This window comes from Tachypleus tridentatus, chromosome 10, assembly GCF_004210375.1.
Source record: "Tachypleus tridentatus isolate NWPU-2018 chromosome 10, ASM421037v1, whole genome shotgun sequence".
Lineage (NCBI taxonomy): Eukaryota > Metazoa > Arthropoda > Merostomata > Xiphosura > Limulidae > Tachypleus > Tachypleus tridentatus.
The window spans coordinates 20,704,396-20,992,753 of NC_134834.1; the positions used below are offsets into that span (position 1 = coordinate 20,704,396).

Below are 288,358 nucleotides of genomic sequence, written 5' to 3' on the forward strand. Positions count from 1 at the left end.
ATCTGCAGAAGTTGTGTTGTACCACCTGGTTTGTAGTGGATATAAGATAATAAACCATCCTAATCTTTGTTATTTATGGAACTGAACTCAACCAATAAATATACATCTTAATCTTCCACTTTACTTCAAAATCAAATATCTTATTAAAATAAAAATTAACTCGTGGGTATAGACGAAATCTATCGTAAATACAAATTTACAAATACAAGTTACAAATGGCTGACTAGTATGCCACGTAGATTTTGTGCTCAATGTAAAATTTATATTAAAGTTGGTGATAAAGCCCTTCATTGCTCTGGTGAGTGTCAAAAATGGTATCATTTAAGATGTAAGAACTTAACTGAACAGGATTTGGAATATTTAAATGAAATTGGGAAAAGTTATGAATGTGATTTTTGTATGAGAAAAAAGAAAGTTAAGCCTAAATAGTGAAACTCCATTAAGAAGGACTGTGTCCATTTCGTTAGAGGGGGAGACAGTTAATCTTGTTGAGAATAGTGAGCTTGATTTAAATATGGGGGGAGGCAGATATGAAGTGGCTTAAGACAAAAGTTACTGAAATTTTGTCAAGACTTGATGACTTTCACTTAATTAAAGTAAAGGTCGAAGAATTAGTGACTTCCTTTCAATATTATTCAGAGAAGGTAGAAACTATGAGTGAGGATATCACAACTTTGAGAGCTGAAGTTAAGGAGTGTAAACAGGAAAATAAAACATTAAAGCATGAAAATGAAGAATTGTGGAAGGAGATGGCAAGTTTTCGGAGGAAGATGTGTGAAGCGGAACAATATTCTTATAACTATAATGTTTTGATTGGAGGTATTCAGAGAAGCCTAATGAGAATTTGCAAGAAGTTGTTGAGAAGATTACAACTACTTTTGGGGTTGACTGTGCTCCTACAGATATTGACACTGTTCATCGTATAGGAAAGAAAACAACTGAAAATAAGAGTCCGAGACAGATTGTTGTTAAGTTTTGTCGTAAGCAAATTAAATTTGATCTGCTTAAACTTAAGAAAACTAAATTTCAGCTCTCTTAATACTAATGATATTAAGGTCTGTAATGAATCTTATCCAGTTTATGTTAACGAACATCTCTCCCCATATTATCGTGATATTTTCATGCAAGCAAAACGAAAACAGAAAGATCTTGGCTATAAATTTCTTTGGGTATCGAATGGTAATATTCTTATTAGGAAATCAGAAACTACTCAGCCCATTGTTTTACGCTGCTTGATTGATCTTAATAATTTATAAATACTGCAATGGCTGATGATTTTGATGATATTGTTGGTGTTACACCAACTTTGTCTTCTCTTTCTGATTTACCAAATGTTTTTTCTGTTGGTCATTTAAATTTAATACATGTTAATATTCGAAGTCTTACATAAAATTTTGACCAATTTCTTGTTTTTTTACAATCAAGCGTTGTTAAATTTCATATAATAGCTTTTTCTGAAACTTGGTTTGTTGAGGATGGATTTGTTTCCTTTTCGATTCCAGGTTACTCCTTTTATTCTTCATCTTCTGGTCTAAATAAGGCTAGTGGGTGGCAGTTTTGTTAAATTTGAGATACTGACTATGATAAAAGAAGTGCAGTACATTAAGTCTGATGCTTTAATTTTATTTTGTATGATTCAAAATAAGAAATTTAATCTCTTTGTTGTTTATCGATCTCCTAGATTGCCTGTATTGAAATTTATTGATGAGCTTTCATTAGAATTGAATTTATACAAATATGATATTAATATACTTGTTGGTGATTTTAATATAGATGTTTTGGCATTTGATGATGTTTGTTATAAAAATGCATATTTTAAGTTTTTGTCTGAGAACAATCTTAATTATTATTATTTCTTCTCCTACACGGATAACCAATGTTACTAATTCTTGTATTGATCATTTTTAATTAGTGGAAATACTATTAAAATTGTTATTCTTATATTGTTGAGAGTTTTTTGACCGATCATTTTCCAATTGTTTTATGTATAGACATTTTATCGGATCTAGAACATGTCTCAAATGTTCAAAAGATTAAGTTTAATGAATTGAGTTCTTGTTTGAATTTTTCAGATTGGTCCTGTGTTATGAATTGTTCTGATGTTAATGTTGCTTATGATAATTTTGCTGAAGTGTTAACTGATTGTATTCAAAGTTGTACTACTACTGTTTCTGTGTCACGAAAGTTTAGAAAAATTAAGCCATGGATTACCAGTGAATTGGTTTTGTTAATGATTAAAAGAGATAAGTTAAAAAGAAAGTACATCAATTTCCTGATGATATTTATCTAAAGATTAGATTTAAGTGTTTAAGGAATTATGTTGTTAGCTGAAAACTATTAAACAGAATTGGAATATTGTTAACTCTATTATTGTATTATTTTTTTGTTAATGTTGCTAAATCTTATTGCTCCGATCCTAAATTTTGTTCTCAGGGCATGCCTCCTGCTCCTTCTTCTTCTTGTTACATATATCCTGTTACTGTATCTGAAACTCCCGGTCATTCCTATTTATAAATCTGGTAATATTTCTGATTTTACTTATAGACCTATTTCCTTATTAATACATTTCTCTAAACTATTTGTAGAATTTTATCAGTTTTGTCTCCTTCTCAATTTGGCTTTTTCGGCCTGGGCTTGGAACGGAGGTTGCTGTTGCTAAACTTGTGGGAAGTATTACAGGTATAAAATATTGTTAAATAAATTATCTTATTATGGTTTTAGAGGCATTGTTTTTTGATTGGTTTTTTCTTACTTTCACAATAGAAAGCAATCAGTTTGTAATTATAGTGATTGGCTTACAATTAATGTTGGAGTACCACAAGGTTCTGTTCTGGGCCCTTTATTATTTCTCATTTATATAAATGATATTCTCTTTTCTGTAATGACTTATCCTTAAATATATCTAAATCTTTTCTTCTTCAGTTTAACCTTTATGGTGTCATTCCAGCTTTATACTTACCCTAATTGTAAGTGTCCCAAATTGACTCAAGTTTCCTCTGTTAAATATTTAGGAATTATTTTAGATCGAAAATTAAATTGGCAAATAAATTAAAATATAGTTCTATGCTAATTTTTGAACTTAGTCGTTAAGTGTATATTATGCTCTCTTTCAATCTTTCTTACAATATTGTATTTCAATTTGGGGTGGCTAAACTCAGCGGTTTTCTCTCTTATTTTTACTCATAGGCTTGATACCGTCCCCCCTCGGTGGGCTCAGCAGATAGCACTTCGGCATGTGGATTTGCTACTTAAAACAATGGAGAAAATATTCTGGGAACATATATACCTAAACGAGTTATGTTGAATATATATTTGATTTTTTGTGTCTTTTTTAATAGATCAAAACTATATGTTTCCGGATTTACAACGTTAAAGGTAAAACAGGAGAAACACATCAACCTATTTAAAAGTTAAAGGTAAAATCTTCGCTAGGGGTCACTGTTTATGTTAATTCTGGCCAGTAAGATTGGCCTAGTTTAATGTAGAGGTCATTATCCTTTAATTCTGAAAAGATCAGTTACCTTGAGATCTATGTTTTGATCAAAACTGGGAACTATTTAGATGCTACGTTAAGCAGTTAGAACCACGAAAGTTGTGTGACAACATTGAAAATATGTAGAAACTAAACATTTTGTTTTTACAAATATTAACATGGTCAACATGAAGATACTAACATTTTATCCACACAGAACGACATTAACAACGATTCCTCGACATGAATGGCACAGTAAAATTGGTTTCGACACCCGTAGTGGGCAAAGCACAGATAGCCCATTGTACTTAATTTCAAACAAACAAGGAATGATTCGTACATGATCAGTTTATGTAACGTTCTATTGTACATTTTGTTAGTGTTAGTCTTAGGTCATGGATCATTGCTATTGTGGAGATGAGTACGATTTTGGTTTTGTATCAATACAAAGTCTGTGTTTTGAACTATATGAACATCACGTGCTCTACTTTACAAACAACAGATAAATAAAGACGGTGACAACCATCAAGTGAAATCGATAAGACTTCATCTTATTACAGACAAGTCAGATTTTATTACGAACGTTTCAATTATAACCTCTAACCTATAAAATTAATATCAGGTTGTTTTATAACGGTACTGCAACGTGGTGTCAGTAAGACGTGTTATTCGGTTTTATTGAAGTCTATACATATATATATATTTTACAATGAAGCGCAGAAATGTTGGTGTTAATATTTGGTATTAAGCACAAATCTATACAAAATGGCTATTGGTGTTCTACCCACCACGGGTATCGAAACTCTGTTTCTATCAAAATAAGTCCGCAGACATACCACTGTTATACTCTAGACGTTGTATAAATACACCAAGACAGGTGACACTTTTATTACATAATTATCTCTTAAATTTTAAAGTAAGTTTGTCTTTTCTTTCATTAGATAATTTGAAACAGAAGGACATTTTTGAAATCCAGTATGAATGAACTAAAGCTATAATAGTCCTAAAATAATACAATGTATTGCCTTTGTCCCCAAGGTATCTAGCTTGATTTTTCATAAACATACAAACAAATTTGGATACGGTCTTGTTCTTACAACAACAAGTTTATTTTTATTAAAACATTCTAATTACTTTCGTTCCTTCTCTACGATGTAGCCTGTATAAGGTGTGAGGATCAGATATTTTCATTTATCTTGTGATTAGTTTTTATTGGGCGTCTATATAAATTGCATATTATTAAGCCCGATTGGTGTTAGAAGCTTGGTTTGATCAGAAGTTGTTAATAACCAGATTAGTTACAAACATATTCATTCAAATAATCTTTCCCAAGTATGATCCACCTTACAAGAAATCAATGTACTTTTAATAACTGTCGATATAAATGTAGGTAGAGACCAGTTAGTTCGTGTTGCACAACAACTCCTGTTTATGTTAAAAACAGTGTTCTCTCTAAAAAATGGCCCTAGTAGCACAAAGCTACACAATGTGCTACATGTCCTTTACCCATTGCACACGCACAAACACCTGATATACATTAATTTCCTATCAGAAAACACCGCGATTAGAGAAAACGACAGAATCTAAAAACATATCATAATGCTACACAGTTATATGAAAAGCACGTGATTCAACAGTCTGGTCTTGAGTTTGAACTCTAGCTGACCTCAACTTTCGGCGTTGCGGAAGTGAATCTCAAAATTACCCCGTTTAGTCCAGTATATAAACCAGAGTTTTGACCGCTGTTACTGAACAGCCCGACCGAGCCCGTGGTCGTCAGATAACGATTTTCATCCCTAAAGAAAGACTCGAAAATCATTTCTTCTTGACGTCTGTTAGTATGTTAGGTAAGTTGAAAATTAATTACAGTCAAAGCGTTAGTAATATAGCATTCTTTTCAGAAATCCACAGACCGATAAATGTGATCGTTTTTCAGGTCAGTTGTATACCACACTTGGTCATTCCACATTTTCGTGTTAAATATTTTATGTTTTAAGTCGCTCATCTTACTATTTGTGGTTGATGAAATACAGAGAAAGAATACTGAGATGAAATTTTTGTAACCCACAGGTTTGAAAATGAGACAGACTACTTTCTTTTATGTTGGATTATGTCTGCTTCTGCACGTCTGCTTTGGTGATCCAGAAGTCGCTCAGAGCAAAAAAAGTATGTTTCCCGCCATTTTCTAACCCTATAAATACTATACGGTCTTCGTCGTAACTTTAGAATACATAATAACTTCTTCACATTGTGCATATTATACAGAATAGCTCACTTACACTGTATTATATACATTCTAAATGCATTAGTTGTGCGAGATATACTGGTATTCGTTGTTAATTATCTATAATTAAAACTTTCTTTTTTATCTTTCAGTTTTCTCTGATATTTTTGGATCGACGAAGTTCTTTAACACCAGGTGTCAGACAGATGACCAGCGGGACGGTACCTGTTACGCTGAAAACGAATGTACACGTTTAGGAGGAAAACCTAACGGTGCTTGTGCTTCCAAATATGGTGTTTGTTGTGTCTGTAAGTCTTTTAAAATGGCTGTCTTACTTGTACGAGTTGTATTTATATATAAACATGAGTAAAGGTTAAGGTTAATTAATGATGCTTTGTAAATTTAATATGATTTTAAAATAATTAAAATGTGAAATAGAATTCCTTCTGATCATAAAAAGTACCGACCGGGTCATTATTTATATTTTCTACCTATTTTATAACCTTATTATGACCTTATCTGTGTTATGACAGATTCAATTTCTTCAGCTGTCCAATTCCTACAATACTTTCTTGTTGTCATTGGTGAAAGTTAATATAACAATATGCCCCCTAGTGGCACAGTGGTATGTCTGCGGACTTACACACTGAAAACCAGGTTTCGATACCCGTGGTGGGCAGAGCATAGATTGCCCATTGTGTAGCTTTGTGCATAATTCAAAACAAACAATATAACTTATCTAATTACCTCATCAATTATTTAATGTAACAATGTAGCTTATCTAAACTAATTCCCTGAGTTATTATTTACCATAACAATGTAACTGTTCGTCCCAGTTAGCACTTCCGCACTGTATTAAACTGCTTTACGTCATCCGTTCTGCAACAGTAAAATATGAAACATTCTCACAATTGCATTGTTACACATGACACTATTATAACTCATGAATATCTCAATAATAAAACCTTTTTTTCTATATTTGTTTTACACAAGTTTCGTGAAGAATGTATGCATATACTGCACAGTTATCATTTTCACAACTTTAAAGACCCCCAGTGGCTCAACGGTATGTCTGCGGACTTACAACGCTACAAAATAGGTTTCGGTACCTGTGGTGGGCAGAACGCAGATAGTCCTTTGTGTAGCTTTGTGCGTTATTCAAAACTAGGTTTCGATACACGTGGCTGGCAGAGCGCAGTTAGTCCTTTCTGTAGCTTTGTGCTTTATTCAAAACTGGGTTTCGATACCCGTGGTTGGGAGAGCGCAGATAGTCCTTTGTGTAGCTTTGTGCTTTATTCAAAACTGGGTTTCGATACCCGTGATTGGCAGAGCGCAGATAGTCCGTTGTGTAGCTTTGTGCTTTATTCAAAACTGGGTTTCGACACCCGTGGTTGGCAGAACACAGATAGTCCTTTGTGTTCTGTAACACAACTGTAAAATTATTCTTTGAACTTGAGCCTAATGTAAGATGGTTGTATGAAGTAATTAAACTCCAAACTGTAGTAAGACAAACCTAAAAATATTTTAAGTTTTTTGTTTTAATAATTGGTTTAGTTTGTTTATGTACGTTATAATTCACATAGTGATCACGAAATTTTGATACAACGTATATTAACTATACGACTTTTCGTCTTCTGCAGTTGACGCAACTTGCGGTGGAGTGGTCCGTGAGAACAACGCATTCATCTTAAGTCCTAACTACCCTTACACATTTACTGACAGTCGAAAGTGTGAAGTTATTATTCAGAGAAAACCTAACACTTGTCAGGTTCGATTGGATTTTATCGAGATGACCCTCGCCCAGCCTGATAACACAATATGTGTAAAAGACAGGTTTTCGGTTTATGGAAATCAAAACGTTCCCGTTATCTGTGGCGAAAACAGGAATCAACACAGTAAGCACATGTTACGTTAGATTAGTTTTGATAGCACGAGGGTAACTAATATCAGTAGACATTTTCTTTTTTGAATGAAATGTTTATTACAATCTGATTTGTGTATAAGTTTTATAAAATAAACTTTCTGTGATTTTCAGTGTACGTTGATTTTGGGGAAAACGACAACCTACTCGTAAATGTTGTAACATCTGGTGTTTCAGTGGAACGGAAGTGGAAAATTAAGGTTACATACCTAGAATGTAACAGTCCTGAAACCGGTAAGCATTAGTAACTTTACTTGTAGTTATGGTATTAATTGGGAAATATAAATGTACCGAGAGAGGTTGAAACATCTTAGTGTTTCAAAACTGATTTATTAGTTTATTAATTCTCTTAACACAGATATTTACTCCATAATTGTGATAACTGTGTTAGCTATAGGTACATTATAAGTAAATATTGTGAGGAAAACTGTATTATAATATAAAAATTGATAACATAATTAGGTATTTTTCGGACCGTTTCGTGGAAGTCCAAGGTTCCGCAAAGAGTCATCAGGGGCTCCTACAGATGATATACAATCACTTTTTTGTTTTGTTTTATTTTTAATAGAGAATTAATTTGTTAATTAATTAATTTGACCAAAAGTATTTGTACCCATTTCTGGAAGTAATGTTTATCTGTTTTTTTCTAAATATGAAGATATTTCTTAAGTTTAAACGTCACGTGAATGTTCCAAGTGGTTAATAAATAATTTTCAACATCAGTTTCGTATTTAAAATTACAAACACAGATGTGTCTATGAATGTTATAGCAATTGGATGAAAGAGTTTCAAACTTCGTTTCAAACCACCTGCTTCATCTACAGGCACAGCGGGATTTCTGTAGAAACCGGGTTTTGATACCCGTAATGGGCTGAGCTATAATAGTATATTGTGTAGTTTTGTGCGTAACTATAAATGGCTTGATAGGACCACTGTCTAGTGCGTTCGACCCGAAATATGAAGGTTATGGTATAAATCTAACTTCCACCAAACAGCCGTGTTAGCGTTATAAAGTGATGGTCAATCTCCAGAAAAGAGTAGCCTAAGAGTTGGCGGTGGGTGGTTACTAGCGGTCGTCACTCTAGTCTTTCACTGCTAAATTATGTACGACTATCGCAGATAGCCCTTGAATAGTTTTACATGAAAATTAAAACAAACAAAGTATTAACAACATAAAATCACTTAACGTGATTTCATAGAACTACATTTCAACAAACTGTTGCTGGAAGTACGGAACTAAGTAAAACTTATATCAAATAATTCAGAAATTCTGTGTTTGTAAATACATGGAAAATAATTAACCGTTTGTCTAAAAGTCGTCATTGGAAGAATTTTGTTTAGGGAAAATTTACATTTAAAATAGATTAAATACAATATGAACATAATACACTAACAGACGAGTTCTTTAACGTTGTACGTCTTAGTTATGTATACATATTTACTGATGTGAGATAGTGGATATTCAGAGAACACAGTAGTATAGAGTGTGTTCTTAAAATTTGTTTATTTATTCGAACTGCAAATTAGTCAAAACTATTTTGTTTTTCTCAGTGTCAGTAATTCACAGTTGTTCAGTGACAATTATGAGGACTTATAATGTACAAAATTGATTTCTATAATCGTGGTGGGTACAGCACGGATAGCTTTAATTAATAAATAAAGGGAACAAATAATAGGGTAAAAAATACACCGAAAGTTTAGAGATTACATGATTTTCACCTGTGTGTATGTTTCGAGATTATTAAAAGTTTTTTTAAAATATATAACGAGACTAGAGGTTGGAGTATCGACTCTCATCCATAATCCCCAATCTTAAGTTTCTCTAATAAGACCGCGCTCCATTAAATGTAATATTGCTTATAAGAATTATCAGTACAATCTAATTTCTATTATAGCTCCTGTTGGATGTCTGCAGTATTACAAAGAACCGACAGGTCATGTCTCAAGTTTCAACTTCGAGTCTACAAACAACAACATTCCTCGCCACCTCGGTAATCTGAACTATCTCATTTGTGTTAAACAGAAAGCTGGATTTTGTAGGATCCGCTGGACAGCAGAAACCTTCGAAATAAGTGGATCCCAGAATAAGGCACGACGAGGAGCTTCTAGTTGCAAGTATGACTATGTGGTCATTCCAAATGCCTTCGGTGAAATGGACACAACGAGTTATGATAGGTTCTGTGGGAAGCGCTTGAATACTATAAACTACGCACCACAAAGTGTTCCGTTGACAAGTGAGTTTTTTTAGAACGAAGTGAACTTCGAGATATTTTCATTCTAGATTTCACTTCCTGCTTTGTTATATTTGTATTTACAATAGTATCAGTTAGCCCTGAACTACCAGTTTTAAATTTTCAAGCGCATAAATAATCGTGTTCAATAACTGACAGTATTTTTATTTTAATTTCTTGACACTTGCCCGGCATTGCCAAGTGTGTTAAGGTGTTCGACCCGTAATCTGAGGGTCGCGGGTTTAAATCCCGGTCGCAACAAACATGCTCGCCCTTTCAGCCGTAGGGGCGTTATAATATGACGGCAATCCCACTATTCGTTGGTAAAAGAATAGCCCAAAAGTTGGCGGTGGGTGGTGATGACTAGCTGCCTTCCCTCTAGTCTTACATTGCTAAATTAGGGACGGTTAGCGCAGATAGCCATCGAGTAGCGTTGAGTGTAATTCAAAAACAAACAATCCTTGATACTTGTGTACCATTCAATGTTTAAAAACAATTATTTTAAAAGAATACTTATTTAATAGATAATTATAAAATAGTCTTATAAGTACGATAAAATACCACAACTTACTATACAACATTAAGATGTTGTCAGTAAATGGTATGAAATTCTTTGACACGTAAATTCATCCACTGGTAATTGTATAAATATATGATATAATATATTCAAAACATTACACTCTTGTAGATGGCGCAGTGATAACTGACAAAATTGTTTGACTGAATATTCGATTTACGTTAATTCTGTGACGTCAGCTAAAGTCACATGAAGATGTTGTTTTGTTTTTCCAGTAGAATGTGTTTTCTGGTTGTTTACTAAGATTACTAAATAAGATAAATGTTTACTTTTTAGGTCATACATTCCCATTCCTATTAGGGTTTGTAACAAACAATCAGGAAACTGAAGCAAACAAAAACAGAGGATTTAAAATGCAATATGAACAGCTACCCTGTGTGTATTAGAAATACAAGGTAAGAACACATGGTTTTCACTCCAGGTTCTCCCTGAAAATAAAACAACATGTGTTATTGTAATATAAATGATGCTGAAAATACAAACCAAACATTACCGTAATTTTATTTAACTGTTTATCATCCTGAGACAGACGTTTCATAATAATCAATTCATTAAGAAGGTTTAACTCATGATAACTTTGGGAAGAAGACAAAAGCCACCTTCATAACATTTCCATTTGTGACAAATTAGAACTAATTTTTACTTGTAGATTTTGTGCGTTCTTAGAAGTTATTTTTATTTAGTCATAATATCCTTATATAAAATAACTATTTTTGTATTTTACTAAGAACCCAAGACGGATGTTCGAGACGGAGAAGAAAGTGGTTCGAAGATGTATAGTTCAAGCTACGATGTTCAACATGTACAAATAGCCCGTCTTAAATGGTTTAAATGACCACGAGTATTATTTTAACATTGTCACTCACTGATGTGATATTGTACTATTTAAAACTGTATTGTCTTCCTTCACAAACATCTTACTATTTATAGAACTTGGAAAATGATTTATGTTTTGTGTAAGTTGTGATGAATTAAAATTAATATTTTAGTTTTAATTTTCTGTGGTTATTTGTAAATTAATTACACTGACTATAGAATATTTTATTTATTTAGTTGAACTGATTACTTCATTACACTTTCGTACTTTGGTTTTGGTTTCAGTTTTAGTAAAATATCCAGTACATCCGTTCCTTCAACTTCATAAATACTTCCTTTGTACACTGCACAAGAAACATTAACCATGAATATTTAGACAGTATAAGTTGTAATATCTACATTGTACTGATATATCTACAAGAAAGGTATCTATCGTTCTTAATTAAAGCAGGAAAAAGCACCAGTTGTTGTTAATCTGTTGATTGAATGTCTTATTGAAACGTCCCCTGGTGGAACAGCAGCATTTTGCAAACATACAAAAGTACAAGCCCTGTTTCGATACCCGTTTTAGGTAAAGCACAGATAATCCATTAAGTAGCTTTTTTTTTAACTTGACACATTTACTGAAAAGCCCGGCATGACCATGTGGGTTAAAGCGTTCGACTCGTAATCTGACGGTCGCGGGTTTTAATCTTTGTCACACCAAACATGCTCGCCCTTTCAGCCGTGGGTGCTATATAATGTGAAGGTCAATCCCATTCGTTGGTAAAAGAGTAGCCCAAGAGTTGGTGGTGGGTGGTGATGACTAGCTACCTTCCCTCTAGTCTTACACTACTAAATTAGGGACTGCTAGCGCAGATAGCTCTTGAGCAGCTTTGCGCACAATTCGAAAAACAAACAACCTTTACTGAAGCGTCCTCTGTTGTTAAAACTATTAAACGTCAATGAGATGAATGTTGTGGCACATTTTTCTTTCAACTTTGGTAAAATTACTAATTTTTCTTTAGTGGTTTGTTATTATTAACTAACATTAAATTTCAATATGTTAAATGTAGTTAATTATCAGTTGGTTTTTATGAAATATGTTATTTTAACCAGAGTGTGATGATGCCTTTTGTAAGAAACGTATTTTTAAACTCACTATCAGAGAATGAGCAGTTTATATTTAATCTTACTGGATGGGAACTGTGAATCTTTCAGAGCATGCTTTAAAACACAATTTTCCTGAAGGGGGAGGGGGAGCCACAGCACAATCTGAGGGCTGCTAAAAGAATTTTAAATTCAGATAAACAATATAGAAATAGTAATTAATTTTAATCAATAAATTAAAGCATGTGGAAAGGAGATGTTATTGTGTTTACCAAGGCACTGGTTTTCACCATACTAAGTAGTTGGTATGAGGAGGCATTTGAATATCACGTTTTAAATTATTTTTATAAGTTGGGGCCTTAAACGTTTTTATTCACATTCAGAGAGCTACTTAGTAAAATAACTTGGAACCATTGTCCTAAGGACAATTTGGATACTTGTATTTGGTTTTCAACAACAAAACATGAGAATGTTGTAGTCTGCATCAGTCAAGATGTCCAAACTGACGTCACTCACATGGTACAATTTAAGTTTTCAAATACTCATCAGGTAGAAAAGCACTTGTGACCAGTTGCGATAGATATTATAATCTAATATTCAAACGTTTTGGGACATACATGTGACACAATATATATATATATATATATATATATCTTAGAGTCAGTAATACATAAGATATACACATCCCACCATTAGCAAATCAGTAATGCATAAAATTAGTATTTCATATATAATTATGATACATTGTTTACAATATATATTTCAAGTTAATGTGACAGTTAACGCAACGAAATAAATACAAGTATAATACAGTATAAATATAAAAAATAATGATAGTTCATATGGTCTCTGGTCATGATAAATTATAGGAATGCAATGGATATTAACAGACTTTATCTCATAAACAATTACTTGTTAGATGAACCCGATACCACAATTCTGAGGTTACAAATAATTTGAAGGGTAAAGCAATTCCATCAGATATTCTAAGATCTTGTTAAAAAGGCTTAGTAATAGATTTAGTTTAAATGAATTCAGTTTGAGACTCTTGAATCGTTTGTAGACACCTTCAGTTACAGAACAGTATTTCAGAAAGACATGAAAACAAGTTACGTATCTTTTACTATAAAGTAGAAATAAATATTGCTCCAGCAATAAAAGTGGATGCTATTTTCGTCAGACTGTGTGGTATATTTAACTATGTGTACAACAGTGACGTCGAGAAAACCCAATTGTGGACAAAAATATATACAGGTTCACGATGACCGAAGAAGGTCGAAACATTGTTCGCTCCTCTACGTAAAATATTTTATCAACCCAAACGAGCCGTTTTACATATGTACAACAGGTTTACAGTTATATCACTTCTGATAATAAACAGAATTTGTACACAAAAGCTATCTCTCTGATGCTAAAAATTATCCAAATGATGATTGAATATTATACGTAAAATGTCACTAGGGATTTAGGGTTGGACGGTAATGAAGAGCAACAGTTTATTTGAATTCTATTTTGGAAACCAGAATCCTTTCTTAAAACAGAAATGTACTGCTCGCTTCATATTTTTACGAATAAGATGGCGTATTATAATTCTAGAATTATCTCACCAAATTCGTGTTAGAATATATCGACAGGTATGGGAGCGAAAATGAATGCCATTTTCGGTTTCTAAAGAAGAGGAACCAGTATAGTTGTCAAGTATCTGATGTAATAATACTATGAGTTTTATAATGAAGCTGATGAGCACTGCCATCTAGTGATAGTGAAATGTAAGATATTTATTTATAAACATTCGTTAGTGCTGTCTGGTGCAAAACTGACGTAAGAAATCCTTACTTACAACTCGAATTGTGACGGCGGTAAGTCTTCGGATTTACAACTCTAAAATCAGGGGTTCGATTCTCCTTGATGAACACAGCAAATTGCCCGATGGGGCTTTTTTTATGAGAAAACACACACAAACAACTAGAGGAAGTGATGCCATTAGTTAATGTTCATTGATAAATGAAGTGATGTCATTACGTAATATTCACTGGCGAAGGAACTGATGTCATTGTTTTGTGTCGATAGCTACAGGACGTGATGTCAGTACTTAACGTTCAATGGTAAAGGACACTTCCTTTAGTGTTAGGAATTACAGGAAGTGATGTCGTTACTTAATATTCAGGACTAGAGGAAGTGATGTCATTGGTTAGAGGTTCTGAAGCGAGATTAATAATTTGGAAATATAAATGACACCTAAAATATTGGCTTATTTCTACAAGTTAGTATTTTAATTGAAAAACAAGCTACAATAATGTGAAATAGCTTGTTAGTATTCTTCTGGGCTACGATATAGATCTTAAACCTAATCGTTAAATGGTTTGTTTTGAATTTCGCGCAAAGCTACACGAAGGCTATCTGCGCTAGCCGTTCCTAATTTAGCAGCTTTAAACTGGAGGAAAGGCAACTAGTCATCACCACTCACTGCCAACTCTTGGGCTACTCTTTTACCAACGGATAGCGGGATTTACCGTCACATTATAAGGCCCTCATAATTGAAAGGGCGAGCAGGATTCAAACCCACGATCCTCGAATTACGAGTGGAATGCCTTAACCGCCTGACCCCGCCGGGCCTCGTTAGTTGGTTTTAGAGAGATTAGCACAGTAAATTTAAGATAATATATGACCTCTGTATAATACCATACGTTAAGTAGTCTTACAGATATATTGTTCATTAACATTTCCAACATATATTGGTATATACAAATGCCTGTGAAGTGTTAACCAGAACAGTTTATATAGGGTTTTATTACGTATATGTTTCATATACCATTCGGTTACAGATGGTTCAGTACATTATGTTGAAACTATTTTAATATGCAAATCAGTCAGTCACGTGACAATCACGGTCACTATAATGTCGCAGTGGAAGGACATTTATGAGAAATACATTTTGATATTGTTTGGCAGCGTTACTTAGACAGTTTGATGCTGCCTAAAAGTAAGTAAATGTCTTTGAAAATAGGAGGGGGTAACGGCCCTTTTTATGTAAAATGATTCATATATTCATGTAATAAACCTGTGCTCAGATCGAGAGTTTAGAAGTTTCAACACTGGAATAGTTCCCACACTTAATGACATTGGAAGCGAATGGAATATGGATCAATGTAGAGTAACAGGACAATTCAGAAAAAGACCTATAACAAGTCGTAGATTAACCATGGCAAGAAAAGTATGGTGTCTTACAAAAAGGGGGAATTAATTAGCACAAATGTTACTGACAAATAATACAACAGTACACAGTATGACCAGATGGATGTCTATCTGGAAACGAGGTTAACATAGTGTCTGATAAGACTTCCAATCATACCACCTCCATCAGCGTTTAACCATCACATAGTTCAAATACCTGGAGAATGAAATGGGTATTCATGGTATTTTGTACAAAGAAATACTGATGAAGTTGTAAGACAAGATACAGTACTCATGTATTTCTATACAATCGATCTGTGGAAAAGGGGGCAAAGAAACCTTATTGTAGTACACTAAATGGATTATGGAAAGAATGCAGAGTGTAATGGTGTGATTTACAGGAAAATATTTCTTAAGACTGCTGCCAATATAAATATGTCGAAAGACAGATAGAGGAAGTCTGGATATAGTTTTAACGAATTAGGTATAAGGCAAAAAAAAAACCTCGCCTCGTCGACGCTGGAAATGGTATAGATAATATAGTGGATATTTTATTATGTACATTTTTTAGTTTTTCTCATAGTTTTTATTAATAATTACTTTAATACTATACTACGTATATTTAATTTTATTTTACATCAACATTGTACCACGTATTTACATTATAACATACTTTATCATATTACATTCAACCTGCATTGATATAAAATGTTCTATCACGAGGTAGGCTCATTATTTATTGATTATGGAATATTGCGAAGCCCGTTAATTTGATAGTCGCAGGTTTGAACCCCCGTCGCACTAAACATGCTCGCCCTTTCAGCCGCGGGGACGTTATAATGTGACGGTCAATCCCACTATTCGTTGGTAAAAGAGTAGCCCAAGAGTTGGCGTTTGGTGGTGATGACTAGCTGCCTTCCCTATAGTCTTACACTGCTAAATTAGGGACGGCTAGCGCAGATAGCCCTCGTGTAGCTTTGCGCGAAATTCCAAAACAAACAAACAAATCTTATATTGCTCTCGTATTCTACTTATTATAGGAAATTTTCAAACGCTGCGTTATTGTTATGTTATGACAAGCTCGTTCTAACAAACAAACAAAACCGAACTATAACTCATGTTAATATATATATATATATTTTACCAATTAAAGCAGCGAAAAAGTCCAGTGACAACGAAGTATTTGAACTATGACTGAGCGCAACTAAAGCAGGTGAGTTCTTTCACTAAGGCCCGGCATGGCCAGGTGGGTTAAACCGTGTTGCTCGTAATCTGAGGGTCGCAGGTTCGCATCTCCGTCGCACCAAAACATGCTCGCCCTTTCAGTCGTGGGGGTGTTACAATGTAACGGTCAATCCCACTATTCGTTGGTAAAAGAGTAGCCCAAGAGTTGGCGGATTGTGGTGATGACTAGCTGCCTTCCCTCTAGTCTTACACTGCTAAATTAGGGTTAGCGCAGATAGCCATCGTGTAGCTTTGTGCGAAATTCAAAAACAAATACTTGCTCCCTTTTGTTATTTGACAAAACATGATAAATGACCACATTCGTTTGTATTCGTATGTAGCGCCATCTACTGCCTAAATATAGAGTGACTGTTTCACAAATTATCCCAAGGATCAAATATTTGTATTTTTAGCATTTTATTCAAGAAAACTAAAATAAATATGAAGCCCAAGTTACTACATTGAAATTTATTTCTGTCCACGTCAGGTTACGTATAGTCATTAAAATTGATGCGTAAATATATTTTTGTTTTTGTTTTTCATGTACATAAAAATGTTTACATTATTTACTTTATTAAGATGTGTATTTATATATATATAATTCTACTGAAAATAATTTCCAATAGAGACAGATGCTTATTGGATTATCATACACTAAACAGCTAAGTTTACTCTTGATGTTTGGGTAAAATAAAATAGCTTTAGCCACTTGAGAAAAAGTGAAACAAGTTTAAAGTTATCGATTTAAAAACAAAACAAATTTTTGTTTCCACGTGACAGCGACCCGGCATTTCCAAATGGTTAGAGCACTCCACTCGTAATCTGAAGGTCGCGGGTTCGAGACTCGTCACACAAAACATGTTCGTGGGGGCGTTATAATATCGGTCAATTCCACTATTCTTTGGTAAAAGAATAGCCCAAGAGTTGGCGGTCGGTGGTAATGACCAGCTGCCTTTCTTCTAGTCTTACACTGTCAAATTAGGGACGGCTATCGCAGATAGCCCTCATGTAGCTTTGCGCGAAATTAAAAAAAACACAAACAGAAGAAAACAAACTACCGCAGATAGTTTCTTGTAGTTTTCACGAAATTTAAAAAACAAACAAACAACTTTCCAAATAAAAAACGAACACGTGGTTGTGGTTGCACTGTGGAGAGTCAAATGATTGTGTAACTGATGTGATTAATCCTACGCTGAATTACATTAAAACGACAGGTGCTTAGCGAGTACAAACAAGGTGTCATTAATTAACTGTCCATCCTTTAATTTCACTGACGATTATTTCTATAACGAACGGTTAAAGGTGTTGAATTGTAGACCAGAAATTGGAGAAAAAAAACACTCACAAACTAAACGGTTTTAAACAAATTCCATAATGACAGGCTTGAGGAATTTTCCAGAGGATTAAAAAACTGGAGAATAATGTTTTTCGCTCTATTATATATGATGTACAGTCATGTGAAAAAGTTAGGACACCCTATGAAAGCCTGTGTATTTTTGTAACATTTTTGGATATATAGATATTTAATATTAAATTTAACAATACTGAGAGATTATAGAAATACAACTAAACAATTACAAATGAAGAAAAGACTTTTCAAGATCTTCTTAAAATGTAATGCTACAAAAATTCATATTCTAACTGAGGAAAAAGTTAGGACACCCCCACATTTATTCCCACTTAAAATGGCTCAACTCTCACACAGGTGTATGACACCAGGTGCACATGATTAGAAGATCGTTATTCAGCATTTTGAATGAGGCTTGCTCTATTTAAACTCCAAACATTTAGCTTGGTGTGTTCCTAACTGTTGAAGTGAGAGTGAGCACCATGGTGAGAATAAAAGAGCTGTCTAAGGCATTCAGAAAGAAAATTGTAGCAGCTTATGAATCTGGTAAGGGATTTAAAAAGATCCCAAAATATTTTGAAATCATCCATTCCACTGTCCGGAAAATAGTCAACAAGTGGAGGGCTTTCAAAACAACTGCCAACATGCCCAGGTCTGGTCGTCCAAGCAAGTTCATCTCGAGAGCAGACCGCAAGTTGCTAAAAGAGGTCTCCAAACACCCTAACATGTCACCACGGAACTTACAGCAGGTTCTGGCTACTGTTGATGTGAAAGTGCATGCCTCTACAATCAAAAAGAGACTGCACAAGTTTAACTTGCATGGGAGGTGTGCAAAGAGGAAATCTTTGCTCTCCAAGAGAAACATCAAGGCTAGACTGAAGTTTGCCGGAGAGAATGCAGACAAAGACCAGGACTTCTGGAATAATGTTCTTTGGACAGATGAGTCCAAAATTGAATTATTTGGACACCAGAACAGAGGACATGTTTTGCGTAAACCAAATACAGCATTCCAGGAAAAGAACCTCATACCAACTGTGAAGCGTGGAGGTGGAAGTGTCATGGTTTGGGGCTGCTTTGCTGCATCAGGACGTGGACAGCTCACAATCATAGAATCTACCATGAATTCTCTGTGTATCAGAGGGTGCTTGAGGATCATGTGAGACCATCTGTAAGAAAATTAAAGCTGAAGCGGAACTGGACCCTGCAACACGACAATGACCTAAAACATACCAGTAAATCCACGAAGGACTGGCTGAAAACGTAGAAATAGAGAATCCTGGAATGGCCGAGTCAAAGCCCAGATCTTAATCCCATTGAGATGCTTTGAGGTGACTTGAAATGGGCTGTACATGCAAGAAACCCCTCAAACATCTCACAGCTGACAGAATTCTGTATTGAGGAATGGGGCAAACTTTCTTCAGACTGATGACAGAGACTGATAGATGGCTACAAGAAGCATCTCACTGCAGTTATTTCAGCCAAAGGGGGTAACACTAGCTATTAGGGGGTAGGGTGTTCTAACTTTTTCCTCAGTTAGAATATGCATTTTTGTAGCATTACATTTACCGAAGATCTTGAAAAGTCTTTTCTTCAGTTTTAATTGTTTAGTTATATTCCTATAATCTCTCAGTATTGTTGAAATTGATATTAAATATCTATATATACAAAAATGTTATAAAAATACACAGGCTTTCATAGGGTGTCCTAATTTTTTCACATGACTGTAGCTGAAGATACTGATGTGAATATTGCTTTCAAAACCACACATTAACTTGACATAATACTGGCAGGGATAAATCTGATCCATGGATCGCAATCTTTGATTAGAATATTACACCTGAACCACATCTACCTAACATCGTATTTGTAGGAAGAAATCTGGTACAGAAATTAGTTTGTTTGTGATTTCGCACAAAGCTACACAAGGGTTATGTGCCCCCACTTTACCAGTGAAAGACTAGAGGGAAGGCATCTAGTCATCACCGTCCACCACTCACTCTTGGGCTACTATTCTACCAGCGAATAGTGGGATTGACCGTCACATTATAACGCCCCCACGGCTGAAAGTGTGAGCATGTTTGGCGTGACGAGGATTCGAAGTTCGTGATTCGACTCACGACCTTCAGATTGTAAATCGAATGTCTTGACCATACCGGGCCCACACTTTATATGTTGATATTAATATCACTCTTGAAACCATATGGCATCGTTTTAACAGCAAGAAATATTGTCCAAGGATTTACCAATCGAAGATGGTCTGAAGAGAACAGAGATATAACATTCTTTTTCCAACCATAATTAAATGAGGGACAATAAACATATCAAAGAAAAACAAAGAAAGAAAAGTATCTTAACAGAATTTTACCGCATGGAGGGAAAACTGCTCAAGTTTAATAATCTACCTCTTACGAGTGATAAAGAAGATAAAGTTTAATATATATTAAGTTTATATGCAAAAACGGCTCGTTTGGGCTGAGAAAACACTTTACATAGAAGAGCGAACAACGTTTCGACCTTCTTCGGTCATCGTCAGGTTCACAAGTGGGTTTCTCGTCATCACTGATATATTAAGTTTGTTTGTCTTGTTTTTAAATTTCGCACAAAGCTACTCGAGGGCTATTTGCGCTAGCCGTCCCTAATTTAGCAGTGTAAGACTAGAGGGAAGGCAGCTAGTCATCACCACCCACCGCCAGCTCTTGGGCTACTCTTTTACCAACGAATAGTGTGATTGACTGTCACATTATAACGCTCCCACGGCTGAAAGGACGAGCATGTTTGGCGCAACGGGGTGCGAACCCGCGATCCTCAGATTACGAGTCGCACGCCTTAATACGCTTGGCCATGCCGGGCCAATATATGTTAAGAGCAGTAGAAAATACACGTGATCTATTGAAGGCCCACGTTAGTACAACGATAAATTCGAATGCTTAAAACCGGATATCAATACATATGGTGGACACGTTAATCCATTGTGTGGCTTTACACCCAGTTTTTAATGTCACAAGGGTTAACAGTCAAATAAAAGAGGTAGTTTTCAAACCCGATATCTGTAGATGTTATAGAAAGATTGTCCTTACCTTTAACCATATTTACTACTATAACCAACTGATATTACACAACGTGTTTAAATAATATGTTCCTAATTCAAGTATGTAAATATACAAATGTTACACCAAAACTTTCGCGACTTGTTCGTGCATGACGACATATGGGCCGAATTTCAGCGATTAATAAGTTATCCATTTTTTCTTCAAATGGTACACAAAAGTATATCAAACTACTTCTCGAGATTTTCTGATGTTCGAATCAAACATACAAGGTCGTTGAGGTTGAATTATTGCTATCTTCAATTAAGCGCCACCTAGTGTAATTTTTTCTAGGCTTGTTTGTTTATTTTGAATTTTGCGCAAAGCTATACGAGGGCTATCTGGGCTAGCCGTCCCTGATTTAGCAGTGTAAGGCTAGAGGGAAGGGAGCTGGTCATCACCACCCACCGCCAACTCTTGAGCTACTGACGAAGAGTGGGATTGACTGCCATATTATAACGCCCCCACGACTGAAGGAGCGAGCATGTTTGGTATGACGGGGATTTGAACCCGCGACCCTCGGATTGCGAGTCGAGTGTCTTATCCAACTGGCCATACCGGGCTATTTTTTTTCTTCACAATATATATATATATATATATTTATAAACAGTAATTAAATTATAACAGAACCAGATACATTTAGGTCGACTATCATTAAGCCCGAGCCCTTTAGGTAAACCTAATCCATTCATGTAAACTGTCAGTAAATCTTACCTCTTTAGATAAATTGAAAGTAAAGCTGATCCCTTAAAAAAAACTGTCAGTGAACCTACTTAATTCAGGTAAACTGTCAGTTAATCTGACCTCTTTAGGTAAACTGTAAGGAAACTCTGGTGAAAAACTTTGAATTTCGATTTGTACAGAATCAAATTAACTATCAGCTTAAAAATCTTTGTTTTATATTTACAATCAAAAATAGTTAAAAAAAAACATGCAACACGTTTACATTCAAAACGGTTTGTATTTTCATGGTACGATTTTGGAAATTTTTAAAGATTAATACCTGTAAGTTAACGTAGCAAATTTATAAATGTATTTGAGCTAAATATTTTATTATTTTATATATCTTTGTTGTTGAATTTAACATATTCTCTAACAATAGTTCTGAAGGTGGGTGGATAAGAAAAGACGTATGCTACTTGTGAAATTAGGCTTATGGGCTTTAAAAAAAACAAAAAAACTTTTATTACGTAAGTTTAAGGCCAGTGAAATCATGAACATTTATGTTATAATTAAACAAGTGGGGCTATGAATATAAAGGTTCATGGGCCGTGTCCTGCTATCACAGAAACTCCACATTTCGTGGTCTAGTTCATGAAATGAAAGTAAACATTTCTTTCAGTTTATCAGTTGAAAATAAGGAACCGCTAGCACAGATAGTCCTGATGCAGTTCTGAGCAAATACTCCATATACAAGGTTAACAATAAAAGCAGTTAATCAAGTATGTTGAACAATAAGTATATTGAAACAATGGCTAGTCTTAACCTCAAATCTCTGTAGCGTAAGAACCTATGAAAAACAAAACTCTGCATTGTTTTATATTTTTGCTTGGGCTTAAGTAAAAGTAATTTAAGGGAACTAGCTAGCTAGCTATGAAAATATATTTTATTTTTAATGTATACTGTTATATTTTATCTAGAATTAACAATTATATACGTTAGCGCATCTGTGATATTTTTCTATTTTGGTATGCCTATTTGGGACATCGTAGGAAAGAATGAAATCGAATATTAACGGAAAATTTGTATTATTCTAAAGTTTCCACTTATATATTCCTCTCCATAAAAAAAATAAATATTTATTTGATAAAACAAGAAAATATTTAACAAATTAATCCAAAACTAAAAATCTTCACTTGTTTAATAAAACTATTTAAATTATAAAAGGCTTAAGTTGAATAAAAACTAAAGTTCGTGAATTTAAATATTCTCTTAATGCTTGTTGAAAAAAATATTTTATTTAAGGCTGAGTATAATTAATTTGCTATATTAAAATGTAGTGTTGAAAATATATATATAGTAAACATAAAACGTATTTTAAATATTACGTTAACGCCGTTAGATGGTGCTTTTATCATAATCAGTTCAGCGCATGCGCGTTTATTATTGTTTTAGCCGTGAACTCGACACTTTAAGAGTTTGAAATATATTTTTGATTATACTTCACAATTTTAATTAATCAATATTCAACTACAAGAGTGGGTTTGTAAATATTATTTTTGTCCAGGTGGGTTTACCTGGATAATTGTAAGTATTATAAGCATAATTATATTTTTGAGAAGGACGATGAAAATAGGCGAAAGAAATATTTGAAAAGAAAAATAGTTAATACATAACTTTAATGAAAATGTTATTGAAGGTCAAGGGTCATAATTAAAAGTATGAAGAAAAATGAGAAACATTACCACCGTTACATTCGAACACAAAATAATTTTTTTCCATTGCAAGTTTGTTTTACATTCGCTGAAAATAACCAGCACGGGAAGTGTTTCAGTATTGTCTCGGTAATATTTTATTTTATAAATAAATGTATTACAGATTCATATATCACTCGTGTATGAATTCCGATACTGTCTCTCAAAATACCAACAATAGTAACTTATTTTTAAATCCCGTTACTTCTTTTAGTTGCCTGATCTTGAAATATTATCCTAATTTTGTCAGATAGCTCGTTAATATAATGCTGTAAGAGTTAACTTTCATCTGTTATAAGGCTTTTCCGAGTCTAATCCTATTGAGCCCTTTTCTCTGTTTCTTGCCTAATCAAGGGATACATTTCACTTGTTTGTCACGGAGGGATATCTGACTGATTTCACTTGTCTGATCTTGTAAGAATTTTTACCCGTTTTGTTCTTTGAAATCCGTAACTTGGCCGATGTTCCACTCTCAAACTTCCTTCTGTGTGACTTATCGTTTATCCAGTCAGTGACACTAATCCTTCTGTGTGACTTATCGTTTATCCAGTCAGTGACACTAATCCTTCTGTGTGACTTATCGTTTATCCAGTCAGTAACACTAACCCTTCTGTGTGACTTATCGTTTATCCAGTCACTAACACTAATCCTTCTGTGTGACTTATCGTTTATCCAGTCAGTAACACTAATCCTTCTGTGTGACTTATCGTTTATCCAGTCAGTAACACTAATCCTTCTGTGTGACTTATCGTTTATCCAGTCAGTGACACTAATCCTTCTGTGTGACTTATCGTTTATCCAGTCAGTAACACTAACCCTTCTGTGTGACTTATCGTTTATCCACTCAGTAATACTAATCCTTCTGTGTGACTTATCGTTTATCCACTCAGTGACACTAATTCTTCTGTGTGACTTATCGTTTATCCAGTCACTAACCCTTCTAGATCCTTCTGTGTGACTTATCGTTTATCCACTCAGTGACACTAATCCTTCTCGATCCTTCTGTGTGACTTATCGTTTATCCACTCAGTAACACTAATCCTTCTAGATCCTTCTGTGTGACTTATCGTTTATCCAGTCAGTAACACTAATCCTTCTGTGTGACTTATCGTTTATCCAGTCAGTAACACTAATCCTTCTGTGTGACTTATCGTTTATCCAGTCACTAACCCTTCTAGATCCTTCTGTGTGACTTATCGTTTATCCACTCAGTGACACTAATCCTTCTCGATCCTTCTGTGTGACTTATCGTTTATCCACTCAGTAACACTAATTCTTCTAGATACTTCTGTGTGACTTATCGTTTATCCACTCAGTGACACTAATCCTTCTAGATCCTTCTGTGTGACTTATCGTTTATCCACTCAGTAACACTAATCCTTCTAGATCCTTCTGTGTGACTTATCGTTTATCCACTCAGTAACACTAATCCTTCTGTGTGACTTATCGTTTATCCAGTCAGTAACACTAACCCTTCTGTGTGACTTATCGTTTATCCAGTCAGTAACACTAATCCTTCTGTGTGACTTATCGTTTATCCACTCAGTAACACTAATCCTTCTGTGTGACTTATCGTTTATCCACTCAGTAACACTAATCCTTCTGTGTGACTTATCGTTTATCCAGTCAGTGACATTAATCCTTCTGTGTGACTTATCGCTTATCCACTCAGTAATACTAATCCTTCTAGATCCTTCTGTGTGACTTATCGTTTATCCACTCAGTGACACTAATCCTTCTAGATCCTTCTGTGTGACTTATCGTTTATCCACTCACTAACCCTTCTAGATCCTTCTGTGTGACTTATCGTTTATCCACTCAGTGACACTAATCCTTCTAGATCCTTCTGTGTGACTTATCGTTTATCCACTCAGTAACACTAATCCTTCTAGATCCTTCTGTGTGACTTATCGTTTATCCACTCAGTAACACTAATCCTTCTAGATCCTTCTGTGTGACTTATCGTTTATCCACTCAGTGACACTAATCCTTCTAGATCCTTCTGTGTGACTTATCGTTTATCCACTCAGTAACACTAATCCTTCTAGATCCTTCTGTGTGACTTATCGTTTATCCACTCAGTGACACTAATCCTTCTAGATCCTTCTGTGTGACTTATCGCTTATCCACTCAGTAACACTAATCCTTCTAGATCCTTCTGTGTGACTTATCGTTTATCCACTCAGTAACACTAATCCTTCTAGATCCTTCTGTGTGACTTATCGTTTATCCACTCAGTGACACTAATCCTTCTAGGTCCTTCTGTGTGACTTATCGTTTATCCACTCAGTGACACTAATCCTTCTAGATCCTTCTGTGTGACTTATCGTTTATCCACTCAGTAACACTAATCCTTCTAGATCCTTCTGTGTGACTTATCGTTTATCCACTCAGTAACACTAATCCTTCTAGATCCTTCTGTGTGACTTATCGTTTATCCAGTCAGTGACATTAATCCTTCTGTGTGACTTATCGCTTATCCACTCAGTAATACTAATCCTTCTAGATCCTTCTGTGTGACTTATCGTTCATCCACTCAGTGACACTAATCCTTCCAGATCCTTCTGTGTGACTTATCGTTTATTCCCGTCACTAACACTAATCCTTCTGTGTGACTTATCGTTTATCCACTCAGTAATACTAATCCTTCTGTGTGACTTATCGTTCATCCAGTCAGTAACACTAATCCTTCTAGATCCTTCTGTGTGACTTATCGTTTATCCAGTCACTAACACTAATCCTTCTGTGTCACTTATCGTTTATCCACTCACTAACACTAATCCTTCTGTGTGACTTATCGTTTAACCAGTCACTAACACTAATCCTTCTAGAGCTCTTACTCGTTTGGTCCTTTAATCCATCGCTATTATAATCCCATAAGATTTTATTACTTACACATTTAATAGGGAGGTATAAACTATCGATATTTCTTATCAGTCTAAACATACATTAAGTGTTTAAACATCATCCGGATGTAATTAAACTTGAGAGTCCACGCTCTTATCTAATTTTGCGAAATGCGTTTCTCTCTTCGAGCCCACGAAGACTTCCTATTTAAAACATTAACAAATAATAATAATAAAAGAAAGTAAAAGAAGCTTTGGTGAAAGTCCTGCGTCTCGATGAAGCGACTGCCCTCGAAGTAGGCCACTAGGGAAGCGGGTGTTATGCGGCGTTATAGGCACGTGTTCAGAAACCCTTCTGTAACCACCACGGCATGCAGCTTACAAGGCCAAAGCTAAGGCCATTTCGAAACAGGAAGATGCAGTCACTGTTTTCTTGGGCGCTGCCTGTACAACATAGCCAGCCAAACAGGTCGGCCTTCTACGCGTAGGCATCCTGTCCGACGTGTTTATGACTACGTAAATAACGAGGCGAGGTCACAAGACCGTAACGGTGCACCACGTGGTCTCATTTCCAGAGGGGTGAACGGCTTACTGACCTAATTATTGGGGCCGGTTTCCTTCCTGATGCGATTGTTCCTTTACCTCTCTCTCTACCCTTTCCGTAGGCCATTGAACCATCTGTATGGCCTCCGATAAAACTGGTCTGTTTATATTTTAGCCTAAACAAAGTTAAAATTTTGAATTTTTTGATATCAAAGGCAGGAACCCACACACAATATGCAATTAAACTAAACTTCATAAGATTTCTCTTATGCATGTATTTCGCCACTCTCACGAACGCCCCCAAGTGGCACAGTAGAATGCCTGCGAACTTATACCGCTATAAACTGGGTTTCGATACTTGAATGGCCAGAGCACAGATAGCCCTTTAAATGGGTTTGTGCTTAGTAACAAACATTGTTTTTTTTATCAATATTCATCCATTATTCTTTGGTTTAGCGCTTTCAAGTTCTCTATTCTGACTACAGATCTTTTCACACTTTTGAGATATAAACACAATATATTAATATTATACTCAGATATTTGACAAAATTAATTAATGCAGTAATGTGTATTGAGTCTGAAATAGTACACCAATGGGCACGTGGATTTTGTTATAAGGTTTTCGTAACCGATGAATCCCGCCCACTATATATTTTTTTAAAATAAAACTCCAACAGTCCCTTTCTGGAATCAGTATGATAAGGGTATAATTGTACCTCAAATATGATTTTATGTATACTTATAGGCACGCACCACCAGTGGCTCAGTGGGACGTCAGTAGACTCATAACACTAAAAAACCAGCTTTCGATACTCGTGGTGGACACGAAACAGATAGCCCATTCTGTATCTTTGTGTTTAACAAGCAACCAATCAGAGCTGTCAGTAGAATTGGCGTGTAGATACTACCAAAAGGTAGATATAACAAGGTTTTGCATACGCTACATGAATATATGAAGATATTAAAAAGGAGTGAGCCGCGAATTAACTTCTTCAGTGTCGAAAGGAAAATTACTCCGGTGACCAACAAGGAATGATTCACCTTGTTGTTGTTTTTTCTAGCTTTACAAATCCAAGACTTATTTCAAGTCTCTTCAGTACAGGTATTCTTCACCGTTAGTATCGTCTTCACAGATTTTGTTTCACGATTATATACGGAATTTCCAGCAGTTTTAACCTTACCACTTTTTAAATCCTCTTTTATAATACGACCTTTCAGCCATAAGACCGTTATAAACCTACGGTTAATCCCACTATTTGATTAGATTAGCTCAAGAGTTGGCGGTGGGTGGTGTTTATTAGCTGCCTTCCCTCTGGTCCGTTACTTCTAAATTAGGGGCAGCTAGTTTTATTTACTTGTACTAAAGCACAAAGCTACACAGTGGGCTGTCTGTGCTCTGCCCACCTCGGGTATTCAAACCCGGTTCTGGCGTTGTAAGTTCGCAGATATGTCGCTGTGCCACTGAAGGGAGGGCAGCTAGCGCAGGTAGTTTCGGTAATTGTGCGCGAAATGCAATAAAAACGGTGTTTAAGAAAGTCTCTAAAGTTTTACAGGTTCAGACCCTTAAAAATAAAACAGAAGAAGATATCACATTATTACTTCTCGTTACTTTTATTCAAATACATATTGCCTGTTTTTATGTGAGCGCCATTCATCACGTTTAAACGAACTTTGACCCTAAATTTTCTTAGTTTATACATGTAAAAACACCCCTAAATATCACCAATTTTTCCCCTGAAATATATCCCTGTGTGTGTGTGTGTCTGTCTGTCAAGGAAATAGGCATCACGACTCTGTGCAAGTGTTACATGAAGACAAATAGTGTTTTACAGCATACTAACTTTAAATATATTGTTTGTTTTTTCGTATAGTAAAGCCACATGAAGCTATTTGCTGAGTGCACCGAGGGGAATTGAACCCCTGATTTTAGCGTTGTAATTCCGTGGACTTATTGCTGTGCCAGCGGGGAACGACTTTTAACAGACCTGAACTACGAGTACATACGCATAAATATATCGAAACGGTTAAAAGTCATAATCGACTAAAGAATTAACGTCCACGGGTTTATTAACCCTATTTTTTTCAGTCATAATGAAGAAATGGTCTAGTTTTGATTTACTGGTAATAAAACAAGAACAACAATAACAGAATATTGTAGGCGGATGAAGAAGCCAAGAAACAAAACCATTGTTTGCAGGACAAATAGCCATTCGCAGCATTTGTACTCAATATTGTTGTAAAAATATGTTGTTACATCAACCATTGTTAAGGTCAAAATTATTAGACAAAATAAGATTTGTTTGTTTGTATTACAAACTTCAGATAAAGAACTACCTCAAAGAGGTTAATGTTCCTTACAATAATTTAGTTATGATTTTCATGTGACGTAGTAGTAGTAGTTTTTCTTTGTTATTATTTGCTATTCTATTTCTTTGATTTTCATTAGAGTATTTATCAAAAACATAATAGTATACACGTTATTTAATTTCCATAGTGCATATCGGTGTATAGAGGACGTATTAATAATAGAAATAAACGACCTTGTAACAAACACCAAAGTGTTTGCTTTTACGAAATTAAATACTCAACGTTTCGCTTCACAGCTTCTTTAGTGACAGTGCAAAGCGTGATTTCGGTTTGTGTTTTAGTGAACACTCGTGAACAAAGCGTAAAGTGAAACGTTGAGTGAGTGTTCAATTAAATAAAAACAACATTTTTGCGCTAGAGAGCCATCTATTTTTATTAATAATATCAAATCAATTGTAGTTCTGTTTTAGAAACCTGCGAAAGTTAAATTCTAAACAACAACAAAAAAAAACGTTTCTGGTCACTAGGTGTAAGGCCACGTTTTCTAATGTAGTGTGTTAGAAACTTTGTGTCCAACAAGATAACTTGTCTCATACAAGGAAATAATGACTTTGAGAAAAGGCTTAAAAAAGGCTGTTATATCAGGAACAAAAAGAAAAATGTGTTATTTCTACGTAACATTTGAGAGGTTTATTTTTAATGTTTCATTATTAAACTCGTCTGGTTAGTGACTAGGTTCTGCCGACAACTTTCGGGAATTGCGAGGTCGCATTTCTCAGGTTGACTGGAGAAAACGGTCGCAGGTTTCCTGTGAGCCAGCCTAAATTCAACAAATATTTTTTTTGAAAAACAATGTTTAACAACAAACAGAGGAATTAGAATATAATCAGAATACTTGCCATCTCTGTGATCACTCATAGATATTAAGCCTTTTCTTAGTGGTCACGAGGTTTTATGTAACATCAAATTTCATTGAGGCACACGCTCGCCCAGTCGCTGAGCGCCTTTTCAAAATCTGGTCTGGACTGTTTTTTTTTTATTTTGTTTTGTTTTACACCTTGTAGATGTTGCAATGCTTCTAATCTACACCACTGCTGGCTCTAACATTTTAAACTGACACAGAATCAGACAAATGAGACATGCCAAAAGTGTCACTTTATTACACTAAGAGTTCGCAATCTCCACAACATGAACTATGCAACATCCACAAAAGAAATTATACAGTTTAAACCTGGGAAATATATATATATATATATATATATATTTGTTTGTTAAAGTGAGCCTAGACACGAGACTTTGTCACGTTTCATCCGCTGTTTCTCAGGGTCTGCCTTTACAGGAACATTATTTTCTCATCCGCACCAATTATTGCACAGAACCATACAGAGGTTTACATCTCACACTTCACACTTGGCCAGTGTGGCATCCTGTTGCCTCCATCTTGGTATAGCTGGCTAACCCAGGAGCTGACTAGTCGGGGAAGATCCCCTTTCATTTTACAGGTGTTGAGACGATAATTTGAGGTCCTCCCGTCTTTTGATGGTTGCTCCACGTGTATGCGAGTTTCAAAAACCAAACATACTGCCAGGTACCAGTCGCTATCTACTGATGCTAGTGTTAAGTATAAATGGAACGTAAAACATCTTGCTCTGGAGCAATAGTCCAGCTGCTGCATGAACTTCTGGAAGGCGAGCTAGGAGGTCATTAAATCGACTGGGTTGCTGAGGGAAACGGTGCTCGGTGAATTCGCGAAGAATTGTTAAGTAACGTTCTTGGATTACCTCGAGTTCCCGTTGACCTTGGTACTTCTCTGTGGAAGAACAGGAAATTTGAGACTGACTTTAAATGTGAAGTTCTTGCTACTGATTCGAGTAAAGATTTACTAGAAACTTTACGTAGGGAATACGAAAAAATGATTTTTTTCCCTACTTTTTAGGAGTAGAAATTTTACAAAGTTACCAACAAATGACTTACTGGATGCTTGCATAAGTTCATTGTTGATAAACACTGCACGTATAATTCTTTGTGCAAATAATTAGTAATTGAAACGACATTGAAACTGTGATAATTTCTCTCACCTTGGTTAAGCATGATGATCACCTTGAGGCAAACATACTCTTCGACACACAACTTCATCCGTCGGAATGCGGAGCTCAGCTGGGTAAGATGCTCCACCAGGGGGCCAGCTTCTAAACGTAGCTGCTCAAGCGTGATTGGGCGTCCCATCATAACAGCTAGACAGTTCTGAAGACGACAAAGGCCAGCAGCTATGTCCTGTTCAAGGCTCGTTTCAGAACCCTTGACCGGTCCGTGGATAGCCTGATAAGCACACGTGGTCAGCACCAGAAGCTCGTGCCATTTGTGGGTCAACAGCTGTGTGAGAAAGATCAAATGACAAATGAAGGCTTTAAGCGAGTTATGCTTTCACTAATTGACATATAAACATGAACGACTACAATATTCCAAAGATAGATATTTAATTTAACCATTACAACTCTTCCAAAACTCACCGTTCTAAATTACACTTTTGAGAAATACCTCAAACACTTACTTGTCGCGGCACAATAAGAGCGATTGTTGATTGTTGAAAATACCACAATTTTGACGTTCTTAATTAAGTTATTAATTAAAAATGGTGCGCTGTCAAAATGAAATCTCCGCTTTGAATTTTTTAGTTGTTACGTGTGTTTTTCTTATAGTAAAGCCACATGGGGCTATCTACTCAGCCCACCGCGGGGACTCGAACGCCTGATTTTAGCGTAGTAAATCCCGAGATATACCTCTGTAGTAGCGGGTGGCTTATAGTTGTTCCACACCATTATTCTGACGTTTTGTAAAAACACAGATTGATTAAATATAAATACAAAGTACTCGACTCGTCTTTGTAGATAAACAATGCACACGTTAAAACAAATCAATTATTTTTCTTGTTTTACTGGTTTCGTAGTTCATAACTGACGAAGTTCGATTGTCCATGGTGGACAAAGAGTAGATTGTGTAGCTTTGCAGAAGTGTTCATTTTGCTGTAATTAACCTTTCACTTGCTCTTAGTTCCCTTTTCATTGGTTTATGTTTATCTTTTATTTGGTTTTGAAGGAAAATCGCATCCCTGTTGTTCTACACCCACTCCTCTCCTGATGTCTAGACAGTAAGATTAAGGGCCCGGCACGTCCAAGTGTGTTAAGGATCCGTGATCCGAGGATCACGGGTTCGAATCCAGGTCGCACCAAAAACATGCTCGCCCTTTCAGCCGTGGGGGCTTTATTATGTGACGATCAATCCCACTATTCGTTGGTAAAAGAGTAGCCCAAGAGTTGGCGGTGAGTGGTGATGACTAACTGCCTTCCCTCTAGTCTTACACTTCTAAATTAGGGACGGCTAGCACAGATAGCCCTCGAGTAGCTTTGCGCGAAATTAAAAAAACAGTAAGGTTTATGTCTTGTAACTCTAAAATTCGGGGATCAATCCTAACTGTAGTCCCAACGCATATTGTACATATTTGCGATTAAACTAAATAAATCACTCACAGTTTATGGACAGTGGGTAGAGAGAAAACATGTAGTTATTAATTAACAAAGGATGATTTATAGTTCTGATGGAACAGCGGTAAGTTTGCCCAAGAAGGCCAGCATGACCGGGAGGTTATGGCGCTCGAATCGTAATCTGAGGGTCGCGAGTTCGAATCCCCGTCACGCCAAACATGCTCGCTCTTTCAGCCGTGGGAGCATTATAATATGACGGTCAATCTCACTATTCGTTTGTGAAAGAGTAGCCCAAGAGTTGGCGGTGGGTGGTGATGATTAATTGCCTTTCTTCTATTCTTACACTGCATACAAACTTCTCAGTTGTATTTTTATTAAACGGCTTATTACAATATGTAAAAGAAACGTACCATAACAGAGTAAGATATGTTGTTTGTTCTCTATTTTACGTATGTAAAATGGATTATGTGTCGTACTACGTATGGTTTCTAATAGCGTTTATTGGCCAAAAGGAGACACCTGAAACTCTTGTGACTTTGAAGTGTCTTAAATTACAAATACACTGTGTGACCCGGCATGGCCAGGTGGTCGGTTACACTGCTAGATTAGGGTCGGCTAGCGCAGATAGCCTGCATGTAGCTATGAGCGAAATTCAAAACAAACAAACATACAAACAAGGTTCTTGCGACGCGGGTTATTACCATATTGCGTCAGATAGGGTGACTTAGATAACAAGGTCGTTTATATTAGATTTTTTTTATTATTATTCATTTATGGTTATATGACATTGGAACTACCTTCAAACGAAGTATCCAGTTATCTTAAATAATTTTCTTCGACGTTGTGTTCCAAAACAACAATAGTTTAACATCGTGCAGAAACGCCTTGTTTCGCACAGTTTGGTAAATAGTCAGTCATGTTTGCCAACTTTTGCTTGTGAACACAGATCATTTTCATACGTCAACGATTCGGTTGAGCGTTCTTGAACCCGTTAAGTATTTATTTTAACATTCTGCGTAAAAGGTGCAGAAAACTTGCTGCACGTGTGTTTAGTAGACAAAGGTAATTGAAACGAAGAATCGGGAAGTTTGGACAGAAACTTGGGTTGTTTTGAATTGGCTCTTTGGTAGCACAGCGTCATGTCTGCAAACTTACAACGCTAGAAACCGAGTTTCGATACCCGTGATGAACAGAACACAGGAAGCCCATTGTGTTGCTTTGTGCTTAATTCAAAACAAACATAGTATTTCGAATTTCAACGAAAAACTGCTCAAGGTGTGTGTTTATAGCAAAGCCATATCAAGCTACCTGCTGTGTCCACCGACACTTAACAGACATATTAACTAGAACATTGCTTTCATCTTTTAACAGAAGAAATTACTAGTAGATTTAATCAAGTATAAGTTTATTTAATATAATTAAATTAATTTCAGACGAAAGAAAATTTTCAATAACATATTTTTTAATTATTTAAACCACTTGATATATTTTAATATGATTGAAGGCAGTTGTTTGTTTGTTTTGTTTTTTGAATGTCGCAAAAAGCTACTCGAGGGCTATCTGCGCTAGCCGTCCCTAATTTAGTAGTGTAAGACTAAAGGGAAGGCGGCTAGTCATCACCACCCACCGCCAACTCTTGGGCTATTCTTTTACCAACGAATAGTAGGATTGCCTGGCCATGCCGGGCCTCATTTGAAGGCAGTGAAACAACACAAATTGTAGAAAATAAATGAATATAGTTTTAATTAATTGAATAAGTTTATCCAGAAGTGACGTACAACATGCATTAGCAATAGTTAAGGCTGCACACATCTGCACAATATATTTTGTTTGTTTCTTTAGAAGTTTGCACAACGCTACACGAGGGATATCTGCGCTAGCTGTCCTTAATTTAGCAGTGTGAGACTGTAGTGTGTGTTTTCTTATAGCAAAGCCACATCGGGCTATTTGCTGAGCCCACCGAGGCCAATCGAGCCCCTAATTTTAGCGTTGTAAATCCGTAGACGTATCGCTGTACTAGCGGGGGGCAAAACCAGAGGGACAGCAGTTAGATAGTCATCACCACCCACAGCCAATTCTTGGGCCACTCTTTAGCCAACGACTAGTGGAATTGAGCGTCACATTATAACGCTCCACGGCTGAAAGTGCGAGCATGTTTGGTGCGAGTCGAGCGCCTAAACCACTTGATCATTTGTATGCTCTGGTTTATATTCTGTGTCTAAGGTTCCTAAGAATAACTAACATAAATGTTAGAAGAAAAAATTATATATCTTCAAATGCGATAAATATGACGTATTTATTTAATTTATTGATATATCTTAATTCATAGAAAAATTAAAAGATATCGCACGTTACTAACTATATTATTATTGACACTCAAATGCGTTTCCGTCTTTCCAGTTGTTATTGACACTCAAATCTCGTTCTCATTAGTGGTTAATGTGTTGAGCTGCACATCGATGGATGCAGGGTTAGAGTAATACCATCGCAGAACATGTTCTGCAATTTTCCTGTAGGCGTGTAATAAAAATTATAATCAGAGTTGGTGGTTGTTTTTTTTAAATAGCCAGACATAGCCCTATTGATGACGGCTGCCTTTCCTTGGGGTTTAGAATTAGAGACGGCCAAAGATGAACTCTAGAGGCTTATTAACTGGCCGACCCCCTTTTGTTTGTTTGTTTTAAATTTCGCGCAAAGCAACAAGAGGGCTATCTGCGCTAGCCGTCCCTAATTTAACAGTGTACGACTAAAGGGAAGGCAGCTAATCATCACCACCCACCGCCAACTCTTGAGCTACTCTTTCACTAACAAATAGACGGATTTACCAAAACATTATAACGCCCCCACAGCTGAAAGGACGAGCATGTTTGGTGCGACGGGGATTCGAACCGGCAACCATTTTTTTTAAGACGGATAATTATTTTTTCATATTGATATCCTTTTACATTTGAATAAACCGAATAGTATTTTCACCCAAAATTCTTAGATCAGAGTATTGGGAATTTCACTAAGCAACGGTCACTTCTATTTAATCCATTTTTCCATTACATGAAAATCAGTTGTTTGTTGTTTTAGACAAATGGGCCATCTGGGCTCTCGTCACTACGGGTATTGAAATCCAAATTTTAGCGTATAGTAATTGTTTACTCATTTCGTGTCAACGAAATTATTTTAAACTTTCGTGTTTTAAACCTAATTTGGTTTGGTGTCTCAGATAAAAATACGTGCGTGCGTCTAACTTACTTACAAATGAATTATTATGACGCATCTTATTTTAAATGTCCGCTAGTGACACATCGGTATGTCTGCAGCCTTACAACACTAGAAAACGGTTTTCGATACTTCTGATAGGCATAACACAAATATCTCAATTATTTAGTTTTGTTTTTAATTTAAAAAAAAAAACACATTAAACTTATTGTAAACTATTCTTCCTTTTGACGCAAAATCGGGGTTCGATTCCCCTCGGTAGGCTCAGCAGATAGCCTGATGTGGCTTTGCTATAAGTAAACACACGCACACACACTCCTTTTGAATAAAAAAAAAATATTTCTTATCAAACATAATTATTAGAACAGCTCTCTACTTGCCATTATAAATATTTGTGTCCAAACAACACCAGTAACTCGTATACAAAGCTTGAAGACGGTAATGATGTGTGTACGTGCGTTTGTTTCTGTGATAATTACACACCCTTATTCGGCATCACCAGGTGGTTAAAGCGCTCAACTCGTAATCTGAGGGCCGCGAGTTCAATTCCCCGTCACACCAAACGTGCTTGCGTTTTCAGCTGCAGGTGCGTTATAAGGTTACGGACAATCTCACTATCAGTAAGAAAAAAAGTAGCCTGAAATCTGGTTCTGGGTGATAATGGCAAGCTAACTTTCCTCTAGGAATGGCTAGCGCAGATAGCCCTCGTGTAATTTTGTGAAAAATTCAAAACAAACAAACACACATCCATGCCAAATTAAAAAAAAAAAAAAATCCATCTAAATATTTGAACTCCGAAATAATTTGTCATTCACAATTCTAATTTTCCTCGTGCTGGACATAGTGCAGATAACCTATGTGTAGCTTTGCACCAAAATTAACTAAAACAATTTGTATTCAGGACTGACCGGCCTGGCATGGCCAAGCGCGTAAGGCGTGCGACTCGTAATCCGAGGGTCGCGGGTTCGTGCCCGCGTCGCGCTAAACATGCTCGCCCTCCCAGCCGTGGGGGTGTATAATGTGACGGTCAATCCCACTTTTCGTTGGTAAAAGAGTAGCCCAAGAGTTGGCGGTGGGTGGTGATGACTAGCTGCCTTCCCTCTAGTCTTACACTGCTAAATTAGGGACGGCTAGCACAGATAGACCTCGAGTAGCTTTGTGCGAAATTCCAAAACAAACAATCAGGACTGACCAGAATAAAATAGCCTTTGGACAATTTCTATTAACCAATCAATCGTAGGTGTGGGAGAAATGGATTTCAAAATCTCTGATGAAACACAATACATTCAGCTCTTTTCTTGTTTTCTAGAAAGTTGTCTGAGAACTGTTTTCTACCCAAGAGAGACAGCACCCATCGGTAATGATAACTGTTAATTCGTCATCTGAGGATTGCTGTCTACACAGGAGATAGAACACACATTATTAATAGTAATTGTTAATATGCCATCTGAGGACTACTGCCTACCCGGGAGATATGGATTGTTAGTTTAATGCTTTGTTTCAATAACCCTGAAATCAAGTTACCAAAGTTGTGAAATCCATTTGTGGATAATTTATTGCAGCTATGCTAAGAACATTAAGTTGCTATATTGTAAAAATGTATGTATATATATATAAACTCTGACATAAAAATGTCAGTTATATCTATCTATAATAAACACAGAATCTTATGAATCAGTGTGAAGGTTGATACAATTATTATATTGTTTTCAGTCGCTGATTGAGCATCAGAACTGATACAATAGCATCCACTGAGTCATTTCTGGCTCAGCAGTAAGTCTCCGAACTCGTGACTATGATATTCTGGTTTCTATACATGTTGTGAACCCAGAGTAAAGTACCCATTGTGTAGCTTTGCACTTAACAAGGAAGCCATTCCTGAACCCAAAGGTTATCCGATCATCATTTCAGTATTTCTGTCCAACATTAAATAGCATCATTGTTATGGTATTCCTGAACCCAAAGGTTATCCGATCATCATTACAGTATTTCTGTCCAAATAGCATCATTGTTATGGTATTTCACGACTGTGAACAAACAACGTAACAAAAGTCTCAAAAGGTAGGAGTGGGGGTCGTTCTTTTCTTCTTGTTACATTTAATAGATATAAACAGGCCCTCTAGAGGAGGTCCTTGTGACGTCCTAGCCTGATAACGATTTTCCATGCTCTTTATACAGACAACTCGAATATTATTGCAGTTCTGAGTCTTGGCTGTAGATATATTCTTGCACCACGTATGTTCGAAAATGTCATCGTAACGTGCGATACAAATAATTACAGAAATAAAATTCCTTCTTGAGAGAACAGGGAAGAGATAACCGTATTTAAAAAAAAACAACTGCTTTCTACATTTAAATCTATGTCACAACAAATACTTCAGTCAACAGGTAAATCGTAACTGTTAACATGGACTTCAGGAACATAATAGTAAAACAATCAATTAAAAAAACAGAACTGAAGCATAAATAAAATATGTATGATAAAATTACCTGTAGAAGTGCAAACACACGTAATAATTTGCACATGCAAATAAATTATCTTAATGTGGTACAGGCTAAAGGTTTTTTTTCTGGTTAGATTCTACAGATAAGGACGTGTAAAACATTTTTGACAAGTTTATAGTAAAGATTACAAAATCTGTGAATCACATGACGAAGCTCTAATTATACCAATGTATGTTTAGCATCCTCTTCTACATGACAAAACCATACCTACACTAGTATATGTTTAGCATCCTCTTCTACATGACAAAACCATACCTACACTAGTATATGTTTAGCATCCTCTTCTACATGACAAAACCATACCTACACAAGTGTATGTTTAGCATCCTCTTCTACATGACAAAACCATACCTACACTAGTGTATGTTTAGCATCCTCTTCTACATGACAAAACCATACCTACACTAGTGTATGTTTAGCATCCTCTTCTACATGACAAAACCATACCTTCACTCGTGTATGTTTAGCATCCTCTTCTACATGACAAAACCATACCTTCACTAGTGTATGTTTAGCATCCTCTTCTACATGACAAAACCATACCTTCACTCGTGTATGTTTAGCATCCTCTTCTACATGACAAAACCATACCTTCACTAGTGTATGTTTAGCATCCTCTTCTACATGACAAAACCATACCTACACTAGTGTATGTTTAGCATCCTCATGTACATGACAAAACCATACCTACACTAGTGTACGTTTAGCATCCTCATGTACATGACAAAACCATACCTACACTAGTGTATGTTTAGCATTCTCTTCTACATGACAAAACCATACCTACACTAGTGTATGTTTAGCATCCTCTTCTACATGACAAAACCATACCTGTATTATTGTTTGTTTAGTGTCCTGTTCCACACAACAAAATTATACCTATACCAGTGTATGTTTAGTGTTCTGTTCCATATTACCAAGCTTTACCTGTACTATTGTATGTTTAGTGGCCTGTTCCACATGACAAACCATACTGGTTGGTTGGTTGATCTGGTGTTTTATGGCACAAAGCAGATAGGCTATTTGTGTCAAACATCTGGTAAAAAGTTAAAATTAAAGTAAATTTAGTAAAATTCATAAAAGGAAATTAAGGTAAAACAAAGTTTAAAACATAAATAGCATAAAACCAATGTTTACATCTAGTTTACAGCATTAAGAGAAAAAATACAGTAATACAAGTTGTAGAGGACTTTCTGTAGCGTGACTGTAATAATCATAACTCGCCAGGCAGACTAACAGGTAAGTACAAAAACCACCGTCAGTCACCTGAAGTTGACCTTTCCAGTTCTGGTTTCGAGTTATTTGACGTTATGTCCATTTTCTAATTTCAAATCGAACTAGATGGACTGTGATTCTTAAAAAGGAATCACATTAAAAAAGATCTAATACATAAATTAATTTTTTAATAGCACTGAAAAGAATAATGGTCTTGAAAAACTAAAAACATGACCAAGATTAACAGTGTCACCACCACCAATAACACTGTCTAGCGTTAAGGACAAACCTTAGGACAAACCATGTTTAAAATGGTGCCGCCGTTGAGAGTCGTAACGATGCCACGAAAGTAAAATGTGGCTTATTGTGACCTGAATGTTACACAGAGAACACGCTGATGCATCAGTTCCAGATAAAAGAAAACAATGACTTGAAAAACTGTGACCAATGCGTAGTCCAGTTAGAACAACTTCCTCTTTCCGATCCTTACGGAAGCAAGACTGCCAAAGTCCAATTTAGGGTTTTATTTGGAAAAGCTTGTTTTCGCGTTGCTCACTCCAAGTCGACTGCCAACTGGCATGGAGTCAAGCCTTGAATACAGGACCATAGTCTATGTATGAAACAGACAATGTGGTGATTGTGCCAGAGCAAATAGACTTAGCTGCGGTGTTGGCGAGCTCGTTCCCGCGAATACCAACGTGGTCCAATATCCAAATAAACTGGATAGAAGTAGATGTTATAGAAATGGGTCAGTCGGTTTTGAATATCGGCGAGAACAGGGTGTAAACGAACGTGAAGCGATTCTAGGACCAGTAGAGAACTAAGCGAGTCAGTGCAGTTTGAGTACTGCTTAGCTTCTATGTGATCCAGGGTAACAGAAATGGCGTATAGTTCAGTAGTGAACACAGAAGCTGTAGAGGGGATTCTGCATACAACCACCAAACCATGACAGAGCTCACACAGTCACCTGATGTCGAATCATCTGTATAAATAAGAATGGAAGGATGGTTCAAAAGATGTTCAGTAAATAACAGACAGTATTTCCAATCAGGAGTGTCTACTCTTCTCATATGACTTAAAGATAGGTCACATCTGAGGACTGTAAGAAACCACGGTAGGATGGGCTGACCAGTGGATACAGCAATGTTATCCAAGGACAGACCCAGTTCATCCAACTGTGCCTGGATACGAAGGCCAAAAGGGGCAATGGCAAATCGTCTATTTCTGAAAAAGAATGGTCCATTTAGGAAGGAAAACACAACCCCAGGTGGGATGCTTTGATAAGGAACGAAGTTTTGAAGCATACAGTAAAGAGAGTTGCAAATGGCTGAGGTTCAAAGAAGGTTCATGAGACTCTGTGTATAACCTCTGAATGCAGAGACTGCAATGCAGAGCCGAAGTCCTTGAGGATGAATGGGGTCCAACATATTTAAGGCCAAGGTCCTGGCAGAGCCATAGACCAGTGATTCATAGTCGTGTTTCGATCGAATAAAAGCACGATATATCTTTAGCATAGAACACTGATCTGCTCCCCAAATGGTGGAAGAGAGGTCATGGATGATGTCCAGTGCTCTTGTACATTTCACCCGTAGTTGTTTGATGTATGGTATAAAAGTCAGCTCATGGTCAAAGATAGGCCCAAGAATTTTGTCTCAGGGACCACAGGAAACACAACTTCGCCGACACGGAGTTAAGGATCAGGGTGAATACCCTGTTGACCCTAAACGTGTATGCAAACGGTTTTATAGAAGAGAGGTTAAAGCCGTTTGCCGTGGTCCACTTCAATAAACGATTGAGAGCATTCTGTAGCTGTTGCTCAATATACCTCATGTTCGACGACTGACATGAGATGTGAAAGTCGTCGACACAGAGCCTGTTTGCAACAGTTAGAGGGAGTTGTTTAGTGATGGCATTAATTTTTATACTGAAAAGTGTGGCACTCAAAACACAGCCCTGAGGAACTCCAAGTTCCTGTAGGAAAGAACGGAAAAGTGTCGAACTCGCAAGAACTTAGAATCTCCTTTCCATTAAAAAATTTTCAATAAAAATGGGCAAATGGCCACATAACTCATATATATATATAGAGAGAGAGAGGCCTCGCAAAATTCCATACCTTCATGTTGTATCACAAGCCTTTTCAATGTCAAAGAATATTGATACAAGATGTTGTCGTTTGAGAAAGGCTTCTCTGACGTTTCAAATCGAATCAAGTGGTCCACGATGTAGCGCTGCCGTCGGAACCCACACTGGGTGGGCAAGAGGAGATTGTTGATTCGAGGAACCAAATAAGACGAGCGCTGACCATCCTCTCTAAGGTCTTACAGAGACAGCTCGTCAAAGCAATTGGAAGTTAGTTTGAAGGAATCTTGGGACTCTTCCCAGGCTTAGAGAAAGGTACGACAATTGCCTGGCGCCAGGCATCAGGGAAAACATTCTTATGCCAGATCCGGTTAAAAACAATCAGAAGAATAGCAAGAGAAACAGAATATAGATGGCGTAGCATTTCATAGTGTACATCATCAGGTTTAACTGATGTACTGCCAGACCAATGAAGGGCCAGTTTGAGTTCTACCAGTGTAAAGGGATGACTATAGTCACAGAGACGATCAGCTCGAAAGGAAAGAGATGATCACTCTGCCCGAGTCTTGATGGTTAAGAAGTTGGAGGAAGAAGCAGAAGTGCTAGATACTTGACAAAAGTTTTCACCTAGAGTATCGGCAATGCTCTGGTTATCAGTTACTTCCTGGCCATCAGAAAGCAAGATCGAGAGGGCGACAGAGTGATATTGCCTACTGACCTTTCGAATCTTGTCTCAAATGACTTTGGAACTGGTGATAGAAGATATACTGGTTATGAACTTAATCCAAGATTCCTTCTGGCTTTGACATCATACCCACCGAGCATGTGCACAGGCCTGCTGAAAAGCGATGCGGTTCAAGAGCGTGGGATATCTATGGAAAGTATCCCAGGCCAGATTTTGAGTCTCATTGCCATGTGGCAGGCAGGATTCCACCATGAACGAGGATATAGTGGAAAACGTGTTGAGGTTTTAGGAATACATTGAGCAGCTGGTTGTATAATTCAGTCAGTTACTGCTGCCACACAGTCGTCTATTGATGTCTTACAGACGATGGCAGGATCGAGTTCTGCGAGAGCAGTGAAAAAGGGCCAGTTTGCTTAATCGAGCTTCCACTGGGGCACGCGGGTCGGGTGGCATCGACCACGGCCAGTCTCTCTCAAAAATATAGGAAAATGATCACTGCTTAGTGGATTATTGTCAACCCTTCATAAAAAATGGGAGAATAATGAAGGGGTGCAAATTAAGTGATCAATAGCATTAAAGGACTGGCTAGGTGCATGGAAATAAGTGGAAGAACCAGTATTGAAAAGAGAAAGGTTGTGATCAGAGAGCACACACTCTACAGAGCGACCCCTCCCACCAATATCAGCACTTCCCCAGAGTGGATGATGACACTGGAAACATCTGAGACGGTTTGGAATGTATGGACGTTACCAGCAATTAAGATAGTCTACCTTGATGGTGGCAGGCGGACGTGGTGACGTAAATGTCAGAATGAGGACATTGGTCGGCACTATAATTCCATCTTTGTGAGTGTATATACGCCTCACTGCAGAAACTCCTTGGGTGGAAAAACCAGAAATAATCTCTAACTCTGGGATGTTTTTCAAATCCCTCTCAACAATAACTCCTCGTGATAAATTCAAAGTAGCATGAGGTGTAACCTCAAAAGGTATATCCTCAATTGCCTTTGAATACAAGAGGAGTTCATTGAGTTGAGATGTGGATGTTTCCACCAATATTTCACCAGATCGGAGCTTCTTTACTGACTTTGGAGAGCCAGTAAGTCCCTCTAGTCCATTCTGAATGACAAAAGGAGATATTTTCCCTAAAGGTTTGTCTGAAAGAGAATGTAGTATAAGAAAATTAGGTTCAACAGGTGTTGAAGATTGCTGCTCAGAATCTTTAAGACGTGGTCGTATACCAATGTACTGTTTCTTCACTATTTTATTTAGGTTTTTATTTGGATGATCCATAATGAAAAAAGGAATATTTCGGTGCCCACTGACCCCACCCACCATGGAGCCCTACGAGGGAATGTACTACAATATCAAACAAGGGCACTTCAGCAATGCCAGGGTTTCGTGAGCACTATACCCAAACACCAGCATCAGATACAATGTTCCCAACACCTGTTGAAAACATCCAACACTGGTACTTGGTTGACCCTAGCCCAAGTGGACCAGTCAATTTACCCGAGGGGCCAACCCATGGCCACCCGTCAACAGGAATTCAAGGACAAAGTGGTGTGTTAGGGTCGCCACGCAAGGCAAACACATGGGTGGATGTTTAGATCCCAGAGGAGGTAAACTGAAAGAACACAACCTTCCCTGGGAGGTCCCCTCACCACGTACAGAAATCCACACTGAGGGGCAAACCACACCTGCACCAATGTATGTTTAGTGCCCTGTTCCAGACGACAAAAACCACACCTGTACCAATGTATGTTTAGTGCCCTGTTCCACACGACCAAATCATACCTGTACCAATGTACGTTTATGGTCCTTTTCTGCATGACCAAACTATACTAATATCAGTGTATGTTTAGTGTATTGTTCCACATGACCAAACCATACCTATAACAGTGTATGTTTAGTGTTCTGTACCACGTGACTAAACCATACCTATAACAGTGTATGTTTAGTGTTCTGTTCCACGTGACTAAACCATACCTATAACAGTGTATGTTTAGTGTTCTGTTCCACGTGACTAAACCATACCTATAACAGTGTATGTTTAGTGTTCTGTTCCACGTGCCCAAGCTCTACCTGTACTACTGTATTTTTAGTATCCTGTTTCACATGACCAAGCTGAACCTGTGCTACTGTATGTTTAATGACCTGTTTACCAGTGTCTGTTTAGTGTTCTGTTCCACATGTCAAATTTGTACCTATACCAGTGTCTGTTTAGTGTTCTGTTCCATATGACAAAAGTATATCTATACCAGTGTCTGTTTAGTGTTCTGTTCCATATGACAAAAGTATACCTATACCAGTGTCTGTTTAGTGTTCCGTTCCATATGACAAAAGTATACCTATACCAGTGTCTGTTTTGTATTCTGTTCCATATGACAAAAGTATACCTATACCAGTGTCTGTTTAGTGTTCTGTTCCATATGACAAAAGTATACCTATACAAGTGTTTGTTTAGTGTTCTGTTCCATATGACAAATGTATACCTATACCAGTGTCTGTTTAGTGTTCTGTTCCATATGACAAAAGTATACCTATACCAGTGTCTGTTTAGTGTTCTGTTCCATATGACAAAAGTATACCTATACAAGTGTTTGTTTAGTGTTCTGTTCCATATGACAAAAGTATACCTATACCAGTGTCTGTTTAGTGTTCTGTTCCATATGACAAAAGTATACCTATACAAGTGTTTGTTTAGTGTTCTGTTCCATATGACAAAAGTATACCTATACCAGTGTCTGTTTAGTGTTCTGTTCCATATTACAAAAGTATACCTATACCAGTGCCTGTTTAGTGTTCTGTTCCATATGACAAAAGTATACCTATACCAGTGTCTGTTTAGTGTTCTGTTCCATATGACAAAAGTATACCCATACCAGTGTCTGCTTAGTGTTCTGTTCCATATGACAAAAGTATACCTATACCAGTGTCTGTTTAGTGTTCTGTTCCATATGACAAAAGTATACCTATACCAGTGTCTGTTTAGTGTTCTGTTCCATATGACAAAAGTATACCCATACCAGTGTCTGTTTAGTGTTCTGTTCCATATGACAAAAGTATACCTATACCAGTGTCTGTTTAGTGTTCTGTTCCATATGACAAAAGTATACCTATACCAGTGTCTGTTTAGTGTTCTGTTCCATATGACAAAAGTATACCTATACCAGTGTATGTTTAGTGTTCTGTTCCATATGACAAAAGTATACCTATACCAGTGCCTGTTTAGTGTTCTGTTCCATATGACAAAAGTATACCCATACCAGTGTCTGTTTAGTGTTCTGTTCCATATTACAAAAGTATACCTATACCAGTGTCTCTTCAGTGTTCTGTTCCACATGTCAAATTTGTACCTATACCAGTGTCTGTTTAGTGTTCTGTTCCATATGACAAAAGTATATCTATACCAGTGTCTGTTTAGTGTTCTGTTCCATATGACAAAAGTATACCTATACCAGTGTCTGTTTAGTGTTCTGTTCCATATGACAAAAGTATACCTATACCAGTGTCTGTTTAGTGTTCCGTTCCATATGACAAAAGTATACCTATACCAGTGTCTGTTTAGTGTTCTGTTCCATATGACAAAAGTATACCTATACAAGTGTTTGTTTAGTGTTCTGTTCCATATGACAAATGTATACCTATACCAGTGTCTGTTTAGTGTTCTGTTCCATATGACAAAAGTATACCTATGCCAGTGTCTGTTTAGTGTTCTGTTCCATATGACAAAAGTATACCTATACAAGTGTTTGTTTAGTGTTCTGTTCCATATGACAAAAGTATACTTATACCAGTGTCTGTTTAGTGTTCTGTTCCATATGACAAAAGTATACCTATACCAGTGTCTGTTTAGTGTTCTGTTCCATATTACAAAAGTATACCTATACCAGTGCCTGTTTAGTGTTCTGTTCCATATGACAAAAGTATACCTATACCAGTGTCTGTTTAGTGTTTTGTTCCATATGACAAAAGTATACCCATACCAGTGTCTGTTTAGTGTTCTGTTCCATATGACAAAAGTATACCTTTACCAGTGTCTGTTTAGAGTTCTGTTCCATATGACAAAAGTATACCTATACCAGTGTCTGTTTAGTGTTCTGTTCCATATGACAAAAGTATACCCATACCAGTGTCTGTTTAGTGTTCTGTTCCATATGACAAAAGTATACCTATACCAGTGTCTGTTTAGTGTTCTGTTCCATATGACAAAAGTATACCTATACCAGTGTCTGTTTAGTGTTCTGTTCCATATGACAAAAGTATACCTATACCAGTGCCTGTTTAGTGTTCTGTTCCATATGACAAAAGTATACCCATACCAGTGTCTGTTTAGTGTTCTGTTCCATATTACAAAAGTATACCTATACCAGTGTCTCTTTAGTGTTTTGTTCCACATGTCAAATTTGTACCTATACCAGTGTCTGTTTAGTGTTCTGTTCCATATGACAAAAGTATATCTATACCAGTGTCTGTTTAGTGTTCTGTTCCATATGACAAAAGTATACCTATACCAGTGTCTGTTTAGTGTTCTGTTCCATATTACAAAAGTATACCTATACAAGTGTTTGTTTAGTGTTCTGTTCCATATGACAAATGTATACCTATACCAGTGTCTGTTTAGTGTTCTGTTCCATATGACAAAAGTATACCTATACCAGTGTCTGTTTAGTGTTCTGTTCCATATGACAAATGTATACCTATACCAGTGTCTGTTTATGTTCTGTTCCATATGACAAAAGTATACCTATACCAGTGTCTGTTTAGTGTTCTGTTCCATATTACAAAAGTATACCTATACCAGTGCCTGTTTAGTGTTCTGTTCCATATGACAAATGTATACCTATACCAGTGTCTGTTTAGTGTTCTGTTCCATATGACAAAAGTATACCTATACCAGTGTCTGTTTAGTGTTCTGTTCCATATGACAAAAGTATACCTATACAAGTGTTTGTTTAGTGTTCTGTTCCATATGACAAAAGTATACCTATACCAGTGTCTGTTTAGTGTTCTGTTCCATATTACAAAAGTATACCTATACCAGTGCCTGTTTAGTGTTCTGTTCCATATGACAAAAGTATACCCATACCAGTGTCTGTTTAGTGTTCTGTTCCATATGACAAAAGTATACCTATACCAGTGTCTGTTTAGTGTTCTGTTCCATATGACAAAAGTATACCTATACCAGTGTCTGTTTAGTGTTCTGTTCCATATGACAAAAGTATACCTATACCAGTGTCTGTTTAGTGTTCTGTTCCATATGACAAAAGTATACCTATACCAGTGTCTGTTTAGTGTTCTGTTCCATATGACAAAAGTATACCTATACCAGTGCCTGTTTAGTGTTCTGTTCCATATGACAAAAGTATACCTATACCAGTGTCTGTTTAGTGTTCTGTTCCATATGACAAAAGTATACCTATACCAGTGCCTGTTTAGTGTTCTGTTCCATATGACAAAAGTATACCCATATACCAGTGCCTGTTTAGTGTTCTGTTCCATATGACAAAAGTATACCTATACCAGTGTCTGTTTAGTGTTCTGTTCCATATGACAAAAGTATACCTATACCAGTGTCTGTTTAGTGTTCTGTTCCATATGACAAAAGTATACCTATTCCAGTGTCTGTTTAGTGTTCTGTTCCATATGTCAAAAGTATACCTATACCAGTGTCTGTTTAGTGTTCTGTTCCATATGACAAAAGTATACCTATACCAGTGTCTGTTTAGTGTTCTGTTCCATATGACAAAAGTATACCTATACCAGTGTCTGTTTAGTGTTCTGTTCCATATGACAAAAGTATACCTATACCAGTGTCTGTTTAGTGTTCTGTTCCATATGACAAAAGTATACCTATACCAGTGTCTGTTTAGTGTTCTGTTCCATATGACAAAAGTATACCCATACCAGTGTCTGTTTAGTGTTCTGTTCCATATGACAAAAGTATACCTATACCAGTGTCTGTTTAGTGTTCTGTTCCATATGACAAAAGTATACCTATACAAGTGTTTGTTTAGTGTTCTGTTCCATATGTCAAAAGTATACTTATACCAGTGTCTGTTTAGTGTTCTGTTCCATATGACAAAAGTATACCTATACCAGTGTCTGTTTAGTGTTCTGTTCCATATGACAAAAGTATACCTATACCAGTGTCTGTTTAGTGTTCTGTTCCATATGACAAAAGTATACCTATACAAGTGTTTGTTTAGTGTTCTGTTCCATATGTCAAAAGTATACCTATACCAGTGTCTGTTTAGTGTTCTGTTCCATATGACAAAAGTATACCTATACCAGTGTCTGTTTAGTGTTCTGTTTTATATGACAAAAGTATACCTATACCAGTGTATGTTTTGGGTAACATTTAATGTTATGTTTCCAATGATTAAGCTATTTGTATACCAGCATATATTTCATGTCGTAATTCACCATTTGTGTCATGCTTCATATGAGAATAATTCATCTATATGAGATAGCATGTTTTGTGCTGTCAACACATACACTAAATAATACTTTATTATTATTATTAATAGGAAGAGAATGAATCTCAGTTTGTATGAAACAGTTACACCTTCACTACAGGCTGATTCAGTTGATATTAGATTCAAAGCCAGTATAAGCTATACTGCTTTACCTGCCCTTGAAAGAGACCGTTAAATTACAACCTCATAATAATGAAAAATGATACAAATGGATATGTGCATATGACAGTAATAAAAGATAAGAAAATTAGTTTCAAATTTGTGTTCTATAAATAAGAGCAAGTGTGTCATTAATTTTAACTTTCAGTGCAAAAATAGTGTTGTTACTACATGTTCATTGTCATAATGTGTGCATTACATGTTGTTGTAATGCTTACTTGTAATGGATAATCACCCTTGTAGGAACAGTCGAGAATATACAGTTCAACAACTATGTTATTGTAGATCGTACGTTAACTGTTGCCTTAAAAAGAACAATTTGTAGCCTGTTATATCCTAATCATTAACACAAACCAGATCTCTCAGACACAATGAAGGCTAAAGTACTGATATGTCAACACTGAATTACTTCAACCAAAGAAGACTCTTTGTGGAAAGAAAGACTAAAATGTCTAACAGAAGCTTGAAGTGTATAGTAGGTACTCGTGTTTGCAGTGTGGTTACAACATATCACCATAATTATGTCTTTATAAACATGCAATGAAAACAAGTTTCAGACATCATGAAGACACAAATTCTTTTTTTAGACTGAAGAACAAATTTTTGTAATCCATCTTGCTAAAATGTCTGTGAAAGACATTCTCTATTTTTATGGCAAAAAACTCGCTGATTATCACAAAAATAAAGGTTTAGCAATTTCAACACAATTTGATTATAGTTGTTTGGAGACATAAAATAACATAGTTTCCATTTGTATGATCTTTTACTTACCCAAAACTTGTTTTTTTTGAAAGTGAAAACAATTACAGAAAACTGTAGTAATTATGACGTCCTACGTTCCACAGACGCTGGTTTTTGAATGTTTATAGTTGTACAGTTTGTTAATAAAACAAAACAATAAAAACATATCTACAGGAAAAGATCAGCAAAACAAAAATTACTTGACAGTAATAGATCTTGGATATGGCAAAAGCAAGAAGTTTTTGCTTGTTTGTTGGTTTTTGCAAAAGAACATTTTCCTGCTTCTAGATTCAGTGCCAAGTCGAGGTCCAGATAACAAAAAGATATTGCTTGTTTGTAATGGAAACGTTTCTTATATCTAGGTCCATTGGATGGTAAGCCAAAGAGATACTTCCCTGTGAAACAATGTTTTCTTACATCTAGGTCCAGTGTCCAGGTCAGAGAAAGAGGTGCTTCTCTGTAAAAGAACATTTTGATACATCTAGGTCCACTGCAGAAGTAAATCAAAGATTAGAATCTTTGTAAAGGAAGCTTTTCCTGGATGTAGGTTCAGTGTCAAGGTAAGACAATGAGTTAAATCTTTGAAAAAGAACATTTTGATACATCTAGGTCCACTGCAGAAGTAAATCAAAGATTAGAATATCTCTAAAGGAAGCTTTTCCTACATCTAGGACCAGTGTCAAGGCAAGACAAGAAGTTACATCTTTGATAAAAAGAACATTAACTTACATCTGGGTCCAGTGCCAACGAAAGACAAAAAGTTACTTCTATCTAAAGGAAAAACTTTCCTACATCTAGGTCCACTGCCAAAGTAAATTAAAGACTATATTCTCTGTAAAGGATAATTTTCCCACATCTAGGTCCACTGCCAAAGTAAATTAAAGACTATATTCTCTGTAAAGGATAATTTTCCCACATCTAGGTCCACTGCCAAAGTAAATTAAAGACTATATTCTCTGTAAAGGATAATTTTCCTACATCTAGGTCCACTGCCAAAGTAAATTAAAGACTATATTCTCTGTAAAGGATAATTTTCCCACATCTAGGTCCACTGCCAAAGTAAATTAAAGACTATATTCTCTGTAAAGGATAATTTTCCCACATCTAGGTCCACTGCCAAAATAAATTAAAGACTATATTCTCTGTAAAAGATAATTTTCCCACATCTAGGTCCACTGCCAAAGTAAATTAAAGACTATATTCTCTGTAAAGGATAATTTTCCTGCATCTAGGTCTAGTGTCAATGTAAGAGAAACAGAATATTTTCTACAAAGGAAGATTTTCCTACATCTTGGTCCAGTGTTAAGGTAAGACAAAATGATGATTCTCTTCAAAAGAACATTTTCCTACATCTATGTCAAGTGTCAAGGTAAGACAGAGTCGTTTCTTTGTAAGGGAAAAGTTTCTATACCTAGACTAGATCCACTGTCAATGAAAGAGAAAGGATTGCTTCTCTGTAAAGACAGATTCTCCTTCATTTAGATCCAGTGTCTTGGTAAGAAAAATAATTTCATCTCTGTAAAGTAAGAGTTTCCTACAGCTTTGTCCAATGTCAATTTAACAGATGGAGTTGCTCCTCTGTAAAGGTAGCTTTTCATACATCTACAGGGAGTGAACAAAAAATAGCTCCCTTAAAAAATGTTCTTAACTTATTATATGTTTTATTAAATAACAGAAAAACATTGTAAAATTGTAGGTTTTTGAAATGCACTCAATGAGATCTCTTCAAACGTGATCTCAAATCCTAATATTAACACTGGATGTTGTAAACACCTAATACTAACACTGGATGTTGTAAATACCTAAGGTTTTATTTTCTCATAAACAGTGTTGTACACCTGCTGTAGTCTCTTAGATCTCACTTCAATCAGCCTACAAAATGATCAAAGAAATTTCTCTACAATAATGATGTGTAAATATTAAACTCAAAGTAACACAAACCAGTTTCAGAAGTTAATATTTAGTGTGCATTCCCTTGGATATCAGTCCTACTTCACATAAATGTGGCATGCTTTCAATTAATATGTGTCGATATTCCTGAGCAAATGACAGCAATTCTTCTATGATTACTTCAAAGAGTTCATCTCCATGTTCGGCTTGCGATCTTTTGTTAATCGGTTTCACCCAGCTCAAACATTTTCAGTCAGATTCATATCAGATGGTCATTCCATAATATCAATTTTCTTATTTCTGTGATATCTTTTAACAACTCAACAACTGCATTGTTCCATTAAATTCTCTCTGTCCTTTTCACGTGTTTAATTTCTAAAACTCATCTATGTTCCACGTATTTCACAAAAAAAGGTTTATACATGCTTTGTTCAATACATCTGAGTTTATAACATTGCTCAAGGTGGAATTGAGCAGAAAATAAAATCTTAAAAAATACCTTTAGTGTTATTTAAAGTTGACAGCTTTTTATATAAATTTACGTTATTCAGTTCAACCAAAACCTGAAGTCCAAAGGAAAATTTACATGCTGTTGAGAATGGAAACTTTCGAACAGAGAAAGTTTCTTACCCTGTATCTATAGGTTACTAAAGAAACCTATTAATGAAAAACACAGTTAAACAGAATGTGATCCAATGAACGATGTGTAACTACAGCAAGATTTGTTTTTGGTTATTTTTATAAATGGTTGAAGCATATTGTTATATTAAGGATTTGAAAGTAGAGCATGGTACGGTGAAAGAGTGGATTCATTGTACGAGTTTAGGTTTCCTCTCTTGACATATATAATACAATACATAACTGCCTTTCTCAACCACCAACCTATCCTAGAGTGACAACTAGACATCGAGAAGCCCAAAGTTTTCTGGAGCTTTCTTTATCTGGTGGACTATTTGGATCGATATCAGACATTAAAGATGACACTTACCTGGGTGTGAACTGTAACCGGAAGCTCCGAATAAAACGGCAACCGCTTAGTCCATTGCACTAATTTAAACACTATATTATCTCCTATTTGGCAGAGTTTTTCAGACAGTTCAGATTTTACACTTAAAAGATCGTGCAAGTTGCTCAGTGTTGCAACGTCTTCGAAGTCATCGCATTCAATCAACTGGGTTATCATACTCAGAGCTTGTTCGACTGGCATTTGGCGGTCACGAGAACTGGTGACGCAATTTTCAAGGCGATGACGTAGGTGCATGACATCGGCAGGATTAGTGAGAGCTGTTTTGAGAATTTGGCCATTTGCCCACTGTTGTTGAGGGTAGCGGGCTGGTGGTTTTGGTTGTTCCTGTTTAACTTGACCGTTCTTCTGTCCCTTCTTGTGTTTTTTGTATTTTACCTAGCGATAGAAAAAGATAAAACATGTTTAAAAGAATCCCTTAGGGGAGGACAGCATAATTTAAATCTATGCTGTGCTTACTGCAAACTGTGTTCAATGGGACGGTAACTGGACACGTTAAGGTTTTCTGTGAACACGCTTCTTGTATGTGGGTAGTATTTGGGTATGTTTCAGCCCCAACGGTTGAAAGGGCGAGCATGTTCGATGTGACGGGGATTCGAACCTGCGGATTACGAGTCGAGTGCCTTAACCACCTGGCCATGCCGGACCTTAATGTTTGTTATTATTACTGAATTTACGTTTGATTTATCGTAGGTGTACCTTTAACTGCTAGACAATTCTTAATGATTTTTTTTAATCGATATACTGTAAAGGGTGAGTTTTATCTTATCCCACTACCAGTTTCTGTTGCTTTTATAACCACTGAATCTGCATAAGCTTTATCCACCAAGTCCAGCACTTAATCAAACTGATAGCAGTTGATCTTTTCGTTGATTGCAGAGACTTGCGAGTTAAAAACACGTTCCAATCGGTTATTCCAGCAGTTTCAAGAATTAATGCATTAATACTTATCAATAAACAACATTTAGTATGCTGCATTTAAAACCACTGGATTAAATTTTAAAATGTGATTAATTGTTTGTTTGTGAATTTCGCACAATGCTACTCGAGGGCTATCTGTGCTAGCCGTCCCTGATTTAGCAGTGTAAAACTAGAGGGAAGACAGCTAGTCATCACCATCCACCGCCAACTCTTGGGCTACTCTTTTACCAACGAATAGTGGGATTGACTGCACATTATAACGCCCCCACAGCTAAAAGGGCGAGCATGTTTGGCGCGATGGGGATGCGAACCCGCGACCCTCAGATTACGAGTCGCACGCCTTAACACGCTTGGCCATGCCGGGCCAATGTGATTAATAAGATGTTTTACTAGTCATACAAGGAGTGTGGCTAAACAAAGATTAGTATTTAGAAGCTGTGGATCAAAAGGTCCAAGGTTCGAGTTCATGATATATCGTTGAGCCCGATCTGGATTTTTACTTTTAACTGTGGGCATGTTATAAACGTAACAATCAATCCATGTAGGCATCAGATGCTGCAATTATAAATTATAGGCAGTTTGGGTCTGTGTTTTGGAGGACAGGTTGAACATACCAAATACCACCGTAGAGGATAAAACTAAGAAAACAAAGTCATTGCTGGAAATATAAAGTTGAATAGTCGTTTTTGTTACTATTATTTTTATATACGAACAAATCGTTGAAATAATTAGGTTTGGTTTCACATTTTAGGGCTGTTTCAACACAAGAACTTTTGAATGTATGTTTAATACCACCATGCCAATGTCCTGCAAGGTAGAAAACCTCAGTCATCTATGAATGCATTAACGAGTTAAAATATTCAATATCTTGGTTAAAGTACCTTGTTAAAAAGTAGATATTTGTGTACAAATAGAAAGGCGCATTATAACTATTAAGAGTCATAGGTTATCTGGGTCGTGAGTGAAAGCTGTGCTACATCAGTTAAAATTGTGAATTATTTTGTTATGTGAAGGCCGAACAAGTGCAATAACATATACTTTTTGGGTTTGGCTGTGTGTAAAACATAGACTGAAAATTATTAAATAAAACCTTTGGCTCACTGGCTATATAGAAAACAAAGATGTACCACACTATCTGAAACATCGAGGTGTCTAGTTATGTAAAACAAACAAGCATGCCAAACTATCTGAAGTCCGAGATGCCTGTAGAAAACAAAAATGTTGATATATTTGTTCATCTAGATAACAAGTCAATGAATTATCATTTTTACTATATTCATAACCTTGTATATGTACGTGTTACTATTATTCTATATTGTAATATATATAAATGCACGTATACATAACAAAAACAGTTTTCTAAAACAGTGGTTCCACTGTGTGAGTTCTATTTAGAAAAGTCTAACATGTTGATCTTGAAAGATCCTCTCAGACGAGTGAGCAATAGTTTTAAGTTGGGTAAACTTTCTCACCGGTTTTAAGTTGGGTAAACTTTCTCACCGGTTTTATGTTGAGTAAACTTTCTCACCGGTTTTAAGTTGGGTAAACTTTCTCACCGGTTTTAAGTTGGGTAAACTTTCTCACCTGTTTTATGTTGGGTAAACTTTCTCACCGGTTTTAAGTTGGGTAAACTTTCTCACCGGTTTCAAGTTGGGTAAACATTCTCACCGGTTTCAAGTTGGGTAAACATTTTCAGCGGTTTAAAGTTGGGTAAACATTCTCACCGGTTTAAAATTGGGTAAACTTTCTCACCGGTATTAAAGTTGGGTAAACTTTCTCACCGGTTTTATGTTGGGTAAACTTTCTCCCCAGCTCTATGTTGGGTAAACTTTCTCACCAATGCACTAAGTCAGGTCCATAGATTTAAGCTGCGAAAGTTTCTCTCAACAAGAATAATATATAACAATTTACACAGATGTGCAAAGTGCTTTGATACGTATAATTCCCGTTACTTTCATGTTATTACAGTTGATGTTAATTATAAAACAGTTTTTTCGTTTTGTTAAAAAAGGAAGCCATTTTACGAGTTTAGATTGTTAACTTTTGTTATGTATTGGGTAAGGTACAGATAATTACTGTTACTTGTACCGCTGGGAAACTAGGTTTCTCTCGAGGTATGCGATTGAACACATAGAGGCTTCAATCAACACATCATATTCGAGTGGTGGGTACACAGAACCAACAAATAATTTCCGATAGAAATGTAGTAGGCACTTAATTTCTATAATTAACATTCTCGGAACGATTAGTTTCGTGTGTCAACTTATAACTTTCCAAGCTGATTAGAATGTTATTAGACGTTATGCTTCGTAAGCGAAGCACCAACAATAGTAACGCAACCTAACGTAACCTCGATTGCAGCGTTCGACGAATTCGTTCACAGACACACAATTACGGAGCAAGAACAAAAGATGACATAAAATTTAAATTAAAATCCATATGAAGAAAATGTCAAATAATTCTAAAACCAATAACTTTATAATGTTTTCTTATTTTATAGGTTTTCACTTACACGTAATTCTAGAAACTTCCGTTACTATGTTAACTTATGAGCCCGAGAAATACGTTCTAGAAATCTCTAGAAACAGATTTTACTGAAATGACCCAAAACACGGTTTCTGTGAGACTTAGCGCCTATATCCAGACATGTTCTCTCTCGTTCAAATAACACATAGGAAAAATATCTACAAACTTTTTATAATAAGTCACTGTAGGGCATATTTGTATACTCAATTAAGAATATCTTGTTATCCGTGTAGACTTATTAACACTGATTAAGGTGTCCAAGCTTCCACGAGATCGATTTTATTGGCATCATAAAGAGACGGACTGTGGAGCGATTAAAGCTGGAAATGATTATCTAAAGGCGTGGATTAAGTGTTTCCATCCCTCCAAACGCTTGTAAGGAAAATACGTGGTATAAATACGTGATTTCTCGAGAACTTTCACCAGATGCTTGCGTAACCTTCTGAAAACCAAACAGGCAGTAATTTTCTGTGTTTTAGAACAGTAGTTGTGGGTGAAGGTTCGTGTTTATACCCAGATGTACACGTGCGTGACGAAAAAAAATAATTAAAGCATTATGGTATTATAATTACGTAGGACAGATCGATAGAGATATTTAAATATACATACATATAGAGATAGATTGAAGTTATATAGGTAGATAGAAAAGTGTACCGTTACACAGACACCGGAGATGTGTAGAATGAATGACACACATGTAGATCACTGGCGTCACAAAGTAGTTGAGAATTCATTTAGAACAAAGTTTTTGCTGCGATTCCTGGTACCCGTTTCTTTTACAATAAACCTGACTTTTATGGGCTGACACATGAACAGCTTCGTGAACTGAGTTAGTTGAACACGTTATTTTGTCAATTATACCGGTTTATGGAAAATGTTATGGCACAGTTTTACAACCATTGTCTTTTGTCTAAACACTTTTTCTTTGTATATCCCTGCGGATATGAAATTATTAATCCAACTAGTTGATTTTCGTAATAACTGTTAAGTGGCACGAAATTTTACTTTTACCTTTTCCATATACGTTCATGAAGCGCACTTACATATATATGTTTACATCTTTCATATAATTTATTAAGTGAATTAGCTCGTATATCGACCATGTTTCTATAACTGTCATTTCAATTATTCTTTAAAATATTCATGGATTAGTCTAGCTACCTTATAGAGATTGTACACAGCACCAGAGTTCCTTCCACCTGGCATTCTGTCTTCTCTAACAGCTGAAAAAAAAACGAAAAGTATTTTCTCTTTCAAACTGATACTACAAATTATAAGACACTGAGTCAGAAACCTTTTTAAGAAACTCGAAAATCTTTGTCTTTAGTTAAACCAGTAAAATGTTTATAGATTCTCTGTCCATTTAAAATTCGAACAAAACTAAGATAAAAACATATTTATATTGGACAGCTTTAAGTTATGTAAAGATAGCTACAGATTATTGTCGTTGCTTGAAAGCATTTTGTTCTCCAAAGATCTTGCTTTTTCTACGTCTGACTTCAATCTGACAACCTTAATTGGAAATAGCCATATTGGTTAATCCTTTGAACAGTTTCTTTGTTTTTTGAATTTCGCACAAAGCTACTCGAGGGCTATCTGTGCTAGTAGTCCCTAATTTAGCAGTGTAAGACTAGAGGGAAGGCAGCTAGTCATCACCACCCACCGCCAACTCTTGGGCTACTCTTTTACCAACGAATAGTGGGATTGACCGTCACATTATACGCCCCCACGGCTGGGAGGGCGAGCATGTTTAGCGCGACGCGGGCGCGAACCCGCGACCCTCAGATTACGAGTCGCACGCCTTACGCGCTTGGCCATGCCAGGCCCCTTTGAACAGAGATGATCCTTTGAAATACAAATAGCACATGAAAACCAGTTACATCTCCAAAAAGAATACATAACCTCTTGATCTCAAGCAGCTTCTTTAGACGAAAAAATGCTTTGATCCCAGATAGCCTCTTGCAACTAGATAATCCTTTTAGTTTGGATAACTTCTTAGAACAAAAGAACACCTCTAAGACCAGATTATTCTTTCTGTCTTCTGGGATCAGATAACCCTTTCAAATCATGTTAGCTATCGGGACTAGATAACTATTTATATTCAACTAACAATTTTAAACCAATTAATTCATTGAAATCAGATAACCTTTTTGGCCTCAATAACCTCTTTGGATCAGATAACCCTTTATGCCCAATTAACTTTGATATCTCAATTACCCACATAATGACCAGAAAACACTTTGAACCAAGTAATTATTTCACAGTAGAGGTAACCAACCCTTTGAAATGAGGTACACATTTGAATCCAAATAATTAACTCTGACTCCTTGGGGCTGGATAATTTTTTAACCTTAGTACTGTTTTCAGACCAGGACATAGTGTTATTAATAATAATAATTAACTGCTGTCTTTAACAAATATATTCACTAATAAGTTTTAATATTTATAGATGATAACAAAACACAAATAATATCTGTATCCATAAAAACCTCACTGCTAGGGACCCAACTAATAAAAATTCATGATGAAACAAACCTAAAATTGGCTGAAAAGGGCATTATGGTTCTTGCATGATCATTCTACAATTCCTGACCACTCAAAAAATATTTATCCATCTAGTATAAACCAGTTGCAGCAAGGTTTTAATGTTCTTTTAAAAGTCCTCCTCTAAATTACTCAGTCAAGCAAGCATACAGTAAGCCAAGAAAGATCCCTCCCATGATTGTAAAATGAGCTTAAAGTCATAACAACCCACCGAGTCATCATATTTTGGTGAAATACCCAGCTTTTCTTTTATTCCCCTGAGATCAACGGCAGAGGTACTTTGGATTAACAGTAGTTATTATGTAATAATCAAAAAACAAAGTTACTGCCAGAGACAGTGAGCTTAAAGTTCAAGAGATTTATTTTATTCATATCAGGGATATTTAACCTCCCCCTACAATTATTATACAATTAGTTTTCGTAATTTTTAACTTATGTTATGTTCTTCATCATTTACCAATTGTACACACACTCTAGTGTTTGTGGTTTATTTTTCATTATTTGTGTTCTCATTACGTTACTTCAAACCCAACAATCTGCTCAGTAAATATTTTTTTCTTTTTCACAGCTATTTGAACAACTTACAATTCATTATTATTATCACCCATCATGAAAGCCAAGTAAAAGTGTTTCTAGACATTTTGTAAATTTTAGATGCTTCTAATAAAATTTCCAAGAAATGAGATACCACTAATGATCCTTTTAATGAAAATATCCCTGGTCTCGAAGGGTTACTTAGGCTTAAAAGGTTGTCTGTAATGAAAGGGTAAACTGGACTTAAAGGGTTAGTTTGAATCTGGACTCAAAAGGTTATCTGTGATTGTATTGTCAGTTGGATTCAAATGATTATATGTTATAAAAGTGTTGGTTGGACTCAAAAGGTTATATGTAATGAAAGGGTAAACTGGACTCAAAAAGAAATTTCTAATGAGTAAGTTAGTCAAGCTCCTAAATTTATGTTTGATGATATGGTTAGCTGGACTCTGGACTCAAATAATTAATTGTGATCCTATGTTTAGTTGGATACTGAGTGTTATTTGCGGTTTTGGCGTGGTTAGTTGTGCTCAAGAGATTATCTGTCACTGTATGGATATTTGGACAAAAGAAAGGTCATTTGTAGTACAGAGGTTAGTTGGGTTCACAGGTTTATCTGTGGTGGTGTGTAGAGTTGGACATTAGGGTTATCTATGATCAAAGAGTTTGTTAAGCACAAAAAGCTACAATGGTTAAAGGTTTATTTCTAGTCTTCAAGGATTATCCGAGTTCCAAAAATTATTCTCTATGACTGTGTCCAGTTCTGTTCGTCATCTTGAGGTCAGGAATCAAAGTCAAAGCAACTCTAATCTTGGAGACATAAATCTAACCTAATCAGAACAGCATTGTGAAACGTGTTTTAATACTTTAATTTCTAGCATCAGTAAAAGGATGTACCGATAGGCTTCACTCAAGTCAAAATGTTCTACTAATGCACTTACGTTTTGGTCCATCATTTTATAATGTTTAATGGAAAATTAATCTTCAGTAGATTACTTTTCTACATATCAAAAAAACGTTGTTTTAATACGAGAAGCAGAAGTGTGTAAGAAAAGAGACGATTCTAAGGTATCATTGTTGGGAGAATAGGGGGGCAGGTAGGTATTTGGGGGGCTCCTGGATGCGGTAATATTTCGAATATTGCATATCATGTGTCAATTTGTGCGATAACTAAAAAGATACAAACAGCAATATACAGCCGAATCTTTACACTGCTTAATATTGGATGATTCTGTATTTTTGTGGGTTTTTTTATTTACTAGAAATTGGAGGTTCCTTGATGAAGAATTTTGCTCCACTCACTAATGCCTTCCCTGATAATAGTGGAACGGTTGGTATAACTGTCTTTCGACTGTCGCTATCACCCTTTAGGTAGAAAAATCATAACGTTGATCATAGCCAACAGAATGTGGACACCCGACCATCACACCCATATGTGCTTGTTGAATATCTCATACCAAAACCATGGGCATTAATATGGAGTTGGTCCATTCTTCGCTGCTGTAACAGCCTCCACTCTTCTGGAAAGGCTTTTCACTAGATTTTAGAACATGGCTGCGGGGATTCGATCCTATTCAACCACAAAAGCATTAAAGAGGTCGGACATTAATGTCGGGCGAGAAGGCCTAATTCGCAGTCGGCTTTCCATTTCATCCCAAAGGTGTTCTATGGGGTTGAAGTCAGAAATCTGTGCAGGTCTGTCAAGTTCTTTCGCACCAACCTTGGCAAACCGTGTCTTTATGGATCTCCCTTTGTGCAAGAGGGCATTGTTATGCTGAAACAAAAACGGTCCTTCCCCAAACTTTTGCCACACAGTGGAAGAATTCTCTAGAATGTCATTGTATGCTGTAGCATTAAGACTTCCCTTCACTGGAACTAAAGAGTCTAGCCTAAACCATGAAAAACAGCCCCAGACCATTATTCCTCCTCCACAAAATTTTACAGTTGGCACCATGCATTGAGTCAGGCAGCGATATCCTCGCACCTACCAAACCCAGATTCGTCTCAGACTGCTAGATAGTGAAGCGTGATTCATCACACCAGAGAACGCGTTTCCATTGCTCCAGAGTTCAATGGCAGTGTGCTTTACATCACTCCAGCCAAAACTTAGTATTTCACATGGTGATCTTAGGCTTGTGTGCAGTTGATCGGGCGTGGAAACCCATTTCTTGAAGCTCCCGACGAACATTTCATGTGCTGACATTGCTTCCTGAGACAGTTTGGAATAGTGAGTGTTGCAACTGTAAACAGACGATTTTTACGCGCTTCAGCACTCGGCTGTCCCGTTCTGTGAGCTTGGGTGGCCTACCGCTTCGCGGCTGAGCTGCTATTGCTCCTAGACGTTTTTACTTCACAGTAACAGCACTTACAGTTGACCGGGGCAGCTCTAGCCGGGCAGAAATTTGCCAAACTGACATGTTAGAAAAGTGGCATCCTATGACAGTGCCACGTTTATATTGTACCCATTCTGTAGCATTGATATTACAACATCTTACCGCGCGATTTTTTATTTATTAAACAAAAAGCATTCATAACATTTGCAGCTTAATTTTACAGTAAATGAACTGTTTGTTTTTTTAATGTAGCGCAAAGTCACACGAGGGTTATCTGCGCTAGCCGTCCCTAATTTTGCAGTGTAAGACTAGAGAGAAGACAGCTAGTCATCACCACCCACCGCCAACTCTTGGGCTACTCTTTTACCAACGATTGGTGGGATTAACCGTCATATTATAACGCTCCCATGGCTGAAAGGGTAAGCATGTTTGGTGTGACGGGAATTCGAACCCGCGACTCTCAGAATACGAGTCGAGTACCTTAACCACCTGGCCAGGCCGGGGCCTACAATGAATGAAAGAACGCATGAATTGTTTTATAACACTTTTTTCTTTCTTTCCTTAAGATCGTCTTTCTGGTTTCAAATAATTCCTTCTTAAACAGAAGTTGTTCAAGCGAGGTCATAAACATATTAAAGAACAAAAAAGTTATAATAAAAAGTATAGGTAATGATCGAACTTCTATTCTGTAAAACAAATAACAAATATTAATAAAAAGCTCTATTTTTGTGCACGAATAAAAAGTAGTACAGATACATAATACCACAGATTTCAACTGTATTATTTGGATATTTTGAGATGATTTAGAGACTTAATAATCTAAGTTTCACACCTAAGTAGAATCATTTTCTGGAAATTTACTTCATCCAAAAATTAGATCAAAATTCAAACAAATCTTCTGCAATTTGTTGGAGCTTTATTGTTTGAATGGTGAAATAATAGTCTGACTTAAAACACAAAATGGTCAAACACCAATAATCGCAGGATCAGTTAGTGACCTACTAGTCAATAACTGACTATTATTGGCTTCGTCAGAGAAGTATTTTCACTTCTGAGCCATCCCTCAGTGATTCTAAATCTTCAGCTTACCTGTATAATCTAACAATTTATTCCAAAAAAAAACAACTATAAAATTTATATTATCTGCATCTCCAAAATTCTACGGCGAGACGCCAAACTTCATAGAACATTTCACGTATTTGTTAAAGGTTATATTAACATATTACAACTAGCCACTTGTAACAGTTGCATAATTTTTGTGACATATTACTACACAGAAGAAATACGTTAAAAATCAATAAATATAACCAATAATGTCACTAATATTATTAGTTGTTTTTTTTTAAAACACCTTCACACGGAAGAACATTAGAAACTTTGGAGTACTTGGAGATACATCGCTTGATTTTAGGATAAAACTTCAAAATACAGTAGCTCGTTTATAAACAAATCTAAGTATGCTCACTTGTTTTTAAATGGTACAGAGTTTCCAGAATTCACTATGAAACGTAATCTAAATATTAAACATATTAATAAATGGCAAAAAAATTAAAGTAGTCGAATTATTGACATTCCTGACTATGGATCCGTGGGTCCGTGGTTTTCTTTAGTACTTATGGAAAATCCTCCTCAACGAGTAGTCGCAGGTACGTTATAAGGGTTACGGTCATTGTACCACAACACAATCAAAGTGTCTCAATATATTTGGCATTGAGTGCTGTTGACGACTTGCTTTCCCTTTCGAACTTAAGGAAAATATTGAAGATAGACTTTGCGTGGTAGCATTGCGAGCGAAAATTCTAAACGAATAGTACTAAATAAATTCAGGAAAATATTCCGTAATATTCGCTAACTTCCTACTTGTGTGCTAAGGCTCGGCGGAATAACAATGAAAAATGCAATCTTCCTTGTCAGTTTTGCGCAAATGAAGAAAGACAGCGAGTTAACATTACAATAATACTTTCTTCTCTTAACCTTGTAAGAAGACTTGAAGGAATAGCACTATTGGTGGAGCAATAGTAAAAGTGTCTCTTTGTCCAAAACTAGAAATTAAATTCATCAAATAACACAAAAAGTTATTCCAATGTTGCAACATTGAACAGACACAGCGGAATATCCCTAGAAAAATAGTTCCTGTATGCATGTCATTCAACTGACTCAGTAAAGGAGCACTATAAATAGTTCCTAATCATACACGAGTAACTAAACATAACGGATTAGCATTGACAAATAGTCCCTTCTTGTGACTCATAGTATTGACGATAAAAGTAGTTCTTTCATCACAAGAGGATCAGAACACGTCGTCTCTTAAACACAAGAAAGAGAGAAAATAAATTACTATGATACACGAATTTGTCAGGGACAAAGAAATGTATCAGTTTAGTTTGAAGGCAAAATCTCCTTTGCAATTCTGTTTATTCAAAAAATGTATCAGTTTGTTTTGGAAAGCCAATCCCCATCACAATTCTCCTTGTCCGTAAGATGTATCAGTTTGTTTTGGAAAGCCAATCCCCATCACAATTCTCCTTGTTCGTAAGATGTATCAGTTTGTTTTGGAGAGATAATCCCCATTAAAATTACCATTATTCGTAAATGTTTGTTTGTTTTGGAGAGATAATCCCCATTAAATTACCATGAATCGTAAATGTTGGTTTGTTTTGGAGACCAAATCCCCATTATAATTAACGTTATTCGTAAAAGGTTTCAATTTCTTTTGGAGAACGAACGCCCCTCAGAGTTCCAATTATTCGTAAAATGTTTCAGGTTCTTTTGGAGACCAAATCACCGTCATAATTCCTCTTATTCGTAAAATGTTTCAGTTTGATTGAGAAACCAAGCTCCCATCATAATTCCTCTTCTTCGTAAAATGTTTCAGTTTCTTTTAGAGACCAAATCCCCGTCAGAATTTCTCTTGTTCGTAAAATGTTTCAGTTTCTTTTAGAGACCAAATCCCCGTCAGAATTTCTCTTGTTCGTAAAATGTTTCAGTTTCTTTTAGTGACTAAATCCCCGTCAGAGTTCTTCTTATTGCTAAAATGTTTCAGTTTCTTTTAGTGACTAAATCCCCGTCAGAGTTCTTCTTATTGCTAAAATGTTTTAGTTTGTTTCGGAGACCGAATCCCCATCACAATTCCTCTTATTCGTAAATTTTTCAGTTTGTTTTAGAGACAAAAAAGCAACATAACTCCTCTTATTCGTAAAATGTTTGTTTGTTTTAGATACCAAATCCCCATCATAATTCCTCTTCTTCGTAAAATGTTTGAGTTTGTTTTGGAGACCAAATACCCGTCAGAATTTCTCTTATTCGTAAAAGATTTCAGTTTCTTTTAAAGACCAAATCCCCATCATAATTCCTCTTATTTGTAAAATGTTTTAGTTTGTTTTTGAGACCAAATCCACGTCAGAGTTCCTCTTATTCGTAAAATGTTTCAGTTGGTTTTAGAGACCAAATCCCCAACATAATTCCTCTTATTCGTAAAATGTTTCAGTTTTTTTTAGACCAAATCCCCATCATAATTCCTCTTATTTGTTAAATGTTTCAGTTTCTTTTACTGACCAAATCCCCATCATAATTCCTCTTATTCGTAAAATGTTTCAGTTTGTTTTGGAAACCAAATCCCATCACAATTCCTCTTATTCCTAAAATGTTTCAGTTTCTTTTAAAGACCAAATCCCATCACAATTCCTCTTATTCCTAAAATGTTTCAGATTCTTTTAGAGGCCAAATCCAGGTCAGAGTTCCGCTTATTCGTAAAATGTTTGAGTTTGTTTTCGAGGCCAAATCTCCAACATAATTCCTCTTATTCGTAAACTGTTTGAGTTTGTTTTCGAGGCCAAATCTCCAACATAATTCCTCTTATTCGTAAACTGTTTGAGTTTGTTTTCGAGGCCAAATCTCCAACATAATTCCTCTTATTCGTAAACTGTTTCAGCTTATTTTAGAGACCAAATCCACGTCATAATTTCTTTTATTCGTAAAATGTGTCAGTTTGTTTTAGAGACTAAATCCCGGTCAGAGTTCAGATTATTAGTAAAATGTTTCATTTTCTTTTAGAAACCAAAACACGGTCAGGGTTTTGCATATTTATAAAATGTTTCGGTTTCTTTTAGTGGCCAAATCCCCGTCAGAATTTCTCTTATTCGTAAAATATTTCAGTTTGTTTTAGAGACCAAATCCCCGTCAGAATCTCTCTTATTCGTAAAATGGTTCAGTTTCCTTTATTAACCAAATCCCCGTCAGAATTTCTCTTATTCGTAAAATGTTTCAGTTTCTTTTAAAGACCAAATCTCCGTCAGAGTTCCTTTTATTCGTAAAATATTTCAGTTTGTTTTAGAGACCAAATACCCATCAGAATTTCTCTTATCCGTAAAATGTTTCAGTTTCTTTTAGTGACTAAATCCCCGTCAGAGTTCCGCTTATTCGTAAAATGCTTCAGTTTGTTTTGGAGACCAAATCCCCGTCAGAATTTCTCTTGTTCCTTAAATGTATTATTCTGTTGTTGATAAAACGAAATCCCCTTCAAAATGTTCCCCATCACCCATTATCAGCTCATATTATTATATCATTAATTAAATTATTGCCTGAGTTGTGAAGCAACCGTAAAGTTGTACCTACAGGAGTGAGGAATGTTGTTTGTGATCATCGTAGAAATATTACAGATTTATATGTACAGGTAAATAAAATGGTAAAAGTTGTAAAGGTAATATTAACATGATATTTTTGAGATATAAAACATTTATGACATTCAATCAAGACCATAAAAGTAAACAAAATTATTTTGAAAACGGTTTTCATTTCGATTTCATCACACATCTGAGACCGTATTTTTCGTACACATGTCACCGGTTCTCCGTGTTCCACAAAAAACAGCTACAAGGTCACTGTGCTTGTTTTTAGTAACGAATTTATGGTTTCTTGGAAAATCGAACAACAAAAAAGACAAAGGGACAAAATGGTCGCTCAGTTTACTCTACTATACCCCAAAACAGGAAAAAAAAAATTCTCACCTGCTAAAACCATGCCCTGCCGAAGACATTTTTGGAATCGACAGTACTGACATCTGTTTCTTTGGGCTTTGGTGATTTCACAATTTCCATCCGCAACGCACGTGTAAACTCGTTTGTTTTGCACTGTTCGCTTGAAAAATCCTTTGCACCTAGGAATGACAGATAGAAAAAAATTCTTAAAATGTCACGCACTCGCTACTGAAATAGCGTACGGAAGAAAACACTTAAAAACAACAAAATTTGTAGCTTGCTAGTTTCAATACGATTTTCATATTCCTTTTGATAAGTTGTTTTTCAAAAGACGTTAGAAAGTACAGACTAAGCTAAAACGACGGCAAATGACTTTACATCCAAATTTAAACGAATAATTTCCTCAAAACCTTAGTGTTTAAAATAAACTACATTTAATCCACAAACAACGTATTTCTAATTAACTTTATCTACAAACATGTGGTATTCACAAGTACAGATGTTTTTTTTTTATTTTCTAATTCATCAGGTTGGAAAAAAAACACCTAAAAACATGATTTAATATACCAGAAAAAAAACACACTAATTATTTTTATAGTAGAATTTAAACCAAAGAGAAAGCCCAAAATAATTATATGGATAAAAAAATCAAATAAACATACAAGTATAAATACATAATGGCTATAAACACCAGATATACAATATAAAAATCAGTAAGAGTACTCATACACCACTTCCTGCGGCATGTTTGTGGACTTACACGCAGGCCCAGCATGGCCAGGTGGTTAAGGCACTAAACTCGTAATCCGAGGGTCGAGGGTTCGAATCCCCGGAGCACCAAACATGCTCCCCCTTTCAAGCGTAGGGGGTGTTATAATGTTATGGCTAATCCCACTATTCGTTGGTAAAAGAATAGCCCAAGAGTTGACAGTGGGTGGTGATGACTAGCTGCCTTCCCTCTGGTCTAACACTGCTAAATTATGGAGGGCTAGCGCAGACAGCTCTTGAACAGCTTTGCGTGAAATTTAAAATAAACAAACTTACAACGCTAGAAACCAGGTTTCGATACCCGTGGTGTGCAAAGCAGAAGAGTTTGTTTCTTGTTTATTACGACAAAGCAATATTTTCACTTTTATTATTTTACTAAAATTCCAACAAAGAAATAAAACAGGAATTTAACAGAATGTTAAGCTTTAGTCAAAGTAAAATGTAGACAGTTTTAAATCAGACTATAAAATTTAGATGGTTCATGATATTTTAAATCAGACTATATACTTTAGTTCATGTAAAATGTACACAGAGTTAAATCAGACAGAACTTCAGTGAAATTAAAATGTAGCTCTAAATCAGACATGAACTTTAGTCAAAGTAAAATACTCAGTTTTAAATCAGACTATAAACTGAGCTCAAAACTAAAATTCACAGTATTACACTGACTATAAACTTTAGCAGAAAATTCACAGTATTACACTGAACTCCATAGTCAGTAAAATGTATATTTTAAATCAGACTATAAACTTTAGCCAAAGTAAAATGTAGACAGTTTTAAATCAGACTATGAACTTTAGTCAAAGTAAAATGTAGACAGTTTTAAATCAGACTATAAACTTTAGCCAAAGTAAAATGTAGACAGTTTTAAATCAGACTATAAACTTTAGCCAAAGTGAAATGTAGTTTTAAATCAGACTATGAACTTTAGTCAAAGTAAAATGTAGACAGTTTTAAATCAGACTATTAACTTTAGATGGAATAATTTTAAATGTACAGTAAATGACTATATACCTTATAAAGTAATTTTAAATCAGATATGTGAACTATTAGGTAAACTACAGCTGAGTAAAATGTACACTGAATATGTTGTGAAGTATGGTAAACTACAAACTACAGCTACAGCTGATACTAATATTAAGTAATTGTGCAGTAAATTTAATACCATATGTTATATATGTTGTAAAGTAGGGTAAAGTACAGCTGATACTAATATTAACTAACTGTACAGTAAATTTAACACCTTATATTATAATGATATCTTGTGAAGTATGGTAAACTACAGCTGATACTAATATTAACTAACTGTACAGTAAATTTAACACCTTATGTTACAATGATATGTTGTGAAGTATGGTAAACTACAGCTGATACTAATATTAACTAACTGTACAGTAAATTTAACACCTTATATTACAATGATATGTTGTGAAGTGGGGTAAACTACAGCTGAACTAACTAGCTGACAGTAAATTTAATACTTAATATATAACTACACTGATACAATATTAACTAACTGTACAGTAAATACCTTATGTTACAATGATATGTTGTGAAGTAGGGTAAACTACAGCTGATACTAATATTAACTAACTGTACAGTAAATTTAATTAACTACCTTATGTTACAATATGTTGTGAAGTAAACTGTTACTAATATTAACTAACTGTGAAATTTAATACCTTATGTATGGTAAACTACAGCTGATATAATATTAACTAATGTACATGTTGTGAAGTATGGTAAACTACAGCTGATACTAATATTAACTAACTGTACAGTAAATTTAACACCTTATGTTACAATGATATGTTGTGAAGTAGGGTAAACTACAGCTGATACTAATATTAACTAACTGTACAGTAAATTTAACACCTTATGTTACAATGATATGTTGTGAAGTAGGGTAAACTACAGCTGATACTAATATTAACTAACTGTACAGTAAATTTAACACCTTATGTTACAATGATATGTTGTGAAGTATGGTAAACTACAGCTGATACTAATATTAACTAACTGTACAGTAAATTTAATACCTTATGTTACAATATGTTGTGAAACTACAGCTGATACTAATATTAACTAACTGTACAGTAAATTTAACACCTTATGTTACAATGATATGTTGTGAAGTATGGTAAACTACAGCTGATACTAATATTAACTAACTGTACAGTAAATTTAATACCTTATGTTACAATGATATGTTGTGAAGTAGGGTAAACTACAGCTGATACTAATATTAACTAACTGTACAGTAAATTTAATACCTTATGTTACAATGATATGTTGTGAAGTAGGGTAAACTACAGCTGATACTAATATTAACTAACTGTACAGTAAATTTAATACCTTATGTTACAATGATATGTTGTGAAGTATGGTAAACTACAGCTGATACTAATATTAACTAACTGTACAGTAAATTTAACACCTTATGTTACAATGATATGTTGTGAAGTATGGTAAACTACAGCTGATACTAATATTAACTAACTGTACAGTAAATTTAATACCTTATGTTACAATGATATGTTGTGAAGTAGGGTAAACTACAGCTGATACTAATATTAACTAACTGTACAGTAAATTTAATACCTTATGTTACAATGATATGTTGTGAAGTATGGTAAACTACAGCTGATACTAATATTAACTAACTGTACAGTAAATTTAACACCTTATGTTACAATGATATGTTGTGAAGTATGGTAAACTACAGCTGATACTAATATTAACTAACTGTACAGTAAATTTAACACCTTATGTTACAATGATATGTTGTGAAGTATGGTAAACTACAGCTGATACTAATATTAACTAACTGTACAGTAAATTTAACACCTTATGTTACAATGATATGTTGTGAAGTAGGGTAAACTACAGCTGATACTAATATTAACTAACTGTACAGTAAATTTAATACCTTATGTTACAATGATATGTTGTGAAGTATGGTAAACTACAGCTGATACTAATATTAACTAACTGTACAGTAAATTTAACACCTTATGTTACAATGATATGTTGTGAAGTAGGGTAAACTACAGCTGATACTAATATTAACTAACTGTACAGTAAATTTAACACCTTATGTTACAATGATATGTTGTGAAGTAGGGTAAACTACAGCTGATACTAATATTAACTAACTGTACAGTAAATTTAATACCTTATGTTACAATGATATGTTGTGAAGTATGGTAAACTACAGCTGATACTAATATTAACTAACTGTACAGTAAATTTAATACCTTATGTTACAATGATATGTTGTGAAGTATGGTAAACTACAGCTGATACTAATATTAACTAACTGTACAGTAAATTTAACACCTTATGTTACAATGATATGTTGTGAAGTGGGGTAAACTACAGCTGATACTAATATTAACTAACTGTACAGTAAATTTAATACCTTATGTTACAATGATATGTTGTGAAGTAGGGTAAACTACAGCTGATACTAATATTAACTAACTGTACAGTAAATTTAACACCTTATGTTACAATGATATGTTGTGAAGTATGGTAAACTACAGCTGATACTAATATTAACTAACTGTACAGTAAATTTAATACCTTATGTTACAATGATATGTTGTGAAGTAGGGTAAACTACAGCTGATACTAATATTAACTAACTGTACAGTAAATTTAATACCTTATGTTACAATGATATGTTGTGAAGTAGGGTAAACTACAGCTGATACTAATATTAACTAACTGTACAGTAAATTTAATACCTTATGTTACAATGATATGTTGTGAAGTAGGGTAAACTACAGCTGATACTAATATTAACTAACTGTACAGTAAATTTAACACCTTATGTTACAATGATATGTTGTGAAGTAGGGTAAACTACAGCTGATACTAATATTAACTAACTGTACAGTAAATTTAATACCTTATGTTACAATGATATGTTGTGAAGTATGGTAAACTACAGCTGATACTAATATTAACTAACTGTACAGTAAATTTAATACCTTATGTTACAATGATATGTTGTGAAGTAGGGTAAACTACAGCTGATACTAATATTAACTAACTGTACAGTAAATTTAACACCTTATGTTACAATGATATGTTGTGAAGTAGGGTAAACTACAGCTGATACTAATATTAACTAACTGTACAGTAAATTTAACACCTTATGTTACAATGATATGTTGTGAAGTAGGGTAAACTACAGCTGATACTAATATTAACTAACTGTACAGTAAATTTAACACCTTATGTTATGTTGTGAAGTAGGGTAAACTACAGCTGATACTAATATTAACTAACTGTACAGTAAATTTAACACCTTATGTTACAATGATATGTTGTGAAGTAGGGTAAACTACAGCTGATACTAATATTAACTAACTGTACAGTAAATTTAACACCTTATGTTACAATGATATGTTGTGAAGTAGGGTAAACTACAGCTGATACTAATATTAACTAACTGTACAGTAAATTTAACACCTTATGTTACAATGATATGTTGTGAAGTATGGTAAACTACAGCTGATACTAATATTAACTAACTGTACAGTAAATTTAACACCTTATGTTACAATGATATGTTGTGAAGTATGGTAAACTACAGCTGATACTAATATTAACTAACTGTACAGTAAATTTAACACCTTATGTTACAATGATATGTTGTGAAGTATGGTAAACTACAGCTGATACTAATATTAACTAACTGTACAGTAAATTTAATACCTTATGTTACAATGATATGTTGTGAAGTAGGGTAAACTACAGCTGATACTAATATTAACTAACTGTACAGTAAATTTAATACCTTATGTTACAATGATATGTTGTGAAGTATGGTAAACTACAGCTGATACTAATATTAACTAACTGTACAGTAAATTTAATACCTTATGTTACAATGATATGTTGTGAAGTAGGGTAAACTACAGCTGATACTAATATTAACTAACTGTACAGTAAATTTAATACCTTATGTTACAATGATATGTTGTGAAGTAGGGTAAACTACAGCTGATACTAATATTAACTAACTGTACAGTAAATTTAATACCTTATGTTACAATGATATGTTGTGAAGTAGGGTAAACTACAGCTGATACTAATATTAACTAACTGTACAGTAAATTTAACACCTTATGTTACAATGATATGTTGTGAAGTATGGTAAACTACAGCTGATACTAATATTAACTAACTGTACAGTAAATTTAACACCTTATGTTACAATGATATGTTGTGAAGTAGGGTAAACTACAGCTGATACTAATATTAACTAACTGTACAGTAAATTTAACACCTTATGTTACAATGATATGTTGTGAAGTAGGGTAAACTACAGCTGATACTAATATTAACTAACTGTACAGTAAATTTAATACCTTATGTTACAATGATATGTTGTGAAGTAGGGTAAACTACAGCTGATACTAATATTAACTAACTGTACAGTAAATTTAATACCTTATGTTACAATATGTTGTGAAGTAGGGTAAACTACAGCTGATACTAATATTAACTAACTGTACAGTAAATTTAATACCTTATGTTACAATGATATGTTGTGAAGTATGGTAAACTACAGCTGATACTAATATTAACTAACTGTACAGTAAATTTAACACCTTATGTTACAATGATATGTTGTGAAGTATGGTAAACTACAGCTGATACTAATATTAACTAACTGTACAGTAAATTTAACACCTTATGTTACAATGATATGTTGTGAAGTATGGTAAACTACAGCTGATACTAATATTAACTAACTGTACAGTAAATTTAACACCTTATGTTACAATGATATGTTGTGAAGTATGGAAAACTACAGCTGATACTAATATTAACTAACTGTACAGTAAATTTAACACCTTATGTTACAATGATATGTTGTGAAGTATGGTAAACTACAGCTGATACTAATATTAACTAACTGTACAGTAAATTTAATACCTTATGTTACAATGATATGTTGTGAAGTAGGGTAAACTACAGCTGATACTAATATTAACTAACTGTACAGTAAATTTAACACCTTATGTTACAATGATATGTTGTGAAGTAGGGTAAACTACAGCTGATACTAATATTAACTAACTGTACAGTAAATTTAATACCTTATGTTACAATGATATGTTGTGAAGTAGGGTAAACTACAGCTGATACTAATATTAACTAACTGTACAGTAAATTTAACACCTTATGTTACAATGATATGTTGTGAAGTAGGGTAAACTACAGCTGATACTAATATTAACTAACTGTACAGTAAATTTAACACCTTATGTTACAATGATATGTTGTGAAGTATGGTAAACTACAGCTGATACTAATATTAACTAACTGTACAGTAAATTTAACACCTTATGTTACAATGATATGTTGTGAAGTATGGTAAACTACAGCTGATACTAATATTAACTAACTGTACAGTAAATTTAACACCTTATGTTACAATGATATGTTGTGAAGTGGGGTAAACTACAGCTGATACTAATATTAACTAACTGTACAGTAAATTTAATACCTTATGTTACAATGATATGTTGTGAAACTACAGCTGATACTAATATTAACTAACTGTACAGGTAAACTACAGCTGATACTAATATTAACTAACTGTACAGTAAATTTAACACCTTATGTTACAATGATATGTTGTGAAGTAGGGTAAACTACAGCTGATACTAATATTAACTAACTGTACAGTAAATTTAATACCTTATGTTACAATGATATGTTGTGAAGTAGGGTAAACTACAGCTGATACTAATATTAACTAACTGTACAGTAAATTTAATACCTTATGTTACAATGATATGTTGTGAAGTATTAACTAACTGGTAAACTACAGCTGATACTAATATTAACTAACTGTACAGTAAATTTAACACCTTATGTTACAATGATATGTTGTGAAGTAGGGTAAACTACAGCTGATACTAATATTAACTAACTGTACAGTAAATTTAACACCTTATGTTACAATGATATGTTGTGAAGTATGGTAAACTACAGCTGATACTAATATTAACTAACTGTACAGTAAATTTAATACCTTATGTTACAATATGTTGTGAAGTAGGGTAAACTACAGCTGATACTAATATTAACTAACTGTACAGTAAATTTAATACCTTATGTTACAATGATATGTTGTGAAGTATTAAACTACAGCTGATACTAATATTAACTAACTGTACAGTAAATTTAATACCTTATGTTACAATAAACTACAGCTGATACTAATATTAACTAACTGTACAGTAAATTTAATACCTTATGTTACAATGATATGTTGTGAAGTATGGTAAACTACAGCTGATACTAATATTAACTAACTGTACAGTAAATTTAACACCTTATGTTACAATGATATGTTGTGAAGTATGGTAAACTACAGCTGATACTAATATTAACTAACTGTACAGTAAATTTAATACCTTATGTTAAAATGATATGTTGTGAAGTATGGTAAACTACAGCTGATACTAATATTAACTAACTGTACAGTAAATTTAACACCTTATGTTACAATGATATGTTGTGAAGTAGGGTAAACTACAGCTGATACTAATATTAACTAACTGTACAGTAAATTTAACACCTTATGTTACAATTTGTTGTGAAGTAGGGTAAACTACAGCTGATACTAATATTAACTAACTGTACAGTAAATTTAACACCTTATGTTACAATGATATGTTGTGAAGTAGGGTAAACTACAGCTGATACTAATATTAACTAACTGTACAGTAAATTTAATACCTTATGTTACAATGATATGTTGTGAAGTAGGGTAAACTACAGCTGATACTAATATTAACTAACTGTACAGTAAATTTAATACCTTATGTTACAATGATATGTTGTGAAGTATGGTAAACTACAGCTGATACTAATATTAACTAACTGTACAGTAAATTTAATACCTTATGTTACAATGATATGTTGTGAAGTATGGTAAACTACAGCTGATACTAATATTAACTAACTGTACAGTAAATTTAACACCTTATGTTACAATGATATGTTGTGAAGTAGGGTAAACTACAGCTGATACTAATATTAACTAACTGTACAGTAAATTTAATACCTTATGTTACAATGATATGTTGTGAAGTAGGGTAAACTACAGCTGATACTAATATTAACTAACTGTACAGTAAATTTAACACCTTATGTTACAATGATATGTTGTGAAGTAGGGTAAACTACAGCTGATACTAATATTAACTAACTGTACAGTAAATTTAACACCTTATGTTACAATGATATGTTGTGAAGTATGGTAAACTACAGCTGATACTAATATTAACTAACTGTACAGTAAATTTAACACCTTATGTTACAATGATATGTTGTGAAGTATGGTAAACTACAGCTGATACTAATATTAACTAACTGTACAGTAAATTTAACACCTTATGTTACAATGATATGTTGTGAAGTAGGGTAAACTACAGCTGATACTAATATTAACTAACTGTACAGTAAATTTAATACCTTATGTTACAATGATATGTTGTGAAGTAGGGTAAACTACAGCTGATACTAATATTAACTAACTGTACAGTAAATTTAACACCTTATGTTACAATGATATGTTGTGAAGTATGGTAAACTACAGCTGATACTAATATTAACTAACTGTACAGTAAATTTAACACCTTATGTTACAATGATATGTTGTGAAGTGGGGTAAACTACAGCTGATACTAATATTAACTAACTGTACAGTAAATTTAATACCTTATGTTACAATGATATGTTGTGAAGTAGGGTAAACTACAGCTGATACTAATATTAACTAACTGTACAGTAAATTTAATACCTTATGTTACAATGATATGTTGTGAAGTATGGTAAACTACAGCTGATACTAATATTAACTAACTGTACAGTAAATTTAATACCTTATGTTACAATGATATGTTGTGAAGTAGGGTAAACTACAGCTGATACTAATATTAACTAACTGTACAGTAAATTTAATACCTTATGTTACAATGATATGTTGTGAAGTAGGGTAAACTACAGCTGATACTAATATTAACTAACTGTACAGTAAATTTAATACCTTATGTTACAATGATATGTTGTGAAGTAGGGTAAACTACAGCTGATACTAATATTAACTAACTGTACAGTAAATTTAACACCTTATGTTACAATGATATGTTGTGAAGTAGGGTAAACTACAGCTGATACTAATATTAACTAACTGTACAGTAAATTTAACACCTTATGTTACAATGATATGTTGTGAAGTATGGTAAACTACAGCTGATACTAATATTAACTAACTGTACAGTAAATTTAATACCTTATGTTACAATGATATGTTGTGAAGTAGGGTAAACTACAGCTGATACTAATATTAACTAACTGTACAGTAAATTTAACACCTTATGTTACAATGATATGTTGTGAAGTAGGGTAAACTACAGCTGATACTAATATTAACTAACTGTACAGTAAATTTAATACCTTATGTTACAATGATATGTTGTGAAGTATGGTAAACTACAGCTGATACTAATATTAACTAACTGTACAGTAAATTTAACACCTTATGTTACAATGATATGTTGTGAAGTAGGGTAAACTACAGCTGATACTAATATTAACTAACTGTACAGTAAATTTAACACCTTATGTTACAATGATATGTTGTGAAGTATGGTAAACTACAGCTGATACTAATATTAACTAACTGTACAGTAAATTTAACACCTTATGTTACAATGATATGTTGTGAAGTAGGGTAAACTACAGCTGATACTAATATTAACTAACTGTACAGTAAATTTAACACCTTATGTTACAATGATATGTTGTGAAGTGGGGTAAACTACAGCTGATACTAATATTAACTAACTGTACAGTAAATTTAATACCTTATGTTACAATGATATGTTGTGAAGTAGGGTAAACTACAGCTGATACTAATATTAACTAACTGTACAGTAAATTTAATACCTTATGTTACAATGATATGTTGTGAAGTAGGGTAAACTACAGCTGATACTAATATTAACTAACTGTACAGTAAATTTAACACCTTATGTTACAATGATATGTTGTGAAGTAGGGTAAACTACAGCTGATACTAATATTAACTAACTGTACAGTAAATTTAACTTATGTTATATATGTTGTGAAGTAGGGTAAACTAATATTAACTAACTGTACAGTAAATTTAATACCTTATGTTACAATGATATGTTGTGAAGTAGGGTAAACTACAGCTGATACTAATATTAACTAACTGTACAGTAAATTTAACACCTTATGTTACAATGATATGTTGTGAAGTAGGGTAAACTACAGCTGATACTAATATTAACTACAGCTGATATATGTTGTGAAGTATGGTAAACTAATATTAACTAACTGTACAGTAAATTTAACACCTTATGTTACAATGATATGTTGTGAAGTAGGGTAAACTACAGCTGATACTAATATTAACTAACTGTACAGTAAATTTAACACCTTATGTTACAATGATATGTTGTGAAGTAGGGTAAACTACAGCTGATACTAATATTAACTAACTGTACAGTAAATTTAATACCTTATGTTACAATGATATGTTGTGAAGTAGGGTAAACTACAGCTGATACTAATATTAACTAACTGTACAGTAAATTTAACACCTTATGTTACAATGATATGTTGTGAAGTAGGGTAAACTACAGCTGATACTAATATTAACTAACTGTACAGTAAATTTAATACCTTATGTTACAATGATATGTTGTGAAAACTACAGCTGATACTAATATTAACTAACTGTACAGTAAATTTATACCTTATGTTACAATGATATGTTGTGAAGTAGGGTAAACTACAGCTGATACTAATATTAACTAACTGTACAGTAAATTTAATACCTTATGTTACAATGATATGTTGTGAAGTATGGTAAACTACAGCTGATACTAATATTAACTAACTGTACAGTAAATTTAACACCTTATGTTACAATGATATGTTGTGAAGTAGGGTAAACTACAGCTGATACTAATATTAACTAACTGTACAGTAAATTTAACACCTTATGTTACAATGATATGTTGTGAAGTATGGTAAACTACAGCTGATACTAATATTAACTAACTGTACAGTAAATTTAATACCTTATGTTACAATGATATGTTGTGAAGTAGGGTAAACTACAGCTGATACTAATATTAACTAACTGTACAGTAAATTTAACACCTTATGTTACAATGATATGTTGTGAAGTATGGTAAACTACAGCTGATACTAATATTAACTAACTGTACAGTAAATTTAATACCTTATGTTACAATGATATGTTGTGAAGTAGGGTAAACTACAGCTGATACTAATATTAACTAACTGTACAGTAAATTTAACACCTTATGTTACAATGATATGTTGTGAAGTAGGGTAAACTACAGCTGATACTAATATTAACTAACTGTACAGTAAATTTAATACCTTATGTTACAATGATATGTTGTGAAGTATGGTAAACTACAGCTGATACTAATATTAACTAACTGTACAGTAAATTTAACACCTTATGTTACAATGATATGTTGTGAAGTAGGGTAAACTACAGCTGATACTAATATTAACTAACTGTACAGTAAATTTAATACCTTATGTTACAATGATATGTTGTGAAGTAGGGTAAACTACAGCTGATACTAATATTAACTAACTGTACAGTAAATTTAACACCTTATGTTACAATGATATGTTGTGAAGTAGGGTAAACTACAGCTGATACTAATATTAACTAACTGTACAGTAAATTTAATACCTTATGTTACAATGATATGTTGTGAAGTATGGTAAACTACAGCTGATACTAATATTAACTAACTGTACAGTAAATTTAACACCTTATGTTACAATGATATGTTGTGAAGTATGGTAAACTACAGCTGATACTAATATTAACTAACTGTACAGTAAATTTAACACCTTATGTTACAATGATATGTTGTGAAGTAGGGTAAACTACAGCTGATACTAATATTAACTAACTGTACAGTAAATTTAACACCTTATGTTACAATGATATGTTGTGAAGTAGGGTAAACTACAGCTGATACTAATATTAACTAACTGTACAGTAAATTTAACACCTTATGTTACAATGATATGTTGTGAAGTAGGGTAAACTACAGCTGATACTAATATTAACTAACTGTACAGTAAATTTAATACCTTATGTTACAATGATATGTTGTGAAGTAGGGTAAACTACAGCTGATACTAATATTAACTAACTGTACAGTAAATTTAACACCTTATGTTACAATGATATGTTGTGAAGTATGGTAAACTACAGCTGATACTAATATTAACTAACTGTACAGTAAATTTAACACCTTATGTTACAATGATATGTTGTGAAGTATGGTAAACTACAGCTGATACTAATATTAACTAACTGTACAGTAAATTTAACACCTTATGTTACAATGATATGTTGTGAAGTAGGGTAAACTACAGCTGATACTAATATTAACTAACTGTACAGTAAATTTAATACCTTATGTTACAATGATATGTTGTGAAGTATGGTAAACTACAGCTGATACTAATATTAACTAACTGTACAGTAAATTTAATACCTTATGTTACAATGATATGTTGTGAAGTAGGGTAAACTACAGCTGATACTAATATTAACTAACTGTACAGTAAATTTAATACCTTATGTTACAATGATATGTTGTGAAGTAGGGTAAACTACAGCTGATACTAATATTAACTAACTGTACAGTAAATTTAATACCTTATGTTACAATGATATGTTGTGAAGTAGGGTAAACTACAGCTGATACTAATATTAACTAACTGTACAGTAAATTTAATACCTTATGTTACAATGATATGTTGTGAAGTAGGGTAAACTACAGCTGATACTAATATTAACTAACTGTACAGTAAATTTAACACCTTATGTTACAATGATATGTTGTGAAGTAGGGTAAACTACAGCTGATACTAATATTAACTAACTGTACAGTAAATTTAACACCTTATGTTACAATGATATGTTGTGAAGTATGGTAAACTACAGCTGATACTAATATTAACTAACTGTACAGTAAATTTAACACCTTATGTTACAATGATATGTTGTGAAGTATGGTAAACTACAGCTGATACTAATATTAACTAACTGTACAGTAAATTTAATACCTTATGTTACAATGATATGTTGTGAAGTAGGGTAAACTACAGCTGATACTAATATTAACTAACTGTACAGTAAATTTAATACCTTATGTTACAATGATATGTTGTGAAGTAGGGTAAACTACAGCTGATACTAATATTAACTAACTGTACAGTAAATTTAATACCTTATGTTACAATGATATGTTGTGAAGTATGGTAAACTACAGCTGATACTAATATTAACTAACTGTACAGTAAATTTAACACCTTATGTTACAATGATATGTTGTGAAGTAAACTACAGGGTAAACTACAGCTGATACTAATATTAACTAACTGTACAGTAAATTTAATACCTTATGTTATAATGATATGTTGTGAAGTATGGTAAACTACAGCTGATACTAATATTAACTAACTGTACAGTAAATTTAACACCTTATGTTACAATGATATGTTGTGAAGTAGGGTAAACTACAGCTGATACTAATATTAACTAACTGTACAGTAAATTTAATACCTTATGTTACAATGATATGTTGTGAAGTAGGGTAAACTACAGCTGATACTAATATTAACTAACTGTACAGTAAATTTAACACCTTATGTTACAATGATATGTTGTGAAGTATGGTAAACTACAGCTGATACTAATATTAACTAACTGTACAGTAAATTTAACACCTTATGTTACAATGATATGTTGTGAAGTATGGTAAACTACAGCTGATACTAATATTAACTAACTGTACAGTAAATTTAACACCTTATGTTACAATGATATGTTGTGAAGTAGGGTAAACTACAGCTGATACTAATATTAACTAACTGTACAGTAAATTTAACACCTTATGTTACAATGATATGTTGTGAAGTAGGGTAAACTACAGCTGATACTAATATTAACTAACTGTACAGTAAATTTAACACCTTATGTTACAATGATATGTTGTGAAGTATGGTAAACTACAGCTGATACTAATATTAACTAACTGTACAGTAAATTTAATACCTTATGTTACAATGATATGTTGTGAAGTAGGGTAAACTACAGCTGATACTAATATTAACTAACTGTACAGTAAATTTAACACCTTATGTTACAATGATATGTTGTGAAGTAGGGTAAACTACAGCTGATACTAATATTAACTAACTGTACAGTAAATTTAAATTTACCTTATGTTACAATGATATGTTGTGAAGTATGGTAAACTACAGCTGATACTAATATTAACTAACTGTACAGTAAATTTAACACCTTATGTTACAATGATATGTTGTGAAGTATGGTAAACTACAGCTGATACTAATATTAACTAACTGTACAGTAAATTTAATACCTTATGTTACAATGATATGTTGTGAAGTAGGGTAAACTACAGCTGATACTAATATTAACTAACTGTACAGTAAATTTAATACCTTATGTTACAATGATATGTTGTGAAGTAGGGTAAACTACAGCTGATACTAATATTAACTAACTGTACAGTAAATTTAATACCTTATGTTACAATGATATGTTGTGAAGTAGGGTAAACTACAGCTGATACTAATATTAACTAACTGTACAGTAAATTTAACACCTTATGTTACAATGATATGTTGTGAAGTAGGGTAAACTACAGCTGATACTAATATTAACTAACTGTACAGTAAATTTAACACCTTATGTTACAATGATATGTTGTGAAGTAGGGTAAACTACAGCTGATACTAATATTAACTAACTGTACAGTAAATTTAACACCTTATGTTACAATGATATGTTGTGAAGTAGGGTAAACTACAGCTGATACTAATATTAACTAACTGTACAGTAAATTTAACACCTTATGTTACAATGATATGTTGTGAAGTAGGGTAAACTACAGCTGATACTAATATTAACTAACTGTACAGTAAATTTAACACCTTATGTTACAATGATATGTTGTGAAGTATGGTAAACTACAGCTGATACTAATATTAACTAACTGTACAGTAAATTTAATACCTTATGTTACAATGATATGTTGTGAAGTAGGGTAAACTACAGCTGATACTAATATTAACTAACTGTACAGTAAATTTAATACCTTATGTTACAATGATATGTTGTGAAGTATGGTAAACTACAGCTGATACTAATATTAACTAACTGTACAGTAAATTTAATACCTTATGTTACAATGATATGTTGTGAAGTAGGGTAAACTACAGCTGATACTAATATTAACTAACTGTACAGTAAATTTAACACCTTATGTTACAATGATATGTTGTGAAGTAGGGTAAACTACAGCTGATACTAATATTAACTAACTGTACAGTAAATTTAATACCTTATGTTACAATGATATGTTGTGAAGTAGGGTAAACTACAGCTGATACTAATATTAACTAACTGTACAGTAAATTTAACACCTTATGTTACAATGATATGTTGTGAAGTAGGGTAAACTACAGCTGATACTAATATTAACTAACTGTACAGTAAATTTAACACCTTATGTTACAATGATATGTTGTGAAGTATGGTAAACTACAGCTGATACTAATATTAACTAACTGTACAGTAAATTTAACACCTTATGTTACAATGATATGTTGTGAAGTAGGGTAAACTACAGCTGATACTAATATTAACTAACTGTACAGTAAATTTAATACCTTATGTTACAATGATATGTTGTGAAGTAGGGTAAACTACAGCTGATACTAATATTAACTAACTGTACAGTAAATTTAATACCTTATGTTACAATGATATGTTGTGAAGTAGGGTAAACTACAGCTGATACTAATATTAACTAACTGTACAGTAAATTTAATACCTTATGTTACAATGATATGTTGTGAAGTATGGTAAACTACAGCTGATACTAATATTAACTAACTGTACAGTAAATTTAACACCTTATGTTACAATGATATGTTGTGAAGTATGGTAAACTACAGCTGATACTAATATTAACTAACTGTACAGTAAATTTAACACCTTATGTTACAATGATATGTTGTGAAGTAGGGTAAACTACAGCTGATACTAATATTAACTAACTGTACAGTAAATTTAACACCTTATGTTACAATGATATGTTGTGAAGTAACTGTACAGGGTAAACTACAGCTGATACTAATATTAACTAACTGTACAGTAAATTTAATACCTTATGTTACAATGATATGTTGTGAAGTAGGGTAAACTACAGCTGATACTAATATTAACTAACTGTACAGTAAATTTAATACCTTATGTTACAATGATATGTTGTGAAGTAGGGTAAACTACAGCTGATACTAATATTAACTAACTGTACAGTAAATTTAATACCTTATGTTACAATGATATGTTGTGAAGTATGGTAAACTACAGCTGATACTAATATTAACTAACTGTACAGTAAATTTAACACCTTATGTTACAATGATATGTTGTGAAGTATGGTAAACTACAGCTGATACTAATATTAACTAACTGTACAGTAAATTTAACACCTTATGTTACAATGATATGTTGTGAAGTAGGGTAAACTACAGCTGATACTAATATTAACTAACTGTACAGTAAATTTAATACCTTATGTTACAATGATATGTTGTGAAGTATGGTAAACTACAGCTGATACTAATATTAACTAACTGTACAGTAAATTTAACACCTTATGTTACAATGATATGTTGTGAAGTATGGTAAACTACAGCTGATACTAATATTAACTAACTGTACAGTAAATTTAATACCTTATGTTACAATGATATGTTGTGAAGTAGGGTAAACTACAGCTGATACTAATATTAACTAACTGTACAGTAAATTTAATACCTTATGTTACAATGATATGTTGTGAAGTATGGTAAACTACAGCTGATACTAATATTAACTAACTGTACAGTAAATTTAATACCTTATGTTACAATGATATGTTGTGAAGTAGGGTAAACTACAGCTGATACTAATATTAACTAACTGTACAGTAAATTTAATACCTTATGTTACAATGATATGTTGTGAAGTAGGGTAAACTACAGCTGATACTAATATTAACTAACTGTACAGTAAATTTAATACCTTATGTTACAATGATATGTTGTGAAGTAGGGTAAACTACAGCTGATACTAATATTAACTAACTGTACAGTAAATTTAACACCTTATGTTACAATGATATGTTGTGAAGTGGGGTAAACTACAGCTGATACTAATATTAACTAACTGTACAGTAAATTTAATACCTTATGTTATATGATATGTTGTGAAGTAGGGTAAACTACAGCTGATACTAATATTAACTAACTGTACAGTAAATTTAATACCTTATGTTACAATGATATGTTGTGAAGTAGGGTAAACTACAGCTGATACTAATATTAACTAACTGTACAGTAAATTTAATACCTTATGTTACAATGATATGTTGTGAAGTATGGTAAACTACAGCTGATACTAATATTAACTAACTGTACAGTAAATTTAACACCTTATGTTACAATGATATGTTGTGAAGTATGGTAAACTACAGCTGATACTAATATTAACTAACTGTACAGTAAATTTAACACCTTATGTTACAATGATATGTTGTGAAGTAGGGTAAACTACAGCTGATACTAATATTAACTAACTGTACAGTAAATTTAACACCTTATGTTACAATGATATGTTGTGAAGTAGGGTAAACTACAGCTGATACTAATATTAACTAACTGTACAGTAAATTTAACACCTTATGTTACAATGATATGTTGTGAAGTATGGTAAACTACAGCTGATACTAATATTAACTAACTGTACAGTAAATTTAATACCTTATGTTACAATGATATGTTGTGAAGTAGGGTAAACTACAGCTGATACTAATATTAACTAACTGTACAGTAAATTTAATACCTTATGTTACAATGATATGTTGTGAAGTAGGGTAAACTACAGCTGATACTAATATTAACTAACTGTACAGTAAATTTAACACCTTATGTTACAATGATATGTTGTGAAGTATGGTAAACTACAGCTGATACTAATATTAACTAACTGTACAGTAAATTTAACACCTTATGTTACAATGATATGTAAACTAATATTAACTAACTGGTAAACTACATGTTACTGATATGTAAGTATTAAACTACAGCTGATACAATATTAACTAACTGTAAGTAAATTTAACACCTTATGTTACAATGATATGTTGTGAAGTAGGGTAAACTACAGCTGATACTAATATTAACTAACTGTACAGTAAATTTAACACCTTATGTTACAATGATATGTTGTGAAGTAGGGTAAACTACAGCTGATACTAATATTAACTAACTGTACAGTAAATTTAATACCTTATGTTACAATGATATGTTGTGAAGTAGGGTAAACTACAGCTGATACTAATATTAACTAACTGTACAGTAAATTTAATACCTTATGTTACAATGATATGTTGTGAAGTAGGGTAAACTACAGCTGATACTAATATTAACTAACTGTACAGTAAATTTAATACCTTATGTTACAATGATATGTTGTGAAGTAGGGTAAACTACAGCTGATACTAATATTAACTAACTGTACAGTAAATTTAACACCTTATGTTACAATGATATGTTGTGAAGTACAGCTGGTAAACTACAGCTGATACTAATATTAACTAACTGTACAGTAAATTTAATACCTTATGTTACAATGATATGTTGTGAAGTAGGGTAAACTACAGCTGATACTAATATTAACTAACTGTACAGTAAATTTAATACCTTATGTTACAATGATATGTTGTGAAGTAGGGTAAACTACAGCTGATACTAATATTAACTAACTGTACAGTAAATTTAATACCTTATGTTACAATGATATGTTGTGAAGTAGGGTAAACTACAGCTGATACTAATATTAACTAACTGTACAGTAAATTTAATACCTTATGTTACAATGATATGTTGTGAAGTAGGGTAAACTACAGCTGATACTAATATTAACTAACTGTACAGTAAATTTAACACCTTATGTTACAATGATATGTTGTGAAGTATGGTAAACTACAGCTGATACTAATATTAACTAACTGTACAGTAAATTTAACACCTTATGTTACAATGATATGTTGTGAAGTAAATTTAACACCTTATGGGTAAACTACAGCTGATACTAATATTAACTAACTGTACAGTAAATTTAATACCTTATGTTACAATGATATGTTGTGAAGTAGGGTAAACTACAGCTGATACTAATATTAACTAACTGTACAGTAAATTTAACACCTTATGTTACAATGATATGTTGTGAAGTATGGTAAACTACAGCTGATACTAATATTAACTAACTGTACAGTAAATTTAACACCTTATGTTACAATGATATGTTGTGAAGTAGGGTAAACTACAGCTGATACTAATATTAACTAACTGTACAGTAAATTTAATACCTTATGTTACAATGATATGTTGTGAAGTAGGGTAAACTACAGCTGATACTAATATTAACTAACTGTACAGTAAATTTAATACCTTATGTTACAATGATATGTTGTGAAGTATGGTAAACTACAGCTGATACTAATATTAACTAACTGTACAGTAAATTTAACACCTTATGTTACAATGATATGTTGTGAAGTATGGTAAACTACAGCTGATACTAATATTAACTAACTGTACAGTAAATTTAACACCTTATGTTACAATGATATGTTGTGAAGTAGGGTAAACTACAGCTGATACTAATATTAACTAACTGTACAGTAAATTTAATACCTTATGTTACAATGATATGTTGTGAAGTATGGTAAACTACAGCTGATACTAATATTAACTAACTGTACAGTAAATTTAACACCTTATGTTACAATGATATGTTGTGAAGTATGGTAAACTACAGCTGATACTAATATTAACTAACTGTACAGTAAATTTAATACCTTATGTTACAATGATATGTTGTGAAGTAGGGTAAACTACAGCTGATACTAATATTAACTAACTGTACAGTAAATTTAATACCTTATGTTACAATGATATGTTGTGAAGTAGGGTAAACTACAGCTGATACTAATATTAACTAACTGTACAGTAAATTTAATACCTTATGTTACAATGATATGTTGTGAAGTACAGTAAATTTAATACCTTATGGTAAACTACAGCTGATACTAATATTAACTAACTGTACAGTAAATTTAACACCTTATGTTACAATGATATGTTGTGAAGTATGGTAAACTACAGCTGATACTAATATTAACTAACTGTACAGTAAATTTAACACCTTATGTTACAATGATATGTTGTGAAGTAGGGTAAACTACAGCTGATACTAATATTAACTAACTGTACAGTAAATTTAACACCTTATGTTACAATGATATGTTGTGAAGTAGGGTAAACTACAGCTGATACTAATATTAACTAACTGTACAGTAAATTTAATACCTTATGTTACAATGATATGTTGTGAAGTATGGTAAACTACAGCTGATACTAATATTAACTAACTGTACAGTAAATTTAATACCTTATGTTACAATGATATGTTGTGAAGTAGGGTAAACTACAGCTGATACTAATATTAACTAACTGTACAGTAAATTTAATACCTTATGTTACAATGATATGTTGTGAAGTAGGGTAAACTACAGCTGATACTAATATTAACTAACTGTACAGTAAATTTAACACCTTATGTTACAATGATATGTTGTGAAGTATGGTAAACTACAGCTGATACTAATATTAACTAACTGTACAGTAAATTTAACACCTTATGTTACAATGATATGTTGTGAAGTAGGGTAAACTACAGCTGATACTAATATTAACTAACTGTACAGTAAATTTAACACCTTATGTTACAATGATATGTTGTGAAGTAGGGTAAACTACAGCTGATACTAATATTAACTAACTGTACAGTAAATTTAATACCTTATGTTACAATGATATGTTGTGAAGTAGGGTAAACTACAGCTGATACTAATATTAACTAACTGTACAGTAAATTTAATACCTTATGTTACAATGATATGTTGTGAAGTAGGGTAAACTACAGCTGATACTAATATTAACTAACTGTACAGTAAATTTAATACCTTATGTTACAATGATATGTTGTGAAGTAGGGTAAACTACAGCTGATACTAATATTAACTAACTGTACAGTAAATTTAATACCTTATGTTACAATGATATGTTGTGAAGTATGGTAAACTACAGCTGATACTAATATTAACTAACTGTACAGTAAATTTAATACCTTATGTTATACTAATATTAACTAACTGTAAATGATATGTTGTGAAGTATGGTAAACTACAGCTGATACTAATATTAACTAACTGTACAGTAAATTTAACACCTTATGTTACAATGATATGTTGTGAAGTGGGGTAAACTACAGCTGATACTAATATTAACTAACTGTACAGTAAATTTAAACTACCTTATGTTACAATGATATGTTGTGAAGTGGGGTAAACTACAGCTGATACTAATATTAACTAACTGTACAGTAAATTTAACACCTTATGTTACAATGATATGTTGTGAAGTAGGGTAAACTACAGCTGATACTAATATTAACTAACTGTACCTTATGGTACAATGATATGTTGTGAAGTATGGTAAACTACAGCTGATACTAATATTAACTAACTGTACAGTAAATTTAACACCTTATGTTACAATGATATGTTGTGAAGTGGGGTAAACTACAGCTGATACTAATATTAACTAACTGTACAGTAAATTTAATACCTTATGTTACAATGATATGTTGTGAAGTAGGGTAAACTACAGCTGATACTAATATTAACTAACTGTACAGTAAATTTAATACCTTATGTTACAATGATATGTTGTGAAGTATGGTAAACTACAGCTGATACTAATATTAACTAACTGTACAGTAAATTTAATACCTTATGTTACAATGATATGTTGTGAAGTATGGTAAACTACAGCTGATACTAATATTAACTAACTGTACAGTAAATTTAATACCTTATGTTACAATGATATGTTGTGAAGTATGGTAAACTACAGCTGATACTAATATTAACTAACTGTACAGTAAATTTAACACCTTATGTTACAATGATATGTTGTGAAGTGGGGTAAACTACAGCTGATACTAATATTAACTAACTGTACAGTAAATTTAATACCTTATGTTACAATGATATGTTGTGAAGTATGGTAAACTACAGCTGATACTAATATTAACTAACTGTACAGTAAATTTAATACCTTATGTTACAATGATATGTTGTGAAGTAGGGTAAACTACAGCTGATACTAATATTAACTAACTGTACAGTAAATTTAATACCTTATGTTACAATGATATGTTGTGAAGTAGGGTAAACTACAGCTGATACTAATATTAACTAACTGTACAGTAAATTTAATACCTTATGTTACAATGATATGTTGTGAAGTATGGTAAACTACAGCTGATACTAATATTAACTAACTGTACAGTAAATTTAACACCTTATGTTACAATGATATGTTGTGAAGTATGGTAAACTACAGCTGATACTAATATTAACTAACTGTACAGTAAATTTAACACCTTATGTTACAATGATATGTTGTGAAGTAAACTACAGGGTAAACTACAGCTGATACTAATATTAACTAACTGTACAGTAAATTTAACACCTTATGTTACAATGATATGTTGTGAAGTATACTAATATTAACTAACTGGGTAAACTACAGCTGATACTAATATTAACTAACTGTACAGTAAATTTAACACCTTATGTTACAATGATATGTTGTGAAGTAGGGTAAACTACAGCTGATACTAATATTAACTAACTGTACAGTAAATTTAATACCTTATGTTACAATGATATGTTGTGAAGTAGGGTAAACTACAGCTGATACTAATATTAACTAACTGTACAGTAAATTTAATACCTTATGTTACAATGATATGTTGTGTACAGTAAATTTAATACCTTATGTTACAATGATATGTTGTGAAGTAAACTACAGCTGATACTAATATTAACTAACTGTACAGTAAATTTAATACCTTATGTTACAATGATATGTTGTGAAGTATGGTAAACTACAGCTGATACTAATATTAACTAACTGTACAGTAAATTTAACACCTTATGTTACAATGATATGTTGTGAAGTATGGTAAACTACAGCTGATACTAATATTAACTAACTGTACAGTAAATTTAACACCTTATGTTACAATGATATGTTGTGAAGTAGGGTAAACTACAGCTGATACTAATATTAACTAACTGTACAGTAAATTTAATACCTTATGTTACAATGATATGTTGTGAAGTAGGGTAAACTACAGCTGATACTAATATTAACTAACTGTACAGTAAATTTAACACCTTATGTTACAATGATATGTTGTGAAGTAGGGTAAACTACAGCTGATACTAATATTAACTAACTGTACAGTAAATTTAATACCTTATGTTACAATGATACTAATATTAAACTACAGCTGATACTAATATTAACTAACTGTACAGTAAATTTAACACCTTATGTTACAATGATATGTTGTGAAGTAGGGTAAACTACAGCTGATACTAATATTAACTAACTGTACAGTAAATTTAACACCTTATGTTACAATGATATGTTGTGAAGTGGGGTAAACTACAGCTGATACTAATATTAACTAACTGTACAGTAAATTTAATACCTTATGTTACAATGATATGTTGTGAAGTATGGTAAACTACAGCTGATACTAATATTAACTATTACAATAACAGCTAACTGTTACAGATATGTTGTGAAGTATAAACTACAGCTGATACTAATATTAACTAACTGTACAGTAAATTTAATACCTTATGTTACAATATGTTGTGAAGTAGGGTAAACTACAGCTGATACTAATATTAACTAACTGTACAGTAAATTTAATACCTTATGTTACAATGATATGTTGTGAAGTATGGTAAACTACAGCTGATACTAATATTAACTAACTGTACAGTAAATTTAACACCTTATGTTACAATGATATGTTGTGAAGTATGGTAAACTACAGCTGATACTAATATTAACTAACTGTACAGTAAATTTAATACCTTATGTTACAATGATATGTTGTGAAGTAGGGTAAACTACAGCTGATACTAATATTAACTAACTGTACAGTAAATTTAATACCTTATGTTACAATGATATGTTGTGAAGTAGGGTAAACTACAGCTGATACTAATATTAACTAACTGTACAGTAAATTTAATACCTTATGTTACAATGATATGTTGTGAAGTAGGGTAAACTACAGCTGATACTAATATTAACTAACTGTACAGTAAATTTAACACCTTATGTTACAATGATATGTTGTGAAGTATGGTAAACTACAGCTGATACTAATATTAACTAACTGTACAGTAAATTTAATACCTTATGTTACAATGATATGTTGTGAAGTAGGGTAAACTACAGCTGATACTAATATTAACTAACTGTACAGTAAATTTAATACCTTATGTTACAATGATATGTTGTGAAGTAGGGTAAACTACAGCTGATACTAATATTAACTAACTGTACAGTAAATTTAATACCTTATGTTACAATGATATGTTGTGAAGTAGGGTAAACTACAGCTGATACTAATATTAACTAACTGTACAGTAAATTTAACACCTTATGTTACAATGATATGTTGTGAAGTATGGTAAACTACAGCTGATACTAATATTAACTAACTGTACAGTAAATTTAATACCTTATGTTACAATGATATGTTGTGAAGTACAGGTTACAATGTAAACTACAGCTGATACTAATATTAACTAACTGTACAGTAAATTTAATACCTTATGTTACAATGATATGTTGTGAAGTAAATTTAATACCTTATGGGTAAACTACAGCTGATACTAATATTAACTAACTGTACAGTAAATTTAATACCTTATGTTACAATGATATGTTGTGAAGTAGGGTAAACTACAGCTGATACTAATATTAACTAACTGTACAGTAAATTTAACACCTTATGTTACAATGATATGTTGTGAAGTATGGTAAACTACAGCTGATACTAATATTAACTAACTGTACAGTAAATTTAACACCTTATGTTACAATGATATGTTGTGAAGTATGGTAAACTACAGCTGATACTAATATTAACTAACTGTACAGTAAATTTAATACCTTATGTTACAATGATATGTTGTGAAGTATGGTAAACTACAGCTGATACTAATATTAACTAACTGTACAGTAAATTTAATACCTTATGTTACAATGATATGTTGTGAAGTAAACTACAGCTGATACTAATATTAACTAACTGTAAACTACAGCTGATACTAATATTAACTAACTGTACAGTAAATTTAATACCTTATGTTACAATGATATGTTGTGAAGTATGGTAAACTACAGCTGATACTAATATTAACTAACTGTACAGTAAATTTAATACCTTATGTTACAATGATATGTTGTGAAGTAGGGTAAACTACAGCTGATACTAATATTAACTAACTGTACAGTAAATTTAACACCTTATGTTACAATGATATGTTGTGAAGTAGGGTAAACTACAGCTGATACTAATATTAACTAACTGTACAGTAAATTTAATACCTTATGTTACAATGATATGTTGTGAAGTAGGGTAAACTACAGCTGATACTAATATTAACTAACTGTACAGTAAATTTAATACCTTATGTTACAATGATATGTTGTGAAGTAGGGTAAACTACAGCTGATACTAATATTAACTAACTGTACAGTAAATTTAACACCTTATGTTACAATGATATGTTGTGAAGTAGGGTAAACTACAGCTGATACTAATATTAACTAACTGTACAGTAAATTTAATACCTTATGTTACAATGATATGTTGTGAAGTAGGGTAAACTACAGCTGATACTAATATTAACTAACTGTACAGTAAATTTAACACCTTATGTTACAATGATATGTTGTGAAGTAGGGTAAACTACAGCTGATACTAATATTAACTAACTGTACAGTAAATTTAATACCTTATGTTACAATGATATGTTGTGAAGTAGGGTAAACTACAGCTGATACTAATATTAACTAACTGTACAGTAAATTTAACACCTTATGTTACAATGATATGTTGTGAAGTATGGTAAACTACAGCTGATACTAATATTAACTAACTGTACAGTAAATTTAATACCTTATGTTACAATGATATGTTGTGAAGTAGGGTAAACTACAGCTGATACTAATATTAACTAACTGTACAGTAAATTTAATACCTTATGTTACAATATGTTGTGATAAACTGCTGATACTAATATTAACTAACTGTACAGTAAATTTAATACCTTATGTTACAATGATATGTTGTGAAGTACTACAGCTGATACTAATATTAACTAACTGTACAGTAAATTTAATACCTTATGTTACAATGATATGTTGTGAAGTATGGTAAACTACAGCTGATACTATGTTATATTAACTAAGCTGTACAGTAAATTTAATACCTTATGTTACAATGATATGTTGTGACGTATGGTAAACTATAGCTGAGTTTAATATTAACTAATTGTACAGTAAATGTAATACCTTATTTTACAATGATATGTTGTGAAGTAGTATACTAATATTAACTAACTGTACAGGTAAACTACAGCTGATACTAATATTAACTAACTGTACAGTAAATTTAACACCTTATGTTACAATGATATGTTGTGAAGTATGGTAAACTACAGCTGATACTAATATTAACTAACTGTACAGTAAATTTAATACCTTATGTTACAATGATATGTTGTGAAGTAGGGTAAACTACAGCTGATACTAATATTAACTAACTGTACAGTAAATTTAATACCTTATGTTACAATGATATGTTGTGAAGTAGGGTAAACTACAGCTGATACTAATATTAACTAACTGTACAGTAAATTTAACACCTTATGTTACAATGATATGTTGTGAAGTAGGGTAAACTACAGCTGATACTAATATTAACTAACTGTACAGTAAATTTAACACCTTATGTTACAATGATATGTATGGTGTGAAGTACAGTAAATTTAATACCTTATGGTAAACTATAGCTGATACTAATATTAACTAACTGTACAGTAAATTTAATACCTTATGTTACAATGATATGTTGTGAAGTAGGGTAAACTACAGCTGATACTAATATTAACTAACTGTACAGTAAATTTAATACCTTATGTTACAATGATATGTTGTGAAGTAGGGTAAACTACAGCTGATACTAATATTAACTAACTGTACAGTAAATTTAATACCTTATGTTACAATGATATGTTGTGAAGTACAATGATATGGTAAACTACAGCTGATACTAATATTAACTAACTGTACAGTAAATTTAACACCTTATGTTACAATGATATGTTGTGAAGTATGGTAAACTACAGCTGATACTAATATTAACTAACTGTACAGTAAATTTAATACCTTATGTTACAATGATATGTTGTGAAGTAGGGTAAACTACAGCTGATACTAATATTAACTAACTGTACAGTAAATTTAATACCTTATGTTACAATGATATGTTGTGAAGTAGGGTAAACTACAGCTGATACTAATATTAACTAACTGTACAGTAAATTTAATACCTTATGTTACAATGATATGTTGTGAAGTAGGGTAAACTACAGCTGATACTAATATTAACTAACTGTACAGTAAATTTAATACCTTATGTTACAATGATATGTTGTGAAGTATGGTAAACTACAGCTGATACTAATATTAACTAACTGTACAGTAAATTTAATACCTTATGTTACAATGATATGTTGTGAAGTATGGTAAACTACAGCTGATACTAATATTAACTAACTGTACAGTAAATTTAACACCTTATGTTACAATGATATGTTGTGAAGTAGGGTAAACTACAGCTGATACTAATATTAACTAACTGTACAGTAAATTTAACACCTTATGTTACAATGATATGTTGTGAAGTGGGGTAAACTACAGCTGATACTAATATTAACTAACTGTACAGTAAATTTAATTAACACCTTATGTTACAATGATATGTTGTGAAGTATGGTAAACTACAGCTGATACTAATATTAACTAACTGTACAGTAAATTTAATACCTTATGTTACAATGATATGTTGTGAAGTAGGGTAAACTACAGCTGATACTAATATTAACTAACTGTACAGTAAATTTAATACCTTATGTTACAATGATATGTTGTGAAGTAGGGTAAACTACAGCTGATACTAATATTAACTAACTGTACAGTAAATTTAACACCTTATGTTACAATGATATGTTGTGAAGTAGGGTAAACTACAGCTGATACTAATATTAACTAACTGTACAGTAAATTTAATACCTTATGTTACAATGATATGTTGTGAAGTAGGGTAAACTACAGCTGATACTAATATTAACTAACTGTACAGTAAATTTAATACCTTATGTTACAATGATATGTTGTGAAGTAGGGTAAACTACAGCTGATACTAATATTAACTAACTGTACAGTAAATTTAATACCTTATGTTACAATGATATGTTGTGAAGTTATAGGGTAAACTACAGCTGATACTAATATTAACTAACTGTACAGTAATTTTAACACCTTATGTTACAATGATATGTTGTGAAGTAGGGTAAACTACAGCTGATACTAATATTAACTAACTGTACAGTAAATTTAATACCTTATGTTACAATGATATGTTGTGAAGTATGGTAAACTACAGCTGATACTAATATTAACTAACTGTACAGTAAATTTAATACCTTATGTTACAATGATATGTTGTGAATGAACTATCTTGAAGTGGGTACAGTAACTACAGCTGAATGATACTAATATTAAAACTAACTGTACAGTAAATTTAACACCTTATGTTACAATGATATGTTGTGAAGTATGGTAAACTACAGCTGATACTAAACCCATACAACCAAAAATTAAACACCTGAATCTAATCACTAAAATATTAACTTTTGTATCCACTGCACTCTCTTCATCAAGTTCCCAAAAACAGTTTATCTTACATAAAATTAAATTGTGGGAATCACATTATACGTAAAGCTTTAGATTCAATATTAATATAGATTTTGCTACGTATTTGATTTTTATTGAAAGTAATCTTTCTATTACCTAACAGTTACCCACCATTCGTTATCGCTAAACTGTTCGACCCTGGCGATCACCTTGTAAGCCAAATACTATCTACCTGTTTATCTAGCTTTAAGATGTTTACACGCTTATAACGCACAAATCGTTATTTGCCTAGCATGACCTAGTTACCTAAATAAAAGAATGGGAGCTTCGAAAATACGACCAGCTTGCTTTACCTTGACTCTCATGTCACCATCATTTCTTTGACCCCCGTGCTATGACCTTATGATGTTCACAAAGTAAACAAAAATTAAACAGTTATTTTGCTAATTGATGCTTCATGTAGTTATTAATAGAAATTAAAAGCTAAAACAAAAAAGAATATTTAGAGCACACTACTAACATTTCTCGCTGGTTGTTTGTGTGTTGTGTAAGTGCAACGTGTTTGTTTTGAACTTCACGTAAAGCTACACGAGAACTGTTTGTGAGAGACGTCACTGAATTAGTACTGTAAGACTAGAGAGAAGGCAGCTAGTCATCACCACTCACCTCCAACTCTTGGGTTACTCCTTTACCAACGAACGTTGGGATTGCCCGTCACATAATAACGCTCCCATGGCTGAAAGGAAGAGTACGTTTGGTGTAACGGAGCTTCGAACCCGCAACCCTCAGATTACTAGTAAAACGCTTTAACCATCTGACCATGCCGAGTCCAAGTATAATATGAAATGTCTTGTGCTTTTTTGTCACTTATTATCTTCGAAGCAATCGCTGTCTTGTAAACTAAACTGTTATAGAATACAAACTCTGAATCAGAGAGTGTCCCAGTAGTTTAGACCCATAGGAATAATAGACATTATATTCTTAAAGTTAAACAAACACATTTCTGATGTCGGATGTAAATATCCCAGGAAAGAAAATACCCTGATGGTTCAGTGGACCAAGGATTAAGATGTGCATGGTTGTCAATAGCATTCAATTTTATTAATAAATAAATTAAGAACTAATTGTGCAATTTCCCTTATGGGTCCAGACATTTGAGACACCCTGTATTATAGCTATTAGACTCCCACTAAGCATTTGTGGGTGGCCATGAGTCTTCTTCCTGTAGTCTCTAAAAAACCTTGAAATAGGCGTAATTCAATACCTCTCTCCCTCATGACACTAACCCCAAAACGTACATTGTCATGATTACCCCAGGCAAAGTTTTCTCTACAAGATTAATTGAAATCCATTTGAACACCAATGTTGAGAATGCTAGTGCTTTACTGAAACTTTTCCAACTTACATTTCAAAATATATTTTTTGTAGATTTCAATTTTCAGCACTCTTGTTGTTATATATATATATATAAAACTATTCACGATATGTGAGTTTATTTTTTCCTTCATAGCTATTAATTCGATTCATCTTAGTAGTTCTGTAGCCCAGCCTCATATATAAAAAGGAAATAGCATTTGAAAATAAAACGATAAGTTGGTATGTTGAAACTACTCCATTTCGAAACGTATGATTTGAAATGCAGGTTTCTCGATCATCTCTCTAACGTTAACCTAATAACTTATTCATTATCTAAAAGCTACACACAACTTACCCTTCACAAGTTATGATACCGTAGTGGAGCCCCGTGGCTTTATCCTCACAGATCATACACACCATTGGCTGGTCTCTTTCCTCCTCCTCGCCTCCTGGACCACGAGATGTCGATGGTGCAGCCACCATGGTAGACAGTTCGTCTTTTCGACCATTTCCTGACACACTAAGATTTAAAGCCTGAGGGTCTGGTAACTGGGTGGGAGAAGATGGTCCTGGTTGTGGCAGTTTCTCTGACCAAGAAGCAGGACTGGTACTAACTAAACTACTGCTCCGGCTACGAAACTTTGGCAACACATCCTCTCTGGAAGTAGCCGTTGATGTTGCTGGGAATTGTAACCTTTGTAGACTTGTCCCGTACTGGAGGGTCGAGGAGGGGTAGTTTTCTTTTACGGAAAATCCATACTGTCCAACAGATGGTGCAGTAGAGGTTATTGGAGATGTAGATGTTGAGGTGTACAAAGAAAGAGGTTGGGGTCGAGTGGAAACTGGACAACCTAAAACCCCTGTTCTTTCCATACTAGATAAACTGTGACGACGACTTACAGCAGTTTCACTTGTTATCACAGTACCTGTTGTATCAATGTGCTCAGACTTAGACGTTTGTAGACCCTGAGATGGACTTTGTCCAGTCCAGATCATCGTTTTACCAGGACCAGAGCCAGGAATGTTTCCCATTACCAATGGCATTTTGTACTCCGACGCCATTCTTAACAAGGATACACCTTGCTGCTCCTTATGAGGTCGCTCCTCATGAGCAGAGAAATGACGTCTATAGGCTTGTGCGCTAGAAGGAGCCCACAAGTAGGGATTCAGATGAGGAAGCTCTTCTACGCCTCCTCTCTGTCTGGTTGGTGTACTTAGATCCAACCCCTGTTCTTCGATTCGTTCTTTGGACTCTCCAGATCGAGCTTCTGTTCTTTCTGGAACTCCTTCCTGTGTACCTCTCCCTCCACCATCGAAGACGCTGTTGTCTTGGGTGGACCGTGAACTACTGCTTAGCATTTCTTTTTCCATTTCGGAGGTAGCCGCTTGTTGATTAGGTGACTGCGCACTTTGTGTTGGCGAGCCTTTCATTGACTCCAGCTCTTCTAGCATGTTTGTGTCAGGTTGTTCGACAGGAGACCTGACAGGATCTTCAAAGTGTACTTTTTGGGATACTTCTGTTCCTTCTTCTGAACCTAAGGAGAACTCGCTTGCAAGGTGACCTAACTCTCCCTCCTTTAGAACAGGATCCAGAGTGGCTGCACTCTCTGGAGAAGAGTTACCAGGATCAGGATTGGCTTCACCGTCGCTGCTGCATCTCGAGTCTACTTTTCGACGCTTCAGTTTGATGTCGTGAAATAAGCTCATCTTACGCATCCACTCCAGGAGAAGCGGGAACATACTTCCTGAAAAAGATAAAAACCTTATCATTAGAGACAAGACTTCTGAAAACGTGTTTAATTAAAAACTATTAAAAACCAGTTTCTTTACAAACACGACTTCCAGAAACCAGTGACATTATAAATACGACTTCTAGAAACAATTATAGCTAGTTTCATTGCAAACACAATGCCTAAACAACAGTGACTTTACAAACACGACTTCTGGAAGTAATTATAACCAGTTTTATTAAAAACACGAGTTCTAAAACTCATTATAATTACGAACATGATTTTCAGAAACCAGTGACAATACAAACACGACTTCTAGAAACAATTGTAACTACAGGGTGTTCGGAAAGTCACTGTGTACTTATATATTTATTAACAGACAAAACTGCACAGTGACTTTCCGAACACCCTGTAGTTCTATCGTAAACACGACCCCTAAAACCAATTACATTACAAACACGACTTCTAAAAACAATTATAGCTAGTTTCATTGCAAACACAACGCCTAAACACCAGTTACATTGCAAACACTTCTGGAAGCAATTATAACCACTTTTATTAAAAACACGACTTTTAAAAACCAGTTTCACTGCAAACACGACTTCCTGAAACAATTAACTAGTTTCATCGTAAACACGACCCCTGAAAACCAGTGGCATACACTACTTCTGAGAACTAGTTCTATTATAAACACGACTTTTAACACCTACTGTCATTACTGTTTCCACTGTCACCTTTTAACTAAAACATGCTCTGTTAAATCTTCAACATTTTAAACTGCGTTGTTTCTTCAGACACGTGCAGTACTATGACGATTCATTGGTCAATAAATATCAGCTGATATACATGATCAAACTCTGCATAGAAACACGTGCTATTCTCTTTCTCAACTACTACCACAATATTAAACTTGAATATCACTGCATAATTGGCTATCTATTCTATGACCGCTGCAAGGATCGAACTTCGACTTTAATCCGCAGTAAGAACTTAAAAGAAAAATATATTAGGCCCAGTACTTCTGTGAAATATCGATTTTGCATTATTTTCTATTATTGATTCAATCTTGTTTCATGGGGCGTGTTTCGTGACCATTATTCCATACACTAAGACGTGGCTTCACTCACTTCAAATTCACGTTTCTTGGTTTCACACAGTCCTCATCCATTCAGCTGTATCCGTAGATATTCATATCACTCTGAGATGTGTCTCTACCATTGCCTGGCTCTCGTCCTTACCTGTTGACTTGTATTCCTTGTTTTTCGTATCCTTCTCAATCAGTATGGCTTCACCTTTAGCGATATTTGTCTTTGCTGTTCTAACTTTGTTCAACAAGGCTTGGCTTCTCATCTTCTCCTCAATTCCTTGTTGTTTTGTTTTTTTTTTTATCTTTTCATTAAAGTATGGCTTCAACATTAACAAATTACTCGGTGCGCATCAACTGAAATTTACAAACACGAACAACTGAACAGAACATACACAAAGTTAAACTCGGAATGATGTTTGATACTTACCTTCCAATGGCTTACTCAAAAGATGTTATGAAATAATTGGTTATGGTTAGGGACACGACTGGGTAAGAAATACAATTCCGTATTGCTTGGTATTATATTACATCTCAGACACCGCTATTACTGACGGCCCGGCAGGGCCAGGTGGTTAAGGTACTCGACTCGTAATCTGAGGGTCGCGGTTTCGAATACCTGTCACACCAAACATGCTCTCCCTTTCGGCCATGGGGACGTTATAATGTTACAGTCAATCCTACTATTCGTTGATAAAAGAGTAGCCCAAGAGTTGGCGGTGGATAGTGATGATTAGCTACCCACCCTCTAGTCTTACACTGCTAATTCGAAACGGCTGGAGCAGATAGCCCTCGTGTAGCTTTGCGCGAAATTAAAAAATAAAAAATCATATTTCTAATAATCACCACTAGGGCTGCTTATAACTATTGAAAGTTTACCAAAACATTTTGTAATAATCAGAAGCTGAAAATTCAAAGCGTTATAAACACTTCAAAATGTTTTCAATGTGCTTACTTCTATCTACGTGCAAATTATACTTTATATTAAAAAAATGCCCCTAATTTTGTATTTACCACACTACATTGCTTATATAATTTACAGAGCAAGTTCTGTACTTTAAAATATTTACTGTATCACAAATATCTTGTTTCAAATAACATTTATTGTTATTATCGTTTTAAAAAACTGTTATGATTTTGCTTAAACTCGTGATAAGCGACACGAGGTTTATTATCTGAGTTAAAACAGGAATTCTAGACTATTTTAGCATAGGTCACGTCTTCTTCCCCCCTAAAAAAATATTCCGAAACCTGACTGCGGTTCCCTCGGTGAATCTATAGATCCCAAGCATAGTGACAGTGTTTTGTGTATTTGTTAAGTCATCTCTGAAACCTTTCCACAACCACAAGTTTGGAAACCCATGAGTTAGATAGACTATTTGCTACGGTCTCTCTTCAGTTGGAACAGCAGTAAGTCTACGGATTTACAACGCTAAAATCAAGGGTTCGACTCCCCTCGATGTACACAGCGGATATCTCCATGTGGCTTTGCTCTAAGAAAACACACGCACTTTCCTCAGCTTTCCTGCGGCCCCCAGTGTGAGACCCCCCTAGTTTAACTATTTGTTACAGCCCACTTAACAGGATTTCTGCGGCCCTTAGTTTGGAAACCTCTAGGTTAGTCTAAATTAACAGAACTATCAATACACAGACTTCGCCGGGAAATTATTATGAATCATCTGATTCACAAAAAACGTCTGTTATTGTAGGTCAAAATAGTGTTGAATTTATAATCTTGAAGAGTCTGTAGGCTTTCTAACTTTGAAACTCTAATGTGTTTTTATTTTTTTGAATTTCGCGCAAAGCTACTCGAAGGCTATCTGTGCTAGCCGTCCCTAATTTAGCAGTGTAAGACTAGAGGGAAGGCAGCTAGTCATTACCACCCACCACCAACTCCTGGACTACTATTTTACCAACGAGAGTAGTGGGATTGTTCGTCGCTTTATAACACCCCCATGGGTGAAAGGACGAGTACATTTTGTGTGACGAGGATTCGAACCCGCGACCCTCAAATTGCAAGTCGAGAGTCCTAACCACCTGGACATCCCAGGCGCTCTACCGTGATGGCGCTTATGAGTGGATAACATTTATCTATCTAAATACAAAATCCAATAACAGTACAAAATGAAACCGTAACCTAGTCCATGTCTGCGTTCCAACCAAAATTTATTGTTTAAAACTTCAAATGCAGTGCTGTCTATTCATTAAGTCTTCATTAGCCCCTCCCTCCCCATTGGCATGTCTGTGGACTTACATCGCTAAAACCCGGGTTTCGATACCTGTTGTGGGTAGAGCACAAACAGCCCATTGTATAGCTTTGTGTTTAATTCCAGTCAACAAGTCTCCATTAACAATTAAGTTACAGCTGAAAATATAAAAAAATGTTGCTTTACCGCTCAGAAAAATTACATTACGTTTTGTAATGTCGGTTACTTTTTCCTTTTAAATGTGCCCACTTGTCGTCAAAATAATAACACGTGCATAACGTCTCCTGCTAAAGACGTAAAAAGTATTAAATTTGGCATTATGGGAGGTAAAGATGTCGAACACGTTTACATTCGTACCTCAGTTATTCCTCAGAAACTGTGACAAAGCGTAGCATAGCGACATATTTAAATGAACTCATACAAGAGTAATCTTATAAACTATTATATATCGTCAAAAGTCTGGTTAATACTCACTTTAAACTGGAATCAGAATCAAAGGAAAAAAACCTCCTGCTTACTACAAGTGACCAAAATCGTGCAAAGTGTGCCATTCTCAACCGTCAGCCCTCTAGTGGTTCAGAAATTAAACTGGACGCTTATACGCTAAAAATCGGTGTTCGATACCCGTGGTGGGCGGAGCGCAGGTATCCCATTATGTGGCTTTGCGACTAAACACAAACTCAAACGTTCATGCACTTACGTACAAGACTTCAAGTAATATGGTCATACGCTCGTAAAATAAAATACACCCACACCGATATCTTTATCAGGAACTTAATTATGACGTCATTTACCTTTTGTTTTACTTCCGACGAAATAAATTCATATGGAACACGAAAATAAATAATTTAAACCGAAAGTAATTAATTGTAATGCAAGTGCAATGAAACTTTTAACGAAACACCGCAGAAAACGTCACACCATACATGCTCTCCCTTTCAGCGGTGGGGGTATTATAATGTTTCGGTCAATCCCACTATTCGTCGGTAAAAGAGTAGCCCAAGAGTTGGCGGTGGGTAGTGGTGACTAGCTGCCTTCCTTATAGTCTTACACTGTTAAATTAGGGACAGCTATCACAGATAGCCCTTGTGTATCTTTGCGCGAAATTAAATAAAAAAAAAAACAAATGCTGGCAAGCATTTTATAAAATGCTGTTTTCGATCTAAGAAAAGGTTAGAGGATATAGTGATCTAGTTATGTGTTAATGAATCGCAAAACGGGTTTCTTCAGTTCTGGGTGTTAATATTATCTGAAAGTCATGGTGAATATTTATTTAAAACTCGTACACGAAACACAGGGATTTTTAGGTCAAAAGCTGACCTGTTTTACCGAATTTGTTTGAAATAATTACATAATATATTTCGTAAAAGTCCGAAACAAACAGAACCTAGTTAAAAGTACGTGATATGTCCTACATCTATCTGTGGCTTGAAGACTTATATCACCATCTTTTAATAACATTACTGGTATAATATAAGTTTTTAAACTATCGGTCTTTATTTGGTACGATTTTCATCTTATATATTTAAACAACTTTGAAAAACATAACCAATTTACGTACCTCCTAGAGGGCTGGGGTGAGGGTTAAGAGGCGAGTGTGTGTTTTCGATTTGTTTGTTTATTTTCGAAGTGTAGAAAACAAACGAAAGAGAAACAAATGTTTTCGCGTGTGAAATTTAAATGAAAAAGCGTCAGATTTTGAATAAACGTTTTCTTTTTAGAGATACAAAATGTGATAATAACTGAAGAATTATATTAACTCAAATTGTTCCGTATCTGAATATTAGCAGTTTGTTTGTTTGTTTTAAATTTCGCGCAAAACTATAGGAGGGCTATTTGTGCTAGCCGTCCCTAATTTAGGAGTGTAAGACTAGAGGGAAGGCAGCTAGTCATCACCACCCACCGCCAACTCTTGGGCTACTCTTTTACCAACGAATAGTGGGATTGACCGTAACATTATAACGCTCCCACGACTGCAAGGGCGAGCATGTTTGGCGCGACCGGGATGCGAACCCGCGACCCTCAGATTACGAGTCGCACGCCTTAACACGCTTGGCCGTGCCGGGCCCTTAATCGCTGGTAAAAAAGTAGCCCAAGAGTTGGCGGTGGGTGGTGACGATTAGCTGCCTTCCCTCTAGTCTTACACTGCTAAATTAGGGACGGCTAGCACAGATAGCCCTCGAGTAGCTTTGTGCGAAATTCCAAAACAAACAAACCAACGATTAATGGGATTAACTGTCACATTATAACGCCCCTATGGTTGAAAGAGCGAGCATGTTTGGTGTGACGGGGATTCGAACTCGCAACCCTCAGATTTCGAGTCAAAAACTCCAATCACATGGCCATGCTGAGCACAAAATTTGTTTCATCGCTGGAAATGGCTGAGGTGAGTTTGGGTAATATATAATATCTTCCACTCATTTTTCTCGAAATGTCTGTACCACACCACAAAGCCTACTTCGTATCCAAATGTTTAAAAGTGGGGAGGTGGCCATTTTGAATTAAATGGCTTATCTATTATACGTAATCCACGGCCGTTTTTAACAACCTAGAGGCCCGGAATGGCCAGGTGAGTTAAGGCTCCTTTTCAGCCCTTTCAGCCGTGGGGGCGTTTTAATGTGATGGCCAATCCCACTATTCGTTCGTAAAAGAGTAGCCCAAGAGTTGGCGATGGGTGGTGATGATTAGCTGTCTTCCCTCTAGTCTTGCACTGCTAAATCAGAGACGGCTAGCGCAGATAGCCTTCGTGAAGCTTTGCGCGAAAGTTAAAAAAAATACAACAAAAAGAATCTGTAATGTATCTGCGTGTAATGTATGGGCAATAGACATTTTCTTTACCGTCTGTCAATGAGTACATTTCACTTCTATTCAAGCGAGACAGTCGCAAAACCTTATAACGTCCTACCTGTAGTTTCACAACTTTCAGTCAGTTGAAGTAAAAGCGATAATATTCGACAAGAAAACTTCCCAAACTTATGTGAGTTACTTTCCTGGTAAACATTAGTTTGATTGTTAATAAATACAGAGGTGAAGTAGAATGGACTCAACTATCCATGTTGTGCCACCATGGGATTTGAAACCAAGTTGTAATTTTATAAACCATCAGACTTAACGTTGAATCACTGGAGAAGTGGGGTAAAAACTAGAACAGCTTTTCTAAAGTACTGCTTTGTAGACAAAATCGAGTATTTTAAGAGTTTAGACGGACAAAGTGGAGCACACATTAGTGGAGAGTTGGTTGTCTTTTCGTATTCGGCAGTTACACGAATCGATTTTCTACCGGAAACTATACTTGCTCGTGCCATTCAACGTCATCCTTTCTTGCACGCGAAACTGGGCCGATGAGTTCAATCACCTTATGCAACAGCTAACTTCCGGGTGGTAACTACAGAGACTGCGACATATCTCGATACGGGTTGAATTTTATCTGTTTAGTTTGTTTTTCATTCACGACAGAACACGCTAACTGAAATCGTTGTCACTCAAGAAAGCGTTAAAAGCGCCATCTTGCAAATCGACCTTCGTTTCATTTTCTTCTTTAGCCAGCGTTAATCTATGGTATGTTACCTAATATAAACTGTGCACTGTTGATTCTGACTCATAGAGAAGGTCCCTTTTACCATCACGTGACTACCAGAAATCCATGTAAATAATTCGTAAACAGAGATTGCTAATATATTTACATGTGTAATATGTTATTTATTTTATACAGTATCACCCACAAGAAAAACTCATTTCTAAACAATGACGTTTGTATCGGGTTTTAATTTGCAGTCAAGGTTCGTAATAAATCTGCTTTATTCCTGTACATTGCCATCTGTTGGAGAAATATCGAACCAGGAGAAATGAGAGGCTCTAAGGTCAATGACCGACGCGACTGCCAGCTGCTAAGTCTGCAATGCGCGAAGGTTGTGCACATTACGTGACAAGGGGGACAAAGTGTGGATGATACCGGTAGTACGCTAATTTATGACACTACGACTAAAGTTCGAAACGTATAAGATAAAACTCCAAACTAATTAATGAATATTATTTCCAAACTAATGTGATTCTTTATGAAAAACTTCAGGTGCTAAAACACTACCATCCTATCAAAAAAGTACGTTTAAGTTTCTAGGTATTAAAGTACTCAAGCAGTTTTTACAACTGCGCAGGCCTACTACGCACATGGGACTCTTTATCGCTTACTCAGACGAAGTTCAATGACCTCCTCGTATACGAGTGAAAGATTTGCAAGGAATTCTGATGTAAAATATTTATTACCATAACGCACCTGGAATGAAATATTCTATAAAAATTTGAGACTTGAAAAAGAAAACAAGCAATATATATTTCTAAAGTGATAAAACCTGGTTAAATATTTCCAGTTAAATTCTGAAACAGTTTTCTAACAGTATATTCCCAAAGTTTTATTTCGTTAAAATAGTTGACGTATTTTGTTCAAAGAAATTTGCATCAGTATCAGTCTCGCGAGTTCAAATATCCGTTTAAAAGTAACTTAAATAAGTGTATAACACTTGCGCAATTATCCTAACAGTAAGTACTCAAATAAGAGTGCATTGACCTCCGTTCTACTCGGGCATACTTTTCCAACCAAGGACATGTTAGTGAAATCGACAGAGGGCAGCACATAAGTATCGGTACAATATTTAAAAAGAAAAAAGTGCTCTCGGCTTTTCATAATAAGTGCACAAAAGTTTGGCTTTGTAAAATCAGGTCAGAGTATTATCACTCAACAAGATACAACCAGGTTCCGGAAAGTTACCGACCTTTTTCATTTCTGGATCAGTAGAAATGGTAGACTAGCAACACTGTAACAGTGTAAAGCGCCGTCGTGCGCGACCAGAGACAGGCTAAACCGGTCCTGCCGCAGGCTATAGGGCAGTGGGCCCGAAGTCACGCAGAGGCTGCGAGTTGGGTCAATGCATGAGAAGCTGGTTTAATAAGTTAACGGTTAGTAACACAGACCTAACGGCCGAGATTCGTAGTTCGTAACTAAATTGGCCATTAGAGAGAGTGTGTGCTCGTATGAAATCGGGTGAGCGTAACAAAATAAAAAAATCGCCAAACTGAAGTTACACCTTGATGTAAATTTAAAATAATCTAAGGACCAGAAATGAAAATTTGTTGAAATTTGAGAAATAATAATTTGAATTATTTCTTTTATCAATATAAAATCACAAAGAACACTGCCCCCTAGTGCCACAGCGGCAAGTCTGTAGGCTTATAACGCTAGAAACCGACTCGATACCAGTGATGGGCACAGCACATTATGTAGCATTAGGCTTAACAACAAACAAACCACTCCCAACTCTATATCGGTAACAAACATATGACTGTTACCTAAAATGACTATACGTCACCAATGACAATGATTCTTGTGTAGGACCAATAACCTTGTATGACGTAGGAAATAAACTTTGATCTAAGTAAGAAACGAAATTGCTTGGTAGGCTTAACTAAAGAAAGAACCTTGTACTTGGGTTGTTTCTGAGTGATGAACTTTTCATAAAAATAATCGTTTTCAGGTAGGTACTTTAAAGCCTGAGCCTTTGTTTAAAGTCTCTCAAACAGGAGTCCGAGAACTGGTTTCGTTACATTTTTATTTTTACAGTATTCACATATACATTATGGTAATAATAGTTTTCTAAGTAACTTTCCTCGACGGGATTTTTTCTTTCATATTTAACACATGCCTCTTTAAGTTATTTTTTCCGAATTTTATCGTTATGAGGATGCTGAACACATGATGAGAGATGAAATAGCAAACAAGGACAATTATAAAAATTAGTGCAAGAAACACAACCCAGGAATCTAGATGTACCTTGTGGAAACTTGAGTGTTTTCTCTATTTAAAAGAACAAAAAACAGCTTACCTTTAAAAACTGAAAATTCGAGAAGTTTGAGTCAGGTTTACCAGTTTAAGCACGTTATTCTTTAACATTTTACACCCACACACTCACTATAAAAACACACGGCCCGTGTACACGCGTATCCAGATCGCCATTTTACACGGTAGAGAAGTCATTGCCCTTTCACGTTCTTCCTCACAATTCTCTTGATGAGAATTTTTAATCTTTCATGACACAGTTAACTTTAAGGAAAGACTCCTTTCTTTTTATCTCTCTCTGTGTCGCTTCTCTGTTCGTAATAAAATCTGGCAGATGGATCGCTCACAAACTGCCAATCCAGACAATAGTGTATCTCGGAGCTAGCTTGGGATGCTTCCCATGGAGTTTTACTGCCAAAAGCCGCTGCTCAGAGTAAGTACTTAGTGAGCCTGGATCGGTCATTGACCCTGGTGATACAGAGTAGCGCACGTACAGTAGTAGGCAAAATAGAGCGTTCATCAGGAGAACCTTTGGATTAGAAAAAATACTGATAACAGTTAACAAGACCTTAAACTTGACATATTTAGCGCCAGAGCAAACCATAAATTCCACAAAAATTGCCATGGAAACAAACGTACTGTGAATAGTAATCGTTTGACCTACTAAGTACTAAATGTCAAGGTCATCTGATGTGATACAATAGTTTTTTTTGGGGGGGGCAGAGAACTTTACGACAGAATAGAAGCTAAGGAAAGGGGACAAGAGAGTTTAGGTTTTGTTTTTACAGTTCAGAACATATGACTAAGTTAAGAGCAGTTTTTACATTTACTTAAAAAATATATTACATAAAGTTCAGACTTTAACCTTTGCGCGAAAACTCGCTTTCTTGACAATTTGTAAAATAGAATTACAGAGACTGATCCTGTGTATAAACAATTTTGATTTCAAAGCAAATTTCACTTCATGTACACCTGGATCTAAACACCAAGCAATGATCCACATTTGATAAACACCTAGGTTCTATTAAATAGATGTAAACACGAAGCAGTGAACCATACTTCATTAACACCTAGTTTCTAGTAAATAGATCTAAACATGAACAATGATCTACACTTGAAAAATACCTAGTTTCTGTAAAATGGATCTAAACACCAAACAGTGAACCACACTCGATAAACACCTTGTTTCTAATGAATAGATTCATACCTCAAGAACCACACATGACAAATACCTAGTTTCTAATAGACACATCTGAAACTCAAGCAGTGAAACAGACTCGATAAACATCTGTCAAATATGTTTCAACAAAAAGAAATCAACTATACTTAATACATATCTGATAGATATGTCTAATGGTTAAGAAATGTGCTACGTTCAACAAACACCTGGAATCCTCGATTAGTTTATGTACTTCATTGCATGACAAAATTCCCATTGCCAGAAGTCCGGGATTTTTTTTTTCCTACTTAAATTATTTTTATGTAGGTACAGGCACCACGATCACTGCAGTAACATGGTTGTTAAACAAAGGTACATTTGACCTTTTGATTTCTACTTTTACCAACATAATGACAAATAAGTTCTCGAGGTTCTCTATTAAAATGTTCTCCTGAAATTATCGTTTAGTTTCTGTAAAACATTAAGCTATACGATGAGCCACCATGGGTATCGAAACCCGATGTTTAGCATCATAAGTCCACTGACTTAACGTTAGGTCACAGGAGATTCCTGAGATTAGGGGCAACGTAAAACAAAGTAAATTTAGTATTATGCTAGGAATATAATGTTTAGAAACATGTGTAAGTGAATATGAAGGTCAGACACATGTGGTATGTAAGTGAATACGAAGGTCAGAAACATGTGGTATGTAAGTGAATATGAAGGTCAGACACATGTGATATGTAAGTGAATATGAAGGTCAGAAACATGTGGTATGTAAGTGAATATGAAGGTCAGACACATGTGGTATGTAAGTGAATACGAAGGTCAGAAACATGTGGTATGTAAGTGAATATGAAGGTCAGAAACATGTGGTATGTAAGTGAATATGAAGGTCAGAAACATGTGGTATGTAAGTGAATATGAAGGTCAGACACAACATGTGGTATGTAAGTGAATACGAAGCCAGAAACATGTGGTATGTAAGTGAATATGAAGGCCAGAAACATGTGGTATGTAAGTGAATATGAAGGTCAGACACATGTGGTATGTAAGTGAATATGAAGGTCAGAAACATGTGGTATGTAAGTGAATATAAAAGTCAGAAACATGTGGTATGTAAGTGAATACGAAGGTCAGAAACCTGTGGTATGTAAGTGAATATGAAGGTCAGAAATATGTGGTATGTAAGTGAATATGAAGGTCACAATCATGTGGTATGTAAGTGAATATTAAGGTCAGAAACATGTGGTATGTAAGTGAATATGAAGGTGACAATCATGTGGTATGTAAGTGAATATGAAGGTCAGAATCATGTGGTATGTAAGTGAATATGAAGGTCAGAATCATGTGTAAGTGAATATGAAGGTCAGAATCATGTGGTATGTAAGTGAATATGAAGGTCAGAAACATGTGGTATGTAAGTGAATATGAAGGTCACAATCATGTGGTATGTAAGTGAATATGAAGGTCACAATCATGTGGTATGTAAGTGAATATGAAGGTCAGAAACATGTGGTATGTAAGTGGATATGAAGGTCAGAAATATGTGATGTGCAAGTGAATATGAAGACCTTAAAGATGTGATGTGTAAATTTATTTTTCGGTTAGATATTTAGCATACAAACAGAATCAGACATGTCAACTTCCACTCATATAAGATCACAGAAGAGAGTAGTTAGCTTCTAACTGATGAACTATGTCCAAACTCTACAGAACACAGTGAACTGAGGCATGTATTGTTTGCTCTTGATTTTTGTTTACAACGCACTTCTCTAGCACTTCATATAATCAAGAAAGTGATTGACTCAGCAGAGTGTCAAATAGAATGAGTCAATACAAAACGCGTTCTAGTATTATACGTGAAGGGTTGCTTGATCGCTGATCCTTCTTTAAGTTAACGTATATTAACTACAGTTGTGTCAAACGTTCCATCAAAAGAAAGAAATACTGCATGATAAAAGCACTCGTAGAAAATATGAGTGTCCTTTGTAGGATACTGTAGGAGAGTATATACACAGTATGTCACTTCCATAGGATACTGTAGGAAAGTATACACACAGTATGTCACTTCCATAGGATACTGTAGAGAAAAGTGTACACACAGTATGTCACTTCCATAGGATACTGTAGGAAAGTATACACACAGTATGTCACTTCTATTGGATACTGTAGGAAAGTATACACACAGCATGTCACTTCCATAGGATACTGAAGGAAAGTATACACACAGTATGTCACTTCCATAGGATACTGTTGGAAAGTATACACACAGTATGTCACTTCCATAGGATACTGTAGGAAAGTATACACACAGTATGTCACTTCCATAGGATACTGTAGGAAAGTATACACACAGCATGTCACTTCCATAAGATACTGAAGGAAAGTATACACACAGTATGTCACTTCCATAGGATACTGAAGGAAAGTATACACACAGTATGTCACTTCCATAGGATACTGAAGGAAAGTATACACACAGCATGTCACTTCCATAAGTCACTTCCATAGGATACTGAAGGAAAGTATACACACAGCATGTCACTTCCATAGGATACTGAAGGAAAGTATACACACAGCATGTCACTTCCATAGGATACTGTAGGAAAGTATACACACAGTATGTCACTTCCATAAAATACTATAGGACAGTGTACACACAATATATCACTTCCATAGGATACTGTAGGAAAGTGTACACACAGTATGTCACTTCTATTGGATACTGTAGGAAAGTATACACATAGTATGTCACTTCCATAAGATACTATAGAAAGTGTACACACAGCATGTCACTTCCATAAGATACTATAGAAAGTGTACACACAGTATATCACTTCCATAGGATACTGTAGGAAAGTGTACACACAGTATGTCACTTCTATTGGATACTGTAGGAAAGTATACACACAGTATGTCACTTCACAATAACTCAAGACTGGTAGAGACATCGGCTCCACATGTGTAATGTTCCATCACAAAGTTTGGTAGTAACTGGTTGTCTGACCTAAACATACTTTTGTTAACCGAATATGACAAAAAATAGCATTATTTATGTACATGCTAACAACTTCATGCGAAAACACAGAATTACATACACAATAATAACAAGACAAAGACACCAGCATTACCTACACACTAATTAATAAACAAATACACCAGCATTACCTACACAATAATCACTAGACAATGACACTAATACCTACACAATAATTAATAAACAAAAACACCAGCATTACCTACACAATAATCACTAGACACAGACTTGAACATTATGTACACAATAATCACTAGACAAAGACTTCAGGCTTAGCTTTGGTGCAGGATTATTATCAGACATGCTTAACATGAACATTACTCATGAAGAGATTTAGTTGACTAAATCATTAACTCATGCGAGCCCCGCGTAACGTTTCACGCTTACAACTCTTCGAACCAGTTTGTCTGTTTTGGAATTTCGCGCAAAGCTACACGAGGGCTATCTGCGCTAGTCGTCCCTAATTTAGCAGTGTAAGACTAGAGGGAAGGCAGCTAGTCATTACTACCCACCTTCGACTTCTGGGCTACTCTTTTACCAACGAATAGTGGGATTAATCGAAACATTATAACGCCCCCACGGCTGAAAGGCCGAGCATGTTTGGTGTGACAAGGATTTGAACCCGCGACCCTCAGATTACGAGTCAAACGCCTTAACCCACCTGCCCATGCCGGGCCAAATCCTTGGTTTATTGCTGTTATTTGCTGGTTCTTATGTCATTTAACTTCGTGGAATGAATCACTTTTAATAACTCAAACCACCTGGCTACCACGTTCCTCCTTTCTCACAAACAATGCCCATCCTTACGTCTAATTGCTCTTAGGGTCGTGGGACGACCAGTGCAATAGGCCAACACTTCTTATCATGATCCAAGTTTGTTTTTTTCCTTATATCTCGGGATCGAACCTAGTATATCTCGCACGCAAGCTGGTAAAGGTTTAATTCTCTAATAAGTGTACAAAGGCACTTTTATACTAGCACAAACAGTCGTTTATGAGTTGATAGTTAAAAACTGACCGTGATCTAGATAGAAAACAATAATTTAAGTATTGGCGACTTCTTAGCAGAAATTAGTGCTTGTTTAAATAAACATATAAATCATCAACAGTAATTGGACAAAACTCGAAAATCTTTATTTGTGTTTAATCGCTTGTAATCATTGGCTATCTATACATCGAGTCTGAAGGTCTTCACGTTTTTGGTTTCGCGCAGATAGACAGACAGACAGGCGACAAGTAACGCCGTATGCACACACACACACTACATCTCTAACAGGGTTAAACTTAATACGATCATTGTTATCGTTTTTTGTCGCACCCCCCCCCTCCCCTCCCCATGTAGCACGGCGGAAAGACTGTAGGCCTATAACAAACAAATATCATTTGTCCTATTTTATTGTGACGCCAATTTGTGTGTGTGTGTGTCCCCTTATCCCCAGGCTTTAGTTTTTTTAGAAATACCAATGCAATACGTTTATGGGAAATTGATAATACATACAAATTTACAAAGTCCAAATTTTCATGTTATGTTTTTTGTTCTTTTTATCCCGCGGTTCTTGCGAAGTTACTGTAGTTAATGTATGAACTCCGAAATGTGCTACGTCATCAGCAGTTCGAATATTTTGTTGAAATGGCGCCATTAACTGTTCTTTATATTTTATATTACGTAATTGTAACTGGATTGATGTGTCTGATTCATTCAAGTTTGTTTTTCATTAATTACACATCATGTTAAAATGTTAACTATAAAGTTACCGAATTTGCATTGTTGTTATTTTGAATTAAGCACAAAGCTATCTGTGCTCTACCCACCACGTGTATCGAAACCTGGTTTTTAGCCTTGTAAGTGAGCAGACATACCGCTGAGCCACTGGGGGGGATTACGTTGATCGATATCTCATTAGAATATTAAAAATGGATATCAGGTTTTAAATTATATACGACTGAAATAGGTGAAGGAAATTAGTTACGTTTAGTTGTTGTCGTGAGTAAAGTTACATAATTGTTGGTCAATCCCACTATTCCTTGGTAAAAGGGTAGCCCAAGAGTTGGCGGTGGGTGGTGATGACTAGCTGCCTTCCTCTAATCTTACACTGCTTAATTAGAGACGGCTAGCGCAGATAGCCCTCGTGTTGCTTTGCGCGAAATTCAAAAACAAACAAACAAACATGTAGGGTTACCGTGTTCTGCCTTCCGCGAGTATCAAAACTTGATTTTTTAATCTCGTAAAACTTACGGCTGAGCCACTGGTGGGGGAAGGGGCAGAATTTATCTAAGCCTGGCTTGGTTAAGACCAAAACTACACAATGGGCTATCCTAGCTCTGCCCGCAGACTTACCACTGAGTTTCCGGGGAGCGCAGTTTATCTACGGCTTCAGTGGATTTATTGTATAAATTTCAAACATAAACAATAGTGTTTTAATTAAATTTTTTAAACTGTTTATAAACAATTACAAACATAGAACAGAAGGACACAAGCCGTGAACACCGAAACAGGAAATGTGACGCGGTTTCCGTTCTAAAGATCTTTCTCGCCTCAAGTACTGTTATTTGATCTCTATAGCAACTTTCCACATGATCGTCCTAGGTGATAAAGCTCGGAATCTCGTCAATGTAGGCCTCTATTGGTGAAGGTGTGGCTAGGTCAAAAATAACACATTTAATAGTATTATACTATAAGTGTGTAACATCTCTGAATCGTATACAACTCAAAAAGTACCAATTTATGTTGCTTGTAAAAGTTCTTTATCTTTTCAAACATAAATCCAGTAGAAGTTCAAATGATTTCAACAAGTCTACACAAGGCATTTGCTCAGTATAAATCAGTTTTTATTGTAAATACTATCCCAATTAAAAATGAATCTGTCTTATATGTAACAAGAAAAAGTTACGTATACTTGCATTTGGATACAAGTTATAGCTGTTTGACGACATACAGTGATTGTGTTGCTGTTGAAAATGTGTTTTTTTATAGATTTTATTTAAAATGTGGCCTATATTAAACCTCCAGTATCAATGACCTTCTTCGAACATATTTGAAGTTAAGTACAAAGTTACAAAACGGGTGCTCTGTCTGCCACAGATATCGAAACCCGGTTTCTAGCGTTATAAGTCCGCAGACCTACCGCTCTACCACTAGCGTTTAAGACAATTTGATTTAGTTTGGGTTTGAATTTCGCGCAAAGTTAGCCGTCCTTAATTTTGCAGTATAAGACTAGAGGGAAGGCAGCTAGTCATCACCACCCACCGCCAATTCTTGGGCTACTCTTTTACCAACGAATAGTGGGATTGACTGTCACATTATAACACACCCACGACTGAAAGGACGACCATGTTTGGTGTGACGGAGATTCGAACCCGCGACCCTCAGATTACGAGTCGAGTGCCTTATTCATCTGGCCATGCTGGGCCTCGTTAGATGGTTTCAGAGAGATTAACCGTTTAAGACAAGCTTTATTGTAATTATGTTTCTCAAATGTCTGCTATACACTTAAAATTTTTGGAATTTTGCTTCAGATAAAAAATATATTTCAGGCCGTACTTACTTAATACCTTTTTTATATACATTCCCTTACATAGCTGTTGTCTGAAATGTTCTTTTTGTAAGTCATGGCCAGGTGGTTAGGGCCATGGGGCGTTATAATGTGACAGTCAATCACACTATTCGTTGGTAAAAGAGTAGCCCAAGAGTTGGTGGTGATGACTAGCTGTCCTTCCCTCTTGTCTTACACTGCTAAATTAGGGACGGCTAGCGCAGACAGCCCTCGTGTAGCTTTGCACGAAATTGAAAAACAAACAAACAAGCAAAATCATAAATCATACATATACTAGAAAGGGGTTTCGTCTTTACCCTTCGTAGCAAACCTTTATAATATCTTTATTATGAGAAACGAATATTTACATCTAAAAGCATCCTACTCCTTGCTGATACGAATTTCATGATGAAGGTTGCTTGAAGTCCCTCAATAGTTAGCGAGAAATGATTTAGTTATTAGCGTCCATGTTTCAAAATATGAGCGATTTAATCCTTCAATGATTTCGGATTTTATTTGTATATATTAACAGAAAATTCTTCAGTAAGTGACACTAAATAACTGTTAACGTACAGGCATTTTTTACCCGCTGTGTTTAGCAAAATGAGAACTATAAAGTCCTCCAAAATACTAAAACATGTATGTAGGTTAAAAGTAGAACATTGGTGAAAGAAGTGGGTAAGATTCTTTCAACCTATTTAACTATCATTTTGAGACGCTCCCCTTTCCTGTAAAAAAAAAAAAAAAAAGATTGCTTTATGTGCAATGGAAAACACTATATAACAATGGAAAACACTATATAACAATGGAAAACACTATATAACAATGGAAAACACTATATAAAATGGCAGTGATCTTTTCTAGTAGCAGGTCAGATGATACCTTGGGGTACATCTCCCCTTTCTTGCCGATTGGAATGACCAACATTAATGTAAGTAGTGCGATTTACTTCAACACACTTTTGCCAACGTGTAACGATGCTATTTGTGCCCCTGCTGTAGAAATCAGAGTATTCATGGTCAATGAACTCCCTGAAAGCTTCTTCTGCAGCTGCGTGATTTTGAAAGCGTTTATTGTTTAAAAACTTGTCAAAGTTCTTGAAAAAAAAAATGAAAATCTGGGGAGATAAGATGGATAAGGCAGAACCTCGATTCCTGATTCGTTCAATTTTTGGAGCATCAACCTTGACAGGTCTTATGACGCCGATTTTGTTGATCTTCAGTCAACTCATGCGGAACTCACTTATTCAACTTTTTTTTACTTTCCAATTGTACGGAGGTAATTGGCAATGCTTGGTTTGTTTGTGTATAGCTTTTCTACAAACTCACGTACTGTTGTGCGATTATCTGTCTCAACTGCTTCCCTCAATGTCTTTTCACCTAAGGATGGCTTCCTACCACGACCTTCATGGTCTTCAAGACTCTCATCTCCATGTCGAAACATTTGGAACGAACGCTGAACTGTACTTTCAGTAACAGATCCATGGTAGAATGTCTAGTTGATGTTTCGTGTAGTTTCGGTAGAGTTTCGTACAAGTTTGAAGTCGTAGAGTGAAAACCGCAGACAATTAAGACGCCTTATAAGCGACGAATGTTGAATTCAACCAACCAACGATAAATTACTCAACATTCAACTTCTAAATGTCATCGTGAGAATTCCGACGTTTATTTCTGAACAACCTAATAATATATCGGAAAGGGAAGTAAGACATTTCCAATCTAGAATAGCCAATCCAATATATTATCAGTTATAATTCGCTGCTATATAAATGAATTATATGTAACTATTGATCACATGACTCCACGCATAAACACATTGGTGGATGGCATAATTATCAGTGATCAAAGCACGACTTAAAGTTTACGTTTTTGAACAACTTTGATCTAAGAGAAATACTTTTAATATTTGATCTACGGTAAGCACTTTTGATATTTTACGACAAAGTGTATACTTTGGAGAATTTCACTTTTTTAATTTCAAAAGTGTTTAATCATAGGCGCTAGAATATGCTGTAAAATGAAACAGTTTAGTTTTACTGATTTATATAATGCATGATTGCTTTACGACGAGTGCCTTAGGTAAGTATGTGCATTTTCGTATAGCGAAGCCACATCGGGCTGTCTACTGAGTCCACCGAAGGAATCGAAGACTTAAGTAAGACAGCTTCAAATAAAAAGGGTTGTCTTGTTTGTTTGTTTGTAAGACTAGAGGAAAGGCAGCTAGTCATCACCATCACCGCCAACTCTTGGGATACTCTTTTATCAACGAATAGTGGGATTGACCGGGACATTACGACGACCCCACGGCTGAAAGGGCGAACATGTTTGGCGTGACTGGGATTCGAACCCGCTACCCTCAGTTTACGAAACGAACGCCTTAACCAATATGGCCATGCCGGGCCGGGGATCGTCTTACACTACATTAGTCTCATGCAAATATTTAAATTCAAGGTTATTTCCTCCCCTGATCAAGATAATACGTAAGTAGAAAGGTCTTCCTGGACCCTATTAATAAAGTTTAAGTGGAAGTTTAATTGATATTTAAAGTACACTTTTTATGAGGTAGTTTTAACCCTAGCCGAAGGCTAAATTTATGCAAAAGTTTAGACAAAGCAGCCCACAAATAAAAAAAACAACAATCTATTTCAGTATCTAAAAGAACGTATCTGCGCAATATATGTATTAACTCGAGAAACTCGAATCGTAATCTGAGGGTCACGGGTTCGAATCCCCGTTACACAAAACATTCTCGTTTTTTCAGTCGTGGGGCGTTATAATGTGCGATCAATCCCACTATTCGTTGATAAAAGAGTAGCCCGAGGGTTGGCGGTGGGTGTTGATGATAACTAGCTGCCTCCCTCTAGTCTTACACTGCTAAATTAGGGACGGCTAGCGCAGATAGCTCTCGTGTAGCTTTGCGCGAAATTAAAAAAACTAAACAAAAACAAAGCATTATTATCTGTTTTAGTATTTTTTAATCAGGAGACCTCGACTATCTGTGAAAGTGGCATTGCATAATTATATAAATATATATACACTGAACGTGTGTACTATCTCAGTGAAATGATCATGTTTACATTTTTAACGTAACGGAAATATTACGTACGATTGAAATGAGAATGTTGTGGCTGACGTGCAGTGTTACCAGGAAAGATCGATTCCGCAACACGCACATCCGAGAAAGCGTAGGTGTGACAGTCATAATAGAAGAAATACAAGAAAATCACCTCATATGGTATAAACATATCATACGAAGACCCGAGTATGTCGGTAACGTTGTCAGATCAATGGAAACTGAAGGAAAAAAGATGAAAAGAGCAACTTTAAAAAAAATTACAGAGGGCGTAGAAATGTGCTATTTTGAAGAGGAAGACGCCATAATGGTTAAGAACAAACTGGAGCAGAGGACTTGTGAAACAGAAACCACAATAAAATCGGACAAACTCCAAGATGGCGATAATTACTATAATGGAAATTTGGAAGGTACAGTGATACCCAGAGGTAAAAGCTGGTAGCGTCTTATCCCTAATTAGGAAGAAACCCAACCAAGGATGGGTCTCTCACTGATTGTTTGTTTTGTAGAGCAAAGTCGCATTTGGTTATCTGTTGTGCCTAACACGAGGGGTGTGTGGGAGTGGAAGTGGAATCGAACCTCGAATTTTACTGTTGTAAGCTCGTAAAGGCGATGCCGGGCCTTTTCGCCTGTAGCTAATAACATTAAAGTGTAAACTTGATAATACCACGTTTCTTCGCTCACTTTACTATTAACTAGAAAAGTCGAAACGGCTGTTGAAACATTTGTCTCCTGTAGTGACATACCATTACTGCAGGAGACAAATGTGAATTTAACTAAGTATGTGGAATGGACGTCGAGAGAATGCAGTGAGCTTAAGCACTCTCAGATTTCTACGATATGCAACAACAAAACTGAAATACGAAACATTTATGACCATTACTTTACGGTAATGAAACTGGATCAAACCTCTATCCCATCAGCGCGCCCCCTAGTGGCGCAGTCTGCGGACTTATACTTCTGGAAGCCGGGTTTCGATACCCGTGGTGAGTGTTGCTTTGCGCTTAACAACAAATACCAACATCTATCAGCCACCAGCTCGACCAATGATACAGAGGGTTATTCTAATAACCTTTATGTCTTAAAGCGATTTTTTTTCTTCATTCCACTAAGCCTAACGATCATTTTATCACTTGTTTTATGTTCATTCAAGTGTACTTGCACAGTTTGGAACATAAACCACATTCCTGGTTATACCACACAGCAAGGCTAAGGAAACGCGAGTGCTAAATTTAGACAGCTTTAAATCGTTTTTTCGTCCAGAAAGAGTTAAGAAGTGTATGAAACCAAAACCTAAACTTCAAAGACAAAAACAATGTTATTCCATTGTACTCTAAATGGAAAAATATTTTGAGTTTATTTGTTTTGGAGAATGTTGTGTGTTTCGCTGTGTTTCAGGAAATATTGTGGATTTCTCCGTGTTTTGGAAAATAATTTAGGTTTCTCCGTGTTTCGGAGAATAGTGTGTGTGAGCGTGTGTGTGTTTTCTTATAGCAAAGCCACATCTGGCTAACTGCTAAGACCACCGAGGGTAAATCGAACCCCATAGTTTTTGCGTTGTAAGTCCGTAGAATTATCGCTGTACCAAGGGGTGAGCTCTTCTGTGAGAATACTACGGGTTTCTCTATGTTTTACAAAATATTATGTGGTTCGATACGTGACTATCGTATTAATATACTGTAAGTTTGTTGTTGTGTGTTTGTTTTTTCTTATAGCAAAGCCACATCAAACTACCTGCTGTGTCCACCGAGGGGAACCAAACCCCTGATTTTAGCGTTGTAAGTCCCGTAGACTTTTCTGTTGTGGCTTTTTACTACAAGCTGTTGAAATAACGATGACAACAGTTTTCGATTCTTCTGATATTCTCAAACAAACCGTATCACTAACAACGACCCAATGACTGTAATACTTGGAGTTTTTACTTAATTCGTTCTAGTCTAAACTCCAGGAATGGCTATGAGACAAGGCTAATTAACTAAGTATGTCAGACACACGAGTAACTGATAATAAAATATATATAATATTTTGAGTATATCGTATTTCCAACTGCTGTAAAACGTGTTTAAACCAAAATAAGTAGAAATTCTTACTGAATCTTGATATTTCTACGTTTTTTATCCGAATGTTTTTTTTATGTTCGACGTAATTATCTTTTAATGACCTGGGCCCGGCATGGCCAAGCGTGTTAAGGCGTTCGACTCGTAATCCGAGGGTCGCGGGTTCGAATCCCGGCCGCACCAAACATGTTCGCCCTTTCAGCCGTGGGGGCGTTATAATGTGACGGTCAATCCCACTATTCGTTGGTAAAAGAGTAGCCCAAGAGTTGGCGGTGGATGGTGATGATTAGCTGCCTTCCCTTTAGTCTTACACTACTAAATTAGGGACGGCTAGCGCAGATAGCCCTTTAGTAGCTTTGCGAGAAATTCAAAACGAACAAATTTAATGACCTAGCGGTAGGAACGTTCAACATAACTACTGAATTATGGCCTAATAAACATATCATGTTCAACATAATGTTGACTACTGTATTAGAAGACATGTTCAACATAACTGTGAGCTAATATAGTAAAACAGGACATGTTTAACATGATTATGAGATAGTGTTGTAACACAGTTCACGATCAACATGCCTGCTAAGACTTATTGACTACTGTATTGGACGACAAGTTTAGTATTAATGTCGACCAATATCGTAATACGGTGCACATTGTACTCGCAAGGTTCAATATTACTGTGGACAACTTTCGTAATACAGTGCATGTTTAACATAACTATGCACTTTAAACCGTAGAAGAGAAACTTGTTCAACATGTCCCTTCACGGACACAGTCTCTGCTGTTACAAAACCTTTGATTTATAAGCCAATATAAGATGAGAAATTGCATTACACTGGTTCGCTTTATTGCAAGTGTAACAATCCGAATAAAATATCACTCCGGATTTCAAAACAGGATATATTTTTCAGAAATATGAGCTGTTTGTTTTTGAATTTCGCACAAAGCTACTCAAGAGCTATCTGTGCTAGCCATCCATAATTTAGCAGTATAAGACTAGAGGGAAGGCAGCTAGTCATCACCATCCACCGCCAACACTTGAGCTACCCTTTTACCAACGAAGAGTGGGATTGACCGTCACATTATAATGCCCCCACGGCTGTAAGCGTGCGCATGTTTGGTGCGACAGGGATTCGAACCCGCAACCCTCAGATTACAAGTCGAACGCCTTAACCCACTTAACCATGCCGGGTCGAAATATGGGCTGAGTGACATAAAACTGAATTTTTTTTTTTTCACGTATTCACAATCCGAAGTTAAAACACACAAAACATTTCTTAACGTATTGTTTTTGCAAATGTGATTACTGGGCATACGTTTGTTTAAGCACAAAAATATACAATGGGCTATCTGTACTGTGCCCACTACGGGTATCGAAACCAGATTTTTAGCGTCACAAACCTTCAGGTTACTAAACAAGTAGATTACTACAAAAGTTGATCATCAAATAGACCCACATAAAGGATGAGAAAAATTGCGTAGAAAGAAAATTTTGGGGTTTAAGCTGAGTTTCAGTAAAAGTGTTAAAAACAATGTTGTTTTTGTTTTTATACATAAAGTTAAACCAGATTTTAGCTTCTCAAACGTGAAGTGAGGCATGTCTGGAACGAAAGACTTTCCCATCGAAGCTTTTCAGCTGGCTTAAGTGCTAAGTGCATGTTAAGTACCGTTAAGATTATCGGTTGCATCCACTTAATGCTAAGTATATGTTAAAGTACAATTCAAGTTACTATTGCATCTACTTAATGCTAAATGCTAAGTATACGTTAAGTACAGTTAAAGTTACTATTACATCCACTTAATGCTAAATGCTAAGTATATGTTAAAGTACAGTTAAAGTTACTATTACATCCACTTAATGCTAAATGCTAAGTATATGTTAAAGTACAGTTAAAGTTACTATTACAACCACTTAATGCTAAATGCTAAGTATATGTCAAGTACAGTTAAGGTTACTGGTTGTATCTACTTACTGCTAAAAGATAAGTGTATGTCAACTACAGTTAAGGTTACTGGTTGTATCTACTTACTGCTAAAAGATAAGTGTATGTTAAGTACAGTTAAGGTTACTGGTTGTATCTACTTACTGCTAAAAGATAAGTGTATGTTAAGTACAGTTAAGGTTACTGGTTGTATCTACTTACTGCTAAAAGATAAGTGTATGTTAAGTACAGTTAAGGTTACTGGTTGTATCTACTTACTGCTAAAAGATAAGTGTATGTTAAGTACAGTTAAGGTTACTGGTTGTATCTACTTACTGCTAAAAGATAAGTGTATGTTAAGTACAGTTAAGGTTACTGGTTGTATCTACTTACTGCTAAAAGATAAGTGTATGTTAAGTACAGTTAAGGTTACTGGTTGTATCTACTTACTGCTAAAAGATAAGTGTATGTCAAGTACAGTTAAGGTTACTGGTTGTATCTACTTACTGCTAATGTTAAGTATATGTTTAGTTTCCGTAACGTTACTCATGCATTTGCTTAATGTTTATTTTTGTGTGATGCAAAATGTTTTAAAATTTCATTGAGCACTTAGAAAGTATCGATCGTTGAATCTCATGAAAGAAATCCACAGAAAGCCAGTGAATATGGAACAAAATAAAGTGAGAGACCGTTTACTGCTTTAGGAAACTTTAATCCGTTTCGCGTTCAGTCTATAAGCTACATAAAAAACAATGTTCATTCCACGAGAAAACCATGAAATGGTGCTAGTGCACAAACCCTATGTTAGAATTCAATCAGTGAAAGGAGAACGTGTGTTAGGAATTTCGCGCAAAGCTACACGAGAGCTATCCGCGATAGTCGTTCCTAATTTAGCAGTGTAAGACTAGAGGGATGGCAGCTAGTCAGTCATCACCACCCACAGCCAACTCTTGAGCTACTCTTTTACTAACAAATAATGGAATTGACCGTCACATTATAACGTCCTTACGGCTGGGAGGGCCAGCATGTTTGGTGTGACGTGGATTCGAACCCATAACTCTCAGATTACGAGTCTAGCGCTTTAGACCCGCACGAGAGAGAATTTTTTTTAAATGTGAAAATTTTTGACATTCAGTAAGAAATGCTCCCCCCCCCCCTGTCGCACCAAACATGCTCGCTCTTTTAACCGTAAGGGCGTTATACAATTACGGTCAATCGTACTATTCTTTGGTAAAATAGTAGCCCAAGAGCTGACGGTGGGTGGTGATGACTAGCTGCTTTACCTCTAGTCTTACAATGCTAAATTAGTGACGACTAGGGCGGATAACGCTCGTGTAGGTTTGCGCGAAATTTAAAAACCAAAAACCATACAAACGAAAATTCTAGCATTGTTAGGACTTATTTTATGGTTCCAGTGTGAGAAAATATATAGACTTTCCCTCGTAAAGCTTCTTATCCACTGAGAGGGCGCCAAGCTCCCGCCTAAATGTTGTGGTTGTCTTAGGTAACAATAATAATACAGCGATACTCTTCTTTTTGTTAAATTACGAATATTTCGTGTAATAAACATTTCATAAATTTTCACAGGCGTTCAAGTTATACTCAACCAATCTTCGCCTTCTTCGCATAAGACCTAATTCCGCGCAACCTAAACGAATATTTGGAAAATTAACTGAATTTAGGTTAATCTGCGGCGGAAGTGACGTCAGTGCAACACATTCATTCTGAAGATGGACCGCGCAAGTAACATAAATTGTTGAAAGATTAACATGAGTTATGCAGTGTAAAACCACACATTAAATGCCCGCCAAAGTATGATTATATGAGTATATTAAATAATGAATTTACCTTTTTTATCTGATTTTGGTTCTTTCGAAGAACAATTTGTACTTCATGGACGAAGGTATCATACACAGCTGAAAGTTGTCGCATATGATTGTTATTAAAAAGTAAAGCTGTTCAACCACGTGCTATTTTCTAGGCTAGAAGGTAATTGTTTTTACCCTGTAAAATAGTTGTTTGTTAGATATGACCACCTGCCTATTACAATGTTGTTGTTTTTTTCTTCCAGTGCCCTTACCTAACAGGTGTTCCACGTTCTTCACACAGAACGTTTCCAGTCCTTTGTAATATCCAGAACCAGTCCGTCTGTCCTTATTCCGTAATCGTTGCTAGATGACTTCTGAATACGAAACGGTAGAACCAAGCCCGCGACCCTAAAGCGGAAAATGCTGCCATGTTATATAACTGTTGTACGGAAGTCTACACAGGGTGATCCAGAGGGAGCTAAAACCAACGACTAAAAACTGAATAGAATGAAATACGTACACACACACACACACACACACAAGAAGTAAACACGTAACTGATGTTCATCAGATTGGGTTGTCTATTTAAGGCATTGTTTTTGTAAAGGAGTTTGTGCAATTTCCTTTTAAATTAGTGGATTTCAATAATGAATAAATGAAAACTTGAGACCAAAAGAAATTACTTCTCTGCATATTTCTCCGCGTCGAAAAAAATGTTTTAGTCTAAATTTTTCAGTATTAGGCTTACGTATTTTGAGAATCATATTGAAAAACAACAACTACAATTGTATGTGTCGATTAACTCGAGAAAACGAAACGTTGTATAAAAATGACATTTTGGATACTTTCTGTTTTTATTTACAGGGATTTTATATTTATAAGAATGACATTTTGGATACTTTCTGTTTTTATTTACAGGGATTTTATTTTTATAAGAATGACATTTTGGATACTTTCTGTTTTTATTTACAGGGATTTTATTTTTCTACCCATGGGGAAGGATTTTAGTTGCAATACCGAATTTGATTTTTCTAGTCTGTTTAAATCCACCGTAAATTCCGTTAAATTCCGTAAATCGTTAAAACTGGAAATGGAAAATAAAACTACTAAATATGTATAGTTTTCTTAAATGTTTATTTTAACCAATAGAGAAAAAAAACTACAGATGTAGATACACAAGTATTGATGCTTGATTATAACGCTAGGAGTCGGAGTTCGATTCTCGCGTTAGTCACATGGCACAGTTAGCCCATTGTGCAGCTTTGCGTTAAAGGAAAAAAAAAAAACACGTTTTGTTCTGTATTTCCTGTAAAACTTGTGTACCTTATTTGTGTTGATGGGTTGCTTATGAAAAAAATGTAAAAAAAAAACGCAGTGACCCTTCGTGACCTCTGCCTCGTAAAAGGAAAACATTATGTCATCACCAGTACTGCTGTGTATGTTAGATACACTAATGTGAAATATATACTGTAGTCTGGTATCTGTTTGCAAGGTACACACGCTGGTTTTGGTTTGTTTCGAATTAGTACAAAGCTGCACAATGGGCTATCTGTGCTCTGCCCACCACGAGTGTCTAAACCCAGTTTCTAGCGTTGAGAATCTTCAGACACAGTGCTGTGCCACTGGGGAGCACACGTGCTGGTATTCTTTAATTGTATCATTACTACTATAAACACCACCCACAAAGACCCTACTAGAACGAAGCAGTCAAACTAATAATAACATCATAAGATTGCTATTTGTCACTCTTTCTGTGCATATTAGAAGCCCACAAATTAAACACTGAATTTGATAAGCATTTCTGGAATCAATTGGTCGAAATTACGTTACGCAGTCATGTTATGGCAACTTTTAATACAAATGCTCGTGAAGTTCCCCTTCTACAAATTCTGACTAGTGTTAGCCTAGTTTTGTCTTATACTGGCCTACTTCAGTAAGTATTAGAACCTTCGGTTTATATTCAGGTAATTAATGGGACCTTTATTTCTACGTGGTTCCTACGCATCTATTCTGACTCTGTGATTAGACCGCTTTCTCGAATAACACTTTCATCTTATTTTAGTGCACTTCAGTTAGAGATAAAAAGACTCACTTCCGACTTGGCTCCTGTTTTGATAAAGGAACCATTTACAACTGATTCACTTCATATCTGTCTACTGTATTATATATAAATAGACCATTTACAACTAATTCACTTCTGGTTTGTCTACTCTGTTCATAAAAAAAAACATTTACAACTGATTCACTTCTGATTTGTCTACTCTGTTCATAAAGAAACCATTTGAAACTGATTCACTTTTGGTTTGTCTATTGTGTTCATAAAGAGACCATGTACAACTGATTCACTTCTGGTTTGTCTACTCTGTTCATAAAGAGACCATGTACAACTGATTCACTTCTGATTTGTCTATTGTGTTCATAAAGAGACCATGTACAACTGATTCACTTCTGGTTTGTCTACTCTGTTCATAAAGAAACCATTTACAACTGATTTTTTACTCTGTTCATAAAGAGACCATGTGCAACTAATTCACTTCTGGTTTGTCTATTGTGTTCATAAAGAAACCATTTACAACTGATTTTTTACTCTGTTCATAAAGAGACCATGTACAACTGATTCACTTCTGGTTTGTCTATTGTGTTCATAAAGAAACCATTTACAACTGATTTTTCTAATCTGTTGATAAATAGACCATTTACAACTGATTCATCTTCGACTAGTCTAGTGTGGTTAATAAAGAAAGTACTTTCGACAGATTCTCTTCAGTTGATACATATTTTTACCCCATCGGAACCCCTTTAGTTAATAGGATTTTCGCCTTGTCTAATTCACTTCATTTAATACAGAATTACCCTCACCTAATTCTCTTCAGTTATTATAAATTTTTCGCAACTTCCGTTTGTTTGTTTTTGAATTTCGCGCAAGGCTACACGAGGGCTATCTGTGCTAGCCGTCCCTAATTTAGCAATGTAAGATAAGAGGGAAGGCAGCTAGTCATCACCACCCACCGCCAACTCTTGGGCTACTCTTTTACCAACGAATAGTGGGATTGACCGTCACATTATAACGCCCCCCACGGCTGAAAAGGTGAGCATGTTTGGTCGGACGGGGATGCAAACCCGCGACTCTCAGATTACGAATCGCACGCATTAACCCACCTGGCCATGCCGGGCCCTCTTCTGGGTTAACACCGTTTTTTGTTTAGGAAGTTAGCTAAATTAAATACGAAGATATAAGTTATCCAAATGTATCAGTTAAGATACATATAAGGGAAGTGGTATTAATAGTGAATAATCGTGGATCAGAAGCCCGAGACGTTTCTTCTGTATTTTGTACAGCATACTACTAGAAATGTTTCTGAAAAATGTTTATATATATATATATGTTTTCAACACGTTCTGTTACAGATAGACACTGTGTGACCGTCATGTTGCTTTCATTCTGTTAACAAGACATTTTAAAATAATATTCCACTTGACACAACGGAAAGCATAACTTATTTCCTTTCCATCTTGATAATTGAACATTAAAAAAAAAAACACGTCATAAAACACGAACATTTATATATTGTTAGACATATGTAGGAAAGCAACAATCGAATATTTTAATATTGTTGCGTACAGGAAGGCAACAGTACGAATAATGTTGGAGTGAGGTCGTTAGCCCTAACCACATCTTGTACATCGTGCTGACCTATTTGGGCCGTTGCCAACCAGAAACCGGGTAAAAAAAAAAAAAAAGGAAAGGGTTTGATTTCACTACCGACTGGTAAGCCAACAACAATATTGCGTCATAGCTTTCGTACGTATGTGTTTGTAGACCCTCCTTGCGGCTGCCCGACTTTCTTCGTAGCAATAACCAGACGCCCCATAGGCATTTGCCAACATGTATTAACGTATCAATTTTTTTTTTTTAAATATTCTGTTTTTCAAATTAAGCCAATCACAGATCACTTTAAGAATTCCAACCAATCACAGATTGTTTTCCAAAGCAGACGCCCTGGAGCGACTTTATCATCCAATGCAGCATAAAATGCGTAAACAATGCATATATTAAGAGATAATAACCGATTTATCTTAACTTGAAACGCTCTATACGTCTTACAGTTAATCTGGAGCAAATACGTTTTCCTTGATTATAAGACTTTTAACTACATTAATAAGACGTAGTACTTACTGCCACGATAATTTGGGCTTTTCGGAATTCACGTCCTGTTTTGTACGTCAAGACCACCATGGAAAACACACACTTACGTAACTCAAGGTTATAAATAATATGAAAACAGATACGATGTATTCAGAACAATTTAGTATCCGCTCATTTGTTGAGTCCAAGATCGAACTAACTTCTCTTTTGTGTTTTGTTTCTTTAGTAAAACTAACAATTTATTTCAAGACAACTGCACCGAACCAAAACACATAAGCTAATCAGACAGTATGATAACACGAGTATGTATCGTAACGAATATAAAAATAATACATAACTGTAATGGTATAAATCCTAAAGAGTACCCTAAAATCATAAGACACAAAAATACACAAATACACAAAATATGGGAACACTAAAGACATAAGTTATAAGACAGCACTCTAAAACCATTATATACAAAGTAAATGCACAAATTTGAACACCGAATGAGAACACAAAATTCGTAAGTTATAAGATAAATACACAAATATACACAACATATAAGAACATTAAACTCGCATGTTATAAAAAAAATATACACAACATATAAGAACATTAAACTCACATGTTATAAAAAAAATATACACAACAAAGGAGACAAATACACTGACATACCAAAATGGTATAACAAAAATATACCAGTAGATATTGTTTCAGGTTGAAAGATACAGTGGTTACATAATTTATAAGCTTATAAATATACAAGTTTAAATGATGAATAGCAATATAAAGTACACATATACAAGTTTAGATAATGAATAAAAATATAAGGTATAGCTACACAAGTTTAGATAATTAATCACAATATAAAGTACACATACACAAGTTTAAATGATGAATAACAATATAAGGTACACATATACAAGTTCCAATGTTGAATGACAATATAAGGTAGATATATACAAGTTTAGATAATAAGAAATATGAAGTCCAGATATACAAGTTTAAACAATGAGAAATATAAAGTCCAGATATACAAGTTTAGCTTATGCCAGTACAAGGTACACAGATACAAGTTGAGCTAATGACAATATATAGCACAGATATTCAAGCTGGTCTGGGGTCTGGTTAAATTACAGTGTAATATATATACAAGCTAGTGTTTTTAATTTTAATACATTTTGTACGGCATGTAATTTGTATGCACGGTTTACATACTGTGCAATAATAAGCACTTAAGACGTAGCCGTGTCTAACAGTAGAGCCAATATTGTAATTGTTTTTGAAGTTTGGCGCCACTTTCTTTACGTTAAGTTTCTCACTTGTGTTTGATCCACCTTATTGGACCTACTGGTGCCTGTGTTCTATAGATTGGTGCCAAGGTCATAGTGGTTTCCGAGTGGGCGTACCGAATTGTTTGTTGGTCGTGATGAAACTTTGTTTCCACTCAGACAGTACATTGCGACGTTAACACAGGTATTTCATATTACCTGTTCCTCAGCCGAACGTAATATGACTTATCTGCTACGATAAACGCTACCTAGCGACTAGGGCTGGAAACCACTTCGATGAAAAATCTTTAGAAAGCTCAGAGAGACGTCATTATTTTGGATAAACCCTTTATCTGCAACCAACGCATTGCTCGAAACATATTGAGATGGTTTCGAAAGTTATTATAAATGCTTATTTCCATTGAGTAATTATATTCCGAAAACATGTTCAGCATTCATTATCACGGTGCTATAATTTGCGGATTAAACATTTTTTTTTAAATGCTCTATTTTAAAATGCAGTAAATGGACTAACCAGATACGTATCAAAGAAATACAATACTCCGTTATCAAAAAGAGAAAATAACCTGAGATAGTAACATGATCATGAAATCGGTTCGGACCTATGTCATCCGGGATTAACTGCTTGTTCGTTTCTAATGTAAAGCTACGCACAATGGGCCATGTGCGCTAATGAATCGAACCTTGGATCTGATAGATTTCACTTCATAGACTTACAGCTAATTCGCCAATGTACTCTGAGACATGTACATATGATCTGATATATATCATCAGAGAGAGTGTCACGTACACACAATATAACTTATATAATTCGGTATGTGGCATGTACACACAGTACGACCTGTGTCATCTAAAATGGCCCGGCATGGCCTAGCGCGTAAGGCGTGCGACTCGTAATCCGAGGGTCGCGGGTTCGCGCCCCCGTCGCGCTAAACATGCTCGCCCTCCCAGCCGTGGGGGTGTATAATGTGACGGTCAATCCCACTATTCGTTGGTAAAAGAGTAGCCCAAGAGTTGGCGGTGGGTGGTGATGACTAGCTGCCTTCCCTCTAGTCTTACACTGCTAAATTAGGGACGGCTAGCACAGATAGCCCTCGAGTAGCTTTGTGCGAAATTCCAAAACAAACAAACAAGTCATCTAAAATAGTGACACTTAATACACAATATGTCCTATATCATCTGAGAGAGTGACGCGTATACACAGTTCAACCTATATCATCTGGGACTGTGACACGCACACAAAATATGACCGATATCATCTGATACAGTGAAATATTGGGTTGAGGAATAATTCGTGAGCGTTTTTTCAAGTTAAACAAATATATTCATAAATGAAACGCTTTCGCAAAATATTTCATGTCATTTGGTAGATAATTTTTTGCTCTAATAGATGGTGTGTTTGATTTTCATATGTCTTTAATTTTTGCTTTCATTTTCAGCTCATTAAATGGAATGTCAAGTGGACAAAATCGAGCATTTTCGACACCATCTGCTTTTCGCATTTAATTTCTTGCAATTTCGTTTACAACAATGCATACTATATACCTAGGTATTACATGAAATAAAGTATCATAATAAATGTTTTGGGTGTAATGTGTTCATGCATTGAAGTATTGTATAGTCTTGCATGTAATGCTTGAATGAAATTATTTAAAAACGCTCACGATTATTCCTCAACCTAATAATATACGCACAGTACGACCCACGTCTTTTGATACAGTGATATGTACGCACAAAATGTCGTATTTCATCTGATACAGCGACATGTACACACAATATGACCTATGTCATCTGAGATAGTGACATGTTCACAAAACAGAGCTATATCTTTAAAACATATCTGAGATTTTTCAGATGAAGAACGCCTGTGATAATTCACGTGAATCTAAAGTTGTATCAGGGTACACATTATTGAAACAAACAAACAAACAAAGACAACACCAATAGTTCATCAGTATGACAGGCCTGGCATAGCCAAGCGCGTAAGGCGTGCGACTCGTAATCCGAGGGTCGCGGGTTCGCGCCCGCGTCGCGCTAAACATGCTCGCCCTCCCAGCCGTGGGGGCGTATAATGTTACGGTTAATCCCACTATTCGTTGGTAAAAGAGTAGCCCAAGAGTTGGCGGTGGGTGGTGATGACTAGCTGCCTTCCCTCTAGTCTTACACTGCTAAATTAGGGACGGCTAGCACAGATAGCCCTTGAGTAGCTTTGTGCGAAATTCCAAAAAACAAACAAACAAAACAAACATCAATATGAAATGGCTGAGTGTAGTATAACAATTAAAACTATAGACAACTTATAAGCACTAAACAAAAGTGTCGAAACCACAAGAAAGGAAAACCAGATCTACAGGAGTTTAATTTTTAAAAAAATCAAATTAAAATATATAAAAATTTCTGTTACGTCTATGCTCGTATTCTCGCTGCTCATATGTCTTGCACATTGAATACACATGTTCGACTGTATCGACTATGTAATTTACACTAGAACAACATGAAATAAAACCTATGTTATACGTGTCTTCTTGACGAAATCAAAGGTAACCAACAAATAGGCAGAAATATTGAACGTTTTTGTGACTTAAAAGAACTTAAAAGAAACTATAAACTAGAATGTTACAACAATCATTTAATATAAGAGCGTGGAAGTTAATAAGTAGAAATTCCCCGATGGTCCAGCGGTAAGTCTTCGGATTTACGATGTAAAAATCAGGGGTTCGATTACTCTCGGTGGATGCAGCAGATAGCCCGACGTGATTTTGCTATGAAAAAATAAATACACATACAAAGTAAAATGAAACTTTTTTTATGTTTTCATAGCAGGGCCCCCAGTTACTCAGCTTAAAAGTCTGCAGGGTTATAACCCTAAAAATCTGGTTCAGAAACCTACTGTGGGCAGAGCACAGATAGCAGGAAACACGGATAACTCAGAGTTAATTATATCTTGTTTACACTTGCTAATATGGCAAGGTGGCGCCCAAGTAATAGCGAAGAACTTCTTACGTTCGTATTTCTATGACACGCGAAGGAGGAACAATATAAAAACATGGAATGTAGTTTCAATGATATCTAACTGCCAATAAAATTATAAACGGGGTTTAGAAATTAATTGTAAGTTTAATTTCTACAGAACGTGTCAATGAAACTGACTACTCCGTAATTTCACGTCAGTTTCGTTTTTTCTAAAACAATGGAAACACGTGGTAACTTAAGTGACATTCCCGAAATTCATGTTCATGTATTTAATAGAATTTTGCGAGAAACTTTCAAATAAAAACATTTAAATAAGGAAGCATCTCTTTGTGATATTTCAACAATATTCTCCATTAGAAACAATCAATAAAACTTTCATATAAAATAATTCTTTTTTGTAGCACGTGAACAATATTTCCATGGAAACAAATAACAAACATTTTAACACAAATTAAAACAAGACATATATCTAGAAAAAAAAACATCGTATATATATCGATATTTAGGCACTGTCAAATATGGAGAGGATAAATTGGGAAATTCAATTTGTTTTAGAAATCTTTTTAAAGAAATAAATAACGTTTACGAAATTATTCGTTTGTTCATTGATAACAATAGAATATACATTACTCAGTTTTTCTTATTATTAATCTGAATGTAAACGAGAACTCTGGTGGCTTGTTTGTTTTGAATTTCGCGCAAATCTACACGAGGGCTATCCGCGCTAGCCGTCCCTAATTTAGCAGTGTAAGACTAGATAGAGGGAAGGCAGCTAGTCAGCACCATCCACCGCCAACTCTTGGACTACTATCTAAACAAGGAGTAGTGGGATTGACCGTCACATTATAACGCTTTCACGACTGAAAGGGCGAGCATGTTTGGTGTGACGGGGATTCGAACCCGCGACCCTCAGATTACGAGTCGCACGCCTTAACACACTTGGCCATGCCGGGCGAACTCCGATGGCAAACAGAGTAGTTAGTATCAAAGTTTATCCGGAAATGTTTTTAAATATTGCTTTGCTAAACGAATAAAGTGTGGAGAATTTAATGTACGAGAAAATGTAATGCATCCTAATTGTTGTACAATATTATACCGATAGTTAACAATATAATTAATTGTTAGACATTTAAATTATGACTATCTATTGCCACTGATTTACAATAACCTGTTACCATCGGCATCAGTGAACTTCTGTCCTTTCATTGTTTATAAGAAGAAACATTTAGTCGTTGTAATCGCATCTTATTCTCCAGACAAAGAGATGCTTGCATTGACTGAAATGTTTTTATTATTTTTAGTCAGCGTGTAGCGTTGTCTTAGACATATACACTTTATTACTGAAACATTCAATAGATGGCATTGTCTTCGGCATTCATGATAGAATGAGTTAACCATTAAAAATGTAATGTATTAGTGTTGTCTTAGAATTGAATATATAATTAGTGAAATAATGTGACAGAGCATTTCTATGTCTGATAAACAGTTTATTTTACCAATAGGTGTCTAGTCAACAACACTGCTAATCAGGAAGCGACTTGGTGAAGTGCAGCACGAACTTAAATGAATCATGAGTCAAGGATGACGACGGTACCACGTGATCCAGATGTGTCTAATATCAGAGTAAAACTCCAGAGCTTGAAATACTGAGATTTAGGCCATTTGACTAGTTTATAATTATGTGTCGATTGGTGTCGTAATCAACGGATAACCCTACTGCTCCCCACGCCTTGCACCCTACATTTGTTTCTTCTTTTTTTGCTTGTTTGATTGATTACCAGATCGTGTTTCGTATTTTCCGAAACAATCATTGTTAAGTACCAGGGAATGTCAAAACTGTGTGTATTAGGTAAGGAACAGCTTCGGTTAAAACTGTATCTAATTGTACCAGTTTGTTGTCAGAGTACAATTGTGTAATGAAGTCCAAATCCAACTCTGTTCCTGATGGTCTATTCTAAATGTTGAACAAGTCATATGACGAGAAAGTAACGTAAGCATTGGGTGTTGGTCTTATAGCAAAGCCACAAAGGGTTATCTGCTCAGCCCACCGAAGGGAATCGAACCCCTGATTTTAGCGTTGTAAATCCGGAGACATACCGCTGTACTAGCGGGGGGCGTAACGTACGAAAGTTTTCTTTTGTTTTTGTCCCAACTATTGGCGCTCAGTTTTATTGTGGTATCATTTAATTGTACATATACAAACACACACACAAACAAAATTTATGAATCGCTGAGAATCCATAATCCTTTAAACCTGTAAATTGTTTGCGGAAAATTATGAACAGAGTTATTAATAACTCGTCATCAAACTAGATGTATGACTCAAAGCTAAATATATAAACTAATTCTGTACATAGAGTGAACTTGAAACAACAGCGGTAGAAAGAATTTTTGAAATTAAACCTCAGCTGATTTCTGTCAAATCTCTTGGTTTACACGTATTTTATCCGCCACAACATACCCACTTTCAAATTTTCTGGGCCCGGCATGGCCAAGGGTGTTAAGGCGTGCGACTCGTAATCTGAGGGTCGCGGGTTCGCATCCCGGTCGCGCCAAACAAGCTCGCCCTTGCAGCCGTGGGGGCGTTATAATGTGACAGTCAATCCCACTATTCGTTGGTAAAAGAGTAGCCCAAGAGTTGGCTGTGGGTGGTGATGATTAGTTGCCTTCCCTCTAGTCTTACACTGCTAAACTGGGGACGGCTGGTGCAGATAGCCCTCGTGAAGCTTTTCTCGAAATTCAAAACAAACATATAACAGGGTGGCCCAGGTAATCGGTTCCTCGGCGTATAGCTGATAACGAAAGGACGTTTGATAAAAACTGAATATTAGAACTAATAACTTAAAAAAATATATGTAAACGGATGTAATAAAAGAATTAAAGGCAAATGCCATGGATTCGATCGCCTACGTTGAAACATGCTGTGTTGATAGAATAATGGAAGTCAAATTTCAAAGCATAAACATCATTAATTTGTTATTCTGTTGCTGAAATTCAATGTGCCTATCAGGGCCTTTTTCGGTCATCGTGGCGTGGTAGATAAAGCGTCGAATAATAACCAATCAGCCTTTTTCCACGAAGATATATTTTGTCTGGTTATTTTTAGAGTAAAACAGACGTTCGTGTTATGGCCATTATAAACACAGCGTAAACATGTTTTGTTGTTTCTATAACATGATAGCCCAAGTACTTAGAAACATTATAGTTTGTTTGTTTTTAAACACACACGGTTTTACAGATAAATACAAGAGTTATTAAGTCTTCAGAAGAACCACACTTCTCCCGAATTGTAATCTCTTCAGTACTTGTTCACACAAACGAGGTTAACTAATGTTACAACGATACATACGAAAATAACCAAACAAACCCGACAAGGTTCAATATAATTTTTATATTGTCCCTTGAATCTGAGATAAAACAATTTCTTCTTTAAAACCTTTTGTTTTAAATATTATATTACCGTGATAAATTCAGCTAAATGAGTTACCACGAGTATGTTGGCATTACTTACATGGACCAAACATCTTGGAGTGGATGGGCTGAAATAAACGGACCTGCAGCCTGAAGAACAGAATAATTTTATAGTAAAACATTTATCTCTTTGTGACACCACTGAGGGTAAGAAGAGCGAATCCTTGGACTGATACCAAACGACTATCCCACAGCACAACCCTATTCCCTGCCACGTTGTCCCTGGATTTGAGTCGTTCTCGGTCATGGCCAATAAAACTCAGAGCAACGAATACGAGAATTTCACTTTACTTTCGGAAAAGTCGCTGTCCTGATGGCCCACATTTGTAACCATCCGCGAACATTGGCTTAGTAGGAGACCAACGACCTATTTCTCTGTCTCCTGGTGCTATGGGGTCAGTCACTCTATCTCGCGCTCTCGGAGAACACTAGTTCGCGCAAGAAACCTGCTCAGGTGCGTGGTAATCTACAAAGTTGCTAACTGAGGACTTGGTAATAGTCGTTTATAACCTAAACATAGGTGTTTGAATATTCGTTCATTGGAATCTTCGTATCTGTGCCTATCTGCCGCCGGCTCTTATTAATTTAACCTGGAACGATGTCACTTTTCTATCAGTGAAACCTATCCCTAATTGTTCTCCTGGAGACTAAGTCTTTGCTCTAAACGTTAGGGTTATTTAAACGAAACAGATACTGTTCAAGACCGAACTCAGAGAAACTATTATTGGAACCTGCAGCTACGATAAACCCTGTTAAAACCCTATCAACATTCAGTCAGACATTTTGTATTATGCTTTCTACCATAGGCAGCTTCAGCATGCCAAATGGTTAAGGCGTTACACTAGCAACGTGAGGGTCGCGGGTTCGAATCCCCAACCAATCCAGCTGACCCTTTCAGCCATGCGCGCGTTATACTGTCACGGTCAATCGCACTATTCGTTGATAAGAGAGTAGCCCAAGAGTTGGCGTCAAGTGGTGAAGACTATCTTCCTTCACTCTAATCATACACTGCTAAATTAGGGACAGCTAGCGCAGATAACCCTCATGTAGATTAGCACGAAATTGAAAAAAAATAGACCCTATCGTAGTCTTAAAATTAATATGATATCGTATAATTCTGTTGTTTTTGAAGAATCAACCTTTCTGTGCACACACAATCACAGTTAGGTCATTCTGTTATCAAGCCTGTTATTTACTGAGCGGTGTATTCACTTTTTGATAAAAGTGCGAAAAGAGGTTACGCGACGTTTGTTAAAAAGTAAATGCCTGAATGAAGTGTGGACCCAGTTCTGACTGTTATGATTCTGTAGATGTAGATTGATAAAAAAACAAACAAAAACAAAAGACAAAAACGCGTCATCCTGATTGATTGGAAACAGTTTCCTGCCCAGATATATCAAAGTTCAAAGGTCAGACAGTAGCGTAAATATTTTCTCTTTGTTCGTGATGATAAGCATGTTTAAAGTTACTATGTAAGTTTCAGACAAACAGCCATTTTGTAAGAATTAAAAGTACTCTATTAATAAACACTATGCTCGGATTTATAATGTACAACAAATTAACCCTCGTCTCTGGTCATTTCTGGTAAAAAAATATGTGGGTTTTTATGGTATGGGTCACTTCATTAAGGCGTTCGACTCGTAATCCGTGGGTCGCGGGTTTGGATCCCTGTCGCACCAAACATGCTCGCCCTTTCAGCCGTGAGGACGTTATAACGTGACGGTCAATCCCGCTATTCGTTGGTAAAAGAGTAGCCCAAGAGTTGGCGGTCGGTGGTGATGACTAGCTGCCTTCCCTCTAGTCTTACACTACTAAATTAGGGACGGCTAGCGCAGATAGCCCTCGAGTAGCTTTGCGCGAAATTAAAAACAAGCAAACGAACAATCATTTCTGGTATACCTAAAAATTATTAATTTCTATATTGTAGGCCACTTTAGTTGGTTTCTGGCATACTTAAAAATGTTTTAGTTTCTAAATGGCAGGTAGAATCCGTGTGTTACACTTGTCTTTGTTTCTATCTACTTAAATGTTGTTACTTTCTACATATAAGTCACTACAATTTGGTATCAGTGTAAGCAGCCTGTGCTATTTGCTAACTGCGAACTCATTTCCGATGTCGAGCTGCTAATGGTCCTTGATGTGTGGCTTCCTTACAACGCTACTAACACTTCCTCGTGATTCTCTTCATTACAACCTGTCCTGTAGTGGCGCAGAGGTAAGTCTGCAGGTTTACGATGCTAAGTACCGAGTTTCGATACCTCTGATTGTTAGAGCACAGATAACCGTTGCGTATCTTTGTATTAAACCCAACCAAACCTTACATCGCAACATCCTAACACTTTCTGTGATTTTTGTCGTCACAGCACAACATCTTAACAGCTGATGACATCTCTCATTCCACTACTATATCCTAACGTTTCTTGGTGTTTAGTTTTCTTACAATACAACATTCTAACACATCTTGTTGATTATTTACTTTGTAACGCAACACCCGAATATCAGTGCATTTCGTGATGGTTCTCCTCGACCTAACACAATGTGCTAACACTTCCTAGTGGTTTTCTTACAATACAAAATCGTGACACTTGGTGATGATCTACGTCACAACACGACGTCATAACTATTTCTGATGATTATCGAAATCAAATCTATATCTTCATTCGTGAAAGATTTGTTCAGTGAAATTCATTTGTGTTGCATTTTATTTAAATCCGTGAACAACACACACACACAAGCACATATTTATATACATATGAATAAAACAGCAAACTTTATAGCAAGAACATGACGACGAAAAATTACATTCAAGTACTTGTTTGTTTGTCTTTTAAGTTTCGCGCGAAGCTACTCGAGGACTATCTACGCTACCCGTCCCTAATTTAGCAGTGTAAGACTAGAGGGAAGGAAGCTAGTCATCACCACTCACTGCCAATTCTTGGGCTACTCTTTTACCAACGAATAGTGGGATTGACCGTCACATTATAACACCCCCACGACTGAAAGGACGACCATGTTTGGTGCGACATGGATTCGAACCCGCGACACTCGGATTACGAGTCGAAAGCCTTAAACCCACCTGGCCATGCAGGGCCATTGCTTTTTAAAACCCACCTGGCAATGCCGAGCCACATTCCAACGAATGCTCATGACAAATTTAAAATAAAATATATTATATGTACTCATCATGCAATCGAAAGTTTGCATGTTTGTCATTATTATACACTATAAGGTAGTCATCCTGTCATTTTAGTCCATCAGGTAAAGAACCTTATAACTCTCTATCGAACTGTCTACCAGTATCTAGGTGCGAAGAGACAGTCGCAGCCTTCTGACACGTATTTACTTACCCCTGCTAGATGACAATGTTGAAGATATAGCCTGGTCATAAGATGGTTTTCAATATGATGGTTGCTTGGTCAGGACAGTATATTCATATTGTACTGAGAAATGGATGTTCAGTACGTTATGATTGTGCTAAGGATATTAGTTTAGCTGTTAACCTGAAAGTACAGATGATGGAACTTACGTCTATTTGTAGTTATCCCAATCCCCTGGCGTTACCCCTATGCCTGTCATGAATTAACATTCTTAACAACTTATTACAAATATGGTTTCCCATATTAATCACTTTCCTGGAGTTATGTTGAAAATCTGACTTTGCAAAGATATTTGTTAAAATGTAGCGACCTCTAGCGACCAGAATAACGATACTTGACATACAAGTATAATTATTTACACTTTGTTCTGTGAGAAAGACGTAAAGGTCACAGTCGATTCAGAGCATTTTATATTCTGAAGCTGCTCATCCTGCAACATGACGTTTTCGAAGATGTGAACATTTCACGGACGAAACTGTTTCACAAACTAAAATATAACATTAACGAGAACATCTGCTACACCTTGTGACCAATTACAAGAACTACTACTTTACCTTGTGACCAATTACAAGAACTACTGCTATACCTTGTGACCAATTACAAGAACTACTGCTATACCTTGTGACCAATTACAAGAACTACTGCTATACCTTGTGACCAATTACAAGAACTACTGCTATACCTTGTGACCAATTACAAGAACTACTGCTATACCTTGTGACCAATTACAAGAACTACTACTTTACCTTGTGACCAATTACAAAAACTACTACTTTACCTTGTGACCAATTACAAGAACTACTGTTTAACTTTGTGACAAATTACAAAAACTACAATTTCACCTTGTTGCAAGGAATGATCTACGGCTATATTTGTCCAAAATGGTAGTTTTGTGAAATATTCATGACTTTCACAAAATCAAAACGACTGATTATTTTGCAAAATATGTAATACTCATTTAGTACTAACATTATTTTCACCGGACAAATTAGGCTTAACATCACTTACCTAAATCAGCCTGATATAAAATAAGTAAAACATGAATGACAAAATACATTTTCTTGTAATTAATTAATTTCAAAACGTTTACAGAATATAATGTATACAAATTTGTTTTTAAACTTGAAGAACGTGGTTTGGCTCAGACATTGCCAGAAAGAAATGCTAAATTAATCATGTTTTAAAATTAAAGACTTCCAAACTTAACCTGAGTTCAAGAAGTTTGTTTTATTGAATTTTGAGCAAATCTACTGTGGCAATCTGTCTCTACTGGCCCGGTCTGGCCAGGTGGTTAAGGCACACTACTAGTAATCTGAGAGTCGCGGATTCGAATCTCTATCACACCAAACATGCTCGCCCTTTCAGCCGTGGGGGCGTTATAATGTAACAATCAATCCCACTATTCGTTGGTAAAAGAGTAGCCCAAGAGTTGGCGGTGGGTGGTGATGACTAGCTGCCTTCCCTCTAGTCTTACACTGCTGAATTAGGAACGGCTAGCGCAGATAGCTCTCGAGTGGCTTTGCGCAAAATTCAAAACAAAGAAACTGTCTCTACTTTCGTATTTCTATTCATAAGGGATACAACTAATTAACACAAGCTCTACTATCCACGCTGAGTAACTGACTGCCAGACTTATAACGCACCAGCAGCTTAAAGTGCAGAGGAATATTTTACAGTATCACATGGATTCGAACCAGGCTCATCTATTGCTCTACTACGGAGTTAACTCGTGCTCTGGACTAAAGGGAAAGCAGCTAACACCTTGACCACTACTGTCAGCTCGAAAAGCGGAATTCGACCTCCATACTTTTAAAACACCTAGGGCCTCAAGGTGCTGAGCACTGTTTTTCTTTTATTTTTGTAAATATATACAAAAGTAACGGGGCAACGACAGAAACAATGTACTGCTGTCAGCTGGAATTCAAAACGGAAGTAATGCATGTGAAGTACAAATGCTTAAAGGTTATACCGCTTATATGTTGAACAGTTTGTTCTGGTGCGAGGACTCGCTTACAAGTATTACGTTAATTCTAACGTAACTGAACAAACTGCTTTACACGTTTACATAAAGCCGCTGTTCCCAGTCAACACAAAGGCGTCACTGTTAATACTTTGGTTAAAGGCCTTAACCTTTTTGGCTGTTTGACGCTGACAATAATAACTCGTTTCTCATTCTCTCTTTGGTTTAAGGTAACTGAGCCCGTGCTACCAACTAAAAGAATGAAATTACCTAAGAAACAAAAATAGATATACGAATTTTGTAACACTTATGCCATATTACTTGTTTGTTTGTTTTTGATTTTCTCACAAAGCTACTCGAGGGCTATCTGCGCTAGCCGTTCCTAATTCAGCAGTGTAAGACTAGAGGGAAGGCAGCTAGTCATCACCACCCACCGCCAACTCTTGGGCTACTCTTTTACCAACGAATAGCGGGATTGATTATCACATTATAACGCCCCCACGGCTGAAAGGGCGAGCATGTTTGGCGCGATCGGGATGCGAACCCGCGACCCTCAGATTACAAGTCACACGCCTTAACGCGCTTGGCTATGCCGGACCGCCATATCACTCAGAATGATTTGCTTTCACACACACAAAATAGCTTAGCATAAATCAGAGCCATCGCTTTTTAAAATGTGTACTTCCTAAAATTCACTAGCGCCATCTTGGGATTACCATATGCACATGAAGTCCATCGCGTAGAACTAGGCTAACAAGTTTCACAGATGCTGAATATAACTGTCCTTTTTGTCATTACTTATTTGAAAAAACATATATACACGGATTTTTCTCGAACATTATAGTTCATTTAAATGTTTTCGTAGTCCAACTACTGTTAGTTTTGCAAGTCCATTATCACAAACGAACTTCGAACATATTCTACGAACACTTGTGCAACAGTTTAGGTTATTAAAATTGATTTAACACAATCGGGTATAATAAAAAAAATTAGGCTGATATTTTGAATGTGTGTACTTATATTACGACCTATCAGATTCATATATGTAACAGTTGACGGAAATCTATATTTACATGGTATGTTATAACATCTTTGGCTTGGGACTGACATTTTTCAACCTAACGGCCAGGTCAAAGACACTTATAAATCAGGTATGGCTGTTCGTAATTTTGAACCACTGAACAGAGGGAAAATCATTCAGCCATTATTTAGTCGCCACAAAAACTTGTGTCCGGATCTTTGAAACGAATAATTGCATTGATTGTTTGCTTTCATAATGCGTCCACAGCTGAAAGTGCTTAGCGTGGTCAGCGACATTACATTTCGAACCTTGGACCCTTCGATTCTCAACTCGACACGGTAATTCTTGTAGTTCAATACAGCAGCTTTATTATTTCTAGTATTCAGCAGGCCTTCATTATAGAACAAAGTATAATAATAAAAAAATATCAAATATCTGGGCTCCAAAGAAAACTGAAAACACCAAATAAACATAAGTGAGAGAATTTCCACTGGTAAGATTTCACATACGAAAAATTTCAAAGGGAAGAAATCCCACTGTTTCGTTATCTTATGAGACTATGACGACAGCTGGAACAGCATCGATTGGAGGAGGATCCGCCACCAAATGGTGTTTTTTTCCTGAGGCGCCAACTATATGCTAACCATGGAGTCAGTTGCACACTGCGACGTCTCGAAAAGTGACGATTGCCGTTCTATGATTGGTTCAAACTAAAATGACCTAATTTCTTGTGTGCAATATTTTTTCTTTATCATTATATAAGATGGATAATTACACGGACGTTTGTGCTCATGTCCTTTTTACTCTATTTCTGTTAGGTATGCAAAATTTATTTAAGAATATATTTACTTGTTTTAACGCAAAGCTATCTGGTAGGGTCCCTGCGTTTTGTCCAGCGCGGGGAATTGAACCGCGGATTTTAGCACGGGTTAACGGTACGTTTGCGTATTTTACAACCCTAAAATCTGGGGTTCGATTCCTGCAGATAGCTCAATGTGACTTTAGTTTAGAAATAATCAGCCAACTGCCGACTCACTGGGATGGAGTTGTGGATAACTGGGCTAGATTACATGTAGGAATTGTGTCACTATAGCATGACGTGGTTTCCTTTTCTGCAAGGTCGGATGATTTAACCGTGATTGATTATTAGTTCCACCTAAAAATAATCGCTTACTTTATTATAGTACAGTGACGTGGAATATTTGTGTACATAGAAAATCTCTTCTCGGTTGGCCCGGCTAGCGCAGATAGCCCTCGTGTAGCTTTGCGCGAAATTCAAATAACAAACAAACAAGCCTTCTCAGATAATACTGTGAGAGGCCCTTACATGGCCAGGTCGTTATGGAGCTCCACTCGTAATCTGAGCGTCGTAGGTTCAAATCCCCGTCACACCAAACATGCTCGCCCTTTCAGCCGTATGGGGATGTTATAATGTTACGGCCAATCCCACTATTCGTTGGTAAAAGAGTGACACAACAGTTGGTGGTGGGTAGGGACAGCTAGCGCAGATAGCCCTCGTATAGCTTTGCGCGAAATTCAAAACAAAGAAATAAGCTTTGCATGAAAAATTTCGAGAAAAATCAAACAAATCTTGCTGTAACACTGAATCTCAAGCTTTAGAGAAGTATCCCTATTTTATTGATTCATTTATCAAAAATAGCTTCTTTTATTTGTTTATATGTTACTAACTCAAAATAATCATGGTTACCGTTTCCATATTCATTTTACCTCACAGAGACCTTCAGTTATCTATATAACTACACTCTCTGTTGTGTGTCCATGTAGCCACTTTGCAGAAGGTGGATGAATCTTCACCTAAATTGGAGGTTAAGTGGATACTGTCTGTTGTGTGTCCATGTAACCACTTTGCAGAAGATGGATGAATCTTCACCAAAATTGGAGGTTAATTGAGTACTGTTTACTATGTGTTCGTGTAACCACTTCGCAGGAGATGGATGGATCTTCACCAAAATTGGAGGTTAATTGAGTACTGTTTACTATGTGTTCGTGAAACCACTTCGCAGGAGATGGATGAATCTTCACCAAAATTGGAGGTTAATTGAGTACTGTTTACTATGTGTTCGTGTAACCACTTCGCAGGAGATGGATGGATCTTCACCAAAATTGGAGGTTAATTGAGTACTGTTTACTATGTGTTCGTGTAACCACTTCGCAGGAGATGGATGAATCTTCACCAAAATTGGAGGTTAATTGAGTACTGTTTACTATGTGTTCGTGTAACCACTTCGAGTGGTATGGAGGTTAACTGGGTCCATGTGGAGTATATAAAATTTTCAATTTTGTATTTTGCGTATTCAGTGGTCGTTTTTACGTTTCCACCATTCCTTCGCCAAATTTGACATGAAGGTTTGCTGGGACAATGCGATAATATACGCAAAATTATGATTTCGCATTTCGTGTTTCGCAACTTATATCAATATAAATAATATTTTTTTCAGAGCTAATTTTCACATTTCCAGATAATGCACAGGAAATGTAGCAGCTGAAACGTCGTGATAAAAATTGGATATTTAAAACTTTATCAACAAATGTCAGTATAATTTCCCGAACTTAACGAAATCAATATGTGCAAAATGTGTTCCTGTCACAACCCAGTGCTTATCATTTTTATTTTTTAGTTTGAAAAAAAAACGGGGAAAAAAATGACCACCTGGTCAACGAATTAAGAAATTCACTAAAACAAAGTAAGACTTTTGAGAAACGACCGTGGAAACGTGAAGGTTTAGCTTTGTGCAAATTCATAAACTATTTGGAGCAACCTTAATTTTATAAAATCATTGGAAGTCCACAAACAGATTAAACAGATGCGACAATGAAACATGGTTTGTAATATTTCTGTAGTAAAATGTTTATAATGTTCGACAGTTTGATACAATTGCAAATTCACCTTATTGTATACATATGTGTGTATTTACACATCTAAATTCAACTGGAAACAGCATGAAACTATTATTCTATAAACTGGTGTAAAGATGAATACGTTTCAGTCAAGGCTTAGCTTATTGCTCATCATGATGGCCTGCGTATTAGAAGGTCCGAAGTTCCCACATCTTAACATGTTTCATTAATGCTTGCGGTTGTGGACGGGTTATAAGAGTGACAGTCAGTCGGTTTAAGCCTGGACGAGCCCTTGTGTTGGCAGATGCTACTTAAAGTTCTCTCTGAATTAGCAATTTAGTTCTTCACGCCAAAGCTACACCAGAGTTATCTGTACTAGCTCTTCCTAATTTTAATCTGATAGATTGTTGTTTTTTTTTGTTTTTGAACTTCGCACAAAGCTACTCGAGGGCTATCTGCGCTAGCCGTCCCTAATTTAGCAGTGTAAGACTAGAGGAAAGGCAGCTAGTCATCACCACCCACCGCCGACTCTTGGGCTACTCTTTTACCAACGAATAGTGGGATTGACCGTCAGATTATAACGCACCCACGGCAGAAAAGGCGAGCATGTTTGGCGCGACGGGGATGCGAACCCGCGACCCTCAAATTACGAGTCGCACGCCTTAACGCGCTTGGCCATGCCGGGCCATTAATCTGATAGAGACAAAACAACTGTTCAAGAACACACTCAGATAACTTCTGGGCTACTCTAAACAAAAAAGGCGGAAGTTGACTGTAACTCTTATGGCGCATCCCTATGGCCTCGAAGTGCGGAAAGCGAATTTGCAGTAACGAAATACGATCTCTGGACCCTGGGATTCACAGTTCGGCACGCTAACCCTTAGGCCCTACTCGACCCATAACGTGTAATATAAGATTTTATTTCGCAAAATGTCTACGAACCAACGACAAATGAACAGTGTTGAAATGACGAAAGGAAATAGCCGTACTTGTGTTATCATTTTGTTTTACTAATATACGTATTTAGAAACAAAACAAAAACGCATCTTACGGGTGGTTAATGTAAGCAGGTTTATTTCCATTTTTGTTCTTGTGCCCAGTCGTGGTAATTATATGCTGTGGATACTGATAATTCGAACGAGGATCGGATGTGTCGACAAAAACTAAGCAAAAACAACAACAAATAGTAGCTCGTATTATTAAAACAAACATAAATAAATCTTTCTAAATAATTTGTAAATTTTTTTTTTCCAAGCCCGTGTATCTTTGAGCGAAATTCAAAACAAACTCAAACAAATGTTATGTTCAAACAAAAAAGAAAATAATTTTTTTTTATATATATACAGCGCTTACCACTGGCACAGCGGTATGTCTGTGGACTTACAATGCTAGAATCCGGGTTTCGATACCTGTGGTGGGCACAGCACGGATAGCCCATTGTGTTGCTTTGTGATTAAGTGTATTTAGTTTGAGGTATGTCATCAACAGAAGGCTATTTGCTTTATAAGTTGTGTTTGGTTACAGTCGTACAAAATACAATTAGAGTGAAAAGTATTTGTTTGTGGCAAAATGAGTAGATACTTAAAATAACGTAACAGTTATGTTGCACATACATCGAGCTAGAGTGAAAAGTATTTGTTTGTGGCAAAATGAGTAGATACTTAAAATACCGTAACAGTTATGTTGCACATACATCGAGCTTAATATTAAAAAAAAAAAATTGAAAGGTTGTATATTAGGAAGTATGTTCGAAGAAAGATTTCACACTGTGGGAAGACCAATTAGAATTATTTGTATAAAAACAAATGAAGGAAACATGTACAGTTGAACACAAGAGGGAAGCCTCAATAACCTCGGCACTTGAAATTGTTTAAAATGGGATTGGAATAATGTAAGAGAGTTTGGGCGTGGTCAAATTCGAAAGGATTTGATGTCGTGAGTCCGAAACTGTAATTAGATCTCATATTGGTCAAGAGATGACAGAGCTATGAACTAAACGTTTGTACTTGAAAACGACAAACATAGGGCCGTTCCATGAACCCTTATGTCGCGGCTAAAATGAACCTTGGTCACATCAGTATATATGAATACATATATATAGAGAGAAAGAGAGTCGTTTATGCCTGAAATGTAATTATACTATTAGGGAAAGTTAAGCACATGGCGAACATTATAAACTTGATTAAATATTCCAAAGAACTATATTATTGTTTTGTTTTGTTTTCGGTTGTACAAAGTAAAAAAAAAAGTTTATTTCATAACAACGTTCCACCAGGTTCACCTGACATTACCAAGTGAGATGCAAGAGCTAGGTACATGTTTTTAACATCTCGTACGGGAATCAGAAAGACGTATGGTGGATTGATTCCTAGACAAAGTCTTCCGGGACTCTCACTCTTTTAACTACAGGGTGGCCCGTAAGTCCCTACCCATCCATATATCTTATGTATCCAGTGTATCTGTGTGCTGTCCCTCATTCTCGCTGCATAATATTATGCGACGCCATTTTCTGTGAGACATTTTCCTCAACATAGCAGGGGTTATTGTTCAAAATGCCGCTGTAACAGCTGCCTTTAACTCATCATTAGTATTATAACGTTGTTTAGACACAATATATGGATGGGTAGGGACTTACGGGCCACCCTGTACATTTTGAGTAGAGATTTGTACTCTTAAGACATCCGAATTCTGAATCGACCACTAGGGTTACTGGACTAGCATTAGTTTCTATATTCCCATCCAAAATTCCACACGTGCCATTTTACACATTATAAGATCCTGTTCTTCAGCACTATTAAACCATTTTCTCTGCTGTTTTCGTGAGTTTTGTCGATACAGATGGCCGAGCAAGCTTCTTACATGCAGCCGTAACGTGGTCAAGTCGGAACTCGAACATTTCTACTATTTTAACCAAGGGCAACACAGTCCAGCCGAATCCCCAAACTCCGCATCTCTGTTCCGGAACAGTGTTGAGAGGCCACTTCTTTTGGCGGTAAAATTGTTTGTTTGTTTTAGTTTAACAGATCGATTCCTTTAGTGGAGTACATTTGTTTTGGTGCTAAGTTAAGAACCGTGACACCCCTGCCCAGTCTACCTTTCTTATCGATCCGCGGATTGAGTCTCAAGGGTAAGGAGCACCTGTACTACCCATACAGTGAGACAGGGAGGGGGTTAGAATTCTAAAAATAAAAAAAATGTTAAAGGACTCGGGTCAAAATTTAAAAAAAAATACTGTACTAAGAAATGAGAGGACACACCAAACATGCTCACCCTTTCAGCCGTGGTGGCGTTATAATATGATGATCAATCCCACTACTCCTTGGTAAAAGAGTAGCCCAAGAGTGGCGGTGGGTGGTGATGACTAGCTGCTTTCCCTCTAGTCTTAGACTGCTAAATTAGGGATGGCTAACGCAGATAGTCTTCGTGTAGCTTTGAGCGAAATTAAAAAACAAACTAAGAAACGAAATTAACGTGTCCCAAGATTAAAAACAAATGTTGGCTCATATTTTTTATGCAACTAATGAACAACCTGTATTTATGATTTATAAACCACCGTCCCCCCGGTTCAGCAGGAGGCCCTATTGTTCATCGCTCTAAAAATCGGGTTTCGAGACTGTGGAGGATACAGCGCGTATATCCCATTGCAAATAATTTATAATTACGCACCAGCGTGTTTATAAACAATAACACTGGGATTGCGCTTGTCAACAAACAAATAATCTGTAATTGCACACCAGTGTGTTTACAGGATTTTATAATAATGAGATTGTGCTTGTGAACAAACAACAGACAAATAATTTATAATTATACTCCAGTCTGATTACAGGTATATTTATAACACAGGGATTGTACTGTCAACAGACGTATAATTTAAAACTTCTCACTAGTGTGTTTGTAGGTATATCTATAACACAGGGATTGTACTGTCAACAGACATATAATTTAAAACTTCTCACTAGTGTGTTTGTAGGTATATTTATAACACAGGGATTGTACTGTCAACAGACATATAATTTAAAACTTCTCACTAGTGTGTTTGTAGGTATATTTATAACACAGGGATTGTACTGTCAACAGACATATAATTTAAAACTTCTCACTAGTGTGTTTGTAGGTATATTTATAAAATATGGATTGTACTGTCAACAGACATATAATTTAAAACTTCTCACTAGTGTGTTTGTAGGTATATTTATAACACAGGGATTGTACTGTCAACAGACATATAATTTAAAACTTCTCACTAGTGTGTTTGTAGGTATATTTATAACACAGGGATTGTACTGTCAACAGACATATAATTTAAAACTTCTCACTAGTGTGTTTGTAGGTATATTTATAACACAGGGATTGTACTGTCAACAGACATATAATTTAAAACTTCTCACTAGTGTGTTTGTAGGTATATTTATAACACAGGGATTGTACTGTCAACAGACATATAATTTAAAACTTCTCACTAGTGTGTTTGTAGGTATATCTATAACACAGGGATTGTACTGTCAACAGACATATAATTTAAACCTTTTCACCGAGGTGTTTGTAGGTATATTTATAACCATCACATGTTCTGAAAATTGGATTTAATGAAACTTAAACATAGTTTCAGGTATTTCTCACATTAGAATATTTATTTATCTTTGTCAGAAAGTTTTAAAATCTTCTACTTTGTTTATTAATTCCGCGTCATGAGTCTGAACACACAGTTGCATATTTAATAGGATCAAGTGTTTTACTCTATACGTACAAATCTATATGTATATGTAATTATTAGTTTCTGATTACATATTCCTCAGAATCTATGTACGTTCGACAGTAAAACAGAATGCTAAATACGTTTGTTTTTCTCTTTGACATAGTTATTGTTCTAACATTTTCAACCATCAAATCCACAGCTTCAGAACAGGAATGGATTAATCTCAGCTCTGATTTGACCTTTGACCTGCTTATGTTTGTATATTCTGCCTTAAGGAACACGACAGTTCAATGAGACATCCAATTATTATTATTACACTTTTTAGTTCCTACTGATGTGGTTCTATTAAAGGCTCAGTGTAGCCTCGCTTCAATAACTATTTTGATGGCTCTAAAGCGTTATTGGTTTGTTTTTTCCGAGGTACGTTTTTTGATATTAATAAAAAATTAGAATGATTAAACTACAGCCAGTAGAGGTTAATACGGTAGTTATGTGACATTAAACTACAACCAGTAGAAGTTAGTACAATAGTCATGTGACATTAAACTACAGCCAGAAGAAGTTAATACAGTAATCATATGACACTAAACTACAGCCAGTAAAACTTAATACAATAGTCATGTGACATTAAACTACAGCCAGTAGAAGTTAATACAATAGTCATGTAACATTAAACTACAGCCAGTAGAAGTTAGTACAATAGTCATGTGACACGTTTAAGTAAATACACAACAGACAACAAATCAAGAAAAGTTTCTATTAATACTCCAATATTTAATTGTTATCCTTAAGTTGTTAACTGGAATTTCTTAGGCTTAGAAGACCATACTGAAATACGAATGGAAATGGTGTTCTGTGAAATTCTAAGTTTTCATAGAGCAATCGTGTGTCGTCTCATTCATGACATTCATCACACAGAAAATACGAAAACGTTCTGACTAAGTAGGGTAAACGTTTATGCTGTTTACATAAACATTCACTCTGCTGTTCGTTTTTAATCACGTTCCACCTTTTCTTTCGCGGATAAGCGAACACTTTCAGTTACGTTTAAGTTTATAATAAACAGAAGTAACGAAGACAATACTTGAAACTAACTAACCATTATGAATCGAATAGTTTAACCCTTAAATAGCGGGAAGTAACACCATCAACTGATGATGGCCACCGTTTAAGAGTTAGCATTAGAAAAAAACGCGAAATTTTTTTACATGCCGTCCAACAGAGAGACTTAAGCATTTGGATAACTACATCTGCTCGGTTTCTTTTATTAATAATAAATATTTCTTGTTATCACAGTACTAATGAGTTTCAATAACATTCACATGGGAGCACAAGGGCAGGAAGATATATCATACTTCTAATCAATTTAAGCTAAATTAAGCCATTTGCTAAAAGGTTGGTACATCAGTTAATAACCGAATAAGCCAGGAAATATCAAATAAGTATAAGTGATACATTTGTTTGTTTTTGTTTTGTTTTAATTCCACCTTATCGAAAAACAAGTGAACGTGAATGTTGGCATTGACGCATGCGCCGCCTGCATCATGCGTCAACGTTCTATAGGGTTATAAAGGTCTTGACTGCTCTGTGATGCGTATTACTTATAATAATATATGATATATGTTGTTCTACTTAAAGTTTGAATCCTTTTCACTTCAGCTTGTACTTTTTAAACCATTTCTCGTCGCACATAAATTCATACAAAACAAATACGAAAAATAATCTCGAGCACATATAATTGATAGTTCGACACCAAAATTAAAAACAAACAAACAAGTACTGTATCACTGATAGATATTGCATTGTTTATATTTCTTTACGGTGGAAGGTTCTATTTCGATAATTATAATAATATATTCAATAATTTATTGTACAAAGTACAAATATTAATTATTAATAGCGATAGAATAAAAACCCTATAAAAACTAAATAATATTTTATTACAATTTTAGCTTTTAAAATAAGAAACATTAGTTTTCAGAACAGTTTTTGACTGTAGAAACTTCATAATGGTCGTATCAGTGATCGAAATGTCGTATCTGTTCTAGAAAATAATCTTATTTACTGTGAAAGCTCTAAATTGTAACAAAATATATTTTATCAGTAAGTAATCTCAAAACTAAACAAAATAATATTTTGTTTGCATTTACCACAAAACAAGTCTCTTTAGCTTCCGAAGTAACGTTTTAGTCAATAACTTTGAAATGAGAAACGAAAGCAAATAAAAACTTTTGCGCCACAAAAAAAAAAAAAAAATTGAAACAAATTCGGCAGACGAGAGGAAAAAAAAATGTCGTTGCGCTTAAAACAACAGAAATGAGAAAGATAAAAATTAATAATTTTTTAAAACTTACACATCAGAATTATTCCCGTTGTATTTCCCGAATTACAGGTTGCTTCAATTATTTTCCCTTCGAATCAGTTATCAACAAAAATGTACATTGATACAGCTTTTATCTGTTATCTTTCAATGCTTCTTTAGGCCAGATAATTAAACGTGAAACTTATAATTTAAATATGGCTACCTTCTTCCGATTCAGAGGGACCGCTGATTATAAGAAGAATTATGATTTTAATTTAATTGCTTTATGTTTTTCGTGGATTTTTTGTTTCGTATTTGTGCCCTTTATATTTCTTACGTTATGACTTTGACATCCGACACCACAATATAGATTAAGGTATCCTATCTTAACTGCCACGTGTTACTTTATCTTGCAAACTTTTAAAAAAAACTTGCACGAGTATTGGGAAGAAACGGTAACATTCCATACGACTAGTGCTTTATGCAGTTACCGCGTGACAAGTCCGCGTTCAACTAGTTGGACTACCGACGCCATATTTGGAAAATACATTTTAAATGTTTAGGGAAAATAATCTTCCCCGATATCATTAAAATGAAGACTTATTATTTTTCGAAACATGACAAGGACTAACAAATAATAATAAAAAAAACACACCAACAATAAACTTTGGTTTTCTTGCTTAAGATACACCAGATCATATCAATGAACAAACATTCTTACATTTCATTCACAAGTACAAAACCATTTTTTAAACATCTTTGAAAGGCTTTCAGTGGATTTTGGAATTACACATTTTATTTTTTATAACAGTTAGAAAAAAAAACATAACGAAACAAATTCTTATATTTGAATAATAGATATATAGGTATTCTTTAAAATTGCCCCAATAAAATCAACTTTTTTAATAAGCCTTTGTATTCCCGTTTTATATAATAAAAACCTTCAAAACAACTTACCAAACAACTGTGTACTGACAGACAATGTTATGTTCTTTAATGGTTTTACTAAGTAAACCTATGCTTAACTAGGCGTGTCTAAAAAAAAAAATTGAACGAATAAGAGTGCATAACTAGGTTATTATTATTTGTTTCATAAATAGGCCTAAGCGCTGCATGAAATACAAACATGTAATATTTGATTTTTTACGATAACAAGGAAGAGTAGTAACACAAAGTTTTTTGTTATTATTATATTATCAGTAAATTTTTACACACTTTGGTAATTTGCGACGTATTGTATTAAATTACACCCTCACTTTTTGACAATATTCTATACAATACTACGCATTTGTTTGCTAATATTTTACATTATATCACTTGGTTGTATTTTATCTAGTATCACGTGGTTGTATTGTAATATTTTCCTAAGTATACCTTGATTGTTTGCTAATATTTTACATTCTATCACTTGGTTGTATTTTATATAGTATCACGTGGTTGTATTGTAATATTTTCCGAAGTATACCTTGATTGTTTCCTTATATTTTACTGAGTGGCACAGGAAGTCTGTCCCAAAAAAAGCGCATCAAGACTAGGAAAATTGCTCCAAGGAAAAGCAGGAGAATCCATAAATTTTAATCCAAAACCCAAGAGTTTCCAGGGCCCACATTCGCTTGGTCAAATAAAGTTTGCTCCCCCCTTTTAATGTGTTGCCTACACCACTGTAAGAACCGCATGACTGCCATATTTCACTGAGTAACACCTATTTGCTTTCTAATAGCTTGCATAGTATTATAGTTATAACAAAGTGCTTAGTATTATAGTTATAACAAAGTGCTTAGTATTATAGTTATAACGAAGTGCTGTAAAGTGAAAGTACTTTTGGAGTAAAATTTTTGGAGTTTGTAAAAATTTTGAGCGCGAATAGTTACCAACAAAACTTTAACTGGAGTACAAACATTTAGCAACGCTATCAAAATGAAACCAATTAATGCCATTGGCAATCAATGTTTTCTTTACTTTTTAACTGAAAAGACTAGGCCTAACGAATTATTTATTAAAACTTGTTGCATAAACTAGCTGTTTTGGTTAGGAATTGTAGGAACTTATCAGTAAAAGCAAAGAATAATGTGTGATAAATGGTACTTTAACCACGGTTAAACTCCCGCGTTATCCTAAGTAACGACTTTCGTCTTTAAACTTGAAGTACAAATTAAAACTATAAATAAATATTTAACACCCACAAACACTCTTGTCAAACGTAAAATTTTCGAATGGCTAAAAGTTAAGGGTATTAAAAATCCACAAGTAACATAATTATATATTCTGTTACTAAACTAATGCAAGTACGTTTATATATGTATATATATATATATGTCATAATGTAATAAACATATTAAAGCGTTTTTATGTCACTAATAGATTTATATGGAGATTATATAAGATTCTATATGAACACTTGATAGTCTTAAGTATAAACCAATGTTTTAAATTCGGATCATCTGGATGAAGTTGAAAAACCAAGACATTTTAATGTCAGATAAGTGAACTAAAATATCTACAACCATAACGGTGGTTATTCAATAGTTGTCTATTCTGTAGATTTCTTGGTAACTGCGAAGACACTGATTGAATTTTGAAAAGTTTTACTTAAAACGTTTGGCGTAAATATGTCGCAGAAATGGAACCCAGAGTCAAATGTGCGCACACGACAAATGTGATTACATTTTTTCACTGTTATTGTTTATTATTAAAATGTAAAACAGTAGAGACAATAATTTATGTCTGATACATATACTGGGAGTCTTCTGTAATTAGTCTAACCGTGTGTTACTTCCCTATTTATATATATATAATTTGTGGTTGGTATTAAACCAAATATAGGCCACTTTCAGTATATTTAATTCTAGAAGATATGAGACAAAGTGTGAAACGTACAAGAATCACTTGATTTACATAAATAGAGATTTAAAAAAAAATCCATTTAATAAGGAGGGCCAGGGGAATCAAAATTAATAAACACCTCAAAACTTGAGAGAGAGAAAAAACAGATCGAGAAATAGTTGCAAACTTAAAGCTTTAGTCAGTGTTTAAAATACACATAACTGGGGTTACCCGAATGTATAAATTAACGACAGGTGTGAAGAGAACGCACTTACCGTTCCCTCGTGAAGGGTGAAAGTGAACACATTACTCCAGTGTGGGTCCTGTGTTACACGTGACACGTGAATAAATCGCTATATTTACTTCTAATTTCTTTCACAAATATTAGTTTAAAAATTCACAGTCGGATGGCGTTGTAAGTTTAGCTTCATTATCTCTTATTCCACTAGGTAAGACATCACAGCACATTATATGTACTATCATATGGTGTCGTTGTTGTTTTTGATCTTCGATTAGATCGTGATAATTTGTAGTTAGTATTGAGACGTATCTAGTTAGAGATACTCAGGTATGAACCCTATTATCCGAATGTTAATGTCACAGATTTCTCTGGTTCCCAGCCGCACAGCGGTTTACTTCCGTAAACAAACACGACGGAAGAAAAGCGAGAGATAAACGGGAAAAATCGTTACGTTGGGAAAGGCACGAAGGAGTAGCGAGGTTCAACGTAGTTCCTTTTACCATCTTCTCGGTATCTCCCGCGCCCACCAGAAGAGGTCCCAGTTAAACGTCTTTTATCACGGAAAACAAGCAGGACGGATAGGTTTCATATTGGTAGGCACACAGCACAATGAGAGAGAACGGATAGTCCTATCCACTCACACACTATTCACTCTAGACAGGGCAATGACTTCACGTGTAGGGGTATTTTATTCCCATTTCACTTATTCCGGTAGGGAGCGCTGCATGTCTTGGCGCGATGAAGTGATACTGGCAACGCAACAAATATTGTAGTATATGTACGTGTAATTATATTTTTTTACGTGTAATTATATATGTTTTACAACATAATTACTCATATTTGGTTAATAATATTCTCTTGTGGCAACTTGATACGAAACTACAATAATTATCATAACATATTTTTTATTTATTTAATTAATTCTTTTTAAAAACAACAGGGGGAGGTAGTGAGGGGGTTACTGGGGTTGAGGATACCCCAAAATGAGCCTCAACTTCCCCTGTAGCCATAGCATGTTAACTGTTAAAATTGGTTGATAACCTAACTACTAAAGGATGAAGAACGCAGCCCCCTCGATTTTGTTTCGCTTACCCCACTAAATCCCCTCGCCAGTTCGAGGCTAGTACAGCCAAACAATAAGAGGTGCTTTGTTCTATATTTTAATTAAAAGTAAGATATATATACAGGTTTTACAAATACGGTTAAACGTGTTTTCCTGATTTTATTTTTATTGTTTGTCACTAAGTTTTAAAGGACAAGTTACTTGTAAAAAAATAAAAATATCTTATTCTACCTACAATTATAAAGACACTCATGATAAAGAGAAAGACCCGTATTGTCAACTGCGAATATTTTTAGCTGCACAAGTGGATACTGAAAAAGAACAGGTTCGTTTCTAATTTACGAAAAAAACTCAGCGGCACAGCGCTAGAAACAGGGTTTCGACACTCGTGGTGGGCAGAACACAAATAACCAATTGTGTAGCTTTGTGCTTAACTTCGAAACAAACAAACAAAACAATCATTCTTGTGGTAAAAATTTATGCAAAAAAAACTAGAAAAATTCCCATTGAACTAATGACCTTCTAAAAATAGCTAACTAGATTTTTTATGTAAAATAATAGCTGATAATTGAATGTTAATTGGTAAGTGCTTAAAAGGAGCAAGTTAAACCAATGACTTTAATGCTATTACCGGATAAGGTAACTACTATCATCCGATTCGTAGAGAGAGAATGGACAGTCGGTTTTTACTGATTACAAGTTGACAATTATATCATAGTGGTTCTCAAACATATTTGTTCATGGACCGCTTCGGAGGGACAAAAACCCATATGCCACTTATTTACTCTACCTCTCTTCAATGCTTTGTCTTGTTACTGAAAAAAAAAACATAAAACGTGGAGGTTGCGTGTCAGTTACTTACATTTTGGACCATCTGAAAGACCTTGACGAACTACAAGCGATAAGAAGACCACACTTTCAGTCACTGCTATATCGGATTCGAAGTGCCATTTTTGACATACAGTGCTCTTTACTATTATTGCTGGCTACTAAATTGTAAAAAGTAATTACTGTATGTCACTGTGTCCCCTGGAAGTGTCATCATATTTTTACAATCCATCTTCATAGCTGTATTTGTTTTAGAATATGCTGAATATAAAATGAGGTTATTTGGAAACGACCACTAATAGATTTTTTTTCTTACGTTTCTTAAGTTTGTTTTCACACAGAAATAGTAGAAAAATACAACTCATGTCACTGTAGCCTGACTTCCTAACGTTGTGACCTACAGTTCCAAACATCCTCAACTCACACTTCCTGGTGCTGACTCCTCAACTTCTTAACATTGTCGCCTCAAGTTTCTAATGTTGTCACATTACACTTTACAACATTGTCGCCTCAAGTTTCTAATGTTGTCACATTACACTTTACAACATTGTCGCCTCAAGTTTCTAATGTTGTCACATTACACTTTACAACACTGTTGCCTCAAGTTTCTAATGTTGTCCCATTACACTTTACAACATTGTCGCCTCAAGTTTCTAATGTTGTCACATTACACTTTACAACATTGTCGCCTCAAGTTTCTAATGTTGTCACATTACACTTTACAACACTGTTGCCTCAAGTTTCTAATGTTGTCCCATTACACTTTACAACACTGTTGCCTCAAGTTTCTAATGTTGTCACATTACACTTTACAACATTGTCGCCTCAAGTTTCTAATGTTGTCACATTACACTTTACAACATTGTCGCCTCAAGTTTCTAATGTTGTCACATTACACTTTACAACATTGTCGCCTCAAGTTTCTAATGTTGTCACATTACACTTTACAACACTGTCGCCTCAAGTTTCTAATGTTGTCACATTACACTTTACAACACTGTTGCCTCAAGTTTCTAATGTTGTCCCATTACACTTTACAACATTGTCGCCTCAAGTTTCTAATGTTGTCACATTACACTTTACAACACTGTTGCCTCAAGTTTCTAATGTTGTTACTTTATACTTCATAACACTGTTGCCTCAAGTTTCTAATGTTGTCACATTACACTTTACAACATTGTCGCCTCAAGTTTCTAATGTTGTCACATTACACTTTACAACACTGTCGCTTCAAGTTTCTAATGTTGTCACATTACACTTTACAACATTGTCGCCTCAAGTTTCTAATGTTGTCACATTACACTTTACAACATTGTCGCTTCAAGTTTCTAATGTTGTCACATTACACTTTACAACACTGTTGCCTCAAGTTTCTAATGTTGTTACTTTATACTTCATAACACTGTTGCCTCAAGTTTCTAATGTTGTCACATTACACTTTACAACATTGTCGCCTCAAGTTTCTAATGTTGTCACATTACACTTTACAACATTGTCGCTTCAAGTTTCTAATGTTGTCACATTACACTTTACAACATTGTCGCCTCAAATTTCTAATGTTGTTATTTTATACTTTATAACACTGTCGTCTCAAGTTTCTAATGTTGTCACATTACACTTTACAACATTGTCGCCTCAAATTTCTAATGTTGTTATTTTATACTTTATAACACTGTCGTCTCAAGTTTCTAATGTTGTTACTTTATACTTCATAACACTGTTGCCTCAAGTTTCTAATGTTGTCACATTACACTTTACAACATTGTCGCCTCAAATTTCTAATGTTGTTACTTTATACTTTATAACACTGTCGTCTCAAGTGTCTAAAGTTGTCACCCTGCACTCCACAACATTGTCATCTCGAACTTTTAGTACTCTTAACTAATACTCTTCAATATACTCACTTCAAACTTCGTAAGACCTGTCAAGGACGTAACAAGGGGGAAGTCAAAATACCACTGAACTATTTTGAAAAGTCCAAAAGGTCCACTATCTTTTACATTTAAAAAGTAAACACCTGTCTTTTACATAAATAATTTAAATTATTTGTTAGAAGAAAAGGCCCACATTTGTTTGGAAAAAGCGCCCCCTGTACTAGAGTGATATCTACCTTATTCCTTGTGGTATTCCTAGTAAAATGGTTTTCCCATATTACAGTGATTTAGGTCCACCTACTGGAAGTTGAGAGAGTGGTCAACTATGCAGTATGTTCGTCTCTTTGATCAACAGTTATGGTTAACTATATTAACTACTGTGCACCGATATAAGTAACAGAACACAATATGAATAAATATTAAAAAAAAACTGAGAGAACTTATCTAGTTGTAAAAGAGACTGAAGATATTAAAACATTCCAATCACTCTGATGTGTTAAAGTAAAAACTTCAAAGCTTAAAACATAAAAGTGAAACCTCCAAAACTTACGTTAACTAACTGAGCTAGAAAATGAGTTATGTGGAACTAAACGTTTACTTTTAAGTAAATACAAAACTCAAAAGTTAGAAAACATTGTTCACTTACTAATTGTAAAACTGGAGTTAACTTTAAGAGTTTAACTCTAGTGAAAATAATGCACACAGTTCCTAAGTTAAACAACAAAGGTAAAACGTCGTACTTGTGAGTTTTACTGTGTCAAAAAGTTAACCACAATTTTTCCAACATGAACAATAATTAATTGTGCAAAGTTAAAGCTGAGTTTTAAAGCTAAAACGACCTCTCATGTTTCGGTGGAAAATCCACCATGTTCAGAAGATAGAAGACACAAAGATTACGTTATATATCCTCCAAATATTGATGCACAACTTGTTTCCATACATGGTTGTCATTGACAACATTGACTTCAAGAATGTTTTTCTTTTGCGTCAAGACCGACATCTATATTCAAAATCATTTTGTTTTGAACGATTTTTTCACCTTTCTCTGTCACTTAATTCATTTTTCGTAGCTTTACTTCTATGTATATTTACATTCTCCTGATCAATGATATGTGAAGAGTTGGTCAAATTTTCCGTCAGGGCTGAATAACTCGTTTTTAATGTATCAAAAGCATTTTGATGTTCTTTAACTGTAATTTTCAAATTGATACTTGTCTGTCCAATACAACGTAAGCCACAACTACAACGAAGTTTATATGCAATACTTTAATTTTTTTACTTCAATTTTGTCTTTCTCATCATTCATAATAATAATTAATTTTATATGAGAAGTAAAACGTTATTTAACAACATATGTTTTTGATGAACACGTTATCTAATTTTTGTTGATCACGATGAAACATATGACAAACATATTATTCCTTTATCTTTCCCTGCAAGGAACATAGTTACATTGGTTAATTGCCAATTAGCAAACATCCTCTTGCATGTTTACAAAGTAGAAAAGGAACTCTGATAAACACATTAATGTTCAAAAATGTATGTATTAACTTTGAAGGTATCAAGCACATATTATCATACAACTCTCTCCCTTTATCTTCAGGCCAATCTCCACATCTACAAATATGTCTTTAAGTGATAAAACCCGCTTCAGCATATCCACTTGGCTACTACACTAACAACCATAAATGCAAAACGAAGAAAATTACACATTAAAAATAATCCTTTAAAATGATCACCTACCTTCTTAAGAAGTGAAAATCTTTTCAGATCCACTTCACTTTTTCCTCAAGCTTTATTGGTAGATCTCAATGTTACTTTGTTATTATAAAGTGTCCAGACTTCCAACCAACAAGCTACCTAATCCTAATATGAGAACTTTAAAATAACTGCTACCTTATTTAGCACAAGCTGTTCTCAGTCAGGAGATTTGTGAGGTGTTCACCCACTTTCAATGTTCACCTTCAAATCTATTACAAGCAGATACTGAAGATCATGTACTAGAGTAGTGTGGTGGATATGGCCACTGCCAAAACTGTAAATGAAGAATTCTGGAGTGGGGTCTACAGCGTTATCTGTACATTGGTTCTATGGACCAGGGCTTCCAGTTGAGGAAAGTCTTCATCAACCATGTTATTACTCATCACACTGAAGGTATCCACACATCTATTGCCCAACCAACCTCCAACAGAGTGCATTATGTTTTTTTCTTACTTCTATCAACAGATGTAGAACATAAAGAATGTTGCTCTTAGACCTTTCGGTCTTCTGAAGTTTTTCTTTTCGACTCCAAGAGGGGCTAGATCTGGTATTGGGACCTCTATTAAGAAGACCAGTATACTAGGCATCATAGTGCTGAATGCACACTCCCTGCTCCATGTCCAGTACTCCCAGTGATGAAGTGAGTGATGGTGTCGTAGAAATCTTCAGAGTTCAGAGAACTAAACCTGCATGTCAGACACTACATAGCCTGCATGTTAGACAATCCACAGCCTGCATGTTAGACACTCCACAGCCTGCGTGTCAGACACTCCACAGCCTGCATGTCAGACACTCCACATCCTGCATGTTAGACACTCCACAGCCTGCATGTCAGACACTCCACACCCTGCATGTTAGACACTCCACAGCCTGCATGTCAGACACTCCACAGCCTACATGTCAGACACTCCACAGCCTGCATGTTAGACACTCCACAGCCTGCATGTCACACTCCACATCCTGCATGTTAGACACTCCACAGCCTGCATGTCAGACACATTTTCATGCAGTGTTCTCATTTTACTGCCTTCAATAATATAAACACTGGACCAGCCCCACACATGAAAGGCAGTGTGATATTAGTAATTGTATACACTGGGCCAGCCCTGCACATGAAAGGCAGTATGATAATTGTAATTGTATCATGTAAAACATACACGACATCTAACATAGCCAAACATTTTCAGTCATTAGTGGTGTGGTCAAATGCCCATCCTAGTTAACACATCTAAGAGACACCTCACATTAAATTCAGAAATCTGCGACTACTCTGCATGGCTGGTCATTTTCACCAGGAAAATCATTTGAGCACTCGGAAAGCAAAAGGTAGCAATATCCATTCAGTTATTTTTTTCTAAACGAAATTAACACCCGCTATTATAGCTTATTATATCAATTACTTGATCAGGAGGTCATCATAAGCATCTTGGCCAAATATTGCATCTAAGAAGCTACCTCTCCTCATCAACCACTTGACCAAGTCATGTTCTGAGCCATGAGGATACAGCATCAGGATCTGCACTACCTGTTCGCATCACTGATATCATATACCAATTTCTTCCATCTCATGTGATGGTAATGTTTGCCCACTAATTCATGTATTTCTCCCTTAGCCAGCCCTGCCTTCAATTAGGATTGTGTTTCTCTGATTGGTGAGTATTTTGAGGTTCTGAATAGACTTTTGTATTTCGTTTCAAACATCCCCAATCATGCTATTCCAATAATATGGGCTTATTTTCAAGGGTAACGTTTTAGAGATATTTTGGGTGATCAGAATACCCCTTGCTCTCTATCCTGAAACATTGACTGCATGATAATGTATGACATGAATCTTCACAGCATTGGTAAAGATGAAAGCTCCAGAAGAGTTCCTGTGGATCCTTCAGCCTCGGCATGAAATCCACCCTCTTCCAAATTGTATACACATCTTATACTTTCTCTGGAATGTTAAATACATAGATGTTCAAACAATAGTATATTTCTTGTTGAGATTTCAAAATTCCCCCCACTTTTCTCATACCTGTTAGCTTTATTCCCACGGAGCAGTTGGTTAGACCTGCTTGTAGAATGGTAAGGAAATACTGTAACTTATTGATATCTCCAATTTACAACAGGAGTCATCTAAAGGAAAGTCCTAATACTTATAGAAGTAAAACCACACAATCACTTTTGACACAAATAATAACACAAGAGAATAAAAGAGCAGAGGCAAGACTTTAGTTGTGTGTGTCAAACTGATTAGAAAAATGTGATGCTCTTATTTCAAAGATCTTATCAGTTTGGTGTACCTTATATAAGTTAAAGTAAAGCCATAAATCTTAAAAACTAAAAATTAAACTAGAGAATGAGTTAACTAAAACTAAAAGTTTACTTGTAAACAGAAACTTAGCTCGATGGTAAAACAAAAATTGTTCAATTACTAAGATTCAAACTCTGGTTCACTTTATTTTATTTATGGTTTTTTTTACCTTAAGTAAAAATAATTATCAAATTACTACTAGAAAAGTCCAAAGTTAAACAATAAAAATAAACTAAATCTCATGGTCACGAGTTTTACAATGTTGAAGCAAAGAGGTCAAAGTTTAAATGAAACAAGTTAACACTGCATACAAATATATCTTTGCATCATTGTATGGAATTGTAGTCTAAGTCTTTCTAATTCTAAATATGTCCTACCTGACAGGAGCAAGCCTGGCTTTACACACAAACCAAAATACACAAACAAAGCCAGGTTTGCACACGAATCACACCTTACATCCAAGATTTGTATTGTTTTAGACTTAACATTTTTATCAGTAAAGCAGAGGACAACGTTTTGACCTTCTTAGGTCATCTTCTGGTTAACCTTGAAAGGTTACAGTGTTAGGTATTAGTAAAAGTTTTAATATCCATACCAGCCACCTTGAGATACATTTTTACTTCAAGTGGGTTTCTCCTTGTCACGGACTTGGAACTTAGATGGAAGATGCAGCTGTCTCTATCCTTTACCCTATTCGTCAACAGGAAAATGACTTTTACTTTCTGATACGTAACGTTTCATTTTCTCCGTAAAAAAAACACAAAAAACTGTTAATTACAAATCAATTGCATGTTCTCCAAATAAGAGAAGTTGAAGTGAGAAACTCGTGGCGTTCAAGTTAAGAACATTTTGAAAAACTTTAGATCCAAACTAAACAACAGTACCGCCCTCTAGTTAAGTTTCTTACCTCACATTTCTTCAGCTATTACCTAACACTGTAACTTCATACTTTCTAATTATCTCACACTGTGTTTTAATGGCGGTTCTATGGTACTCTATATCGTATTTTTCTTCATCGTTGTTCAAAATCACAAGAATATATTCAAAACACTTTCACAGGTACGTTAATAACTGAAATATCTACCTAGAAAATATCCAAGTACGTTTAAAGACGCGTTCATAACTCAGGATGTCAATAGTTTCATGGAATTCATGGTCTGGCATAACCAGGTGTATCAAGGCGTTCGACTCGTAATCTAAGAGTCGCGGGTTTGAATCCCCGTTGCACCAAACATGCTCGCCCTCCCAGCCGTGGGGGCGTTATAATGTGACGGTCAATACTACTATTCGTTGGTAAAAGAGTAGCCTAAGAGTTGGCGGTGAGTGATGACAACTAGCTGCCTTCCCTCTAGTCTTACACAGCTAAATTAGGGACGGCTAGCGCAGATATCCCTCGTATAGCTTTGCCCGAAATTAAAAAAACAACAACAAACAAACATAAAATTCATGAAATCTGTCAATCTTTCTACCTATTGTCTCCAACCTCTCTATCATATAACTACAAACAATATGAAAATAGCAGTGCGAACTAGCTTCAAGAAGGCAGAGTTATTAGTTGAAATCGATGTAAGGTTTTTATTTCTGACTTCCTTTAGTATGGTCATCACCTGCGCCATCATAAAATTATCATGCCCATTTTTTAAATATTTTTAATGTACTTGCAGTATATTTGTTAACGTAACAGAAAACTCTGAATGAATTTAAAGGAATAGAGTTCCTTCGTGATTTCGATTCTTTGTTCTCTCGTGTGCTGCAAGTCAAATAAACACAACATAACCATAGAGAGCACCCAAATACTAAATAAAGAAACAAACATAAACAAACGCAAAATTAAAGAAACCTTACTTATACAACAACTCAAGCCCAAAATAAACCAATACAAAGGAACACCTTTATACCTATATTAAAATAATATAATTAATAATAATAATAAAATAAATAATATAAAATTATATATTCAAACATCTAAGCACGCCCTCTACATTCCGACACTCAGTTACACAACCCCTTTCAAACATGTGGTCAGCTTCCGGTGAGTTACCTCTTTCTTTCTTTGTGAACCTGACGATGACCGAAGAAGATCGAAACGTTGTTCGCTCCTCTATGTAAAATATTTTCTCAACCCAAACGAGCTGTTTTTACATATATAGAGTCTGTTTCTATAAGTACAGCCTTTAGTTTTAAGCCTAATGTAAACGTGGTAGTGATAATAGACTTTGTCTAAACAGATTGTGAATCTCGTGTTTTTTATGTCTGCTTTTGACTGCATTACAAGAAATTCAGTTGCTTGTTTGTTTTCGAATTTCTCACAAAGCTACTCGAGGGCTATCTGTGCTAGCCGTCCCTAATTTAGCAGTGTAATGCTAGAGAGAAGGCAGCTAATCATCACCACCTACCGCCGAATCTTGAGCTACTCTTTTACCAACGAATAGTGGGATTGATCGTCACATTATAACGGCCCCACGACTGAAAGGGCGAGCATGTTTGGTGAGACTGGGATTCGACTCGCGACCCTCAGATTACGAGTCGAACGCCTTAACCCATCTGGCCATGCCGGGGCCTTGTATGTTTAAGATCGGAGGAACCCTATATTGTTTTCTTTAATTGTTGTTGCTATCAACAATAAGTTGTAGTATTTCCAAATGCAGTTTACTATAGTTAGAACGTTAACAATTGGGTGATGTTACAGACATTGTGGAAAGTAGCAGTAAACGTCATAAGTGTAGAAAGACCAGAAGTTAGACTATAATGATTGGTGAGCTCGCACGCCTTTTCCAGGTTTTAGTGTCTTTACAATTTGCAATTAAACGAGGTTTTCCGTGGCTAATTTTGAAAGCTAACGATTTTGAAAACGAAGACATTCAGGAGAGAAATTAAGATTATACGACAGATTCTAATTTTCCCACATTTAGTGGCAAACAATCATTTAATTAGTCACTCTGTATTCGCTGACACTGTTTGTTTTTTAGATTGGGTTTAGCAAACACGAGAAAAAGCTAGAACAGGAAATATGAGTGTACATATAAGACCTCCTGAGAGAGGTATTTTCTCTCAAAATAATTGATTATTAGCGGGACAATACACAAACTCTGCCCCTCGTTGGTACGGCGGTAAATCTAAGGATTTACAACGCTAAAATCGGTGGTTGGATTCCCCTTGGTGGATTCAGCAGATAGCTCGATGTGGCTTGCTGTAAGAAGACACATGCGTAAAGTCTACCAGGGGAGAGTTGGACGTAATGCCTTACAACAAAATTAGAACAAAGACAACATAGACTGCACGTATAGCTTAAGATTTTTTTGTTCTTTTTTTTAATTTCGGGCAAAGCTACACGAGGGCTATCTGTGCTAGCCGTCCCTAATTTTGCAGTGTAAGACTAGAGGGGAAGCAGATAGTCATCACCATCCACCGCCAACTCTTTGGCTAATCTTTTACTGGCAAATAGTGGGATTGACCGTCACATTATAACGCTCCAACGGCTGAAAGGACGAGCATGTTTCATGTGACGGGAATTCGAACTTGCGACCCTCAGATTACGAGTCGAGTACCTTAACCACCTGGCCATGCTTGATCTGCTTTAGACTAACAGTAACGAAGAAGAAAAAGAATGCAAGTTAGGTATAACAACGAACATTATGGATTGGCATAAAGAGTAACAACGTATGACTGGTTACATGACTGAACAAAACAAGAGGGAATTCCCAATAGCTGCGGCTGTGATTAGATCTTAAGATCAAAGATGAGGTTAAAGTTTGTATACGAAGAAAAGAAAACAACTCAGAGCCGCTGTAAGACCTGTTATGCCGAGGCTAAATAAGAGAAGAAATTACGTCTGTCACAAAGAAGACAAGAACAGTAACAAATACCATAAACATCACGATTGGTAATAATAACGAAAAAAAAAAACAGTTTTAATGTGTGCAACCGAAGACACAAAAGAAAACGGATAACTTTAATCCAAGCATTGAGCCCGAGCGACAAGTGTCTCAGTAAGGAACCATACGTATGCTTGAATGAATGTTTTATAAGTTTGAAGTTGGTGCTAGTATTGAGTATTTACCTTGGAATACCGAAACGTACCAGCTGGATTGTTACTGTTACAACAAATGAAAACTCTTACAAGACTCCTAATACCAGAAGAACTGTAACAAATTAAGTGTTATATCTTACAAAGACTTAAGACATTGGTGGACACTCCAGTTTCATTTTGGTTTACTTTTAGAATTCTGATTTCAGCTGTTATCGTTTTTTTTTTTGTGGAAAGTTTCAGTCCTCACCGTGAGTACTGTTGTGGCTCGACTTTTCTCTTGGGTGACATTTTGTACAGTTGATAAAGAAAAGATGATGAGATTCCACTGAGTGTCTGTGTTTTGCGTCCATTTGTTTTGTCGGCCCTCCTTTCACACCAGTGTTTTAGTGAATAATACACGTATAATGAATTTTTTCTCCTGTTTTACTAAGAAACATGTTCCGCTTCTAAATATTAACGTAGATACTTCCTGTGGGATTAAAAGTAAACGCTTGATATATTTGAACACGATGTACCCAGGAAATAAAAAGAGCTTTATATTGATAAAGTTGTGAACATTTTCTCTTTCTAAGGCAGATGCTAGAACATTTCTAGTCGTCTGAACAAATAACGTATAATCTTAATATTTTGAAAACATGTATATATACAGTAATATTCACACTTGTAACAAAAAGAAACTGCAATAAATGTTATCAGAAGCTCCTGTCACTCCAATAACACCTACACAAAATAAGGTGTTTTAAGAATTAGTCCATCAGTCACGTGAAATAAATGTTATCAGAAGCTCCTGTCACTCCAATAACACCTACACAAACTAAGGTGTTTTAAGAATTAGTCCATCAGTCACGTGAAATAAATGTTATCAGAAGCTCCTGTCACTCCAATAGCATCTACATGAGATAAGGTTTTTTAAGAATTAGTCCATCAGTCACGTGAAATAAATGTTATCAGAAGCTCCTGTCACTCCAATAGCATCTACATGAAATAAGTTGTTTTAAGAATTAGTCCATCAGTCACGTGAAATAAATGTTATCAGAAGCTCCTGTCACTCCAATAACACCTACACAAAATAAGGTGTTTTAAGAATTAGTCCATCAGTCACGTGAAATAAATGTTACCAGAAGCTCCTGTCACTCCAATAGCATCTACATGAAATAAGGTGTTTTAAGAATTAGTCCATCAGTCACGTGAAATAAATGTTATCAGAAGCTCCTGTCACTCCAATAACATCTACATGAAATAAGGTGTTTTAAGAATTAGTCCATCAGTCACGTGAAATAAATGTTATCAGAAACTCCTGTCACTCCAATAACACCTACATGAAATAAGGTGTTTTAAGAATTAGTCCATCAGTCACGTTAGTTCAAAAGTGCCATTTTTAATCGCAAAATATCTGCTGTAATAGCTCCTAAAAACGTTAGGGTTACAACACTTATCATACGTAAACCATAAACGTAGATGAAAAACAAGACAAGAAGCAGGAAAAATTATATTCGAACTAAGTTTCTGGGCGCCTTAACCCACAATAACCCAAAATCTGCTATCACTCGCTCTCCGAAGCCAGTTGTGGGTATGGTGGTTGACTTTAAATGAACATTAATATCGTATTAAATATTTATTAGAAAAACCATCTTTAATTTTTATATGTGTGAAACGTTGAACTTTCACCTGTAGACAATTATTACAAAATAACATGAACTATACAAAAATGCCCCCCGCTAGTAAAGCGGTATGTCTACAGATTAACAATGTTAAAATCACAGGTTCGATTCCCCTCGGTAGGCTCAGCAGATAGCCCGATGTGGCTTTGCTAAAAGAAAAACACACGCGAACTATACAAAAACTACCTAGATTGTTTATTAATAAATGAATAGCTTAGAAAATGTCAGTGAAAAAAATAGATGGTCAATTGTTATATGACCTTTGAGTTGTTTCGTGGGAACCCTGGTGGACATGTCTTATCATGTTAATTCAATAATAATATTCGATTAATTTTCAAAACGTTTCTACCAATATATATATATATATAAGTACTATGATGCAGTTCTATTTTATCGCCATCTAGTGTCAATAACTATAAGTCAGTTTTTGCCTTGCTAACCCTTAAAGCCAATGAGTCTTCAACAATTTCAAAACGGACACCAAATCAATCATGTTATCGTGAAAACTTCACGAGTAACGAGAAAAGATGTTGTTTTTTTTCACTATACTAATGTCTTATTGTACGTAAAATACCAATGGAAAAAATTCCGAAAATAAAAGCACTCCGATAAAGTTTTGAAACAAAGTTCTGATGAATCTGCCAATTTGGTTACAGATAAATATAAAGTAAAATATCACGGAAATAATACTGCACCAAGAATGTTAAATACATTTTAGTAACCTACTTAGGATGTTTAAAGAACGCTGTATCCAACCTACTTAGGATGTTTAAAGAACGCTGTATCCAACCTACTTAGGATGTTTAAAGAACGCTGTATCCAACCCACTTAGGATGTTTAAAGAACGCTGTATCCAACCTACTTAGGATGTTTAAAGAACGCTGTATCCAACCTACTTAGGATGTTTAAAGAACGCTGTATCCTAACTTTAACAGACTCACAAAAACTGATGTTTAGTTTTATTTACGGTTCACCTTTTTCTCCATTTTTAGTTTCTCACAACTTTCTAAAAAAAAAGAGGCGAATTTGCGCATAAATTTAATATGACGAGTTTTTTATTTACGAGCTTTGGCTTATCTGGAACTAATGTACATTTGTCGAAATTCAAGTTCGGATGATTCAAGATTATACCAGAGACCATTGTCCTAATTTTTCTACTGAAAGGGTATAAACAGAAGTAAGAATACTCCTTGATAGAGCACTTAAAACCAAAATTAAACCAATATAAAAGAACACCTTTATACCTATACTAAATAACAATCTAACATCCACCTGCATCGCCCCCTACGATCCTGTAACCGTTTATACTCTCGTCCCTAAGACATGTGTCCGGCAAAGGTCACCTGCAAACTCTCTCTTTCTTAACCTGAAGATGACCTAGAAGGTCGAAACGTTGTTCTCTCCTTATCAATAAAAGTGTTAATACCCGTACCAGCTGTTCTGAGATACAGACGTAATAATAATAATAATAATACCAAGTTCCTTTTCCTTGAATTTTCGAAATGATGCCAGATTTAGTGGAGATAATTTGCCCAGGAACAAGTAGTTTTGTCCAATCTTCTCATTGGTAAAGTTGCAAGACAATGTGCTATACCAAAGCGAAGTCACCGAATCCATCATTCCTCGAGTCCTCAATGTTGGAATACTCAATCACATTTAATTCACTGACAGCTTTTGACACAGTAAGGCGCATGCCAACTGAACGTAACTGTCAACATTCATTTGCTTTGTAGCTTTACCCTTAAAATTTATGACGCAGTTATTCCTCGTTGTCGTTTTTTATTTCATTCAAAAAGACAGAGCTGGAACCTTTAATGTAAACTTAAGAGATAATAAACTTCTTTAATTTGTTACTTAACTCCTGTGTCGTCTTCGCACGTAGATACAATTTTACGACTGTGTAATTTTGGTTAATTCAAACTAGACTTTGTTTATAGACTCTTTGTTTAACGGTTAATTTCTCCATTCCCAATAATTAACCTTTTTATTTTGCCTTTCATGACCACTTCCAAAGCCAATTCCATGACCAATTCCATGATTTTTTTATGTTGATTTCTTTCTACTTTTTTTTAGAAAAAAAAATCGCCAAATTAACTTCAACCTTCAAAGATGACGTTTCTTGGTTTACTTTATATTTCACGCACAATTTCAAGATTCTATGAAAAACAAAATGGCGAAGCTTTATGTTGTAGATGAATCATTCTTGGCTAACGCATGTCCACAGTTTCTGTATTTTGGATGATTTAAAATCATTTCTTTGATCCTATCCGTCCATTACACGTCGTAACCTACGGGTCAGAAATGTTTCTGTTGGTCAATACATATACAGATGATTTAAAGTCTGTAGTTGAATGGTCTTGGTTCTATGTAAGAGTCTAAATAAACTATAGAATTATTTTTGTTGGTTCCTCAATGGAACAGTGTTACATTTAGGTAACGTACCCATTTTTAACCTAACAAATATATTTCACAAAAACATTTTTGCACAACATAGATCTATTTACGTAAAAAGTTCAAACAAACATTTCCCCTTTATTTTCATAATGCATACATTAAAGGATTAAATCCTTTTCTGGAAAGTAAAGAAATCCTGTGTAGGATCATCGAATCCTAAGTGTTTAGCATATATCACAATGGCTCTCAACAGCAACACAAACACAAACGATTTATTACTTTTATGTTTGATTTATAACAACTTCTAAACCTTTACCCTATTATCGCATTGGTTATGCCCTCATGTAGCGTTTTCACTCGGCTTTGATTTTCTTTTTAAAGGTTGCTTGTCAGAGTTCTTATTTGTTCATCTAGTTACAGCTGAGTACGTTTTGTCTCTTCTTCAATGAAGAGAATTAGCGGGTATCTTGTTTCTAGGCTTACCATTATTGCGATTAGCGATAATAGTACATATATCTTTCTAACAGCACCATATACACTTTAATAATCAAATTCGTACACATTAAATGGTATCTAACACTACAACTCACGTGTTTTTTTAAAAACTTTCTTCTCAAAGAACTGTAATTGTTGAGCAGCTTTTAAAAGGAACGCAAATAAACATCTGTCCTCACCAGAATACTTGAACTCTTTAATTGCGCTACTATGACAGCGTATGTGCATATATATTTTACAAAAATGACTGTGCCCTTGAAACTAAAACGCTGTCTTATTAGGGGATCGTTTCTAAAATTTATCTTTTTTGAAATTGAAAAATAAAGCCGTCCGATGTTGATTAAAAAGGTAAACAAAATAAAATTTGGTATCGTTGAGTAAAAAACTTTAATATACATTATAAATGGAAATTCTGTAGCCGTATTAAGATGTTTTTTATCTTTAAATTTATGGTGTGGAAAAAGTTATGTAAAAACATTCGAAAACTAGTATTTAACTAGAAACAATAAACTTTTCAGAAAGCATGAAAATTCCACATTATAAAATAAAAATATAAGTTGTTTGTTTATTTGTTTTACAGCAAAGCCACAGTGGACTATTTGCTGTGTCTAGAGCGGGGAATCGAATCCCAGATTTAAACCTTGTAAGTCCGGAACTTACGCTGCTACACTAGAGAAATAATAACACAGAAGCAATGGTTATCAAGTTATGATATACTCGTAAGAAAGCTTTGTTTGAAATACCTACTAAATAATTTAGAAATCCATCTCGCGGTAAATCATATAATTCAACCGAACAATATTTCTTAAAATATTAATGGTCATTCATATTTGGATAATTAATTGTTACATTAACAGTCATTAAGCCTAAATTTTAAAATCTCTTTAAGAAGAGCGACAATAAGCAGTAGTCTTGCTTTACAAGCAGTGTATTTGAATGTAAAAGTTTGGATCCCTTCATTGTTGATTAGAATATTTACTCCTAATATGTCGTTCTCAGATGAACAAATTTATCATTCAAGAGTGACAAGATAGAATCGATATAATAACGAGAGGTTTTAACGGGTTGTATATTACTAAGTAAATACAAATTCTCTGAACTCAACTGAGCTTGAGAAAGAAAGTGTCCAAACACAATGTAACATTCGAGCAAATAATCATTATTTAACTCACAAGCACAGTAAGATTTCTATATTTGGATAGAGGGCGCATTTAAAGGAAATTGGTCTTTATCTTATTGTGTTGGGCCTGGCATGGCCAAGCGCGTAAGGCGTGCGACTCGTAATCCGAGGGTCGCGGGTTCGCGCCCTCGTCGCGCTAAACATGCTCGCCCTCCCAGACGTGGGGGGCGTATAATGTGACGGTCAATCCCACTATTCGTTGGTAAAAGAGTAGCCCAAGAGTTGGCGGTGGGTGGTGATGACTAGCTGCCTTCCCTCTAGTCTTACACTGCTAAATTACGGACGGCTAGCACAGATAGCCCTCGAGTAGCTTTGTGCGAAATTCCAAAAAAACATATTGTGTTTAAATTGAATTTATTAGACAGATACTTGTTAAAATATCTTCTAAACTGAATGAACGTAGCATTATATATACATAACAACAAATGCTTGTGATACCTACACGACTGTTGGTTATTCTTATTGAAACATAAGAACAGTTATAACATCGAGACATCACATAACCTGCCAATGGAAAAAAACAAAGTCACTCAATATTTTCACACAATATGTATGAACGTGCACAAAGTTTTCGACAGTATAACAAAGGTAATACATTAGGTCAATGGTACTAAACAATAGGTAGCTATATAAAGGGGAACTTAACAGTTTTCTTGATCAACGTGGTATATAAATTGAGTTTCAGGCATCATGGCTTCTAGAATCTGATGATCCTGTAATTTGTTTAGATTTGTAAATCTTGGAATCATTGATTTTTAAACGATTATAAAGAGACTTTAAAGTGCGGTATGCATGTTTATCAAATCTTTTATTTTTCTAGTTAGTACTGTGCATATATCAGTTCACTAAAAATTTTCATTTACACATGTTTCTAGCTGTACATGTAGTTTTAACAACTGAACTTATTTGTAAAAAAAATGTGGCAAAGTTTGTTTTGTGTTTAGTTAATTATTATTTTATGGTGTCACATAAATCTGGTATATAATAAGCAACTCTCTCAGTCTCAAGATTTATACAGTTACACAGAGTTGGACTTATCCATTAAACGTGCTGTCTTTTCTTCATTGAACTTTTGACTTTTATTTTACTTTTGAAATATAAATTGATTTTTCACTATATCACATTGTATTCAGCCTCTCTCTTACTTAAACTCAGTCATAGACAGAATGGAGGTTTAATCCATGATACGATTTTTGGGGAACATTCTGTTACTCTGGGGAACTACCAACAATGTGTACCTAAGAATACGATAACAGCTTCTTGGACAGTAGGAACCGTAGAATTACAGGCTTTCATACACACATATTATTTTCTCTCAGAGAATTCTGGGATTCCTGTTGTTCCTGATGAGCTGTCATGTTAGTCTTAGTTCAAATCAGTTAAATACTTTTTCAGTCAATATTCTGTTCTACATCTGTATTCTATCTGAGGATCACCATCCATTTTTAGTTTATATTATGCTGACCTTTGGTAATTATTTCACCATACTTACAATCCAGAGAATACGCTCTCTAAGCCTTTTCTATCTCGTTAGCTCTTTTCTGATCCATAGTGTACCAACGGACGAAATCAATCTTTTCTCATTTTTCCAAAGAATTCTTTTACAATATTGTATCAACTACGAAGTATTCTGTTGGTTCTTTAAAAGGTATTAATTGCCCTTGACGATGTGCCATCCTCCTCACAAAAAAACAAAACAAAACGTGGCGTTAAAACTCATTGTACACTTTCAACTCAAGTGGCAAGAAATGCATTCTGTGTTTTACAAACGATTTTCAAGTGTTCTGCCGAATTAAGTCATTTACTTGTTATCACAATCTTATACCTAGAAGGCAAAAGATGTGAGTTTAAATCCCGAGAAGTATTAGTTTATTTTGGGAAACACTTAGAAATATTGCCATTCATAAACTCATTTCGACAATATCAACCAAACTAACAGTAAATGTATTCTGGGATTAGAAAGCCAAAAGATGGGGTAAATAGTCTAGTTTTGAATCTGTTTTAGTCTTATTCGGCCCGAATGATTTATATCCGAAACTATGGATATAAATAAAAATACTGTTACTTTTGTAACTAAGCCAAACGATGTGAGAATTCCCGTTCCACGATCGTAACATTTTTTATAATTTCAAGCAATATCAAAATATGACCTTTCGTACTATTTCACTGTGTTGTAATTAATATCATTATTCATGGTTAACTTTGTAAAAAAAAAAAAGAAAAACATACGTCCACGCTTCTAAATTCAAAGACTCTAATATAAAACAACAAAGATAATAACCATACCAAAAAAAACACATCAAAATAACAATACAAAAATAACCATACCAAAATAACAATACCAACAAACAATTTCAACATAAGAATACCAAAATAAAATACCAAAATAAGAATACAATAATAACAATAGAAAAATATCAATACAAAGATAACCATACCAAAATAAAAATACATAAATAACCGTACCTAAATAACAGTACCGAAATAATCATACCAAAATAAAAATATCAAAATAACAATACCAAAATAACAATTAAAAATAACCATAGAAAAATAGCAATACCAAAATAACAATGCAAAAATAACCATACCAAAATAACATAATCAAAATAACCATACCCAAATAACAATACAAAAATAACCATACCAAAATAAAAATGTTTGTTTTTTGGAATTTTACACAAAGTTACTCGAGGGCTATCTCTGCTAGCCGTCCCTAATTTAGCAGTGTAAGACTAGAGGGAAGGCAGTTAGACATCACCACCCACCGCCAACTCTTGGGCTACTCTTTTACCAACGAATAGAGGGATTAACCGCAACATTATAACGCCCCCACGGCTGAAAGGGCGAGCATGTTTGGCGCGACGGGGATGCGAACCCGCAACCTTCAGATTACAAGTCGCACGTCTTAATACACTTGGCCATGCTGAGATTCAAAATAAAAATACCAAAATAACAATAGCAATAAAACAACACCAAAATAACTACACAAAATTAACAATACCAAAACAACCACACCAAAATAACAATACAAAAACAACAATACTAAAATAATTATACCAAAATAACAATACCAAAATAAAAATACGAAAATAACAATACAAAAATAACCACACCAAAATAACAATGCAAAAATATAATATCAAAATAAAAATAACCACACCAAAATAACAGTACCGAAATAACCATACCAAGATAACAATACCAAAATAACAATACCAAAATAACCATATCAAAGTAACAATACCAAAATAACAATTACAAATAACCATAGAAAAATAACAAAAATTAAATAATGATATCAAAATAACAACGAAAAAATAGCCACACCGAAATGCCCATACCAAAATAACAATATCAAAATAACAATACAAAAATAACAATAGAAAAATAACAATACAAAATTAACCATACAAAAATAACAATACCAAAATAACAGTACCGAAATAACCATATCAAAGTAAGAATACCAAAATAACATTACAAATAACCATAGAAAAATAACAAAAACTAAATAATGATATCAAAATAACAACGAAAAAATAGCCACACCGAAATGCCCATACCAAAATAACAATATCAAAATAACAATACAAAAGTAACCATACAAAAATAACAATAGAAAAATAACAATATTCAAATAACAATACAAAAATAACCATACAAAAATAACAATTCCAAAATAACAATAAAAAATAAACAATACCAAAATAAATAGAAAAATAACAATACCAAAATAACAATATCATAATAACAATACAAAAATAAAAATAAAAAACAACCATTCCATAATAACAATACAAAAATAACAATTGCAAAAGACAATACAAAAATAGCAATAGAAAAATTACCAGAGCAAACTAACAATACCAAAATAACCATACCAAAAAACAATAGAAAAATAGCAATACCAAAATAACAACATCAAAGTAACAATACCAAAATAACAACATCAAAGTAACAATACCAAAATAACAATACAAAAATAACAATACCAAAAAACAATATCAAAATAATAATAAAAATAGCAATACCAAAATAACAAATAAAAAACAACCATACCAAAAGAACAACACCAAAAAAACAATACAAAGATAACCATACCAAATTAACCATACCAAAATAAGAATACAAAAATAATCATACCGAAATAACCATACAAAAATAACAATACCAAAATAGCCATACTAAAATAACAATACAAAAATAAAAATACAAAAATAACAAACCCAAAATAATTACATAAAATTAACCATATCAAAATAACAATACAAAAATAAAAATACAAAAATAACAAACCCAAAATAATTACATAAAATTAACCATATCAAAATAACAATACAAAAATAACCATTCCAAAATAACAATACCGAAATAACCACACAAAAGTAACAATACTAAAATAACAATTCAAAAATAACCATAGAAAAATAACAATAAAAAAGTAACAATACATAAATTACCAAAATAATCAAACAAAAATAACAATACAAAATAAAAAATAACAATACAAAATAACAACACCAAAATAACAATACAAAAATAACAACACAAAAAATAGTATCAAAAAACAACACACAAATAACAATACCAAAATACCATATAAAATAACAATACCAAAATAGCAGTATGAAAATAACAATACAAAAACCACCATTCAAAAAAACAATACAAAAATAACAATACCATAATAACAATACAAAAATAGCAATACAAAAATAACCATACCAAAATAACCATACCAAAAAACAATACCCAAATAACTATACAAAAATAACAACATCAAAATAGCCAGAGAAAAATAACAATACCAAAAAAACCATACCAAAATAAAAATACGATAATAATAATACAAAAATAATCATACCAAAATAACAATACAAAAAAATATAAAAAACAATAGAAAAAACAGAGAAAAATAACAATACCAAAATAACAATACGAAAATAACCATATAAAAGTAACAATACCAAAATAACAATTAAAAATAGCCATAGAAAAAAAACAACACCTAAAAATGATATCAAAATAACAATGCAAAGATAGCCATACCGAAATACCCATACCAAAATAACCATACAAAAATAACAATACCAAAAATTACCAAAATAACAATAGAAAACAACAATATCAAAATAACAATACAAAAATAACCATAACAAAATAACAATAAATATTAACAATACCAAAAAACATACCAAAATAACAATACCAAAATAAAAACACAAAAATAGCAATACAAAATAACCATACAAAAATAATAATACAAAAAATAATATCAAAAAACAATATCAAAATAACAATAGCATAATAACAATACAATAATAAAAATAAAAAACATTCCATAATAAAAATACAAAAATAACAATTGAAAATATAATACAAAAATAACAATAGAAAAATTATCATAGCAAACTAACAATACCAAGATAACCATATAAAAAAAAACAATAGAAAAATGACAATACCAAAATACCCAACATTAAGGAACGATACCAAAAACAAAAACACCAAAATAACAATACAAAAGTAACAGTAGAAAAATAACAATACAAAAACAATCATATGAAAATAACAATACCAAAACAACGGTATGAAAGTAACAACATAATAAATATTAAAATAACAGTACCAAAATAATCAAACAAAAATAACAATACAAAAATAACAATCCAAAAATAGCAATACTAAAATAACCATACGAAAATAATAATACCAAAATATTCATACAAAAATAACAATACCAAAATACCATATAAAATAACAATACCAAAATAGCAATATGAAAATAACAATAAATAACCACCATTCCAAAAACAATACAAAAATAACAATATTATAATAACAATATAAAAATAGCAATAGAAAATTAACCATACCAAAATAACAATACCAAAATAGCCATACAAAAATAACAATACCAAAATAGCCAGAGAAAAATAACAATACCAAAAAACCATACCAAAATAGCCAGAGAAAAATAACAATACCAAAAAACCATACCAAAATAACAATACATAAAGAACAATACTAAAATACTTATACCAAAATAACAATAACAAAATAAAAATTCAAAAATAACCATAGAAAAATAACAACACCAAAATAACAATATCAAAATAACAATACCAAAATAACCATACAAAAATAACAATAGAAAAATAACAATTAAAAATAACCATAAAAATATCACAACACCAAAATAACAATATCCAAATAGCAATATTAAAATAACAATACAAAAATAACCATACCAAAATGACAATCCAAAATAACCATACCAAAATAACAACACCAACAATTATATAGGAAAATAACCATACCAAAAAACCATACAAAAATAACAAAACCAAAAAAAGGATACGAAAACAACCATACGAAAATAACAATACCAAAATAACCATGCCAAAATACCAACGCAAAAATAACAATAGGGAAATAACTATACCAAAATAACCATATCAAATTAACAATACAAATATAACCATACCAAAATAACCATATCAAAATAACAATACAAAAATAACCATACCAAAATAACAATAACAAAACAACCATACCGAAATAACCATATCAAAAAAGCAATACCGAAATAACCATATCAAATTAACAAAATCAAAATAACAATACAAAAATAACCATACAAAAGTAACAATACCAAAATAACCATAAAAAATAACAACACCAAAATAACAATATCAAATAACAGTAGAAAAATAACAATAAACAAATAACCATACAAAAGTAACAATACCAAAATAACCATAAAAAATAACACCAAAATAACAACATCAAAATACAGTAAAAAAAATAAAAATACACAAATAATCATACCAAAATAACCATACCAAAATAACATTATAAAAAATAAACATACGGAAACAACTATACCAAAAACTATACAACAATAACAATACCAAAAATAACTATACGAAAATAACCACACAAAAATAACAATACCAAAATAGCCATGCCAAAATAAGAATGCAGAAATAATCATACAGAAATAACCATACCAAAATAACCATATCAAATTAACAAGATCAAAATAACAATACAAAAATAACCATACCAAAATAACCATATCAAATTAACAAGAACAAAATAACAATACAAAAATAACCATACCAAAAGAACAATACAAAAATCCATGCCATAATAACAATACCGAAATACCCATACCAAAATAACAGTACCAAAAACAATATCAACATAAGAATACTGAAATGACAATAGAGAAAAAACAATTAATAATAACAATACAAAAATAACCATACCAAAGTAACAATGGAAAAATAACCATAGCGAAATAACTATACCAAAATAACCATACTAAAGTAATAATACCAAAATCATATTACCAAAATAACAATACCAAAAATAACAATACAAAATAACCATACCAAAATGACAGTACCAAAAACAATATCAACATAAGAATACTGAAATGACAATAGAGAAAAAACAATTAAATAATAACAATACAAAAATAACCATACCAAAATAACAATGGAAAAATAACCATAGCGAAATAACTATACCAAAATAACCATACTAAAGTAATAATACCAAAATCATATTACCAAAATAACAATACCAAAAATAACAATACAAAAATAACCATACCAAAATGACAATCCAAAATAACCATACCAAAATAACAACACCAACAATTATATAGGAAAATAACCATACCAAAAAACCATACAAAAATAACAAAACCAAAAAAAGGATACGAAAACAACCATACGAAAATAACAATACCAAAATAACCATGCCAAAATACCAACGCAAAAATAACAATAGGGAAATAACTATACCAAAATAACCATATCAAATTAACAATACAAATATAACCATACCAAAATAACCATATCAAAATAACAATACAAAAATAACCATACCAAAATAACAATAACAAAACAACCATACCGAAATAACCATATCAAAAAAGCAATACCGAAATAACCATATCAAATTAACAAAATCAAAATAACAATACAAAAATAACCATACAAAAGTAACAATACCAAAATAACCATAAAAAATAACAACACCAAAATAACAATATCAAATAACAGTAGAAAAATAACAATAAACAAATAACCATACAAAAGTAACAATACCAAAATAACCATAAAAAATAACACCAAAATAACAACATCAAAATACAGTAAAAAAAATAAAAATACACAAATAATCATACCAAAATAACCATACCAAAATAACATTATAAAAAATAAACATACGGAAACAACTATACCAAAAACTATACAACAATAACAATACCAAAAATAACTATACGAAAATAACCACACAAAAATAACAATACCAAAATAGCCATGCCAAAATAAGAATGCAGAAATAATCATACAGAAATAACCATACCAAAATAACCATATCAAATTAACAAGATCAAAATAACAATACAAAAATAACCATACCAAAATAACCATATCAAATTAACAAGAACAAAATAACAATACAAAAATAACCATACCAAAAGAACAATACAAAAATCCATGCCATAATAACAATACCGAAATACCCATACCAAAATAACAGTACCAAAAACAATATCAACATAAGAATACTGAAATGACAATAGAGAAAAAACAATTAATAATAACAATACAAAAATAACCATACCAAAGTAACAATGGAAAAATAACCATAGCGAAATAACTATACCAAAATAACCATACTAAAGTAATAATACCAAAATCATATTACCAAAATAACAATACCAAAAATAACAATACAAAATAACCATACCAAAATGACAGTACCAAAAACAATATCAACATAAGAATACTGAAATGACAATAGAGAAAAAACAATTAAATAATAACAATACAAAAATAACCATACCAAAATAACAATGGAAAAATAACCATAGCGAAATAACTATACCAAAATAACCATACTAAAGTAATAATACCAAAATCATATTACCAAAATAACAATACCAAAAATAACAATACAAAAATAACCATACCAAAATGACAGTACCAAAAACAATATCAACATAAAAATACTGAAATGACAATAGAGAAAAAAATAATTAAATAATAACAATACAAAAAATAACCATACCAAAATAACCATATCAAATTAACAAGAACAAAATAACAATACAAAAATAACCATACAAAAAGAACAATACAAAAAACTATGCCATAATAACAATACCAAAATAACAATAGAGAAATAACAATAGAAAAATAACAATACAAAATAACCATACCAAAATGACAGTACCAAAAACAATATCAACATAAGAATACTGAAATGACAATAGAGAAAAAACAATTAAATAATAACAATACAAAAATAACCATACCAAAATAACAATGGAAAAATAGCCATAGCGAAATAACTATACCAAAATAACCATACTAAAGTAATAATACCAAAATCATATTACCAAAATAACAATACCAAAAATAACAATACAAAAATAACCATACCAAAATGACAGTACCAAAAACAATATCAACATAAAAATACTGAAATGACAATAGAGAAAAAATAATTAAATAATAACAATACAAAAATAACCATACCAAAATAACCATATCAAATTAACAAGAACAAAATAACAATACAAAAATAACCATACAAAAAGAACAATACAAAAAACTATGCCATAATAACAATACCAAAATAACAATAGAGAAATAACAATAGAAAAATAACAATACAAAAATAACTACACAAAAATAACCATACCAAAAACAATACAAAAATAGCAACACCAAAATAATAATACCAAAATAACAATACAAAAGTAACAACAGAAAAAAACAATATCAAAATAACAATAAAAAATAACCATACCAAAATAACAATAGAAAAATAACCATACCAATATAACAATATAAAAATAACCATATCTAAATAAAAATACCAAAAATAAACATACGAAATTAACCATACCAAAAACCATACCAAAATAACAAAACCAAAAATAACGATACGAAAATAACCACACCAAAAAAAATCACACAAAAATAACCAAACCAAAATAATCATACAAAAATAACAATACAAATATAACCATACCATAATAACAATACCGAAATATCCGTACCAAAATAACCATATCAAATTAACAAGATCAAAATAACAATACAAAAATCACCATACCAAAATAACCATACCAAAATAACAACACCAAAATAACCATACCAAAATAACAACACCAAAATAACCATACCAAAATAACAACACCAAAATAACCATACCAAAATAACAACACCAAAATAACCATAACAACGTAACAATGGAAAAATAACCAGAGCGAAATAACTTTACCAAAATTACCATACCAAAATAACATTAACAAAAAATAACCATACAAAAATAACCACACAAAAAATAACAATACTAAAATAACCATACCAAAAAAGCAATAAAAAACCATACCATAATAACAATACCGAAATACCTATACCAAAATAACAGTACCAAAATAACCATATCAAATTTACAAGATCAAAATAACAATAGAATAATAACAATACAAAAATAACCATACCAAAATAACCATACCAAAATAACAACACCAAAATAACCATAACAACGAAACAATGGAAAAATAACCAGAGCGAAATAACTTTACCAAAATTACCATACCAAAATAACATTAACAAAAATAACCATACAAAAATAACCACACAAAAATAACAATACTAAAATAACCATACCAAAAAAACAATAAAAAACCATACCATAATAACAATACCGAAATACCCATACCAAAATAACAGTACCAAAATAACCATATCAAATTTACAAGATCAAAATAACAATAGAAAAATAACAATACAAAATCTTATACCAAAATAACCATACCAAAAAAAACAATACAAAAATAACCATACCAAAATAACCATACCAAAAACAATATCAACATAAGAATACTGAAATAACAATAGAGAAAAAACGACTAAAAAAGAACAATACCATAATAACAATCCCGAAATACCCGTACCAAAATAACCATCTCAAATTAAGAATACAAAAAAACAATACAAAAATAACAATACAAAACTAACAACAGAAAAATAACAATACCAAAATAACCATATCATAATAACAATAGAAAAATAACCATACCAATATAACAATTCAAAAATAACCATACCAAAATAAAAATACCAAAAATAACCATACGAAAATAACAAAACCAAAAAAAAAAACATACGAAAATAACAAAACCAAAAATAAGAATACGAAAAAAAACAGTTTCTCATTTGTGCACTTCGTGGAAAATTTGAATTATTTACCAGTAATAATGTGAACAATGCAAATAGGAAAATAGATCAAATAATGTGTACAATACAAGGAAGAAACTGGAACCAATAATGTGAACAATGCAAGGAGGAGACTGGAACCAATAATGTGAACAATACAAGGAAGAAACTGGAACCAATAATGTGAACAGTACAATGAAGAAACTGGAACCAATAATGTGAACAATGCAAGAAAGAAACTGGAACCAATAATGTGAACAGTACAATGAAGAAACTAGAACCAATAATGTGAACAATGCAAGGAAGAAACTGGAACCAATAATGTGAACAGTACAATGAAGAAACTGGAACCAATAAAGTGAACAATGCAAGGAAGAAACTGGAACCAATAATGTGAACAATGCAAGGAAGAACCTGGAACAAATAATGTGAACAATACAAAGAAGAAACTGGAACCAATAATGTGAACAACACAAGGAAGAAACTGGAACCAATAATGTGAACAATACAAAGAAGAAACTGGAACCAATAATGTGAACAATACAAAGAAGAAACTGGAACCAACAATGTGAACAATACAAAGAAGAAACTGGAACCAACAATGTGAACAATACAAGGAATATTAGTTATTGCAAAAAACCTACTGCTATAAAGTCATTTAGTACAAACCGTTCTCATCATATTAAAATAATAATATTTCACCATTACTTTAAGACATATCAGTTATGCAAATTATTAATGAGAGGAAAAATTTATAGAAACTAAATATTAGCTGTAGCATTATTTAAATTACAGGTTAAATTAGCAAGAAGTTTTTACTGGAGGACGTTATGTTAGTATTGTGTGTAAGGGTACTACGTCATGAGGCCGAGCGTCGCCCAGCTTGCGGTCCAGGATTGTTAATCTAAGGATTCGTGGCTCGAGGCTCAGTGTCACAAAAACACGCTTCGTATTTTGAGGTCATTGGGTCACCATAAGAGTAAAAGCCAAATTTCATTGTTCGATTAGAGAAGCGTTGCTCAAAAACTGTGTAGCGATGGAGGCCATTTAATATCCTTTAGTTTATCAGTTCAAAATTAGGCACGACAAAGTGCAATTATCTCTTTCGTTGTCAAATTCGTTTTATAATGTCTTCTTTAATCAATAGATAGCAGCACTTTACAGAAAAATGGAAAGCTCCCACGTAATATTTATGAACCTTAGATGTTTATCTTGGACTATTTATACGTTCAGGAACCTGATCACATGATTAGTATTGTGTTTGGGATGCGAAAAAGGGGAAGAATTTTGTCAACAAAGTTTCCAAGATGGCTTCGCGCAGGCGCTCATCGTTCATCGCAGCTCAAGTTTTGGAAATAATTCAGCAATACTCAGACTCAGGGAGCAACTGTTTTGAGTACGATAGCTCACAAGAAGACAGTGGTAAGAAGTAAAGCAAGGACACTGGAAGCAACTAAGGGTTAAAACCACGAGGGGGCGTTGTTCGACTACCAGGGGAAGTCAGCGAAATCACATGGAAGAACGACCACGAGATGGCGTTGTTCAACTACCAGGGGAAGTCAGCGAAATCACGTGGAAGAACGATCACGAGAGGGCGTTGTTCGACTACCAGGAGAAGTCAGCGAAATCACGTGGAAGAACGACCACGAGGGGGCGTTGTTCGACTACCAGGGAAAGTCAGCGAAATCACGTGGAAGAACGATCACGAGGGCGTTGTTCGACTACCAGGGGAAGTCAGCGAAATCACGTGGAAGAACGACCACGAGGGGGCGTTGTTCGACTACCAGGGAAAGTCAGCGAAATCACGTGGAAGAACGATCACGAGAGGGCGTTGTTCGACTACCAGGGGAAGTCAGCGAAATCACGTGGAAAAACGACCACGAGAGGGCGTTGTTTGTCTACCAGGGGTAGTCAGCGATATCACGTGGAAGAACGACCACGAGGTAGCAGTTCAGGAATTCCACCCCAGGTAGAGTTCCCATCTCCACACGAACCCGAACCATCGACTACTTCGGATCAGGTTAGCCAGTGGCAGTGGGAACCTCTGGAAGAAATGGAGGATGCTGGAACAGAACTAGCTGGCTTCTCGACGATACACGTTCCAAACAAGAGCTGAAAATTTCATGTTTATATGTTTATTTGTAATGAAGATACAAACTTTTTTATATAATGCGCCCCCTATTCAGTTCTAACAGGCAAAAACAAAGTGACAATCAACATTAGTTGAAAATAATAATTTGTTTTGAATATCGCGCAAAGCTACAGAGGGCTATTTGCGCTAACCGTCCCTAATTTAGCAGTGTAAGACTAGACGATTGACAACCAGTCATCACCACCCACTGCTAACTCTTGGGCTATTCGTTTACGAAGGAATAGTGGGATTGACCGTCACATTATAATACCCCCACGGCTGAAAGGTCAAGAATGTTTGGTGCGAAAGGGATTAGAACCCGCGATCCTCAGATTATGAGTGGAGTGCCTTAACCACCTGGTCGTGCCGGGCCCAAATAATAATTTGGCAGCGAAAGAGTTATAAAACCCAATCCTGTCTTAAAGTCGTTGTCCTACCAACTTAAGTTTATTGTTGGGCTATATTATATATTTTATATATTACGTGTCTTATAGGTAAACCAAGTGTTTACAAATTATAGGTTTTACCAGCCCATCTTCAGATTTTTTTCGTTTACATATGTTTTATCCACTTTATCCATAAACGTTGAAATCAACAAAAACACTGGTTTTAATCTCAACAACTTGGAATTTTATAAACAGTCTAAACTAAGGGTTCATAATTCACGAGCGAGCAGAATTTTCTAGAAAGTTCAGGAAACAATTTGAACAACATGAAGCTAGACATGATCAGTTGGTTAGGGTGCGTAATTCGCAATCTGAGGGTTGCGGGTTTAAATCCCCGTCCCATCAAACATGCTTGCCCTTTCAGCCGTAGGACCGTTATAGTGTGACAATCAAACCCACTATTTGTTGGTAAAAGATTATTCCCGAAATTGGCGGTGAGTTATGATAACTAACTGCTCTCCCTCTGGTTATTTGCAGCTAAACTAGAAACGGTTAGTTCAGATAGCTCTCCTGTAGCTTTGTACGAAACTCAAAATAGACAAACAATATAACAGATAAGAGCAACTAGTAGACGTTGTTAGTTGCTTTGTGAATATGTTACAATGGTAGATGGATTATTGAGTTCGAATATTTGTTGGTTTGTTTATTACTTCAAATTTGCAAATACAGAGTTTCTTTTGGCTACGAAAAAAGGATACGAGAAGTAACTCAGATAAGAGAAAATTAGTAAACGGCTAATATTGTTAGTGAAGTTAGGCCCATCGTTAATTTGTGAAATCATGTAAAGTGTAGAATTTGTAATGCAGGGAATGAAACCCTTTTGATGTTATTAATTAAGTTCATTGGACCATATGTTATTTTGTTACCGATCAGTCCAAATCATCCCGCTGGACAATAGAAAACAGTTTCAAAAATATACTACAAACAAACATAGTCAATTTACTAAGGAACTTCCTTTCTCTGAAATAATATAAGGCGCAGGAGTTTTTTTGTTATTTTTACGAATATCCTTAATTAGAATATTTATTTCATTATTTTTGCTTATTTGTTCAAAGTCCGTACAACATTCCTGATTTGTTCATGAATTATTTGTTTTGTTTTATTTGTTCTTAAGCCCAAGTTTGCCACAATGGGCTATCTCTACAGTGCACAGCACGGGCACAGAAACCTCATTTTTAGGTTTATGAGTCCGCATACTGACCACTGTGCCACTAGGTCTGCATTAGGTTTATGAGTCCGCATACTGACCACTGTGCCACTAGGTCTGCATTAGGTTTATGAGTCCGCATACTGACCACTGTGCCACTAGGTCTGCATTAGGTTTATGAGTCCGCATACTGACCACTGTGCCACTAGGTCTGCGTTAGGTTTATGAGTCCGCATACTGACCACTGTGCCACTAGGTCTGCGTTAGGTATATGAGTCCGCATACTGACCACTGTGCTACTAGGTCTGCGTTCGAGTATCAAACACAAAACTTATATTCCACACTTGTTTCTTCCTGGAACTTTTCTCAAAACCACTTGAGATATTTTTTTTGTTTGCTGTTCCTAATTTTGAAGTGATAGTGCCCTAAGAATCGGGTGATACCATTCGTACTTACATACATGAGTGCCCTAACCATCGGGTCATACCATTCGTACTTACATACATGAGTGCCCTAACCATCGGGTCATACCATTCGTACTTACATACATGAGTGCCCTAAGAATCGGGTCATACCATTCGTACTTACATACATGAGTGCCTTAACCATCGGGTCATACCATTCGTACTTACATACATGAGTGCCCTAACCATCGGGTCATACCATTCGTACTTACATACATGAGTGCCCTAACCATCAAGATCATGCCATTTGTACTTACTTACATGAGTGCCCTAACAATCGGGTCATACCATTCGTACTTACATACATGAGTGCCCTAACCATCAAGATCATGCCATTTGTACTTACTTACATGAAGTTATATTCCCACGAGAGAGAAAAAATAAATACATCTGATTTCTTGTGCTAACTTACGTAGACGACGATTTACATTTGGAAACGACAAACCAGTCTACCCTTAAGGTAGTTTTGATTAACGAAGAGTATGACTAATTATTTTCATGGAAATAGTTATCATGGGCGACAGTAGAGACCGCCACCTTACGTAATAAAAATATATGACAGCAACGTGGCCGATTTTCTTCCAGACAAAAATTACACAAAACACGTTAATGTCTTCTCTTGTTTCTTTTGATATTCTCCACAGTGGCACAGCGGCATGTCTGCTGACTCAGTACACTAAAAACCGGGTTTCGATACCCTTGGATAGCAGAGCACACACAGCTAATTGTGTAGCTTTGTGCTTAATTCTAAACAACAACAAAACATTTTGATTCCAGAAGTTGTAACTTCATATGGAAGATGAAATGATACTTGAATGCCACGTAGTTTTTATTTTAGTGATAAACCACGTCCAGCTAATTCCCGTCTCCACTGCAAAGAATCGAACCCTAAATTTTAGAGTTGTAAGTCCATAAATTTACCGCTTAACACCTGGGGGGGACACGCTATGTAATATGTGATTAGCCGTATTTTTTATTCTTCTTAGCTAGCTGAATATTAACCGTATTCTAATAATTCCATACACACACACACACACATACGGTTACATGACTTTTTATGGAAGTTCCCAATTCTGAAGAGATGTTTTCAGCCTTTCTAGTTCAGGATGTATCTGGCTAGTTGTAAAGAAAAAAAAAGTGTTTTTTCCTCGGGCAGAGATATAAATAATGAAGTAAGATTACATTCATTCCAGGGGAACTATCAGATATATTATATTTCTTCCTTTTATTTTTTAATCCATACAGTATATTCACTTTCATTGGCCATAACCAATGGAATACGGACAGACCATGCATTCCCAATCGGGAAGGCCAAGTTAAAAACAAAATGAGATTCTTCAAGCTAAGTTAAATTCTTCTAGGATGCGGAAATGTAATATTTCGATCCCTGCCAGCTTTGAGGTTTTTCTGAGTCATCCAAGTAGATTCTCAGACTCTGATGCAAGAACTTACACCAGGATCCTAATAACTAAGATGACTCTGTGAAGGCATTATGTCCCCTTAGTAGTTAGTGATGACTTTGATCTTTCCTGTAAATGTCAACACTACGCAAAGAAAGGTATAACGTTAGGTGTTTTAGGGTAAGAGAAGCTTTCTTTTTTTATAATTAACACCGTAATTAACGACGACTGTGTTTTGTTTTGATGATTTTGTTCGAACGACTGAGATAAGCTTTGCCCCTTTATTAAACTTACTACGAAAAGATGATCAGGTGGGTTAAGGCGCTCGACTCGTAATCTGAGGGTCGCAGGTTCGAATTCTTGTCACCCTAAACATGCTCGCCCTTTCAGCCGTGGGGGGCGTTATAATGTGACGGTCAATCCCACTATTCGTTGGTAAAAGAGTAGCCCAAGAGTTGGCGGTGGGTGGTGATGACTAGTTGCCTTCCCTCTAGTTTTACACTACTAAATTAGGGACGGCTAGCACAGATAGCCCTCGAGTAGCTTTGTGCGAAATTAAAAACAAACAAACAAACACACAATCCCACGAAAATAAAACATGAATGGGTTATACTGGAGAAATAAAGGAAATATATCCTCGGAAATACCTGAGAAAATTGTTAAACTAAATAACACAGGTCACAGGTATAGAAAGGAAATCTTACATAAGGATACCAAATTTTTTCGAACTAAAATACTATAGAGAATAGAATTGTCCAAATTTGTTTCAGTGGTTTCTCTCTTCACCGTTCTATTGGCACTATGGCCTCCTGGCACATTCTGGTGGTTAGGACGCTCGACTCGTTATGTGAGGGTCACGGGCTCGAATCTCCATCCTCGCACGTGTTCGCCGTTTTAGCCGTCTAGGCGTTATACTATGACGGTCAATCTCATTATTCAAGAGTTGGCGGTGGGTGGTGATGACTAGTTGACTTCTCTCTAGTCTATCACTGCAAAGTTAGGGACGGTAGTGCAGATAGCTATGCGGAAAATTCGAAAATAAACAAACCGTTGAGAGTATAATAAGGATTTACGTGTGTTATAATTTCAAGACAAAATAAAAAAAAACATTCGCTAATTAAATTAAAGTTGAATTTCAGATAACAGATGGAGCTTTATCAGTTTTTGTAATGTATTCTTGAAACGTGGACATGGTTTGGTTCTTGGAATTTCGCACAAAGCTACTCGAGGGCTATCTGTGCTAGCCGTCCCTAATTTAGCAGTGTAAGACTAGAGGGAAGGCAGCTAGTCATCACCACCCACCGCCAACTCTTGGGCTACTCTTTTACCAACGAATAGTGGGATTGACCGTCATTTTATAACGCCCCCACGGCTGGGAGGGCGAGCATGTTTGGCGCGACTCGGGCGCGAACCCGCGACCCTCAGATTACGAAGCGCACGCCTTAACGCGCTAGGCCATGCCAGGCCCGAAACGTGGACATGAACTAGAAAAAACGAAACACTTTTATTATTTGAGTCGATAAACCTTTCATACCACGGAAAAATGTTTTAAATTTCCGCACAAAGACTCAAATAAGAAAGTTGAAGTTGCCAAAAATAGACCACAATGACAAACGAAATGTTTAAATGCTCGTTAAGTGGGTTGTCACTTTCACCACGCCCCCCCCCTTCCCCAGTGACTCAGGGGTATGTCTGCGGACTTTGTGCTTAGTTTGAAACAATAACACTTTCACTACACTTATATTTACAGCAACATCCGTTAGCAACATACCTGCTTTGGGAATCTAACTTTCTGTAATCTCAGGTTGTGAATTATTTTTGTACAAAGTGGGAGTCGTATAGTGGGAGGGAAGGGCCGTAAACAAAAATGGTCATTTAATTCAACTATAAATAATTATAATCCAATAATGTGTTTTTCTTATAGCAAAGCCACAAAGGGCTATCTGCTCAGCCCACCGAGGGGAATCGAACCCCTGATTTTAGCGTTGTAATAATCCAATAATACTTGTGTTGAATTAATTAAAGGGTAGAGTATATATAGAGAAGATTTTATGGTGTTTACTACGTCACTGGTTTTCAATCATCAGCCTAAAGTTACAGGTTGGGGGGTCAAACTTTTTTTTATTAGGAACTCCTATTTTAGAACGTAGATGGCAAGATATCACTTCAGAATATAAATGTTTGAGTTTCATATACTTTCCAGTATTTCCTGTTCTTGGTAAGTCTGTTAATATAATGTGCAGATTTCATAAGCGTAATGATTGGATATTTTTTCTAACTTGTTTTTAATACAATTGTCTTATGTATAAATATTTACATGTACGATTTTCAGTAATATTAAAATAAGGAAGGAGCGTAAAAACACTTACACCTAATGTTATAACTCCAGTAACGAGTGTAACTCGTGTACGGAAAATAGATTTATTTTTTTTTCTCTTGTACGAGCAGGTAGAAATGGAGATAATTGTATCTTTATTCAAACAAAATTAACAACCACACTGAACATTATTTTTTTGTAAATTTCTGCTGTAATTGGAGAGGCACATGAACAAAGATAATTTCGTGGAAATTAACATGCCATTTTGAGCTGTTCGGTTAAAACCACTTCTCTCCAAATAAATAAGCTTTTCAATAAATAAGGAAACTCAATATCCATGTAAATGACTTTTTGCTTTCCATAACCAAAATCCAACCAACATGAATTATTTATGTCGTTGAACGAAACAAAGTGTGTACAATTAATTATGCATTATTATATAACTTTATACTAATGGCATTATTAAAACAACGAATAGTTATTTGGGATCATTTTTTTCTTTGCGATACACAACGTTAAACTGGGGGCGCTGTATGCAGCACTGACTTTGTTGTGGTCGAAAGGCTTAAGACAAACCATAAACATGTTCTTTTTTATCATTTCCACCTAATTTCCATTTAAATTAAGTAAAATTCCATGTATGTATATAAAAGAACAACAATGAAACGAGATGGCCCAACTGCACGTGTTACGAAACGTTTCGCTTCATATGTTTGTGGTTTAACCAAAATACACACAATGGGCTGTTTGTGCTGTGCTCACCACGAGTACCGAAAACATGTTTTTCGCATTATAAGCCTTCAATGTGCCAATGAGGGGGTCATTACATTAAGCTCTATCACATTGATGCATAATATAAAATCATTTAGTTAATAAGCTACCCACTTGAGGTAGGTTTTGTTACCACGTTCGTGGGCTTTTCACGTTACCAAGGAAACGTCATGTAGTGACGCATTAAATTAAAGAAATTTATATTTTCGTTAAAACCTCGATGTTACACAACTTAATACACACTGTCCTGAAATGAATATTCAACCTCACACACTGTTTGTGAGCTTCAATATACTGTCCCATTACCACCAAGTTTAATCTATGTATAATTAATACTTAAAACCGTTGGTATGTGGCGAGACTTCTAATTGCAGAACTGAGTAAAATAAAGAAAATTGTTTATTTCATAAATATTTCATGATTTCGCCACTAGAGGCGCTGCAACTGATGACGTATTTCCTGTAAAACAATTTATTGAAACTGTGTTTTTAGGGTCACAAGTCTACTTCTATGCCAATGAAACCATAGCTGTAATGAACTTGTTTTTATTTTCCTCAGTTCTCTAATCATAGTTTTAAATAAATATTTATCTACATGGACGACTTGTCTTTAGTAACGGATTAGTTTAAAGATAACGTTATGATCCAACACATTCCTTGTCTTTGAAAGTATGTAAACGTGCAACAGTTTAAAAATTGTGGGCCTTTTGTTATTTTGAATATTTTCATAGCGTTTAACTCCTATAACCTGTATTAAAACCAAAGTAATGTGGCGTTCTGCAGTTAATGAACATCGCAATACTTAGCATTACAGTAAAGAGCTCTTTAAGCAGTTCATGCTAGCTTTAGTAGGCCCTCTAGAGGCAGTAAGTTACTGTCCCGCCCAAGAGTTTCCGAGTATTAAACACACTACAGATTACTTAATAATAGCTGTTAAGAATTCTGGTAATCGAAGTAGCGAGAAACAACATTAATTTATGGATAAATAGATTTGATAATCGTTACATTTATTTCTCATTGATCTTGACCGTTTATTTGTGTTCATTTGAAATTTTAGTATTCACATAGAATATATTAAAAAAATTCTTATACACTTTCTTACCAAAAAAGTAAAAATAAATTATTCAGCTGTTTACACTTAAAAAGAGAGAAACTGCACATTTAAGATATATTTTCAATGTTTTAATTAAATTATTTGTTAGAGGGAGCTGCTAGCATGACAATGACGCGAGGTTAAGAAAGTATGTAAAGTTAGTGCTAGAATACGTACAGTATTTGTGAATGTTAATAAGCGAGTAACGAAATACACACAATAACTGGAACTCATCTCAGAGCTTCACTACTTCTCAATCCTTAAACTAAAAAAAACAAACTAACTTAAAGTCTTATTTATGGATATTTCGCCAAGTTTATAAATAAGGTTATCGTTTGTTCAACTGAATTTTACTCTGGTAGTTTTAGGCTTACAAATACCTACAGGCGATAGTAGCTTGTAGCAAACGTTAAGCAAAAACAAATTAATTTGTTAACGATATTTTCAGGATACCATCTTAAAGAACCCACCAAACGATAGAGAGCGTTACAATAGTATGATATATTCTAGTTTGAGCCTAAAAGATGTGTTGCTGTTCTAAATATGCGTCAACCCTCACTGATAAATTACAAACTACTTACAAACGTTCGTGATCCAAAAAAGAACAAACTTTATATCAACTGCATGTTAACTTCTGATATAGAATGTTATATAAGTTGCCTTTGAACAAATTATTTGTAAGTAGCTAACGGAAAAGTATAAACAATTCTAGCATCAGCACTTCCACAACGGTTGCAAAATTAAAAAAATAAAATAAGTTAAATTATCAACGTAGTTTTATACTTCCAACAACGCCCTACAACGGCAAATATTTAAGAACTCATAAAATCGTTTTGTTTGTGTTAAAACCAAAAGCTTCACATTAACATACCAAGACATTTTCTCAATATTCAAAGATCTTCTTGACAAGATATGATGACATTTCTTTTTTAAGAAATGTGGTGTGGTTCCATATTATATCATATTTTTTCAAGACCCAACGGTACTTTGGTTTGGTTTATTTTCATTTTCGCGCAAAGCTACACGAGGGCTATCGCCCCTACTTTAGCAGTGTAAGACTAACGGGAAACCAGCTAGTCATCACCACCCACCGCCAACTTTTGGGTCACTCTTTCACCAGCGAAAAGTGGGACAGACCGTCACATTATAATGTCCCCACGGCTGAAGGGCGAGCATGTTTGATGTGATAGGTATTCGAACCAGCGACCTTCAGATTACGAGTCAAGTGCCTTAACCACCTGGCCATGTTGGGCCTGAAAACATAGGAACAGTGATGTGTAGCTTGGTTCTGTCTTAAATGTAATTACAGTTTGCTTGTTTTAGAGTAAAACGTGAAGTTAAGCATAATTCTTGTTTTGAATTGAAGCACTAAGTTACACTATAAGGTATCCGTGGTCTACTTACTACAGGTAAGTCCAGGATTTTAGAGTTGTAAGTCTCACCTGGGGCCTGCGATTAGAAATAACCACAGAAAACTGATGGTTTCAGGTGTAGTAGCGACGATATTCACCCGTTCGTCTGCTACTTTCACTAGCGTCATATGATCAGGTTGTTCTCGTCATTGGCCGGACACTTGCTTTAATTGTAGTATGTCCGGTGTGCAGTTCGTGGAATCTGGAGTCCGAGACCAGATGTCGTTGAACTCACTCCGCATTTCAGTTGGTTGTTGGAGTGTTATAAAAGTGACAATCAAAGTCGTTATTCTATTTTTAAAAAAGCCTAATAATAGCTTTGTTGCGGCGAGTACTTCTGTTTGGATGCCTTCCATCTGGTTATTAGTTCCAAGTTATGAACAATTATACCTGAATCCTAGAAATCCTAGAATTATTCGTTTCTTTAATTTGTTTTGAATTTCGCGCAAAGCTACACGAAGGCTATCTGCGCTAGCCGTCCCTAATTTAGCAGTGTAAGACTAAATGGAAAGCATTTCTCTGTGTTTGTTTGTTTGTTTGTTTTGGAATTTTGCACAAAGCTACTCGAGGGCTATCTATGCTAGCCGTCCCTAATTTAGCAGTGTAAGACTAGAGGGAAGGCAGCTAGTCATCACCACCCACCGCCAACTCTTGGGCTACTCTTTTACCAACGAATAGTGGGATTGACCGTTACATTATACGCCCCCACGGCTGGGAGGGCGAGCATGTTTAGCGCGACGCGGGCGCGAACCCGCGACCCTCGGATTACGAGTCACACGCTTTATGCATGCAAAAAACAGCTCGTTTGGGTTGAGAAAATATTTTACGTAGAAAAGCGAACAACGTTTCGACCTTCTTCGGTCATCGTCAGGTTCACAAAGAAGTGGGGCCTGGCATGGCCAAGTGCGTAAGGCTACTCTTGGGCTACTCTTTTTACCAACGAATAGTGGGATTGACCGTCACATTATAACGCCCCAGATTACGAGTCAAACGCCTTAACCCACCTGGCCATGCCGGGCCTCCTCCAGTGGCTCAGCAGAAAATTTGCACACTTACGACGCCAAAGATCTAGATTCGATACTCTTAGTGGACAGAGTAAACATAGAATAATTCATTGTGTAGTTTTGTGTTGGCCACTTTTTTATTATTGTAATTTAATTTTTTTTATTTTCTGCAAAATACTTTACAAAAATCTACATTCCCCAAATTCTGCTTTCGGAACGTCAGAAAGCAACCGTCGTGTCTTGTAACCTTTAACCTTTACGACACATCACGTTTTCCTGAGAAAAACTCTCCAACAGCCAAGAGTTACTACGTATGAGTAATTTATCAAGTACATTCATAATGTTAAAAGCATGAACCAATTCGACTTTCTAGCGTTAATATGCTATTTATAGAGCTGATGGACATTTATCCATTTTGTAACGTTATCTTAGAAAGAGAGATCACTTTGATAACAGAAGTTTTGTATAACAAATTAGGTTTCCAGCAAATAACCGAGGTTTCTTTAAATGAGGTAGCAAAAACATAGCTAATACAATGTCTAGTGTTTTACTATACAACTGACAGCGAGCATCAGTGGTGTGTGAGTGTGTGGAAGGAGGAAATACACATGATTACCTGGATGAGACCCCACCCTGACAAGGAGGAGTCTGGGAAGCACTCTCTATATAAAGAGCTCTATCCTCAACTTCACGATTCTGTAGGTTTGTGAATAACTAAACACTCACACGGGAAGCAAACGTAAGTACAACCTCTGAAAATATTGTTAACCCTAATGAATGTTCACAAAAAAAAAAACCACATCCATTTTTATTGTGTCCTTTTCGTGTTATTTTTAGTATTGATGCTCTAATTTTAAATCAGAGGTTTAATATGCGTTATTTATATACAAATATTCATAAATATAAATACATATATGTATGTATTGGATACTTCAGGGTGTTCGGAAAGTCACTGTGCAGTTTTGAAAGCCGTGATAACAGCATTCATTCAGTCTATTTCGAGCCAGCAACTGATAGCGGTGTTTAGAAACAAAATAAGAAGAATCCATGCCTGTATTGATGCCAACGGGGGTCACTTTCAACATCGTTTATAATTGTCATTCATATTTACCTCCTGTATTCTTTATTGAAACATGTCTTTTAATAAATATATAAGTAATAATTCGTCTTGAGTTCGTGACGTATTAAGAAAGCATTGTTTAAACTAACAGATGGAACTAAACGATTCGGACGACGAGAATCTGGAAGCTCTGCTGTTTCGCAAGGCAAGCGAACGACGAAGAAAGCGTTCTCGTCACTCCCCCCGTCGTGGATCTTCGCCCTTTACCTGGGACTTTGACCCCCACACTCGAGATCGGCGAAGGTTATCATCCTTTACAACATCATCTGGAGAGTGAGTACTGCTTCATTTCAGGACACCTGTTGTCGGAAAAAAATTTGAAATAAATATGATTTTGGTAATACAAAAAAAAATAAAATAAAATAAAAGCGCAAAGCCTCACGAGAGCTAACCGCGCTTGCCGTCCCTAATTAAGCAATGTAAAAACCAGAGGGAAGGCAACTAGTCATTACACCCACCGCCAACTCTTGAGGGGGGGGGGAATTACTCTTTTACCAACGAATAGTGGGACTGACAGTCACATTTTAACGACCCCGCGGCTGAATGGGCGAGCATGTTTGATGTGAGGGGAACTCAAACCCGCGACCACGGACTACGAGTCGAGCGCCCTCACCACCTGGACGTCCATGCCGGGCAATATTCCGTAAGTTAGTATTTCTTTTCAAGACACCTGTTTACAGAAAATCATTTGATATGAAGATAAGTTTGGGATATATAAAACATTCTGCGAATAAGAAGTAATTGAATGTTGTCTAATTAATACCTACTAGAGGCCTGGCATGGCCGAGCGCGTAAGGCGTGCGACTCGTAATCCGATGGTCGCGGGTTCGCGCCCGCGTCGCGCTAAACATGCTCGCCCTCCCAGCCGTGGGGGCGTTATAATGTGACGGTCAATCCCACTATTCGTTGGTAAAAAGGTAGCCCAAGAGTTGGCGGTGGGTGGTGATGACAAGCTGCCTTCCCTCTAGTCTTACACTGCTAAATTAGGGACGGCTAGCGCAGATAGCCCTCGAGTAGCTTTGTGCGAAATTCCAAAAACAAACAAACAATACCTACTAATTACTAAACTAAGCACAGTTGGTTTTCCGTCGATCTAATACACTAAACATCCCTGTTAACAGTTTTGTTATTTATTTTATTAACAGTTAACCCCCATATGTCAACATCTACCTGTACTCTAACTTATTTGAAAGACACACCCGGTAGGGAGGGGTAGCAAGTTTTGTAAGAGCTCTCTATCTTCCCAGTTGCTCAAACTGGCGCTTAAGTCAATGAATTAGTCTTAAAGAAAGAGAGCGACACCTGACGAGTAGAAAAGCAATGCAGAATATCTCTGTTTATGCATTATTTTAAGGAATACACAAATACATTCAGGCCCGGCATGGCCAGGTAATTAGAGCACTCGACTCCTAACGTGAGGGCCACGGGTTCGAATCCCAGTCACATCGAACGTGCTTGTCCTTCCAGCCCTGGAAGCGTCATAATATACGGTCAATCCCACCGTCCTTTGGCAAAAGAGTAACCCTAGAGTTGGCGGTAGGTGGTGATGACTCGTCCGCTTTCCTTCTAACCTTACATTAATAAATTAGACACGGCTAGCGCAGAAATAGCTCTCGTGTAGCTTTGCGCGAAATTGAGAAAAAGAAACAAACACAACGCATATTATAAAGTTATTCAGAAGGGTATTATACAATTATTAACTGGTATTCTACACTGGGTTATATGGATTATCGCTTAGAGTCTTACGTATTTTAACTAAATTTCTCATTCATTTGATGAGAAAAGATTGTTGATTGTTATTCTCTGCTCGTTCCACTAGTTGCGGTGCTCCTAAGGACTAGTCCACTAATTATATCACAATATTGTAGATTTTTTGACGAGTCGTTAAAGCATTATGTATAGTTCTATTAGATTTCCAATCTGCTGAATGACGTCAAATACATATAGTAGTAATAATAATATAATATTGTTTTCAGTAGCGTTTCACGTGGAATTGGTTTACTGTTTGTGACCATATGAGGGATATATACTCTTCAAAAAAAGAAACGCAAAAGGCAAAATATGAGACAAATTGTTAACAAGTTTATTCCAAGTAGTTCTCTATGACATGTGTGAAACTTTGCACATTCACTGCTGAACATCCAAAGTCTGCAACGGCGAATTCCACGCTCACTAGTTGAAGTTTAACGTCACTCAACGTCAATAACGAGTATGCCCCCCGTGAGCATCAATAACTGCTTGGCATCTCCTGCCCATGAAAGCGATGAGATGACGAATCACATCCTGTGGAATGGCTGTCCACTCAGCCTGCAAAGCTGCTGCAAGCTGAGGTAGAGTCTGCGGTTGAGGTTGTCGCCGTCGCAGACGTCGGTCCAACTCGTCCCAAAGATGTTCGATGGGGTTTAAATCTGGTGATCTGGTGGGCCAGGGAAGAACGTTGATGTTGTGGTGTCTCAAGAAGACAATGGTGAGTCGGGCTGTGTGAGGACGGCTCTTGTCATGTTGAAAAAACGTCGTTGACGTTCACCATGATGGGTTGCACATGGGGCCTAAGAATCTCGTCAACGTATCGTTGAGCCGTAAGATTCCCTCGAATGTGCAAAACGTTTGTTCTGGCATTGAAAGCGATGGCAGCCCACATCATGACGCTGCCACCACCAAATCTGTCAACTTCCTGCACACAGTTTGCTGCAAAACGTTCACCTCGGCGACGGTAAACACGGGTCCTTCCATCCTACCCACGAAGCATAAAACGTGATTCATCGCTGAACCAAACATGCCTCCATCGTCGATGAGGCCGTACCCGATGTGCCCGAGTCCACTGCAGCCGTGTTTGACGATGTTGCTGGGTGAGGATGACGCCTCTGACTGGACGTCGAGGTCGGATTCCTGCATCTCATAGACGGTTGCGTACGGTCTGATCGGAAATCCTACACAGCCCTGGTATGGTTGAGGCAGTAGACGTCGCAGTGGTGGTCCTATCCCGAAGGTGACGTAACCGGATGTAGCGATCTTGTGCGGACGTGGTCACACGAGGTCTGCCAGATCGTGGACGGTCACGAGTTGATCCATGTTGTTGGTGACGATTCCATAGCCTTGTGATGGTGCTTGGTTGGACATTCACAGCTCTGGCAACATCTGATCGAGATTCGCCTGCTTCCAAGCGACCAATGGCGTTGTTGCGTTGTGCTTTAGTCAGTCTTGGCGTAACTGTATTGCGTGTCGGTGGCTTAACACTGAGCTATGGAAACCGAGAACCCGCCACTTTTATAGGGATTTTGCACATGTTGCACTTGCAGAACATGCAGATCTCTCAAACAAATTTATTGGACACGCCTGCGTTTTGGCGAAAAATCCGATGTTTTCCTCCGTTTTCAAAGTGCATAACTTTTATTGTCATTTTGTTCTGACAATCAGTGCCTTAACATGTGTAACATCACATACTCTGAGCTTGTAACGTTATTACATATATTTCTCTTTAAAATAACAAAAATATCCCTTTTGCGTTTCTTGTTTTGAAGAGTATATATGTATATATTCTGTGTCCGTTGAGTAATGTTATACTGGGTTATCAGAAGCTAGATTTGTTTTAGTTTATGCAATATCAAGTTTCTTTGTTTTTTTCATTGGTGGATCCACAAAGAACAGCAAATTGGGGAAAAAATAAAACAAACAATTCGAATTTATGTAACAATACTAGGACATGGTATTTCTTTTTAACTATTTGGTTTTAATAGGCCCGGCATGGCCAAGCGTGTTAAGGCGTGCGACTCGTAATCCGAGGGTCGCGGGTTCGCATCCCCGTCGCGCCAAACATGCTCGCCCTTCCAGCCGTGGGGGCTTATAATGCGGCGGTCAATCTCACTATTCGTTGGTAAAAGAGTAGCCCAAGAATTGGCGGTGGGTGGTGATGACTAGCTGCCTACCCTTTAGTCTTACACTGCTAAATTAGGAACGACACAGATCGCCCTCGTGTAGCTTTGCGCGAAATTCCAAACCAAACCCACTCTATGAACATTCGTTAACATGCGACAAAGTTTTGTTTCTTTCTTTATAACTATAACATGATCATAAGTGAAACAGGTTATTAACCTGTGGCGGTTTTCCTGTGTGTTCCGTATATAACAGGTTTTATATTGTTAATATATATTGATTTTTTAAACCTTTATATTTCAGCGTAATAATGACTCTTAAGTTTGTAGCTCCCCTCCTTTTAAATATATGACGTGAAACAGCCCAGATATTAGCTCTTCTAACATAAATGGTCTTTTGACCACTTATGTATGTCATAATTTACGTAACAAATTACTGCTTAACTTTATCAAAACTACCATAATAGAAGGTTGTTTTTTTCTCATTCCTGGGGGTGTTTCATGGACAGCTTGAACAGACTAGATTTACTTGTCATAATAAACATTAACTCACTATACATCACGTTATTTCTTAATAAGGACACCATACAATAACTAAGTTTTCTATTATTCAGTGTCAGTATAATTGCATTAGTACTTAGCCAATACCCAGAGGACTTACGGTTAAGGATGTGTGTGCGTGGGTGGTTTCGATATCTGTTTCTACAATAAAAGATAGCACGTTTAAGAGTGATAAATAATGGATCCGAATGAGCCACACCCAGAGCTAGAAACAAAATGAACACACTTTTACGAATATTGACGACCACACCCAACTAGCTAACCCATCTGTTACTTCTTCGCACTAAGGTGTTTAGATATAATTTGCCGGTATCTCTAATGTTCTCTGACATGTTATAAGTACGTATTTTTCTTTTGTTAAAGAAGCCTCAACAAAACATTCCGTGCACTTGTCGCACGAGTAGTAAAAAGAACTTTTAACGATATTCGATACAATTGTTTTTATGTTAAAAGGTTTGAAATCGTAGTTGGAGCATTTGTTTGTTTATAGTTAAGAATAAATCTATACTATGGGTTATCTGTACTCTGCCCACCAAAGATACTGAGTGTGTGTTTTTCTTATAGCAAAGCCACATTAGGCTATCTGCTGAACCCATCGAGGGGAATCGAACCGCTGATTTTAGCGTTGTAAATCCTTAGACTTACAGCTGTATTAGTGGGGGGAAAGGATACTGAGGTCCTGTTTCTGGTTTTATAAGTTCTCGTTCACAGATATACCTGTGTCATTGATGGAGGGGGGTGTAGTAGAAATGGCATAAGTTAAGCAAATTGATACCAGTGTTTCTGTTTTTCCAGGGGGGACAAAGAGAGGAGTCTGATCTGCCTGCTTCAGTAAATAATTCTTTCTTTAGGGATTAACTAACAAGATATTATAAGGGGGTTAAAGAGAGAAGTCTGATCTGCCTACCTCAACAAATAATTCTTTATTTAGAGATTAACTAACAAAATATTTTCAGGGAGGTTAAAGAGAGGAGTCTGATTTTCCTACCTCAACAAATAATTCTTTATTTAGAGATTAACTAACAAGATATTATAAGGGGGGTTAAAGAGAGGAGTCTGATCTTCCTACCTCAACAAATAATTCTTTCTTTAAAGATTAACTAACAAAATATTTTCAGGGGGGTTAAAGAGAGAAGTCTGATCTTCCTACCTCAACAAATAATTCTTTATTTAGAGATTAACTAACAAAATATTTTCAGGGAGGTTAAAGAGAGGAGTCTGATTTTCCTACCTCAACAAATAATTCTTTATTTAGAGATTAACTAACAAGATATTATAAGGGGGGTTAAAGAGAGGAGTCTGATCTGCCTACCTCAACAAATAATTCTTTCTTTAGAGATTAACTAACAAGATATTTTCAGGGGGGTTAAAGAGATGAGTCTGATTTTCCTATCTCAACAAATAATTCTTTCTTTAGAGATTAACTAACAAGATATTTTCAGGGGGGATTAAAGAGAGGAGTCTGATCTTCCTACCTCAACAAATAATTCTTTCTTTAAAGATTAACTAACAAGGTATTTTCAGGGGGTTAAAGAGAGGAGTCTGATCTGGCTACCTCAATAAATAACTTTTTTCTTCAGAGATGAATTAAGAAGAGAGAGCTATCCTGCTTAAAGAAAGTGTTCATGTATCTGCAGCTCTGAAAAATATAAAAATACGTTATTTCTTCTCCGTGTTCTTTTAATTCTGTAGTGTTTCATCAAACTGTATTATAAAGTCTGACATTTAATTAGGCGGGGTCACTTGTAAAAAGAAGTACAGAGCGAAAAACAACAAAAACAAAAGGGTGTTTTTACTGGAAATCGTGCTTTGAATCATGATTGGTCTCCATAAGAGAATACAGCCAGTTTAAACAAACTATAGTGGATATTTAATTGGATTAAAATACGAACTTTTAATAGCCACAGGAGAGTTTCGACAGGCGCCCCCTGTTGTGGTATCCTTATATTAATAGTGTTATCCATAAATACTGAAACAAAAATCTCATTAATAGTGCTCACAAATAGAGCTTCAATTACTTACGGCGGTGAAAAAAAAAGCACACGATCATAAGGAGATCTAATAAAGAAAAGCTGATAAACATCACTGCTGAAACAGCAGAGAAGGGAATTTCCAAACATTCTACTGCACTGAAACGGCTCTGACGAGGAATTTCCTGCACGACAAAAGTGCATACAAGTTTGATATTCACAGATTAGTTTAGCAATTTTTTGTTGTTGTTAAGCGGTTTACAAAGAACCAAACTTTGGCTCATCGGGAAACGTTTTGGTTTTGGTTTTTAGTCGTTGTTGAGTAAGAAGATAACCAATGGGTCATCTGTGTTCGGCTAACCGCGGGTATCGAATTCCGAATCTTAGCATTGTAAGGCTGCAAAAGTGACTGGTTGGGGGGGGAGGGTTTTGGAGGAATTATCTACTGTCTATATAATAGACCGAACAGTAATAGAAATATGAAAAACAGGACAGATGAAAGTGATAGAAAGGACAGTGACAAGAAGTGAAAATTGAAGTTTGTAGAAAGGTGAATTTTACAGAAAAAAAGAAAACTTTGCAGTAAAAAAAACTACTACTAAAGATTAATTTTGCAGGTTTACATTTTTTATAAAACATATGTGCTAATAAATGAAACATAGAACTTGGTGCAGAAAGAGCCCTTTCCGAGCGGCAATCCGAACGTATTAGTTTTTACGTTTGCCGCTAGGAAAAGTACTGTGACGTAATAGTTGCCAAACAAACCGTCAACGCCAGCGCGTTGAATGTAAATAAACATGGCCAGTGCATACAGAGAAACAGAGGCGGAGTCTGTTTTGACTTTGTGTTCTGAACAGTGTCGAGTAGCTCCATATCAATTCAAACCTACTCTGAACGAACCTAGAACAGTTACTTTTGACACAGATGTGACACGTTCTAGTAATGAGGACAGTTCCACGAGCGAGAGCAGCGGAACTGTGAATGATACTGATAGCGCCCAGGCCGGTTGCGAGTCGATCATATCTCCAGTGGAAGAATGGTAAGCCTAAGGGACGACAACAAATATGGTCTGTATTATTTCACGTGCAATTTTAAGCATCTCGAAACCTGTCTGGTGTTTATAAATTATTGGTATCACTGACTGGGTTTTATTAGTTTATACATTGCCGACTATGGTAACTAATACTCGGCCCTTCCACAATCATTGTACCGGATATTTATGACTCGTAACAAAATGAATTTCAATTATACGTCATAATTCTCTCTATAAAATCAAACTAGATGTAGCAATCTGAATAGTTAATTTAATATTTACCATAAATGTATAATTTATATGACATATTCCGTATGTTTGTGCAAGGTGTAGGTGTGGTTTTTGCGAGCAGATGCCAACCAGGAGAGAGTGCGTTTGTTGTCGCTCATACAACAAGGTGTCAAACCGATTAAAAGATGAAGAGTGCATTACCCAGACTCGAGGCTTTATTGGAAATTGCCTGAATATCGATGTCTTGGAAGCATCATACTATGAATTTATTGACTTGAATGATGAGGAGCCAAGTCACGAGTGTGTATTTTTCAAGATGCTGTTAAGCCTAAAATAGTATATTTGAGTTTAACCTACAATTAAAGATACTCTTTATCCAAAACTATGATCCTACTTAGTCATCTTAAGTCATTCAAAACAGTGGGATCCGACACAAAACATGAGCGTTCAAAGTGATCTTGACAAAGCTTTGCATGGTGTGAAGAGGTCCAGTTCTTCCTATTGACCATCTGCACCCACTGTCGCCACCTTGCGGAAACGAAAAGAAGCTTTTGCCCGATTCCGAATCGTTTTTACAACCACAAGCAACGCAGTAAACCATATTATCATAAAACAAACATAAAGTAGCAATATCAAGACAAAAAATAGTCTCACAAAGTATGTAATCCGAAAAAAGCACCGATAAGTTTACATAAAACATCAGCACTGAAAGGAACAAAATGGTCGGCGCGCAACAAAGTGAGTTTGGCAACTATTACGTCATAGTTGTAAAACGTCACGGAAACAGCCGAACGACCAAGAGGAACTTGAGTTCGAGAACCCGCATATTTTTTTTACTCAAAAACGAAAGTGTTTAAAAATATGGCAACCACACAGGAATTATGCCTAACCAAAGTACAGTTTCTAAGGCAATTATTAAATTCGTTGAAAATTCACCTTTAAAGTGTGGTTTTCATAAATATTTGAAGTTTATTTCTGTTACTTAAACATCCTAGTTCACCGAAATATTTTATCGTTTATTTCAAAAAAGTTATGACAACTGCGCAAGAATGACAAAAGATGCTTCCCCTTTATAAAAATTAATTCGACATTATTTTCCCTATAATTTTAGTTAAGCCTTTCAATAAAATGGAGAAATAAATTATGTCAAATTTTTTGTTTGTATTTTTTAATTTCGCGCAACACTACACGAGGGCTATCTGCGCTAGGCGTCCCTAATTTAGCAGTGTAACACTAGAGGGTTTGTTTGTTTGTTTGTTTGGAAATTTCGCACAAAGCTACTCGAGGGCTATCTGTGCTAGCCGTCCCTAATTTAGCAGTGTAAGACTAGAGGGAAGGCAGCTAGTCATCACCACCCACCGCCATTATAACGTCCCCACGGCTGAAAGGGCGAGCATGCTTGGTGTGACGGGGCTTCGAACCCGCGACCCTCAGATTACGAGTCGAACGCCTTAACCCATCTGGCCATGCCGGGCCTAAATTATATTAAATACACAATTGATAATATTAAGGTAACTGCGTGAATTCAGTACTATAAGTAAGTACCTCTTTTTGTGTAAATTAATACGTGTGCTAATTAGTTCTGTCATTAATCCAAGCTCACCTTCTAACGAAAACATTTTGTAATTATTTCATACACAATCACATAACATGAACGTTTGTTTCAGCAAGGAAATATTTATTCGTTATCACACGCATGCGCAAACGTTTGGTTTATCTATATATGGTTATGATATTTGTAAACAATATCTTCGGTGTGTGATTTCGCTGTTTAATTTCTTTTAACAAAGCCACAAAGAGCTATCTGCTAAGTCCACCGAGGGGAATAGAGCCCCTGATTTTAGCGTTTAAAATTCGTAGACTTACCGCTGTACCAGCAGGTGACCAGTAAGAGAATATATTGATTTTTTCTTTAGATTTTATCTGTAATGTCTCCCTTCAGTCGAATGTTTGGGAGGCCCCAGTGGCACACTCGTTAGATCTGCAGAGTTAAAACGCTAGAAACCAGGTTTCGATACTCATGGTAATCTGTAGCTTTATCCCAGATTTCGAAACAGAGAGGAAGATTTGGGATTAAGAATGGCATAGGAAAATTATTTTTAATGCGACTCTCCAGTGACGTCATTGATGAGGGATTCGTGGTTATAAAACTGAGTGGGGGAGAACTATTGTGTATAGATACCATTCGTACACTTCACAGGTTAATTAAAAATACGTTGTGTAATCTTTTGTCATTCAAAGACCAACGTTTAATGTGTTTATTACCAGTTTCCATAAAGTAAACACCAATAAAATCCCATTAATTCCCAATGTTTTCAAAATAGAGTTAAAAATATTTTATCATCAGTCCACCGGAAACTTTTCCTTTGATATCAGAACCTGTCAAGAGATGACACCACCGTTTTATTTTAAAATTAATAGCATTGGTTATGTTTTAACATGGTAACTATGCTGTGCTAATTGTATTTTCACAGTGAGACAGCACTTTCTATTGACGAAACTGACATGACAGACGAAGAACTATTGGAGAACATGAGGCTATACAAACAGGTCATCGAATCCATCAAGAACCAGCCGTGGAGAATGAAGAAAAAGTATAGAACTTTAAGGTAAATCAGAAAACAACAACAGTATATCTTGTTTTGTATGTTGAATCGTTTCTTTGCCATTTATGGTTGAAAATTAGAAATCGAAGAATTTTTTTTATAGTCTCGTCAAAACATTCATCTAATGTTTCTTAATTCGGTTTATATTCGTTTCAAATACCAATCTGATTTTGTAATATATATATATATTATTAATTTTGGTAATAGGCCCGACATAGCCAGGTGGGTTAAGGCGTTCGAGTCGTTATAATGTGACGGTCAATCCCACTATTCGTTGGTAAAAGAGTAGCCCAAGAGTTGGCGGTGGGTGGTGATGACTAGCTGCCTTCCTTCTGGCCTTAAACTGATAAATTAGGGACGGCTGGTACAGATAGCTCTCGTGTAGCTTTGTGCGAAATTCAAGAACATAAAAAAATTTGGTTAAATATATATAAGAATTATATATTAATTTAAAATCGTTTCTAAACTTATTTTCATTTTATATATTTATTTCTTACACATAATAGAAATTAATAAATATACAGGGATATAATAACATTTAGTCCTAATAAAACACAAGCTACTTGTTTAAAAAACATATTCGATGAAACAAAACTTGTTTGTTTGTTAGACTAATTGTTTTACTATTCGCCAAGCGAATTACAGTTTTCTAATTAAAATATTTGTTAACATGTACTAAACTTTCTTGGATACGTACGACACTGTTATAGTATAAATATGCAGCACTTTTTGTAATCAAAGTTAACATATCTGGTTAATTTATTTGTTTTAAATAAATTACTAATTTATTTTCAATGACAGATAAAACCTGATCTTTGGAAACACTAAACGTAAGAATAATTTTTGTCAGGGTTAGAAAATGGGACAGCCATAAGATTAGAGTTTGTTTGTTTTTAATTTCACGCAAAGCTACACGAGGACTATGTGCACTAGCCGTCCCTAATTTAGTAGGGTAAAACTAGAGAGAAAGCAGCTAGTGATCTCCACCAACCGCCAACTCTTATCAACGAATAGTGGGAATGACCGTCACTGAATAACGCCCCCACGGCTGAAAGGGCAAGCGTGTTTGGTGAGACCGGGATTCGAACCGGACACTCTCATATTACGAGTCGAACGCCTTAACCGACCTGGCCATGCCGGGGCCAGCAAGAAGGATTGTATTTAACAATAATTTTCGGTCGAACTTTTTTTGTCCAATCTTAAATGGACTCCATAGCTAAAACGATAAATTTTCAAATGACGGTGGCTATTTTATGGGGATTTTTTCATTAAAAAAGTAAGTTTTCTGGTCATGCATGTCACACTTTGACTTCTTATGAGTTTGGTACTTTAGTTAGCGTTCGTAGTTTTTTGAAAGTATTTCGGTATCTTCCATAAGTCGTCCGTTAAGTCATTAGTTACAGCGTATAGTTTTGTAGGAAGTAAACGAAAATTAATTCTCTCTAACCAAGCAAAATCTTATATAGTTTTGTTACTTTCGCCAAGTTCCGACTACATCTTATTAACAGTTTTCAATGTCACTCGTTACAAACAAATGTGATCCACACAGAGTCGTTTAGGCAAAGGCCCGGCACGGCCAGATGGTAAGGGCGCTTAACTCATAATATGAAGATGACAGGTTCGCATCCCCGTCACAACATACATGCTCGCCCTTTCAGCTGTAAGGGGCGTTACAAAATGACGGTCAGTTCCATTAGTCGTTAGTAAAAGAGTAGCTCCACAGTTGGCGGTAGGTGGTGATGAATAGCCTCAAACAAACTCTTAAGCATTGTCATTTTAGTGATTCAAATATTTATTGTTTAGGATATTCCTGCAAATCAACGTGATGATTGTTTTCACTATGAATTAATTATGAATTAATAAAGGAGAGGCTAAATAAACAAACCCAGCTCTTGGGCTACTGAGCCAAATAATGTGATTTGGCTTGAAAAACGTAGGTCGCGATTTTGTGGCTACAGGAAACCAACCATGGATCGTCGAATTCATAGTTCGGTTAACTGACAGTTAACGACCAATTATCCCCCTCTCTCTTCTGTTCCCAAATAATTATAAAGATATGAAAACAGATGATCAACATGTCATCAAGCTCAAATTTTCTAATAGTATGAATCACTTCCAGTTAACACATATCCCTCGCTGGGACAGAGGCAACTCTACGGATTTACAACGCTAAAATTAGGGGTTCGATTCCCCTCGATGGACACAGCAGGTAGCTCGATGTGGCTTTGCTTAAGAAAAACAAACACTTCACTTAAGGCTCAGCACGGCCAGGTGGTTAAGGCACACGACTTGTAATCTGAGGGTCGCGGGTTCGAATCACCGTCACACCAAACATGCTCGCCCATTCAGCCGTGGGGGCGTTATAACCTGAAGGGCAATCCCACTATTCGTTGGTAAAAGAGTAGCCCAAGAGTTTCTTGGCAGTGGGTGGTGATCACTAGCTGCTTTCCCTCTAGTCTTCCACTGACTACTAGTGACACAGCCACGTACTTGCAGACTCGTAACGCTAGAAACCGGGTTTCGATACCTGTAGTGGGCAGAGCGCAGCTAGTCTTTTATGTAGCCTTGTGTTTAATTCCAATCACTAAGTCGCACATAGTTGTTTTAATTTTACTTCTTTGTGTTTAATTCCAAGCACTAAGTCACACATAGTGATTTTAATTTTACTTCTTTGTGTTTAATTCCAAACACTAACTCACACATAGTTGTTTTATTTTTACTTCCTTGTGTTTAATTCCAAGCACTAACTCACACATAGTTGTTTTATTTTTACTTCCTTGTGTTTAATTCCAAGCACTAAGTCACACATAGTGGTTTTAATTTTACTTCTTTGTGTTTAATTCCAAGCACTAAGTCACACATAGTTGTTTTAATTTTACTTCCTTGTGTTTAATTCCAAGCAATAAGTCACACATAGTGATTTTAATTTTACTTCTTTGTGTTTAATTCCAAACACTAACTCACACATAGTGGTTTTAATTTTACTTCCTTGTGTTTAATTCCAAACACTAACTCACACATAGTGGTTTTAATTTTACTTCCTTGTGTTTAATTCCAAACACTAACTCACACATAGTTATTTTAATTTTACTTCCTTGTGTTTAATTCCAAGCACTAAGTCACACATAGTGATTTTAATTTTACTTCCTTGTGTTTAATTCCAAGCACTAACTCACACATAGTTGTTTTATTTTTACTTCTTTGTGTTTAATTTCAAGCACTAAGTCACACATAGTGATTTTAATTTTACTTCCTTGTGTTTAATTCCAAGCACTAAGTCACACATAGTTGTTTTAATTTTACTTCTTTGTGTTTAATTCCAAGCACTAACTCACACATATTTGTTTTAATTTTACTTCCTTGTGTTTAATTCCAAGCACTAAGTCACACATAGTGATTTTAATTTTACTTCCTTGTGTTTAATTCCAAGCACTAACTCACACATAGTTGTTTTATTTTTACTTCTTTGTGTTTAATTTCAAGCACTAAGTCACACATAGTGATTTTAATTTTACTTCCTTGTGTTTAATTCCAAGCACTAAGTCACACATAGTGATTTTAATTTTACTTCCTTGTGTTTAATTCCAAGCACTAAGTCACACATAGTTGTTTTAATTTTACTTCCTTGTGTTTAATTCCAAGCACTAAGTCACACATAGTGATTTTAATTTTACTTCTTTGTGTTTAATTCCAAGCACTAACTCACACATAGTTGTTTTAATTTTACTTCCTTGTGTTTCATTCCAAGCACTAACTCACACATAGTGATTTTAATTTTACTTCCTTGTGTTTAATTCCAAACACTAACTCACACATAGTGATTTTCATTTTACTTCTTTGTGTTTAATTCCAAGCACTAACTCACACATAGTGATTTTAATTTTACTTTCTTGTGTTTAATTCCAAGCACTAAGTCACACATAGTGATTTTAATTTTACTTCCTTGTGTTTAATTCCAAGCACTAAGTCACACATAGTTGTTTTAATTTTACTTCCTTGTGTTTAATTCCAAGCAATAAGTCACACATAGTGATTTTAATTTTATTTCTTTGTGTTTAATTCCAAGCACTAACTCACACATAGTTGTTTTAATTTTACTTCCTTGTGTTTAATTCCAAACACTAACTCACACATAGTGATTTTAATTTTACTTCCTTGTGTTTAATTCCAAGCACTAACTCACACATAGTGGTTATATTTTTACTTCCTTGTGTTTAATTCCAAGCACTAAGTCACACATAGTGGTTTTAATTTTATTTCATTGTGTTTAATTCCAAACACTAAGTCACACATAGTTGTTTTAATTTTATTTCTTTGTGTTTAATTCCAAGCACTAAGTCACACTTAGTGGTTTTAATTTTACTTCCTTGTGTTTAATTCCAAGCACTAAGTCACACATAGTGGTTTTAATTTTACTTTCTTGTGTTTAATTCCAAACACTAAGTCACACATAGTGGTTTTAATTTTATTTCGTTGTGTTTAATTACAAACACTAAGTCACACGTAGTGGTTTTAATTTTATTTCATTGTGTTTAATTCCAAACACTAAGTCACACATAGTGGTTTTAATTTTACTTCCTTGTGTTTAATTCCAAGCAATAAGTCACACATTGTGGTTTTAATTTTACTTTCTGCAGAAAAACATAATTGTTTTTTCTTGTTTTTTTTTTAATTTCGCGCAAAGCTACTCGAGGGCTATCTGCGCTAGCCCTCACTAATTTAGCAGTGTAAGACTAGAGGGAAGCCAGCTAGTCATCACCACCCACCGCCAACTCTTGGGCTACTCTTTTGGCAATGAATAGTGGGATTGACTGCCACATATAACGCCCTCACGGCTGAAAGGGCGAGCATGTTTGGTGCGACCGGAATTCGAACCCGCAACCCTCGGATTACGTGTCGAACGCCTTAACACGCTTGGCCATGCCGGGCCGGAAAAACATAATCATTGAATTCATGCGTATTTGGTTGCAAGTTTACCGTTTCGTGTGCACGAATACGAAAAACACAGGAAAACAAAGGTATTTTAATTCATCAGCGAACGAAACAGCTTTCAAGTTTAATAACAGGCAAATTGTTTGAACCTAAAACAGTCCTTTTAATCAGCATTAATACCTACTATCGTAGATTAACTGGCAGTACGTTGCTAAATTAAAGTCTAATGAACGTAATAATTCATTAGTTTTTATTAAACGTTTATTTTAATATGAAAAGTAGGGTGGAGCTAGTTGTCTTCTATTGTCCGAGGAGATAAGATTCGATCATCACTAAATTTTTTTATACTACCTTGTGTGGCATTTTTTGGATGTAAGCAAACTAGTTTGCTGAGTGAGGCTGATAGGACTCTAATAATTTGTATTACATATATTACTCTCTTTCTTGAATAAACCGTAGATTTTTTGTGGCCACGTCAATACTAGTTTGTAGAAATCAAAACGAGAACCAATCTTTCTGCCTATCTTTCACAACCTTATGTAGCAATGAGTTTTCAAACGTGTCTTGCACTGGAACTGGTTGTTCTGTTTTTATCGTTTGTTATAATGCGTGGCTTGAAAACTGATGTAGCTCAGTGAGGGAAAATGGACGTATCCTCTCAGGTTAATTGTAAATGTCCACGGGCTGAAACGCTGAAGTCTAGTGCATTTTATAACATGTCCAGGAAATTGAATATAGCGCTATTCTTGTAGCTTCTCTCCTGCTGTGTGGAAAGTGATTTTGTAAAAAGGTCAGAGTGGTCAAGTGGCTGATCAGCTATTAAAAGTTCACAAAATATCAAAGCCAAAACGGTTGATAACATTACGGTTTCATATCATGAGAAGACAATTGGAACTGTGAAAGGTCACACAATCGAATTGTCTCAACAGCTCCTCTCAGCTAACACGACAAACACTTATCAGACTTATAGTCTGGTTTAACTGGTTTCACGGCAACACTTGGTTATGCTGTTGGAAAAACTGATTATATGAGAAGGAAAGACAATTAAAACTAAATGTTCGTGAAGTTAAGGCTGCAATGACGTATAATATCAAAATAAAAAATTAAGTTATAAACGAATCAAACCAGTTTTACATAAAACTGACAAGAAATACAAAGTGTCATAAGCACGCTCACAAGAAAGCTGTAGTGATTAGAATATATCACTTACGTTTGTTTGTTTGTTTTTTAATTCCGCACAAAGCTACACGAGGGCGATCTGCACTAGCCGTCCGTAATTTAGTAGTGTAAGACTAGAGGGAAGGCAGCTAGTCATCACCACCTATCGCCAACTCTTGGGCTACCTTTTTACCAATTAATAGTGGGATTGACCGTCACGTATAACGCCCCCACGGCTGAAAGGACGAGCATGTTTGGTGCGACGGGGATTCGAACCCACGACCCTAGGATTATAAGTCGAGCGCCTTAACTACCTGGCCATGCCGAGCTGGTTCGAAATAGAAACGTTTTAAAAACTTCGACTCAAGTGTTATGTTTTACACAAACTTAGTGTTTTTATTTGTGACAATTGTCTTAAGAATGGAATGTTAAATATATAACTATTTTTTCACGGTAAAAATCTTTATATATTTTGTCTTTCCAGACGAGCAAAAGCTTATGTTAATAAACATGAAGGCGAACTTGCTCACAGCAAACGATCAAAAGACATAGTGGCAAAGTACAAATTGTTGTTGAGTAAGGTAAGATAGACAAATAGAATGTATGTAGATTAATGGGTAGTTACAAGAAACGTAGGAATGTATGTAGATTAATGGGTAGTTACAAGAAACGTAGGAATGTATGTAGATTAATGGGTAGTTACAAGAAACGTGGGAATGTATGTAGATTAATGGGTAGTTACAAGAAACGTGGGAATGTATGTAGATTAATGGGTAGTTACAAGAAACGTGGGAATGTATGTAGATTAATGGATAGTTTCATATTGAAACGCAGAAGTGTATGGAGATAATGGATAGTTTCAATAAACGTAGACGGATGGGATTAATGGATAAATGGATTAATAAATAGATGGTTTTCAATAAACGCAAAAGATAGATTAATGGATAGTTTCATGTAAACTCAGAAATATAGGTAGATTAGTAGACTGTTTTCCATAAAAGCAAAAATATGGATTCATTAATGGATAGTTTATTATAAACTCAGAAAGAAGGGTAAATTTACAGGTAGTTTGTTATCTGTACACGCAGTTTTAACATATTAACTCTTAAAAGTATCAGTGTTTTACGTGAGAAATACAACAATGATTCTGTAATTTAATGTTTAATGTAATAGTAGGCTTAATCCATAACACTTGCATACAGTTATTTAAAAGTTAAAGTAAAATATTATTTAAGTAAGCAAGGCTTACAGAAGAAATAGTGTACCTCATTAACACAATGTTACTAATATCATGTCGAAGGTCGTCACGTTTGTGAGCCTAAAACTTCTATTTTTACGACTTAAGAGATTTGACTTTCTTCCTTCGCCAGCTTTGTTTCAAGGCTGTTAAAGTTCCCTAGTTTTATTATTTTACCTTGTTAATGTCCCCGCTTGTATTGCCGCTACCTTAGCTAATTGTAAGTTAAATGCTTAATTAATCTGCGCATTAGAGTTACGTTTAGTAATTTCCTAGTAATTCCAGAGAGAATGACGCTTTGTAATCTTCTAGTGGTTCCAGAGAGTAGAACGGGGAATGGCTAATCTTGTTGTTACTCTGACTCCTTGGTCCACGAAGATTAAAATGATAGAAAGTAAGTTCAGATGAGTTTTTATTGTTTATTGTACGCGTCTTGAAAACCGTTCGAACGTTTTACTTTGTTCGATGTAAACAATATCACACCAGACCACTTCTGGAAGGTAAACCTCATTCGTCTCAAAGATGTTCTGAAGAATGACTAAGAACACTACTTTACCATTTCGATTTATTTTCAATTCCATTCCAGAAATGGAATCGAATGAGAGATTGGTTGTAAGAGTGGAGTATGTTCAGCAGCATTGCGACTCGAACCTTGGGCCTTTCTATCCGCGCTAATCATTAAGCCACACCCAACAAAATTATAGCACATAAATTAATATGTATGAAGTGGTGTGTGAATCCTTAAAATATTTGTTGTTGTTGTTCAAAATGTCCGATTTGTTTCAGTTGATTCTGTCCTACTAATGTGAACCAGGCTATGCGCTGATGGTTTATATTTACTATAGAGTACGCATGTAGTACAGGAGCTGGTGTGAGCTAGGCCTCGAGTTTAGTGTTGAATACGTTTCTTAAATATTTTATCTTAGTAAGAACTGAAGATAAAATGCTAAGCAACCACGAAATTATCCGAAACATTATGTCTCATTCATATAACTAAAATTGTAAAATGTTGGGTAACAAATAGACAATTATTGTTTTCAGTTTATATTACATCATTTTGAAGCCATACGACGCTGTTTAGTCAAATTTACACAACATTAACTATATTTTTCTCTATTTTTTAATATACATTTTTTTTTAAGTAGAGTCATAAATAAACTATCTTCTACTACTTGGTAAATATTTGTACTCTGAAGAGGTGATTATTCCCACAATTCTCAGAATGCCTAGATTAGTGATCTAAAAATTATTTACTTTTTAAAATTCAAACGATACTGAAACAATGGTTCTAGAAATGTGTGTCGCGGCAAGTTGGTAGAGTTGTCGTTGTATTTGGCAGCAGGGACGTCACGCAAATCAAGATAAAAGGATTAGAGTGTCGTCAGTGAAAAAAAAGTCTGGAAGCTGTCATACCAAACTGTTAATCCATTGAATTTGGCAGTTGAGTTATTTGGAAACTAGAAAACTAGGACATCAAAAAGGATGCATGAGAAAGGGTTAGATGAAAATCTGAAAATTAACAGTAACAATTTCTTTAAATTTATTAAGGGTAAACAGAATGTTAGAATGTTGTTAGAAATCTTGATGGATGATAGAGGAAGGCTTATATCAAGTAATTATGAAATGGTTGGGTTATTAAATTTCGCTTTTTTCAGTTTTTTCTAACGAAGATTAAGAGTTGTCCAGATATTGAAGAGTTGATAGATGTGAACAAGATCAAACAAGATAACTGCATTAATTCTGAGCTAATTAAGAAATAATTGGGAAACCTAAAGAAAGATAAGGCTCTTGGTCCAGATAATATTCCTCAAGGGTTTTGGATATGTGGTGCTACTTGAAACAAATTTTTTTCGTCAGTCCTTGAACAGTGGGCAGGTACCAGAGGATTGTAATTAGTTAATATAACTCCTCTTTTTAATTGAAGGTGATAAAAGTTGTTCCAGTAATTATAGACCCATTAGTCTTATATCAGTTGCGGGAACAATGTTGGAAAGTGATAAAAGATGCTTTGCAAAACGCCCCCTGCTGGTACAGCGGTACGTCTACGGTCTTACAACGCTAAAATCAGAGGTACCCTTCGGTGTGCTCAGCAGATAGCCGATGTTTGTTTGTTTTGAATTTCGGGCAAAGCTACACGAGGGCTATCTGCGCTAGCCGTCCCTAATTTTGCAGTGTAAGACTAGATGGAAGGCAGCTAGTCATCATCACCCACCGCCAACTCTTGGGCTACTCTTTTACTAACGAATAGTTGGATTGACCGTCACATTATAACGTCCCCACGGCTGAAAGAGCGAACATGTTTGGTGCGACGGGAATTCGAACCCACGACCCTCGGATTACGTGTCGAACGCCTTAACCCACCTGGCCATGTCGAGCCGTTTAACAAAGCATCACATAAAAAGGCTTGTAAAAATATCTGCAGATGTGGAGGATAAGTTGGCAAATTGGGTTGAAGATTGGCTGAATAGAAGAAAAGAAAGCGTTATTACAAGTGCAGTACAGTCAGATTGAATTAATATAATGAGTGTGGTACCACAAGGCTTAGTCTTAGGACTTTCGCTGTTTTTGATTGACATGAATGACACTGATGAAGCAGGATAATGGTCAATAAATTACTTTAATTTGCAGGTGATGTCATGGGTGTTGATGATTTACAAAAGAATTCAGATCATAGCGAGTTGGGCAAATAAATGGCAGATAAGTTTTAATTATGTAGGTTATCATAATTTTAATTATAAGTATAGTTTGGATGGGAATAACCTAAATGATGTTGGTGTAATAGTTGATCAAGTCCCTAAGTCATTCAAGCAGCGTGTTGTTGCTAGTGGTAGGGTAATTATGATTTTAGGTTGTATCTACTGAAATATTGAATACAAGTCTGCACAGGTTATAATTTTGTTGTATTGGTCACTGGATAGGCCACACTTGGAGTATTGTGTTCAGTCTTTGGTCATCCTAGGAAAGACATTTGAATTGTTGGAAAGGGTTCAGAGGAAGGTTACTACTATGGTACCTGGGGTGGAAGGGTTGTTATATGTTGACAGACTGAAATCTCTCAAATTGTTTTCTCTTAAGATGGAGGATCTGATTCAGATGTTTAAGAATATGAAGATAAATGAGTGTTAAGGTATCTTTTTTTTTTTCATACTTAACAGTAAAAGGCAACAGAACTAAGTGATACAAGTATAGACTTGGGCAGGGTAGAAGTCATCTTCAAGTAAGACAGTTTTATTTTTCTTACAGAGTGAATGGGTTGTCATCGGTTGTTGTGAAAGCTGTAAATTTAAGTGAAATTTTGGTAACTGTAAAATAATAATCGATGGCTTTAAGATTGTTTTTACTTGTATATTTTTTCTAAACTTATTTATTAATAGTTTTAGCTTGGTTTAGAGGATGGGACAACCGAGATAGGCTTGTTGTCCCAAGACATTATATTATTATTGTACAACTAATAGTATTGTTTAATTGTTGTAGGTCACTTTGGATCTGTTGTGGCTTCTTATTTCACATTTCTTCGTTGGGTTTTTTGGGTCAATTTCTTTATCACCACATTTGTGTGTTGCTTCTTAATGGTTCCTGAGGTAAGTATTGGTTTATTTATATCTTTTGAGGAAATAAAGGAAACCCGCTTACAAAGTTAATAGTTTGTTTGTGTTTAATAAAGTTTGTTTGTTTGTGAATTTCGCGCAAGGCTGCACGAGGTCTATCTGCGTTGGCCGTCCCTAATTTAACAGTGTAAGACTGGAAGAAAAGCAGCTACTTATCACCACCTACCGCCAACTCTTGGGCTACTCTTTTACCAACGAGTAGTGGGATTGACTGTAACATTTTAACACCCCCACGGCTGAAAGAGCGAGCATGTTTGGTGTGACGGAGAATCGAGTCCACGACCTTCAGATTACGAGTCGAGCGCCCCTAAACACCTGACCATACCGGGCCTGTAATTAAACACAAAGCTGCACAATGGTTTGTCTGTGATCTGCCAACCAACAGGTATTGAAGCTCGAATTTTAGCATTATTAGACCTGAGACTTACTCCTGAGCCACCAGCGCGTGTATTTGGTGATACTAAATTAATCTTTTTTAGAGTAATATTACAATTTAAATATTTAGGACTCCTAATATACAATCGTCAAAACATTGTTTATATTTGAATTTTATTACTTCTTAAACATTTCTTAGTTGTCAAAACATTGTTTATATTGGAATTTTATTACTTCTTAAACATTTCTTAGCTGTCAAATCATTGTTTATATTGGAATTTTATTACTTCTTAAACATTTCTTAGTTGTCAAATCATTGTTTATATTGGAATTTTATTACTTCTTAAACATTTCTTAGTTGTCAAAACATTGTTTATATTGGAATTTTATTACTTCTTAAACATTTCTTAGTTGTCATATTGGAAACAGAAAATTGTTTTAATATTACCGTAAACAATAAACAAGTAGCCACAATTGGAAAGGAACCTTCAAGTTGAACTAAGACACATCTTTAAAGCTGAATATATAGAGTACAACATTTTGTTTCGGTTTCAATGTTCGAGCATTCAAATGTTATACGTGAGTGTAAAACATCATAACTTATTTAAGGTAATACCGGATCCCCCATTAAGTGTCTTCAAGTTCGCACAAGAGAAGATTCACATATGAAACTTTACTTCTACACTTTAAATATCATGTGTTCAATAAATGTAACAGCAGCTACAAATAAAATAACGTGTTATTTATCAATAGGCTTCAAGAGAGGGTAACTTGATGAATGTAACAGGAGCTACAAATAAAATAACGTGTTATTTATCAATAGGCTTCAAGAGAGAGTAACTTGATGAATGTAACAGGAGCTACAAATAAAATAACGTGTTATTTATCAATAGGCTTCAAGAGAGGGTAACTTGATGAATGTAACAGGAGCAACAAATAAAATAACGTGTTATTTATCAATAGGCTTCAAGAGAGGGTAACTTGATGAATGTAACAGGAGCTACAAATAAAATAACGTGTTATTTATCAATAGGCTTCAAGAGAGGGTAACTTGATAAGTAGTTTTGTTTTTCATTTGACAAAATAACTTCCAAGCTATCGAAGCAATAAGTAATAATTAATTTATTTCGCCAAATGAAGACATTTAATAGGTAACATTGTAAGTAGTAATCAACAATTTATGTCAAACTAGATCAGTTAATAAGTACGACAATGTTAAACAAAGAGTAATCGAACACTTAAAATAAGAGACATGTTATTGAAAACAACACGTGACAGAAGACTGTTACGTGAAACAAGTTTTGTCAAATTAATCTGAAATAATGTGACACATTCAGGGACACAGGCAGCCCATTCTGTTGCTTTGTGCTTAATTCAAAACAACAGGTACATTGTGACGTCATCAAACTGAGCTACGCTGGATAACTTTACTCAACTCAAACCCTGGATACCCAAACTGAAACCATTTACGGGTGAACCCACCTACCGTTAACGAACAGCGGCACAAGAAATTAACTCACGAAAATAAAAAGACCCGTCTCTAGTAAAACCCATCTTCATAGTAAACTATTTGTATGTTTATCATTATTTAAGCGCATAGCTACACAATGGGATATCACTGCTATGCCCAAAGGGGGATTGAAACCCAATACTTAGCATTATAAGCCTTTAGACTTACCGTTGAGTCAGTGTGGGATTTCATTAAATGAATATATCAAATGTTAGACGTTTCTGCTACATTGTAAGCGAAATCTGAATAGAGCGGTCTATATTTGTTTTATATATAGATAGGTCACTAGGTCTATATTTGTTTTATATATAGATAGGTCACTAGGTTTTGAGTGTAAGTCATAAATGGTATAGGTTTTCTCTTCCTATAGGTTTTGAGAGGTCAAGACGACCCAACAGGCATGAGAAAAGAAATTGAAACTAAAGAACAGGACAGCGCTTTAAACTTGAAGGCAATATGGGACTTTGAGGTCAGTAGAGCCCTAAAAATTTCATATAAAATATGTTTATTTTATGATGTCAGTAAAGCCCTAAAGAATTTATAAAACATGTTTATTTTACGAGGTTAGTAGAGCCCTGAAGAGTTTATAAAACGTATGTTTATTTTACGAGTTTAATTTTATTTTACGAGGTCAATAGAACCCTAAAGAGTTTATGAGCATATATTTATTGTAAAAGGTTAATATAGCCCTAAATAGTTTACAAAACATATGTTTATTTTACAAGGTCAGTAGAGGCCTAAAGAGTTTATAAATCATATGTTTATTTTATGATGTCAATAAAGCCCTAAAGAGTTTATAAAACGTATGCTTATTTTACGAGGTCAGTAGAGCCCTGAAGAGTTTATAAACATATGTTTATTTTACGAGGTCAGTGGAGCCCTGAAGAGTTTATAAAACGTATGTTTATTTTACGAGTTTAGTTTTATTTTACGAGGTCAATAGAACCCTAAAGAGTTTATGAGCATATATTTATTGTAAAAGGTTAATAGAGCCCTAAATAGTTTACAAAACATATGTTTATTTTACAAGGTCAGTAGAGGCCTAAAGAGTTTATAAATCATATGTTTATTTTATGATGTCAATAAAGCCCTAAAGAGTTTATAAAACGTATGTTTATTTCACGAGGTCAGTAGAGCCCTGAAGAGTTTATAAAACGTATGTTTATTTCACGAGGTCAGCAGAGCCCTGAAGAGTTTATAAAACGTATGTTTATTTTACGAGGTCAGTACAGCCCTGAAGAGTTTATAAACATATGTTTATTTCACGAGGTCAGTGGAGCCCTGAAGAGTTTATAAAACGTATGTTTATTTTACGAGGTCAGTACAGCCCTGAAGAGTTTATAAACATATGTTTATTTTACGAGGTCAGTAGAGCCCTGAAGAGTTTATAAAACGTATGCTTATTTTACGAGTTTAGTTTTATGTTACGAGGTCAATAGAGCCCTAAATAGTTTACAAAACATATGTTTATTGTAAAAGGTTAATAGAGCCCTAAAGAGTTTACAAAACATGTGTTTATTTTACGAGGTCAGTAGATGCCTAAAGAATTTGTTAAACATATGTTTATTTCACGAAGTCAGTAGATTCATGAGAAACATAATTTTGTATACCGATATGGCTGGAGAGGCAGGGAAGTAACACAACTGTGAAAACAACGCAAGTAAACCAATAACTATTTCTGGTTTAGCCGGTTCTTATCTACTTTAAACATTGTATCCTATAAAAAAAGAGACATCTGCCTAATCAACAATAAATATAATTTGCTTATCTTTAGGAGCAAACCTACACAATATGCTATCTACGTTCTGTTCATCGCGTGTATTGAAACATAATTTATGGTGTTATAAGTCGCTAAGCCATCAAAAGTTAGCCTTTGTTTTTGGGATTTCATGCAAAGCTACTTGAAGGCTAGCCGTCCCTAATTTTGAAGCAATAGAATGGAGAGAATGCAACGCCACCTACTTTATCTCTTCGACTACTCTTTACCAATAAATAGTTGAAATGACCGCCACTTATAACGCCTCCACGGTTAACAGGGCGAAAATGTTCGATACAAACCCGCGATCAGATGTTGCGAGTCGAATAATCTGACTACCAGGCCATTATGGGGTCAGCAATAGAGAATTATCATTGAAAGTAACATATTCAAGAGTAAAAACGTATGGACAGCTGATGGTGCTTAGTGCTTACGTATGTAAATTAATATCATAAAGAGGGGACTTACGACCTCCGTCAGTACAATAATCTTTATTTTGCCCCTCCTTATACAGGGTTATCTGAAATACTCTCCAATATTTTATGGCTACTACAGTAACAGAGAAATGACCGAAGAGGGTTACCGTCTACCACTGGCCTATTTCCTCACTTCTTTAGCTGTGTATGTCTACAGTTTTGTTACTATCCTGAAAAAGTGAGTATTTCTACTTTATTAACGACCTTATAGTTAGTTAAGTGTGGACACCACTTGAATAACTCTGTTTATTACATAATAAATTACTGTCACGGGTTATAAATTAAAACATGTATAAGTGCATCATTTGTCACAAAATGCATTGGTGTTATTCAATAGAGACTAATAACTTAAATATTTTCTCGCAAAATCAGAAGTTTGTATCATTGCCAATTAAAGCCGAAAACTTATATTTTTACCTTAAAATCACAAGTAAAAGTTACTGCCTAAAGCTTATAGACGCCATCTTTATTTGCAGAATGGCAAAAAACTCCAGAATGAGTAAGATGTCAGAGAAAGATGAGGAATACACCTTCAGTTGGAAGCTCTTCACTGGATGGGATTACATGATTGGAAACGCAGAAACCGCTCTTAACAAGAGCGCTTCGCTCATCATGAGCTTCAAGGTAAATTGTATCATTGTGAGTAAAAAAAGACAAGGCAGGCGTTATATTAGAAATAATAACAAATAGTCCGTGTACCACGTCTCGATGTGCAACTTTGACTACTACAATCACAAAATTGCTGAAATTATCTATATCAGAACCATATTTGTACATGACGGGTTTTCACTGGAACCGATTAACTAGGTGTCGTTACGTTTTCCCACGTTAACATAGGGTGGAGCTGTGTATCTATTGTTTGTTTTGAATTTCGCGCAAAGCTACTCGAGGGCTACCTGCGCTAGCCGTCCCTAATTTAGCAGTGTAAGACTAGAGGGAAGGAAGCTAGTCATCACCACCCACCGCCAACTCTTGGATTACTATTTTACCAACGAATAGTGGGATTGATCGTCACATTATAACGCCCCCACGGCTGAAAGAGCGAACATGTTTGGTGTGACGGGGATTCGAACCCGTGACCCTCGGGCTACGAGTCGAACGCCTTAACACACTTGGCCACTGTGTATTTATATTTGCAGTAAGTTTGAAACGAAAGTGTGTTGTGGCGTATTATAATTTATCCCGGACGAGTCTACAATTTCTTATGTTACGTAACGTTACGTATTACGATTTCAAACAGCCGGAAATTTGAATTTTGCAGTTATTTGGATTTCAATATGTGTCAAATTTATGATACTTGCCACACTATTTTCTTTCTCAACACAAACATATTTCAATGCACAAACAACGATATAATTTATAATAACGGTTATTACAAATAATGATTTTATATACAGCAGTTTTACAAACTTACAGACTAAGTCTTATGTCCGGTATAGAGCTAAATATTTTGTCGACGATCCAATTAATTCTTAGTTGATATAATTACATCTGCACCTAGCTTAAGCTAGTTAGCTTGGTTCGCCTCATGTCGCTGACTTTTTAAGGATGAAGATATCTAATGTTATCGTAGGAGTATTAACGTCCGAAGTTAATTTACTGAAGTTGAACGGTTTCTAATGTTCAAAATCTATAACGTTCCTGTTCAACTTCTGTAGTTTTCCCATTAATAAGGGTTAATCACAATTATAGCTTCGGAGTCTTACAGTACACTGACTGTAGCGAAAAAATAATAATCTGTCTCTTGGCGTCTTGGTTTATATAGTTTAAGGCGAGATTCTCGAACGTTGAACAATGCTCATTATATTATACGCTTATATTTTCATAAAACAAATATTCTTGATTCTTACTCTCAAAAAGTTTCTACAGATTTAAAGAGGCAGGACTTTTGTAATACACATTCAACAATATACGGCACATGCAAAAAACTATACGGAAACAAACATAGGTATTAAAATGAATGTTTATTAATAAATCTGTTACAATATAAATAGATTGTATTATAAATGTTTTGGTGATATGTGAATTAAAAGAAATACCCTCAATTCACCAAATATTATCAATTATTTAAATAAATTCTAATTATGAACTATCCAATAGGAAACTCGAGTTTTTCCATTCACTTTTTTATTACAACTGTTAATCTGGGCGTTATATTATGACGTTCAATGGCGTTATATTATGACGTTCAATCCCACTACTCGTTTGTAAAAGAGTAGCCCAACAGTTGGCACTGGGTGGTGATGACAAGCAGCCTTCCTTCTAGTCTTACACTACTAAATTAAGGACGGCTTGCGCAAATAATCCTCGTGTGGTTTTGCGGAAATTAAAAACAAAGAAACTGATGGACAATCATCACTTCGACAAATTATACCTTGTTCACTAAATTATGTTTGAAACATCAAATACTCTCCAACACTGACCTTCTGGAAGACAGTCATGACTTCTACAAATTATAATTTATTTAAAGAATTGTCTTTAAAACATAATTCTATCCGACGTCAACTCACTTAGCTACGTTCTTTACATTTGTTGATTACGACGTTTACATTTTTACCTAATGCTGTGCTTTTGTCTTTATCATAAGAACCATTTTTTATTTTACTTTTTTACTTTATATTTGTCACCAGGAGGTAATTCTCGAAGAAAAGGAGAAGAAAAAAGACGAACGGAAGTAAGTGAAATCGTTTTAAAGTTCAGAGAAAGAACGAAACCGTAGAGACTATTCAAACTCTGGTTCGTCACGTATTAAATCTGGTGTCTTTTCAGAAAGCAAGCCTCTCTGATTCCTGCTTCTCATAATTCTATCAAGTGTCATTTTGTTATAACTGTGTTTTTGTCTAAACTTCCCTATTCGCTACTTGAAATGGACCGAGACACTAGAAAACTATTCAAATGCAATTGTGCAATTCAGTTTCAGAGTGTCGATAGATCTCAGATTAACTGCAAAATATCCCATGACATTTTAAGGATGCGTTTGTTTTTTAAACCAACCGTCAAACAAGTGGGTGCAAACATCGAAACATCAAGTCTAATTATGTTAGTGACGTCACAGCCGAAGGTTAGTAATTAGATACAACACACAATATTGAAATAAATAACTTACTCTCAATTAGATACAACACACAATATTGAAATAAATAACTTTCTCTCAATTAGATACAACACACAATATTGAAATAAATAACTTTCTCTCAATTAGATACAACACTTAATATTGAAATAAATAACTTACTCTCAATTAGATACAACACACAATATTGATATAAATAACTTACTTTCAATTAGATACAACACACAATATTGAAATAAATAACTCACTCTCAATTAGATACAACACATAATATTGAAATAAATAACTCACTCTCAATTAGATACAACACACAATATTCAAATAAATAACTTACTCTCAATTAGATACAACACACAATATTGAAATAAATAACTTACTCTCAATTAGATACAACACATAATATTGAAATAAATAACTTACTCTCAATTAGATAGAACACATAATATTGAAATAAATAACTTACTCTCAATTAGATACAACACACAATATTGAAATAAATAACTTACTCTCAATTAGATACAACACACAATATTGAAATAAATAACTTATTCTCAATTAGATACAACACACAATATTGAAATAAATAACTTACTCTCAATTAGATACAACACAATATTGAAAAAATAACTTACTCTCAATTAGATACAACACACAATATTGAAATAAATAACTTACTCTCAATTAGATACAACACAAATATTGAAATAAATAACTTACTCTCAATTAGATACAACACACAATATTAAAATAAATAACTTACTCTCAATTGCATACAACACACAATATTCAAATAAATAACTTACTCTCAATTAGATACAATACCCAATATTGAAATAAATAACTTACTCTCAATTAGATACAACACACAATATTGAAATAAATAACTTACTCTCAATTGGATACAACACACAATATTGAAATAAATAACTTACTCTCAATTAGATACAACACACAATATTCAAATAAATAACTTACTCTCAATTAGATACAACACACAATATTGAAATAAATAACTTACTCTCAATTAGATACAACACATAATATTGAAATAAATAACTTACTCTCAATTAGATAGAACACATAATATTGAAATAAATAACTTACTCTCAATTAGATACAACACACAATATTGAAATAAATAACTTACTCTCAATTAGATACAACACACAATATTGAAATAAATAACTTATTCTCAATTAGATACAACACACAATATTGAAATAAATAACTTACTCTCAATTAGATAAAACACAATATTGAAAAAATAACTTACTCTCAATTAGATACAACACACAATATTGAAATAAATAACTTACTCTCAATTAGATACAACGCACAATATTGAAATAAATAATTTACTCTCAATTAGATACAACACACAATATTGAAATAAATAACTTACTCTCAATTAGATACAACACACAATATTGAAATAAATAACTTACTCTCAATTAGATACAACACACAATATTAAAATAAATAACTTACTCTCAATTGCATACAACACACAATATTCAAATAAATAACTTACTCTCAATTAGATACAATACCCAATATTGAAATAAATAACTTACTCTCAATTAGATACAACACACAATATTGAAATAAATAACTTACTCTCAATTGGATACAACACACAATATTGAAATAAATAACTTACTCTCAATTAGATACAACACACAATATTCAAATAAATAACTTACTCTCAATTAGATACAACACACAATATTCAAATAAATAACTTACTCTCAATTAGATACAACACACAATATTCAAATAAATAACTTACTCTCAATTAGATACAACACACAATATTCAAATAAATAACTTACTCTCAATTAGATACAACACACAATATTCAAATAAATAACTTACTCTCAATTGGACACAACACACAATATTCAAATAAATAACTTACTCTCAATTAGACACAACACACAATATTGAAATAAATAACTTACTCTCAATTGGATACAACACACAATATTGAAATAAATAACTTACTCTCAATTAGATACAACACACAATATTCAAATAAATAACTTACTCTCAATTAGATACAACACACAATATTCAAATAAATAACTTACTGTCAATTAGATACAACACACAATATTCAAATAAATAACTTACTCTCAATTAGATACAACACACAATATTGAAATAAATAACTTACTCTCAATTAGATACAACACACAATATTGAAATAAATAACTTACTCTCAATTAGATACAACACACAATATTGAAATAAATAACTTACTCTCAATTAGATACAACACACAATATTGAAATAAATAACTTACTCTCAATTAGATACAACACACAATATTCAAATAAATAACTTACTCTCAATTAGATACAACACACAATATTCAAATAAATAACTTACTCTCAATTAGATACAACACACAATATTCAAATAAATAACTTACTCTCACTTAGATACAACACACAATATTGAAATAAATAACTTACTCTCAGTTAGATACAACACACAATATTGAAATAAATAACTTACTCTCAATTAGATACAACACACAATATTGAAATAAATAACTTACTCTCAATTAGATACAACACACAATATTGAAATAAATAACTTACTCTTAATTAGATACAACGCAAATATTGAAATAAATAACTTACTCTTAATTAGATACAACGCAAATATTGAAATAAATAACTTACTCTTAATTAGATACAACACACAATATTGAAATAAATAACTTACTCTCAATTAGATACAACACACAATATTGAAATAAATAACTTACTCTCAATTAGATACAACACACAATATTGAAATAAATAACTTACTCTCAATTAGATACAACACACAATATTGAAATAAATAACTTACTCTCAATTAGATACAACACACAATATTGAAATAAATAACTTACTCTCAACTAGATACAACACACAATATTCAAATAAATAACTTACTCTCAATTAGATACAACACACAATATTGAAATAAATAACTTACTCTCAATTAGATACAACACACAATATTGAAATAAATAACTTACTCTCAATTAGATACAACACACAATATTCAAATAAATAACTTACTCTCAATTAGATACAACACACAATATTCAAATAAATAACTTACTCTCAATTGTATACAACACACAATATTGAAATAAATAACTTACTCTCAATTAGATACAACACATAATATTGAAATAAATAACTTGTTCTCAATTAGATACAACAAATAATATTGAAATAAATAACTTACTCTCAATTAGATACAACACACAATATTGAAATAAATAACTTACTCTCAATTGCATACAACACACAATATTGAAATAAATAACTTACTCTCAATTAGATACAACACACAATATTGAAATAAATAACTTACTCTCAATTAGATACAACACACAATATTGAAATAAATAACTTACTCTCAATTAGATACAACACACAATATTGAAATAAATAACTTACTCTCAATTAGATACAACACACAATATTGAAATAAATAACTTACTCTCAATTGGATACAACACACAATATTGAAATAAATAACTTACTCTCAATTAGATACAACACACAATATTGAAATAAATAACTTACTCTCAATTAGATACAACACATAATATTTAAATAAATAACTTACTCTCAATTAGATACAACAAATAATATTGAAATAAATAACTTACTCTCAATTAGATACAACACACAATATTGAAATAAATAACTTACTCTGAATTAGATACAACATACAATATTTAAATAAATAACTTACTCTCAATTAGATACAACACATAATATTGAAATAAATAACTTACTCTCAATTAGATACAACACATAATATTAAAATAAATAACTTACTCTGAATTAGATACAACACATAATATTAAAATAAATAACTTACTCTGAATTAGATACAACAAATAATATTGAAATAAATAACTTACTCTCAATTAGATACAACACACAATATTGAAATAAATAACTTACTCTGAATTAGATACAACATACAATATTTAAATAAATAACTTACTCTCAATTAGATACAACACATAATATTGAAATAAATAACTTACTCTCAATTAGATACAACACATAATATTAAAATAAATAACTTACTCTGAATTAGATACAACAAATAATATTGAAAAAGTGGCGTATTTCGTTATTTTAGCTCAAAATGAATAATACAATTCCTATTGATTTACATATTTGTCACTAGATGTCACCTATTGCATACTACGTGTTTTTTTTCTTGTGCAGATAAATACATATCTTCTAAATCCATTCTCGTTACTTCTACTCATGAGAAGACGCTCCCGGGCCCGGCATAGCCAGGTGGTTAAGGCACTCGATTCGTAATCTGAGAGTCACGGGTTCGAATCCCCGTTACACCAAAACATGATCGCTCTTTTAGCTGTGAGGGTGTTGTGATGAAACGGTCAATCTCATTATTTGTTGGTAAAAGAGTATCCCAAGAGTTGGCAGTGGGTGGTGATGACTAGCTGCCTTCTCTCTAGTCTTACACTGCTAAATTAGGGATGGCTAGCGCAGATAGCCCTCGTATAGCTTTGAGCGAAACTTAAAAAACAACAAAAACTATTAGATACACGCTACAGTATATTCTTTTGAAGGACGTCTACTATTCCTTATTTTTAGTGATACGCTATTCTATTTGTATTAATGTATACCTGACCACATTTTGTATATGAATATACGTAACTATTCTTAATACAGGCAGTGATTTGAATTGCTAAGACTATTTCAAAGACCTGATAATATAATGGTTTGACAGTTTTAGTAAGAAATTAGTCAAATTAGTCTCTGGATAAAATAAACCTAAACCTAATATTCTCGGTCCGGCATGGCCAGATGGTTAAGGCGTTCGACTCGTAATCCGAGGGTTGCGGGTTCGAATCCCCAAACCGCCAAACATGCTCGTCCTTTCAACTGCAGGGGCGTAATAAAGCTATGATCAATTCACCGTCTTCGTTGGTAAAAGAATAGTCCAAGAGCTGGCGGTGGGTGGTGATGACTAGTTGTCTTTCACTACAAAATTAATGCGGGTAGCCCTAGTTTGACTTTGCGCAAGATTCATAAAACAAACAACAAAACTTATACTCTCTTACTTCGTTTTTTTAAAGCTGGAAATTGATTGTTTTGCGTACATTGGCGAACTTCATGGTTATCATTCTCCTAGCGTCGAGTGCATACGCGGTCGTTTTAGTTGTTCAACGATCGCAAGAACCTGAGTCCGAGTCCACCTGGTGGCGGCAAAATGAAGTGAGTATTTTTGTCAAAGTATAAGTAGTACTGTATGCTCCGCGTACAAAGGGTTTGTTCGTTCGCACTTATTAGCATATGATACTGTTCTGTTATTCTGTCATACCTTAAAACATCATATCATATACGTGTCATCAGATGTTTCAGATTATTAAGTTACACTCTGTAACGTTTGTTGTCATATTGTAAACTAGTGACTTACTCCGGCTTACGAATGGTATCTGGTACTATACCTGGACCTAGTAGCAAGATTTCTCTTGTATTCGAAAGTTTTTCTTTAAAAATATTTCTATTTTACGTGTTTGATGTGAAGACAGTAGGTCAGTGGGAGTTATTGATTTTACCATAAAATGGAGTTTCGTATGTGTTACCAGAAATTAAACATTGTGTGTTTTGAAACGATGTAAAAAAAAAATCCACCAATGAAAGCTATCGAAACTGTTGTGAAATCAATATAAGTAACCCTTACAGGTGACGTTCGTCGTTTCGTCCATTTCGGTCATCTATCCAAATCTGTTTGAACTGATCGGTTTGATTGAGCAGTATCATCCACGGGTACAGCTACGGTGGCAACTTGCCCGGTAAGTTGTCAGGTTTCGTATGTGTGTATGTAAATTGTCAGGTTTCATGATTGTAATTTGTCAGATTTCGTTTATTTACAGTACAGTGAAAAGCTTAAATTTTAGGCTACTTTCAAAGAACAATGGAAGGTAAAATACAGGAAAAACATCAAAGTTTTATTAATTTTAATATTTTGTACAAAAGAAACTCAGTATATGTGCTTGAGTTCTGCAAAGAGATAATATTTTGTGTCCCCTTTTGCTTTAATAACTGGAGACAGTGTCTCGGGCATTGCTGTAACATATGTTATCAAAGTGTCCATTAGGATTTTACTTCAAATGTCTCTAATACACTCTCATAAAGTTTCTTTGGAAGTAATTTTTTTTATTCTTCAAGCCTTTGATCTGTCAAATCCCAGACAGATCTGCTCAATTGGGTTGAGACTGGGACTCTGTGAGGACCATTGTGAGGAGTAAATAATTTATGCATAGATTGGACGAGAATTTGGGGTCACTATTTTCTTGGTTGTAGTACTTTTTCTGTCATCTAGTACCTGGTCGTTCATCTCATGCATGACATCAGTGATATTCTTCCTTCTGTTCTGAAGGCTGTATAAACAAAGATACTTAACATCAGTTTAGGTGTTCTACATCTTTATTATCTATTTTCAAATTTACGTGTCTCGGTCTCGCGATCTATGGTGTACTTGACAGTGTTTATGGAGCATTGCAAATCTGCAGTACTTTGTTGAGAGTCCAACCAGCATCACGTAAAGCTTTAGAACAAATTTTCTGTTCTGTTGACAATTTTCTACGCTTTTTGGGACTGTGACGTCACAACAGAACTTGATAAAAATAGTGTTTATCACTATCTGTTAATGTTTATTTGTGAGGTGATGTTAAATTGATTTCTTCTGGTATATACCGGTACCATATTCCAGCTTATTTCTATATAGTTAAGACACTGCATGGAGTACCAACTGCTATTTCACACACTAAATTTGAACAGTATATTCATTCAAGTAGAATCCTTATGACAAGCCCTTGGTACAAGTATCTGTGAATTCTAAATAATGATAAATATTCTCGCCCTGGTTCATTGAATTGTCAACAGGGGGCGGTGAAGCTTTACCATAGTGTTGATATATACATTTTGTAATGACACGGAAGAATTAGCCTCAAAACATGGAATAATGTTCTCTTGTTTTAACACTTTTACACAATACTGTAAGTTGCCAAGTTTCATGTATTTATAATTTGCCAGGTTTTGGGTATTTAAGTTGCTTGGTTTCATGTGAGTGTAGGTTGCCAGGTTTCATTTGTTAGTATGTATGTAATTAGCCAAGTTTATGTGTGTAATATGCCATGTTACGTGTGTTAAGTTGACAGGTTTCATATGTTTGTTAGTTGTCAGATTTCATGTGTGTGGTGTGTAAGTTGCCACGTCTCGTGTGTATAATTTATCATCTTCCGTGTGTCTCTACAACTCTTTCACGGCCTCGTTCATGAATAAACAACTCTCCCAGTGTCAGGTTTACTTTTAGTTATGTGCTTTAATATTTTCTTACTTATTTGAAAGCTTAAACCAGTAAATATTTAAACTGAAATACATTTCTTCGTTGTGGTATCAAACTCATCCACAGTTTTCAGGGTTAAAACCAAGGTTATATAGCGTGTCTCGTATAAACCCATGGCAGTGAAGCAGGAAATTATGTCTGCGTGATGAAAATATAAATCAGCTTCATAGCATATTTATAAATATGACTTAATTGTTTTGAATTTCGCACAAAGCTACAGGAGGGCGCTCTGCGCTAGCCGTCCCCCTAAATATGACTTAATTGTTTTTGTTTGTTTTGAATTTCGCACAAAGCTACACGAGGGCTATCTGCGCTAGCCGTCCCTAATTTAGCAGTGTAAGACTAGAGGGAAGGCAGCTAGTCATCACCACTCACCGCCAACTCTTGGGCTACTCTTTTACCAACGAATAGTGGGATTGACCGCACATTATAACGCCCCCATGATTAAAAGGGCAAGCATGTTTTGGTGCGACGGGAATTCGAACCCGCGACTATATAATAAATAGACCTATAATTGTTTTATTTTCTTTCACAAGAAATAGTGACGTTTGATGAACAGTCAACTGTTGTATTTACTTATATTTTTATAATAACCTCTAATTTTAAAACTTGTGTTATTAAAAGTTGATATATTGGCAAAGGTTCTTTTTCTTCTGGTGTTTGTCTGTTCCACTGCCATCTCTCCCCCTAGTGGTTCGGTAGTACATCTTCAGGCTTATGATGCTAAAAATCAGATTTCAAAACTTGTGGTGGGCAGAACACAGGTAGCCCATTGTGTATGATTGCACTAAATTGCAACCAAACCAAAATAATTTATTTGCGACTCCTCGAGGGTTAAGTGGTAAAATATGGCGGCTCTTAATGCTAAAATATCTGGTTTCAGTATCTGACATGGACTTATAACGGTTCGATTTGTTTTGAATTTCGCGCAAAGCTAGTCGAGGGCTATCTGTGCTAGTCGTCCCTAATTTAGCAGTGTAAGACTAGAGGAAAAGCAGCTAGTCATCACCACCCACTGCCAACTCTTGGGCTACTCTTTTACCAACGAATAGTGGGATTGACTGTCACATTATAACGCCCCCACGACTGAAAGGGCGAGCATGTTTGGCGCGACGGGGATGCGAACCCGCGACCCTCAGATTACGAGTTGCACGCCTTAACACGCTTGGTCTGCCGGGCCCTTCTTGACTTAAACTAATAACATTGGTGACATGAAACCGCCCTATAATCACTGGGGAAATGTTAGCAAATAATGAAAAACAAACAATATACCCCTGTATATATGCTTTCTTTGCAGTTACGTAGAGCGAGGTCGTGAAAACAACAATCAGTAATCTTGATTCCGTTATAACGCCCGCTAGGTGCAACCGTCCTGCGTTATTTAAGTTCAGAGGAAATACTGACAGCTATAAATATATAAATATTTTACACGATAAATCGTCCAATAGGACGATCTTGCCTCGTAATACGCAACTACACCGATGATGTCAGTGAAGGCGCTCTCTTGGAAAACAGGATTTGCGTCCATCATAAGCCTAAATGTAGTAAATAAAACAATCATATGGTAAGTGTGCGTTCGTGTTTACGCGAGCGTGAATAAAACGTGAAGGAAGAACAACGTTTAACAATTAGAAAATCCAGTTAACACTAATCTCCTTATCGTAATTAGAATTATATAAACAAATCTATTGTTTAATTCTGTTTGTATTTTATACATACGTAGGCGAACAGTTTTCTCAAACCTGTTTTATTTACAGATTCATTTATCTGAAATTTTATAAATGACAAAATTATAACCAGTTTACCAGATATGATTTTGTAAGATCTGGTAACTCATAATTGATTAATTTATGCTGTTCCATCAGTTAAATATGTATTTTATAAATTAACCAGATGAAAACGTCTGACAGTTACATTCGTAAATAGCGTGGCCCGGCATGGCCAAGCGTGTTAAGGCGTGCGACTCGTAATCCGAGGGTCGCGGGTTCGCATCCCAGTCGCACCAAACATGCTCGCCCTTTCAGCCGTGGGGGCGTTATAATGTGACGGTCAATCCCACTATTCGTTGGTAAAAGAGTAGCCCAAGAGTTGGCGGTGAGTGGTGATGACTAGCTGCCTTCCCTCTAGTCTTACACTGCTAAATTAGGGACGGCTAGCACAGATAGCCCTCGAGTAGCTTTGTGCGAATTTCCAAAACATATATAAACATATATCTATACATCGGAAAAAGCGAGGTTTTGTGCGAGAAACTTGCCCTTGTAAATACTAAGGCCCTTCTCATGATATTATGTTATATATTAATATTGTTTGTATTTTTCCAATGATAATTCAGTGAAATTCATTTCGAATGTGTTTCTTACAATATCTTTCCCTTTCATAATAAATATTCATATAATACAAATCTGTATTTTTTATACAGGATTCTGGTGTTGTACCTACTAAATCTGTACACCCTCATCTTCGCTCTGTTTGGTAAAGTTGACAAAATGGTAAGTAGAATTTGTTATGTAAACTGTGATAAATCAGCGAAGCATGCTCTCTGTAGGTATGTTATAATACATTCAAGGGCTCAGAAGAGTGGTTTGGTTTGGTTTTGAATTTCGCGCAATGCTACACAAGGCCTATCTGCGCTAGCCTCTCCTAATTTAACAGTGTAAGACTAGAGGAAAGGCAACTAGTAGTCATCACGACCCACCGCCAACTCTTTGGCTACTCTTTTACCAAGTGAGATTGGCCGTCACATTATAACGCCCCGCGGCTGAAAGGGCGAGCATGTTTGGTGTGACGGAGATTCGAACCCGCGACCCTCGGATTACTAGTCGAGTGCCTTAACCACCTGGCCATGCCGGGCCCTCAGAGAAGCGAAAAACCCAAATTTGGCGTAATAAACGGAAGTGTGTCAAAGTAGTTCATTAATCTGGGCAAGATGTTTGAATATATATATGAATTACATATTACTGATAAGATGAGTTCGTCCTGTTTCAAACTTCGGATCCTGTAAAACATTTAAACAAATTGAAACTAATGAGAAATATCTTTCCAACGAAATAATTATAGATTTCAGTGATGTCGAGAAAACCCACTTGTAGAGAAATATTTATGTAAAAACAGCTCGTTTAGGTTGAGAAAATATTTTACGTAGAGGAGCGAAGAACGTTTCGACCTTCTTCGGTCATCGTCAGGTTCACAAAGAAAGAAAGAGGTAACTGACCGGAAGCTGACCACATGTTTGGAAGAGGTTGTGTAACTGAGTGTCGGAATGTAGAGGGCGGTGTTAGATGTTTGAATATATAATTTTATATTATTTATTTTATTAGTTTTAATATAGGTATAAAGGCGTTCCTTTATATTGGTTTATTTTGGGTTCAAGTTGTTGTATAAGTAAGGCTTCTTTAATTTTGCGTTTGTTTATGTTTGTTTCTTTATTTACTATTTGAGTGTTTTCTATGGTTATGCTGTGTTTATTTGACTTGCAGTGTTCGAAAACGTGAGAAGGTGACTTTTTTAAACATGTGGTCAGCTTCCGGTCAGTTACCTCTTTCTTTCTTTGTGAACCTGACGATGACCGAAGAAGGTCGAAACGTTCTTCGCTCCTCTACGTAAAATATTTTCTCAACCTAAACGAGCTGTTTTTACATAAATATTTCTCTACAAGTGGGTTTTCTCGACATCACTGAAATCTATAATTATTTCGTTGGAAAGATATTTCTCATTAGTTTCAATTTGTTTAAATGTTTTACAGGATCCGAAGTTTGAAACAGGACGAACTCATCTTATCAGTAATATGTAATTCATATATATATTCAAACATCTTGCCCAGATTAATGAACTACTTTGACACACTTCCGTTTATTACGCCAAATTTGGGTTTTTCGCTTCTCTGAGGGCCCGGCATGGCCAGGTGGTTAAGGCACTCGACTAGTAATCCGAGGGTCGCGGGTTCGAATCTCCGTCACACCAAACATGCTCGCCCTTTCAGCCGCGGGGCGTTATAATGTGACGGCCAATCTCACTTGGTAAAAGAGTAGCCAAAGAGTTGGCGGTGGGTCGTGATGACTACTAGTTGCCTTTCCTCTAGTCTTACACTGTTAAATTAGGAGAGGCTAGCGCAGATAGGCCTTGTGTAGCATTGCGCGAAATTCAAAACCAAACCAAACCACTCTTCTGAGCCCTTGAATGTATTATAACATACCTACAGAGAGCATGCTTCGCTGATTTATCACAGTTTACATAACAAATTCTACTTACCATTTTGTCAACTTTACCAAACAGAGCGAAGATGAGGGTGTACAGATTTAGTAGGTACAACACCAGAATCCTGTATAAAAAATACAGATTTGTATTATATGAATATTTATTATGAAAGGGAAAGATATTGTAAGAAACACATTCGAAATGAATTTCACTGAATTATCATTGGAAAAATACAAACAATATTAATATATAACATAATATCATGAGAAGGGCCTTAGTATTTACAAGGGCAAGTTTCTCGCACAAAACCTCGCTTTTTCCGATGTATAGATATATGTTTATATATGTTTTGGAAATTCGCACAAAGCTACTCGAGGGCTATCTGTGCTAGCCGTCCCTAATTTAGCAGTGTAAGACTAGAGGGAAGGCAGCTAGTCATCACCACTCACCGCCAACTCTTGGGCTACTCTTTTACCAACGAATAGTGGGATTGACCGCACATTATAACGCCCCCATGATTAAAAGGGCAAGCATGTTTTGGTGCGACGGGAATTCGAACCCGCGACTATATAATAAATAGACCTATAATTGTTTTATTTTCTTTCACAAGAAATAGTGACGTTTGATGAACAGTCAACTGTTGTATTTACTTATATTTTTATAATAACCTCTAATTTTAAAACTTGTGTTATTAAAAGTTGATATATTGGCAAAGGTTCTTTTTCTTCTGGTGTTTGTCTGTTCCACTGCCATCTCTCCCCTAGTGGTTCGGTAGTACATCTTCAGGCTTATGATGCTAAAAATCAGATTTCAAAACTTGTGGTGGGCAGAACACAGGTAGCCCATTGTGTATGATTGCACTAAATTGCAACCAAACCAAAATAATTTATTTGCGACTCCTCGAGGGTTAAGTGGTAAAATATGGCGGCTCTTAATGCTAAAATATCTGGTTTCAGTATCTGACATGGACTTATAACGGTTCGATTTGTTTTGAATTTCGCGCAAAGCTAGTCGAGGGCTATCTGTGCTAGTCGTCCCTAATTTAGCAGTGTAAGACTAGAGGAAAAGCAGCTAGTCATCACCACCCACTGCCAACTCTTGGGCTACTCTTTTACCAACGAATAGTGGGATTGACTGTCACATTATAACGCCCCCACGACTGAAAGGGCGAGCATGTTTGGCGCGACGGGGATGCGAACCCGCGACCCTCAGATTACGAGTTGCACGCCTTAACACGCTTGGTCTGCCGGGCCCTTCTTGACTTAAACTAATAACATTGGTGACATGAAACCGCCCTATAATCACTGGGGGAAATGTTAGCAAATAATGAAAAACAAACAATATACCCCTGTATATATGCTTTCTTTGCAGTTACGTAGAGCGAGGTCGTGAAAACAACAATCAGTAATCTTGATTCCGTTATAACGCCCGCTAGGTGCAACCGTCCTGCGTTATTTAAGTTCAGAGGAAATACTGACAGCTATAAATATATAAATATTTTACACGATAAATCGTCCAATAGGACGATCTTGCCTCGTAATACGCAACTACACCGATGATGTCAGTGAAGGCGCTCTCTTGGAAAACAGGATTTGCGTCCATCATAAGCCTAAATGTAGTAAATAAAACAATCATATGGTAAGTGTGCGTTCGTGTTTACGCGAGCGTGAATAAAACGTGAAGGAAGAACAACGTTTAACAATTAGAAAATCCAGTTAACACTAATCTCCTTATCGTAATTAGAATTATATAAACAAATCTATTGTTTAATTCTGTTTGTATTTTATACATACGTAGGCGAACAGTTTTCTCAAACCTGTTTTATTTACAGATTCATTTATCTGAAATTTTATAAATGACAAAATTATAACCAGTTTACCAGATATGATTTTGTAAGATCTGGTAACTCATAATTGATTAATTTATGCTGTTCCATCAGTTAAATATGTATTTTATAAATTAACCAGATGAAAACGTCTGACAGTTACATTCGTAAATAGCGTGGCCCGGCATGGCCAAGCGTGTTAAGGCGTGCGACTCGTAATCCGAGGGTCGCGGGTTCGCATCCCAGTCGCACCAAACATGCTCGCCCTTTCAGCCGTGGGGGCGTTATAATGTGACGGTCAATCCCACTATTCGTTGGTAAAAGAGTAGCCCAAGAGTTGGCGGTGGGTAGTGATGACTAGCTGCCTTCCCTCTAGTCTTACACTGCTAAATTAGGGACGGCTAGCACAGATAGCCCTCGAGTAGCTTTGTGCGAATTTCCAAAACATATATAAACATATATCTATACATCGGAAAAAGCGAGGTTTTGTGCGAGAAACTTGCCCTTGTAAATACTAAGGCCCTTCTCATGATATTATGTTATATATTAATATTGTTTGTATTTTTCCAATGATAATTCAGTGAAATTCATTTCGAATGTGTTTCTTACAATATCTTTCCCTTTCATAATAAATATTCATATAATACAAATCTGTATTTTTTATACAGGATTCTGGTGTTGTACCTACTAAATCTGTACACCCTCATCTTCGCTCTGTTTGGTAAAGTTGACAAAATGGTAAGTAGAATTTGTTATGTAAACTGTGATAAATCAGCGAAGCATGCTCTCTGTAGGTATGTTATAATACATTCAAGGGCTCAGAAGAGTGGTTTGGTTTGGTTTTGAATTTCGCGCAATGCTACACAAGGCCTATCTGCGCTAGCCTCTCCTAATTTAACAGTGTAAGACTAGAGGAAAGGCAACTAGTAGTCATCACGACCCACCGCCAACTCTTTGGCTACTCTTTTACCAAGTGAGATTGGCCGTCACATTATAACGCCCCGCGGCTGAAAGGGCGAGCATGTTTGGTGTGACGGAGATTCGAACCCGCGACCCTCGGATTACTAGTCGAGTGCCTTAACCACCTGGCCATGCCGGGCCCTCAGAGAAGCGAAAAAACCCAAATTTGGCGTAATAAACGGAAGTGTGTCAAAGTAGTTCATTAATCTGGGCAAGATGTTTGAATATATATATGAATTACATATTACTGATAAGATGAGTTCGTCCTGTTTCAAACTTCGGATCCTGTAAAACATTTAAACAAATTGAAACTAATGAGAAATATCTTTCCAACGAAATAATTATAGATTTCAGTGATGTCGAGAAAACCCACTTGTAGAGAAATATTTATGTAAAAACAGCTCGTTTAGGTTGAGAAAATATTTTACGTAGAGGAGCGAAGAACGTTTCGACCTTCTTCGGTCATCGTCAGGTTCACAAAGAAAGAAAGAGGTAACTGACCGGAAGCTGACCACATGTTTAAAAAAAAGTCACCTTCTCACGTTTTCGAACACTGCAAGTCAAATAAACACAGCATAACCATAGAAAACACTCAAATAGTAAATAAAGAAACAAACATAAACAAACGCAAAATTAAAGAAGCCTTACTTATACAACAACTTGAACCCAAAATAAACCAATATAAAGGAACGCCTTTATACCTATATTAAAACTAATAAAATAAATAATATAAAATTATATATTCAAACATCTAACACCGCCCTCTACATTCCGACACTCAGTTACACAACCTCTTCCAAACATGTGGTCAGCTTCCGGTCAGTTACCTCTTTCTTTCTTTGTGAACCTGACGATGACCAAAGAAGGTCGAAACGTTCTTCGCTCTTCTACGTAAAATATTTTCTCAATCCAAACGAACCGTGTTTGCATATATAATTATAGATTTGTTTTCTTAACGTTGTATTTCTTAACCGGGTAAGTTTCACATAATTCATGCTCCTAACAGTATCTTACGATACGCGTACTTTAAAATTCAGTTAAATAACAATCTAACCGAAATATTTTTTAAAAATACATTATTTTTTTTCAACATATACGTTGTTTTTATTACTTATAATCAGTATACAAAACGATTGTTTAAAAAAAAACACCACTGAATCCACGAGTTTCTTTTCCAAACTGAGGCCTAACATGACAAGGTGGTTAGGGCGACTGACTCATAATCTGAGGGTTACGGGCTCGATTTCCCATCCCACAAAACATGCTCTCCCTTTCAGCCGTGATACGTTATAATGTAACCATTAATCCCACTATTAATTGGTAAAAATAGTCCAAGTAGGCGCTGACTAGCTGTCCTCACCCTAGTCTTTCACTGCTAAATTACGGGCGGTTAACGGAGATATCTCTCGTGTAGCTTTACGCGAAGTTCAAAACAAAACCAGAACTTTTTAAAGTGTTATGATAAAGATGGGGCACGGAAGAAATTCAGTGTAGTTATGTTTAACGTATTAAAAATCACCATGAAAGAATATATGATAATCCAGTGAAATTACGGATAAAGTACAGCAGGGGCGTAGATTTTTTTTACACTCAATGGGGGGATGATTTTTTACAACCACTTATGTGAACTGTTCAATTTGCAAATTGGTAATCTCTGATTACGTGAGCCTGAAAGCTGTAAACATGCAGTCACAGAGTAATCTTGTTACCACGATACTTGCATGTATACTTAGGCCTACTGACTGACACTTACGAACTGTCGCTTAGATCGAAAAGCTTAAAAGCACGCCTATATTAAAGATGTACATTTCGGCTACTGAAAAACCCTACATCTAGGCCTAATTATGTAATTCGATTGGTGAGAACACGAGAATCACAAGAACAAACACACAATTTGTAGGCCTGTGATGCAATAAAACAATTCAACAGACCAAACTGTAGGGGGGATGATTGTATGCATCATACCCCCCACCTAAAATGAAGTGGGGATGTATACCCCCATCCCCCAGGATCTACGTCCCTGAAGTACTGTAATAAAGACATGGATACTAAACTTTGTTCAGAGTGATTGAATTTTTCGTTTTTTTTTCGAGAAAAGCTATCTTAGGCTATCTGTTGTGTTCACCTCTGGGAATTGTAGGACTTTAGCGTTAGAAGCCCGTAGACTTATCGCTCTGTGTGTGTATGTATGTAAGGTTGGGAGTAAATTACCATTAATAAGGTGAATGCTTGAGTAGCATTTATTTTTCAAATAATAAAATAAACTTTAGTGTACTACTTTACAATTGAACTTTGTTGTAATTCAATGTGGCGAATTTTAGTATATCTCCCCTTTTGTGTATTTTTGTTGTTTTCAGACAACTGCGTTGTTCGAGTTAAAAGCAAACCTCACCACAATGTTAGAGCAAACCCCCGTTTTCTCAACTTTCGTAATAACACAGACGGAATTATACTCTACTTTGAACAGAACGCTGATGGAGCCTTCTCGGGACCTTGTTGGCCTGTCTTTAGAACTCTCTGAACCAGAACTGGATCGTGACCAGACTCACGTGGACACGTGCAATATTGCATTGCTGGTTAATTGTACAACTGTTCTTCTTCCGTGGTTACGAAATTATTTTGGAAAGGAGAAATTGAATTTCTCAGAAAATATAGACCTTCCTTTGTCAGGAAACGAAACTCGGGCTAAAACCTACTTCAGTGACGACGACGGGTTTAGCAATAAAACTGATTTATTGAGCCTCGAAAGAGAAAACGAAACAACTGAATGGTTCGTTGTCTTCAATGGAACCAATACATCCGTTCTGATAAACTCCACAGAGGATAATCAGTGGAACTTACCAATCGCAGTCCTCTTGACCTCTAATAATCAAACCGGCGCTCTGAATCAAACTTTCGAAACTTTTTCTGAAAGCGCTAACGTTTCACAAAAACGTAATATGTTATCTCTGCTAAATACCACTTTGTGGCAGTGGCTGCCTGTCAACAGTTCAGACTTAGATACCAGCGTGCCTGATTCTTTAGAAAACTGTTTGAAGTTAATATCAGATTGCGTAACTCACACTAAAGAATATGATGGTTTGGTATCGTCTTCAACTTCGACAGGCCCTTATTTGACGAACGTTAATAACCAAACAAGTAATACCACAGAAGTGTCACCAGGGGACTCCGAGCTCCCTACAACTTCCACTATATCAGACTGCGGTGGTATGGATTGCATGTCTGACCACAACGAACAGACCTCCAAAAGTGTGAGCCAGGAAGTGTCGACATTCACGACGAAGTGTGAGGGAAAGGATTGTGATGGTGAAGAAGATATTGTAAGGCTTATTCTCCATGGTGACGACTCCATTAAAGAACAAATTAGGAAATTATGCTGGGAGACTATGTTTGGACAGGTAAACAGTTAACGTACTTGTTAGTGGTAAAATAAGCATGGTTAATATTATAAGTAAATAAACAACGTACTTGTTAGTGGTCAAAATAAACATGGTTAATATTGCAAGTAAATAAACAACGTACTTGTTAGTGGTAAAATAAACATGGTTAATATTGCAAGTAAATAAACAACGTACTTGTTAGTGGTAAAATAAACATGGTTAATATTATAAGTAAATAAACAACGTACTTGTTAGTGGTAAAATAAACATGGTTAATATTGCAAGTAAATAAACAACATACTTGTTAGTGGTAAAATAAACATGGTTAATATTATAAGTAAATAAACAACGCACTTGTTAGCGGTAAAATAAACATGGTTAATATTGCAAATAAATAAACAACGTACTTGTTAGTGGTAAAATAAACATGGTTAATATTGCAAGTAAATAAACAACATACTTGTTAGTGGTAAAATAAACATGGTTGATATTATAAGTAAATAAACAACGCACTTGTTAGTGGTAAAATAAACATGGTTAATATTGCAAATAAATAAACAACGTACTTGTTAGTGGTAAAATAAACATGGTTAATATTGCAAGTAAATAAACAACGTACTTGTTAGTGGTAAAATACACATGGTTAATATTATAAGTAAATAAACGACGTACTTGTTAGTGGTAAAATAAACATGGTTAATATTGCAAGTAAATAAACAACGTACTTGTTAGTGGTAATGGTTTATTTTACAAGTAAGTAAACACTAACAATCAATAAGGCCCGGCATAGCCAACTGTGTTAAGGCGTGTGACGCGTAATCCGAGGGTCGCGGGTTCGTATCCCCGTCGCGCCAAACATGCTCGCCCTTTTACTCGTGGGGGCTTTATAATGTGACGATTAATCCCACTATTCGTTGATAAAAGAGTAGAACAAGAGTTAGCGATGGGTGGTGATGACTAGCTGCCTTCCTTCCAGTCTTACACTGCTAAATTAGGGACGGTTAGCGCAGATAGCCTGGAATAGCTTTGCGCAAAATTCCAAAAACAAACATATTATATCAGAACACAACTAAAATAAGTAAACAATCATTATTTGACAAATAAACTTAAAACACCAATTGTTTGCATTTCAAATTCCTGTTTTTTAATAATTTACACGACACTGAAAATACAGTATTTATTTTTGTTTCGTTAGAATTAAGTACAAAGCTACACAATGGGCTGTAGTCTGCCCACCACAGGTATCGAAACTCGATGTTTAGCGGTGTGAGTCCGCAGTCACACCGCTGTGCCACTAGGGGCTACTATTTATTAGAAGGCATTGTTCTTGCTCTATTTTATTCAAATAACTTTGCAATAAATATTATAAAGTAGGTGAATCGTTTTTCTCACGCTGTCAAGATGCATTTCAATATGGAACTCTTTAGACGTGAACAATTCCAGTTTCATGCTCTTCAATCGCAACTACGAAGTATTGTACTAGTTCCATGTTTCTCACCAGATCTTTCCTCTTTTTCAGGAACTTGTAAAACTGACAGTGATGGACTTGATTATGATAGTCATCTCGATAATATTAATGGACTTTCTTCGAGCTGTGTTCGTGCGTTTCGCTAACAAATGTTGGTGTTGGGATTTAGAAAAGAAATTCGTAAGCTGCTTGTTTTAAAGGGTGATATATGTTTTTACTTTTAAAATTATTTCCAATGGCCCAAACTGCGAGTTCATTCGCTGCAGTTTTAGCTTAAGGAGGGGACAAAATAATCACGTGTTATTATAGTTTCCTTATTTGGTAAGACCTTATGACTGGTATCCTGGTAACGCTCAAACTTAACGATGAACTATATCAGAAATAGTCCGAAGAGTTTCTGAAGGTTTCACATCAATGATCAGAAATTTAGGTTTAGGTTTTACTACTTACAGTTCGATATGAAAAACGGACAAGAAATTCGTGTTAGATTTGACATGAATGATCAGTAAGTGTGGTTTACATTGTATTATTTATTATTAGTTACATATATATACAATTTATCGAAATTCAGCAAATGTAAAATCAAGAATAAATGTCCATAAATTAAACACTACATGTGAGGATGTAGGGGGAGGTTATTCCTAAAATAATGTTCAAATACATTGACCACTTTAAAGCTTCTAAAAACTTCCATCCCGGTAGAGTATAGAGTAATTACATTTATCTTGGACACTACATGTTTCATCTAAGTTTTCGAAGATCTTCCCCATCAGAGAGGTGTTTATAGAACTAAACCAACCATGTGTTTAGTGTTAAGGTTAATGTTCTTGTACTATAATTGTTCTATTGTGTTTTTCAATAAGATTTACGGTCTCTTTGACCATTTTCAAGTTGTGTTTTTGTGTAATTTATTCTAACAAATATTTACAATATTTCAATCGTTTGAATAACTTTGTTCTAACTCAACCACGTGGTTTTTGAGGAACTTGAATTTTATTCTAACGAATGTTCACAGTCTTTAAAACTTTGTCTTTTAGCCAGGGTACGGAGATTTTAAGATAGCTGAAAATATTCTCCATCTGGTCAACAACCAGGGCATGATATGGTAAGCAGTTTGGAGTAGTTATTTTTGGTGTAAACCCAATCTCTAAAGCCATAGCCTATTAAAAAAAAAACCTGAAAATTAAATAGCTGAAAAAGCTTTGAGCTAGAATCCAAAGGAGATACAATCAACACTGATATCACACAACCCTCAAAAGGATAACTACAAGAGATCAGCTGCGTCACTCGTAAACGGGCTTATAACGTTATAAATTTGGGTTCAATACCCGCGGTGAGTAAAGAACGTATAGCTCTTTGTATCGCTTTGTGTTGGATCTAAAAAACCAAAAACCAAATTCATTTCCTCGGTGGTCAGTGATGCGTTTCCGGATTTAGACAACTAAAATATAAGGTTATCAGTTAGCCCTAACGTAGCACAACTTCAACCGGAATATAAGGTTATATTACCAGTTATCCCTAATGTAGCACAACTACAACCGGAATATAAGGTTATATTACCAGATAGCCCTAATGTAGCACAACTACAACCGGAATATAAGGTTATATTATCAGTTATCCCTAATGTAGCACAACTACAACCGGAATATAAGGTTATATTACCAGTTATCCCTAATGTAGCACAACTACAACCGGAATATAAGGTTATATTACCAGATAGCCCTAATGTAGCACAACTACAACCGGAATATAAGGTTATATTACCAGTTATCCCTAATGTAGCACAACTTCAACCGGAATATAAGATTATATTATCAGTTATCCCTAATGTAGCACAACTTCAACCGGAATATAAGGTTATATTACCAATTATCCCTAATGTAGCACAACTACAACCGGAATATGAGGTTATATTATCAGTTATCCCTAATGTAGCACAACTACAACCGGAATATAAGGTTATATTACCAGTTATCCCTAATGTAGCACAACTACAACCGGAATATAAGGTTATATTACCAGTTATCCCTAATGTAGCACAACTACAACCGGAATATAAGGTTATATTACCAGATAGCCCTAATGTAGCACAACTACAACCGGAATATAAGGTTATATTACCAGATAGCCCTAATGTAGCACAACTACAACCGGAATATAAGGTTATATTACCAGTTAGCCCTAATGTAGCACAACTACAACCGGAATATAAGGTTATATTACCAGTTATCCCTAATGTAGCACAACTACAACCGGAATATAAGGTTATATTACCAGTTATCCCTAATGTAGCACAACTACAACCGGAATATGAGGTTATATTATCAGTTATCCCTAATGTAGCACAACTACAACCGGAATATAAGGTTATATTACCAGTTATCCCTAATGTAGCACAACTACAACCGGAATATAAGGTTATATTACCAGTTATCCCTAATGTAGCACAACTACAACCGGAATATAAGGTTATATTACCAGTTATCCCTAATGTAGCACAACTACAACCGGAATATGAGGTTATATTATCAGTTATCCCTAATGTAGCACAACTACAACCGGAATATAAGGTTATATTACCAGTTATCCCTAATGTAGCACAACTACAACCGGAATATAAGGTTATATTACCAGTTATCCCTAATGTAGCACAACTACAACCGGAATATAAGGTTATATTACCAGATAGCCCTAATGTAGCACAACTACAACCGGAATATAAGGTTATATTACCAGATAGCCCTAATGTAGCACAACTACAACCGGAATATAAGGTTATATTACCAGTTATCCCTAATGTAGCACAACTACAACCGGAATATAAGGTTATATTACCAGTTATCCCTAATGTAGCACAACTACAACCGGAATATGAGGTTATATTATCAGTTATCCCTAATGTAGCACAACTACAACCGGAATATAAGGTTATATTACCAGTTATCCCTAATGTAGCACAACTACAACCGGAATATAAGGTTATATTACCAGTTATCCCTAATGTAGCACAACTACAACCGGAATATAAAGTTATATTATCAGTTATCCCTAATGTAGCACAACTACAACCGGAATATAAGGTTATATTACCAGTTAGCCCTAATGTAGCACAACTACAACCGGAATATGAGGTTATATTACCAGTTATCCCTAATGTAGCACAACTACAACCGGAATATAAGGTTATATTACCAGTTATCCCTAATGTAGCACAACTACAACCGGAATATAAGGTTATATTACCAGTTATCCCTAATGTAGCACAACTACAACCGGAATATGAGGTTATATTATCAGTTATCCCTAATGTAGCACAACTACAACCGGAATATAAGGTTATATTATCAGTTATCCCTAATGTAGCACAACTACAACCGGAATATAAGGTTATATTATCAGTTATCCTTAATGTAGCACAACTACAACCGGAATATAAGGTTATATTATCAGTTATCCCTAATGTAGCACAACTACAACCGGAATATAAGGTTATATTATCAGTTATCCCTAATGTAGCACAACTACAACCGGAATATAAGGTTATATTATCAGTTATCCCTAATGTAGCACAACTACAACCGGAATATAAGGTTATATTATCAGTTATCCCTAATGTAGCACAACTACAACCGGAATATAAGGTTATATTATCAGTTATCCCTAATGTAGCACAACTACAACCGGAATATAAGGTTATATTACCAGTTATCCCTAATGTAGCACAACTACAACCGGAATATAAGGTTATATTATCAGTTATCCTTGATGTAGCACAACTACAACCGGAATATAAGGTTATATTATCAGTTATCCCTAATGTAGCACAACTACAACCGGAATATAAGGTTATATTATCAGTTATCCTTAATGTAGCACAACTTCAACCAGAATATAAGGTTATATTACCAGATTGCCCCAATGTAGCACAACTTCAACCAGAATATAAAGTTATATTACCAGTTAGCCCTAATGTAGCACAACTTCAACCAGAATATAAAGTTATATTACCAGTTAGCCCTAATGTAGCACAACTACAACCGGAATATAAGGTTATATTATCAGTTATCCCTAATGTAGCACAACTACAACCGGAATATAAGGTTATATTATCAGTTATCCCTAATGTAGCACAACTACAACCGGAATATAAGGTTATATTATCAGTTATCCTTAATGTAGCACAACTTCAACCAGAATATAAGGTTATATTACCAGATTGCCCCAATGTAGCACAACTTCAACCGGAATATAAGGTTATATTATCAGTTATCCCTAATGTAGCACAACTTCAACCGGAATATAAGGTTATATTACCAGTTATCCCTAATGTAGCACAACTACAACCGGAATATAAGGTTATATTATCAGTTATCCTTAATGTAGCACAACTACAACCGGAATATAAGGTTATATTATCAGTTATCCCTAATGTAGCACAACTACAACCGGAATATAAGGTTATATTATCAGTTATCCTTAATGTAGCACAACTTCAACCAGAATATAAGGTTATATTACCAGATTGCCCCAATGTAGCACAACTTCAACCAGAATATAAAGTTATATTACCAGTTAGCCCTAATGTAGCACAACTTCAACCAGAATATAAAGTTATATTACCAGTTAGCCCTAATGTAGCACAACTACAACCGGAATATAAGGTTATATTATCAGTTATCCCTAATGTAGCACAACTACAACCGGAATATAAGGTTATATTATCAGTTATCCCTAATGTAGCACAACTACAACCGGAATATAAGGTTATATTATCAGTTATCCTTAATGTAGCACAACTTCAACCAGAATATAAGGTTATATTACCAGATTGCCCCAATGTAGCACAACTTCAACCAGAATATAAGGTTATATTACCAGTTATCCCTAATGTAGCACAACTACAACCGGAATATAAGGTTATATTACCAGATTGCCCCAATGTAGCACAACTTCAACCAGAATATAAAGTTATATTACCAGTTAGCCCTAATGTAGCACAACTTCAACCAGAATATAAAGTTATATTACCAGTTAGCCCTAATATAGCACAACTACAACCGGAATATAAGATTATATTACCAGTTAGCCCTAATGTAGCACAACTACAACCGGAATATAAGGTTATATTATCAGTTATCCCTAATGTAGCACAACTACAACCGGAATATAAGGTTATATTATCAGTTATCCTTAATGTAGCACAACTTCAACCAGAATATAAGGTTATATTACCAGATTGCCCCAATGTAGCACAACTTCAACCAGAATATAAGGTTATATTACCAGTTATCCCTAATGTAGCACAACTACAACCGGAATATAAGGTTATATTACCAGATTGCCCCAATGTAGCACAACTTCAACCAGAATATAAAGTTATATTACCAGTTAGCCCTAATGTAGCACAACTTCAACCAGAGTATAAAGTTATATTACCAGTTAGCCCTAATGTAGCACAACTACAACCGGAATATAAGATTATATTACCAGTTAGCCCTAATGTAGCACAACTACAACCGGAATATAAGGTTATATTATCAGTTATCCCTAATGTAGCACAACTACAACCGGAATATAAGATTATATTACCAGTTATCCCTAATGTAGCACAACTACAACCAGAATATAAAGTTATATTACCAGTTAGCCCTAATGTAGCACAACTACAACCGGAATATAAGGTTATATTACCAGTTAGCCCTAATGTAGCACAACTTCAACCGGAATATAAGGTTATATTACCAGTTATCCTTAATGTAGCACAACTTCAACCGGAATATAAGGTTATATTACCAGTTAGCCCTAATGTAGCACAACTTCAACCAGAATATAAAGTTATATTACCAGTTAGCCCTAATGTAGCACAACTACAACCAGAATATAAGGTTATATTACCAGTTAGCCCTAATGTAGCACAACTTCAACCGGAATATAAGGTTATATTACCAGTTAGCCCTAATGTAGCACAACTTCAACCAGAATATAAAGTTATATTACCAGTTAGCCCTAATGTAGCACAACTTCAACCAGAATATAAGGTTATATTACCAGTTAGCCCTAATGTAGCACAACTTCAACCAGAATATAAAGTTATATTACCAGTTAGCCCTAATGCAGCACAACTTCAACCGGACGACTAAGATTTTTCTGATAACTTTCCCCCTTCTTTTGTTTTTGGTATTTTGATATATTGCTATTTATGGATATTTTAACATAAACAATTAACACGTTATCGTGAGTATACGAAGCAATGAAGCATTATTCATTTAGATAACAAAACGACATTTTCTGTATTTCATTTGAAAGATGATCAGAAATAAAAGATAAAAACACTGGTAATTAGTAGAATATTACTGTTAATAGTTGGAGAAAAAACATATACATCATCTGATTTTCAGAATGTTTGAATCTCTTCCGACAGGCCCCGGCATGGCGAGGTGGTTAAGGCACTCGACTAAGGTAATCTGAGGGTCGCGGGTTCGAATCCCCTTAGCATTAAACATGCTCGCTCTTTTAGCCGAGAGGGCGTTGTAATGTGACGGTCAATCCCACTATTCGTTGGCGGTGGGTGGAGATGTTTAGCTGCCTTTCGTCTTGTCATATGCTGCTAAATTAGGGACGGGTAGCGCAGATAGCCCTCGTGTAGATTTGCGCGAAATTCAAAAACAAACAAACTAGACGATTAGCATAATTTAACACTTTTCACATTAAAACTAATCAGTTGCTTTATCTGATCAAATTAAAATCAAACTAATCCTTACCCTGACCAAATTAAGGGCTAAATCAAACTTCATCCTGGTCATATTAAAAAATTATTTTTCGTCTAATCACGTGAAACGCAAACCAACCTTTACCTAGGCACGTGGAAAACAAATCAATCTTTTTTTTGTCGCATTAAAACAAAAATTTCTTTATGGTCACATTTAAAATCAAAGTAGCCTCGCTTCTTGACAAATTAAAATCAAACTAATTTTCGTTCTTGTCATATTAAAACCAAATTAATACTTCTTTTGTTTGTTTGTTTTTGAATTTCGCGCAAAGCTACCCTTGGGAATATCTGCGCTAGCCGTTCCTGATTTAGTAGTGGAAGTAGCTACACATCACCACTCACCGCCAACTCTTTGGTTTACCTTTTACCGACAAATAGCGATTGACCGTATCATTGTAAATCCTTCACGGCTGAAAGGGCGAGCATGTTTGGTGTGACGGAGATTCAAACCCGAGACCCTCAGATTACGGGTCGAGTGCCTTAATCACCTGGCCAATATGTTTTTAGACCTAATAAAATTAAACTAATATTTCTATCACTCACATTTTAACCAAACCAATCTCTATTCTTGTCACATTAAAAACAAACCAATCTTTATCTTTGTCACATTAAAAACAAACCAATCTTTACCCTTGTGACGTTAAAATCAAATCATTCTCTCTCCTTGTTACGTTAAAATCAAATCATTCTCTCCCCTTGTTACGTTAAAATCAAATCATTCTCTCCCCTTGTTACGTTAAAATCAAATCATTCTCTCCCCTTGTTACGTTAAAATCAAATCATTCTCTCCCCTTGTTACGTTAAAATCAAACCACTCTCTACCCTTGTTACGTTAAAATCAAACCATTCTTTACCCTTGTGACGTTAAAATCAAATCATTCTCTCCCCTTGTTACGTTAAATTCAAACCATTCTTTACCCTTGTTACGTTGAAATCAAACCATTCTCTACCCTTGTGTCGTTAAAATCAAACCATTCTTTACCCTTGTTACGTTGAAATAAAACCATTCTCTACCCTTGTGACGTTAAAATCAAACCATTCTTTACCCTTGTGACGTTTAAAATAAAATCATTCTCTCCCCTTGTTACGTTAAAATCAAATCATTCTCTCCCCTTGTTACGTTAAAATCAAACCACTCTCTACCCTTGTTACGTTAAAATCAAACCATTCTTTTCCCTTGTTACGTTAAAATCAAACCACTCTCTACCCTTGTTACGTTAAAATCAAACCATTCTTTACCCTTGTGACGTTAAAATCAAATCATTCTCTCCCCTTGTTACGTTAAAATCAAATCATTCTCTCCCCTTGTTACGTTAAAATCAAACCATTCTTTACCCTTGTTACGTTGAAATAAAACCATTCTCTACCCTTGTGACGTTAAAATCAAACCATTCTCTACCCTTGTGACGTTTAAAATAAAACCATTCTTTACCCTTGTTACGTTGAAATCAAACCATTCTCTACCCTTGTGACGTTAAAATCAAACCATTCTTTTCCTTTGTTACGTTAAAATCAAACCATTCTTTTCCTTTGTTACGTTAAAATCAAACCATTCTTTACCCTTGCTACGTTAAAATCAAACCATTCTTTACCCTTGCTACGTTAAAATCAAACCATTCTTTACCCTTGTTACGTTGAAATCAAACCATTCTTTACCCTTGTGACGTTAAAATCAAACCATTCTCTCCCCTTGTTACGTTAAAATCAAACCATTCTTTTCCCTTGTTACGTTAAAATCAAACCACTCTCTACCCTTGTTACGTTAAAATCAAACCATTCTTTTCCCTTGTTACGTTAAAATCAAATCTATCTATCGTCTCACATTAAAACTAAACTATTCTTTTCATCTGGTTGCATTAAGATGAAACCAGTCTTTTCCCTAAAATATGTCATTTGTAACTGTTTTGTAGGATGGGTATGTTCTTCAGTCCTGGATTACCGGCTATCAACACTGTTAAGCTCTGTATTCTGCTGTATGTTCGAAGTTGGGCTGTTCTGACCTGCAACATTCCTCATGACACAGTCTTCAAAGCTTCCAGATCTAATAACTTCTACTATGCACTGTTACTTATTATGTTGTTTCTGTGTACTCTTCCAGTAGGCTTTTCTATAGTATGGCTAGAGCCCTCTTGGCACTGTGGGCCTTTCAGGTAAGATATTTTCTCTTTTAACAGATTATTTCTGAACGTTTTGGTATTTGGTATTAGAAAAAGTCTGGCTAGAATCCTCTTGACACTGTGGGCCCTTCAGGTATGTTCTCTTATCACTTTATGTACTAACGTTTTTCATTTAAGTTTTAGAAACAACCTGGCTATAACCCTTTTAGGCTTTTCTTTCTTTCCCTTATCATGGACTTCGAGAAACTATTTTTATTGTAGAAAACAATCGTTGCCACAAGTATAAAATATTTGAACCTATCGCTTCCCAGAATAGAGTCATACCAGGTGTTTCAACTGTGGGAAATGTCACTCACTAGTTACTGTAGTGCAGTATATATACTCTTCAAAACAAGAAACGCAAAAGGGATATTTTTGTTATTTTAAAGAGAAATATATGTAATAACGTTACAAGCTCAGAGTATGTGATGTTACACGTGTTAAGGCACTGATTGTCAGACCAAAATGACAATAAAAGTTGTGCACTTTGAAAACGGAGGTAAACATCGGATTTTTCGCCAAAACGCATTCGTGTCCAATAAATTTGTTTGAGAGATCTGCATGTTCTGCAAGTGCAACATGTGCAAAATCCCTATAAAAGTGACGGGTTCTCGGTTTCCATAGCTCAGTGTTAAGCCACCGACACGCAATACAGTTACGCCAAGACTGACTGAAGCACAACGCAACAACGCCATTGGTCGCTTGGAAGCAGGCGAGTCTCGATCAGATGTTACCAGAGCTGTGAATGTCCACCCAAGCACCATCACAAGGCTATGGAATCGTCACCAACAACATGGATCAACTCGTGACCGTCCACGATCTGGCAGACCTCGTGTGACCACGCCCGCACAAGATCGCTACATCCGGTTACGTCACCTTCGGGATATGACCACCACTGCGACGTCTACTGCCTCAACCATACCAGGGCTGTGTAGGATTTCCGATCAGACCGTACGCAACCGTCTACGAGATGCAGGAATCCGACCTCGACGTCCAGTCAGAGGCGTCATCCTCACCCAGCAACATCGTCAAGCACGGCTGCAGTGGACTCGGGCACATCGGGTACGGCCTCATCGACGATGGAGGCATGTTTGGTTCAGCGATGAATCACGTTTTATGCTTCGTAGGCAGGATGGAAGGACCCGTGTTTACCGTCGCCGAGGTGAACGTTTTGCAGCAAACTGTGTGCAGGAAGTTGACAGATTTGGTGGTGGCAGCGTCATGATGTGGGCTACCATCGCCAATAATGCCAGAACAGACCTTTTGCACATTCGAGGGAATCTTACGGCTCAACGATACGTCGACGAGATTCTTAGGCCCCATGTGCAACCCATCATGGTGAACGTCAACGACGTTTTTCAACATGACAACGGCCGTCCTCACACAGCCCGACTCACCACTGACTTCTTAAGACACCACAACATCAACGTTCTTCCCTGGCCCACCAGATCACCAGATTTAAACCCCATCGAACATCTTTGGGACGATTTGAACCGACGTCTGCGACGGCGACAACCTCAACCGTAGACTCTACCTCAGCTTGCAGCAGCTTTGCAGGCTGAGTTGACAGCCATTCCACAGGATGTGATTCGTCATCTCATCGCTTCCATGGGCAGGAGATGCCAAGCAGTTATGGATGCTCACGGGGGACATACTCGTTATTGACGTTGAGTGACGTTAAACTTCACCTAGTGAGCGTGGACTTTGCCTTTGTAGACTTTGGATGTTCAGCAGTGAATGTGCAAAGTTTCACACATGTCATACACAACTACCCGGAATAAACTTGTTAACAATTTGTCTCAAATTTTGCCTTTTGCGTTTCTTTTTTTGAAGAGTATATTTAGTTTAATAACTGTGGCAAGTTACATCCTGTTGGTTTTGGACAGTACCCTAAACATGTTGAAGTCCAAAAACTTGTATCGTGAAAAGTTACAAATGAAAGAAGAAAGAAAATTCAAATTACAGAAAACTTTACCTTTGATACAGCTATGACGTCATTTCTTTCATCAACTGTACAGGTTGGTCTCATTTGTTATTATCACTATATGTGTATCTCCACGTACCTGATACATCACGTACAATTATTAGTTTATTATTTGTTACCATCAGTATATGTAACAATAATGTAGAACTAAATAACAGCATCAAGTTGTAACAGAGCATTCAGTGTTTTCTAGTGAATTCTAAGTCTTCATGGATTGGTCTGGACTTAGAATACATCATTACTCTGGGACTAATTCATGATATCAAGTTAAAACGAATTCTCAGAGTTTACTTCATTTTGAATAGTCTTCTTAAAGTTATCTGTGTTTTAGATTGATAAAAATAACGTTATTCCAGGACTTACATGAAAATGCACAACAGGTTTAAATCAGTTCTCTTATTCTAGCAATTTGTGTTATATGTTTAAAAAATAACGTAATTCTAGGACTAAGGAGTTAAGTGCAATAGACTGTGCAGTGTTATATTAATCACGCATCTTCTTCTTGGAGTTACCTGTGATCTGAATACAGTGATTACTATTTGTGCTTCATAAACAAAGTATGCCATGGCACTGAACAGTATGGCCTCCATCGAATCCCTAAGAAGGGCCTCCAATCTTATTCGTTTCTCTAAACCCCGATTTAATAAACTGTATTTAAAAATGAAATTAGTTTTAAAATTCAAAAAGTTCGAAACTAATACTAGAATAATTCCACTGTCTTGTTAACATAAAATGTGATACAAGTTTGACAATTCAAATGCATGCATGGACTTCTCTGTTTCGTGTCCACTGTCCACCTCTACACATCATCTGCAGCCACAACATCTCTATTCATCAACAACAACAACTGGAGAAGAAGAGCTTCATCATGCCTTTTTACAGCTTTCCTCAGAAACTTCCCATCAACGTTTCCGAACGCGACTATAGTTAGTCAGTGTAGCAAATTATTCTCACGCGCGGGGTCAAATTATCCCGAGCACCCAAGTTCGAAAGAAATGACAGACAACTGTCACGTTGTTGCCTTTTACTTCAAACTAAATTCATGCCACGGATATTTTTTCTCTTGCTCATAACCTCATCCATGTTGTCTTCATCTCACAGAGTACTAATAGAACCTTAGTCACGATACCATCCATCCCACAGAGTACTAATAGAACCTTAGTCACGATACCATCCATCCCACAGAGTACTAATACAACCTCAGTCACGATACCATTCATCCCATAGAGTACTAATACAACCTCAGTCACGATACCATTCATCCCACAGAGTACTAACACAACCTCAGTCACGATACCATTCATCCCATAGAGTACTAACACAACCTCAGTCACGATACCATTCATCCCATTGAGTACTAACACAACCTCAGTCATGATACCATTCATCCTATAGAGTACTAATACAACCTCAGTCACGATACCATTCATCCCACAGAGTACTAATACAACCTTAGTCACGATACCATTCATCCCACAGAGTACTAATACAACCTCAGTCACGATACCATTCATCCCACAGAGTACTAATACAACCTCAGTCACGATACCATTCATCCCACAGAGTACTAATACAACCTCAGTCACGATACCATTCATCCCACAGAGTACTAATACAACCTCAGTCACGATACCATTCATCCCACAGAGTACTAATACAACCTTAGTCACGATACCATTCATCCCACAGAATACTAATACAACCTCAGTCACGACGCCATTCATCCCACAGAATACTAATACAACCTCAGTCACGACGCCATTCATCCCACAGAATACTAACACAACCTCAGCCACGATACCATTCATCCCACAGAATACTAACACAACCTTAGTCACGACGCCATTCATCCCACAGAATACTAACACAACCTCAGTCATGATACCATTCATCCTATAGAGTACTAATACAACCTCAGTCACGATACCATTCATCCCACAGAGTACTAATACAACCTTAGTCACGATACCATTCATCCCACAGAGTACTAATACAACCTCAGTCCCGATACTATTCATCCCACAGAGTACTAATACAACCTCAGTCACGATACCATTCATCCCACAGAGTACTAATACAACCTCAGTCACGATACCATTCATCCCACAGAGTACTAATACAACCTTAGTCACGATACCATTCATCCCACAGAGTACTAATACAACCTCAGTCACGATACCATTCATCCCACAGAGTACTAATACAACCTCAGTCACGATACCATTCATCCCACAGAGTACTAATACAACCTCAGTCACGATACCATTCATCCCACAGAGTACTAATACAACCTTAGTCACGATACCATTCATCCCACAGAGTACTAATACAACCTTAGTCACGATGCCATTCATCCCACAGAGTACTAATACAACCTCAGTCACGACGCCATTCATCCCATAGACTACTAATACAACCTCAGTCACGACGCCATTCATCCCACAAAATACTAACACAACCTCAGTCACGATACCATTCATCCCACAGAATACTAATACAACCTCAGTCATGATACCATTCATCCTAAAATCAGCTTTATCGATCTGTGTTAGTTATGAAACAAGGTTTTCAATTGGTAGGTTACATGAACATCTGTATTAGTATTGGTGAACATCGTCTCTAAATCATACAGTTTGATAAAGCTCGTTCCATTATCCAAAACGAATGGTGAACATCTAAACCGTTGTCTGTATATAAGTGTCAACCTTCACATTATAAAACAGATTATAAGAGATTAGTTATTTTTCTCTGATTCTGTTATCAAACTTTCATCTTTTTTTCAGTGCAAAACCAGTCTTTTTCTTGTTTGTAATTAAGCACAAAGCTACACAAGGGGGCGTCTGTGTTGTGCCACTGGGGTTAGGGAGGGCTTGTTCAAAACTGAGAAATTCAAGACCAATTTCTTGTATGTAACGAGTTCAGTTATAATCTTAAAGTCACCTGGTGTTTCTATTTTTATTATGCTTTTTCCATAGTGGCTACAGCCGTATCTATCGAATCTTCACGAGCTATTTGGAAGGTGTGCTACCTTCGTGGATGAACAACGTTATTGAATATGTCACCTCACCAGGAGTGGTAATCCCCTTACTCTTATTACTCGTGTAAGTAAAATATCAATATTAACAATAACACAGACCTACAAATTTCAAGTTCGTAAAAGTTCTTTTGGTTTTAATAACGAATTTTTCATAATTCAGATTTCTGAAATAATGTTCTTTTTTTTTGCGATCACGTGAAGATTTCTTACAAATCTGCAAGCAAACAATCACACTCTTACTAAAATCAAATTATTATTACGTTTACCATAGCACACATTTTATTATTACTATGTTCGTTATATTTGGGTTCTAGAACGACGGATATCAGACTCTCGCGTCGCGATTGGTCTAGAGAAATCTACAGCCAGTGGTTGTCAGTATTTTAAGCATAACAAAATGTGACCCGATTTTAACGAAACTTAATGTAAAAGTACATATGGAGTTTTTTGAAAAGTCTGTACGTGATGGAGAAAAGTGGATATCATTTTAGGGTTCACCGTACATGTATTACTATAGAACGTGTAAAACATTCAAGACAATAAAACCATCGCAGGTCTGTATAATTTAAAATCCTGGTTGTTTTCTTAACACAAAATTTCTTGCCTTACCTTCATGGTACACGGGAAGAACTAGTGGCCACTTAAAATAACATTTTCTTGCGTTTTGAAACTATAAATAATTATTGAAAACGTGCCTCAAACGAGTTACGTTTACAGCTTCAAATAAATGTAACTGTAAAAAATATACAATAGACATAATAATGTGTTACTTGGGTGGTTTTCAAAAGAACTGACCTGATTCAAAGGTTGCTAATTTCTCACTTTCGTTTGTGACGGATGATGATTACTCACGCTATCAAAATACTTCTGAAGTTTGTTTGTTTTTAATTTCACGCGAAACTACCCTAGAGCTATCTGCGTCAGCCTTTCCTAATTTAGCAGTGTAAGACTAGATGGAAAGCAACTAGTCGCCACTATTCACCGCCAACTCTTGGGCTACTCTTTTACCAACGAATAGTGGGATTGACCGTAACATTACAACGCCTTTTCGGCTGAAAGGGCGGACATGTTTAGCGTGACGGAGATTTGAACCCGCGATCCTCCGATTGCGAGTCGAGCGCCCTAGCCACACGAAGCCGAAAATTATATAAATTACTTTAAAAAATCATATCCACTGTTAAAAACTTATGTTTTGTAGAAAGACAACTTTGGTTCACAATATCAGTAGTTCGTTTTTTCTCCGCTAGACATCAAATAACTTTACTCTTCTTGTTTGTTTGTAATTAGCCACAAAGCTACGCAATGGATTACCTGTGTTGCCCCACCACGAATATTGAAACCCGTTTATTATAAGCCAGCAGATTGAGCGCTGAACTACCGGTGTTGTACTCGTCTAACGGTTATTTTCTTAGTGCAAAACTACACAATAAACCGTGATGACGAGAAAACCCACTTGTAGAGAAAAATATATATGTAAACATGTGGTCAGCTATCGGTCAGTTACCTCTTTCTTTCTTTGTGAACCTGACGATGACCGGAGAAGGTCGAAACGTTGTTTGCTCCTCCACATAGAGTTTTCTCTACCCACACCAGCCATTTTTACATACACAAAACGACACAATGACCAATTTGCACCCTGTCCTCAAAGTGTTGATACTTAGATTTCAGCGGTAATAATCCGTGAACTTAGAGCTGACACAGGCAACTCATTTAAATAAAATATAGTTAAATGAACTTTAAATTACACTCCCTCTACAGTGGATTTGATGTACTAGTCCTTAAACGAACGTTTCGATGGAAAGAAGACTTAACTTTCATCAAGATAAGCTCTTCACAAATGGCTGAATCCTTGGTAGGTTTTAACATGCTATATCTCACACGACCTCACTCATTAAATAAACTTAAATAACAAAGAGGTCTAAACTAATGTTAGATTAACCTGCTCACGTCTAGTTCAATCTTTAGCATATTTGTTGTTGGCTTTTTACCAGTTTCAGTGTTAATTAACTTACCAAGAAAAACCCTCTCAAAGACATTTGTTCACCAAAGATAAATCTTAAAAACAAATCCCTCAAGATTTGCTATCTTTTATTGAGTATCATTAACGTAGCTGGTACTTTGTGTGTGTGTTTTTTTCTTATAGCCACATCGAGCTATCTGCTGAGCCCACCGAGGGGAATCGAACCTCTGATTTTAGCGTTGTAAATCCGAAGCTGGTGCTTTGTAATAAAAACTTGTGAAAAAATGTTAACTCAGAATTTTTTCAGCTTTGGTACGTAACATTTCTAAACAATAGACTGATGTATTTCTTATTTGTTAGTCAGCACAAAGCTTCATAACGACTTATCTGCGCTATGGCCATGGTGAGTGTCAAAAAACCCGAATTTTAGGGGTTATAAGCCCTCAAGGAAGGAGACAAATCTTAATGTGTTCTTTTTCAATTTTTATACTTTTTGAAGAAGTTATTTCAAATACTAATATTTTTTATTTAATCGTGTCAAAGTAACAATACTGATTGTAAAAAAATAACTGGTGTTAAACATGCTACATTTATTTATTATGGTACAAGGTGAATTTTTTATAAACTTATAACTGCTCAAGTGTTTCGATTTTTTTATTTATTTAAAATTACAATATTACTTACTGAAGTATCTTGCCGAATGTCATTTTAATAACTCTGTGTTTTCTAGGTTAATAATTTATTACATGGTATCCTTGACTGGCTCACTCCGTGAAGCTAACAATGATTTAAAGGTACAGCTAAGAAGGGTAAGTTGAAGAATTCTGTCTGTTTATTAAAAAAACAAAAGCGCTTTGTGATTCTGTATATAAATTAGATACATTTGAGACTTGGCTTGAATTTGAAGGGCGAAAAGATAACGAGATCCTAATAGTAGTAAACGTCTCAGAAGCAGTTAGTGATAAATAACCTGCTGCGTTTGTTGTAATCCTTCTAATCTGATGAGCATCCATCTTCATAAAGGTTTATTCGAAAGCTGATCTGAAAAAGTGGAGTTGTGTCAGTTTACTTTATTTGTCTGTACATTTTATTTTCGTTCTACTACATATTTTAGTCATTAATGACTTCTACAAAGACAGAAATGATGATGCACTTTCTGTATTAATTTCTCGGACATTATTTATGGAACGACCTGATGAATACATTTCTACCTAATTCATCGGATGTACAGTAACATCTGGTTTGTTAAAACATGGTTCTTTACAATATATCGTAGTAAACAAACCTAGTATTTGATATAATGATAGGCCCGGCATGGCCAAGCGTGTTAAGGCGTGCAACTCGTAATTTGAGGGTCGCAGGTTCGCATCCCGGTCGCGCCAAACATGCTCGCCCTTTCAGCAGTAAGGGCGTTATAATGTGACGGTCAATCCCACTATTCGTTGGTAGAAGAGTAGCCCAAGAGTTGGTGGTGTGTGGTGATGACTAGCTGCCCTCTTTCTAGTCTTACACTGCTAAATTAGGGACGGCTAGCACAGATAGCCCTCGAGTAGCTCTGTGCGAAATTTCAAAACAAACAAAAAATATAGTGATTATAGATTTTGCAGTCAGTAAGTTTGATTTGGTTTTGAATTTCGCGCAAAGCTACTCGAGGGCTATCTGCGTTAACCGTCCCTAAGTTAGCAGTGTAAGACTAGAGGGAAGGCAGCTAGTCATCACCACCCACCGCCAACTCTGGGCTACTCTTTCACCAACGAATAGTGGGATTGACCGTCACATTATAACGCCCTCACGACTGAAAGGGCGAGGATGTTTGGTGCGACCGGGATTCAAACCCGCGACTCTCAGATTACGAGTCGAACGCCTTAACCCACCTAACCATGCCGGATCCGTTATGCTAATTAATTACCTATATAGCAATGTGTGTATATATATATATTAAAACCTTGAATCATAACAATATTCTAAAGTACTGTTTTAAATTACTAACTGTAGAACATCATAACTATCTGGTTCATTGCAGGAGAGAATAGAAGAAAAGAAAAAGGTATACGCCATGGCTGACGGTACGACTGTTTCCTTTCACCCACATGTTCTAGAATTATTGTGTTCAATTGTTGATGGTATCTAATGATTGGTTGGTTGGTTGATTTAGTGTTTTATGGTACAAAGCAGCAAGGCGATCTGCACCAAACGTCCGGTAAAAAGGGAAAAGTAAATTCAGTAAAATTCATAAAAGGAAATTAAGGTAAAACAAAGTTTAAAACATAACTAGCATAAAACCAATGTTTACATCTAGTTTACAGCATTAAGAGAAAAAATACAGTAATACAAGTTGTAGAGGACTTTCTGTAGCGTGACTGTAATAATCATAACTCGCCAGGAAGACTAACAGGTAAGTACAAAAACCACCGTCAGTCACCTGAAGTTGACTGTTCCAGTCCTGGTTTCGAGTTATTTGACGTTATGTCCATTTTCTAATTTCAAATCGAACTAGATGGACTGTGATTCTTAAAAAGGAATCACTTTAAATAGATCTAATACATAAATTAATTTTTTTAATATCACTGAAAAGAATAATGGTCTTGAAAAACTAAAAACATGACCAAGATTAACAGTGTCACCACCACCAATAACACTGTCTAGCGTTATGGACAAACCTTAGGACAAACCATGTTTAAAATGGTGCCGCCGTTGAGAGTCGTAACGATGCCACGAAAGTAAAATGTGGCTTATTGTGACCTGAATGTTACACAGAGAACACGCTGATGCATCAGTTCCAGATAAAAGAAAACAATGAGTTAAAAAACTGTGACCAATGCATAGTCTAGTCAGAACAACTTCCTCTTTTTGATCCTTACGGGAACAAGACGGCCAAAGTCCAATTTAGGGTTTTATTTGGAAAGGCTTGTTTTCGCGTTGCTCACTCCAAGTCGACCGCCAACTGGCATGGAGTCAAGCCTTGAATACAGTCTATGTATCAAACAGACAATGTGGTGATTGTGCCAGAGCAAATAGATTTAGCTGCGTTGTTGGCGAGCTCGTTCCCGCGAATACCAACGTGGTCCAATATCCAAATAAACTGGATAGAAGTAGATGTTAGAGAAATGGGTCAGTCGGTTTTGAATATCGGCGAGAACAGGGTGTGAACGAACGTGAAGCGATTCTAGGGCCAGTAGAGAACGAAGCGAGTCAGTGCACTGCTTAGCTTCTATGTGATCCAGGGTAACAGAAATGGCGTATAGTTCAATAGTGAACACAGAAGCTGTAGAGGGGATTCTGCATACAACCACCAAACCATGGCAGAGCTCACACAGTCACCTGATGTCGAATCATCTGTACAAATAAGAATAGAAGGATGGTTCAAAAGATGTTCAGTAAATAACAGACAGTATTTCCAATCAGGAGTGTCTACTTTTCTCAGATTACTTATAGAAAGGTCACATCTTGGAACTGTAAGAAGCCATGGCGGGATGGGCTGACCAGTGGATACAACAATATTATCCAAGAACAGATCCATTTCATCTAACTGTGCCTGGATACAAAGGCCAAAAGGAGCAATGGCAGACCGTCTGGTCTGAAAAAGCATGTCCCATTGAGGAAGGAAAACACAACCCCAGGTGGGATGCTTTGGTAAGGAAAGAAGTTTTGAAGCATATAGTAAAGACAGTTGCAAACGGCAGAGGTGCAAAGAAGATTCATGAGACTCTGTGTATAACCTCTGAACTGGGGAAATGCAGAAAGCCGCAGTTCTTGATGATGAATGGGGTCCAGCATCTTTAAGGTCAAGGGTCTGGCAGAGCCATAAACCAGTGATCCATAGTCGAGTTTCGATCACATAAGAGCACGATATATCTTTAGCATAGAACGTCGATCTGCTCCCCAAGTTGTAGTAGAGAGGACACAGAGGATGTTCAGTGCTCTTGTACATTTGATCTTTAGCTGCTTGATGTGTGGTATAAATGTTAGCTTACGGTCAAAGATAAGCCCCAAAAACTTAGTCTCAGAAACCACAGGCAGCACAACTTCACTGATACGGAGTTCAGGATCAGGGTGAATACCCCGTTGGCGGCAAAAGTGCATTAAAACGGTTTTAGAGAGAGAGAGAGAGAGAAGGTAAAGCCATTTGCTGAGGTCCACTTCAGTTAACAATTGAGGGCATTCTGCAGCAACCGCTCAATATACCTCATGCTCGACGACTGACATGAGATGTGAAAGTTGTCAACATAGAGCCCGTTTGCAACAGTGAGCAGGAGTTGTTCAGTGATGGCATTAATCTTTATACTAAAAAGTATGACACTCAAAACACAGCCCTAAGGGACTCCGAGTTCCTGTAGAAAGGAACAGGAAAGTGTCGAACCAACACGAACTCGGAATAACCTGTCCATTAAAAAATTAATAAAAATGGGCAAATGGCCACATAACCCATAGATATATGGAGGTCTCGCAAAATGCTATACCTCTATGTTGTATAATAAGCCTTCTCAATGTCAAAGAATATTGATACAAGATGTTGTCGCTTGAGAAAGGCTTCTCTGATTGATGTTTCAAGTCAAATCAGGTGGTCCATGGTGGAGCGTTGTCGTCGGAACCCACACTGGGTGGGCGAGAGGAGGATGTTTGATTTGAGGAACCAAACAAGATGAGCATTAACCATCCTCTCTAAGATCTTACAAAGACAGCTCGTCAAAGCAATTAGACGGTGGTTTGAAGGAATCTTGGGATCCTTCCCAGGCTTGGAGAAAGGCAGGATAATAGCCTGATGCCACGCATCAGGAAAAACATTCTCCTGCCAGATCCAGTTAAAAACAACCAGAAGGATAGCAAGAGAAGCAGGAGACAGGTGGCGCAGCATCTCATAGTGTATATCATCAGGTCCAACTGATGTACTGCCAGACTGATGAAGAGCCAGTTTGAGTTCCACCAGTAAAAAGGGACGATTATACTCATAGAGACAATCAGCTCGAAAGGAAAGAGGTGATCACTCTGCCCGAGTCTTGACAGCTAGGAAGGTAGAAGAAGAGGCAGAAGTGTTAGATACCCGGCAAAAGCTCTCTCCTAGAGTATCGGCAATGCTCTGGTTATCAGTTACTTCCTGGCCATCAGAAAGCAAGATCGAGAGGGCGACAGAGTGATATTGCCTACTGACCTTTCGAATCTTGTCTCAAATGACTTTGGAACTGGTGGTAGAGGATATGTTAGTTGTGAACTTAATCCAAGATTCCTTCTGGCTTTGACGTCTTACCCATCGAGCATGTGCACGGACCCACTGGAAAGCAATGCAGTTCGAGAGTGTGGGATATCTACAGAAAGTATCCCAGGCTCGTTTTTAAGCCTTCCGTGCCACGTGGCAGGCAGTACTCCACCATGGACAAGGATACAGTGGAAAACGTGTCGAGGTTTTAGTTATACATTGAGCAGCTGCTTGTATAATACAGCCAGTTACTGCTGCCACACAGTCGTCTATTGATGGCTTACAGAAAATGGCAGGATCAAGTTCTCCAAGAGCAGTGAAAGATGGCCAGTTTGCCTGATCCAGATTCCACCAGGGCATGCAGGTTGGGTGGCATCGATCACGGCCAGTCTCTCTCAAGATTATAGGAAAATGATCACTGCCTCGTGGATTATTGTCGACCCTCCATGAAAAATGGGAAAATAATGAAGGGGAGCAAACTGAGAGATCAATAGCAGTAAAGGACTGACTAGGTGCATGAAAGTAAGTGGAAAAGCCAGTATTGAAAAGAGAAAGGTTGGGATCAGAGAGCATAACTCTAGGGAGCGACCCCTCCTATCAATAGCAGCACTTCCCCAGAGGGGATGATGTCGTTTAAAGTCCTCCAGGATGAAAAAGGGGAACGGCAACTGTTCAACGAGAGCATCAAGGTCTGATTGATCATATGTCTCTCCAGGTGACAGGTAGAAAGAACAAACAATGACGGTATGACCCAAGGAAACACGGTGTGTCAAATGGCAAAGACAGGGTGGGCATATGCTGATCAACCAACAGTGCCACCCCTATATGCACTCGCCCATCACACAGCCTGTAATTTCTGTATAAAGAAAACCACTGAAAGGTAACTGTATCAGCAGGTTTCAGAAATGTTTCCTGTAAGGAGAGACAAACAAGATAGCAGGAAGCAATCAGGGTTTTGATGTCATCTAGATTAGAACGTAAACTTCTACAGTTCCATTGTATCAGAGTGGCCATTTTTATTTACTTGTAGGCGAATTGGGTGAAAAAATCTTCTGTTTACGACCACCTCTTTTTTCCTTGCTTTCCTTATTCGAGGAAGGTTTATCGACCTCCATGGATCCTGCCCTGGGTCGGTTGGGCAGGTCTTTGCTGTTGGAAAGGGATTCGAGAGACTAAGAACGTGAACGAATGATTGTTTTGCATCTTGGGGTGAGAAAGGAAGATGGATCCGACGAAATGCCTGTACCTGGAACCAAAAGATGTGAATCTTGGGGTTTGGTGGAATGTATATAAAATCAGAGATAGGTGTCGAAGTTGATTCATCAACTTTTTTAACCATGGAGGTCAAAAGACTTTTCATTTGTTCGGAGAACGATTCTTGAGGAAGCACAGAGAGATCTTTCTGCATTCCCACAGTAGCTGTGGAACGAAGTGCAGCAGCATAAATCTGAGATGAGGTGGTGGACAGTAACTTTCGAGCCTCAGGATAAGTAATGTTATGAATCGTTTTTAAACACTGCAACTCTTTTTCTTCCAACCATTTAGGGCAAGAACGAAAGTAGGATGGGTGAGAGCCGTTACAACTGGCGCAATGAGGGTCCGTTTCACACACATAGACATCATGATCCTTGCTACTGCAATGAACACACGTCAAGGAACCACAACATGACGTCTTCGAGTGACCGAACTGCTGACACTGGAAACATCTGAGGGTTTGGAATGTATTGCCATACTTTGCAATTAAGATAACCTGCCTTGATGGTGGCAGGCGGACATGATGACGTAAATGTCAGAATGAGGACATTGGTCGGCACCATAATTCCATCTTTGCGAGTGGAGATACACCTTACTGCAGAAACTCCTTGAGTGGAGAAACCAGCAAAATTTCAGACTCTGGGATGTTCTTCAAATTCCTATCAACAATAACTCCTCGTGATTAATTCAAAGTATCATGAGGTGTTATCTCAATAGTATATCCCCAATAGCCTTTGAATGCAACAGGGGTTCACTGTGTTGAGATGTGGATGTTTCCACCAATATGTCACCAGATCGAAGCTTTTTTACTGACTTTGGAGATCCAGCAAGTCCCTGTAGTCCCTTCTGAATGAAAAAGGGAGACACTTGCTTTAAAGGTTTGTCTTAAAGTGAATGAAATATAAGAAAATGAGGTACAAGAGGTGGTACAGATGGTGAGGATTGCTGCTCAGAATCTTCAAGACGTGGTCGTTTACCTATAGACTGTTTTTTCACTATTTTATTAAGATTTTTATTTGGAGTATCCATAATAAAGAAAGGGAAATTTCGGTGCCCACTGACCCCACCCACCATGGAGCTCTATGAGGGGATGCGCTACAATGTCAAACAAGGACACTGTAGCAACGCCAGGGTTTCGTGAGCACTATACCCAAACACCAGCATCAGATATAATGTTCACAACACCTGTTGAGAACATCCAACACTGGTACTTGGTTGACCCTAGCCCGAGGCAGCCCGTCTACAGGAATTCAAGGCCAAAGTGGTGTGTTAAGGTTGGACCCTCAACCACCAGGATCCTCTCCTCCTCTTCACAAATTGCCACTCACAGCAAACACGTGGGTGGATGTTTAGATCCCAGAGGAGGTAAACTGAAAAACAGAACCTTCCTGGAAGATCCCTCACCACGTACAGGAATCCACACCGAGGGGAGTATCTAATAAACAGAGCGTCTAAGTTAAACACGTGGTTTTGGGATTGTGGTTTGTAATTCATTTCAATCTTCAAGAATTGTTCTCGCAAATTCTTTCCAACTTCAAAGTCGATTTCACTAAAAGTACAAGAGTTGATTTTCATAGTAACTAAATTCAGCCAATCACAGTATTGTTTGTTTGTTTTTGAACTTCGCACAATGCTACACGGGGGATATCTACGCTAGCCATCCCTAATTTAGTAGTGTAAGACTAGAGGGAAGGCAGCTAGTCATCACCACCCACTGCCAACTCTTTTACCAACGAATAGTAGGATTGACTGTCACATTATAACGCCCCCACAGCTGAAAAGGCGAGCATGTTTGGTGCGACGGGGATTCGAACCCGTGACCCTCAGATTACGAGTAGAGTGCCTTAACCCCCTGGCCACCAATAACAGTAGAGTTTAATTATTTATATGACTCAAGCTATTAGGCCTGCTAATCTCTAATCGTATCTTACAATAGAGTATAAGTTGAAATTAAAAACTAAACAACTGTTGCTTTATGACATTTATACACCAAACAATCATTAAAGAAATCAACTTGTACTTGTTGCAAACTAATATTTAAAAAAATATATATTATAAAATTACTATATAAATAATATTTTTAAGATTTAGGGTTGGTCACCTTTGCGTTAATAAGAGTTTGGCATCTCCGTAGTATTGTTTCTATATATATTCTCAGAGCCTCTGCTAAGGTTTGATTCAAGTTTTCTTGAAGATGCCTCCAAAGACTATCTACAGTACAATTTGTACTTTTTGTCGAGCATGGATCCATCAATCCCAGATTTGTTCCACAGGGTTAAAACCCAGAATTTGTGAAGGAGATTCCATTTGCTGGAAACCTCCCGAGCTATGTTCCTCTGTGATACAAAGTTTGCTATTTCTTGGAAGTTTATTTGGGGGTCATCTTTTCATAATACGATTTGCCACGTCGACTTCTGTACAGATGGTGACCCAATATTCCAATCTAAAAACAATCACACGGAAAAATTTGTATAGTTTTGTATTCTGGTTAAACATCTTGAACAATTTTTAGAGATACATTGTGCTTAATCACGTGAAGCTGTGTCGATTTTTATTAAAATGTTATACCAGTGAAATACGTAGCGTATTAAAATGACGGATGAAGTGAAAAAATCAGTAATGTCCATTTTGAAGTTGTTGTTTTTCAACATTATTTGTTACGAAGGTTTAATTTATTGGCACAAGAAACCAAAACTAGTGGAGACGTTCCAATAAACTACTTTATCATATAGAAGTATAGCAGGATTGGAAACATGCTTAGTTGTCCATACATAAGCAAGTACATAACAAGGTATTAGTTTTAGCATTTATATATATATATATAAACTACTGTGTATGCGTTTTTAACATGTAACTACTTAAACAGAACACATGCACCAGTACAGCTAAGTAAAATAAACGGTTTCAAATAACATCTGAAAGTTCTGTACTTGTCCGTAAACTCTTAAAAGAAAAAATAAACCATGGAATGAGGCTTCGATATTCTGGTTAAAAACAAAATGTCTGTCCTGCAGGAAAAGGTGCTAGTGTTGGAGCCAAGTGGTCGTCTGCTAAAAAAATACTACCAATGTTGCCGACATGCAATAAATTCCGGGCGTTAAATCGTCAAAACGATCGTGTGATGGATCGTCACAATGAAGAAGCCAGTGTTACACGTGCTCAGCCAAATAATCACACGGGTAAGTTAGTCCATTTGTTTGTTTGTTTTTTAATTTCGCGCAAGCCTACACGAGGACTATCTACGCAAGCAGTCCTTAAATTTGCAGTGTAAGACTAGAGAGAAGGCAGCCAGTCATCACTACCACTACCGACGAATAGTGGGATTGGCCGTAACATTATAACGCCCCACGGCTGAAAGAGCGAGCATGTTTGGTGTGACGGGGATTCGAATCCGCGACCCTCGGATTACGAGTCAAGGTGCAATTAACCACCAGGTCAGGTCTAAAGGAATACAACAAACACACATACAATAGCGTCATGAACACGCATCAAAAGTAGTTTGGTTTGTTTTGAATTTCGCACAAAGGGCTGTCTGCGCTAGCCGTCCCTAATTTAGCAGTGTAAGACTAGAGGGAAGGCAGCTAGTCATCACCACCCATCGCCAACTCTTGGGCTACTCTTTCATCAACGAATACTGGGATTGACCGTGACATTATAACGCCCCACGGCTGAAAAAGCGAGCATGTTTGGTGTGACGGGGATTCGAACCCGCAACCCTCCTGGCCTCGTCAAAAGTAAAGCCGTTACGATATGTTAGCGTGTAAAAATTTAACAGCATTTCATCGTGAATATGTACATAACAGTGTTATTCTAAAGTCCTGTTGTCATATCAAAAATACTTTACACAACAAACACGACCATTTAATGTCACGCTCTCACTCGTAAAGTATTTTAAAACCACATTTTGATGGGACATGAAGAATTAAAAATGTTAAGTAATATTGCTGCCGTTATTAAATGTAATGTAAATACAGTGGAGCGCCATTAAGCCGCGAAATCGCTTAAGCCGCTGTAGCAAGTCTTGTGAGCGATGTGAGCGAGGATTATCGCGGCTCACCGCTAATTTAAGAACGTGTAAAAACGCGGCTTACGAATTTAATCCTGGCTTTATAACTTCAAGGGGACATTTAAAAAGGATTTGCTTTAATTTGGGAAATAAATAAAATATATTACAATAGAAATTGACCGTTAATCTACCTTATCCGCTCTCTATGTCAGCTTTATGGAGGCCGCCATTGTTACCGAATCACACCTCTCCATACATTAAAGTTAATCCGCGGTAAATCCGTGAAAAAAGTGATCAATAATTAAATTATTATTTTTAATTCAATAATCCGATATAATGATCACGCAATGGCCCGGACGAGGCTCCTCGGCGGCGCTGTTGGCGACTCCGGCTTTTCAGTCACAAAGATTTAAGCCGCGGTTAAGCAGGTTGACCCCCTCCCCAAATACCGCGACTTAACGTCCACTGTATTCAATTGGTTGGAAACTTTGCTTATAATAATTTCGTTGATATGACGTGTGCGATTCTCGTTCTTTGTTGTAATTTCATTAAGCGGTTTGGTTTATTTTGAATTTCGCGCAACGCTACACGAGAGCTGTCTGCGCTTTTCGTCCCTAATTTCGCATTGTAAGACTAGAGGGAAAACAGCTAGTCATCGCCAACTCTTGGGCTACTCTTTTACCAACGAACAGTGGGATTAATCGTAACGTTACAACACCCCACGGTAGAAATCGTTAAGTGGGCAAACCAGGCAAAATATTGTTTATTTGTTCACCACGGTATAACAGACCAAATACAATACCTAACTGATAATACAACCAATTAGTGGTAATGATTAAAACGTCTGTTCTTCATTTCAGAAACAGGAGTCAAAAGGCACGTGAAATATTCTTTAGCATCTGAAGAAAGTCCCATTGGTTCTCCTAAGATGTGTTATAATAACAGGTAAGTATTATGAAGTATGAACAGGTGTCCGGTATTTATATAAACTAGAAAACTCCGTCCTCGGTTCTGCGGACTTCTCGGATATTGTTTAATAGTTCTATAACTGTTAAAGCATTAGAAATGTTTTCCACAAATGACATTAAATAGTCTCTCCGTAACAGACAGAATGATGTTAGATACAGTAGTCAAATGGATAATTCAGAGAAAGAATGGAGTGTTGGTCCAAGTTAGAACAACCCCTCCACAGACGATACGTCTTCATACACGTCATTCAATGATATTCATTACCCATGAGAAAGATTTTATTGGAAGTTTAAATAAAGCTATCATCACAAAGTAAATTTCATCGAATTATTTCTTTTCAGATGGAGTTATCAATGAAAGTGTTTTGCTGTTCTGTTACAACATCCACGAGATTTTTACCATAGAAAAACGTAATTTTTAAAAGTTTTTTTTTATTGTTTTATGTATTTGAAACTTAGTTTTTATTGGTTAAATCTCAAACATATGACTGTTTGTGGAAATTGCATTTTTTTATTTAGTGTTCATCTATAAAAAAAATACGCTTAGTTATAAAAATATTACCCAGTTATGATAAGTGCGGTAGTTTCCAAGATCCGAATTTTGGACACACTGTTTGCTATGCCAAAAGAAAGAATTTGGGTTAACCATATAAGAAATGTTTAAAAAGAATTTCGTGTACTAAGGACTTTGTTTCCTTCGTTACTTTCACCAAAATGATGTTTCTTTATTGGACCCTAACACAGGGGTTTACAGCCTAATGATAAATCCTGATTTATGAAATTGTTTTTCAAATAATGTCTCTTCTAAGAGAAATGTCTGACATTTTTAAATATATTAATCTTTAGAGATAAGAAATCAGATGCTAAAGCCCCAGAGGAGTTCTCAAGAAGAGAGAGAGAACGTTTGGACACTGAAGACGTACCTGTCATTACTATCAGTCAGCCCACCATAAATGAAGAGAGAAAACTGTATCATCAACAAAGCACAGATAGCACAAGTAACTAGTTAGTCCTTTGGAAAATGTTAACTCTGATAAGCTTAATCATCAGACATCTTAAAAGTTACAGCAACACATAAAACTTGTCAAATTTGGTAATTTCAATTTATTAATGTATATAACTGTGCCTCGATCTAAAAGCAACACATTCTAAGTGTTTTGATAACACAGTTCTTCGTTCTTTCTTGAAATGATACAAAAAGTAACAAACTGTAGAGAAACATTTTAGTTTATTAAAAATCAAAATGGTGTTGAGTCTATTGCCATCCATCCATTTTACATCATGCTTTGTAAACAAAAAAACAAACAAACTAATGAACAGTTTCTGAACATACATTTAATTTTATCAGTTTATTTGCCATCAACAAAACATTAATGAGAACAATATTGTTATTTATATAAAGCCATTAGTCAATTTCTTTTTCTTAGTTTACCCCAGGATAAACATTATAAATTCGTAAACCCCAAGGAGTTAGCAATATTATAGCACCCTCACTGTGATAAATTAAAAATACAACTCATTTCTAAAAGATTTCTAATATAAAATAAATGCCATGCATCATTCTCTGTTATACTTGCCTGTAAATAATCAACTGATGTGTGTGTGTGTGTATAATTTTTTCTTCTTTACATTGGAAAACAGTCACCTTCCCACAACTGTCTACATGCAGTGAAGGGTGATATAGATGCAATACACATTGTAGGCTTGACTTCCACATCTCGCTCTCCTAATTTCTATATCTATTGCTGCTCTTTTATTTTTTCTGCAAGACTGGCAATTGGAGGTTAAAACTGATAGATGGTGTATCCCCACTGCACTGTGGGTCCTACTTTTTCAGTCACCTCCAAAACCTAGGGTAATTTTATAATCCCACATTATATCTTGTACTCTGGAATCTTTTCAATTAGTGCAGCATTTTTTGTTTTGACTTGTGTTTTTAAGTTATAACAAACTAATATAATTAGTCAGAGGTTTGGATTTACTGTTTTTAATGCAGTCCTTTCTTATGATTTTGCTTATTTAACTTCATTAACATTATTCATTTTCACTGACATATATATTACACACACAGTTAACTCAAATTCCACTTTAGAAACAAATTATTTTCATAACATTATATTTCCACATTTAAGTTCATTTTCGTACCTTTCAAAGTTGATGGGTTTTTTTTTTTTTATTTATTTATTACAGATCCAACCAGATCTGATGATTACAAACAGACAGGGCAGGAAATAACCATCCTAGAACTGGAAATTCTGAACCAACACCAGAAATGGTGTTCTCTATAAATGACATGGAACATGCTCTCCTTCATAGCAGACAGAATGCCACTGGAGACAACAATCAAATGGATAATTCAGAAGAACAAGGGAGTATTGAGCCAGCTGATAACAGCCCCTCCACAGATGACACATCTCTTTCCCTAACAGACTCCAATATTCTAGGGAAGATCCAAATGCTATCTACAATCTCCTTGGCAGCACAAGATAGTAATGGCTTTAAAGAAATGGATACACCTTCAGCTTTGTGTAAAATGCAGAAGCACCATCATGATGAAGACTCTTCTGAATCGGAAACGCTCAATTCATCAGGTTTCATTGAAGCTTATTCTAAAATAAACGATCAGGCAACAAGTGCACTACCACATCAAAGAACACTAACAGAAGCACCTTCTGATTGTAACACCATGCAGGTTCACAGAAAACCACACCAGCAAGCCCATGACTGCAGCACACTTAATCCCAACGTGTCCACAAAAGAAGCACTGGCTGGAACGTATAAAGCTCCACCGGTCACAAACATGTCACCGATGTTGAACACTGAAAGACGTTCAACTCCTGTGGATACTTTACTGCGGTAATCTTAACTTATCTGTTCAGTTATTTTCAACGTTCAAGTCACTTGTTTTTTTTTTTAAAAGAAAGAAAAACCTTAGGCCTGAAGTTAATGGTAACCATGGTAAATAATGGAGTAATAACAATACAACACAAACTACATAGGAATATATCACACTTCATTAAATGCCATGCTTATTTTGAGAATCAGGAAAAAGAATAAATAACCTTAGCTGATAGTCAATAATTTATAATAGTTTTTAGAACACTTTCAACACGCGTCTCTACGTTCACATAATACAGTTAGATATTTTATCAATTTACTGAAACTACTAAGAAATTTGTAACATTACATATTTTTGTAAAAAGTTACTAAATATTTCTTTAACACAACAGTCCATGTTAAGAAACTATGTCAAAGCATATCCACCTATGACATTAAGTTGAAATTTCCCCATCATAAAACTAATAAGCTTACACCAGAAAGCCAAAATAATTTATTTTTATGGACTGTCACATCATTCAAAAAAAAAAAAAAAAAATTAATCTTGTTTCAACCTATTCTAATGAATGTTTTATGACACAGGTTAGATAAACGTAAAGTTATGGGTATTACTGGAGAACAAATGTGAATTTGTCAAGTAACTCTCTGACATTTCTAAAACTCGACTAGCGACTCGTTGAGGAATTAATGGATAATTTCCAGATATCAAATGCTGTGATTTGTTTAAAAATTGCTCAACGATAGAAAAATTAAAATCCTAAAAACAAAATAATTATTACAATTAATTAGTTAAAATTAAGCATGTTACCTCATAATAAAAGTGAAAATTTTAATTATACAATTCTTTACTGACCCAACAGTTGCTTCCAACAAAAAAACATTTGTATAATAGCAGCTCAGTAATGTGCTTACTGTTATACGCTAATCGTAACCAGGTCTTTTGCCAAAATCATTTCTACTGTCACTCCAAGTTATAGCCTGATTGAGTCATGGAGAGCTCAGACTGGCTGCTATAGTTTGAAGTAACACCTCACGACTAATTAATTACAAGTATTTCAAAATGTTCTTTAATGTGGGTTTGCTTCGTGCATTTTGTACAACACTACTAGAGGGCTATCTGCTTTAGCTGTCCCTGATTTTGTACCACCAGACTTCAAAGAAATCAGCTACTAGTAAACATCACCCACTGCCATCTTTTAGGCTATTCTTTTACCAACAGACAGTATGATTGACCATCACAATATAATGCCTCCACAGCTGAAAGCATTAGCATGATAACTGATTGGATTCATACATTTGTGCCTTACCCATAAGGCCATACTAGGACTTTAAATAGAGAAAACTAGAGGTGGGAAACCTCTAAGCTACGTCATGCCACAGCCAATAAAAAAAACTTGTTTTTGGTGTATAATTTATTTTGGGACATTATAAAAGCCTGTTCTACAAGAGATTATTTACAAATCACAAGGGATAGTCTGTTCTACAAGAGATACTTTACAAATCGCAAGGGATAGTCTGTTCTACAAGAGATTCTTTACAAATCACAAGGGATAGTCTGTTCTACAAGAGATACTTTACAAATCACAAGGGATAGTCTGTTCTACAAGAGACTCTTTACAAATCGCAAGGGATAGTCTGTTCTACAAGATACTTTACAAATCACAAGGGATAGTCTGTTCTACAAGAGATACTTTACAAATCGCAAGGGATAGTCTGTTCTACAAGAGATACTTTACAAATCAAATCAAGGGATAGTCTGTTCTACAAGAGACTCTTTACAAATCACAAGGGATAGTCTGTTCTACAAGAGATACTTTACAAATCACAAGGGATAGTCTGTTCTACAAGAGATACTTTACAAATCACAAGGGATAGTCTGTTCTACAAGAGATACTTTACAAATCACAAGGGATAGTCTGTTCTACAAGAGATACTTTACAAATCACAAGGGATAGTCTGTTCTACAAGAGATACTTTACAAATCACAAGGGATAGTCTGTTCTACAAGAGATACTTTACAAATCACAAGGGATAGTCTGTTCTACAAGAGATACTTTACAAATCACAAGGGATAGTCTGTTCTACAAGAGATACTTTACAAATCACAAGGGATAGTCTGTTCTACAAGAGATACTTTACAAATCACAAGGGATAGTCTGTTCTACAAGAGATTCTTTACAAATCACAAGGGATAGTCTGTTCTACAAGAGATTCTTTACAAATCGCAAGGGATAGTCTGTTCTACAAGAGATTCTTTACAAATCACAAGGGATAGTCTGTTCTACAAGAGATACTTTACAAATCACAAGGGATAGTCTGTTCTACAAGAGATACTTTACAAATCGCAAGGGATAGTCTGTTCTACAAGAGATACTTTACAAATCGCAAGGGATAGTCTGTTCTACAAGAGATACTTTACAAATCACAAGGGATAGTCTGTTCTACAAGAGATACTTTACAAATCACAAGGGATAGTCTGTTCTACAAGAGATACTTTACAAATCACAAGGGATAGTCTGTTCTACAAGAGATACTTTACAAATCACAAGGGATAGTCTGTTCTACAAGAGATACTTTACAAATCACAAGGGATAGTCTGTTCTACAAGAGATACTTTACAAATCACAAAAGATAGTCTGTTCTACAAGAGATTCTTTACAAATCACAAGGGATAGTCTGTTCTACATGAGATACTTTACAAATCACAAGGGATAGTCTGTTCTACATGAGATACTTTACAAATCACAAGGGATAGTCTGTTCTACATGAGATACTTTACAAATCACAAGGGATAGTCTGTTCTACAAGAGATTCTTTACAAATCACAAGGGATAGTCTGTTCTACAAGAGATACTTTACAAATCACAAGGGATAGTCTGTTCTACAAGAGATACTTTACAAATCACAAGGGATAGTCTGTTCTACAAGAGATACTTTACAAATCACAAGGGATAGTCTGTTCTACAAGAGATACTTTACAAATCACAAGGGATAGTCTGTTCTACAAGAGATACTTTACAAATCACAAGGGATAGTCTGTTCTACAAGAGATACTTTACAAATCACAAGGGATAGTCTGTTCTACAAGAGATACTTTACAAATCACAAGGGATAGTCTGTTCTACAAGAGATACTTTACAAATCACAAGGGATAGTCTGTTCTACAAGAGATTCTTTACAAATCACAAGGGATAGTCTGTTCTACAAGAGATACTTTACAAATCACAAGGGATAGTCTGTTCTACAAGAGATACTTTACAAATCACAAGGGATAGTCTGTTCTACAAGAGATACTTTACAAATCACAAGGGATAGTCTGTTCTACAAGAGATACTTTACAAATCACAAGGGATAGTCTGTTCTACAAGAGATACTTTACAAATCACAAGGGATAGTCTGTTCTACAAGAGATACTTTACAAATCACAAGGGATAGTCTGTTCTACAAGAGATACTTTACAAATCACAAGGGATAGTCTGTTCTACAAGAGATACTTTACAAATCACAAGGGATAGTCTGTTCTGCAAGAGATACTTTACAAATCACAAGGGATAGTCTGTTCTACAAGAGATTCTTTACAAATCACAAGGGATAGTCTGTTCTACAAGAGATATTTTACAAATCACAAGGGATAGTCTGTTCTACAAGAGATACTTTACAAATCACAAGGGATAGTCTGTTCTACAAGAGATACTTTACAAATCACAAGGGATACTCTATCAGCCACAATTACATTTGATATTATATTTTAAGGAGTATGTCATTAATCACGATAACATCTATGTTGTGAGGGGTACATTTTGTAAATCTTGACTTTATGGGTTACTCTGTAAATCAGTAAATATGTTTTTATAATCAAGACTGAAAGAGGTACTTCATTAACCGTGAGTGCTTGAAATAGTGCATCTTGTTGGAAACTCTTGATAAATCATGACAATGTAGGTTACTTTATTTAAAATAATTAATATTACTTCATGAACCATAGCCCTAACATCCCTTTTTGTTTTGAGACTTCAATAACTTTTAAACCTAAATTACTGTCAGGTATTTCAATTGGACTTGATTCAAAAACCATTATTAGAAATGCACAGTTTTTAGACACGGGTTCATTTTATAACTCATATTTTACTAATCTTTCTTCCAGGAGGGCAAGAATACAAAGATTGGACACAGATTCTCTATAAGAAAACGCCTGAGCTTCCGACGTATCTACCATGCGTGAAAGTTAATGAGTTTTATAACTGAAACAATTATACTCTTTGATTATACGGATAATATATACTACATGGATATAATATATTAAGATGGTATTCTGTATAATAATGTTTATGTATCTATGGTGTATGAAATTACCTTCTTCCAATTGTTTAAAACCACTGTATTAAACCTTCATGGGCCTACACCAAAAACACCTAAAATGAGGCTTATGCAACTTATGTCAAGATATGAATTGAGCTGGGCAACTAACTTGATTACTTGTGAACACTGATTATGTCAATTAATTCAAATTAAAACCTTATTAATTAATATCACAAATATAATCAAAATTAGTTTCTAATTACAATTTGCAATTATTCAAGTAATTAAAATATTCTCATTATGTTGCCCATCACCAAACACCTTCACCCTTTCAGCCTTGGGGGTGTTATAATGTTCCAATCAATCCCACAATTTATTGGTAAAAAGAGCAATCCAGGAGTTGGTGGTTGGCAGTTTTGATTAGCTGTTGTCCCTCTAAATTACAGCTAGTACACACAGCTTTACACAAAATTCAAAAGAAATTAATCAAGTACATTTGTTTGTTGTTAAGCCTAAAGTACTCACCAGTTGTATCAAAACATAATTTGTAATATTAGAAGTTGTTGTTCCTTGTCAACTCATGCAAGAATGTTTTTTTTCTCATTTTTGTTTGTTTTTTTTGCCTTTTCATAAGACTAAGTTATAAGTTAAATTGTAATCAGTTAATACACTCACTCTTTAGCTTTCAGGAAATCATCGACCATCCTCTTAAGCTCTTGTGATGAGCTAGTGACAACTCAACCATAAATTAACTGTCCTGTTAGATGATAAAAAGACTTAACTGAAATTTAACCGTCTTTCCAAATTTAAGTTCGTTTCTTCTCAAATTTTTATCAAATTCTCCACATAATCCCATAAACTTATTTTCTTAAATGCAAATAATGCAAGAAACCTCAACATATTCCCATACGATAACTCTGACATCTTCAAGTTCATCCTTGTAATCCTTTTACACAAGTCAATATTTTGTTCTCCGACAGATTGTTTAGAGTATTCATGGTGAGTAAACTGGAATGAACAGCAACTTCCTGTTGTAAAAAAAAAAAATGTGTAAAGTACAATATCGAGTCTTTCGCTTTTCATTAACAAAAGATGAAAGAATTTTGAAGAATCATCCAATACGCTTGTGTTTATTTTTACGATAAGCAGTTTCCAACATTCCAGTTTACACATCAAGTTAATATCTTCTTAAATGAGACAAACTGTATATAATATTGCAAATAAGGCTGTAATTCATACTGAGGTAGTTACTTGTAGCCAAGCTCAATCAGCTTCACTACTAATAACAAAGCAGTCTTGTTATCTACAAGATCAACATTTGTTTCACAAGACTTAACTAACTGAAGAAGTTAACCATTCCTAGTGATAAGACTAATCTTTACTTATGATGAACATCTAAGACGTTTGATCCTACGATACGTAAAAACAAACCTAAGTGAAATCTAAAGATGCACGTTATCTGTCATGATATCATTCTTGTAGTTTTAGAAATAATAATAAAGAATTAGTAGATTTCTAATAACACAGAGAATTCCAGAACTTAAAATTTATTTATGAGTTTATGAGCCACAATACAAGGAATTTTATGGCTAATGGAATAAAATTTATGAACGGTTCTTGAAGAAAACTTTTAACATTGTTTCTTTTCTTTTTTTAATGATTTTTAAAATCAAATAACTATATACAGTCAAACATCGATATAAGGCGCTAGTTGGGGTCCAAAAAATTCGACCGCATTGTATCTGATTGCGCCTTATACCGATTTGATTATATATTTTTTTTGACCCTCGGGTGAGCGATAATGCAAAATTTACGCGCTTTTGTAGTGAAATAAAGAAAAACAAACAAAACTACTTACACCAATGATATAGCATTTTTTTTATTTATTAAACTCAATTTTAAGACTGAAATTAAATGTAAAAAGCAGAATTCTAAAGAAATTTATCGAATTCATTACTTTGATGGGGGCTGATATTCTAAAAGTAGTTCCGTCAGAGCAATCATGTGATCGTTTTTACGATTAGACGCTGATTAAAATCAGTTCAATTTTAAAAGTTAATACATATAGTAATTAATTTTGATAATTTATTTAGTAATTATTAAAATCTAAGTACAAACAGAAGTCAAATAACTACCAGATAAAAAAATGTCATGGCAAAGTTTAAAATACGAATTCAGTACTGAAACAAAAACGGATGTTTCAAAAAATTTAGTAACAATAAAATATAGTAAGCACATAAAACAAGTTGAAATGCACAAATTTATAGTTACTCAGTAGTCTTCTTTCTTTCAAAAGCCTCCAAAAGTGTCTGTTGTCTTCCTCCTTGGTTTCGCATCCTCTTCGCAGTTCTCATTAGGTCCTGGATCTGTAGTATCTTGCAAATTCCTAGATTGTGGTGTTCTGGCCAATATAGAAGTTGTTCTGTGTACTGTACTGCCTGAGTTGAGGTGATGCAATTCCTGAGTTCTTCTGGAATGGGGTCATCTTCTTCTTCTTCATCTGGAGTGGTAAAATCTGTGGGTGCTGCCGCTGGGTTCTCTATTGCTTTCTGGATCTCTTCATCTGTGAGGGGTGGCTGGGTAACTGGTGCTACTTCGTCAATCTCGGCCCACTGCTTCACAAGGGTTGTCAAGGGTTGTCCATCCTGGTAGTCTACAAACTTCCTTTCTGCCTCTGCTACTTCTTCTGCTGTAAACCCATGGAAAATGTCATCTTTTTCTTCTATTGGTTCTGGTTGTGGTTCTGGTGCTGCTTCTTTGAGTCCTTTATTCCAACAATTGTTGATGGTGCTCTGGCTTATCTTGTTCCATGCTATGCTGCTCATGTAGATGGCGTCCTTGATGGTCATCTTCTTCAAGAACTCTGGTACGTTGCTGATATCATCGACTATGGCCTTGACCAGTTGAGCTCTGTATTATTTCTTGAAGCTGGCGATGATCCCTTGGTCAAGTGGTTGAATCTTGCTGGTGGTGTTTTTGGGTAAGTAGAGTACGGTAATCTTTCCATCTCTGCTGGTGAGGTTCTCTGCGGCGGGTGTGCTGGGCAATTATCCAATAGTAGTACGGCCTTCTCTTCTTTCTTCTGTGTTCTGAGGTGCTTCCTGACCGCTGGGACAAATTCCTGATGAAACCATTCTTCAAAGATTGTTGCTGTCATCCATGCATTTTTGCTCCTGTTGTAGTCAAGTGGTAGTGTCTTCATGTTGAGGTGATGGAAACATCTTGGTTGTCGAAACTTGCCAATGAGTAGTGGTCGAATCTTGTGGGTGCCGCTCCAGTTACAGGTGAAAAGTAAAGTTGCTCTGTCTTTGACTTGCTTATATCCTGATGTCTGGGTCTCTGTCCGAAGTGCGAATGTCCTATCTGGCATAGCCTTGTAGTAAAGTGCTGTCTCATCACAATTGTAGATCTGGTTCAGTTCCAAGTTATTCTCCTTGATGTAATCCTGTAGTTGAGGGATGAATTCCACTGCTGCTGCTATATCTGCCGACTTTGCCTCTCCACAAATCTTGATCTGGTTGATGCCGTGCGCTCCTTGAATCTCTGTAGCCATCCATGGGTGGGCTGCCAATCTTCTTTCTGGTATAGTTGCTGGTAGGTCTTCTCTGCCTTTGCAAGGACCATGGGTCCTGAGATGAGAATGTTGTCTGCTCGAAGTCTCACAAACCAATCATAAACTTCCATGTCCACTGCTGGATCTGCTGCTGTCTTGGCTTTCTTCCTCTGTAGTCCTGTCATCCTGTCTACCTGGTTGCAGAATTCTCTCAGTTGATCGTCATTCTTCAGCCAACCTCGAAGTGTAGACTCTGGAACTCCTATTTCTTTCATAATCTTGGTCCTTGCTTCCCGTTCCGGATTCGCTGCACAATCTGTATCTTCTCTTGTACTGTGTAAGCATTCCTTTTGGTGCCTCTCTTCTCCATGGGTATAAATACGCTGTATGTTGAAAAAATATGAAAATCGCAGTCTGTCGCCACCGGATGGTCACTATCCCATTCACTCACGACAAAATTGATTCGGTCGACGAAATTCTGCCTACGAGCTGGTGTTACAAGACCTTTCAGTTATTCGGCGATATTAGAATAAAAGGGAATAGCTGACGTCACAGATTTCCAAGAAACTATTTCGTCTGAAAGCTTCTGGGGAGCGAGCTGTTTCTTAAAAATTTATATGGTTTCAACATTGACGCTATCGTTTGCAGCACTTCATGCCACTGTCACTGGTGTATATGACTCATCCTTCGTCATCCATCGGTCGATCAAGGATGACTTGTGGTTTTAATGAAAATAAAGTTTTGATACTTCTTGCCTACGCACTGAGAGCTATCCTATGACTGGCAGATTATGTACTTTACTGCAGTTGACAGCACCAGGAATTATTACATGCAGGCCGGGGTTTGATCACAATATGCGGCGTGAAAACCATACAAAAAGATTGAAGTGGATTTGGTTTTTGATTTTTGATCACATTAACCGGCTGATTACATTAAGCAGTGGTAATATTAAGCGGCGGCCTCTGTAGAAACCCCAAAAAATTTGGGGCCTAAGACCCCATCGCGCCCAACTGATTATCGCGCTTTATCGATGCGTTTTATATCGATGTTTACCTGTATTTACAAACTGAAAATTTACACAAACTATAAATGAAATACATAGGAAAGAAACCACTTTCCTTTCTTTAAATTCACAAATAGAAAAACCCTGAAGCTCAAAAAGAAAATAATAATAATAATAATCAGGGATTTCCTTTCTGTATGGTATACCTCCCCTCCTGTCCCCAATCTCAGTTCTCCCTGCAATGTCGTTTAAGTATTTTCTTCCATGATAATATCTTGTGTGAATATTTAGGTACTCTTACAACTGTACCATTTTATAAATACTTTTAAACAAATCTTTGGAAGTACATGAGTTACTAAATATCTCTTTCTCTGAGAAAAAATGTTAAATCTCTGATTACGTAATTAGGCTTTTAATGTTACACACTTCTTACTAACTGTCTTTCACATCGTTTTTGGGGAAGTTTTTCTGCGACAGCTTTGAACCTTCTGTCTTTACTAGTCCAAGTAGAGCTTGAGAACTTTTCAGTATCTAACACACAGAACAGAATACAGTCAACACTAATTAACCAATTTCTACCTATATTAAAAGAAAATATTTAATATTAAAGAAATAAAGTAACCATTCACCCAGTAAATTTTCTAGTATAAAGATTTTCCTTCAAAATGGTTTTTTAATAATAAAATCTAATAATTATTCCATGGCAAAGATTGAAATATTATAAATAAATGTCTGTACTACAAAATTTCTTCATTTATAAGAAATAACTACAGGTAGAATGTGATAAAACTGTGAAAGTCGAGCACTTACTTTCATTCTTGTAAATTTAAAAATTTATAAGAGCAAAAAAATTATAAGAATATAAATGGCTGTATAATAACATCACTAATGAAATGTAATAATTCCTTTTTGTATTATGACAAAATAGTAGTAAATGCAACAATTACCTTCGCATAGGCTTCTTGCGTGTCACTTATAAGTTTGTCATACTCTTCTCGAACAGCTATCTTCGCTGAAAGTGACTCATTCAGCTCAGCCAGCTGATTGGAAAGCACCTGAATGTCACGTTGTAAGGTACTTCGTCTCTTCTCTTCATCCGAGATTTGTTGTTGAATTTCTTCTCGCTTAGCACACAGTTCTTCAATACCTAGATTTTATCAACAGAATGTAACAAACATTTTAAAATTCTCTACACAAAAATGTTCTTACAAATTTTTAAAGTTTTATCTTTAGCTACATGTCAACGAAATAACCAAAGCATGATTCTACATTATAACACATTCACTTTGGAATCATTCACCTCCTAACCAAGACTGGTCATGCTTTTATTTCCCTCAAGTTACTCATCCTACTTATTAATATCCATTGGAAGCATTATTAAAAACAGACTAATTTAATAGCTTTGTAGGCTAAAAGAATAATTTATTCTCTGCATGAAATTCTCATATACAATTTTTAACAAAATAATAAAATAAAAACTAAGTGACAGAAGGCCAGTTAACTCATCATCCAATAAAGAAACGAGTCCACCTTAAATGTAACCAACCAGATCCATAAAACTTATAGGGATTCATATTAAAACACACCATATCAGTATCTGAAAAACTATTCTATAAGATAACACTAACAGAACCATCTTTTTTTCATACTTAATGCTGAGAATGCTAGGATAGGGAAAAAATATATTTTGGTAAAGTAGGAGTCATTAGTTAACACAGTTCGCCTTTAAAATGGTTTGTTTTCAGACATTGTGGAAGCAGCGAATTTGAATGAAAGATTAACAAACATTTAAATAATGATAGGTAACTGTAAATGTTATAGACGTTTTAGTGGATGGGTTAGTCTAAATGAATCAACAGGTCCTTTATTCTTATATGTTATAATGAACTTATTAACAAAGATGTTTCACAAATTTCTACACATATATATATCTGGAAGTATTATGATATTGCAGATAATTAAACAAATGCTAACTTAGGCTTATGTAATTAATATATTTTACTTGTTGGTTGTGTTCTATTATGTATGTTTCAGATAGTTAAGTCTTTAAAACATATTTACTTTGAATCAAAATAGGTTAAAGGACTTAACTATCTGAAACATACATAATAGAACACAACCAACAAGTAAAATATATTAATTACATAAGCCTAAGTTAGCATTTGTTTAATTATGTGACATAATTAATAACGTAAGTTTTATATTTAAACTGCACTAAGGAAAAAAATAAGGATTAATAATGATTGAAATAATAATTTTTGCTGGGTGTAATTTTCCCCTTCAGCTACACTGCTCCAAACAGTTGAATACAATTAGCAATAGTTGTTTCAACTTACATGTCACGAGTTCGTTGTTGTAAGTTTGAAGTGCTGCACCTGCTTGGGACATTCCAAAGGCATAATACAGATCTCATTCAACAAAATGTTATTTTTGTTCCTTAACAAACAAATCTCTATTTACATTTTAAATAAAATAATGATGTTGTTACACATGGTAATATTTATAGACCAATATTATTGACATAACACTATTTTCCACATTACAGAACATTATCGATACCCAACGCCGACTACCTTGTTAAGCGCCAATCCCACTGTTAAGTTTTAAACTCGCCCTCTCACGAAGTTTTTAAAAACTATTAATATATATATATATATAAAATAAAAACAAACCAATAATATTTATCATGAGGTTGGTTGAAATAAATATTTTTGTAGAATGACAAAAGTAAATTGATAAGAACTAACTCTGATATTTAATTTTTATTTAATAGTTTTAGCTCATTTATAGGATGGGACAGCATAGCTGGACCAATAGGACTCGTGCTATCCATGAACATTATGTTATGTTAACAAACCAAGTACCAGTGTCCGAAAGCAGATTAACTTCAAAGTGATGATAACATTAACAGTTTAAGATAACCCCTCGGGGCTTAAATCGAGTTTCACGCCTGCTCCGAATCAAATCACAAGTACTACTATTGTTGTTGTAGCAATTTTGACAAACTGATCAGATTGAAAACGTAACTAACTCGTATTGAAGATTTGTTTGTTTATTTGTTTTTGAATTTCGCACAAAGCTACTCGAGGGCTATCTGTGCTAGCCGTCCCTAATTTAGCAATGTAAGACTAGA

General features: G+C 35.2%; 4 protein-coding genes and 1 long non-coding RNA gene across 13 annotated transcripts; 3 read left to right on the forward strand and 2 right to left on the reverse strand.

The window, feature by feature from the left end:
* Nucleotides 1–5,547: 5,547 nt before the first annotated feature.
* On the forward strand, nucleotides 5,548–11,243 carry LOC143228023 (neuropilin-1-like). Its single transcript, XM_076459367.1, has 7 exons — nucleotides 5,548–5,638; nucleotides 5,849–6,004; nucleotides 7,337–7,591; nucleotides 7,732–7,851; nucleotides 9,513–9,851; nucleotides 10,702–10,820; nucleotides 11,154–11,243. Exons 1-6 carry the CDS (start codon nucleotides 5,551–5,553, stop codon nucleotides 10,809–10,811), a joined length of 1,068 nt encoding a protein of 355 aa, XP_076315482.1. The 5' UTR covers nucleotides 5,548–5,550; the 3' UTR covers nucleotides 10,812–10,820; nucleotides 11,154–11,243.
* Nucleotides 11,244–30,405: 19,162 nt separating this feature from the next.
* On the reverse strand, nucleotides 30,406–157,122 carry LOC143228848 (hormone receptor 4-like). Of its 6 annotated transcripts, none has more exons than XM_076460240.1 (7): nucleotides 156,457–157,122; nucleotides 98,196–99,585; nucleotides 66,608–66,756; nucleotides 57,352–57,413; nucleotides 52,708–53,121; nucleotides 31,351–31,645; nucleotides 30,406–31,082 (listed from the first exon to the last, which is right to left on the reverse strand). In XM_076460240.1, the coding sequence occupies exons 2-7, from the start codon at nucleotides 99,578–99,580 to the stop codon at nucleotides 30,871–30,873; spliced, it is 2,517 nt and encodes an 838-aa protein (XP_076316355.1). In that variant the 5' UTR covers nucleotides 99,581–99,585; nucleotides 156,457–157,122; the 3' UTR covers nucleotides 30,406–30,870. The 6 variants fall into 6 exon arrangements, with proteins under 6 accessions (XP_076316355.1, XP_076316358.1, XP_076316356.1 ...); XM_076460243.1 differs by lacking the exon at nucleotides 156,457–157,122 and adding an exon at nucleotides 154,316–155,463; XM_076460241.1 differs by lacking the exon at nucleotides 156,457–157,122 and adding an exon at nucleotides 125,551–125,687.
* LOC143228850 (uncharacterized) lies at nucleotides 119,691–125,677 on the forward strand. The gene is made up of 2 exons (XR_013015479.1): nucleotides 119,691–119,922; nucleotides 125,542–125,677. It is a non-coding gene; the product is annotated as an uncharacterized LOC143228850 (long non-coding RNA).
* A 41,030-nt stretch (nucleotides 157,123–198,152) lies between the features above and the next one.
* Nucleotides 198,153–276,006, forward strand: LOC143228851 (transmembrane channel-like protein 1). Its single transcript, XM_076460246.1, has 24 exons — nucleotides 198,153–198,188; nucleotides 198,661–198,842; nucleotides 208,711–208,845; nucleotides 215,417–215,513; nucleotides 216,482–216,563; nucleotides 219,644–219,750; nucleotides 222,033–222,131; nucleotides 223,933–224,072; nucleotides 224,371–224,518; nucleotides 226,525–226,568; nucleotides 232,102–232,240; nucleotides 232,712–232,821; nucleotides 236,797–236,866; nucleotides 243,714–244,754; nucleotides 246,256–246,384; nucleotides 247,242–247,309; nucleotides 254,884–255,123; nucleotides 260,089–260,214; nucleotides 262,841–262,919; nucleotides 264,134–264,176; nucleotides 271,573–271,737; nucleotides 273,425–273,509; nucleotides 274,379–274,530; nucleotides 275,723–276,006. The coding sequence occupies exons 2-24, from the start codon at nucleotides 198,661–198,663 to the stop codon at nucleotides 275,818–275,820; spliced, it is 3,579 nt and encodes a 1,192-aa protein (XP_076316361.1). The 5' UTR covers nucleotides 198,153–198,188; the 3' UTR covers nucleotides 275,821–276,006.
* Nucleotides 274,765–287,828, reverse strand: LOC143228852 (microtubule nucleation factor SSNA1-like). Of its 4 annotated transcripts, none has more exons than XM_076460249.1 (4): nucleotides 287,562–287,828; nucleotides 286,173–286,372; nucleotides 285,652–285,756; nucleotides 274,767–275,382 (listed from the first exon to the last, which is right to left on the reverse strand). In XM_076460249.1, exons 1-3 carry the CDS (start codon nucleotides 287,611–287,613, stop codon nucleotides 285,658–285,660), a joined length of 351 nt encoding a protein of 116 aa, XP_076316364.1. In that variant the 5' UTR covers nucleotides 287,614–287,828; the 3' UTR covers nucleotides 274,767–275,382; nucleotides 285,652–285,657. The 4 variants fall into 4 exon arrangements, with proteins under 4 accessions (XP_076316366.1, XP_076316364.1, XP_076316365.1 ...); XM_076460250.1 differs by lacking the exon at nucleotides 274,767–275,382 and adding an exon at nucleotides 281,573–281,697; XM_076460251.1 differs by lacking the exon at nucleotides 285,652–285,756 and having other exon boundaries at nucleotides 274,765–275,382.
* Nucleotides 287,829–288,358: the final 530 nt, after the last annotated feature.

What these genes read in the sequence shown, in the direction of transcription:
- LOC143228851 (XM_076460246.1), top strand. Translation starts at nt 198,661, where the DNA reads ATGGAACTAAACGATTCGGACGACGAGAATCTGGAAGCTCTGCTGTTT. An exon ending in TTGGTAAAGTTGACAAAATG is followed by an intron (nt 236,867 to 243,713) that starts GTAAGTAGAATT and finishes TGTTGTTTTCAG; the next exon opens with ACAACTGCGTTGTTCGAGTT. An exon ending in GGGAGACTATGTTTGGACAG is followed by an intron (nt 244,755 to 246,255) that starts GTAAACAGTTAA and finishes CCTCTTTTTCAG; the next exon opens with GAACTTGTAAAACTGACAGT.
- LOC143228023 (XM_076459367.1), top strand. Translation starts at nt 5,551, where the DNA reads ATGAGACAGACTACTTTCTTTTATGTTGGATTATGTCTGCTTCTGCAC. An exon ending in CGAAAACAGGAATCAACACA is followed by an intron (nt 7,592 to 7,731) that starts GTAAGCACATGT and finishes TGTGATTTTCAG; the next exon opens with TGTACGTTGATTTTGGGGAA. An exon ending in ACAAAGTGTTCCGTTGACAA is followed by an intron (nt 9,852 to 10,701) that starts GTGAGTTTTTTT and finishes TTTACTTTTTAG; the next exon opens with GTCATACATTCCCATTCCTA.
- LOC143228848 (XM_076460240.1), bottom strand. Translation starts at nt 99,580, where the DNA reads ATGTTCCCGCTTCTCCTGGAGTGGATGCGTAAGATGAGCTTATTTCAC. An exon ending in GGTATCATAACTTGTGAAGG is followed by an intron (nt 66,757 to 98,195) that starts GTAAGTTGTGTG and finishes TGTCATTCCTAG; the next exon opens with GTGCAAAGGATTTTTCAAGC. An exon ending in GATCATCATGCTTAACCAAG is followed by an intron (nt 31,083 to 31,350) that starts GTGAGAGAAATT and finishes GTTCTTCCACAG; the next exon opens with AGAAGTACCAAGGTCAACGG.
- LOC143228852 (XM_076460249.1), bottom strand. Translation starts at nt 287,613, where the DNA reads ATGTCCCAAGCAGGTGCAGCACTTCAAACTTACAACAACGAACTCGTG. An exon ending in CAACAACGAACTCGTGACAT is followed by an intron (nt 286,373 to 287,561) that starts GTAAGTTGAAAC and finishes GATAAAATCTAG; the next exon opens with GTATTGAAGAACTGTGTGCT. An exon ending in CGCAAGAAGCCTATGCGAAG is followed by an intron (nt 285,757 to 286,172) that starts GTAATTGTTGCA and finishes TCTGTGTGTTAG; the next exon opens with ATACTGAAAAGTTCTCAAGC.